Consider the following 288,358-nt stretch of genomic DNA (forward strand, 5'->3'; position numbering starts at 1 on the left):
AAATTTTATTTTTTGGTAAGTCATTGCTACTAATACTGTAAAACATGATATATTTGCGGCATGCAGTTTTCGTGAAATGGAGCCGACAGCCTCTTTCACGGTATGACATTTTCATGAATTGCCTCTGACATTCAACGGATATAGTATAATGGTAGGCAAAAACTTTCGTGTGCATTTTAATCTCGTGAATCTTGGTGCTCGCGAAATTCACAAAATTAAAATGCACACAAACATTCCTCACTTTACAGCACCATACCAATGGAAGGATCCAGTTAACAGCATCATGATCTCAGTAAGGCTACATACATGCATCCCTCCATTTTTTTTTTATTTGATTTAGATTATTTTGTTATTATACACATTGTAGGATAATGCCAGTGTTTCTTTGCTTTGTATTGTTTACTTTTATTCTTCCATCTTTTGCACAGAACAAATAAGATCCTTAGACTATTGTGCTAGTTTATTTGTTTTGGTCAACACTAGTTGATTGACTCTCTGTCTCACATCTACCATCAGTAATGCAAAGGTGGTAAAAGCAATGGGGGGGGGGGGGGGTCCAAGTTCATACTTAGGATATGACAAAGCTAATTCTAAATCTAAAGTTTATTTCTTCTAGATTCAGGTCCCGACATGGTACATTAGGATGCCTTGATAACAAATTGTGCATTAATTGGTTGTTTTACTTTTCAAGCATGAAAATGTTTGCTAATTTCAGTTTGGCAGTCATTTGCTTTTGTATGATTATCTGTTCAGAATTGGATGTCTCTCTGTTTTGTTTTGGTTTGTTTGTTTGTTTGGGTTTTTTTTTTGGTAATATGTTGTAGTCCATTCACTGACAAATCTTTTTTTTTTCTACTGAAATCAAATACATGGTAAGATTAGAGTATGAATAAATTATCAATGATACCATGAAGTCTGGCTACAGACCTTATTTGTTGGGGTGGCCCGACCAGACACCATGCAAAGCAAAGTGCGACTTCTGTACTGCAAAAGGGCTGTGTATATTATTAGTTATCATCAGGGTTATGTTTCACAAAGACTTCGTCTAGCTTTAAGAAATCCCTTCCCAAGGATGACCATAAAAGTTCTTTTTTTTTTTAACGGCCATAAAAAAAATTTCTGAGGACAGACAAATTAGTCATCATCAGGGTTATGTTTCACAAAGACTATGTCTAGCTTTAAGGAATCCCTTCCCAAGGATGACCATAAAAGTTCTTTTTTTTTTACGGCCATAAGTAAAATTTCTGAGGACAGACAAATTATTCTGTCTTGAATGCAAATCTCGCTGTGCATTTTTAAGGAAGATCGTAACCCGAGGGCCAGTAGTAGTAGGCCTACATGTGTTGGAGTCGCTGATGCGGTTAGGAAGATCTAGAAAACTATTCTATACCTTTTCTTATTTAATCAAATATGGTGTAGATATGTAAAAATATTTGATTTATTCTGAAACTGCTTAAAGATGTCTTTTGAGCTTGGTTGAACACTACTGAAGAGCCCTTAAACATGCTGTAGAATTTCTAGACTACTTTCTTGATTCTAGACTAGTGCGTAGTGGACTAGTACACAATGTAAGTACCCCGTACGAGTACGAACTATATACCACTGTCATGAGCATGCATGGAGTTGAGTACAGTTTGACACTACAGTTCTACTGTACTGAACGATAGTCTAGATTTTAATTTTGGAAATTTCAGAAGTTATGGAATATCAATTTTAAAGGGATGGTATAAATTTTTACAGTATTGATGGATGTGAGAATTCAGCTTTTAACCTTTTGTGAGATATCTAAACCACTTTATGAAATGTTAGAGAGCACATAATTCTAGCAAATAAGCAACACTTTACATCTCTACATCCAAGTAAAATTCCAAGTAAATATGTCATACCAGGTTCCTCATTATCTAAAAAATCATCAAATCTAAAAACCAATCGTTAACATTAGAAACCAGAACTACTGTTGAAGCCAGATCGTCTCAACTCTCAAGGCGCCAAGCAAAACTGTACTACTGTACTGTGTACTACTAGTCAGTAGTACTACTAGTACTAGTTGTTAGTACATGTACTACTAACTACTGACTGGTTAGGTTTTTCTAGTATCCCTTTAAATCAATCCTCGCGGTGAAGTAACATCTTCAGCTGGGTTTACATTATTATTTTTTTTTTAGATCTCTACGCAAATAGAATTGAAACTTCTCCAAAAATATCGGCCGGTGAGACTGGATGTTCTGTGTAAGCAGCTCTAGCATGTCAGTCGATTCGGGAATGTCAACATCACTGCACGGCATGCATGCTATCAAAGGTCATCCACGAGACATACAAACGCAAATATGTACTCAGTACCGGTACCTTGTTCAGTGACGGAAGTCGCAAAACTTTCTCGCCTCGAATCTTGGCGAAGTCGCGAGAGTAAGAACGGCAAAAGCCCACTAGAATGCGACCTCTGATCATGATGGGATGTCCAGCTCGAAGTGATGTTTGGCTATGGTCCGCTAAATAATGTATTCTGCTTAGATTTTAGGATCAGCACCACCGGTAATAGAAATGTAAGAGTAGCTGGAGCGCAGACCTCAGAGACCCAGGGCCCGGTCCTCTGTAGGGGTACTACTAGCGAGCGGCCGCGGCTGACTCACATCCCATCCCATGACCCCATCCACTGGCGTACATCTCATAGAATCGATGCTATTTTCACCGGCGACACACACTATGGCTGTGCAAGTTCAACATACGCCATTTCTATAGGATTACTGTTGCTAGTCTTTTGTTAGACTTTGGTCACACGCTGCCTGCTAAAGCCTTCGTGCTGTATCGGCTAAATGGCTTCACCCCCTTACGGGGATTGTAAACATTGAGTAATTCTTTACAAATCATAAGCTCTCATAACTTTCAAAAATCTACGGTATTCTGATCGGACTGATGAGACATTACAGTTAAATGAGTGTAATCTCATTGACTAACATAACATGCTGAATAAAGACTAAACCCCAAAGTGATAATCAATGATTTACAGTATACTAGTATGAGGATGGTTCGTATAGCGAATCGAAGTACCGGAGGAAAGAACAAGGGTCTAAATTTAGTGTCTGCTGATCTGAATAGGCCCCTCTTTATAAGTTAAAAGTCTTTGTTAGCCATATACACAGCGGTCTCAAGTGGGTGAAAAATACATTTGAAGGCATGCATCAACATGACACACAATAGCACTCCCACCTTTAAGCAGCAATAGTGGAATAGTCTTACTTCTTCAGCAAATAAGGGCTCGTGATTGGTCAAATGTTTTCCCTGGAAAGTAAACATGGTAGGATCGACAGCGGCCTCACCTGTTAACGACGTGAACGAGGGGCGAGGTTAGGCAGATTACGTTGATACCCGTATACAATGGTATGTATAATTATGCGGAGATAGCATTTCGGAAAGAAATCCTTTTTTAGCTCTGTGAAGCTTCGGGTCATCAACTGATGATTGAGAAATCCAATCGAAGATTTTATTCTTCTTTCTCTCTCTCTCTCTCTCTCCCTCTCTCTCTCTCAAACACACAGCATGTGGATTAAAAATTGCAAAAAAAATTGCAAAAACATAAGTAGGCTACAGGTATATCAGGAAAGTTTGAGAAAAATCATTCTATCTGATTCAAAGTAACAAATTTTAGAGTTTAGGTAATCCATGTGCCGTAATCGCTGCCAGCCCCCATCTACCTTGATGGTCAACTATGCACGTGTAAATTACAAGATTGTTCCAGATTCTTAAAGATAACCCCGAATCCCATCGGTTTTTTTGAGGGACTTGAAACCAAGGGGGTGGGGGGCTTTTTGGCCCCCCTTCAGATCTCGGTCGTGGATCTCGCGATCCTCGCGAAAATTTGCATTACGGTAGAGGAAAATGTAATCTACAAGACTGTATAGATTTTTCAAGCTTTAACTTATGTTTTTTATCAATTGATTTATGCTAATTTATGCAAAAACAATTTTTTGCCTATAAATCAAAAAATAAAGCTAAAAGCTATAATTATGGTGAACATATTCTTATCAATATCCTCAACAATCACATTGAAGCAAAAATTCTGCTTCATAATAATTCCTTTATGTATTTTATTGTTTATTGAATTTCATATGTATTTCTGACTTTTACTTTTTGTTTTTGTTGTTTTTTATCAAAACTTGTCAAACTTTTTAAAGCATAATCAGGCTAAAATAAATCATTATCAGCCATTGAAAGTAAAAATATCTATTTTTATTTGAATTAATAGCAAAAACACAATTAACATTGCATTTGCACACAAAATCATGTTTTTTAACAATTTTGGGGTCGACGATTTTTTTGAAGGGGCGTGGCTTCAAAACGGTATGCCCGGGAGCAACCAATTTGGTCTAAAAGTTGCACAATACTTAAAAGAAAAAAGCCATGAAATGTCGCTGCAAGAGCATGCGGAATAATTTCATTTCATTTCATTTCATTTTCATTTCATTTATTTTCACTTAATAAAACATGCATACATAAAAATGTAACAATAGTATGACAAGTATAACATAAAAAGTGACAAAACAAACAAGCAAGGAAACAAACAACCAGAATTATCAAGTGAAGGGGTTAATGAGAAGGCACTGGGCCTTATCTAAAACTAACCTCGGGAAAGTAAATACAATGTATTGTCTCTTCTTTCAACAAACTACAGCCAGTTATAACCAGAAATTATAATCACGCGAAACGTCTGGGGCCAAAATGCCCCCCCCCCCCCCCCTCCGTGGGAATAGGGTTAAGGAAGGGAAAAGGCTTGGATTTTAACTCCCTATCACGGGCTTTTGGAAGGGAAGTCTCAGCAAAACTACCCCTTTGGAAGTTTTTGGAATGGAAGCTAAAGCAGCAAGGTGTATATGTACAGTGCATGTGGTCGAAATGTCTTGCGAAGAAAAGGTCGGTCAGGGATGGTTTGATTTGATTTTGATTTGAATTTATTTTCCGTTAAAAAGTCACATTACATATAATCATTGCATAAACAAAATAGTACATAAAATGAAAGTAAGGATAGCCCTACTCAGCTATATGTTTGTCATAACACAGCTGTTTTCCAGAGGGGTCCTAGAAATAACAATGTTGTGATACACATAATGATAAAGGCATGAATCAATAATACATAATAGTGAAGAAAATCAATAAGTCTTAAATCAAACCAAAAAATAAGATTAAGATAAGAACCAAATGGAAGCATACCTCTGACACCTACCAGTTGAATCAAATAAATTGCAACCCCAATCATCCCATCATTATGACTCACTCTCCCCCCCCCCACGCCCGAACTATCCATGATGCCGTTATATATATATATATATATATATATATATATATATACATTAAAGCCATTTTGGTATATATTGATCAATTTCTTTAAGAAACAAATTATATGAGATTAAAAATTTAACGTCATGTGGTAAATCATTAAAATAAGAAGCTCCACGATATGAAAACATTCTTTTACAATAATCAGTGTGAGGCTTTGGTAAGGAGAGATTTCCATAGGAGCGTAAATTGAATGGATGTGAAACAAAATGAAATGAATTTTACATATAATGGTGCACTGAGATCATTTAAACTTTTGTACACCAAAGATAATGTTTATTACGGCGAGATTTTAGGGATTCCCAATTCAAAATTTGATGTAATACATGATTGGATATGTGTTTATAGGGACTTATTCCAAGTATTATTCTACCAGCCCTGTTTTGTAATTTCTGCAGTCGATCGGTATATTTCAGGTGGGAGGAATCATACACTACATCTGCGTAATCAAACAAAGGAAGAATTATTGTGCGGTAAATCAATTTCAAATTACATTCATTAATATAAACTCGAAGGCGACCTAAAAAATTAACCAATTTACCAATTTTTTTTACAAAGATATTCAATATGATCATTCCATTTTAATTCTTGGTCTGTTATCACCCCTAAGTATTTCACGGCTTCTTTGCATTGAATATGTTTTCCACTAATATAAATATTTAAATCTTTGCGTTTTGTCAACATTGAACGGGTACCAATCAATATACTCTCCGTTTTATCAACATTCAAGCTAAGTTTGTTCAAACACATCCAATCATGTATGCGTTCCAAGTCGGCATTCAGATAATAATCTGTACAATTAACATCTTTGTGAGCGTAATACAAAATGGTATCATCTGCATAAAGTTGTAGGTCGCAGTGTTGTACCTGCTGAACTATGTCGTCTAAAGGGTGAACAGTAGTGGTCCAAGGATTGAACCTTGAGGTACGCCGTAACTGACATCAACAAACTCAGACATTTCAGAACAAAAATAAGTACATATTTGACGATTGGCCAAATAACTTTCAAACCAGGCAAAACTATTTCCTTGCGCACCAGCACCCATAAGTTTCTTTAATATAATATTGATGTCAACCGTATCAAATGCTTTTTTCATGTCAATAAGAACTGCTCCTGTGTATTGACCATTGTCAGACGCGTTTAACCAATCGTCGGAAACACGTGCAAGAGCTGTCACAGTTGAGTGCTTTTGCCTAAACCCTGACTGTTTCTCCGAAAGTATATTACTACATTTTAAGAACTCTGAGAATTGCTTGCCTACAATCTTCTCGAGGATTTTTGAGACAGAAGATAAAATTGCAATTGGTCGATAATTACAAGGTAATGTTTTATCACCTGATTTATGCAAAGGAATAATTTTTGCCTGTTTCCAGCGTAATGGAAAATCGCCTTCTGACAGTGACTTATTAAAAAGGTAAATAAGACAAGGGACGATGACAGGAGCAGAAATTTTTAACAAGTGCATAGAAATTCCATCTACACCAACAGACTTCTTGTTTTCCATGCTTCTGATAAGATCACTAACTTCATCTTCAGAAACAGTTTGAAAAGAGAACTTGGGAGAAGTTTGCATGGAAGAGTTAGAGGAGTCAACGTGATACGAGGCATGAGACGGAGGGGAAACAGATGGAATATTCGATGCTAGTTCTGACCCAATATTTGCAAAATATTGGTTAAAACATTGGCTTCTGATCTGTCACTATTAGATTTATCATGTTGAGAACTGTTTGGGGAACGATGTAGGAGAACAGATTTTAACACATTCCACACTTCACCAGATGTCTTTGCGGAAGCTAATTTATCTGAAAAGTAAGATCGTTTACATCTCCGTATTTTAAGTGTAACATGATTTCGTAATTTCCTATATTTATTCCAAAGTTCCTGATGTTTTCTTTTCAGCTCGATTTTCGTGGACTCCTCTTGCGTCTTTAACAATTCAATCTTTACTTTATGTGCTTTATTTTTCTGTTTGTCCCGATCTTTGATCAATTCAGTGATCTCTGGAGACATCCAAGGACAGAATCTGTTCTTTACATGTTTGTGCCGAATAGGCGTGTGATTGTTTATAACTTCCATTAATAATTCTTCCCACTCTTTAACGGCTTCCTCCATGTTGTCTTTATCGTACACATTATGCCATGGTTGCGATCGTAATTGACCAAGAAATGAGTTCTCATCAAAATTTTTCACTTTTCTCCAAGATACTATCTCAGGGGCTTTAACACAGACATTATAATTCCAAATCAAATAACAGATTGAGTGATCACTTATCCCTGAATGTATAACACCATGGGACTTGACCATATCGCGAGAGTTTGTCATCATATGATTGATTAAACTGACTGAAACATCGGAACATCTTGTATACTCTCTTGTATTGATCTGAGTTAAAGAATAAATAATGTTTATTTGATCAAGATGCTTAGTTTCATTGCTTATTGGATCTTTCATGATATCGCAATTGACATCACCCATTACAATAACATTTCGGCCAAAAGAGTCAATAAATGAAATCAATTGTTCATAATAATCAAACACACAAATTGGGCTGTTAGGCGGTCGATACCATGTCACAAAAATAAGCGCTCTTGAGTGATCAGGAGTAATTATAAGAGGAATAGCTTCCAAATGTTCTAAGCTGCTGTGTTTCAATACATGATAATGTAAGTTATTACGTATACAAGAACACCTCCCTCGTGTCTATTTCTATCCTTTTGAACCATGCGGTAACCGTCTATCTGAATCTCTTGATCCAATACTGTATCGTCTAACCAGGTTTCATTTAATGATAGAATATCAATGCCATTTTGAGTTAACAACAAGTGAATTTGAGAGAAATTTTTAGTCAAACTGCGTACATTCAGATGTAAAATCCGAAGTCCTTTCTGTGATAATTCTTTAAACTTATCATTTTGACATTTAACAAAACGCGGTTTATTAATAAAATTACTATTATTGGGAGGCAATTCATCTTGATCTACATAGTTTGGTAAATAATGTAACATACATTTAGAGCGTTCCCAATTTAAAAATTCATGACATGGATTATCATACTCACTTTCAGAGATCCCAACACACTTGATATGAACCCAATTGTGACACTTAACACATTGTATTCCTTTGTGATTATTTCTTACTGGCTTTGAACAACCAACACATGGATAACCCTTTACCATTGAAATATTAAAAATCAATATGATATGTTGATAGAAATCAAATGTCCAGTGTCATTTGTTTTTCAATTTACTAAATTAGCCTTTAGGAAGGTCGTTTTCTCCATCACGGATCCCTCGAGTTACAAACTTTCCTCCCGTCGCCCGGATCAACGCAACAATCTTCCCGTCCGATGACCATGCGTCTTTCACTGCCGAGTGCGCTCTGGTTTTGGCGAGAAGGTTTTGGTTTTTCTTTGTCAGGTGTTCCTGAATTGACATGCGCGAGCCCTTTAGGAGTTTGCGATTTTTGATAACCTGCATCCTGGTCTGGTATGACACAAACTTGACTAGTAGTGGTCGTGGTGTCGAGTGACTATTTGGATGGCTTTGATCCTCACGCCGCTCTTTTCTAGTTTGCATGCGACCGCTAGCTGGCGCTCCCCCCGATCCTTCGTTTCCTTGGGAGGGGGGGGGGGGGCGGATCCAGGAATTCTGTAAAGGGGGAGGCGTGACTAATATTTCTGGTGCCACTTCCGGGTTTTATTTCATTTTTTTCTTTTTATTTTCTTTGTTTTTAACGAAAATTAAAGGGGGGCGTGCGCCGGTTGCGCCCCCCTCTGGATCCGCCACTGGATCGTTGCCATGGTTTCGACGCTGAAGGCGATGCGATCTGTCTATTTCAGATTGCCGGAGATCAACATGCAGTTTTTCCCGCGCTAATTTGCACACTAATTGGGTGGTGTCTTCTTCTTTTGACTCCGGCACCCCGAAAAAGAGTAAACAATTCCGCCTGGAGTATTGTTCGAGGTCGTTACTTTCTTTTTCCAGGCAGGCGATGCGCGATTGGTATCCTTCAATCACCCTATTCAACTTCTCTATCTCTTTTTCGTGCGATTGCTGAGTTGTCTCTAAATCCATTATTCTGCCTTCTTGTCTCTCAATGCGGTCCACCAGCTTAGCAAATTCTTCACTCGCAGCTTCTTTCACAGCTTGACGAACAGCTTCAGGCAAGCGTTCACTGCTCAGGATTTTATCAACGGCATCGTCAATTGATTTCGGATTGGGCGCCATTTTGAATTTTCGGTGCGTGTAAAAAAAAACACACACACACACACACAAGTGAAATCTCTGACAAAAGTCACAAATATGATCAAAAATCAGGTGATGTTACTAAAATCCAGCTTTCACAGAAAAAGAGTTAGAACAAACATATATCCGTGTAGTTGCGAGATGTTATCCGGGACAAGAAGGTATAGCAATAGCAGTTCCATCATGATATATAGTTCGGGAATATGTAGGCAAAAATCACAGTCACATCATAGTTTTACTCTCTTCTGTCTAACTATGATTGACAGTGAGTTCCGAGACCAATATGAAACGATTAACGGGCCATGTATCTTGACGAATGTGCAAGCGACATACCTGGTATAGCAGCAGTCAATCGGTCGTTGAAAATGTGCATGTGGGACCATGCACGTCGCTGTCCAATTGTATCAAGTCAAATCAGAGACCAACAACATTCACAGATTCTCTCGGACCAAAAGCAAATTTCAGTTGTCCCCTGGGCAAATCATACACTCCGATAAGAAAATACACAGTTCGGAATGGAAAATGTAAGATCCAGCAGAAACTACAGCCCTTCTTTCGTTGGTTTCTTGAAGTGTTTGCAGCAAAAGATGTCCTCAGTATCGTGAGCACATCCGGGAGATCGAACAAACACCAATAAATCTCACTTTACACCCCTATTCCTACTTTTTTTTCGGTGTTTTGAAACATAATCCTGTATTAGCAACACTATTTCATGATTACAATGGGAAATATTATAATTCATGTGAAACTTACCCCTGAGTAAAGATATCTCTGAAAAACTACTAATATACCCCGTATTTCAACGACTTCGAGATTTTCACCGAGTTGAAGAGGGGGAGGGGTGGTCGCTGTATTAAGGAGACAACATAAATTCATCATACAGCCGGGCAACGGTCACTGACACACTATCGATCACATTAATGCCTTAATAATTGTTACAAGGCATATAATGTTCAGAGGCCGTTGTCCTAGTCAAGCGATTTGCTTGTATTGATAACGGTCTCCCCCACTTGTATATGCTTGAAGATCTGTAATGACATTCATTTATTATTTCTAATGATTATATACTTGTAATGTGAAATATCGTTTGTATTTTCATGACTTGTGAATAATAATTAATTTGTTTGTCATTGTTATATTCATTTTCTGTGATGAACAAGTGGAAAAATAAAACTTATACTGAAACTGAACTGAACTGACCATAAAAGACAAGAAGGCAGAGGAAAAAAGACGACAGTCATTTTGTATCTAGCTTATCAATCAGTGTCTTTGTCTTACATCAAGCTGCGTTTTTCAGTAGACCATTCTTTTCAGTCGGTGTGTTCATTTCTTTTTTTTTGTGTGTGTGTGTATATTATAGGCCCTGTCCTTACAAATGTTACATTTTTTTTTCACTACAGACACATTGTAATGCGTTTTTACCACATATTTGTTTCATAGTTTATGACGTGCACTTCTTACAATATTGTTCAAACAATATAATTTGTCAAATGTATTCCTTGAATAATGTATTACCATTTCTTGGATGGAAATATAAAGTAACTGCATTGAACGAATTGAATTGAATGACCTCTTTCAGACGGATTCCTACTCTAAAGACTTCGGGGGAGCATAAACAGCCGGCATTGTTGTGCCCACTTTATTGCAGCTGGCTGCTTATAGATCATTCTTGAATTGATGTGCTTTGGCTTTCCCCAATACTTCGTCTCTTCAAAGAACCCAAGTGTGGCCTAAAGTTTTCTAATTGTCCAAGTCGTTTTATCAATGCACACTGTCAGCATTGCTGAAATAATAACTGTTGTTCTGTCTGCATTATTGTGGTTTATCTATTTTGTTCTCATAATCTATTTTTTCAGAAGACTATGGGAAGGATTTGCCATATTCTTGTCTTTCACATAATTATATAAAAATTATATTTCATTCTATCCACGCTCTGTATCTTCATCTTTACACTCGGTTTCAGATGTACTGGCACATATACGCTCAATAAGCTTTCACTGTTTCTACGGTTTAATCATTTAAATCATATTTCTTTAGCACTTTAACTCAGATTTACACTTTCATAGATTGATCACAAACAGTTCTATTTGTTTTGCGATATTCTCCTGTGTATCTTGCTTGATGTCATGTAGTAATTTCAATTTGCCATAAATTATCTTATGTAGTTTTTATTGAAAATATGAAATTGAATAAAAAAAAAAGATTCCGGATCCACACGGTAATCGGGTGACTACCAAAATGTTATTCATCTGTGTCTTGTGTCGTGATTAAGTTTTTTTTTTCCTGAAATTTCATCAAAATCCAATGACTTTGGGGAATATTCAGAGAAATCAAGTCAAAGTTCCGAAGTAAATGTAAAAGCATCTGGACCCAAGATGGCCGCATACGTGTGCTAACCAACGGTGGACATCGCCTCACGTTAACGAAGAAGTCCCACATTGTCAAGTTACAACCCTCGGATTAAGCCAATCGTATTCTGTGTCGCGATGTGTGAGATAGGCATTATTGCGGGAATTGGCTTCTTTCATCCCGTTCTGGTTTGCTATACTTACCGCTATAATCCAACGAGAGCCAGCAATTTCACCTGTTATCTCACATACTTAATGTGTTTTGTGTCAAATCAATGGGATGAAGATAATAGTCAATTCAGGTCTTCCTTCAGTCAGCAGAGCCTTCAAACTGCTGAGCTGCAACCACTGTGAGCTTGTTCGTTGTTGTGATCCTTGTCATTTCTCTACTTTCTTCTCGCCTTTAGTTTCGCGTGTCTATGAATGGGCAGGGAGTGTCGCCTGGTACATAATCGACCTAGGCTATTATATTGTCACTACAGTGTTACAAAGTTCTTAACACAGCTCTTTTTTTTCTCCCCCCCCCCCCCATTTTGTTTCGAGTTTGTGCCCTCTCCACTGTTATGCAATTGCCATGTGGCATCCCGTATACAAATCTGAGCAGGCCTGTCAAAATCATGTTGTGTCAAGATTGCCCTACACCAGAAATCTTTGTTCTACGAGCGACACTCGCTTCCCTTCCCTGTTTTTATGATCGTATTTTCTTACTCTCTTGCCTGCATGGTTTGCTAGTATATAGGGCACAATAGTTTTATTGTGAAAGAGGAGATAGGGAGCTATTTTAATTCATACACATGAAAAACAAACGCTGTTTTACCTCCACCTTCGGTTACATTGCATTTGTTTTTAGTAATCTTAGAATAGTGCTGTGATTGCAGTTATACATCATTCCTATACCTTTTGACTGAAGTTGTGTTTTGTTTTTTTATTTCTTTACATTTTTTTCTTTCCTTTAGATCTTGTTTTGGTACTGCATTCATATTTTTGTGTATGTTTTCAAATGGTACAATTGTTTCCATGTGTTCCTGTACAAGATGTGTTAAAAATAACCAGAAAGCACTCCGATGTACTTCATGTCAGAAACGGGTGCATATATCATGTTCAGGAATCCCCGTGAGTAGATACAATAATCCCAATGAATTATTCTTAAACTGGGAGTTTAACAGATGTTCTTTTCAACATCTTCCCAATTTCATTGAACTTAACTCGGAAACTGTCCCAGACAGTTATTTATTAGATAAGTCTGCAAGCTCTGGTGAAAAGAGAGATCCATCCCTTACTGGTATGAACAACTTTCTGAGAAGGGAATTAAGTTTGTTCATTTGAATATAGTTAGCCTCGTGAAATGTTATGAGGAAATTAAACAAATCATGATTGAGAATGAAATACATGTATTTGCCCTGAATGAAACTAGACTTGACTCTTCTTTTTCAGACATTGAAATCGGTATTCCCCTTTATTCTTTAATTCGGAGAGACAGAGACAGAAATGGAGGCGGTGTCGCAGTTTAAGTTCATGAATCTATTCCTTTCACCTTGATTACCCATGATTCACTTGTCAACCTGGAAGCATTGTGCATCAAGATCTGTCTGAAAAACTCCAAACCAATATTATTTTTGAATTGGTATAGACTTCCAAACTAAAAAATCGATCTTTCTAATCATTATGACAATTTTAAATTCTATGAGCAGTTTTGATGGCCAACCGGTTATTATGGGCGACACAAATTGTGATATTATGAAGAAAACACCCGAAAGAAATATTAAGGTTTATAATCAAATTAATAGTGTACATTGTTTGCAAAAGGTTAATAATGAAATGTATACAAGAGTGACTAAAAGATCAAGAACACTTGTTGATCATAATTATGCTCACGAATTATTTAGACAAAATGAAATCATATAGTGTAATTCAGGACGGCATGAGTGATCACTATATCAGTTATGGTATGGAAATACAAACATACATCACAAAGTGAGACGTATGTATCAACTTTCAGAAAATCACGAAACGTTGACATGGAAGCTTTCAGGTCGGACTTACGTAAACAAAATTGGAAAAAGGTAGAAGAATTCAGTGATATAAATGATTCAGTTGATATATGGGAAAGTATGTTGATGAAGGTTGTTAATAAGCATATGCCTGTTAAGACGAGACGAGTACGAAAAACTCCCTCGCCATGGATGAACAGTATAATTATGTCATTGATGAAACAGAGAGATAAAGTTAAATTAAAGGCAAAAATTAGAAGGGACAATGATTTATGGCAAAGTTATAAACGTCTGAAAAATAAAGTAACAAATGAAATAAGAAAATCAAAACGTAAATATATATATGTCAACAATTTTCAAATGCAAAAAGGAGAAAAGAATCCTGGAAAACACTGCGATCAGTAATGGACAAGAATAAAGTTATTGATTGTACATTCCCTCAAGAAAATTCAGAGGTTATAGCAAATGCATTTAATAATCATTTTGCAAATGTGGTAAGCAAGGAAGATATGCAAAGAAAGAAGAAACAAGGAAAAAAGGGAAAAGAAAAACTCCTTTTACAAAAATTCTTTTTACAAATCGCATGACAGGGAAATGTCTGATAAACCATTCAATTTTTGTTTTCTATCTCAGTAGGATGTTCTGAAGTATGTTAAGTTAATGGAAACAAAGAAGTCGTATGGATTAGATGAAATTTCTATGTATATATTGAAAGAGGCAATTTCAGAAATATTATAGCCTTTCACTTATATCATAAATAGATCATTAGCTGAAGGGGTAGTGCCTGATAAATGGAAAGTAGCTGAAATTGTACCGACAAATAAAAAAGGGGATAAGTTGGATTGTAATAATTACAGACCCATTTCTTTACTGTCCTGTGCTTCTAAAGTCATGGACAGAGTTGTTCAAAAGCGGTTGCTCGATTTTCTAAACTTGCACTCTTTGCTTAGCAGAAACCAGTCAGGTTTCCGTCCCAAGCACTATTACTGCACTTGCTACCGTCACGGACGACTGGCACCGCTCTATTGATAAAGGTGAATACGTTGGCGCCATCTTTGTTGATCTACAAAAAGCTTTTGATATGGTTGATCACCTGATCCTTCTATCGAAACTTGAAAAGATGGGGGTTACTGGCATAGAACTGGAGTGGTTCGAGAGTTATCTCTCGAACCGGAGAATAAGGACCTCAATCAATAATACCCTTTCGAATGAAAGATTATTAATCAGAGGAGTGCCACAAGGATCCTTGTTAGGACCGTTGCTGTTTAGTATATTTATTAATGATATCAATTCGGTTTTTTCTGACTGCAGGACCCATTTATATGCCGATGACACGGTCTTTTATTACTCACGTAAAAACCCGAAAATTGTGGAAAATGTTTTGCAAAAAGAGTTCGAAAGTATGGAAACATGGATGGCTGACAACAATTTAAAAATCGATTTTGATAAAACTGTTTGTATGTTATTTGGTACAAATGATATGTTAAAAAAGCAAGAGTATTTGAATGTTAAACTTAGGGGTAAACAGTTACTTCATGTGAATAGTTTTAAATATCTGGGAATCATTGTAGATAATAAGTGATTGTGGATGTTCACATCGAGCAATTATGTAACAAGTTAAGTAAAATGATTAGTTATATGGGTCGTTTGAGACAATTCGTAAATATGACTGAATTGAAACTGATATATAATTCTATTGTGTTACCTTATTTTGATTACGGTGATGTAGTTTGGCAATCCGCCAACGGTAACTCTCTTTCCCAACTCCAGAAGATGCAAAATAGAGCCGGGAGATTAATTTTGAAAGTTACCGTAATCCCATATTACTACCAAAGATGTTCATTATAGCTTAGGGTGGAATACAGTAATCAAAAGACAAAATATTCATCTGCTTTCATTTATGTATGTATAAGATTATGAATAACATGGCCCCTGAATATATGAAAGATATGTTTAAGTACAAGATATCAACATACTCTCTCCGTAATCAAAACGATTTACAGTTACCACGGCCTAAAACTAATTATTGTAAAAGATCATTTTCATACAGAGCTGCAGCAGCGTATAATAACATACCTAATGATTTATGTCAAAATTCCTCTTTTCCCGTTTTTACGTTCAATTTAGACAAAACCGAATTGCTTTCCACTTGATTTTTTTTCATGCTCCAAACCTTTGAACAATGTGTAACATAAGGGTATATATATATATATATATATATATATATAGTAGTCACAATGTAGTACGTTTCATTTGTGTTTGTGTTATATTTTATTCTATTATCAGTCCCTGATTGTATGACATTTTTGTGAACAGGGTCCCATGGAAGACCAGAAGTGGCTGTCATTGTCACTACTGAAAATGGGCTACCCTCCGTATGTATTTTTTTCTTTCGTCACTGGACCTTTATGTTTGAAATATGTTGATTTTTAGTACGGAAATAAAACAAACAAACAAACAAATAAACAATTTTACAAACAGACAAACAAACAATCGAGACCAAAAAACAACAAGACAAACAGACAAACAAATTAAAGCCAGAAAAAAAGAAAAAAAAACACCTAACGTTCTTGGAGGTATTCAAGCACAATCACAAACCCACAGACACACACATAACATTGTACATCACTTCATATTGCATCACATCACTATACACACACACACCAACAAAGGAACAAGCACAAACACAAACTTTTTTTTTGTATTGTATTTTGTGTAATATATTGCTATAGGTTGTAACATTGTACTGCTTAAAATAATTTTCAAATTGTAAATTGTATTTTAATATTTTCATGTAATACAGGGCCCTCTTGTAAAGCAGATTTATGTACTGAAGAGACTACCCTGTATAAAGAACACAGAATAAATGAATAAATGAATATAAGCTATCAATGGAAATGAGTTACCTTTATTTTATTCGTTGCGCTTGAAGCCAGAATCTTTGAATAATCACATTAGAAGAGAAAAATGCGCTCTCGACAGTACTTGTTTTTTTAAAAAACAGAAGCGGAAGAACGTCACAAATGATAAGTGCACTTCGAAAAAAAAATCAACTTTAACACTTTTTGCAAGAAAATTATCGTGATATTTTGATGAACCTTACCATTTCCGATATAATAATCTCTTTTTGCATAAACTTCAAACAAACAGTTGTAAACGCACATAATTATTATTTCTAGAGGCATAAAATTGCGTAATAGTCTTCCAACTCATATATTCGCAACTGCCCAACACTTGCCTTATTTTCTTGAGCGATTATTGGAATGTATTTTATGAATAATTCAAAGATTCTCATGTATGATACTTGTTTTATTAATAACTATTATGTTTTATATAAAGACCTTTAATTAGGATCATAAGATAACAATTTTTTTATTATCATTACTACAAGACGATACGACTCCCACTCTCTCTCCCCCCCCCCCCAATTTCTCCCCTTTTTTTCCTTCTGGTCCCCATGGAAGACCATAGTATGGTTCATGCGGTTTACAAAATGAATGAGTTGCTTCACTATCTGTTTATTCCCGGCGGTAATCAACGATTTAAAGTGTATTGGTGTGGCTATAATCTTTGAGTACGATACACTAATTCCGTGACTTTAAGTGTAAAAGAAACGTTCACTCATCAACGATTCTATATAAGGTACTGCATATAACGTAATCTATAGTGCAAGATGTTGTCATCGGTTTAATCACTGCAGCAGAAAAGAAGACAAAAAAATCATCATCAAGTATTTCTACTGAGATACACGAAGCTATCTTCTAGTTGTCAGCTGGTTTTCTTGCGATGTACATGAGTACCCTCTTCGTGGCCGTGACTTTAGTCGTCTTTGGATCACCTCCCCCAAGAATGGACATGATGCTGTTATAACGGAGAAATCAAAACTTGAGATGACAATTATGATAAATCATAATGATAGCATGATTACAATAAAACACAAACACTCCATCTCCACCACAAAATTTGTACTCTACCACTTCAACAGCAGCAACAACAACAACATCTACTATACTACTACTTGTACTACATTACATGAACATAAAATGAATAAACAAACAGAAAAGTGTAAATAAAGAACAACTAATATATGAAACAAGTAAACATAGATTGACAGATAAACAAATATTATGTTATACATAGATGAACAAATCGATGAGTAGTAATGTATATATAAACATAGCTTAGAAAACGTAATAACAATAACTTAAAAATCTTCTTGTTATGAATGTGTTTTCCTTTTCAAAAATCTTAACTCCTGAATGATTGCAGTACAACTTACTGTAATCCATTGTCCTTTGACTTATTTCATATACACTTTCCAATCATATTCTTTCCGAGTCTTTCTCATGAATGCTGTTATTTACGTGCTTTTACTTAATTGTCTCATTGTTTGTAATGTTGTCGATTTGGTTATCAGTTAAAGAAACCTCAACCAACCAGGTAATTGTAGTCTACCTTGCCAAAATACTTTTTCACAATTTCTTAATCCCCCACGAGCCTAAAACTTGCATACAGGTCCTATATTTCTTGTCTCTCTGTTTTTATATTATGAACATTTTCTGAACTTGACCAATAGATATATAAATGTGCATTAATTCAGTATACGATTATATGATTAATGTATTCGTTATGTATTATGTTAACAATGTATCAATAATGAAAAGTATTGGTTGTATGATTTATGTTTTCATTTCATTTCATTTCATTTCATTTCACTTCATTTGATTTCGTTCGCATTAATGATAAAGGAAATATCCTGATATAGAAAATACTTAGATCACAATTTTGATTGAAATAAATAAGAATGATTATAATTGTCAATTCTTCTGTTTGGTCTGCTAGCACCAGATTAGAAATGATTGAATAAACTCTATATAGGTAATAATATACAGTTACCTTCTCAGTATTTTCAAATAAGAAGAAATCAGTAAAACTCATGTTTTAGTTTGAAAAATGATACAATGACAGTGCAAATTTTAACACACAATGCCATTTTCATCTATTATGTTCATCATGCTATCAACACCGTAAGAAAACTTAGTAATTGCATGTGGAAAACAACAAATGAAATTCGTCTCTTGCAGCATAGCTCATAACCAATCTTCTCAAAACCAAACTTTTGCACACAATACCAAACCGGTATATGGATACACACCTGTTTTGTAAGTCTACGAAGCGTGTTGTTTCTGGATGATCCTTCAAATATTGAAAGACACACGCGTACGTCTTGTAGCATTCCACAAATTCGAAGACGGTAGTTTCTTCCCGCACATCTACGTGACAACTATATAGGGAAAAAAACACAAAATCGCCTGAGATATTTTCCATACTCCGTACAATTGCTGAACACTAGCGTGCACGCACGCACACACACACACACACACACACACACACACACACACACACACACACAATCCACAAAAGAGAATAGGAATTATAATATGGTCCCCAAAATATCAACAACAAAATCACCCACAGCTACCAATCCACTAAAATTGGGGGGGGGGGGGGGGGGAGGGGTTGCATTGCCCCGGTCCTTCCCAGCTCCCGTCGCCACACGAAAAACTAGCAAAGCAAGCAAGCAAGCAAACAAACAAACAAACAAACAGACAAACGAAAAGCCTTCCATGGCCTCTACAGAAAGATGATCGTTTCGTAGGAAAATAGAAAGCTATGTATAGGTTTGAAAGTCTGGCCTATAAAGTATATAAAGGGCATTGTCATTGCCTTCAGTTTATCATTTATACACACCCATAAACACACACGCATACACACACACACACACACGCGTGCGCGCGCACACACACACACACATATATATAGCGTGCAGATCAATGACAGAGTGAGAGGTTCAATATTTTGCAATTGCACTATCGATGTTATGGGATATCTGACAAAAAACTTAAATTTGAAACGTTCTTTCATCTTTCATGAAAACTAGCACATTTTATACGTAGAGTTCTTTGCAACACTATAGAAATTCATAACTTTCGCCAGGTTTGAATGAAGATGTCGATTTTACGAGCTTCCGTGAGATCTGAGATAAGTGAATTCTCACTAAGACCTGGAAACGGCTGGTGTGATAGTGACTTAACAACATCATTCGCCCTCTAAACCATTCCCTTTTTGCACAACACATTTGGAGAGATTGTAGGTACGTACGATGTGCTTTCGTTGTAGGAAACACGGAGTCTGTGAAAATCTACGAAGTATCCGTCAGGAGTACTGGCCCGAAGTTGTTGGTCATCTTTCTGAAGGAAGTGAAATTGAGCGTTATTATCATTATTCTGTTGTAACCAATCATTAACTCGAAAAATAATGACTCGCATTCCACAATTTGCCTCGCAATGTTGAACTCTTACATAATAATGTTGACAACGAATTCGCAAATTATTATGTATGTATATAGTCTAGTGGGATTTCTGACATCTCTGAAAAAGGATTCTCTAAAAGGTTGTCAGAGGCATTTTTTAGTAAAAGTTGGGAACCGAAATCTTTTACCTAATTTGAGTATGCTGAATCCGAGAAAGCCGGTTACCAAGCGAAATTCATCGACTTTGACTGTCTAATCTGCATAACAAAATGGCTGCCCAGTCTCAGAACATTTTCTACAAAATTCTTTGCAAACGAGCGGGGAAAAATGATTTGAAATCTCTGTACACTCAATGGAATTAGCGATTTGAGGGATAAGAGTTTCTTAGGTGATGAGTATTTTTATTCATAATTGTGCAAATTAGTACTGAAATATACAAATGAGTATATATATATATATGTGTGTGTATAATATATACTCTCTAAAAAAATCGAGTGAAAATTTTCACTCTAAAAAGAGTGAATACAAAAAAGAGTGAATTTCGAGTGGAATTGGAGTGAATTTTGAGTGAAAATGCTCATTTTCACTCATTTTGGAGTGACGTCAGGGATCACTCGAAGATTTTGGAGTGATCCTGACGTCACTCCAAAATGAGTGAAAATGAGCATTTTCGCTCAAAATTCACTCCAATTTCACTCGAAATTCACTCTTTTTTGTATTCATTCTTTTTAGAGTGAAAATTTTCACTCGATTTTTTTTAGAGAGTATGTATATATATTAGAACTGGAAGAGTACTTCTTTATTTTCTTGAGAGGCAAATTAAACACTATGTAGACTTTAAGGTTTTGAGGGTTAGCCATCGCAAATATTGTAATTGGTATGCAAATTATTATGTAGGCTTCATGAGTCTTATAATATTATGCAGTTCATCCATAGCCTATACACCCGGTCGGATTTTTTTTTTTCAAATAACTCTTAAAAGCCAGTGATGGATTTTTTTTTTAATTCAAGTTAGGAGCACGATTTTTAACCAAAATTGCGTGCGCTAGGGCAATTTTTTATTTATAATAGATAATAATAGAATAATTCATTTATAAATTGAAGCAGTTTGTTTTCCATTTAAAGTACTCTTGATGTTTTATTGAACTATGATTTTGCCATATCAAAATTATGGAATATTAGCGTGGGGAAGCTCAGCTAGGATGAATTGATTGATTTTATTTCCGCAAAATAAAATAGGTCACTTCTTATTGAAAAATGCAAAGAAATTATCACAAAAGTACATGAAACTGCGACTGGATGGCCCTACTCAGCTCCGCCCTCATGGTGGAAGACTTTGCAATCTTAAACTTTGCGATATTTTGCCAGTCTGATCTTATTCTGATAAACTGTAATAACCACGTTAGAATAGCAGTGGTCGAGGGAGAAGAAATAGAAAAGAAGACGTATGACACATATCTATGGCCTTTCTATACATCTGTTAAGAAAAAAAAAATGTTACTTGGTCTACAGTTTAAACTCTGAAATTGCCTCGGCCAGTGCAATCTGCGAAATAAGGTTCTCACCTTAGCGGTCCTTTTTGTTTTGTTTTGTTTTGTTTTGTTTTGTTTTGTTTTGTTTTGTTTTTTAACATACGTGGATAACATGCCGCCAGTGATAACCACCAGGTATTGATGCATTTCTATTTATTCTTAAGTGGACGACGCCACGCTCCTTTATCTGTCTGACTTTTGCTAGAAAGGTAAATTATTCGGCCCTATTCCTCGAAGAATATATACTGTTATGAATCTTAACCAGTGAGAAGTGATGTACATTACTTATCAATCTGCTTCCATTAACTAATGTCATTTTCTGTAAATCATTATAATTCTTTTAGATATCGAGATCAAGTCCATACTTCATGTTGGTCTAGAAGACACATTTTATGATAGATCTCACCAGGTGTGATTCACATCATAGAAAAGACACGAGGGAGTTTTCGCAAGCACGACGCGACCAGGAGTTGAGCGTGCCGTGTGCAAAATATGCTTCTGCGCATGATCAATGCCGAGAAACGTCCCGTCCTGGGGAAAATGAGTTCGGTACTCGGCCAAAATAGCGTTCGGTCCCGATGCTGGGCAGCGAGTGAGCCAGCCAGCTAGCCAGCCAATCAGCGATCTTGTCCATACGCCTCCGTCCTGTACAGGAAAGCGAAACTGCTTATCGGGACGGGAGTCCGAGTACGGGGACTGTCACAGCTGATTGCTTCCGCATATTCTCGGTCTTCCCGTCGTGTAGCGAAACTCCCTATACTTAGCAAGTGGGCCTCTATTTTATAACTTGAAGGACCAGTGGTTCATAGTGGTTTTATTTGTAAGAACTAATGAATACTGAATACTCATAAGGAACCATGTTACATACAGATTCCAGGTCGTAGAAGAGGGATATGGTCGCCTTTTTGTCTCTCATATATACTTCATCAAGTATAGTTTTTGAATATCCATGTTGTCACTTGAATTTCCCAAGAATTAGGATATTGATCTTTTTATGGAGGACCAGGGTTTTTCAGCACCTTGCGAACATGAAGTTACTTTTGTTCCCTTGAGAGATAACAACGATCCGATAGCTACCGTAAAGAGACATTCTTCGGTAGATACTGAGTCGCGCTTTTTTTTTTTTTTTTTTTTTTTTTTGCCAGACTGATACTGACAATGGGCCTACTTAGCACTCTTAGTAATGCAAGTGATCAAGGACTCACAATCTTATTTTGCTGCTTGTACGAGAAGGAATACTCAAGGATTCCAGAAACATGGTTGTTATCAGTCGTCTTCATAAGAATAAACTTACATTCGATTCAAAAGATGCATCACACAAGCTCGTTTGGCACACACACAAAAAAGTGTTCAACCATATTCCTAACAAAAGTAAACTGAACGCTTGCTGAATCACTCCTGTATAAAAAAAAAGGGGGGGGGGGAGAAAAACCTGCCCATTGTGCAGGACCTGATCTTTCTTCACCAGTAGACAATTATGGGTGGGAACGTTAAACAACTTTTGATTTGGCCTACAGCCTGTACTGATGTCTATAGCTCTAATCCTGCAAAGATGCCTTGAGATGATTTCATGTGCATGTGAAAGCAATGCAGAACGTTTCTATGTCAAAAATCATGCAGGAGTACGATGTATGCAGCAATGTGTGCATGTCAGCAACGATCTGATGATGCAAACCTTGCATGAATGTAGATCAATTCATTTCGATTGATAAATAGACTTTCCGACTCAGATTATTTTCTTTGACAGCCAAAATACAAAGGTGTTAAAGGTCCTGTTTACCTTTGGGAGCATTGATTTTAGAAATGTTCAATATATCACTTTTGATACATGTGTAGGTCAGTTGTATCAGAAAACACCGTACTATATAAAATTTCTGCAACAAAACATAAAAATGTGGAGATATCACTATTTTTCTCATTAAACCATAACTGCAAACCATAAACATTTTCATTACAAGTATTGTTCACATTTTGTATATTTAACAATACTGAACAACAATATTATACTGGTTCAAATTTTTACATTGGTTGTTTCTATCCCTAACTCACATTTTAGACCTATTTTGAAGCCCTAATGCTGGGTTTTTGTTTCATCTGCAAATGGTAAATTATGCCTTTAATAACTTAAATATTACAAAGTCATCGTTCGTTTCTGTTTCCGAGATTCCAGGATTTTTCTTACATTTCTTCTTTAGTTTGGCTTGAGCCTATATGAGCCTGATAACATGCAGTGTGGGTGAAGAGATAAATGGAAAAAAGAAAGACATTTTATGTTTGCAGACGATATTTATGAAAGTTGCCACTTGATTTTACATTCACCTGCAGATTGAAAATAATTACATACCAACTTATCCAATGAATCCGATAAAGTACAGGGAAAGATACAGTGACCTTGCGCTAATCTATACAGAGCAATGGATAGTGATGTGATTGCCCGATAACTTATCCTTTTAGATACACTTTCATAGCAAGACTGTGTTTTGGTGGAAAACATGCATCGAAAATGGTCAAATATTTGCATAATTTATTATGCAAATGAGATAAAAGAGGTGTGTTGTTTAGTAGTTGCAGTTAATTTTTGAATCTCTTTATCACACCAGGGGCCCGTTTCATAAAACTTGTCATAAGTGACAAGGTTAGTTGTCATAGATGTGACAAGCTACTAAAATCCTTGCACCTGAATGACTGAGAGAAAATTTGTCATAAAAATGTGGCAGTTCGTTGTCACTGATGAAAAGGTTTAAATGAAACAGGCCCCAGGAATCATGAACAAGTATTGATGTATAACTGTTTGGAAACAGATTCATATGTGATCCTGCAGCACAAAACCGACAAAAAGTCGCCAGACCTGGGTTTTTAGTTAGGGGCAGATTCTGAGAGACCAGACTCTAAGCTTTAGAATTAGGAATAACTCAATTCAAATGGACTCTCCTAACATAATTATCTAATCACAGAAGAGAAAACACGTAATCAGGAAAAGTGTTTACTGAAAAAAGAGGCTCTATAAAGTATAGGGTCTATTCAAGCGCTTAATCTCCCTAAGCTGTGGTAGCTGTGCAAAACAAAAATAGGTTTTGAATCTCCGCAGCAAAGGAAATGAGATTCGTCATGCTCTATAAGCACATTCTTTCCTTGACTAATACGTACTTTCAAAGCGGTATCGCTTTATCCTTTCAAAAGTTATGAGAGTTGAAAGGGAGGAATGTGGAAAGGGATTTTAAAGAGATGTTTGCCTCTAAGACATACCTGAACACACTATACTCTACCCCTAACAAAAAGTTGCAGAAAAAACTGCTGAAACACACTTTCCCATTCAGTTTATGGTCCCAAACCCAGGAATAATGTAGAAAAAGAGTAGCTCTCTCAGAAATCATGACAAAGTCGAGATTGACTTAGCTGACCAGTTTCACCTTTTTTTTAGGCCCCACGAAAAATCAAGAGGTGCAACTTTTTGTTGGTTTTGTGATGCCCGGTCACATGAATTCTTATATTGCGGCAGTGCGTTGAGGAATCTCGAAACCTATATACGGCCTCCTGAATACCAATCCGATAGCTCCCCTTTATTGATTGATTCCAGTCCTTAATTTACCCTAGACTCTCACGACACTATAATGTGCACCTTGTTTGCTCGATAACTTACCTGTTTTTCAGTACGCCAAGGTATACGTGTACAATTTGATAGCAAGACTTTGTTTTAGGGAAAATGTGCATAGAAATTGCAAATCATTTCCATAAATCATTATGCAAATTAGATTATTGAGGTATTTCATTGGCTTTTTTTCTCTGTATCTCATTATGATACATTACAACCAGGAAGGTTTTATATATAATAGGCGTTTTCACATCAGCCCGATAAAAATCCAAGCTCGAGATATTTTCCAATTTCCCAAGTCAGAAAATAGCGCGCTATTTCGAAACATCGGGCTGATGTGAAAACGCCTAATGATAACTATGTATAATGATTCAGATTCATATATCGCGGCAATGTGTTGTAGAATCTCGAAGCCTGTCTCTTCTGTAGTCTCTTGCATACCAATTTGCATACGTAATTGCAAATATTGTCATTCATTTTTTTTTCCTGAATTGGTTGCTTCCAGTACTTGATTTGGCTCTGTTGACACCATGTACGCTTTCTTTGACCGATACCTTATCTATTTTTCACTACGCCAAGGTACGGTTTGATAGCAAGACTTTGTTTAAGGAGAAATATGTTGAGAAAAATGGCAAAATATTTACAAAATTTATTATGCAAATGAGATGCGTGCTTTATTTCAATATGTGAAGTTGGTTCTTGTATCTCGTTATCACACCTGGATTAGTGAATCGGTCTTGATACAATGATTACTATATATTATCAGGATTATGATTCAGAGATATATATTGCGACAATGCATTGTAGAATCTATACCTGCCAGTCAAGAATCCTCTTGTATGCCAATTTGCATATATATTTGTGTATATATATATATATATATATGTATATATATGTGTGTGTATATGTATATGTATATAAATATATATATATGTATATATACATATATATTCATTCATTCATTCATTCATTCATTTTTCATTTCCAACAAAAACATAAATATATTACAAAAATTGAATACAGTGCATAAATTTCATCATACAAAGTAAAGGATAAATTTACAGAAAACTTGTAGGTATAGGAAAATGTTGGAAATGGGGAGGAATGCTAAAAAGCTGAGCTTGTAGGCTGCATTCCTCCCACACGTAATACAAGAAATTATATGATCGATTGACTGATAAACATTGAAAATGGATGAAACAAAGAAACTAAGACAAAAAGACCTATAACCTAACTTATCCGAAACAAAACCCTGAACAAATCCCTACATCAAGTCGCTGTCATGCTGGAAAAGAGAGGAGAGAAACAAAGTAGTATGTGTGTGTGTGTGTGTGAGTGTGTGTGTGTGTGTGTGTGTGTGTGTGTATGAGAGAGAGAGATAGGGGGGGAGAAAGCAGCTTAATGCGTGGAGTGAAGATAAAAGACAAAAAAAATAGGACACGAGAGGTAGTGGATGGATGGAGCCGCTTAGCTGTAATTTCAACAGAATATATATAAGGTTGGTTTTTACACTTCTTTGCAACCAATAAAGAATCAACAATTCTTATAACTATTCAATATATTTTTCTTCAGATTACTCTTAAAAGAACTTAAACTTGGAGATGTCCTTAAACTGTTAGAAAGATTGTTCCAATATTTAGGTCCAGCAAATGTAAATATAGATTGTGTAAACATAGTTCTAGTTAAAGGCAGATGGAATTCATCTGAGTGACGAGTCGGATATCTATGGAACGAGCGGTTTCTCGCAAACATGCTTGTGAAGACAGACGGCAACAAATTATTAGAAAGTTTATACATAAATTGGCCAAGACAATTATAATAATTATTATCCATACAGAGGATTTTTAGAGCCCAAATACAAGTGTTATTTTGTCGACGCACCTCATAACCTCCAACCCACTTAAAAAGTTTGTAGAACTCGACCAATATTTTTTGCCGAGGCGACCAATATTTAAAATATTAGACGGCAAGAGGGGGATTCCCCAAAGTTTTTATAAACTGCACCGTGATTGGTTGAGATATATACGAGACGACCTGAAATAAGAAGTAAAAACGTCTGTGATTGGTCAATCACGAATTAACTAGAATATCGTTTTTTCTAAAATTCTGTGTTTATACAAACAAATTTCATATACCAATTAGTTGAAATTGTTTTTCACACAATTTTTCAAAATATCACTTTCATAACAGGAAGTTAAATTTAGGTTTGATGAAAACAAGTTGCATTTTTTTGTGCATGCAGGCGCAAGGCGACGATTGCTCTTCTACAGCTCTGCATGCTCAGCGCTACTGCTAGATAGCCCGCGCGCGATATACTAGTAATGTAGCCGGCCGCCGCCGCTGCGCTTGCATTTGCATGCGCGATATGCATATTGCAGTTACTGTACATACGTACGTGTGTACAAGTACGTTATGTACAGCACAGGAGGACTAGTTGTGGTAGTAGTAGCCTAATTCGATCTTTCGCGATCTACGGTACATGTGACGTAAATTGTTTCTCAGATCTCGGATACAAATACATCTAATTCTGGTCTAGATTAGCTAGATCTCGGTCTAACAGTAACATGACGGCTACCTTGGATACATAGATCACCGTTTTATCAGAGACTGAAGTGGATTAACTTGCACTGAAGAGTGTACATGTACCATGCCCCATGTCAGGATCATTACACACTATACACAGTAGGAACAGCACTCGGAGTCGGAGACAGAAAGGGTAGGCCTAAGTGAAAATATTCTTTGCTAAAATCCTCTGTAGGATAATAATGATGATATTGAATGTCCTATTTTCGATTAATACAAGGAAATATTGGACTCGCTAAGCAAAATATTGGACTCGTCTTCGACTCGTCCAATATTTGTGCATAGCTCGTCCAATATTTCCTTGTATTAATCTCAAGGCCATCCAATATTATATAAATATCAGTTATCTTTAAAATTTTGTTTTCAGAAAATAAAGAAAATAAAGAAACATGACAAATTATTCGAAGAGCTTTTTTCTGGAGACGGGACAGTCTGTCGAGATATGTTGGATGTGTGTTCCCCCAAGCTATGATGCCATAATACAAATAAGGTAAAATCAAAGCTGAATATAACATTAAAAGGGTGGGAATAGGAAAATAATATTTAACTCTATTAATAACACCAATATTTCGAGATATTGTGTGACAAATACTATCAATATGTGACTTCCATGAAAGTTTATTGTCAATAACCAAACACGAACTTCATTGATACAACTTCATCTATAACTATATCATCTATTTTTATATTATTAGGAAGATTATTTAAAGTATTACTGAATAATATACATTTAGTTTTAAGAGGATTTATAGACAACTTATTTGACCTTATCCAACATAACAATTTCTTTAATTCAGAATTTAACAAATCCACCAAAATATGAGGATCTGAATGAGAAAGAAAAAAATTAGAGTCATCAGCAAAAAGTATAAAAGATAAAATATTAGAAGCATTTGTTATATCATTTATATACAAAATGAATAAAAGAGGTCCCAGTAAACTACCCTGAGGAACACCACAGGTGACAGACTGATTGCAGGAGTTTTGACCAGATAGAAATACGTACTGTTTACGATCAGAGAGGTAACTCCTGAACCACTCCAAGGCCTTGCCACGTATACCGTAGGTATAGTGATATAATTTATGAAGAGCCGGGTATTTTGTGATCAATGGTATCGAACGCCTTGGAGAGGTCCAGGAAGACACCCACTGTGTGATGAGCCCAATCTACTGCTTTGGCTACTTTTTCAATAAAGGAGAGAATTGCTTGAGAAGTGCTATGTCCTTTGCGGAAACCGAATTGTGAATCAGAAATGATATCATAAAAATCAAGAAATTTAAGGAGTCTAGAATAAACAACTTTTTCTAACAATTTTGAAAATGATGACGACAATGAAATTGGTCTATAATTACTAATATCTTCCTTGTTACCTTTCTTATAAATTGGGATTACTTTAGCAATTTTCATTCGTAGCGGAACAACACCACTGCTTAATGACTCAGCTATATTTTTCAAAATAACGTTATCAATACAATCAGGTCCCGAGCTTCTTTTACTTTCCAAACTCATAATGATATCTTTTACTTCATAACTAATAATCGGATCAAAAAAGAATGAATTTGAGTTGGGTAATTTAAGAAATTCATAGAATTTCTTTTGACAAGTAGGAATTTTATTGGCAAGATCATGTCCAATCTGCGAAAAGTAAAGGTTAAATGTATCTGCAATCATCACAGGGTCTGTTATTTCCTTGTCACCAGAAACAACTCTTGTAATACAAAACTTATCATTTTCTTTATTTATAGCAATGTTTATTATTTTCCAAGTTTTACTCACGTCATGCTTAAAAAAGGATATCTGATCCGCGTATAATACTTCTTTTTTTTTTCATAACGCAATATTCTTTTTTCATAACGCAATATATAGTGTAGCCCAGCCAGTTGGCTAAGGGACTTTACCAAATACCAGTTTATGTAGTCCTCTGAGTTGATTCCATTCTTTGTGCCCATTTACAAACTGGAAGCACTCTTTGATTTATTTGACTTGAGCTATTTCTGCACCCTTTCACCAGAGGTTATGCGGTCTTTCTACTGGGGTCAGAAACTAGACTACCTCTTATCTATGAATCATAAAGGCACTGCCCATTCACACAGTGTTTATAAGCTCAGTCGGTTACTACACCTAAAGATCATGTCTCAATGTGAATTCCCCCATCTTACTCCCACAGGTTGTCCCATTTCCACAGTTAGCAAAATCTAAAACCAAGTTGATTTCCTTCTGTGAACAATGTAGTCTAGGCCACTGACCGGCCAAGCCCGGAGTAAATAGGGACCTTTGTCCTAAAACTTGGAATTATAAATGACTGAGATCAGAATAAAGATAAACCCAAAGACAGAGAAAGTAAAGAAATGGGAGATTATGCAGACTTCTACCCCAATCACAATATCAATCAAATAAATCAGATGCATCAATGGACAGTTCAAGGGTTTGTACATAAACCAGATGCATCAATGGACAGTTCAAGGCAAGTGGCTTAGTAATCATTTTTTGGAAGAGTCTGGAAGGAAGGTAGGCGGAGCCAAAGAACATTTGACCAATCAGAATTTGTTTTATACTTTCTGCCCACCCTAAGATGTAATAAACCAATGGTACTTGACAACCATCAGTGACTGACCTGTAAAGTTAACCAATTAGCGTATGAGTTGTAGAGAGAGGGTTTTAATATCAATGAAGATTGTTTAGGGTGGAGGTGAATAAGATGTGAAGGTGAGAGAAAATTACAACCGAGTGCGATTTCTCCTTTGGACTCTGAAGGGAGCAGTCATGCCCCCCCCCCAAATCACTAATTCAGAGCAACTTTTCTCAACTTTTCTTCAGACTCTGAAGGGAGCAGTATATGTTTCCCAAATCCTTCTAACTTTGAATGATGCCTTTCTGAGACTTCTTCTCGGAAATCCAGAGGAGCATAAATGTTCCAAACGTCTTAAAAGTTTCATAACTTCTTTACAAAATTTCAAAGTGATCAGTCTGGCAACGTGAAACTTCAATATGGTGCTTTTCTGAGACTTTGTACCAACTTACTGCAGCTCCTATTTTCATCATATGTACACTTGAGATTGCTTGAGATTATTTTCTGATTTCCTGATCCCGGGAGCGGATGATGTCGCATCAGCAGTTATATTGATGCTTTTGGACTTCGACAAAAGACGTTGATTTACATCGTATCTCGACCATGTTCCTGTTGCCTATTCAACGCCGAGACCCGAATAATATGGAGTTCGGACGCCCCGACGAACACTCTGACCCTTTGGGAGCCAAGCCTGGAGCGCCGCCGCCGTTTAACATTTGAGGATCTGACCCATGGAGACGCCCCCTACCCCCCGTTTCGCGTTTCGCTGGAAGTGTTTTAGTTTGATGACTTGCGCATCCATTGAATTGTAAATACGGACAATGGACTCCACGCACGGTATACCGTGAGTAACACAAAATGAAGTTTAGTATTAATTCACCTCCACATTAGGTATCTATAACTTGTATGAGTAACTAAGAGAATAATTAAGATATACATCAAAATGATGATTTCAACCTGTCAGATTTGTAAGATCATAATATAATGTGGCATTCACTTAAATCCAATGTCAGTTGTCTTCAGTCAGTATAAAGAGTTATAACGCATGCTGGAGTGATAGTGAAGGATGTGGTGGTGGTCTATGTGTGATAAATAAATAACAAGTGTAAACATACAACTTTATACTTTTTTTAATTAGGACAATAGCAGACCAACCATAATCCAAACCAAATCTATAGCCTAAACCTATAGAGGAGGTAATATATATTTTATATACAAATATAGGATGTATAACTCGATTTTCGAATGGAGTGTCCTAACCCATCTAAATATGTAATGGAAAGAATGGACACATTCTCGAAAATGTTCACCAGAAAAGAGGCTATGGAATTTAGAATTTGCTAATACAAGTGCATAATCCTCACCACGCTGCTCTCTGCGCAATAAATGTGACAAAAACAGCGTTTAAAACTCTATAGTAACCATACACAATGATGGGATTTTTACATAAGTTACAGTTTTGTACATTCTAGCAGCATATGCTATATATTACTAACTTCCAAAGCAGTATAGCACCATCTATTCCAGGATTCTTATAGTTAAAGGCGAAGGGCTAAAGAGGGTTTTAAGACATGAGAAGGGGCCAAAGTATTGTAGAAAATCTGCAAAAATCACAGTAATCCAGTCATTTTATGATTTTAAAAAAGAATTCTGGAGGAGAAGAATTGCTCTTTCCAAAATTTTGAGAAATTACAGCTTGGCTATTATCATAATGGGCTAACCCACTTCACATAATATATAGTTTGAATTCTCATGTAAGATCTTGGCGTGCGACTTTTTGTTGGTTTTCTGATGCACGGCCATGCACATAATGATAATCAACAAAATCATGTTTGTTTGTTTGTTTGCTTGCTTTTTCTTTTTTTTTTGATTTTTTAAGAGTTGAGTTTTAAGAGTCGGGGGGGGGGGAGCGGGGGCAAAGACACTGAGTTTAACCCTATCTGTGCCAGGGACTTTAGACAGTGTGTTTAATACTATGGGACTTTCTGTGGTAATTGGCACTCAAAGCGCACAAAAGGTTAAAGGACGAGATCAGTTGCAGACAAGGGATCTTATTTCCATATAATATATATAATTGTGGATTTATATTGCGCAGTTTCTATAAAGCATATATAGGCAACTGCGCATAACAACAAGATGTAATTAAAAAAATCAGATTCAGAAGTAACACAATTTGTAATGTAATTCTTCACTGAAAAATTATACAATATACAGAAAAATACAACTAAGGGACTGATAATTGCATAATCATAATTCATAAAAATATATGATATCTGGGAACCATGTAGATAATGTACTATTCTGTAACTATGGGAAACTTTCATGAAATAGATGTGTTTTAAGGAGACTTTTGAAACTGTTGATTGATGATGTATGTCTGATTGAGGATGTATGTCTGATTGAGGAAGGGAGGTTATTCCAGAGTTTTGGTGCAGCACTAACAAAAGCACGGTCACCTGAGGTAATTTTCGTCTTGCACCGTTGATGACTGAGGAGCATGGTGTCATTTGAACTACGAAGTCTATAAAACTGGGCTGTTTTTATTGTGAGAAGTTCGCTGAGATAGGAGGGAGCCAAGCCATGAATAACTTTGAATGTAATGAGAAGAAGCTTAAACTTAATTCTCTGGCGTACTGGGAGCCAGTGCAGTCCATAAAGTAATGGACTAACATGTGAAAATTTAGAGGGTTGCAAATGAGTCTGGCACACGCATTTTGTATACACGTTGTAACTTACTTATCTGAGATTCATCACTTAACTCACATAGTTCAGATAGTTGTCAATGCAAGTATTCAACTTCGTCTCGGTCTCCTTATCTGGATGATCCAGGTAGATGAGGTCGTAATACGCTAAGGCCAGGCAGCCGTTCGCTTTAAGAGCGCGGTCGACCTCCTTCTCGAAGACGGGCCAGTCGTAGTAGTGGCTCGCCATCGCCGACGTGATAAGGTCGACGGAGGCATCGTCGACCGGTAAGCTCTCGGCTGGACCGACCCTGTGAAGACAGGTTATGAGAAGGTGACGGATGTCGCAAACTTTAAAAATTTCCGTCAAAGAGAAAGTTCTGGAAAGACATTCCTACTTCTGTTTTTCCCCATGTGAAGTGATGTCAGTCCCATGGGAAGAATGAGAAGAATTATGACTCATTACAAAGAAAAATAACTAATTATATTTCCGAAGCAGGAGGTATAGTAAAACAGTGATAGTTATGCTTTCATTGATACTTGATCACCATTGTACTATGGTAACTATAATACTGGTACCATAAGCAATTTGTCAGTCAGTTGCAATCGTAAATCCTTTGTAACAATATTCTGCCCTTGCGCTGAAAACTATACTACTAGTAGTTGTTAGTCGTATTGCATGCAGTATCATCATATCACAGATCCCCTACGAATGGTTTCGACAGTTGACAAAAATTTCCCACTTTTCAAGGTTTTGAGAACAATGGTGAATTGCTCATGTTTTTTCTTAATTCTGGAGAATCATGGCTTCAATAGTTACGTTCAGGTGGTGATCCTTAAAAGTTATGATAACTTCGAGGATAAGCTCTTGCCCCTCAAAGGGTTAGTAATTTTTTTGAGATGAGGATTCTGTTTTTTTACTTTTTGCGAGATAATTAGAAACCACTTATATGAAATAACAAAGAGCATTATTCAAAAGGAACGAAAAATCTAGTTTATGGAAAAAGATCGGTTTGGACGGAACTATCTTCAAGTAGACATTGGTATGAATGCCACTTATAACGTAATCCCAAGATTAATGATTTTGGAATACATCATAGGCCCTATATAGAAACACACTGGTTCAGATGTTTGATAAACTATTTACATAGTGGGTCAAATTCTATCGTTATATCCGCATGAAGAAAGATGTAAAAAGAATGCTGCCTCGTTGAAATTGTTATGCCGGCAAAAGTGATTTGTAATTATATATATTCAACATTACAAACCAGAATGTTAGGCCTCACTCCTTTATGGTATGTGAAATTATTCCATCGTATTGTTTTTCTACTTCTTCCTCCTCCTATCTGGAAGAGTTTTACTTCTGTTTCGCAATAGAATAATAATCTTCCCCCCCCCCCCACGTATATTGCTGTTGTTGTTATTTTTACTTCATTGTCCTTAAACATATAGAGAGAAAACCAAAGTTTATAAGGACAACAGCACACAGTCATGACCTAATGTTGGATCTCGTTCAGTCTCCCAATTCTTAGCTTGTAACACGATTCCTGTGATATTTCAGAAGAATGATACTTAAAATTGTTCGGTATACACCATCCACTCATGCGGGGATTAGCATGAAAAAGGAGGGCTGGGAGTTGTATCATCTCGTCCCCTATTTTTGATTCCAAAACAAAAGAAAGAAAGAACAAGAAAAAACACAACGAGACAATAAACCAAGGAGGTTTTATACATGGAGTTCCAACTGGCTGTAATTATTCAAACAGTTGTCAGATTTCTATTGATGTACAAAAGAATTCCACAGGTGCACTTGTGCCTTTGATGATCGATATTCCAAGCTGCCGTCTTGCTGAGCAATCTGAAGATTTATTTTGAACGTTATCATAATGTTGGCCATATTTTGTTTATTTATTTATGAAATGAAATGAAATTTCACTTAATAATAAAGCAGGTAAAACAAAAGTCAATTCCGTTCAGAAATTTGCTCAAAAGTGTAAATCAGAGCTGTATTATATGTGAAAATGCTTAAAACTGTACCATCCTGGAAAGCTGGTTTTATCACTTTTCCACTTAATTTCCCCAAGTGAAACAAATAAGTAATAATCTTCAAGTATAATTCTTTATTGATAGATGCACTGTATATCAGATTAGTGCCCGGGTATGCCCAGTCGAGTAATTTTCATCTTCATTTCAGCAGTTTTTCCTCAATTTCTGTTCGCTCATCCTCGTGTCTGTACCACCTACCTTTTATATGAAGGGATAGCGAAAAGTAATTACCATCACAAAGACATATCTTCCTTTGAAAGTGGCTGGTGATTATGCAATGAGACACGAGTCAATTATTGTCGTCGTATCGGCGCGGCAGATCCTGTTTGGCACATGCTTCAAATATTTTTGAGCTGCGGCTTCGAACATAGATCAAAGGGAATAACGCTATTGTTACTCCATCTCTTCAACCTCCTTGAATAAACTATCTGCCGCGTCGATTCATCACCCCTATATACATGTGTATAGAAAAACGTTCCATAGATCCTGTTTCCACACGAACACTGTGTCTCATGAGCATGCAGGTTTAGTAGTTGTAGTAGTATCTAGTAGTATAGTAGTAGTAGTAGTAGTAGTAGTAGTAGTAGTAGTAGTAGTATATAGTAGTAGTAGTAGTAGTAGTAGTAGTAGTAGTAGTGGAAGAAAATGCGGTAGTAATATGAGTTGTTGCTGTTGTTCTTGTCATTGTTATTGTTGTTGTTGTTTTCTGTCATGTTGAAGAAGACTTTACACGTGAAATCATTACTTTTGTTTTTTTAATGGACGGTCTGCCCCATGGAATTCTATCACATTGGAAAACTGAGTCTACATTCAATGTTTGTTTACAAAACAAGCAAATAATCAATGAACAAAAACATAAATAAACACACACACGCACACACATAGAAATGAATGTAAAGGGCCCTCCGATCACTTTTTTTTTTTTTGTGACCCAAATTCACCCTGTATACTTCTAGTCGTTCTTATTAGGCGTACATAAGCCCTTTCGGTACACTTGTGTTTCTTAACCCCGGACTTTCTCTGACCCAGGACTATCGTTAGTCCCGTACCAATTTTTTCAGCTTTTTACACTCGCCAATTAGTCCCGTACTAAGCTCTTGTCCGGGGCTAAGGAAAAATTGACCTTTTTACACTCGTATTTCTTAGTCCGGTACTTTCCAAACCACATGAATATTCATGATTACGCTGTGTACTGTACGCGTACACGCACGCACCGGCAGCACTTGATTACCTCGTTTCTGATTGGTCAGTGAGGGTCGGACTCCGTCTCCGTCGCTTAGCCCAGGATCATTTTTTCGTTCTGTTTACACTCACTTGCTTGGCACCGCAATTGCGGTGCTATATACCCCTGCTATTTTGCAGGGCCAGATAGTACGGGATTATCGGTGGGGCTAGCCCACTTTGGCAAAAACGAGTGTAAACAGAAAGTGGGCTAAGGATAGTCCCGTACTAACGAAGGGGCTAAGCCCCCCCCCCCCCCCTCCCTTTAGCCCCACCGTTGGTACGGGACTAAGCAAAAATTTACAAGTGTAAAAAGCCCTTAAGTGAAATACATTGTCAATTAATGTATCGTCAGCTGATTACATCACACGAATTTGATATCAAAAAATCCAATATACATTTCTTATTCATGTTTATATACCGTATTTGTGTGTAAACTCGGCCTAACGAGTAAACTCGGCCCCTAAACGACCCCATTACAAAGGTCCGAGTTTATAGGCATAGGCCTACCTGTTAATTAATTTCGTATTACATATGCATTTTCTCTAAAATGGTGTTCACGGAAAAGTTGCAGAAACCAACAAATTGAATACAATGAAATATTAAAGTATTTCTGCTGCATGTAATGGATAAATCAGAATCTACTGTTCAAGAGCCCGAAGTCTTTCACATCGAAAATCAGAATGTACGTCGTTTACCTAAAAGTTACGTTTTCCGGATTTTGGGCAGCCTTCGCAGCTTGGATCTGAGCCGGGCTGATGTCCATACCAGTCACGGAGGTGAAGTGCGCCCCCAGGAGACGAGTGAGTTGACCCGACCCACATCCGACATCGAATGCAAAGTCGTAGGGACCGGTTTTCTGCGGATAAATGTGTTACTGCGTATGTCAATATCAGGCTGAAATAATTCAACGCCAGTTTTTATAATAGATTGTTTTGCGTGAAATTCTGTAATCATTCTGGGATGAAAAAATGGAAAGTAACCAATGATAATGTGGGTAACTGAACAATGGTGTACATGACTATGAGATTTTTTGGTCTAAAATAGGCACAATGCTCAGTATCCCGGGGGGGGGGGAGGGTACTGTGGGCCTATTATGAGCTCGAAAGTTCGAAAAGTTCCTTTATTGCCAAGTAAGGGCACTTTCCACATTGATATGAATTTTAAATCTAGCACACATGGTTCAAACCACTACGTAAGATTGACTAGTTTTACTGTGTATATAACGAGGAAGCATCGTGCGAGAGGAAACTGCTTGTTATAGTGACACACATGCATGCACCTCTGAACATCCAAAGTTCTATCTTATGGGGCGCAATGTGACACCGTTAAGAAATCAATCATTTCGTTGACAAAATTATGACTTCGTTAAGAAATGAGTATATTTCGAAACGAAGTGACAGCATTTGGTAACCAAGTGACAGCATTTCGTAACAAAATAACAGTATTTTGGGGATACGAAATTAATATTTCGTAACGAAATGAAAATTTCGTCGATAAAATGACTATATTTCCGAACGAAAAGAACATTTCGCAACGAAATACAATCTTTTCGTGACTAAATGAGCATTTTGTAACTAAATGCTCTCATTTCGTTACGAAATTAAAATTTTGAGAAAAACTGGAAAATCCTTCGATAGGGGAATCTTTAAAGATTTGGTATACTGCCATCGTTGGACAGGGGGACTTCAACCATGACAATTTACGATGTTACAGTGAATACTACAATTACGATATAAGTAAATATGAAGAGAATTTCACAAAATGTATTTTTTCATTATTTGAATTGTCACTGACGTGTACTATAATAATATGCTCCCGATGTACCACTCGAATTAGAAATTACGCTTTTGTTAGCTCCCAACTCCTGAACGCTGTATCTCATCTTTTTTTTTCTCTCTCTCTCTCTCTTCTCTTTTCTCTTCCTATTCGGGTCCCTTATTCTCGTTTTTTCCCTCTTTTTATTATACATTCCACCTTGTGTTGTCATTTTCGGTCAAATGACATTTAAATTACTTTAAAGTTTCACGTTATTTGTTCTACGTGTGTGTATTCCGTTCCTTTAGTTAAAAAAAAATACTGTACGTTTATTGTTACAAGGCATAATTTTCAGAGGCCGTTGTCCAAGTCAAGCGATTTGCTTATTGATAAAGGTCTCCCCGACCTGTATATTTAAAGATCTTTAATGAAATTCATGTATTATTTCACATGATCAGAATGTGAAATCTTGTTTGTTTGTTTTTTCATGACTAGTGAATATATGTTTGATATGGTTGTACTTATTTTCTGTTACGTACAAATGGAGAAGCAAAAAATGACTGAAATTTACTGAAACCATGTCGAAGTTAATATAATTGTCTCTGACATCTTAAAGAGTTATAAAGCAATTGTTATGTTATAATGCTAAAAGAAAGAAGAAGCAATAAAGAGTCTTCTCATAATTATATGTAGACATGAAGGGAACGAAACTTTAAAATTCAATACATTTACTTTGTACTGATCGACTGATTTTCCTAAACCTCTCTGATGTTTGCTACTGATGCTGTATGCTTTCATTCAATCCATATGTATATATTTCGGGTTCTTATCCCTCAGACAATTCGTACTGTTGTTCACTGTAATGACGCTTTATGATAGCTGAATATTGATAGTATTTAAATCGTTTCTTTTTCTCTTAATAGGCGTACTTGTAAACAGTTAACTTTGACACAAATAGGAGTAATACACTTACTGCAAAGGTGATATTGCAGCAGTATACATGTAGCTCTCAGAAAAAGAAAATAAAACAGCTATGATATAGAGATATTTGCAAAAGTTCGGGAAAATTTAGTTTCTGAACCGTTTCTCTTCCTTGGCCACGTAAGGATTAGAAATATAACTTGAAAAATGATGCGGTTGAAAAAAAGCGAAATGTTCGACATTTTACTGTGACAATTACCATAAGTAAATGACAAACATTTGAAAGAAAAAAAAAAAACTTCTTGGAAATCTTGACAAGGAAAGTTCGAAATGAATACCAACAGTTTATGAACATCCAAGATTCGCTTCACTTGCCGCGTAAGTATTAAAGGACCATTACAATGTGAGACCATGAATCTCAAACTGCATACTTACCTTCTCGGCAAGAAAGTTTATCGCTTTGTCGACTACTGCGGGCGAGTAGCCTGTCCGAAATCTAAGGTAGTCGTCTGCGATGTTTTGATTTTCAAAGTATCGTTGCATGGTGGCAGCGCTGGTAACGTGTGCCCGGTTCAGCAAAAAATCCCAAACGAGTGAAGTCAATGAGGCAATACGCAACTTTTATACCCGCCAACTTAACGCTTCTCATGTTGATACACGTCGTTGATTGGTTGCTCACGATCATACCATGACCAGATCGGGTTTTCTTCTTCTATAGCGCAATTACCTTGCCAATCTGGCACTCCCATACACTTTTCTATGAGAGAGCTGAATCGTGTTTGTTTGTGTGTATGTGTATACGTGGGGGTGTCTTTCTTTTCTTTATTGAAGTATCTGCAATGCGCTCCAGTTTAAAGAGCAGTGCCCTTTATAATCCAAGAGTATTAGTTTTAATCTGTTATATCAAGCCACCATCTTTCTAAGTCTCTTATTTTTATACACTTGAAACGATGTTGTGACTATCCTTCATTATAGTACAGACAGGCTGCAAAACAACAACAACAGCAACAACAACAACAACAACAACAACAACGACCACAACAACAACCAAAAACAAATTATTTGCTCAACTCTGTAAAGCCAAGTAATAATGTTATTCAATTCAAATTCAATTCAAATTTATTTCGATTTTTCCGACAATAACATAATACACATCTCACTTACTTACGCCATGACAGAAATCATGTGATCGAAACAATGTGGATTGAACAGAGTAAACAACAACAATTGCAAAACTTGTAATGAAACTGAAGACCTAGGCACTGTGCTAAAAACGGACGGACCCACTGAAAAGACGATGCCTGTAGAGTGTGGGCCCCTTTGTCACTATAAAATTGCTCAAGAAAAAGCTTCAATCTCCTTTTACATGAGTGTAAAGAAACTATATTGCTTTGTCGATTATGTAGTCTATACAGATAGATCGATATTCACACACCCAGCAAACGCTGGGTGTCATTTTATTCTTTTTTTATGCATAGATGTGCAGATCTTTCATTGCAAAAAAATTTATATATATATATATATATATATATATATATATATATATATATATATATAAAGCGATATCGGGTATGTAACATCATTTGTGTTTACACGAAATATTCGATCTCCCCTTCGGGGAGAGAAAAATAACAATACACAAATTGGTACATCTACTGACGGCTTATTAATTTTATGATAGTTACTCTATTATGTAATACATAAGTTTCATTGTCCAGATTTTTGTAGTTCATGGCTTTCTCGCAAGGCGCATCATGATTGGCGTTACCATGGTGATCATAGTCCTCTGTGGTTCTTCGCTTTTCAGGATAGCCATGATGCTGCACGATTCATTGGGAAGATAAGGAACAGAATTGATATATTGCATTTTCTTCTTTTTTAACTTACTATAGAGCGTTCACGTATAGGGGACTTCATACAGAATAGAAATAGAATCTAGTCATGAATCGACATATCGGCTGCAGAATGCTTCCAAACACCACGAATCACTAGGGAGCTTTTAGATTTGCGACACTCTGACGTCGACAACTGTGTTCATCGTTCTCCTCTCTCCTTGTTGCAAAGTAGCATTATGGAGCTTTAGATTTTGACGCGCGGACGTTTGAGACGAGTGCGCTGGACGTTCTCCTCTCCCCTGCGTCGTGCTGGAAAGTAGCTTTAGATTATGCTGGGACGCAACGTACAAAAAATAAAATGGCGCCCCCATATGATCGCTGCATGAAGTAGATCTCTACGGACGTAAAAATAGCCCAGAAGGCGTAGTGAAAAACTCAGGCGACGCAAGCTAAGAGTAGATCGACTTGACAGGCGCTTCAGCGCATGCTCAGAACATGTTTTTTCTTTCTTTTTTTCCTCTGAACATCCGCTCGTCAAAATATAAAACTCCCTATCATATTTCGAAAAGACGCAGACAGATACAAAGTAAAATGGCGCCCCATGCATGATTACTGCATCAGGTATCCCATTGCGGCTCACCATAACGCTGTTCATTGTAAAAAAAAAAAAAAAAAAAAAAAAGAATTACCAATGCGTATAGGTCTAGTATTTTTCACATTCATTGGAATCAAAAGGATCTCTCTCTCTCTCTCTCTCTCTCTCTCTCTCTCTCTTTAATCACTAAGGCACATGAATCAAATTAATGGTGGTGTGGTAATGGTTTATTCAAAAATTCATCTGCAGCCATGAAGATGGCTGAATTGCAGAATTTTGTACAATATCATATTTCATTTTATAATGACATACACAACCATACAATCAGTCTACGATTGAAATATAAAACTACTCAATTATATTAAAATAATGCGAGCTCCTCGTGCAAATAAAATGCTTATATACAGCATACCTACCTATTTTCGAAGTCTTTGAATCGAGACGTCTCGGGATTTCTCTCCAAAAATCTCACGTTACATCCAACTGTTTTGTAGCACTCCACAAATTTGTGAACGGAAATTTCCTCTCGTACCTCCATGTACACAACCTTTATACAGTGAACTCCCGTTATATTGGAAATATAATTTGATTTGAAGGGGGAAAAGAAGAAGAAAATGGACTAAAGTGCGCATGCTTGCACTGCAAAAAGTCCGGTGCTAAATAGTGAACACCGAGCTGGTGTTAAATTTTCGGTGCTCATTTCTGGTGTTAAATTAACACCTCCGGGTGTCATTTCCAAATTTTAAACTGTTTTTTGTAGAGTTTCTTAGTAACTGCACTTCTTGTTGATTTTTAATTTAAACAAGACGATCAAGAATTTTACATTAAAATACTAGATTTTTGAAAAAATGTGAAAATAAATTTACACCACACTAACACCAGCTGGTGTGGTCTCTTATTGAAGCTGGACGGGTGTTAAACCATTGATATTAACACCAACAAATATCAAATCAACACCATGTGGTGTCATTTTTGAATTAACACCAGTACAGTGTCAAAATAACACCAGATACAGTGTCAAATTAACACCACGAATTGTCAGGTGAACACTTTTCAACACCATCACAGTGCATTTTCAACACCTGTGGGTGTGGTCCTTTATTGAAGTTTGATCGGTGTTAGATTTAACACCCGTGGTGTTAAATCTAATTGTTTTTACAGTGTGTAAACATCATAACACCACTACCTTACCTGTTCTATTGAATCAGCAATGTACAATGCAAAGCCGCCAACAGTACACAATAAAACAACCTTACGATGGCGGTGATTTTGCGCTTCTCCTTTTTCTTTACCACTGCTTTTATTTTAGGTTAAACATTTTTTTTTTCTCTTTAAGACACAGGTCCTTCTCTCGATCATCGATAAGAATGTAGGCCTATGCAAGATAGAAGAAAGCCACAGGAGAGAGTTATTCGATCGTAGAATCACTGAAACCAACACAAATGTTACGTTTGTCGGGTTTTGTACACTTTGGGCTGCTTGGATCTGTGCGGGACTCACGTCCGCTCCAGTTACGGATGTGAAATTCGCCGCCAAGAGTCGGGTGAATTGTCCAGAGCCACAGTCTACGTCAAGCGCAAAGTCGTAAGGACCATCTTTCTAAATAATGGGCAAACAAACGGTTAAGATTAATGTTAAGGTTGTGCTGGCATTATTATCTATTATTATCTATTGGTGAGAACTTTTTGCATTATGATGTTGTAAATGGTGCGATTTGACTTTATCGACTTGAAACAGTCCCACTTGTTTAAGGTAGCGGAATATTTTCGATTTAGATTATTATTGAACCATTTGCCTTAAATGGTATCATTTAAATAAACTTCTTGTATTAATTCTTTCACTGAATGTCATGAACGCGACCGAGCCCGAGCAAGCGGAACGAGTGAGCGAGGGGGAGGGTGGGGGGGGGGGGGGGGGTGTGTCCCCCTCCCACGGTGAGAACTGTTTGCATTTTGATGTAGTAAATGGTGCAATTTGATGTACGTTTTCACGTGTTTTATCGACTTGAAGCAGTCCCACTTGTCTATGGTAACAGAATATTTTGATGTCGATTAATATTGAACAATTTGCGTTAAATGGAATCATTAAATAAAATTCTTGTATTAATTCTTCCACTGAATGTCATGAACGCGACCGAGCCCGAGCGAGCGGAGCGAGCGGCGGGGGCGGAGGGAGGTGTGGGAGAGGGTGTCCCCCTCCCACGGTGAGAACTTTTTGCATTTTGATGTTGTAAATGGTGCGATTTTACGCATATTTGGGTGTTTTATCGACTTGAAACAGTCCCACTTGTTTAAGGTAGCAGAATAATTTGATGTAGATTACAATGAACAATTTGCCTATAAAATGGTAAGTATTATTTTGATAAACTCATTGTATTATTTCTGACGATGAATAATTATCATGAACGCTATCTGTTGAGCAATTCAAACAGAAAAAGCAAGCACATGAGGGTGTGGATAAGGGGCATTTCTCCTCCCACACGATGGTAATTTTGCGGGGGGGGGGGGGGGACCCTCCGTTAATTGAAAGTATCTATCTTCCGGCCACGAGCTGACTTGTACCATGAAATTCTTTTCGCTCTTTGAAAAGGAGCTGTTTGTTGTGACGTTTGTCTGATGAGAATTCTCATTCCACTCGGTCTGGAGAGTGAATAGTGGAGCATGCGCATATCTCACAGGTTGACGGGTTTCTCACTTTGATTTTGGTGTCGATGTCGCCCGCAACTAACTTCTTGCGACCTACCTATCATACGTACACGTAATTATGTACATACATGTATGTATACTGTACGTAAACAGTGCAGTGCAGTCCCGGCGTCGTAACGTACAACATATCGCCATCATGCATACGAGAGGACGACTCGGTTCAATCAAGATATGGGAGCAACAAACAAAACCTAAGTCTTAAAAGGTATTTATAATTCTGTAAGAAATTTCTGTGCCAGCTCAGACGAGCAGCTGGACTATACTAGACCAATATTTCTAGTTCTATTCTAACTCTAAATCGCATTAAAGTCTGCGTAGTACTTTATCCCTACAGCCGGCTACGTGCTGGGCCTGTCAGTGTCACGCGATTGATAGACCCATGTAACATGTACTCTACCGCCAGTACTGTACCAAACAGACTGTTGGCTTTTTCAGACGGATAAAATAGACCCCATTTGGGATAGTCGAAGCTCTCAAGAATACAGGGGTAGGCCTACAGTTGAGTGTCTTGTCTTAGTAGTTTGCAAGGGGACTACCTTATCGGACCTAAGGGCCCAGGGACGGGCTCCCGCGTGCGCATTTTACATAGCTACTCTTATAACATGTAGGCCTTTCTGTGGATGCATGGAAAACCCGGGTACTGTAGGCTTCCGCTTGTGTGTGAAGCTGCTGTGTGTATGTGTGTGTGTGCCCGTCCGTGTGTGTGGGGGTGTCTGTGTCAATGTGCTCGTGTGTTCAAAACATTTTATTTATTTATTTGTTTATTATTATTATTATTATTATTTTTTTTTTTTGGGGGGGGGGGAGTATTGTTTTGTTGGCCATTTCTTGGCAAATTTGGTTCTGACTGCTCTGGTACAGATCTACATAATCTAACGTTAGACATATTCTAGAGGGTAAAGTTGTTAATTATATGTCAATTATCAGATGCTTAATACTAGTATTTCAGATGGATTCCTACTCTGAAGAGTCCGGGCGCATAACAGCTGGCATTGTTGTGCTCACTTCATTGCAGCTGGCTGGTAGATCATTCTTGAACTGATATGTTTTGATTTTTTCTTCTCAATCCTTCCTTCGTCTCTTCAGAGAACCCACCCACGTGTAAAGTTTTCTAATTGTCCAAGTCGTCTTATTAATGTACACTGTCAACATTGCTGAAATAATAACTGTTGGTCTGTCTGCAGCATTGTGGTTTATCTATTTTGTTCTCATAATCTATTTTTTTCAGAAGACTATGGGAAGGATTTGCCATATTCTTGTCTTTCACATATCCACGCTGTGTATCATCATCTTTACACTCGGTTTTAGTTGTACTGGCACATACCCTCAATAAGCTTCCACTGCTTTTATCGTCTAATCATTTTAATAATATTTCTTTAGCACTTTATACTCAGATTTACACTTTCATAGAAAGACTGATCACAAACAGTTCTGTTTGTTTGCGATATTCTCCTGTGTATCTTGCTGGATGTTATGTAGTTATTTCAATTTGCTATAAATCATTTCACGTAGTTTTCATTGAGTACGAAATTGAAATAAAATAAAAGGATCCCGGATCCACATGGTAATCGGATGATTTATAATACCAAAATGTTATTCATCCCTGTCTTGTGTAATGATTAACTTTTTTTCCTGAATTTCATCAAAATCCAATGACCTTGGGGAATATTTTGAAGACAAAGAAACAAACAATCGAGAAAAAACCAAAAATAAACAAAACAAACAAGACAAACAGACTAACAAACTTACGCAATAGAGAAAAAAATACCTATGACCTCCCTATTAACCACTCACAGAACCTAGACAGACACATATCATTGACATCTGGGGATCACATAACCACACCAACAAAGCAACAAGCACAAACACAAACGCCACAAACACACACATAACACAGATGGAGGTATATGCGTGGTGTGAAGTGTAATTTTGCTTATTTTGAGAAAAAAAATGTGGAGGTGATATTCGGATTTCAGCTGAAAGCATTAAAAAAACCCATGAAAAAAAAGAAGTGTCAAAATTATCGCAGTTATAGACAGCTATAGGACAAGCCAATTGTTACTATAACTTCAGATTTCGGGAGCTATCATAAAAGGATGAAGAAATACACTCTGACTCGACTTCTTCGAAGTGAATAGTCTCGCATCACTTTCTTTAAACGTCTTTAATTCAAAGTGATATGTGTTTGAAAAGGTATTCTTAAAAAAAACTGAGAAATTGTGTTCGGTCAACCTCTCACAAAACCGAAACGCCCTCAATGTCAGAAGTTTGGACAGTATCGATCAGATGAAAGACTTCCAAACAGTGATTTCCAGTTTATATAGAGGCGTGTGTATACGAGTTTTATGTCGCTATTCATTATCTCTACGGTAACATGCTTCGACGAAGTAAGTACAAGTACTTTCAATCGTTTTCTCCATATAAATAAAAATTGAGATTATCAACTTTTCTGTTCTCTGAGACCAATTGCTGGCATTTACTTCCAATATACATTATAGTATCATTTAAGAATGGCATGTCGATGGGGGTCGATTGTGTTGTCTTTATATCACAATTGCGAATATGTTCGTCTTAAACAAGAAATCCATCCCAAAAAATAGATAAGCTTCAAAAGAAAGGGCAAAATATTCCCTACAGAATAATACAAAAATGACTAAAATCGGATAAGAAATAAGGAAGTTATGCCATTTGAAAATTTCGATTTTTTTTTCGGAAAATATTTCTAGACCAATCCTTGAATGAGCGAGTTGATGATGTCATACCGTCACAATTTTTCATGTAGGTTATATATGAAATTTGGGGGGAAAGTGTTACTTTTAGTTAATACAAGTAAAAGCATGTTCGCAAACCAAGATATCAGAGTTATTATTTTTTGGGTGGTTTTAAGACAAATTTTGTATTTATACAGCTAAAATAAACTATGAGTGTTTTGTTATTCCTGTATATGAAATAAATAAGAAATTGTGAGATCATGACATCGCTAACTTGCTGATTTGAATATTTATAAGGACTGGTCAAGAAATATTTTCCGAAAAAGTGAAATTTCAAAATGTCATATTTACTTTTCTTCTCATTCGATTTTTTATTTTTGTATCGGTCTGAAGGGAATATTTTTCTCTTTCTTTTAAAATTTATTTCTTTTGGGGGCAGATTTCGTCTTTAAAATTGGCATTGCTGAATGTCCGTCCTATTATTCCTCGTATATAAATCGGCAAGATGAACGCTCGAAAATGTCAATAGTACCAAAGCTGGAAATAAAAGAACTCGACATTAAAGATAAGATTATGACATATGAGAATTGTTTCTATGTCATTGCACCATCTGTTAGCAATGTATTCTTTAAATATGTTAATGGTAATGAATTGAAGAGATAATTTCCTTTTTAAAGATACTTATCTGTTACATAATAAGCTAATGGAAAACTGAGGCCATCAGCCCAGTCAAGCTATGCTTATGCTGCATGACAGTCTCCTGCTTCCCTATTTAATCAAATCGACACTGCCTTATTTGTATATTATGTAACCATCAATGTTTTACAAAGATTTCTGTTATGCATATAGAATCAACTGCACTTTTGTTTCGTACATGGTATTGCTCTTTTGTCTTTGGTTATGTTTGGTTTGAATTTGTCACATTGATGTTATTCATCTTTTATTTGATTTGATTGAGAAGCAAAATAAAATACGTACGAACGAACGAATAATGGAAATGAGTTACCTTTGTTTTACTCGTTGCGCTTGAAGCCAGAATCTTTGAATAATCACATTAGAAGAGAAAAATGCGCACTCGGCAGTACTTGTTTAAAAAAAAACAGAAGCAGAAGAATGTTATAGATAATAAGTGCACTTTGCTAAAATCATCGTTAACACTATTCGCAAGAAAATTATCGTGATATTTTGATAAACCTTACCATTTCCGATATAATAATCTCTTTTTCCATAAAGTTCAAACAAACAGTTGTAAACGCATATATTTCTAGAGGCAAAAATTGCGTATAGTCTTTCAACTCATATATTCGCAACTGCCCAACACTTACCTTATTTTCTTGAGCGATTATCATTAAATAATTGGAATGTATTTTTAGAATAATTCAAAGATTCTCATGTATAATACTTATTTTATTAATAATTATTATGTGGGTTTTTTTTTTCCTTCTGGTCCCCATGGAAGACCATAGTATGGTTCATCCGGTTTACAAAATAAATGAATGCTTCACTATCTGTTTATTCCCAGCGGCAATCAACGATTTGTATTGATGGGGCTATAATCTTTGAGTATACGATATACTAATTCCGTGACTTATGTGTAAATGAAACTTTCACTCATCACGATTCTGTAAGGCAGTACAAACAATAATACTCTCATGCAAGATGTTATCAACGATTTAATCAATGCAGCAGAAAGAAAGACACAAAAAAATAATCATCAAGTAGTTCTATTGAGATACACGAAGCTATTTTCTAGTTGTCAGCTGGTTTTCTTGCGATGTACATAAATACCCTCTTCGTGGCCGTGACTTTAGTTGTCTTTGGATCACCTCCCCAAGAATGGACATGATGCTGTTATAACGGAGAAATCAAAACTTGAGATGACGATTATGATAAATCATAATGACAGCACGATTACAATAAAACAAAAACACTCCATCTCCACCACAAAATGTGTACTATACCACTTCAACAACAACAACAACAACAACAACAACATGTACTATACTACTACTACTGGTACTACTACATTACATGAAAATAAAATGAATAAAAGTGTAAATAAAGAACAACTAATATATGAAACAAGTAAATATAGATTGACAGATAAACAAACATTATGTTATATCGCTAACATAGATGAACAAATCGATGAGTAGTAATATATATATATAAAAACATAGCTTAGAAAACGTAATATAACTTAAAACTCTTCTTGTTATGAATGTGTTTTCCATTTCAAAAATCTTAACTCCTGAATGATTGCAGTACAACTTATTGTAATCCATTGTCCTTTGACTTATTTCATACACTTTCCAATCATATTCTTTCCCAGTATTTATCATGAATGTTGTTATAATTTACATGCTTTTACTTAATTGTCTCATTGTTTGTATACTTAATGTTGTCCATTTTGTTATCAGTTAAAGAAACCTCAACCAACCAGGTAGTTTACCTTTACCCCAAACACTTTTTCACAATTTCTCAAGCCACAATGAGCCTAAAACGGGGTCATTCTACTGAACCGACACCCACGAGTCACTTCCAGCCCACGAGTTCGACATTTAAACAGGTCAATGAGTCATACAGCTCACGAGTCATACAGCCCATGAGTTTGATACTAGGCGAATAAAGCCCATGAGTTTGACCCTATGGGTCAAAACAGCCCACGAGTTCGACAGATACAGCACGGGGCGTAAAAAATTTGATGTCGGTCTGTTGCGCCTTGTTAGCTTAGTGTCGAGCTAATGGGCTATAAGACTCGTGAGCTATACTCATATTATGACTTGTGAGTTGTATGAGTCGTGGTCTGTACGGACTCGTAGGTGTATGAAGTCTCGTGACGTGCACCCTTATAAACTTGCATATAGGCCCTATATTTCTTGTCTCTCTGTACTCATTCATGAATATATTTTCTGAACTGGACCAATAAATATATAGATGTGCATTAATTCAGTATTATACGATTATCTGGTTAATGCATTCGTTATGTGTATGTTTACAGCGTATCTAATTAAAAGTATTGGTTACATGATTTATATTTTCATTTCATTTCATTTCGCTAGCATTAATGATAAATGAAATATCCTCCAACAGAAACTACTTGGATCACAATTTTGATTTGTTGAAAATAGGAATAATTGGCAGTCTCTTCTGTTCTAAAATCTATGCATATGATAAAAACGGTTACCCTGTCAGTATTTTCAAATAAGAACAAATCAGTAAAAATCATGTTTTAGTTTGAAACATGATACAATAACTGTGCAAATGTACACTGAATGCCATTTTATCTATCGCCTCTTGCAGCGTCAAAACCAATCTATTCACAGTCTTTGGAATTGTCATTTACATAATTAGGCCTATCTCAAAAAATGAGCGAATCTATGTAAGATGAACTCGGACAAACTTTTGCACACAATGCCGAACCAGTATGATATATGGATACACACCTATTTTGGAAGTCTACGAAGCGTGTTGTTTCTGGATGATCCTTCAAATATAGAAAGTTACACGCGTACGTCTTGTAGCATTCCACAAATTCGAAGACGGTAGTTTCCTGCCGCACATCTACGTGACAACTATATAGGGAAAAAGCACAAAATCGCCTGAGATATTTTCCATACTCCGTATAATTGCTCAAAAGGATTTGAAAATGCATTGTGAGGCAACACGTAATGGGCCGCGGAACACTCGCGCACGCGCACACATTCACATACACGCACATACATACACTCACACACACATTATGAATATGAATTATGGTCCCCCAAAATATTACCCCCCCCCCCCCCAAAAAAAAAAAAAAAAAAAATGACCCAAAGCTACCAATCTAAAATACGGGGGGGGGGGGGGGGGGGGTGCATTGCCCCTGGTCCCTCTTCCCCCCATCCAGCTCCCGTCGCCACACGAAAACAAGTAAAGCAAGCAAGCAAGTAAGCAAACAAACAAACAAACAAAGTACAACAAACAGACAAACAAAAAGCCTTCCATGGTCTCTACAAAAAGATGATCGTTTTTCAGGAAAATAGAAAGTTATGTAGGTTTGAAAGTCTGGCATATAAAGTCTAAAAATGGCATTGACATTGCCTTCAGTTTATTATGTATACATACCCATAAACATATTCAGCGTGCAGATCAATGATTGAGTGAAAGGTTCAATATTTTGCCACTGCACTATCGATGTTATATGGGATATTTGACAAAAAGAAAACAATTTCATATTTCATGAAAACCAGCACATTGTTTACGCAGAATTCTTTGCTACACTACAAAAATTCAAAACTTCCGCCAGGTTTGAATAAGGGTGTCGATTAAAGGAGCGTCCGTGAGATCTGAGATAAGAGGATTCTCACTAAGACCGGGAAGCGGTCGCTGTAGTGACTTTACACCAATCAATTCAATTCAATTCGATTCAATTCATTTATTTTCATTCTTCTTCTTTCCTTTCTTTTAACAAAAACATAACACAAGATAAATCAGGTATTACATGATAAACAAAAACATTTGCCTTTGCAATAAACAAATTAATGATATCGATAGACATAAGAGTGCATGCTGGCAAAAAAAAAAAAAAAAAAATCGCCCTCTAAACCATTCCCTTTTTGCACAAAACATTTCGAGAGATTAAGGTACGTACGATGTGCTTTCTTTGTAGGAAACACGGAGTCTGTGAAAATCTACGAAGTATCCGTCAGGAGTACTGGCCCGAAGTTGTTGGTCATTGTTCTGAAGGAAGGAAATTGAGCATTATTTCATTATTCTATTATAAGCAATCATTGACTAGAAAATTACTATAGTAATGGGCATTCCACAATTTGCCTCTTAATGTTGAACTCTTAAATAAAAATGATGGCAATGAATCAAGGCTGTCGTATCTACAAGCTATAGGCTTGTTTGACGTTCGACAGCCTTCTGCATTTACACTCCCAATACAGGTGCAATTCAGTCAGATCATTTTGATTTTCTTTATTCCGAGTGGTTCCCTATCGACGTGTTCTCTTACTCTTTTCTTTAATCTGTACACGTATACTAGCATCTCAGTTTTATATTCGTATGTACACACTGTATGTTCCATTATCTTGTAAACAAGAAGAAATGACTGTATTTCAATTGTCGTTTATATTCGATGCAGAAAATTCGTAGTAAATCCATTGAAACTTGAATTTGAATTTGAATTCGCAATATATCATATATACATATATATATATATATACATATATATATATATATATATACATATATATATACATACATATATATATATATATATATATATATATATATATAACTCAATTATCGAATGGAATTTCATAACCCATCTAAATAATGGAAAATAAGGACACATTCTCGAAAATGCTCTCTTGAAAAGAGGCTTCGGAATTTAGTATTATTTAATTAAAGTGCATAATCCTCACTAAGCTGCTCTCTGCGCTATATATGGGACAAAAACAGCGTTTAAAACTCCATAGTAACCATGCACAATGATGGGATTCTTATATAAAATACAATTTTTGTACATTGGCATATGCTTTGTATTACTAACTTTCAAAGCAGTATAGCACAATCTATTCCAGGATTCTTATAGTTAAAGGCGAAGGGGTAAAGAGGATTTTAAGAAATGAAAAGGGGCCAAAGTGCTGTAGAAAATATGCAAAAATCACAGTTATCCAGTCATATTATGATCCAAAAATAAAATTTCTGTAAAAGAATAGCTCTTTCCAAAATTTTGAGAAACTACAGCTTGATTATTTCATAATGAGCTAACCCAATTCACCTATTTTGAATTCTCATGTAAAATCTTGGCGTGCGACTTTTTGTTGGTTTTGTGATGCACGGCCATGCACCTAATAATAATAATCAACTAAATCATGCTTGTTTCTTTTCTTGTTTCTTATTTCTTAAGAGTTGAGTTTTAAGAGTCTGAAGGACAAATGATACAATATTCTGTTTATCTATATACCCGACACCCCCCCCCCCCCCAAAAAAAAAAAGATAGAGAGAGAGAGAGAGGATGGAGCTTTCTGTAGTAATAGGCACTCAAAACACATAATGGGTTAAAGGACGAGAGTTGCAGACAAGGGAATTTATATCCATCCCATAACTAACATAGTTCAGATAGTTGTCAATGCAAGTAGTCAATTTCTTCTTGGTCTCCCCGTCTGGATGATCAATGTAGATGAGGTCGTAAAACGCCAAGGCCAGGCAGCCGTTCGCTTTAAGAGCGCGGTCGACCTCCTTCTCGAAGACGGGCCAGTCGTAGTAGTGGCTCGCCGTCGCCGACGTGATGAGGTCGACGGAGGCATCGTTGACCGGTAAGCTCTCGGCCTGACCGACCCTGTGAAGACGGGATATGAGAAGGTGACGGATGTCGCAAACTTTAAAAATTTCCGTCAACATATTGGTCAACGAGAAAGTTTCTGGAAAGAAATTCCTACTTTTGATTTTTCCTACAGTATATGATTGTGATGTGATGTCAGCCCCATGGGAAAAATGGGAAGAATTATGACTTATTACAAAGAGAAATAATTTGATAAATGGTGTAGTGATAGTTGTGCTTTTATTGATACTTGTTCCCCATTGTACAATAGTAAACATAATACTGGCACCATAAGCAATTTGTAAATCAGTTGCAGTTGTAAATACTTTGTAACAATATTTTGCCCTTGCGCCGAAAACTATAGGAGTTTGTTCTATTGCATGAAGTAACATCACATCACAGATCCTCTAGGACATGTAGGAATAGTTTCGATAATTATTGGAGAAAAAAAAATCCCACTTTGTAAGGTTTTGAGAACAGTGGTAAATTGCTCTTTTTTTTTAATTCTGGAGATTCATCACTTCAATAGTTATGTTCAGGTGGTGATTCTTACTTTAAGGGTTAAGCTAACTTTGAGGATAAGCTCTTGCCCCCTGAAGGGTTAGTTGTTTGTTATTTTTTTTTAGATGAGGATTCTGTTTTTTACTTTTTACGAGATTATTAGAAACCACTTATATGAAATAACAAAAGAAAGATATTCTAAAAGAAATAAAAATCTATTTTATGAAAAAACGGCCTTGAAATAGCTGAGATATCCGAAACAAAGAGGTCCAAATAAAGGGCTGGTCCTAACTTTTGTTAGGACGACTTTGTTTTGCTTTATTATTGTTTTTCGATATCTCGGTCATTTCAAAACCTTTCTTTAAATCAAATAAACGTTTTAAGCCTTTCGTTATCTTGATTGTATTCTTTCAAATATTTTGGATTAGTGGTTTGGAATTATCTTGAAAAATTTAAAATCTGAAACTCCATCTCAACCAAAACTATACCATCCCGTTAAGGGACAAGAACTTCTTTCCTCTAAGTTAGCTAACGTTGACGTTTAGGATCAGCATCTGGACGGAACTATATTCAAGTATACAGTGTGATGAATGCCACGTAATAGGTAATCACAAGATTAATGGTTTTTTAATACAATATGGGCCTTAGAAACACACTGGTTCAGATGTTTGATAAACTATAATTGACACAATAGGTCAAATTCTATCGTTATATCCGCATTAAGAAAGATGTAAAAAGAATGCTGCTTCGTTGAAATTGTTATGCCGGCAAAGTGATTTGTAATTATATGTGTTCAACATTTGTTTTAAACCAGAATGTGAGGTCTCACTCCTTTATGTCATATGATGTCCTTCTGGCGAAATCATTCCATCTTATTGTTTTTCTACTTCATCCTTCTCTTATCTGGAAGAGTTTTACTTCTTCTGCTTCGCAATAGAATAACAATCTGTTCCCCCTCTGGTGTATTGCTGTTGTTATTTTTACTTCATTGTCCTTAAACATAGAGAGAAACCCAAAGTGTATGGACAACGGCACACATGACCTAATCAATGTTGGATTTCGTTCAGTCTCCCAATTCTTTTAGCTTGTAACACGATTCCTGTGATATTTGAGAAGAATGATACTGAAAATTGTTCGGTATACACCATCCACCCATGCAGGGATCATAAAAAAGGTCTGGAGGGCTGGGCTTGTTACCATTCCGTCCCCTATTTTCTATTCCAAAACAAAAGAAAGAACAAGAAACACACAACCAGAGAATTCAATTCAATTCAATTCAATTCAAAGTTTATTTCATTTTTCGACACAACATATAAGTTACACTTCTTTTGACAACAGAGAATAAGGTAAACAGAACATTATGTATCGAAAAGAATATAAAACAATTGAGGAGGACCACATAGTAATTATACATTGTAGAAAAAAAAAAACAGAAGTGATCGAAATATAGTACATGTATAACTTTGCTTAAAGTGCGAAAAATGGAGAGACCCACTAAAAAGACAGAGCTTGTAGAATGTGGGCCCCTCTGGAATAATAACATCAATGGAAAAATTAATTAAAGCATTATAGATACAATAGGAGAGGAAAAAAAGAGGAAGAAGTCTGGAATCCCACTGAGAACTAGAATCACAGATAAATACACTTACTATTACAGACGTGAACAACATAGGACAAGACTAGACAACAAAACAACTGCTGGTGAAAAGGCTGTACGGGACAAAACAGGATGGACAAGACTAACAGACGCGAAAAAACATGAAACAAGACTAGACAGCAAAACAACTACTGAAGAAAAGGCTGTACGGGACAAAACGGAATGGAAACGATGAACAAATAGAAGACAAAATAGCAAACGAAAATGCACAACAGAGACAGCGATCTTCGACAGAAGCGTATCAAGAGAAACAGAAAATGGTTGTGGAGGGGAAAAAAGGGATTGTAGCGTCTGAAAGGAGAAAAGCAAGGAAATGAAGGGACGTGAGAACAGGAATAAGGCAGACATTCATGTCTTTGACTCTTTTGGCGAAAGCGTAGATAGCAGCAGACATCCAAAAGATTAGAATTTATTCTTCAAAGAGGAAAAAGTAAGTCTGTATATGAGAAAGAAGGCCAAATGGCTAGTTGAGTCCTGGAAAGTCATACGACTGCAATAGAAAGGACTTCAGTCTCCTCTTTAAAGAATGTATGGATGGGGCGTTTTTTGTATCATGATTCAGAGAATTCCAATAATTTGGGCCGATATAAATAAGTGTATTTTTAGCAAGAATCGTGCGTAAGAGGGGTAAGTGAAATTCATTGGAACGCCTAGTGGGATATTCATGAAATGATTGGTTTTTTAGGAACATGGAATTAAAAATAGACGGAAGCAAATTGTTACAATACTTATACATAAATTAGCCTAAGTTATACAAAAATAAATCTTTAATTTTTAAGAGCTTATTGGAGGTAAACAACGTGTTTGTATGAGAACGTACAGGGGAATGGCAGATAATGCGGAGTGCTTTCTTTTGCAAGAGGGACACTCTTTCAAGTAAATTCTGATGCGTGTTGCCCCATACTAAAACTACATAATTCAAATGAGGCAATATTAACGACGAATATAACATAAGTAAAGTTTTTTGAGGAATATGAAATTTCAATCTATTAATAACACCTGTATTACGCGATATTATATTACAAATATTATCAACATGTGATTTCCAGGAAAGTTTATCATCTACAATGACCCCCAAGAATTTAATATTTGATACTCTTTGTAGATGAGAATCATCTAAAACTATACTAGTGTTTAAACTATCAACAGTATTGCTGAAAATCATATACAGTTAAACTCCCGATTTTTCCCCATTGACTTACGTGTATTAATTCACTCACAAGTCGAATTTTTTTAAGTCGAATACTCGCCTAAGTCGATGAAATTCCAAGAACACTTTCACGGAAAAACCATTGAATTCACTGTGCCTAAGTCGAATAAGATTTTATTGTGTAATAAATCACTGTCAAAATCACGAGACGCCAGTTTTTGTTTACATACTGTATATACCAAAAGAAACTTTGCGTTAATAAACATTACGTTTCATTAACGCAAGCGGTTTCACCTGAATCGTTTGTAACGCAAACTAACGATCGGGAAAATGAACGTTTGTAGTAACGATCCCAAGCGCAAATCAACGATGTTTCGTTGACATTAACGATAGGTAACGCAAGAACTCACGCGAGATTTTGGTTTCCGTTACCGAGACCTGGTGAAAGGACGACGTAGCCCCTGCCGAGTGTAGCGATCTATGCCTTATATTTAGCTTTCTTTTCGCGAATCGAATCACGATTTCGCGAATGGTTGATTTGCGACCGGGGTCACCAAAAACGCACGCCGGGTCACCACAAAAGCCGGATGTTTGCCTTCAGTTTTGGAAATGAACAGCGGTAACAATCGGCTCCATAAGATGCTAGAATAAATGTCAGATGTTTGCTCTTAATTTTAGAAATGAATAACGGTAATATTCGACTCCGTATAATACTAAAATAAATGTCGGATGTTTGCTTATACTTTTGAAATGAATAATGGTAAGATTCAGTTCCGTATGGTATTGAAATTAATTATCAGATATTTGATTTTGCGTTCGGAAATGAATAAGGATAAATTACGGCTCCGGAAGATGCTGAAATAAATGTCGAATGTTTGCTTTGACGTCCGGATATGAATAATAATGATATTCAACTCCATACGGTGATAAAATAAATGCCGGATGTTTACTTTTACGTTCGAAAGTAAATAACAATAACATTCATCTCCCGAAGATGCTAAAGTAAATGTCGAATTATCCCTTAGACGTTTGGAAATGAATAACAATAATACACGTGTAATCAACTTCGTACGACGATGAGATAAATGTCGGATGTTTGCTTTTACTTTCGAAAGTAAATAGCAATAACATTCGGCTCCAGAAGATGCTAAAAGAAATGTCAGATGATTGTTTTTACGTTCGGGAGTGAATACATGTAGCAGCAATATTCTTCTCCATACGATGCTAAATAACTGTCGCATGTTTGCTTTTTAATTTCGAAATGAATAACAGTAACATTTAGCTGCGTTTGATGGTAAAGTTAATGTTTGATATTTGCTCTGACGTTCGGAAATGAATAACAATAGTATTCAGCTCCGTCCGATGATAAAATAAATGTCTGATGTTTTCTTTTATGTTCGAAAGTAAATAGTAATAACATTCAGCTCCGTAAGATGCTAAAATAAATGTTGAATGTTTGCTTTGGCATTCGGAAATGAATAACAATAGTATTAAACTCAGTACGATGATGAAATGAATGCCGGATGTTCGCTTTTACGTTCGAAAGTAAATGACAATAACATTTAGCTCCGGAAGATGCTAAAATATATGTCGAATGATCCCTTTGACGTTCTGAAATGAAAAACAATAATATTCAACTCCATACGATGATGAAATAAATGCCGAATGTTCGCTTTTTTTACGTTCGATAGTAAATAGCATGTAACATTCGGCTCCGGAAGATGCCAAAATAAAAATGTCAGATGATTGCTTTTACGTTCGGAAGTGAATAGCAGTAACATTCTGCTCCATAATTAAGATGCTAAGATAAATATCAGACATTTGCTATTTAACATTTCGAAATGAATAACGATAACATTCAGCTGCGTTTAAAGGTAAAGTAAATGTCGGATGTCTGCCTTGACGTTCGAATATGAAAAACAGTATAACATTCGGCTCCTTACGATGCTGACATAATTCCTTATTGTCAGATGATTAATTTCACTTTCGGAAGTGGACAGCAGTAACATTCGGGTCCTTACGATCATAAAATAAATGTCGGGTGTTTGCTTTTGAATTTGGAGATCGAATAACGGTAATGTTCTGCTCCGTACGATGCTAAAATAAGTAACAGATTGTTTCTTTTACATTTGGAAATGATTAACGGTATCAATCGGCTCAGATGATAAAATAAAAAGCGGATGTTTGCTTTCACGTTCGGAAATGAATAAGGATGATATTCAGCTCCGTAAGATCCTAGAATGAATGTCGGTTGCTTGTTTTTACATTTGAAAATGATTAACGGTAACATTCGAAGGGCAAATATCGCGCACACCGCTCCAGCTCTCGGCTCCAGAGTAGACAACATACATGTACATTATACATATAATATGTACGCGTGGTGTAACTGTAAGTCGATTTTTTCGACTTACGCACAAGTCGAAACTCGCCTAAGTCGATGTGTTTTGCTCAGTCCCGAGAAGATCGACTTATGCGAGTTTAACTGTATTTCGTTTTTTGAGCATTAAGTGATAACTTATTAGCTCTGACCCAATTTGTCACTTTATTCAATTCAATGTTAATTTTGTGAACAAGTAAATCAATATCATTATGGGCAAAAAATACGTTAGTATCATCTGCAAAATGAATAAAAGAGAGATCATCAGATACACGACAAAAATCATTGATATAGATAATGAGCAATAACGGCCCTAAAAGACTTCCCTGTGGGACGCCACATTTGACTTCTCTGATAACTGAATCATTGTTTTAATTGTAACAAATTGTTTTCTATCGAACAAATAACTCTTGAACCACTCCAAGGCCTTCCCACGTACTCCATAATGCGATAATTTATAAAGTAAAATGTCATGATTGATGGTGTCGAAGGCCTTGGAGAAGTCCAAGAAAATACTAACTAAATGAGAATGATTATCGATGGCATGAACTACTCTATCAACGAAATACAAAATAGCATGCGAAGTACTATGTTTCTCACGAAAACCAAACTGATAGTTCGTAAAAACTTCATGTACCTTCAAAAAATTGATCATTCTCTTATAAATGAGTTTTTCTAAAACCTTAGAAAGTGAGGACAATAATGAAATTGGGCGATAATTATTGACTTCAAGTTTATCACCTTTCTTAAATATTGGTATTACTTTAGCCAATTTCATTTTATCCGGAAACACACCGTTGAGGATTGACAAATTAAATATATGAACAAGTGGATCAGCAATCGAGGAAATAACACCCTTAAGTATGAAATTATCTATCTCATCATAACCAGAACTTCGTTTGTTCTCAAAACAGGAAACTATATCAATAATTTCAAATCTATTAGTTGGTGTAAAAAATATGGAATCAGAGTTGCGCTGACCTAAAAATTCAGTAAAATGAGTTTCTGTTGCAGGAATAGTTTGAGCATAATTTTCACCTATTTTTGAAAAATAGGAATTGAAAATATTTGCAATATGAAGAGAATCATTAATCACTTCATCATTCACTTTAATTTTATCAATGTCAGAGTGTTTACTCGGAACATTCATGGCCTGTATAAACCATCTGCCGCGTCGATTCCTCATCCTCATTCCTCATGCTCATAGTAGTAGTAGCAGTAGCAGCAGTGGTAGTAGTAGTAGTAGTAGTAGTAGTGGAAGAAAATGCAGTAGTAGTATGAGTTGTTGTTGTTGTTCTGGTCATTGTTATTGTTGTTGTTGTTGTTTTCGGTCATGTTGAAGAAAACTTTACACGTGAAATCATTACATTTGTCTTTTTAATGGACGATCTGCCCTTGCGGAAAAAGGAATTCCATCACATTGGAAAACTGAGTCTACATTCAATATATTTGTTTACAAAACAAGCAAACAAACAATGCACAAAACATAAATAAACACACACACACACGCACACATATAGAAATGAATGTGAAGGGCCCTCCGATCACTTTTTTTTTTTGTGATCTAAATTCACCCTGTACCTACTTCTAGTCGTTCTTATAAGACGTACTAAGAGAAATACATTATAGATGATGACTGGCGGGGGAGGGAACATTCCGAATGCTCCACCCGAAGGGTTTGAAATGCTATTTCGAAAGGTTATAAGCCTATAGCCTCCCGAATTAGCATTTCAAACCCTGAGGGTGGAACGTTTGGTACAGGTTCCCGACAACAAAAGTCATCATCTGTTATATGGGTTAGTCAAATACGTCAAATACGTCAACGACAACCACCAGCACAACGCACTCGATCGCTCCCTCGCGCAGAACCAAATTCACTGTGCGCGCGCGGTCCTAGGCCTTCTGTCATGGGCGAACATAACATATGTACCTCCATCACGTGACTGTGTTTAGCCAATTACTATCCGTATTTGACTAACCCATTTAATATTGTCAATTACTGTATCGTCAGCTGATTACATCACACTAATTTGATATCAAGAAATCCAATATACATTTCTTATTCATGTTTATATACCGTATTTGAGTGTAAACTCGGCCTAACGAGTAAACTCGGCCCCTAAACGATCCCTTTACAAGGGTCCGAGTTTATAGGCATAGGCCTAGGCCTACCTGTTTAATTAATTTTGTATTACATGTATGCATTTTCTCTAAAATGGTGTTCACGGAAAAGTTGCAGAAACCAACAAATTAAATGCAATGAAATAAGTATTTCTGCTGCATGTAATAGATAAATTAGAATATTACTGTTCAAGAGCCTGAAATCTACCACATCGAAAATCAGAATGTACGTCGTTTACCTAAAAGTTACATTTTCCGGATTTTGGGCAGTCTTCGCAGCTTGGATCTGAGCCGGGCTGATGTCCATACCAGTCACGGAGGTGAAGTGCGCCCCCAGGAGACGAGTAAGTTGACCCGGCCCACACCCGACATCGAGTGCAAAGTGGTAAGGACCGGTTTTCTGCGGATATATGCGTTATGTCAATATCAAGATAAAATAATCCACCGCCTGTTTTTATGATAAGTTGTTTTGCGTGAATCCTTTAATCATTCTGGCATGACACAATCAATTACGGAAAGTAACTAATGATAATGCGGGTAGCTGAACAATAGTGTACATGACTATTCAAGGATTTTTTAATCTATACAATAGGCTCCATGCTCAGTATCACGGGCGCCCGGGGGTGGGGGGGGGGGGGGTGTACTGTAGGCCTATTATGAGCGTGCAAGTTTGTAAAGTTCCGTTATTGCCAAGTGAGGACAGTTTCACATTTTCATGAATTTTAAATTTAGCACACATGGTTCAAACCACTACGTAAGATTGACTAATTTTACTGTGTATACGAGGAAGCATCGTGCGAGAGGAAACTGCTTATTAGTGACACACATGCATGCACCTCTGCACATCCAAAGTTATATTTTATGGGGCGCAATGTGACACACAGTCAATTTCGTTACGAAATCAATCATTTCGTTGACAAAATTATGACTTCGTTTAGAAATGAGTATATTTCGTAATGACAGCATTTCGTTACAAAGTAACAGTATTTCGGCGATACGAAATTAATATTTCGTAATGAAATGAACGTTTCGTCGATAAAATGACTATATTTCCTAACGAAAAGAACATTTCGCAACGAAATGCAGTCATTTCGTAACGAAATGAGCATTTTGTAACTAAATGCTCTCATTTCCTAACGGTCAAAATGCTCATTTCGTAAGGAAATGAGAATTTAAAAAAAAATTGGAAAATCCTTCGATAGGGGAATCTTTAAAGATTTAGTATACAGCCATCGTTGGACAGGGGGACTTCAACCATGACATTTTACGATGTTACAGTGAATACTGCAATTACGATATAAGTAAATATGAAGAGAATTCCACAAAATTTATTTTTTTTTCATTATTTGAATTGTCACTGACGTGTACATATGCTCTCAATGTATACTCGAATTAGAAATTACGCTTTTGTTAGCTCCCAACTCCTGAACGCTGTATCTCATCTTTTTTTCTCTCTTCTCCTCTCTTCTTGTCTCTGCTCTTCCTATTCGGGTCCCTTATTCTCGTTTTTTCCCTCTTCTTATTATACATTCCACCATGTGTTGTCTTTTTGGTCAAATGACATTCAAATTACTTTAAAAGTTTGACGTTATTTGTTCTACGTGTGTGTATTCCGTTCCTTTAGTTAAAAAATACGTTTATTGTTACAAGGCATAATTTTCAGAGGCCGTTGTCCAAGTCAAGCGATTTGCTTATTGATAACGGTCTCCACGACCTGTATATTTAAAGATCTTTAATGAAATTCATGTATTATTTCACATGATCAGAATGTGAAATCTTGTTTGTTTGTTTTTTCATGACTAGTGAATAATATGTTTGATATGGTTGTACTTATTTTCTGTTACGTACAAATGGAGAAACAAAAAATGACTGAAACTTACTGATGAAACCATGTCGAAGGTGATATAATTCTTTCTGACATTTTAAAGAGAACTGTTATAAAGCAATTGTTATGTTATTATGCTTAAAAAAGAAAGAAGAAGCAATGAAGAGTCTTCTTATAATTATATGTAGAGATGGCGGGAACGAAACTTTAAAATATAATACATTTACTTTGTACTGATCGACTGATTTTCCAAAACCTCTCTGATGTTTGCTACTGATGCTGTATGCCTTCACGCAATCCAAATGTATATATTTGGGGTTCTTATCCCTCAGACAATTCGTACTGTTGTTCACTGTATAATGACGCTGTAGACGGAATATTGACATTTCAATCGTCTCTTTTTTTCTTAGTAGGCGTACTTGTAAACAGTTAACTTTGACACAAATAGGAGTAATACACTTACTGCAAAGGTGATATTGCAGCAGTATACATGTAGCTCTCAGAAAAAGAAAAGAAAGCAGCTAGAGATATTTGCAAAAGTTCGGGAAATTTTAGTCTTTGAGCCGTTTCTCTTCCTTTGTCACGTAAGGATCAGAAACATAACTTGAAAAAAATAAAGGGGGGGGGGGGCGTGCGCCGGTTGCGGTACTCCCTGGATCCGCCCCTGACCTATGTTGAATAGTCATAGAACATTATGTTTATTTTTTTGACTTAGACTTAGTGTGCTTTGTCGCAATTATAGAGTGGTATTTTTACCACTTTCTTGCCAAATCTTCACCAATCTTTTCGTGGTTTGTGATTATTTCTATGTTTCCCAATTTTCGTTTGATTTTTCCGGCCACCAAATCTCATCGTTGGCCCCCTAAAAATGAAACTTGGTAAAACAGGACATCAAAAAGATGTTTTAGTGTCGAGCCTTGCCTATATGTACTTTTGTTTTGAAAATGAACTAAATGAAATGAATGAAAATGAATGAAATGAAAAATAGTATAAAGTCATAAGTGACCATCGCACTATAGGTTAACATGTGAGAGTGATTTCAGGGATAGGGTTGTCATGATAATAATATAAATCTAGCTTGGACAACATTTTTTTTTTTCAGAGTTTCATCTTTTGCTACAAATCAAATCGGGGTCTAATGGGGGACACCGTTATTTTGTTCCAATTGCTCTCAGAGAATTCTAATCACTCAACCTTGATTGGGCTCAACCAAATACCCTACCAAAAGTTCATGATCATTAAAGGTTGCTGGACGAAAATAATTGGTGCTTGAATACTGCAGCAATCTACAACACAATTCAATCTTTTCGGACATATCTAAACTCTCAGTGCGCATCTTATTTCATATTTCAATTGGCATTTATACTATACATATATTAAGCACTATACATGATCATTAAAGGTTGCTGGACGAAAATAATTGGTGCTTGAATACTGCAGCAATTTACAACACAATTCAATCTTTTCGGACATATCTAAACTCTCAGTGCGCATCTTATTTCATATTTCAATTGGCATTTATACTATACATATATTAAGCAAAAAAGAAATACAAACCAACAAGAAATTTATTATGATGTAAAGGTATGGATATCTACAAAAAAAAGAAGAATTCTAAATAAGATATGAAATATGAAAGAACTGCAGAAGTAAAGCTTTAATTGTAACTGTGGGGTCCAGGAGCAAATAGCAATGTGAATACGTTTTGCAATGGAGATAGGACCCAAAGTGCTGATGACATGAATTATAATGAGAGCTGAAATAGCAAGGTACAAAGGGCAAAAATAAAATAAAAAATGGTAATTTAACTCTGGCTGTCCGTCTGTTCAAGCACGGCTTATAACGGCGGCCCTCTGCATTATATGTATATATTATATATTGTACTGTGAATCAAGTCATTATTGGCCATATAAACATTTTGTATGTTATTTAACGTTTCATTTGTCTTTATATACAAAATATGACTTATTATGTAATATGTCAATAATTTTCAGAATTGTATTTGTGTAATTGAACCTGCCTTTGTTATTTTTGTATTCTGAAAGAAAATATGAAATGCAGAAAATAAAATCTTTTCAAACAAAAGAGGGAAAAGAAAAGAAAATGAAATTGAGGTTAATGTGTTGTGTATCCACTTGAATACCGAGATTCCGCTCGATACCATCAGATATGATACTGATTGAAACAGGATTTTTTTTTCTCTCTCTCATATGCTATAGTATTTCAGTAATTATATATAATGAATGAAAGAAAGGTTCTGTGAGCAGGAAATTTGTGTTTATTTAGCTAGCCTGTTTTTAAAGGCCCTGTTATCATATAATAATAAAAATGAATAAATTTGTGTGTTGATTGTTTCCGAAAAAGATTACAATTATGTAATCTGAAGTGATATGAAGAATTATGGATTATGCAATATATACATGTGCTGTAACCTAGACATTTTGATTTTTCTTAGTTATGTCTCAGCATATCACTTTTTCAGTGAACTGTAATGATAAAAATGATGTTATTTATTTATTTTTTACCATCCTCCGCAATGCTCAATTATTTGGCCATGTTGTAAGTGTACCGTAATTGTACATTATGTTATTTTTCTTGGTAAATGTGTCTACAATGTATTTCGTGATGTACGTTATTATATGTGTAGGGCCTCTGAGAATAACAGTGTTAAGCCACTGACAGAGCTACCCTACTGAAACAAAACAAATAAATAAATAAATAATGATTTCTAAATGTATCAATATAAAAGTACACATTCCCTTGACTTGTTAATGACATATTTCAACGGTAAAGAATATTGTCCCCCTGCTTTCTGAAATAATGTAAGTCTATACTACAGTATATTGCTCTTTCATCATGCTCGAAAAACGAAAATATGTTGTATTTTCATCATTTTTTTTTACATTGTAGGGCATATACGTGCTGTCATGTAGTCTTCTGATCCAGTGGTCTCGATACCAATAACTTTTGAACGGATTATCCGATTTTTCTCAAACTTTCACCGATGTGTTCTTTTTACTAATATTGCGGCTTTGACTCATATGCTAGTTGTTGCGGCAAATTTCCCTTTAAGGATGATTAATGTATGATAGATCCGTTTTCAGAGTGGAATAAGAATGATGGGTATGCTCTTTCATAATAACACTAATGAAAGAAGTGATCCAGCCCAGATGAAATGAATTACTCTTTTTGCTAATAAAAAAGGAACGATTCTTATATGTATTTTAGTCGTTATAGCCACAAGCTTTGTAGCCACAACGTGTCATGAATGTGGACTTGAGCCTGAACGACAAAAGGGCGGACGGTCAACTGTCAAAAGCACGAAGCCACTCTCAAGGTCGGCGTGGGAAACGCACTTCCAGTAATAATGACTTTATATTGTAGTTTTAATTGCATTTCGTTTCATTCATTTCTTTCCATATCCAAACAATACAAAATGTCATGAAGCAAATACATTCGTACATTCTCAGTTGAATCAGCATTGAGATCACAAATGTATAATGATGATATTATAACATGTACAGCTGCACCTACAAGCACATATGGATACATTTGATTCAGAAAATTTGATTATCATAATCATGAAATCACTGTGAGTTGAAATATCCAGTAGCCCCGCTAGTAAGGAATATATGGAAGGAACCTGCTAAAAAGCAGAGCTTGCACAATTGGCTAGTTCAAAAACTAAATTTCTAAAGCGAAAAATCAAGACTTCAGTGAAAAAGAATGAAGCATATTTTACGTAGCAATACAGAAGATTTTCGATGAAAAAGTAAGGAATATGAATATTCAGGAACAATATCAGTCTATTAAGTCTGATAGTAACACCATGTTATTCAAACATGGGACTTTCCTTGGACCTCTCCTGAGAATGTAACTTGAAACTAGAAGACAAACCTAGAAATGTCGCTATGGCGACTGGCATGCCTCCGCCATAAATGCGTGCTTTTCCAAATAGGTCTATAGTACGTCTTGACAATGTGTGACGACAGTTCCACATAATTGGCAAAGTATTAAATTGACATGTTTGTACCACCATGTATTGAATGTTCACTTTCCTTGAACTAGGTTTTCTTGGATAATTAACATTATTGTCTACACAGAGCAGGTATTGTGGGATTGGAGGATATTTACTGGATCTTTGACCCTTTCATAAGTTTATGCATTTTATGATTTCCAGATATAAAATCGAAAAATGGCCTTTAAAATTAAGAAAAAAAAAGTGCCCGTATTTGTTATGTTTCCTTAGGAATACAATGCCTTTAATATGATTCACTGTAATCAGAATTCAACTGAAATTATATCTTCGAACTAACCCACCAATTAAACCATTTTTTTTTATTTCACTGTTGTTCACGCTTTCATTAGCAGTGGGCCTGATTATTGTAATGGGTTATTGTTTGGCTTACCAGATTCACAGATGACCAAGCTTCAGCGTGTTCAGAATGCATGTGCGAGACTTGTGTCCAGTTCGTCAAAATGTTCACATATTACACATGTTTTGATGAAGTTACATTGGTTGCCAGTAAGGCAGAAATTGTATGTAAGATTTTGTTACTCATTTATAAAGTACTGCATGGTCAAGCACCTGGTTATTTGTCAAAATTAATATCAATGAAATCACATTCATATTCTCATAGTTTACGAAGTACACAGGATAAGTTGCTTCTAAAGCAACCTCACTTAAAAACAAAAGTAACCTTGGGGGATTGTGCGTTCATTTGTGCTGCTTCAAAACTTTTGAACAAATTACCTGAAAACATGAGGAAGGCCCCATCACTTGCTGTCTTCAAATTTTTGTTAAAGACTTACCTTTTTTCAGAAGCCTTTGATTAATTTGTTACCTATTTTTTATGTGTCTAATCAGTAACAATGTCAGGAGCTCTCTTACATCACAGCGCAGTAGAGTATATTTACATAGTTGCTGCGCTATACGAATTTGTCTAATTTAATTAATTAATTAATTAATTCACTGTTCCTCGATGATTCTTTTACCACCACATTTCATAAAATGGTTGTGTAGAAGTATTCTTATATTGCTTTCACTAAAAGAACAGTGTACATGTTTATGGAAGGCATTTTGACAAAGATGCTGCCACAGTCGTTGAGGATACTGTTTATGGTGGCTGAGTATTCGCGGTACTTAATTTGATTTGTATGTTATTGTAAATTTGCATACGAAATTGCATTGCCTTCTTCCGGTATTTGCAAATTTTCAAGAAATGAATAGCATCAGTCTTGATCGTTTTGCAATGGCTGTATGTAGTTTTCTATTCTACATGATTTTTTTTTTCAAGGCAGGTACAAATTTCATTCACTTTCGTTCTGAAGTTAGCAGATCTCTACAAATAATAGCATCTATGGCATTTAAAAACATGGCTGTTGAGGGTGCATCTTATGATGACCATACGTGTAGATTTATTTTGAACATTATTTCCCAACTTGTCTTAAAAATCTTTTTGACTTTTTCCTTCCAAAATAAGCAATATTGTTCCGCTATCATTGCCACTCCACATTTCAATGATATTTGAAGAACCATGATCTTTCTTTTTCTATTCTTCTCCTCATTTGAAACGGCCCTTTCGAGGGATCTTTGCATGACACAATGTTTTCTCAATTCAGCAGATGTACTATTTGTCACATTTCAGATATGTTTGGGCTCAGTGTACTCGATACATAACTCGATACATACAGCCTTTGTTGGCGATTACGATATAGAATCAAGGAAGCAATTTAATCAAGGCTGTTCGTATGTAGGACCTATCCTGCCATCAGAATCCATGACAGCAATGTGAAACAAATAACAACTACAATCTGCATGCCGGTTATCAGCAAACCTGTGTACGAAAATAAATCAAACCAAAAGGGGAAAAGAGAAAAGAAAAGGAAAAAGTACCTTTTATCGATACTACTATCCAATGAAATAACCCAAGTTTGTCTAAAGGTATTATACTTTGTATACAGCCCGCTTGTGCTCCCTGTCATTAGGGTTAAATTTTCTTTTTCATTTCATGATTTTGGAATGCCACGTGGACCATTATCAGCTGAAATTACTTAGAGACAAGAAAAAAGAAAAAAAAAAACCCTCTGATTGCTGTTTAATTTTACTGAATTTATAGAGGCACAGTTAAGACGTATACTCTTGCAAAACAAAATACGTAAAACGTATGCAAATTGAAATTTGAGCATGTAGCAAGCTCTGAGTGTGAGAATATTGCGAAAACTGTGCGTGTGTGTGCGTGGAGTGCGCATCACGAGCGCGTCGTGCGCAATATTTCGCGACTTAATTCTTGTTGATGTGTTGCTTCGCGAAAACATTCGATGTTCTGTCTCGTGTTTTGCGTACAAACTGTCTCAATAATTCGATGTTTCACATGTTTGATTACATTTTACTTTGAGCATGTTGCCAATTCTCGAGGATGTTGCATAGCACGTTGCGTGCTTTTGAGGATGGACACCTATATTGCACAAGAAGTTGAGCACGTTGCAGCGACATGCTCAAACCCCTCATGGGCCACCCTGGATAAGTATGAAACAATATTAATTGCTTTCACAAATTGCCATTTATATCCCAATGATATCCCTAAAACTGAATCTTTAAAAAAAAAACCCGGACCCAGACGGTAATCCGGATCACTATAACAAAATTTTATTCACACGTTTCTTGTGTCATTATCAACTTTTCTTTTATCAAATTTCATCAAAATCCAGTCATTTCTGTTCGAGTTATCACACAAACAGACAGACAAACAAACAAACAAATAAATAATACAAGCAAACTAACTGACAACGGCAAAAACACAACATCCTTTGCGGAAGTAATTGATCTAACCACACATGTGTCCTCGCGGTACTCGATCACAGACACACATACACTGATGTTACATCATTGCACGTCATTTCACATTACATCCTATCTATACACAGACACACCGAAAAAGAAACCAATCAACAAGCACAAGCGCAAGCACAAATATTACACACACTCACACACACACACACACGCACAAACACACACACACACACACACACACACACACACATATATATATATATATATATATATATATATATATACATATATACACTTGGTGATTCTATTCTTCTATGAAGAGTGCTCGATATCCTCAAAGGAAGAGCTTTAGACAGAAGTATTGCAACAAGTTCACTCGGTTGTATATGGAGTACATTTCGGTAAAATGAAAGAAGTAAAAGCAACACTTTAAAAATATTCATCCTTTCCAGGAGAAAACTCAGTGATTTCCCACCTCGGAAGACAATAGTGCATTAGTGTAATACACAGGAATCAATATTATTGTGAGTTTGCTGCTTCGTGAATATCAGTCAGCTGGCAGAATTTGGGGAAAAGAAAAACACTGCACGAAATCTAACGATACTGTACAGCACACACTTGCGTTATACGGTTATAATGAAATTCTGGTTACAAAAAAAGTAAGAATCTAGCCCCCATACAATGTAGGCACCTAATTATATGCTCTATTTTTTTATTTTTTTTTTTTGGTTGTATGTTTGGTTGGTCATAATGAAATTTCGGTATAACATTTTAAGAACTACATGTACTTAACTACACGTACCTTTCAGAAGGACTTTGTTATGATGGGAGTCAACTTTAATACATTGTACAAATTCAGTAGTTGACGGGGATTGTAAACTGTACATATAAAAAGTACAATTGTCGTGACCCTTACTGTCTATTATAGAGAATCTCATCAGAAATACCGGTAGCTCATTGCAGTTTGCTTTATTGCATTTTTATCCATGCATGTTGTTAAATATTGGCTTTTGCTGTATTTCATTTTTGCAATTAGCAGCATTGAACCACCATGTACAATGTAAGTAATATACATCACTTTTACCATGATAAATGTCAGTATTTGCACACTTCAGTGCACATGATGCAAGTGTACAGTACAGAGCTGAGCTGAGCCATTTTGATAATGTTGTTGTATTTAGATGCGCAGGGCATGTGATACTCGATCCTCCTGTGTGATGCATGATATGTGACCTCTAATGATAAAAGCTTGCATACAGTTGTATGTGACTGTATTACGTACTGCGTACGGTACTGGCTTCTACCAGTATTAACCACCCATCTTTGTATGGCAATTTAAATTTTGTACGGTACCAGTTAAGTACTCACATTATGGGGAGTTTTAGAATAGGCAATTTACATAGCTGTAGATCTGCAATATATTCTGCAGTTATCTACACACATGGGGTATACAATGTACAATGTTGCATACTTATGTACAAAAAAATGTGTACAATTATATACTTAATAGCTACAATGATACATACACGTACGTGTATCTGATATTTTTGACAGCAAAAGAATTTTTCATATACAAATGTACATTGTACAAAGGTGTATGAGTAGCGGTACACTTGTTAAAGTACACACTGTATTGTAGCTCCTTGCAGTACCGTAATTCATGTTTTAGTTTCGACTAGCACTGAAGATGAATACCAGTAAAAATACAAGTGCTGCACATGCAGTCAGACAGTGTGCAGTACCAGGATTGCCAACATTGACTAACAGGTGGGAGTGAGATACTGGTATTGCGAGGAAGCGGAGCGACCAAGCTGGGGGAGGATTTTCAGTATTATATTCCTAAAATGAACATTTATGTTAAAATTGGTGTTTAAACCTCCGTTGGCCACTTACAAGTTCGGCATGGTGTATCAGTAAGTTAGAATTGCATAGAAAAACACCTTGCTGAATAGCTACACTTTTTTTTTTTGTTTTTTGCATGACATGTGCATGAGATGATGTTAGATCAGCGTGAGAATGTGAGATTTGGTCAAAATCTGTGAGTCTCACGGTCATTTTCCGTGAGTTCATGTTGGCAGCCCTGCAGTACATGTACTTTTACAAAGAGCAGATTGTGGTATTGGTTTCTATTCTTTTAGACTTCGTATTCGTTATGAATGCCTGCCTTCACAGTCATAAGTTGTATTGTGCATACGATGTGTCCCTTTCAAATGGTTTTGCTTCCATCAAATGCGCCATCAATATGAAGTCAGTCATGTATGTCTTGTAGTTTTGTACAGTTCATTTAGTACACGGAGCTTCTTTCAAAGACGTGTTGTACAGCAGAAGTTGCCCTGCAGTGGCAAGCTTCAGTGATACACAGTGTGCATATTCAACTTGTACTTGTAACTGTATTCACTTGTGAATCCATATGTGTACCTTACACACTGTACATTTGGGGAGAGTATAGCATTGGCAAGGGACAGGGATGCTAAGTTCAAAAATTTTTTATGGGTGAGATTTTCATGACTTGGCATCTCGGCGTGTGAATGTGCGCTCGAGCGAGGGTGTGGGAGGGGTTCCCCCCCCCCTCCCACAGTAGGGAGCTTCTTCAATTTTTATGGTGTGATCAGATGCATGCTTAAGTGACTATTTTTTACTTATTTTGAAAGACAAAGGGAAAAATACCGTCATTTGCAACTATCACTTTAATCCTTTGAGCTATGCTCATTGTTATAGGCTAATACTAATAGGCCCAAGTTGCAGACTTGGCCCAATGCATGAGAAAAATGGATGCCATGTGTGAGATCCTGAGACAGCCCCTAAATGCACGAGTCTCATGCAGAATGCGTGAGACTTTATAGTAGCTCTGCAAGGAAAAGAAATGTTATCACACTCGTTTGTGGTGTTATTTAGATGATACACTTGTGTGGTAACATGATCCACTTGTGTGTTAACTCCACACATATCCATAGACCATAGTAAACTCTTTTTAGAGTCTCGATATGTTTTGTTTGAAATAAATACAGGCTATGCAAGTTATACACTTTTTGTTGGTAACATACAGTGTACAGTATATACATGTAGATGATGACTGGCACGGGAGGGAACATACCGAATGTTCCACCCGAAAAAAGGTTTGAAATGCTATTGAGGGACTTATAGCCTCCCGAAATAGCATTTCAAACCCTGAGGGTGGAACGTTTGGTAGGCCTACATGTTCCGGACAACAAAAGTCATCATCTGTTATATTATGGGTTAGTCAAATACGTCAACGTCAACCACCAAAGATCATAAGAGATTCAGTGTACGATCTTTGCAACCACCAGCATGCAGCACAACGCACTCGATCGCTCGCTCGCGCAGAGCCAAATTCACTGTGCGCGCGCGGTCCTAGGCCTTCTGTCATTTGTTACGTGAAAATGTTTTCCCATGGGAGAACATTACCACGAATGTTCGCCCATGGGCGAACATAACGAATGTACCTCCATCACGTGACTCTGTTTAGCCAATCACTAACCGGTATTTGACTAACCCATTTAATATTGTACAATGTTGTATGTACAGTGTATACCCTTCAGTGCCGTACTTGTAATGTGTACGAGGGTGTACAGTACACGTATTGTATTGTATGTATGGTTACATAACAGGACACTGAGGTCTAGGGAAAATCAACAGAGTTAATAAGTACTACTTCATGAGGCAGTTTACATTTTGTATAGTAGGATAAGATTTTGTATTAAAGGTAGCACTTTCATCAGCCTCTGATTTTGCCATCATACCAAAATGAGACTAATGATGTGAGTAATGTTAGCTCATGTTTCAGTTTCTTATCTAGACATTGTATTCCTAATTTTCTGTCACTTAGTGCTCCCACTCGTCCCCATTATGAACTAGGAAATGTGTGCAATGCTTGTAATGTAGTTCCCTGACGTCAGTAGATTTAAGAGGATTTTGTGCATAGCACGGATGTGTGACTCAGAGAGGAAGTTGTGTTGACAGGATAGAATGAGATGCACGTGTAGGTGAAGATTTTCCGTTTAATCTGATCAATCCTGTACATATGTGTACCTGGTACAAAGAAGTCTTTCCAAATTGGCAGTTGCGACCAGGTTTTGCCTGGTAGTCCTTACATGTAAGGTTGCAGCAACGGGGCACTGCATTGTGAATAAGTTTATGAAGATGCCACTTATATCGAGCATTAGAAGGACAGTCTGAATCTGACCTCTATCCCATGTCGCCCTCCATATAATTGCCACGTAAGTTTGAATTCTACATTGTTTTTAAATTATCGATTATCACTGAGATATTGTTGGATTAAGAAGTACACACACTGTACAGTATAAAAAGCCAGTACAAGCAGTGTATCAGCATAGAGGTGGGAAGAGATCTTATAATTGCTGACTTTTTGCTGTGCAAATATTTTTGAGAAATTTGCAGAAAGTATAGGTCATTTCTCTCTCTCTACAAAATGTGTACCAAGTGTACCAAGTAGGCCCTACATGTACATTGTACATGTGTATGTTCATACAATGAACGTGCAAGACGTACAATGTACTTATTTTGGAATTGTGTGTGAATATGTCCAATGATACACTATGTACAATAGTACTAGTACCGGTATTCTGTGAACTGGCCAACCCTCTCCCCTAAAAAAAAAAAAAAAAATGAAACAAAAAATGAAATAAAATAAACAAAATAAATAAACAAAAAAAATCCTTAAAAGAACAAACAAAAACAAAAACAAAAACCAGCTAAATATTACTTACAACATGTACATTCTGTATCCATTCTAAGGAAAACTAAGACCCCGTTTACAGTGCGAGGTTCGGCCGCGGCCGTGCCCAGCCCCACTTCTGTGTAAACGCGCAAAAGGCCAAATGCGAGGCCAAAATTGGCCTCGCATTTGGCCTCGCTCTGGAGGTGGTCTCGGCCGCGGCTCAGCCGCGGCCAAGCCCGGCTTTTTCTTTGTGTAAACACAAACTGGGCCAAATGCGCGGCCAATTTTGGTCTGGCTTCCAAATCCTCTGCCTGTATCTTTTGCTATTCAGGATGTTAACCCCCTCAACGTCGAAAACTAGTCTATTTTGTGGTGGTTTTGTCCTGCAAAGGATTTTTTCCTTCGGCAAAGGCCTTTGCCCGAACGGCGACTTCGTCGCCACAGAATTCATTCGGCAAAGGGTCTGAAAACCAGACAATACCAAATTGCGTTTGTTTACAAGCAGAGCGCCAATATGACAAAATATTTAGAGGTTTGAATCAAAAGCGCGGCCTAGCCCGGCAGTGTAAACGGACAAAATTGCGGGGCCCGGCCTCGCAATTGAGGCTGGGCTTGGCCGCGGCTCGGCCCAGCCCCGCACTGTAAACGGGGTCTTTGATACACATCATATCGATGCATAGTGCATACTGTTCAATGTAGTTTGAAAGCCTAGATAAAGCATTGATTGTACATGTATGTATTGTGACCCTGCATCACAAAACCACCAAAAAGTTGCCAGACATGAATTTCAGGTTAAGGGCAGGCTACTCCAAGCTTTAATGATCGATGCATAATGTACAGAATACCGGTACTGTATGGACCTTTCTAACCTACACGGTGTACAAGGTACAATGTATGACCTACAAAATGTACACTTACAAATAATGGAAAGAAAGAACACATCTTGGAATTGAGTGTTTAATAAGAAAAGAGGCTTTGAAGTTCAGGGCCTACTATTCAAATGCTTTAATCTCACCAAGATGCAATCTGTGTAATGAACAGAACAACAACAACAACAAAAATGATAAAAGTGAAAATGAATTGTCAGACTCCAGAGCAAACCACAATGAAGGGCCCATCAGGTTTAAGCTGAAAATTTTCACATTCTATTGACACATTATTCAATTTATGACCAAAACGAACTTTCAAGTAGCATTTACAATGTAATACAAGTATCTTCTCAAGAGCTTTTTCTTAGATAATTGAGTTGAAAGTAAAGAGCATGTGAAGGGTTCTAAGAAATGAAGCAGAGCCTTTGGGACATACCGGTACACTGTACATGTAACTTATCAAGCTTCTACAAGAAAATACAGGAGTGTAGGTGTCCTAAAATAACTGAAAAAAACCCACACAACTTCCCATAAATGTGCTTTCCAATGATCCCAAATTTACAAATTACATTGTACAGAGTACATTGTATTTAATAGAAAGATTGCTCTTTAAAAAAAAAAAAAAAAAAACCACCACACAGTCTCATACAAATTGTACACAGTATGTAAACGTACATTGTATGTGTTGTACAGTTTGTATTGTATGCAAATAAAATGTGACTGCAAGTGTTAGAGAATACCAAATTATTGTACATATTGTATGATATGGTAGGTGTCCAAGACATTGACACTGTACAATGTACATAATTGTAGTGTAGCATCGTGTGTAAAGAATAAAAATGCAAGCATGACACTATGTGCAGTGGTTTTCTGTTCTTCACTAGGGATGTGAATATATCTAAAGATACAATCTGCATCCAAATATCACTGAAAAACCTATTTACTGTTACTTCCGCAATTTTCTGAGTGCATTCAATGCCCCCAAATGAGATTCTTTTTGCCTGTCGACAGAGAATGGACAGGTTAGAAATCCACCATGTACAATATGTACATGTATCCCCTCTCCAAGTTCAACTACATAATGTGCCGTCGAACAATGAAGATATTGATCAGGTGCAAGGTATGAATAGAGCGTGGCGCTGATGGGCTCACATACAATGTACTCATTTGTTGTACTACACAAAACCAGGCACTCTAGACTGGTGTCAGCGAACACAGAAATCCACCAAGCTCAGCTTTGATTGCTACAAGGTACATGTTCATACAAATTTTAAAGCAGAGAAAGTGCAAACTGTACAATGTATACATATCAATATGTAAATCCAAAAACAAGTAGATAATACTGTGGTATATGCATTTTCCAATAGAAAGAGAACAAATGCTATACATGTAGATTTAACCCTTATGTTTTTATCAAACCCATTTTCTGGACATTATCATACACAAAGAAACATGCATTTAATTATGACGCGAAAGCAGCCATTCTTTGTCTTCATTTTGGAAACCTGTACTAACACAGGTTCCCGTTAAAAGGAACAGGTTAACATTAGCAACAGCAAAACAATGATAGGGGCCTACGTACAATGTAGGTTATTAATACATGTCAAAGCATCACCGGTATTACATTGTAGTTACCCTGCTACATGCTTTTCACATCATGTATTGGTAATAGAGGGTAGGGGTGTTGACTTCAGAGTATGGCACAACTGAGTGCGGGGAAAATAACACCCCACGCCTTTGAAGCGGTGAAACAAAACAGTACTCGGGATAACCAACTACATTTGTATAGTACAGTGTAAATTGTTGTTCTTCAATATACATGTACATGTAGCGCATCATAGAGCATGCCCTATTTGTACACTGTATGTAATGTTATATAGCATGTGCAAGTGTAGAGGTTCTTTCTGTTGACTTGTGGCCCCTGTGATTACAATACAGATTGTACATGCATATTATGTATGCATGCATTGCATTCATTAGGAGCGGCAGCTGTTATATTATTCAATATCAGTACTGGTACAGTTGTATGTAGCCTTTGTCAGAGACCCTTTTGTTGTATGAGTATAGTAAAGTGCAGTGAGCAGATGGTTATCATACAAGTCAAGGTTTGATCAAGAAGCCACCAACAAGAGAAGCCTCGTGCTGATGTGCTGGCATCATGCAGCTCACTTGGCTCCACCGTAAATTGTTGCTGCTAACAACAACGAGTTGAGGGCTTCTGAAATAGGCTACATCATCATACTTTGAGGCTGAACCTGGGGCCAAGTGAACTCATATGTACTGCAGTCATAATCTTCTCCAATTTGCATCTAGTGTGTCTGTGCTACTGCACCTTTGGAGTATGCATGTTGTACGTATAGGCCTACACTGAAAACTCAAGTGCGCTTGCTGTACAGCAGAAGCAGCTAGCTGTGCTGATTGCTCAGGGTGGATTTTAACTGTATGCTGAGTTGTAAGTACTGTGTCGCGGTGACAGCAATGTGGAAAAACCCCATTACGTGTAATACGGGCCTTCATCGCATGCTACAAAATGTGTAAGGGTCCCTAGTCAGACCAATTTCGGATGTGCATCATACAAATTGCATAACTAATGAATGTGAGTGCATGTATATTGCGCTGTGTGGGATGAGTACATGGATATTATGTATTTCATGGGACTGCTATACATGTATTAGAAGTGTGTTCTCACATGTCATTTTTCTTTTTTGTACAAAGTCTGAAGAACAGAATGGCAATTTAAGTATATTATCAATATCAGACTGGAAATGTAATAAGCCTGAATATAAATCATATTTTCTCTTTTATTATGTTTTCACATAGCAGGGATACTTTTTACACAGATTAAAAGGGGCAGTGGTAACTGATATTTTCGTCGTACATCTGTAGATCGAAAGAGAGAAAAAAGAATATAAAAGCGTGCATGCTTGAAAATTCAAATGAACAGATTATTCACTTCCAAGTCGCTTGCTTATTACGGGACTACAATGATTTGGTGGGAGATGTGTAGACTTGCATGCTTTTCTTGTTGGTTTGATGTCAGTATTGAACTATAGAATAATGAAGTGCATGATAATTGCCTATTATTGTAAGTTATAATTGATATTGAGATTGTTTGATTCCCTGTTCAAAGATTTTCTCCTAAAGTAATGTTCATGTAATGAAGGTTTGATTTCATGTCATTTGATTATTACGTGTATGTACATTGTAGGCCTACAATGTTGGCTGCTAGAATGATACAATGTAGGAGCTCTGTACATAATTATGTAGAAGTCACTGTTTCCAAATATGGGTTTCTTGCTGGTTTCATGTCATTATTAAAGGGGAAATCCAGTCCAAATATAAATTAGTCTGATAAGAAAGAGTAAGATATTAAAATATAATAAATAAAATGATGAAAATGCAATGTTTTACACTTCAATGACAGAAACATGGCATTTTCATTTTTTTTTATACACCAATTAATTGAAAATTGTCAGAGGGTATCAATGGTTAGCTCACTCATTTGCATATCCACTGTACAAGAACTGTTTTGCAGAAATTAGCAAAACTGCAAAATGTCATATTCATCCAATTTCAGTCAAGTTTTTACAGTTGAACTCACAATATTTTACTCTTTTTTATCAGACTAACTTAAATGCGTATTTGGACTGGATTTCGCCTTTAAGGAAACTTTTAATAGAATACAGTACACATGTAGTTCAGTGTGTGATGATTGCCTACTCCTGTGCAAATAATACAAGTTACAGTGTATAATTGATTAACCTGTGATGCCATAATGTACACCCGTGTTCAATGTAGACTATGCTAGAATGATGGAGAACACGGTCTTTGCAGGGATGCCAAGTTCAAAAAATTTTTATGAGTGAGACTTTCATGACTCGGCATCTCGGAGCGCGAATGTGCGTGCGAGCGAGGGTGTGGGAGGAGTTTTTGCTCCCTGTGGCCTCCCACGGTAGGGAGCTTTTTCAATTTTTAGCTCTTAATGGTGCGACCAGGTGCATGCATATTTACGTTACTATTTTTTCTAAGTTTGAAAGACAAAAGGGAAATGTACCTTCAATTGCAACTATTACTTTAATCCTTTTAGCTATGCTCCTTATTATAGGCCAAAGTTGCAGACTTCGCCCGATGCGTGAGAAAAATGGGTGCCATGCGTGAAATCGTGAGACGGCCCCTAAATGCTTGAGTCTCACTCAGAATGCGTGAGACTTGGTAGCTCCGTCTTTGTTTCCAAAAATGGTAGATGAAGAATTCACAAAAGGGGAATCCCCCCTTGATACATATGTACGATGTAGCATTCTCTTCCACCTCCCTGATTGTACCGTACGTGTGTACGTGTACATCCTGTACTTGTTTGCGGTGTGTATACATATTGTAACTTGGCATTTTGCCACTTGTGGCAGATTGTTAGGCTGTGGGGTCAAACTGTAAACAAAGCATGTCTCGTGATGATCAATACAACTTGGTAAAATTTATAGGAAAGTCTTACTGTAGCTAGAATCTTCTGAGAGACTAGTATTACACTGTAGAACTTTATTGAGCAGATCTTCTGGAAGGCTAGGCTTTTGAGATACAGTATGTAAAAGTACCTGTTCATGAATACATACTTGTATGTATTGTACATTTAGTACAGTATCAAGTAAAACCGTGTATTTTGCATTGGCTAATAAGTCCCCAAGCAAAAGGAGTTCTTCAAGATCTTTTTCATTAGAGGTATAAACTTAGTGTACCACTAGCTGGTACAGTACTGTACATTGTAGGCCCGTTAGCAATTGCATTCACATTCCATGAGTGAATAGATCTCAAGAATTAAGTTCCTTGTGTAAGATTTGGTGTCCCGAAAATTGTACACACGAGGAACCTTAACATGTGAGAGTGGAATCTATATTTAAGCACCAATGTTTAATTGTTTACAGTATTTTGATTGCACTCACATACATTGTACATGTACATGTACATTGTAGTCGTATACAAGATTTCAGTTTGAGAAAATTGGGTGAAAAACCAACATTGAATAGAGCGCCTCTATCTATACCATACATGTACACCTGTATGTCCCAAAAAAAATTACAACGGGACCTCCGCAATGATAACTTTTAAAATAGTGAATCAATCCAAATACAATTTCAGGGTATGAAACTATAAGTAAATGCCCACATTTTACAGAAAACCTCATTCAATTTGCTTCCGTGGTCAATGGGAGAGAAATGAGGAATTTTGTAGAGCAAGTCAAGAACCTCTTCCCTCCAAGTTCTGTCTATTGTGTTTGCACATTGATAAGCAGTTCCAAGAGCATTCAAGTGCTAAACTTGGGAGAATCAGATTCATGACATGATGTACAACAATCCTTTTTTTCTCTGCAACCGCTTAACCAAACTGAATGAGGTTCTCTGCAAAATAGAGGTAAGATGTTATATTTTAAGAAATTGAAGTAGGTTAGCATTTGGACAGTTTAATCATATTGGGTGTTATCAATGCAAAAATCTGATTGTATTTTTTTTTTTTTTTGGACATATTGTACTGTGGTTCACCCCGTGTGAAATCTTGTACCATCACACTTGTGACCATTCTCTGTTTGTATAAAATGTGTGTTTAAAACAGTTGCATTCATCTAACCTCTGATTGTGACCTTTGCCAGCAACACTGCACGAGATATTGATGGTATTCTTATTGCATGGTCCTCGGAATTTGAAGAGGCAAACATGTCACATTATGTGCACTGTACTGTACACCCCGCTGATAGAGATCATTATTGGTACTGTACATGTAAGATCACTGATGGAACTCTTGTCGCAAGCCAGGCAAAGGAAGGGGGAGGGTCCAATTGGTGGGCTGTTGCTTCTTTTAGTTTTTTAATGAGAGGAATTGCCTTATTGCTTGTGTCATACCAGTACACTGTTTATTGAACATTTGACCACACCTTTTCAAATTTCATCCTTCAGGATATTGACAAACTACAGCTGCACAACTGCACAGGGTTAATGCACGCTACGATTGGACGCAGGCCCCAGGGTGGAGGAAGATTATGAGGTTTGGTTCCTGCACAGCCCTTGGACAAGGAAAATTCCAGAGCAGACATGTTGTCAGCAGCTGCACCACCGCCATTGGAAAACTTCCATATCATGTTCAATGGAAAGAGAGTGCAATATAAGGCACTGTCAGATGACATAACTCCGGATAGGTACTCTTACGAAGAAGCCTTGGAAATGATTAATAGTTTGCAAACAGATGGATTTGATGAGGATGAAACAGATAACGCGACCGGTGTCCGCGGAATGTCGGTCACCGACGGCAGGCAGAATAAAGGATGGTATGGCAACAAATGGGACACAAGTAAAATGGCGCATGAGAGCCACAGACTGTGCACTTTCCAAAACTGGCCCCAGGATAACCCCTTGCAGCCTACGCTTCTCGCCAGAGCAGGCTTCTACTATCTTGGTGTTGGCGATAAGGTGAAGTGCTTTGCATGTGGCGGTCAGTTAGAACAGTTTGATTACGGAGACACGGCAATGGGTGAGCATTCAAGACATTTTCCTGACTGTCCATTTGTGAAGAAGACGGACACCAAAAATGTTCCAATCGGCGCCAAGGACAATACGCAGTTTGAGCGGAGACTTAGTGAGCGGTTGGAACAGTCGCAGCGCGATATAGAAAGGAGAGCAAAGGAGAAGGAAGCGTTGCTAGAGAGAGAACGTGTAGAAGTTAATCATGATGAGGCTCCAAGGAAAGAAAGTCGGGGGAGCCGGCATTCTCCAGAGCCCGAAAATTTAACAGAATTTGATATAGGTGGTTTCCAAATGTCAAGGAATTTTGACGAGTATGAACGATTAAAGTCATTTGAGAAATGGCCGAGAACGAATCCAATAGAGCCTCGCGACCTCGCGAGGGCGGGCTTCTTTTACACAGGTGAGAACGACACTGTTCAGTGTTTTGCATGCTATGGACAGATCAGCCGATGGAAACCGTTGGACGTGCCGTCCATAGAGCACAGGACAAACTTTCCAAACTGCCCACTGGTGCTGGGCCTGGACGTTGGGAATAAACCGATCGCTGCTGCTGCTCCCGTGCTGGAGCCGCCCGCTTTAGCACCTCCTTCGCCTGCCCCGCCGACTCCTGAGCAGATCCAGGCGGGGCTGGTTCTACAGAGGCAAAGTTCTGGGCAGCTGAGGGCGCACCTGGGCCCTCTCAATAATTGCCGCCATCCTCATCTTGTTGATGAGGGGGGAAGAATGAGAACGTTTGACACTTGGCCCAGGTATCTTAGGATACAGGCCACACCCCGACTTTTGGCCAGGGCGGGCTTCTTTTACACCGGTATGTATTTGAAAACCTCATTACTGATTAGCAGTGCATGGAACGACAGTTGTTTTTTTTTTCCATCAAGAGAAAAATCCATGTTATGTTCACTTTTGACTATTACAAAAATGAAGTAGAAGAACACAAAGTAGAGAACAGAACTCTACTAGTTTCATTGACATGGTTTGTCGATAGGAGAGATGCATACCGTTGGATATAAACACTTTAATAGCATGTGTATTTTGTATATGGCCACCCGTGGCCACAGTTTCGCCCCAGCACAGAAGGTGCCAAATGTCGCAGAGTGAGCATGATGATACTTTCAAATTCAATACAGTCAAAATCAGGGGGCTATATTTTCGCTTGTTGTTCAATTTGTTGCCCAATATTGATTTGCAAAGTTCATGAAAAAAAAAAACGCACACACACACCAGCTTTCTTAGTATTTGTGTCGGGGTGGGGGCGAGGGAAACATCCACTCTTCCTCAACTTTATCTCATCCTGATGCTTCCATCTTTGAATACCAGGCAGCACAGACGAGGTCAAGTGTTTCTACTGCGATGGCGGCCTCAAGAACTGGGAGCCGAATGACGACCCGTGGTCAGAGCACGCCAAGTGGTTTCCTCGTTGTGAGTGGCTGATCCAACAGCGAGGACAGGCATTCATCGCCGAGGTGCAGCGGGTCAACCCCCCGCCCCCTGGGACGATGTTTCCAGCAAGCAAGGTTTGATATCCTGTTGATTGTTCGTTGCCTGTAAAATCTATTTACAATGTACATACAGTATGTCCCCCCCCCAAAAAAAAAAAAACAAACAAACAAACACACAAATCATCTGATTACCGCATTGATAACTTTTGATATAATTAAACTGAATATTATTCCAGGGTCTTAAAATATCACATTTTAGCTATATTTCACAGAAAATCCCATTCAATTTGGGTAAGTCATCACAGAGAAAATGTGGGCTGTTGTAAAGCACGTCATGGGTCTTATTATTCCAAGTTTAGCACTTGGATGCTCTCGGAACTGCATATTAATGTGTGAACACAATAGAACTTGGAAGGAAGAGATTTTTGACATGCTCTACAAAAATTCTCATTTTTCTTTGACCACTGAAGCAAATTTGAATGGGGTTCTCTGTAAGATGTGGGTAATAAGTGATAGTTTCATACCCTGAAATTGTATTTGGATTGATTTAGTGTTTTTAAAGTTTTTGTTGCAGAGGGTCCTGTTGTAATTTTTGTGGGGACATACGGTACAGCATATATCTGTGTCCACTGGTGAAGGAAGCCCTCCCAGTGGATATGTGACTTAATAAATGATGTAAATCACAAAAAAAGCATGTGGAGAGCACAGAGACCTCAGCCAAGCCAGCAAGTCAGTTCCAAAAATAGAAGCCTTTTTGTTTACGTCATTGTACGGCGCCTTACCCGAGCAGAGCATGTGCTTTATTGCGCGTAATAAATGTAAACCTCCAGTATGCGCAGCTTGAACCCCAAGTTCATTTACCTTATATGCCAAAAGATGAAGAATCCTTCAAAAATCCATAAAAATTCTTGGATCACTACCAAAATTGAAAGAGGTGTTCCTTGTGTCAGTATCAACTTTTTATGCTAGTTTCATTGTAATGCGTACACAACTTTTTTGAGTTATTTTGCAAACAGACAAACCAACGCTGATGATCATTTAACCTCCTCCTTCCTTGGCAGAGGTGATGATAGAATTATTGAGAAGAGAAGAAGGATATAAGGAGAAGGATGAAAAGTAAACAAAGAAGACTCAGAGGAGAAAAAATAAAGAGACAAATAATGATAAAGAGTGTACTGAGAGCTTTGCTTGTGACCGCTGATTGACCTTGGATATCATTGTCATACGTGATGCAAGCATGTTGGCAAATGTTTTCTAGTGATATCTTTGCTTTTCAGCTGCTCACAGCCATATCACTCTCACGGGTACAAAGTGCATTCAGGCATAATAATGGCTGGTGCTTGGTATACCTGTTCATCTTTGATACTGCCTTAATGGCAGTCCAAAGGATGTATGACTGCCAATAAAATTGTTCACATTGTTGTGTCAATGTTGACTTGCCCTTCGCCCCAAAAGAAATATGCTTCTGCATTGCGTTTCATCTTTAATACTTTTTGTTTCTCGTCTTTCTTAGTAAAGATAACCTTGCGACACTCAATCAACTCAACAATCAGATCAGAGCTCTCCTGAGTTCCAAGGGAGAACTGCTGTTAAAGGGGCATTCCGGACGATTTTCATAATTTCACATCATGTAGTACATAAATCGACAGTTCCATGTATAGATGCGTGGAATTTATTGTGATCCTTGAGCAGAGAAACCAATGAATTAAAATCTTTGACATCAGAGCCTCATATATTTCAGAAATGTAGCAGTGTAATTCCATTATAATACCACTTGCTCAACAAGTTCACCTGTGAAAAATCCATACATGCCTTCTTCTTTTGTTTTGCTTCCTTGAGCCCCAACTCATACATTCTTATGGTGAGGCTGCCATGTTACCATCCTTGTTCATTACAATTTGTTATAGATTTTGAAAACATTCTCATTCCTCATCCCAATCACTATAAATTCTGAAACTTTGTACTCGGTTTAGCTAATTTATAGTTGTTCAAATGTAAAAGTCTGAAAATCATCCGGAGGTCCGGTTTTCAAGTTTTCAAGCATGGACATGTCTAATGTGTACTCCATTGATGGGATAATGTTTACAACAGACACCCATGATTTGACTTTGACCTCCTACAACTGTAACTGAGGATATGTTTAAATGTGTAAAGAAGAAAGATATGAACTAAATTACAGTGCATGCTGGAAGGTGCATCTGTTTGCATGAGGTACTATACTTATCAAAAGGAGTGGGCCATTGTAATTGCACAAGTGTACATGTACATAGGAGCAATTTGTACTATGCAAAGCTGATATCTCATCCAAGAAAGCTTACAATATCCAATGCAATATAGTGTATCTGTGACAAAAATGTTTGTTTTTTTTTTTTTAATGGGGGAGGAGTGACATTTTGTGGGATAAAGTTGTGTTTCATTGAGCTTTAATAGGTATGTATACAAAAATATTTGGTCTATCTTCCTATTTGTAACAACTTCACTGCTTGTAAATTGGCAGATATGTGTATCTGTACATGTAGATACACTTGAAGTATAGTTCATAGATGAAATATTCAATGATTTGGCCAAAGTGTATATGGGAAAAAGTTGATATAAAAATAAATGTTATTTCTGTTGTATACAGCTTCATATAGTCATGTCTACTACTGCAGCTGCAAGTCACTCTTTTCTTTCTTTCTTTCTTTCTTTCTTTCTTTCTTTCCTTCTTTCTTTCTTTCTTTCTTTCTTTCCTTCTTTCTTTCTTTCTTTCTTTCTTTCTTTCTTTCTTTCTTTCTTTCCTTCTTTCTTTCTTTCTTTCTTTCCTTCTTTCTTTCTTTCTTTCCTTCTTTCTTTCTTTCTTTCCTTCTTTCTTTCTTTCTTTCTTTCTTTCTTCTTTCTCTCATTTTTTTTTTTTGGCAGAAGGATGTTTCTGCTGATATGCCATGACAATATTTTTGTAAATTATACAAGTTCTGCAATTTCAATCAATATAAAAGATATCATTTTGAGTATACATACATGTATGACTAGAGCAGAATTCAGAACAAGACTATGGTACTACACAAAAGGACTTTTTTTTTTTGACAGCAAAACCAGGGCAGGCTATAAAAATATTCTGAAACCCTCAGATACACTGCTGATATCACTATGGAGACAAATAGTTGTGTGCAATTTCATACATTTATGGAATACACTAAAATGGAATACCTTCAGGAACATGTTGTGATGGTGATCTCATTAGAGGGACCCTGTGTGATTCTACCGTGAAGAAGAGATCAACAGTCGTAGTTATTTTGAAATCTTGTTTCTCTATGTTCCATGATCTCTCAGGTGAACCTTGCATTTTATCATCGAATAGATAGAAAAAGAAGGTGACCCTAACTAAATTATGATGGACAGCAGAGTTGTTTTTTTTTAATGTTCAGGCCGTCATTGTTTTCCGTTTTTCTCGTTGCCACGTGCAGCCCATGACGATTGCGTCTCCACCCACTGGAATTGATGAGTTCAACTACCAGCCTCCCCATGTCCTGCAGGCGTCGTACCAGCACAGGCTGCACCGACCGCGGGAGCTGGGGGGTGCTTCGGGCTGCGCAGCGTCACTAAAGGGTGAAGACACGACAATCGAAGAGGAGAAGGCTGCGGCACACCGCGCATACCAGAAGGGCATGGAGCCAGAAGCAGCCGTTGAAGTCGAGGCGAAAAAGAGGCGCGAAGCCTGGCGATCACCATCCAAGCCGAAGTACCTTGACACTTCTGCAAGTGCGACTCGTAAGTCATTTGGATTGCTTGCTTTCTTATCTCGATTCATGTATCGTACGTTCCCCAGGCTATAAAATTGGGTAGCAAAAGAACCAATTCAATATTGATCTATTAATATGTGTACCACCATTGTTGCTAAAATCTAAGGTAAACATGGAGTGCTTCTGTAGACACTCACAAAAAATAAAACTTTCTTCATTCTTTTCTGTGTTTTTCCTCTATTTTCTGCTTTCTTCTGTGCTAAATCTCTCTTTCATTAGTACTGTGTGTCTTATTAGACAATTTTTAGAACAAGGCTCATTTTGAGAAGTTGTGCATGATTTTTCAGTCAAGCATTCACGAAATTTGTCTTTTTAGAAGGCCAAATCTGAGGAGGAGATTGCCTGTGACAATGCTCTTTGATGCGGCTTTGATACTCCCTTGCACATCACATCAACATCATGGTCATGAGTGCAAAAATAAAACCCTCACATCATTTTTTCCTCTGGAGCTCTGATCCATGTCAATAAGATTTGAGTCCTTGAATGTATCATTTCGTAGCTTCCATCGACGAAATCATGCTGAGTCCTACGGTGCTGATGGTGATCGAGATGGGTTTCGACAAGGCCCTCGTGCGGTATGTGAATGCCAAGCACCTGAGGGAGACGAATCGCGAGTTCGCCAGCCCGGAGGAGCTCTTCGACGCCGTGACGGCGGCCGAGGAAGCCGGCGTCGACGCTTCTTCCTACACCAGCCCCGAGAGCTGCAAGGTAGGGTTTGAGACGGGCCCGGACAGCAGCGAGGAAAAACTCTACGCGGCTGCCCCCAGGAAGAACTCGGAGGTGTCAGGCATAGTCAGTGCTCAGGTATGGGTCTCATGAACAAAAGCATGTTCTCAGGTATGGGACCATAGCAAACCAAATCTACTTCTCCCCAACACACATACACATGTACAATCATATAGACACACATATTATATATGTATATACACACACACACACACACACACACACACACACATACACACCCACTGATACAAACATATACAAGTACTGTCAGTTACTAGCATCTATGCTGTACTTAGTGTTAGTCGAGCATTCAACCCCCTCATGGTCAGTTTCACTCATAAGCACCAGCAAAATTACATTCCCAGTTTACGTTACATTTTGCTGTAAATTTGTCAGATTTTTGTTTGACTTGATACTACGAAGGCAAAAAGCGGTGTCCCCACATTTTCTTTATTTCTCCCTGAACAAATCCACCTACTTCTTCTGTTGCATTAAATGCAATATAGAGACATACAGTAGCTGCATGTAAAGTGGCGATAGTGCTGGTTGATAATGAATGATGATTGATAATGATTCATGATAAGGGGTACATATTTTTTGTCATTTATGTCTGACTTGCACAGCTGGCACTGACTGGTACTATGCTCTGCCCTGAAGGGTGCCACAGGCATTTGTTATTAAATAGTTATCATCGTCATCAGTACTATTATCAGTCTTGTTATCATTTTTAACCACCCTCATCATCATCACCATCATCATCACCATCTTCATTATCGTAGTCGTCGTCATCATCACTTTATGCAGACCTCCCAACGGTTCTGAATTTGGAGGAAAGAATCTGAATTTTGACTGTACCCAACTCTTGCTTCAGTATGACTTTCCAATTTTTCTTGATAATTTTGACCACACACTCCTGTGGGAACTGTCATTTCTTTCCGAGTTTTGAGCCAAATCATCCCTCATTTTTAGTCAGAATGGTTGGGAGGATCTGCTTTATGTACAATGTATGTTAGACAGGAGCAATATTTTGCTCATTTTCTGTTGTCTTATCTTTTTTTTTTGGTCTGTTGTTTCCATCGACTTTCCTCCGATCAGGCTAACAAGTTGACGGAACTCAGCATCCATGATGATCCCGAGGAGGATGAGACCGTGGGGGCACTGAGGGCAGCTCCTTCCCCATCACCACTCCTACTGGGAAGCACACCTCAATCATGTAAGTGGCAAGCCTCTGTCAAATTAGCCCTTCTCCCTGTAACAATAACAAGTGTAGTGAGCATGGGGTTTGACTCGGGGAATCAGAGTCAAGCTAGCGGTTACATCTGTGATTGGGGAGTACAGTACTGAATGGAGAAATGTATGCACGCACGTCACATTCGTGTCAGGGTCAGAGTTGATATTTTTGTGCGTTTTTAAATTCTCGAATAGCACCAGACTTGCAAAATTCATGAAAATTAAAACCTTCAAAATATTTGGCGTATACAGTATCTTGCATTTCCATTGTTAAAATGACAGACTGACTTGATTTGTCTGAAGGAATTATTCTGTAGGAGTTTTGCACTGGTGAAGCTTTTTTTTTTTCCCTGCTCATAAATGGTAATGACAGTATTGTAGATTCTCTTTGAGTTTTTGTTTTGTTTTGTTTGTTTGTTTTCACCAGAGACATTCTCCTCCTGCCCTAGGATTCAACAAGTAATTTCCTTTGTAGATATATTCACAAAATAATGTTACACCACCATAACCTGGATGGATTGATTGATACTCTAGCCCACAATGCACCCATTTGACTGGAAGTGCTTCCAAGGAGCAGGAGAAGACTATAGGCCCTTGTCTTCACTAGATGTGACATATCCACAATGTAATATTAGCCGGGTTCACACGTTCACCAATTAGCGGGATACAAATCTCGAGATTTGCATCGCGATCGTCATCCCGAGTTTTTTGCACGTGTGGACAGACAAAACCCGAAAATTAGCGGGATAAGCATCGCGATGCTAATCCCAAGAAATCTTGCGCTGGTTCCTCAATTAGCGGGATAATTGGCCGCGCGCTGGTACGTGTGAACGGTCGGGATTAGAATCTCGAGTTTTTATATCCCATCATGCAATGCGCACATCAAAACAGCGAGGCCTCTGCGAAGAGGTCCTTCACCTCTTTGGAGCACAACAACAACAGCGCGCGAACCACACCACTGACACGTAAAAGACAATGGACAAAGGTAAGTGCGCGCAGGCAGTGATAGAGAAGGGCGCTGCGTGACCCAGTTTGCAGGCTTAGCTGTTGTCTCTATCGGCAATTAGCGGGATAATTCGGTACGTGTGGACGCTCGCCAAATTAGCGGGATACCGATCGTGATCGCTATCCCGCTAATTTGGTACGTGTGGACGCTCGCAAAAAAACTCGGGATGTGCATCGCGATCGTCATCCCGCTATTTTGTACGTGTGAACCCGGCTATTGACATTGACTTTGATGTAGATATTAACATTAGCATTGACACCACATGTGACCGCCCACCTCTAAAACCCACAAAAAGTGGACCAAAATTAGTGTCCACTTTTCTACTTAGTGTAAAAGAGCAAGCTCTAAGCTTAAGAATGATATATAACTTGTTAGAATTTGACTATCCTTCTATAAATTTAAGTAAGGGAGGGTTAGGAGGTGAAGTTTCACAGAAAAGAGAGAAAAATGCATTAGGGTCACTCATACATGCTGTGCAGAAGTGTCTATGAAAAGATATTCATATTTTCCAGTGAAAGCAGTGCTTGTCAAAAAAATAAATAAATATGGTCCAGAAAAGCTGCTATATAAATACAACGGATCCCAATTTCAGTTGTTTTAAGCTGCCAAATCTTAAAAGTGGATATAGAAAAGATTACTTTCCCTAGGCCCCATTTTATCAAAAGATATAATCGATAAAAATTACCTTACCACACAGGCTGCCATAGACTTAACCTAGAAATCAACTATGTAATCAATTATAACTCGTCATATAACAGGGCCCTGGTAAGACGAACTGTAAAAATTGGAGTCAGTCAACTCAAATGACATATTTTGGTCCATTTACAGAGAATCTATGTCTGTAACTTTTTGTGGATTTTCAGCTGGGTGGTCACATGTCACATACAGATTCTAATCTAGTACTATTCTTCCTCGGTCTCATATCTATTACATTGTACTTGAAAGATTGTCGCATGCATTCAACTCTCTTATTTCCTCCCCTTCCCCTCCCCCCCCCCCCCCCCTCCCCATGTCCACCGTTGCAGTGACCAGTGGGACCATGGACAAGACAGTGGAGAGTCTGCTGGACAAGCAGCTGTGCAAGATCTGTCTGGACAATGAGCTGGACACGGTCTTCTTCCCCTGCAAACATCTGGCCACCTGCCACAGCTGCGCCTCCCGGGTGAAGGAGTGTCCCATGTGCCGTCAACCCATCCTACAGTCGTTTCAGGTCTACATGCCGTGAGGATATGGAGTGGGAGGGGGTATGAGGAAATGATGTAATAATGATGATGATAATAATAATAATGATGATGATAATGATAATGATAATAGTGATAATGATGATAATAATGATAATAATAATAATACTAATAATAATAATAATAACAATAATAATAATAATAATAATAATAATAATTATTATTATTATTATTATTATTATAGTAATAATAGTAATAGTAATAATAATAATAACAATGATAACGATAATAACAATAATAATGATAATAATAGTGATGATAATAATAATAATAATAATGATAACAATAATAATGATAATAATAACAATAATATTAAATATAATTTCATTTTTCATTTCAATTTATTTTCATATTTCTCACATATATCACAATAACGTATATAAATACGAAAATTATGCAAAACATAATTTAGATGAGACTTCATCAGAATGTACAAAAGTTTGATTTGGTATAAACACGAGGTCTGTATGCATGCGAATTAAACTGTAGTCATCGAATGCGAAAAAATATGATGGGGCCTGCGTAAAAGCATTAGCTTGTACAGCCGCAGGTCCCGTGAGTAATCAGATTAGGGGAAGTATAAAGTACGGATGTTTTTTAAGACCAACTATATCTGAGGAAACCGATTTAAACAAACAAAACAAAAAATCCAATTAAATATATGTCACTAAATAAAAATACAGAAAACAGAAAACAGAAAGGTCACATGTTGCATAATGATAATATGATAATAAATACCACTTATATAGCTCTTAATACTGACGTTTCTAAGCGCATAAATATATCTAGGCGAACCTTAGTTCAGCCCGTATATAGTACAGGTTTTGACGGTGTCCAACGAAAAAAAAAAATTACCCAGAATTCTTCTGTGGGAACCTGTGTAAATGATGTCATCGAAATGGCAGTGTAAAGCGGATCGTACCTTTAAGTTAACTCTTCTTATGTATACAATTCTAGATATGGAAACTGCATATTTCTGGCTAAACTTTTATTATGAAGCCATGACAAAATAATACACTTTCAAAAAATGTAACATTTTTATGTTATGGAACACACAAATACATTTTGTGTATGTACACGTTTAGAAATGATTTTACATGAATATGTGAATATATGTATATGTGCATGTGTATGTATAGAAATATGTAGACATGAATGTACATATATTTAGTGTAAATACATGTATAAAGAGATATCATATTAATATGCATTTCCTAATTCAACATAAGAATCGACACTGCGTCAAAATACTTGTCTACTTGTAAACTAATCTGCACATCTTATATCGATACCTTTTATGGATAGTGGTGTTTTTTGGAACTATGATGAAAATGCCAAAGTTTTGCTTGATATTCAAATCAAGCAAAACTTTGGCATTTTCATCATAGTCCTATTAATTTACACAATTTGACATTGTGGAATTCACATATCTAGGCATCTAAGTTTTTGCTTGATATCTTGCAAAGAAATGTAACTTTCTGCTTGAATAAAAAACAAAACGAAACAAAACAAAGCATTTCCATGGCAATGAGCCATTTTCCAAATCTGATATTGCATAATAATACTGCAAGTAGATCAAGGTGTGAGGGCAACCGATTTGAATTAAAGTCACTTATGTAACAAAGCTGGCAACTTTCTGTGTGTCTGGCAATGGTTGTTTGGGGTGGTCATATCGATGGCATCATTTTAGGTATGTTCTTGCAAAGGAATTCTGGGTAAATTTTACTTGTGAGGTTGTGGGTATACGTTCTGTCAAAAGATAACAAACTTTTTTATATGATTATTGAATAAAGATACAAAAATTAGATCATTGTATCTAGACTTACTGTTTATGATTATTGCCACATGACCGCCCAAATCCAGCCCGTACCCACGAGTCTTGTAGTATTCTACTCATATTCTACTTGATATTTTATTTCTGATATTGATGTTAATGTTTTAGGTTCATGGAATGAGCGTGTGCAAAGAGTTTGTGCTGTCGACTGTCATCCAAAGTTCAGTTTGAGCAACATGTTGACTGTTTAACTGGCAGATACCAATTTTCTTCTTTTCCATGTTTGAACTTGTATTTAGATGTCATGCCCCTTTTTGTGAGTATTTCAAACTTCGTGCACCGTAATTATATATTCAATGCTGACTTCTAGTGTGTGATGTTACATGGATGCTACGCCTTGTCGGCATGAAGCAGAAATGATTCGTTATGCTTACAATGAAAAAAAAAAGCATAAAGCACTATTCTCCTTACTTTGAGAAGCTTATGTATTCAAGTTCAGCAAAGTAAACTGTTATGTTGATTTCAATGCTCAACAGCTGTGAGAAAGCCTTCAAGAGCAACTTTGGGCTTACCATGTAAAAGCATGATATCAAATGTATTGTATCATGCCAGATAATATTTTGTAATGCAGCAAAGCAGATTTACTTCATACAGAAAACAGATGGCAAGATTGTAACATGCAAACCATTGTTGCGATTCATAGATACACAAAACAGATGGAACAAAAACAATATCCTTTTTACTTTGACAAACTCAGTATTTAGTTTGGATCTTGGAAGAGGTTGATCTGATTGGTAAATCTCTAATAAAAGCGTATTTCATTAGTTCACAATCAAAAATGTATTTACCTTGCGTGAGCTTTCGCCTGCTGTTTTCTGCCTTCTTCAGACTGGCGTTGACTCGGCGTAGATGGGGTGTAGGCAGTCTTACAGTGTGAGAGAATGGGAAAGTACGCTGAAGATAATTTGTATTGCCCCTCGTCACGATTCATCATGCGTTCATACTCTAGCTGGATGTGGATAGCTTCTCTTATCCATTGTGGTGCAATACAATTTATCTTCAGCGTACATTCCCACTTTCTCGGACTGTAAGACTGCCTACACCCCATCTACGGCGAGTCAATGCCAGTCTGATGAAGCCTACAGACAGTAGGCGAAAGCTCACACAAGGTAAATATATTTTTGATTGTGAACTAAAGAGATTCGCTTTTATCAGTATTCAGCTTCAGCAAGGTGAGCTGCTGTGTTATTTCAGTGCTCGACGGCTGTGAAGGGGGAAGCTTCCAAGAGTGCTTGTGGACCCACTGTGTCACACTTTGACACCATTGTGGATAAGCACACAATGCATTGTTGTGGTCGATTCTAATCAGTTCAGTTTATTGTTGGTGGTATTGCAGTCGGGGAAAAAAACCCAACATAACAGCTACATGACAGTAAGTACTTTTGCCATGTTCACACAGAGAATGGTTGCAAAATGCACGATAAATATGTATGATGTAAATGAAGTCTTAAATGATGTAAAACAAATTTTCCTGTGCACGAAACTTCCCTTGATTTCGTTAGGAACCAAGATTCATGAAAGTAAAATGCACACAAGTTTTTGTCTCTACAATGCATTCAATACCAGTATAATGCTCTACACCGTCATGGTAGGCAATTCACAAAAGTTCTATGCCGAGAAAAAAGCTGTCGGCTCCCATGCATGAAATATTTAATGCGCACACAATTCTGGTTTTACAGTATTTGTTTTTAGCAATATGTGCCTACACACACACACACACACACACACACAGATATCTATATATTTTGTATGCATATTGTATGTTCATATCTCACATAAGATAATTACAATGATATAACATCATTTCTTTTCCATATTTATTTTATTTTTAATACTTTTTTGTCATTGGTCCACTGTGTTGGGCGACCAAGTGTTTCAACAAAATGATATGATTTCAGACATATTTATGGGTCATTCCAACTGGAGAGAGGGGCATTGTTGTGGATAATCATCTTAACATGCACACAATTTTAAAACTGTTTGGTGGAGTAGGAGGAGGGGGGCTAAATACGCCCCCAATATTTTCTGCAATAATTCTAATATGCACACTTATTCTTTTTTTTTTGATTGTTTAAATTTTATGACGTCTTTCACGTCTTGCGCACATTTTGAGACCCTATTCACGAAAATTGGGGGTTTGTTTGCCAATATATAGCACATTTTCATGACCAATGTCACCGAAAATGGCAGAATCCAATTTACTTGTATTGTGTACAATATATGGGTTTGAAAAGAAGTGTTGTTACATGAATGTTTTTTCCTGGTTTTTCTTGTAAAATACATGAAGAGACACCAACAATCCAAATTTGTTCAAATAAACAGCCAAAAATAAGACATTGAAAAAAAAGGGTTGAAAACAGGAAATACATGAGAAATAAAAAACAAAGTACATAACAATTTATTCTGATACTGCGATTTTTTTATGTAAATTCATTTATAATACAATGAATATCTAGACAAAAATATTTAGCCCATTTAGAGCTTTAATAGGGATTTAGAGTGTAAAATCTGTTGCACAAAGAATATTATGCATAAATCAGCATGATTAGCATAATCTAGAGAAAACGACCATGTTTTGGGGAAAATTAATATTTCTTTCTTGGAGATGATGTAATACATGTAAACAAATGTGCTCACTGATTTTTTTGCCACAATCGCGTGATAGACTACCGAGATCTTGTGCGGCAAATAAGCCGCCCTGGTATACAATTTCACAAAATAGCCTGGACTATATAATGTATAGAATTATTTACATAATTGTCTTATTGATTTTATAATATATATTATATATATATATATATATATATGTATCTATACTCTCTCTCTCTCCCTCTCCCTCTCTCTCTCCCTCTCTCTCTCTCTCCCCCCCCCCCCCCTCTCTCTCTCTCTCTCTATATATACACACATATACATACAGTTCAATGTATATCTGCGAAAGACGGATAGGACAAGGATTGTTAATATGCTTGCAGTCCAGTGTGTGTAGGACTTCATAAGGTAGCCATAATATCTTTTTTTTTCTTAAATCAACTTTGGTTTTTATGTTTGCTTGTTTGTTTGTTTGTGTGTTTGTTTGTTTGTTTGTTTGTTTGTTTTAAAGATCATAGTCTTCTTGTTAGAAAATGACGAATGAAAGACAAATTGAAAACTTGTACCACTTTGGATCATGTTCCCTTTTTCTTTTTCTCTTTTTTTAAGATGGAAATAAACTATTGAAAAACTATTCAACTGAAAAATAAACTACGGAATGCAGCACAGTAGTTCGTGAAAAATGTCGTGCCCTTGTTCTCTTTTGGTGTGAATGTTCCTGTGTGATTTACTGATTTCCTGGATTGTTGTGTATGCATTCATACAATACAAAAAGTGTAATTGTTTTACTTTCTAAACTGAATAGACATATTATTTTTAAGGGTTTTCAGTTTCAATATACCAATTTATCGGAATAAAGAAAAATGATTTGTTGAGAATCAAACGAATATGCCCTGTTTTGCATTGAGCAAACTGTCATACAATGTATCTCTGGTTGAAACATCTTACGACAGTGTGTGTGTGTGTGTGTGTGTGTGTGTGTGTGTGTGTGTGTGTTCCCATGTCACAGTGGCGTCGACTGTTATACATGACTTCATGATACCAGTGGACAGTACACCCGTCATAATTCTACTAAAATATTGACTTTGTATAAATTTACTTCTTATTATATCTCCCGAAACTGTAGCCTTTTGGACATCACAGACATTTCAACACTTGGCAATGCACACCTCATGACTATAGGAACTACTGTACATGGCAAATATTTCTAAAGGTTTTTATTTTGGTAAATGAGTCAGGTGCTATTAGTGAAATTTAAAGGGACTGTACAGTACTGGTTGAGGTGAGGATTCAAGTTTACAACATTCCTGAGTGAGATAATGAGAAACCTTTTATGAAATATGACAGAGTATGGAATTTTAAGAAGGATTCAACATTAATTTGATGAAAATTGGTTTTCAAATGACTGTGATACCCAAAAAGTGATAATTAAAGGCGACAGGCCACGCCTTTTATTAGGATCTCTTTGTTTCACCTTGTTTTTGGATATCTCAGCCATTTCAAAACCGATTTTCATCAAATAAACTTTTGATACCCCTTAGAATGGCATGCTCTTTGACATCTCATAGAGTGGTTTCTTAATATCTCGCAAAACGTTAAAAAGCTAAATCTTCACCTCAACCAGAACTGTACAGTCCCTTTAAGACACACAAAGATAACGACTCTGATCCCAATAAGAATGTGACGCACACATATACATGTATGCATTTCTCCGTTCAGTGCATTACTCCACGATCGAATTTAACCACTCACAAAATATTGTTGGGAAGTTTGCAAATAATTTAGAATTGCTAAATATATGGTGTATACAGTACTGTAGACTGTTTGCACTGCTTTCTACAGGGCTTGACATAAGCAGTGGCCTGGTGTTAACTAGTGTCAAGCCCTGCTTTATTGAATGTTGTATGTGTATGGTGTGTGCAAGTGAAAAAATTGAGTAATTTGTCACTTCACAACTAATTCCAAAAAAGTATGTTTGGTGGGACTTCTTTTCGGTCTGTGCAGCATACTTTATCCAAAACTAGAGAGCACTCTGAGAGCGCAGACCTCCGCCAAGCATGCAGCTCATTTCCACCAATGATCTTGTTCTTCCGTAGAGATATCAGTAATTTCCACCCATACGTACTTATAGCATGCTAAAAGTGTTTATAGTGTGCTGAAAGTCGCCCGATTTCCTGATATAGAAGCCTTTGTCACGTCATATACACTCAGCTGCACGGTGCGCCTCGCCCTAGCAGAAACTGGAGCACGCACTTTAGTGCGCGGATGCAAACCTCAAATACGCGCAGCCTGAACTCGCAAGGTCATTGACCCTACCTGCCAAAATATAAAAAATCCCTCATAAATTCTCCCAAAATTCTCGGATCACTACAAAGGTTAATCGTTTGGTACTTGTGTCATTCTTAACCTTTCCTGCAAGTTTCATCCCAATCCATGTACTACTTTTTGAGTTATTTTGCACAAGGACAAACTAACTAAATACGGTAACTAACGAACAAACCAACGGTAACGAAAACATAACCTCCTCGCTTGGCAGAGGTAATAATAATGATTTAATGTCAGAGCCAGTTCATTCATGTCACATTTAAGTTCACTTGGCTACTATGAACAGAGCAAACTAAAACACACACAATGGTAATGGTTAAATCAAAGTTAAGACTTATTCTTTAAAGGACAAGTTCACCTTCATAAACATAAGGATTGAGAAAATGCAACAATATTAGTAGAACACATCAGTGAAAGTTTGAGGAAAATTGGACAATCGATGCAAAAGTTATGAATTTTTTAAATTTTTGTGTTGGAACCGCTGGATGAGGAGACTACTACAGCTTGTGAGTCATATGCGTACAACAGTATAAAGAAAATATAAAAGAAAATTCAACATATTTTCACTTTTTTTGCATAATAAAAGAGCAATTGACTTGCCTCTTTCTAAAGGCAGGGGGAATAATATTACCCATAACATTTATCGGTAACGAGTAAGGGGAATGTGTACTTTTTTCAAAAGATGGAATTTTGTGAAATTCTCTTTATATTTTCCTTATATTGTTGTACGCATGTGACATCTAAGTTATTCATACACTGCAGTAGTCTTCTCATCCAGCGGGTACTGCACAAAAACTTCAAAAATTCATAACTTTTGAACGGATTGTCTGATTTTCCTCAAACTTTCAATGATGTGTTCTACTAATATTGCTACATTCTCTCAATCCTTATGTTTATGAAGGTGAACTTGTCCTTTAATACCGACAACTTGTCCTTCATTGACATAAATAAACTTCAACTAATCCGTGTTTGAGAAAAAAACAACTTGATATTAAAAATTATGGGGATACATACTGAGGTGGAATTCGAACCTATGACCCCCTGATTGCCAGACAGGCGTCGATGTCCACTAGACTACCAAGTTTCTGCCCAATAGCCATCGATGGTTCTGATTCTTCATAGCAGTGGGTACTGCATTTTTTTTTTTAAATCTATGATTCTTGTGTCAAGTTGTTGAGATTTTGATCATGGCTATATCTATTACTAACAAATGCTGAATAATTTGTGTTTATTTATGTTGAAGGGCAATTTGTCAATCAGGTACAACAAAGACATCTCAATGCAATGAATAAATAAATAATTATATGTGACCCGCTACAACAAAAGGATCCGAAAGTCGGGAGGACAATTTTCTGAAAATGGCATGACATTATTTCCTTACTCTTTTACTTCAATTTCATATATAACACAACTCATAAAAGTATACGGTTGCGGAGATATCGATGATTTCGTCAGCGCATGTCAAGATGTTGAGGAAATCAGAGTTTCAGGAAAAACGCCTTCAAAGTTGTCCTTCCGACGCTATCATGGTCAAGGGGAGGCGAGACAGTTTTCACTGCTTGACAATAGAAGGCACGCTCCTAGCGACCTCCGCCATGTTCATTCAAGCTTATAGCGCCAGTGGTCTACGCACAACCAATCGGTAATCAGGATGCCATGCACTGACCAATAAGATCATTCCCTCGTTGCTAGGGGCGGAGTCTAGCCACGGCGCTAAATCCAAATTTTCGGACACTTTTCTCTTACATTGAAAGTAGGAAAACCATGGCCCAGAAAAGCGCCGATTTCTTGCCTTTCCTTTGATCATTTAGCTTCGAAATTTTGGCAGATGATGGACAAATCATTAGACTACAAAATTATGCCAAAAACAGAAATCCGATTGTTTTGACCAATTTTGATGATGTGACTTCAAACTCAATTTTCTTGGCTCGGCCGTCAGCGACTTTAGGATCCTTTTGTTGTAGCTGGTCACATACAAATACATTATATATATGAAGAGTTTGTTCGCAAAAACCGATAAGTCCATTTTTGAAGATTTTAAAGTACGGTCTCTATCATAAAGTACAAAATAATACCTTTAAAATGATATATTGGTCACTACATATAAAGGTACATTTTTGAAGTTATAGTCAAAAGAAGCAAACATTTTCTTATTATTCTCTTTATTTTTCTTGACCTTTAACCGCAAATATTTCAATTTGGCAAATATGGACTTATCGATTTTTGCGAACAAACTCTTCATATATATATATATATATACATTTATATATATAATTATTATAACATACAACCTCCTTTACAAGCCAAACAATATCGTGAAATTTGTGAAGGAAGGTGAACAAACCAAGACAAAATCTCAAAGGGCCATTTCATCGTGCTTAGATGTGGCGAACGATTGGAAAATCTTGGCGGATCTAGACAGGAAACTTGTCTTCCCTCAAATTGTCTTCGTCACCAGCCTACGCCCAGACATCATGATATGGTCGCAGGAAAAATGGCAGGTGTTTACCACTGAACTCACTGTTCCAGACTAAGCAGGAATGCAGAGAGCTCACAAGAGAAAACGTGACAAACACGAAGATCTCGTTTTGGAGATTCAAAAACGGAGATGGAGAGTAGAGCTTTGGACAGTAAGAGGTTGGCTGCCGTGGATTCTCCAATGGGTCGTTAGCTTACGTCCTGCGACGTTTAGGTTGTGGAACGAGGACGACAGGGAAAGTAAAAGGAGAAGCATGCAGCCGTGCTGAGAGGGCCTCGTTTCACTTGTGGCTGATGAGAAATGAGATACAGTGGTCCTCACCTACCTGTATGACGTCATAGTACCTACTTAGAGACAAAAAGCCATGGTGCGCAGCAACGCGTGTACAACTATGGCAACGCGCGCACCTGGGGCCTGTTGCATAAAAGTTATTATTGTGGTAACTTTGCCATCCAATGGTAACTACCATGGTAACAATACTCAACAGCCAATCACAATCAAGAATTCCATGGAAGTTACCACTGGATGGCAAAGTTACCATAATAGTAAGCAAATACTCAATGTTGGTGAAGGTGATGGGACAAACTATCACTTCCGGGGCGATTTGGATGTAGCTATCTTTCCGAAGCGCAGCTGAGAGAAGATAGCGTACACATTCAGATCGCAGAGGAAGTGATAGTTTGTCTCATTGCCTGAAACTAAAAGTTGATTATATGCTTTATATTCCACATCTAGGGTCCTAGATATTCCCATTTTATTCCACATCTGAAACCGTTTTAGTTGTCTTCAGGTATCCTTAGGGCTTAGGCTACGTGTGCGCATAGATGACAAAACAATGAATTTGCTGCGCGCACCACGCGGCACTGAAGTGAAAGTGCGTTGCACTGTGTACTATCAAGTGACCTAGTTAAATGATAGTCCACAGTGCAACGCACTTTTATTTCACGCGTACTCATCTCGCGTTATAGACTGCCAGAGATTAGCAAAACAAACAGCTGTCTTTAGGTATTAGGCTACGTGTGCGCGTAGATGACAAAACAATGAATTTGCTGCGCGCACCACGTGGCACTGAAGTGAAAGTGCGCTGCACTGTGTACTATCAAGTGACCTAGTTAAATGATAGTCCACAGTGCAACGCACTTTTATTTCACGCGTACTCATCTCGCGTTATAGACTGCCAGAGATTAGCAAAACAAACAGCTGTCTTTAGGTATTAGGCTACGTGTGCGCGTAGATGACAAAACAATGAATTTGCTGCGCGCACAGCGCGGCACTGAAGTGAAAGTGCGTTGCACTGTGTACTATCATGTGACCTAGTTCTTTTCAGTTAATGTGATGGGCAAAACTACGCTTTATCACGTGATCAGCTCTTGACCAGTCCTATAGCAAGATTCTTAGTATGTGGAATATAATAACTTTTATGCAACAGGCCCCTGGTTTCATCACCTACTCGCATCATTTTAGGTTAGTTGAAAAATCTGTTCGGCCAGGAGCAAACATATTTTCTAAGTTTGCTTCAGAAACGGATTTAATTTTAAATCTTTTCTTCGCACCCTGGCCGCTGACGAAGAGTGCGACAACCTGCTTGTACAATTGTGACTTGTGAGCTCCTCCGGCATATATATATATATATATATACACACACACACATATACAGTGTATATATAAAGAAATAAACTAGTAATGCATTATTTTGCCAATAAGAAATGAGTTTATTGTACTCAAATTTTCGGTAGCCTCCGCCTTCTTCAGGAGTCTCGACGGGGAAGAAGAAGACTCCTGAAGAAGGCGGAGGCCACCAAAAATTTGAGTACAATAAACTGATTCTAAATTGGCAAAATAATGCATTACTAGTTTATTTCTTGATTCTTCGTTATATTGGAGCCAATACGTGAATTCGCAACATCTTGTATATATATATATATATATATATATATATATATATATATATATACATGTTATTTTTTCTTTTTTTTATCTATTTTCCATCCTGGCTATTATAGAGCCAGGATTTAAATGTAAATATATGTAAATATGTGACCGGCGACAACGGTTTCAGGCAAAAGTCGGGCATTTTGAAAATTCATTTTTTCACTGAATCACATTGCCCATTTCCTAAGCTTTGCATTGATATAAGACACTTGCATTCTCCGGCACCATAAGCGGGCATGGAAAGCGAAATAAAATGCACTTTTTAAGTTGTTAGCCTGACAAAATTGCGAGAAAACGGGCTTTGAAGATTCACCTCTTTCTCAAGACAATCTCCGAGCGGCGATGCGAGGTGAGAATCACCCATCCGTACAATGGTGCCAATCGATGTTAAGCTCCGCCTCTAGCAACCACATCGCCTTCTGATTGGCTCACTGACAGAGTCAAATTTCCCGGGCATCCTTCCTAGCAGCTCAGCGTATGGAGCCAAAAAACAATGCGGTTCGCTCGGGTTTGTTTTACCATTACCTCTTTCAAGATGGCGGATACGATAATTGCACGTATGGTGTACATGTGTATGGTGCACGCATTACGCAATGGCATCCACACGCCATGACCATGCGCATGTAACAGGAGCGGGTGGCGCATCCACACATTTACAAATCGCGTTTTCATTGTTGATTTGATTTTATCATTGCCGACCCTTTTGAAGACAGATAAATGACAGTGCTGGCAAAGGTCACGCTTCCTGTTTGTTTTGCTTTTACAAGCCGTGCATATGTTGCCTTGTTTGGTGGTGTTAATTATATTAAAACAAACAAACAAACACGACTCGTTAGTTTCGTGCGATCTTGATGTGTAGTATTTGGATATCACTGGTTTCATGTGACCTCTCCTTTCCTCTCATCTACCTTGCCATGAGTCAGTCTGCTGTCATAATTTTACTACATGTACAAGTAGACTATTGCTTTTTTTTTTCTTTTCACACGATTACGTACATGATATTTGTTTCACTTCCGTTGTTGAACATTGCGGTAGAACAGTTTGAATAGAAAGGCAAACGAAGAGCACGCACTACAGCGTATAAACCACTATAGCAAGAACAACGGAGCATGTAATCACATGCACGCGTGGACAAAGCATTCCCCAAACGCTGCAACTGGTGTCTCCGAAAGCCGAATTATGTAAATGTGCATGACGCACCAGCCAATCGCATGCGAGACCTTGCGCCGTAGCAACGCTTGGGATATTGGCGCGGCGTTCGAAAGAAGCTCGAAACTGACGAGTGCGATCCAACATAGGGTGCTTAAAATTCCATTTTCGATAGGAAAAACGTAGTCTTATGCTACGAAATTTAGTGTAGATGTAGAAAACATATCAAAGATTCGATTTCTGCAAAAAACCCAAATCGACAAAAATAATGGTAAAGATCTTTGTACCCCGCCTAGGAGGAAATTTGCTATTGCGACTTTTGCCTGAAACCGTTGTCGCGGGTCACATATATATTTACATATATATTTCAATACATATGTAAATAATTCAGTATAGATACATATATACATACATACATACAAACACATAAATACACTCCAATTCAGATTGCACAATGAAGCCATGAGAAGACCAGTCCAAGAAATATACTGACAGTGAATACTAGACAATGTCATAGTCACCATGAAATTTAGTTTTTAATATCTTTGGGTTTACAAGGAAAAACAATTCATTTTCTCATATGACAATATCAAGACTGAAAAATATAATCAGATAAATACAATATCAAGCTCAACAAGAAACAAGCAAAAAAGTCACCTCCTTTACATTTCCACATCAAATTGACAAATCTTTTGATCGAATCGAGGATCCACTAACAGTTTTCAAAAGGTAAATCCAAACACTTCAAAATTAGACACACTTCTAGCTTGAACTGGGCCCACTATAGGTTGAACCAAGCCATGTGTAATGATAATGTAACACGAATCGAACAAAGTGTTTCAGACGAATGACTATTCCCATTTCAGGATGGAATCGTCAAAATGCGAATGATACGTGGTATAGTAACATATGCTGCACCTCCATTCAACAAATCAAACAAAGCTTTATAAGACAATTATTTTTCACAAATTATCACCCCTCATCAACAGGCCATGAAATGCACAAGCTAATTGCGTAAGGGGTATAACAGCACAGAAATGTCCTTTTTTTTTTTGACACGGGGAAAATAGTAATTTGGTGAGAAGGGTTACAAGGCCTGGGGTCCACTTAGGATGTAATGATATCTGGGCTGAGGACGGATATACAAGCTGGGGAAGGGGGGCATGCATGAAAAGTAATTCTAGAAACTCATTTTCACATACTACTTCATTTCACGGTCCACCGCACTTGGACCTTGCCAACTTGCTAGCGATGCTGTGTGCAATGAATGCAACAATGCCAAACGAATACATTTTGTTGTTCTTGTTTCACTGCACTAGATGATGACCGATAAAGATGACTTCTATTCATCCAATTTTCATCCTACCCGATCTACCTTTTCCTGTACCCAGTTTAGTACGTACCAATAATAACCTCTAGCAGGGTAAGTGTGATCTGACAGTGCACACCTTATGACACATCTCACCTATCAGTATTTTTCTTTCCCTTTCACAATCCATATTTGGGAGATGGAATCACAAATACAGCAGTACTCAAATTGATATACCAATTCATTGATGACACTTGGGACTTATGTGGCGATTGAATTTCTCATTCATTTCTTTTCATTCATCCATATTGCTTTATTTTCTTTTTAAAATACTGTTCTCATTTCATGCCCTTCTAAAGAGGACTGGAGCATAGTAACATTGAAAACATCCACTACTTGTGCTAGATAGATACTGGCCAAAAAGTTGTGCTCGCTGCACCCATGTCTCTCAAACTAGGCCTATACGCGATTCGTATTTACCTCTGCAAAATGTAGATATCTTCTCTACACAAAAGCCATGCGACGTTCATCTCGCTACTGGTATTCCTTTCAGATTCTATCACACATTTTCATTACCAGTTGACCAAATGTTGGGATTTCATTCACACCAACAAGTTTCCAGGAACAGGGGGTGATAAACCGCACAGTAACCTCCAAGACCGTATCAAGCAAATGGATACATTATATAGATGAAGTTACGACTGTACATTCGATTACAATACATATGCAATAACTACATGTACTTTACTTCTCATTAATAGTATGCTACGAGGCAAGTTGGGACACAGAAAGTCTAGATCTCACTTCATGTTCACTGGATCTTCAGTCGCGGGGGAAAACGGGTCATATAGGAACAGCTACGACAGTACCTTTATTTCAGCATTGTTTTCTCTATACGAGCGAAATGATCTTCACACGAAAAGATTTAGCTCCGGAAAAGGAAGGATGTGTCCCCGTTTTATATCAAAGGATGGACAAGGGGAAAAAAATGAAGTAGAATTCAAGCCAAGTTCACAAAATCAAATGTGGTATCGTGTTCCTCTTCAAGCATATCTTGTGCTGTTCGCAATATCTATATATGGAAAGTCATGTATACAAACATGTACACTGAAGTATACATTCTTCCCCATACATCACTAGTGCTCGTAAGTAACATGCTTGCAGATAACCAAAAAATCCCCTACCCAAAATCCACCCAAAAGCCTTGTGTTTAGACAAACCTTCAAGTGGCTGGATAAAGCATATGAGAAAGTCATAAGAATATTATTGTCCTATCAAAATACTTGATATGAATATTCATACACCACTCAAAATTTCTTTGGGCGAGCAAAGAGGCTGCACGCCAAAATTACCAGATAGGTGTACATATTCCATACACACACACACACACAAACACACACACATCATACACATTCAAATGTTCACACATTAATTTCATCACACATTTATTGAGAGTTTATTGAAGACATCTATGGCAGTGTTGTGTAAAGCTCAAAAGAAGTGTGCAGCACAAAAATTTGCAACTTAGCTGCTACATCAGATTCCTAGACTAGTTATTTCATTCAAATGTTATGGTATGTTTGAAATCAATTGTCAGCACTAATGGCTGAACATTGATTGGCTGGCGGTGAAGTTGCTGATTTCTAAATCTGATTTAAAGTACCTTTCGTATGATTTTTTTTTTTTAAGTAAACAAAAATCACATATTTACTGAACATCTCCAGGGTTGTAAAAATTTGTAAACAGCACTCCAGTATTCTGAGGGCTGGGAAAAAAAAACCACACAAACACATTTTGGATGGAAATACAGTATTTCTACTAGACATTTGTAGTTAGTAAAATTTGGTAAAGACAATATTTTCCATTAAACCTGCAATATTGTTGGCAAAAAGACCAACACAGTAAAAATTACTGCCAACTAATAAAAAAAATGAAAGAATAACAGTTGTCATTTCTACATCTCCTATCATTGAAAAAAACAAAAACAAAAACAAAACAAAACATGGCCAGAGATCTGAAACAGCCACACGCCAGTTTGATCTGTGGCAGAAATTTATGCACACCCAGGCACAAGCCAATATTGGGGGAGAAAAGACCTGGGCCCCATTTCATGAAAAGTTGCTACGACAGCAACTTTTGCTGGAATAGCAAATGCCATGGTAACAACAAGAATCTTGCTTCCCAATTGGCTGCTGCTATGAGAAGTTTCTATTCTAACAAAGAGTTGCTATCGTAACATCTTTAATATCAAATGGGACCCTTTGGTCTCATTAAACACATCTGGGGAATCTGGAACAAAAACGGGCTTTGTAATACAGTGTAGCTCAATAAATGGCAGCTCATGTGATAGACAACTTCCATCAAATGGTTTGTTTGCAGTCACGACATCAATTCATAGTGTGAACACAAACTTTCAGCTGATAGGTCAGCATTCTGCTTCCAAGAAAGTATATTGTACGAAGGATTACAAAAATCAAAATGAAGAAAGTTCATATATTATATAGAATGATTGTATATCTGCCCACAGTCAACAATTGCCATCTACTCAGTTACTTGTTAGTGTCTACACACAATATTTGGCACATATTGAAAAGGTTAACAAAAATATAAACAATAACAAAAGTTAATGGCTGCCTTCACAACAACATAAACAAAACATATTACACAGCTCTGAGACTTTGCAATAACAATAAAATTTCTCAAAATATGATGCCCCAGGTGAAAATACTGCAACTGCCTGCATACTGATATTCAATATCCAGGACTACAGTAGGGAATGGGTGACAGTGGTACTTTTATCTGCATGCAAAACAACTTGGGATTGGCCATTGCAACGACCGTCATTCAATCTACAAAGCACATCAGATGGCCTTTGTCAGGCGCAATACAAGATGAATCCTCATTTCCCCCCTTTGCTAATCCACTGGATTATATTTCTTACCTACTACATTCAATGCATCTCTTGAAACACAAGTTGATGCATTTAAACAATACTGTAGACCCTAGTTCTGTTCTGTATTTCCACCGTGACTAGGAAGGAGTTTTTCCTTAGACTACAAGTGTATAATCTTTTGCTCAGAAAGACAAATGTGATCTTACTGAAATAATTGAAAAAAAAGAACCAATACAAGAAGAGAATTGAAGAGAATCTACAATTCATGTCCAAGACAGAGCCCTGGTGGTCATGTGTATGCTGATCGATATGTCCAGTTCAGCCTCAGATATTGATAAATTTTTCACTCATAATCTGCAAAAAAGCACTTTACCAAAATGACATAACACGGTAACAAAAGCAAAGATTATTGAATACTGCATACCTTACATAAAGATTTATATCCCATGCAAAATTCATGGCTTGTGAGCTCTAGGCGAACAAATTTTACACCTACCAACATGGCCAAACATGCTCTACTGTTGTGTTCTGTACTTTACTGCATATTTTAAACACCCTTCTGGGTTGCATTCAAATGACAAATTCTGAAATGTCTGAATTGTCCAAACAAGGAAAAATATCTCTTAACAAGCCAATACTGAACAGGTGATAATGACATGTACAATGGAATTCCACAGCCTGGTGGCACAAGAGAGTATCATTTGATATCAAAACACAACGATCAAATAACTCTTTTTCTACTACAGGTCTCGATGGATCGCAAACTCCGTCGGAAAACGCTCGTCACGTCTGAATCTCATCTCAAGAAATGTACATGTACCACAGTTTCCAGAATTAAACACTACTGAGTGCATCCTCTCCTTATTTTTTACATAAATCAGGTTGCAATGTACACACTAGGTCTTGCCTCACATGACAATGTGAATAATGTCTGCACTCTGTGAATGATATAAAAACAGCACATGATTTTGACCTTTGACCTTTGACCTGCAGTGAATGAATCTTTGCCATGCCATGTCAGGCAGTATCAGTGGCACAACCTGCTCAGACGGGGCTAAAGATGTAATAAAAGCCCATTCACAGCTAGCAATGGTTTTGGAATGCCCTCTGACCCACAGACATGTAAAATTGACATGTAAAAGAAAATGATGGATTTATCTTTTCATTAGAAGAGCAGATGAAAACAGCCAAGCAAAAAAAGTAGAAATTTAAATGTACAGTGTGAGCGCTGCATGAATGGCTATTGTTGATTGGGCTGGAAAGAATACACATTATGTGCATTCTTTTGTACATTCAAATATCCAAAATGCAGATGAAAACAGCATTTCCCAAGAATGACTGTCCACGTCTTTTGATCATCTTTTCTTTTTTTCTTTTTTTTAAACTCTGTCTGGTTAAAAGGGGAGGGGGAAATGGCTTTCAAAGTTAAGTGCTTTTGAACTACCCTCTAAATAAGACTTCAACCTTTAATATTTTGTTCATTTTATATCTTCTGTACTCATTTAAAATGTTTCTAGTCTTTGGCCCTCTGCATACAACCATAGAAAACATTGTGGTGACAATTGAAAAGAGAGTGTGTATTGGGGTTCTGTCTCTTAGTGATACTCCCTGTGTATACTAGGCAGGCTAGGGAGATGTACAGCTGTATGGCCTACAAATGGCTGTGTGATCTCATAGAAGGGGTTAAAGGTCACATACTATCTCAATATTGCCTTCATTGGGCTTTGGCTGTTTTCTTTCCCAACCACAGAATAGCAAATGACCTAATTTGGCAAAATGACTTGCAAGTAAATATGATCCCCATAATATATTGGCTGGTGCAGTGTAGCTCCTTTCATACAGACTGGTGTCATGCATTGATTTACGGATCACACACCCACTAGAAGAATGTTGTTGGTGATAATATGATTTTCATTTTGTTGTTGGTGATAATATGATTTTCATATTAATGTTGCAGATGCCATATATGCATTACGATTCGACATGGCTAGTCATGCAGCAAATATTCGTACAGAGCAGTTAATTTGGAAAGCCAGCCAAACAAACCACAAATATTGCTATGGAGGGGGTGTTCCTCTCCTCCAACCCCCCCCCCCCCCCCCAACCCCCAACATTTCTGCATTCCTTGGTTTTAGGCTGTTTTTGGATACCAAACCGTTGAAATAACTGTGAAGGGTGGTGTCTCCTCTCACACAAAACACAAACTCTGTAGCCTCAATATGGTCATCTTTCACTGATTTGAGTCAGTTGTATACTGTAAGCTGCAATCTATATTTTCAAATGGGCATTCCAGCGAAGAAGAGAAAGCAAAAATCCACTTGCGGGAGATTTGGTCCCATTTCAACAACTTTCTTAAATACTATGTTGTCGTTACTGTTGTCTTCTGAAGTATCACAATACTCACCCAAGTAGCATTTAATTATATTCCCCTAAGTTCTTTCAAAGTCAACTGCTGTTTAGAATTTTAGATTTCACATTGATCACAGAGGTCAGAGTTCTTGTGGAGGCACATGCAAAAGTCACCATGACCACCAATGATTCTTTACAACATACTTGTACAACAAAGACAAACATCACCCCCATACTTACAGCGTACCAGCAGAGGTACAGTGGATATGGGGGGGGGGGGGTAATAATGATAAACAACATGTAACAGATACAAGCACACAATATGTATTACAATGGGTGTGATGCTATACCAATGCAGGCAATTTCATATATCACGTCACACATATTGATGGTATTAAGCCTATATTCCACGCTCACCTCGACAGAAAGGCGATGGTATTATGGATTATGCACATCAAGCTTGAAATGATCATCAGAAACAGGTTTGCGATATAACTGTCGTAAAATCATCTAACATTTGCGCACAGTATTGCTCCGAATATCAATGAAGCATAGAATTATTTTCACACACAGACGCCATAGCCACAAAAGTACAGGGGGATGAGGTGCGGAGTGTGATGCATGGGTACGTACATAAATTTGGCAAACAGAACATCCTGTCTTTAGGAAACTGCCGAAAACGGGCAGCCCAAATTAAAGGGGCATACCCTACTGAACTCTTCTAAACTTCATGGATGAAAGCAGCATAATACTTCACTAAGTCTTACATAAAAGCTTTGTGTTTCCATGAAGTATAACCTTTCTTATGCACAACACACAGTCAGGAAGAATACGGCAGCAGTAGACCTAAACAACTTCATTACACCAGTTTAACTCCATGTCTGGCTATTCTCAATGACTGCGAGTTGACCAGTACACACAAGCTGGACAATACCACCATTCGACTGAATGAATGCATGTACAATGTTTCAGCTTTACAATCAATACACCCCCATGCAAAGAATTCAATGATTATGCAACAGATCTCCCTGCTACGTGTTGACACCAGCTTCTATTAACACTGCAACGACAATATCCTTTTCTGGGCATTTACTAACAATTGCATTGGAAGATTGAAGGATATGGATGCATCCTGGCTCAAATAATGAAAAAAAAAATTTCCCCAGTAACTCATTTCTGGTACAACTGGTAAAGAATATTTTAGTCATTTCCTTCCCAGAAGCTGATGAGCTCATTGAAATGATTCTGTCGGAGCCATATGCCACTAGCACACTAAACTATGAAACTATCTCCCCTGCCATTTCCACTGCAAGCTAGCCTTATTACACTTTTGACAGGCCATGACCAGTGTATATTACTGTGGTATTACAAATGTTTGCATGCATTTTACTTTCGCAAATTTTAGGAGAGCCGGATTTCATTAAAATAAATTGCACGCGAAAGTTCTTGTCTTCTCTATAATGCCTTGGATGCCAGTAGCAATTCGCAAAAATTTCATGTCGCGAAAAAGACCTGTCTGCTCCAACTCACAAAAAATTTAATGCGGCGAATATCTCTCGCGTTACATTAATAAATGTACAGCTTGACATGACTTCTACAGGGACAGTGTACACGCCTGTTCCATTGTTATCTTAATATCACAATTTTCCTCCTCTGAAATAGTACAAACAGCTGAAGCATCTTTTTCAAGGCATATATTTGATCAGTAACGTTCAGATTCAATATGTGTACTATGTTGGGCTTTGCAAAGAACGTATACATCTCACATCGTGTACCAGAATCCAAACACTGGGAGTTCTGACGATACCTTGGCCCACTGCTGTCTTAACATGTCATGTTCAGACAGTTTATAGGAAGTTAAAAGTCCATCGATGATGTCTACTTGATGGTTTTCAAAGATGTTTACAGGCACATTTAAAAAGGCTGTTGGACAGTTTCTCGCATCCCTTGCCTTGCCAAAAGTTTCACCTGCCCCAGGCAATCAGGCAAGTGCTTACATGGAGCCAACATATATACCCCAAGGAAGATGAATCTCTTTGTAAATGTCCTGCCCTTTGATCTTTCTGTATTTCAAATCTTAAATTTCCCCAAGGATATGTAAATATGAAAGCACTTATATTGCAAATGCAAGGATATAACAACCATGGAGTTCTTATATATCCAGTCTCACGACCTGTAAATGCCGTGACTTCAAGAACACCTTATCTAAAATACTGCAAGATTGTTCAATTGTATGACAGAGCTGTGATGATGCAACTGCAATGTATATGTACAAGGTACTTCATCTTGATTGGTCAAGATCTTTATCAGAATCTACGCAGCACATACACATCATTGGTTCTGCGCTCAGATGAACTTGGAACGCTGTTCTTTATACATGTCTTGTTGCTCACATCAGCCATGAGTGGAAGTCAGAACAGTCTTCCTCAGATCTGCACGGGGTCGGCTGATTGGAGGGGAGCTACCGGTAGATTTCAAGCTGGGGCGAGGAATGTGGGTTGCATCAGTCAAAATCTTGTCTGTCTCTCTCCTCACCTTCCCTCGTCATGTTTGCTTGGGGACAGCACACAGGTCCTGAGTACCAAATAGCACAAACAATACGCTCGATTCGCAACCCTCCAAAGCCCCCCACATGTAGCGGCTCACAAACGGCGTTGCTCCCTGGATGACATTCTTATGCCAGAGTCCACGGCTCGCAGAGAAAAGTCTCACATGGGCGGTCCCCCGTGCACTCTCTCCATCGGCGCCCTTCGGCACGACACACCCTATGGCTCCCAAATTCGCACGAAATTGCATACAACATCAGCAGAGCACCACATTCACCACTTTTATCAAGAAACAGAATCAGGTGTGAGCTATTTCACATGATCCCTTCTTTTTGTTTTTCAATTTGCACTAGGGTGCTTGGAAGAAATGCCATCCATGCATAAAACACTCGCAATTTTCCTTTCGGTATGGTGATCTCGTCACAAAAGCATGGGTGCTCCACACATTGAGCGCAGGAAGGGGACGGACAAAAAGACAAATGATCAGTGTGGAAAAAAACAATGGAGACTGGAAAAAACAACAGAAAAAATGTCCAAGGTCAAAAGTACAACCGGGGCACATCGAGAGCTTCACAAAAGTTTTCACTAACTAGTTCACGCTGTCGATTCTTCCAGCTTTACACATTACTGGGTTTCCTTTGGCTGGTGTGTGGCCAAGTGGTCACGTCATATGCTGCATGATTGCCCGGAGACAGTAGAGGAGACTGGCCTGTATCCTCGCCTCTAGTACCATTACATTGACATGGACCTGGTGGAAGGCAGACACAAAGGAAAGAAGAAATACACAATACATATGACATGGTGATAAATTTGTTCCGCTTACACGGCATTCACGCTTGGGATAATCATGAAAGTCACTGCTTTTAAAAAGGGACTATAACACAATTAAAATATCCGTAAGTTCTGCGATAAGTTGTGCCTAGGTCTTGGAATGTTAAAGTAAGATGTGGCAAGTATGACCACAATGAGAGAAAAATATCCTGGAAATATCACAACATACACTGACATCAATCACACTCTATCTCTCAAATCGAATATCCAGTCAGAATGAACAGATCCATGACAGTTGCAATATGTGATCTGGCGACCAAACATCTAAGATGACTTCCTGAACTTTTGTCAAGTATGTTGAGAAGCTCAAATTTTGACCAGCCATGACTTATTTCTATGCCCCTGCCAGTCCTAACTAGGCCAAGGGGGCTTCAGGCATTGAACATTCCTTCTTACAGGGGAAATCCACTCTGAAAATTAGTTTATGTGAAAGAAAGCAGAAACATAAGAAGAACAGGAAAGTGAAAAATTGAGCAAATTCTGAGTAAGTAACGATTTTCTGAAGTTGTGATTGATCAAACGCAAATTGGTAATTCTGTGATGTCACAAGTGAGCTCATCCCCATTTGTTCTTGACTCAAGAATGAGAAATTTTGATTTTCCTATCAAATATTTTTTTTCCCTTGATGCAGTCATTGTAAATCCTTTGCTATACAACCCTTATATGCAAAAATGAAAAGGGTACGAGATTTTATGGAATTTTACGCATGGGGCAAATGGAAAGAGAGCTCACAAGCTACATCACAGAGAAGCCACTTTATGCTTGATTGATCACAGCATCAAAAATAAATCTTAACTTTCTCAGTTTTGATAGGAATTTGACCAAATTTTCACTATCCTCTTATTTCCTTTTTCTGTTTCCATTCATACAATGTAATCTTCAGGGTGAACTTCCCCTTTAAGCTTTCTTTTCCATATTTTCCTTTAAAGCGATCATATAGTTTTAGTTGAGACTTAATTTCAGGTTTCTAACATTTTTTTGGTGAGATAATGAGAAACCTCTTATGAAATATGAAAGAGCATGTAATTCTAGGAGGAATTCAATGTTTATTTGGTGAAAATTGGTTTTGAAATGGCTGAGATATCCAAAAAAGAGCAATTCTAATAAAGTGTTGGACCCACACTTTATTACGATCGCTTTGTTTTACTTTGTTTTTGGATGTTTCAGTTATTCCAAACTCGATTTTCATCAAATAAACTTTGAATTCCTCTTAAAATGGTATGCTCTGTACTATATTACAAGTGTTTTCTTGGTATCTCGCAAAAAGTTAAAAGCCCAATTCTCATCTCCACCAATACTGTATCATCCCTTTAAACTTGTCCAGATTTCTTTTCCACATGCATCCAGTCTCTGCTTTACCCATCCCCTTCTTTCCCCAATAACTTTCATCTTCTGCCGTCATGCCAACCAACCTCTATCTCCCTCCTCTTGCAATCCTTTTCCCTCCTTGACAATCCCAACCCCTACCTCACACTCCGCATGATCCCTCGACAATGCCTACCTTGAGGTGTGAATTTTTTTCAATTTGTCTCCCTCTACAAATGAAATTTGTAAGATCGCAACAGCTGATCAAACATGTCCGAAAAAGGAACCACAGGACTCGAACCTGTCACCTACTGCTTTCCAGGCAGCAACACTGCCAACAGACTATCCCTGGCTGCCAGCGGTGGCACAATGAACTTGGAGTCCTGTGGTTCCCTTTTCCGACATGTTTGTTAAATTATGGATCAGCAGTTGCAATCTCAATACAAATTTCATTTGTAGAGGGAGACAAATTGAAGAAAATTTGCATCTCACCCTTCATCCCTCTGCTTTATATTCTCTTGCTTCCATTAATGCCTACCTTTTCTGAGTGCCTGAAGTCCCGCCAGAAGTTGTCGTAGTCGTGCTTGGTGGTGCGGTCCGGGAAGCAGGCGATTGTCTTAATGTAGGTCTTCAACTGCCGGTCGAGCAGGGCGTTGATCTCGCCGTAGTCGTAGTCGTCGTGCCGGATTCCGTACAGCGAGTGGATGTAGTTCCAGATGGCCCGGCGTAGCACCAGCGTCTTCACTTCGGTCTTGTGGCCCATCCTGGTCAGAGTAGGAATGAAATGCATGGAAGTCTCAGCAAAATGACCTCACGCGTATCAGGGGAATTACCCCCCGAGAACAATTACCCTCCCCCCTCCCCCCAACTAAATACTGGTAAGTGATAAGGTTAGAATGAGGATTAGGGTTAGGGTTAGGTGTAGGGTTAGATTTTGAGTTAGGGTTAAGATTTAGGTTTAGGATCAGGTTCAGGATTAGGATTAGGGTCAAGGGAAGGGTCTGGGGTAATTGCCCAGGGGGTAATTGCCCTAGAACCTCAAATGATGGATGATGGACAGGTTCAATGATAATGAAATATTTGTTTTTTTTTCCTCCTTTGTTGTTTTTAAATATCAATTTCAGCATGGTCTCTTGCTCCAGTAATTGAAAACACACTGTTTGTGAGAACTAAACATCTCATCTTTGTATCTGAGGGGAAAAAAAACAACAACAACATTACCTCTTCTACACACTATGATCACATTCTATCAATGCAAAAAGCTTATCTAATTCCAAATATCTATTCACAATAAAAGATAACCTCTGCTAAACAGCAAAGAAAATCATATCACTATGCTCTTGTGTTGTTCATCATGGTAGGGCAAGATGCATTCGCTGAACTCACATGTTGTAGGTCATGTTGTAGGCGAAGCCCAGCTTGTAAGTCTATGTGAGATAAAACTCTTATTTCTTTTTTATCTGAAAATAAGTGTATGGCCCCTCCTACACATTATCATCACATTCTTTCAATGAAGATAATTGAACTACTCACAATAAAAGATCACCACTGCTAAGCAGCAAAGAAAATCAAATACAAGTGTCTACACCCTTGTGTTTATCGTGGTTGGGCAAGATGTCACTACTGAACTCACGTGTTGTACGTCATGTTGTAGGCGATGCCCAGCTTGTCATCCAGGAGCGGGGCAATGTCGGGGTAGTACCGATTGACTAGCGAGAAGCCCTGGTCCTCCCACGTGTAGTCCTGGGCCCGGAAGGTGGGGATCTGCGAGTTCTCGCCCCTCCTGGCGAAGTCCTCGTAAAGGAAGCTGGGATCCTGCAGGAACCCCGCAATGTCCTCCCGCTCGGTGCAACAATCGTGGTTCCGGGGTTGTACTGTGCACAGACACAAAGCAAAGAGAAACGAAAAAGAAAAAAAAAAGAGAAGAGAAGGAAATGTCAATTCTTTTTCCCAAGCAATGTTTTCCAAATTCATTCGCTACATTCAGCATCATTACTAGGCTCACATAAAAGAAAAACGTCACTGGGGCGACAAGACCTCGTATCTAGGAAATGTCAAATGTTCAGGAGAGCCAAAAAACATGGTGGCCAAAGCACTGTGGAGAAGCCTTTCCTTTGACATGCCGTGGTGGCTTCATTTTTGGAGTAAGAAAGTTGAGATTTGGACAGGACATCACTTAACCCATTATTTGCCCATTAATCCAAAAAAGTCATTTTCACCAAAATTGCAGATACAAGGTCTTGTCACACCAGCGACGAAAAGAGGAAAAAATATCAGAATTTTCTAGAGATTCCTGATTTCACTTTGAAAATAAAACAACAGTCAATCTCTCAGCCTCCATAGGCTTGGACATGGCATTGACTAGCTGTCCAATCTGCTCCTTAATTTCTTGAAATTTAACCAAATCCGCTTGTACAAGCAACAGATCAAATGTATTGGTACATGTAGGTGACACATACACTCATTCTTTTTTCTTTTTCTTTTTTTTTGAGTGGGGGGGGGGGGGGGATAGGGTAGCTGGTTGTGACAATGTAAGTCAGAAAAGATATCCTTCACTTGTGATTTAATTTTTTTTTTTAGATTAACATACTCACAAAGCAGTAGAAATGCAAATTCTTAAAATGAAGAGAGTAAAGTATGCTCTGATTATACTGAAAGTTAAGGAGGATGAGACAATTGTGAAGGTAATTTAGATAAACGAACGGAAGAATTGAGTGGTTGAAGGCATCCTGCATCATCGTGGAAAGGGATGTTGGGGAAAAAACAATGATGATGATGATGATGGGAATACATTTATTAGGCGAATGACTCACTCGCTATGAAATAACTTGGCTTTCGTGAGTGTGGTGTGCCGCACATTTGCGCTTCTGAGATTGGATGTATTGAATTTCCTGTTGTGCCACACTCCTCGGCTGTTTCGCTGCGGCGCTTAACTTGATCGAAAGGTTCGCTGGTTTGGCACAATCAACCAAGACATAATCAATCAGAACTGAACCCCCATCAGCTACTTCTAAAACTTCTTTTTTTTTATAGATTATCACGGATATGAGATAAGCTTTGTTTATACAATCCACTTATTTCCCCACAACAGTGTGTCATGAGTGGCGATTAACACCACATCAAGCTAAGAACAAAAGAATCCATAGAAGGGAAAGTTATGCTTCCTTAAATCCATTCTTGGAATAGGATAATCACAGCATCAGCTGTTGGTTCAAGTGAGCGCTACTCTCAACTGATTGGATGTCGCAGCAACTACGTGAGCTAAGTAATCAAATTGATTCTGGGCAGGAAAGACACATGAACGCATGAAGCACTGAGCTTCCATGACATGGAATACCACAGCCTTAATGTTGTGTTTGGGATTACACACAACTGCATGGGAAAGGCTGAAGAACCTGGGGCCTGTTTCACTATGAAAGCTCTAAAAATCAATCTTAACGTTCAATTCAACTGATCTTAGGGACAATTTTGGGATCAATCAATCAATCAGCCCTCTGAAGTTACAAACTGTTTCACCATGCCATTTGGGAACAATATCTTGGGCCCCCTTGATAAGTTCTAGTAAAAATCTTTAAAGTCTTTGTATCTTTCCCAACTAGATCTGATTTGACCAAGTTCTAGAATACATCTTGAAAGTCTTTGTATCTTTCCCAACTAGATCTGATCTGAATCTGTCCCAACTTTGGGTTCATTGTTTGGTTTGATGTAGGTTCCCATGGTTGTAAAAGAGAGCTGTGGTATTCTAGCTTTCCTTTTTCTCAAGCGTGGAGGAATGTACTGGGGTAGAGTTTTATTTTGACAGGCCCACCGGTGGAGCCTCGCTGCCAGGAACCCCAGGTGTTGGCAGTGAGTCATCCCCAAACGCTAATCCCCGCTTGTTTCCCTTGGTACTGGCGTTCATCAGCCTTAACCATGGCACATTATCCCAGTTATTGTGGCCCTAAAAAACCTTTAACTTCAATTGACATGTTGACAGTCATGTCTGCAAAGAAGAACTGAGTAGAAAAAAAGAGTGAGAGAAACCGACATAGAGAGAGAGAGGGATAGAGAGGAAGAGATCTCAACTAGGAAGATGGGAAAAAAGACAGAAATGGGAAAGTAAAGAACAAATGGGGAAAGCAGATGGGCCTGACTAAAGAGCAAGAACACACCCAAAAAAAAAAAAAATAAATAAAATAAAATAAATTGGGACAAATACGGTCAGGGGAAGCAGCTATAGGAGGGTTTTGTAAAGAGAATGACAATGTTTTCTGGTTTTTGTTCAAAACTCCCTCAGACTCTAGCCCAACGACGAGGCCTGAAAGGTTGTTGGTGGTGGTAGTGGTCGTGAGGTACCCAAGCAGAGATGGAATCATCTTCTCCAATCTGCACGCTAGTCCCTCTAAAAGGTATATCAATGCCAGAAGGGTGCCCAATAGCTTTATCTCCTGGCAACACTCCCCACCCTCTTCCCATGCTTGTTAAAGTCCCATGCCAATGTTTGGCCAGCTTGCATCGCGCGGAAGTCAGAAGGTCAAGTGCACAAGAAGTGGGTAAACCACTTGAGTAAAAAACGATGTAACATTCACAGCGGGAGAAAGGCGTGACTTAAAGGTGTCAGCCATCTTTAGTGCGCCTTCCTACTTTTCTGCAGCAAGTTCACCTGAACAAGGCATTTGGCATTGGGTGACTGGTGACTGGCACAACGACAATCTTTTCTTCTATCTCCACAGCTCACCTCTTGACCCTACTGCGTCATCAGAGTGGTTTATTTGTGATCAGTTTAAGGCACAGTTACGGCAGGTAAGACAGCAAACTGATGAAATGATGACAGCAGAGTTAAAGAAGTCCTGATTTGTGGACATTGAAAACAACAACATTTGTTTGAACCTTTTTTGAATGGCTTTCAAGTTACTGCCAATTTTGGTCCAACAAATATAACACAACTCATTATTAGACTGTTGGATCCAATATAAGAGGACAAATATGTCTCTTGTCCAAAGGAGCACTCAAATGCCAAGTTTCTGATGATGCCAGCCATAAAAAGAACTACCACGGACACATGCAGCATATCGTATGCTGAGTAAGAACACAATGTGACTTATAGTGGGACTAATCTTTGGCACCTAAACCTGGTTTAGTCATCAGTAAAGACTGCTCCTGCTAGTTTTCAGCCACTGAACGTGACTCTCTGGAGAGGTGAGCTCAGAGAAGATGGCACACACCACCGCCAAGTTTGCTTGTTTTTTCAAGATGCGTAGAGCAGTACTCAGCACCACTTTATACCATCTGTTGCACTTTCTATTGACCAAGTGCTCCAACAAAGACCACTCTCATTAGCCATGAAATACCTAAAATATACACCTCTTTGGTAATCATGCTGAAGAAACAGGTTTCTCATCATATTCGGAATTATGCACTGTTCAGCCATTCCTTACTGAACCTGCAAATTGCAGACAATATTCCATTCCTTGCACATACACTGCAACTTCTAAGCTAATCTATCGAATATGCAGCTCTTTTATTGGATGCATGCACTGGTACATATTGACATGTGGACATCAAACACACATCTCTTAAAGCAATGTTTTCCTGTAAGGGAATGCCTGGTCAAGCCAAGCTCCATCTCTTAACACATGACTCAGAGGTGAGATTGTTCAGACGAAATGATGTGCAGCAAGTACTGTGCAAAACTCAGGTGCAAAACTTGTCACTTCCCACAACCAGCCAAATGCGATGACAGCAGTATCTATCAAGTTACCCGACACACACACACATAGTTCTATCAGCATCGTACATATTTCTGAATACATAAATAACACGTCCCCTGGCTGTCTGAACAGGTTAAGAAAGCATGTTGCAAAAGCATTAATTTCCTGAAACATCTGCAATATCCCGTCCCCTTGTTCACTGTGACAGAAATAGACAAACATACGAAATGTCAGAAATCTTAAAAATATGACTTGTTAGCACACACACACACACACACACACATAATATCTGTCACAAAATTGCAATCCCTAAATCAAAACTACAGTCATCAATGCACACAAAGATGCACACTCCCACCCAAACTTCGGACCCTCCCAAACGAGGTCATCACCGTCCATCCCCCGACTTACGTTGACCGCTCTGCTCTCGGACTTTCTCGAACTTCTTGACCTTCTCCTCGTGGGTCTCCTCCTCCATGTCAGTCTGCTTCTCGATGGTCTTCATCTTCTGCATCAGTTCTTCCACGTTGCCTCCCGCCGATTCCTCCTACACAAGGGAGAGAGGGAGTGGGACAGAAATACGTCAGGGTACTACATAAGCGCTTGCCCAATTACCCGTGGCAAGAGATAATCAAAGTCGGGCAAGTGTTTTTTGAACAGTGAGAAAAAAATGCTTGCCCAAATTGGGCAAGTGGGCAAGGAAAACAGTTTTGAAGCCACCATTTTTGTTCCATTTCTTCCCGCTACAGACCCTTTTTTTAAACCCGGAAGTACGGAAGTGCCATTTAATAGAAATAGATAGAGATCTTGAAGTGTGAGTGCGGTAAGGGTATGTTTTTTCACTGAGGACCTTTTTTTTTTTTGCTTGTCAGCTGAAGAAACCTGGAAATGGAAGGGGAGAGATGAGGATCTTTTTTTTTTTTTTTTTTTTTGCTTGTCAGCTGAAGAAACCCGGAAATGGGCCCCCACACTTTTGAAAACGCTCCGCCGGCCCTGATATATGGATGCATCACGTACACACACAACAGGAAGCCCTTTGTTGATGTTGTAATTCTTCAAAATGGACGTTGTTGACACCATGGCCAGCTACACAGGCCAAGTGACAACATGCGCAAAGGGGACACTCACGGTGGGCTCATTGTTGTTTGAGAGTCCGGCGTCGTCGGACAGCGACGGCGGCCTCAGCGTGTGACCTCCGTCCATGTCGATTTCAGGGTTGATGCCGCAGCCGTAGATGAAGCTCGGCAGCGATGAGAAGTGAGCGATGAGGACTATCGCCTGGACCAGCTCCGATAACGTCCAACTGTGACGACCCTTCAGTAATTTCTACCAGACAATTAATCAAGGCAAAACAGATTTATCCTTCTCAATTCCTCCGAGCCATTTCATGACATCTAGTATCTATTTGAAGCATGAACAGAAAGTGAAATTTAAGTGCAATAAAAAAAGGTTATAACTATCATAGCTTTATTTTTTTTTTCTGATTTGAGCAGACATACCAGCTAGCAAATTTTTAGACTCCATGCGGTGTGACAATTTTGGCATAAGAATAGATGATGACGAGGGAACACAAAGAATTTTTTTTTTAAAGCTAAGTAAACATGCAAAATATTTCTGTTGGACCTTTTATGTGTGTGGGTCTTTTTTTAGGGTGGGGTAAAGAGAGACTGTTTATAACCTCTTCACTTTAGCATTGTCATGCTCTTCTGTAAAAATATGCCACACAAGCACCTGCACAGGGGTCAACTGTGTCTTCCCGAATCATGTCTTTACATAGAAGAAAAAAAGAATCTCATAGTGCACGTTATGACGACATCATAAATAACATGAAACAGGTTTGGGAGGTAGAGCCATGCATGTGAGGCTACAGATGATTGTGTTTTATCACCATACTGTGATGTACCTCAGACCACGTCCCTTTAAAAAAGAAAATTGCAGCATATTTGTCTCTGCATGGAATTGCAAGAGAGCCACAGGCTCATTTAAGTACCGGTCTCAAGAGCACAATTTATCTAGAAATAAAACATCAGAACACGACACATCAGTTTTCTATATGACATGAGGGTGTCTTATTAATCATTACAATATCACTACATTTGAAATAATTAACACTACTGCAGTGACAGTCACAAATGCTTGAAGACAACTGTTGCCTCACCACCGACATTTGCTGTGTTACACTGTAGATCTGTAGGTATAGAATGTGCATTCCTTTTATCTATCTTTATAAAATGGGTTCAAGAATGTAGCCAATAGGAAGTGCTGAAATGAGTCACGTGTGCTTTGGCTATTCTAGTCCCATTGCACTGCGTGTTAAATCCTATTGCCGATCGTCTGTGCGCGCGGCGGCTCCTTTGAATTGCACGCATACAGTACGCGCTGTCAATCCTGTAAACAACTTCTAGTTCGGGCTGCCGGCCGGCCGGCCTTTCTTCCCTTGTGCATGCATAACATGTGTGGCGTACGTATACTCGTACTCTTATACGTACACTTTGTACAGTACAGTAGACCAAGCGTTGTGGGACCGGACGCGTACATGGAGTCACTTTGAAGGGCAAATCCAACGATTTTGCAGGTTAATTCTCACGCCGTTTTTAGAGTATGTTGAGGAGTATATCTGAGGAGTCTATATAAAGGGTGCATATTCTATGTAAAATAAGTAAGTTTTCATGCGGGAACTGAAGTGTCCGGAAACCCAACCCCCCATCATACTTATACTGTATGTGCGGGATTTCCGAGTGCGACGTGCGTAAATGTTTGGGACGAACATCTTCGGACGTCTTGACCCACAAAGGTACGTGAAAAACGCTGAAAAATGCTGTTAGTTTTCGAATTTTCGACCCATTTTATAAAACAAATGATGCACAGGATTATTTCGTGGCGTTAGTGGAGGCGTATAGCTCACTCTCGGGTATTTACAATGTAGTGCAACATGCACTTGGCTTCGCCTTGTACATGTTTCACAATTGTAAATACCCTCGAGTGCACTATACGCCTTCACTAACGCACTCTATCCTGTGCATCATTTGTATACTAACACATTTAAAACTACAAAGAGAAATTATGGACTGCGAAAGAGAAAAGAGTTGGAGGAACATCGTGAGCATTCATCTTTTTATGATGTATGGGGGTCCTTCGATAATTGGGTACCTCTATCATTTCTTGTGTGATCAGCCAGGGCCGGTGGGACAGGAGCTTGATGAGTTCGTAGAGATCCTGGAGTTTTGGGGGTACGTGCTCCACCCCCTGGAACCACTTGGGGTCTCCGCCCTGGGCAAGGAACTCGCTCTCCTGTAGCTTGATGACATAGGAACATCTGTGACGGGCAGCTGCCTGCAGGGGTGCGGAGATTTGAACACAGGAGAATACGTGAGAGGGGAAAGCAATGACAAGTCAAATTGGCAAACATCAATACACAAAAATGAGTATGATGATGGTGAACATGAAAATAATGATATAATAAAGATTAAAACTAACAATGATCCAAATGATCAGTGACTGCAACTGTATAAGGCTTTACACTGTAAAGACTCACTTGCCTGCTTTCAAAGGGCAACTAAAACTAAATGTTGGGCAAATTAAAATAAAGTGGGCACTTGTCCATTTAAAGTATGGGGCCCCTGCCTAATACACTCATATGGGTAAAGGGGGAGAAATATCCTATGTAATGCTTTGGACTGGTTAATGCTTCATGATTGGTATTACTGTAAAAAAAATAAAAAAAAATTGCAAATTTTGCGAGTACCTAAGATTCGCGAAAGCAAAATGCACACAAAAGTATTCCCCTACACAATGCATTGAATGCCAGTGGTGATTAGCCAAAGTTTGATACCCCAAGTGTTTCTGGTTTTACAGTACATAAAGTTACTTAAGCCTCACATAGGTTCTGTCTGTCAGCGGACTTCAATACTGTGGTGTTTGTTTTTGTCGTTGTTGTTACCAACTCTCTCCTCTCTGCTTTGACAAAAATTGACATGGTTCCAGAGATGCAATTTACCCTTGAGAAATGAATCAAGCTTTAATCTATCACCACGGCAACGGCTGGCAGATACTGTACACATGAAGATGAAAGCTATACAGGAACTTTTTTTTTTAATGAGAATGGAAATATGCCTTACTGTTAAATGAACAGGAAAGTTTTTTTTTCTTTTTGATGAGAATGGAAATATGCCTAATTGTTTACCTTCTGACTTCATAAACAGCTGACTTTCAACAAAAATTCTTTGCATCTCGTCATCTTGCTCTCTTACGTCAACACACTTCATGCACGGCTCTTCTCGATCTCTCATCTCTCTAACCAACACTTGTACACTATCTATTCTCTCTTTGTTTATCATAACCACCTAATTTCCTGTACCCCATCTCTCTCCCACTCTCTCTTCCCCCTGATCTGCGGAGATTTTTGTCCTCTCTCCCCCTCCTCCCCTCTCTCTCTCATTTTCCTTCAATTTCCTCCTGCATTTTTCCGCAGTTCCACTCCCCCTCCCCCACATCTTTGCCCGCCCACACAATATCCGGATCTCGCTCTCCCCCCATTAATATGCATCCCACTTGGTCCAATCTCGTCACTCTCTGCAATGCCGCTGTGTCGTTCCCACATACAACGTTCAAAATCAAATCAAATCGGCTAAATTCGATAGATTGGCCAAGACTACGAACGTACGTACGTAAGCGCTGCATGAAATCACAACACAGTTCACTCTGTTGGATAACAGCAATACAATGAGAACAGTGAGTGACTGGCAACATGCTTGTAACATGCAATGACACAGTAGGACCAGGAACAAGTTTCTATGTACACTAGGCCTACCATTCACAGCTGCCTACGATGAACACTACGAACTGACAAGATTTGCATTAGATTGTTAGCAGAAAACAATGTCTGAAATATGAAGCTGTGTATCATGATTATTTCTCTGCCAAGGCTGATGTTTTCACGGAGTACCATTCATTTCAAATTTGATTAAAATCATAACATAATAAATTTCAGCCTACTAGGACTACATCATGCTTTTTCCATTAAGAAGGTCATAGGTCATCAAGGAGGTATGGCAGAAGTTTGTTTCATAGGAGAGTCTCCTGAGATTGGGGACTGAACTTTGCTAAGATGACATCTTTCAAGCAGCTTGCTGTTTTCTGTGTGTTGTTTTGACTTGGCTCCCAGTGAAATCTTGTTGTGGATGAGGACCGACTTGTTGTTGTTGTTGCTGTTTACTCCAGTGGTCCGTTTGTGGGTGCACATGTGTTGCCACGTGCCGTCCACATGGTCCGTCAGCCGGGGAGAATCCAGGGGCCTTTGCAGGGGGTTAAGGAAGTTGCTTGTGGACCTGTGGGGCCTCAAAGGCTGTGCGAGTTGTAAGTCGAGAGCTCAAACAAGGGAAGGAGCAGCATATGCAGGCTCATAGAGAACAGAAAAGTCCGTATCGTGAAGTATACAAATGCTGAAACTGTTCTGTCACATCTCCCTGTCAGTCTATGTCTTAATAGGCATCATAAAACTATTGTATGTAATGAATATTCTTTTCAGCAGAGACTATATTCACTTGCCCTTGCTAGTTATCTTTCGAAGTCAAGTGCATGTTTGTGGAACAATTACAAGCACCGTAACAGCTATGCAATATATTTCCTTCGTTCATAACAGTTTGTCTGAGATTCATCTGAACAAAAAAATGCTGAAAGGACAAACCAAGTGGAGGAGAAAAAAAAACAAATAAATGAATTTCTTAATACAAGTAGAAATAAACTACAGAAGTGAATATACTACAGCAGTTATGTAGTTCGATGAAAAGATATCAAAAGGAGATAAAACTGTTGTCAGAAAATTGGGACCCTGGGTCATAGAACCGATTTCCAGGTATGGCCACTGTTGTCATGGACTATGGCAGAAGTATTCAATACTATGGGAACAATGGCTGCAGCGAAAGCTGCACACAATATTGTGCAGAGTGCTAGTTAGGAAATAACAGCACCTGGGAGGTTTGCTAGATTTTTAGTCTCTCTGTCCACACACTTCACAGCACGCACAGGTGTGCTGAAGCAAGACTACCAGGGTTGGTTGTTTGTTTGTTTTTGTCCTTTGTGGTTTTTGTATTCCTTAGGAAGAGGGCATGTCATGGGCAGGGTTACCACCGTCCAATGAGAAAGGAGAAAACGACTCTGGCGAACTTTTCTTCATCCCAGGCAAGCCCAGCTCACATCACCAGAAAGAACTAGGGCACCAGTGTGGTTGCTATCGGCCAGGGTCACGACTATCCCCTTGAGATGACATGTGAGGGTTGGTTTTGTAGTTCAGGGTGAGAGAGAGAAAAAAAACTCTGTGTGTATGTGTATGCGTGTTTATACAATGTGCTGTCTGTATGTGTGTCTGCCTGCACATTTGTCAGTCCGTGTACCAGGAGCCAGCCGGCATATTAACTTGAATCTTGAATTGCAAATTGTTTTGCATTGTAGGCTAAGACTTCTACTGCCCTGTGCACTCTCTTTTCAGGAACAATTTGTGTGTGTATGTGTACACATTACCATTTGAATTGTTGAAAAACAGTGAGACAATGCTGTTAGATTGTTATTGTTGGAGTTAAGTTTGAATATACATGAAGATCATTGATAGGTCAGGCATGCCTGGACAAGCTTTGAGCAAACTGAACTTGTATACAACTGAGCAAAATAGCAATTACTGATGCCATACAAATGTGAGCAGAGAAACTGGATTAGTGGAATAAAAACAAAGACTCCATTGATAAATCCATTCAATTTTATATAAATCAATATCAGAAATATATTTGGCATCAAGACAAAACTGCTATAATGGAGAGAAATTACTCGGTATTTTAACATAAGCGCTAAGGGTTACTGCTCGGGCAGTAACCTTTTTTAATTTCTTACGTAATCGCAAGTGTGATTAAGCGCGAAAGTGTGCAAGTTGTTTGTGCAGTGTTTATCACAACATCAGCTGCAGTCACAACAGCTGGTTTGTTTACATTAGCTGGCGATGACCTTCAGTGATTAACTTCCCCGGCTGGTAAAAAAACAGCTTCTCAAAACCCCGTAGCATTTATAACACTGCAGCCGAGGCTCTTTGATTCCCCTTTCAGTAACTCATGCATTTTTGGCTAGCTCCTAGCCTGAGCTGAAGTGGCCCCCACCACGCAGTAAAAATTGTGTTTGGTAACTATAGCAGAGCCGCGCTACAAAATTTCTACTTTTACGATGACGCATTCACGAACTCGGCCACGTAAGGGATAACTACCATGGTAACTGAACACATGCTCCGGCGGAGGCACGGCCAGGTAATTGTGACCTTTGACCATGCAAGGAATTTTGGCCCGAGCTTGGCGCTACTACCGTTCAAAAACTCTACGATCGGCGCCAGGCCCAAGCCTGGCCTGCGCCTGGTGCTAGGCTGCAGCAGCGCCAAAATAGTCCGCAGCTGGCACAGGCTACTTTGGCCTGACCCATTCATAAACTCAAAATTTTACGACTTAGCTCAGGCCTGGTCCGAGCCAGGCGGGTTCCTGAAAGGAGGAGGCTCTGAAACCACGCCCCAATAGGTGGTTTCAGAGCCTGATCGGATTGGATCTCCTTTTTTGTACTCTGTTCATTTATACTGAGCTGAAAGGCTACTCAAGGCTGCTCAAGGAGGCTTCAGAACCTGCTCTTTACTTACTATTATACCAAAGGTCTTTTCATATTTTTGCTTAGTCCTGTACCGACGGTGGGGCTAAGGGGGGCCTTAGCCCCACCGTTGGTACCGGACTTTCCATAGCCCACTTTCTGTTTACACTTGTTTTTGCCAAAGTGGGCTAGCCCCACCAATAATCCCATACTATCTGGCCCTGCAAAATAGCAGGGTTAGCACTGCAATTGCGGTGCTAACCCCGCAATTGCGGTGCCAAGCAAGCGAGTATAAACAGAATGAAAAAATAATCCGGGGCTAAGCGACGGAGACGAAGTCTGACCCCCACTGACCAATCAGAAACGAGGTAATCAAGTGCTGCCGGTGCGTGCGTGTACTTGTACAGTGCACAGCATAATCATGAATATTCATGTGGTTTGGAAAGTACGAGACTAAGAAATACGAGTGTAAAAATGTAAGTTTTCTCCTTAGCCCAGGACAAGAGCTTAGAGTATTAGTACGGGATTTATTGGCGAGTGTAAAAAGCTGAAAAAATTGGTACGGGACTAACGATAGTCCTGGGTCAGAGAAAGTACGGGGTTAAGAAACACAAGTGTAAATAGTGCTTCTGATGGGGTACTGTGGTAGCCGATTGCCATGTTTACTAACATGGAACATATTTGCAAATGCCTTGACTGATAGCCAATCATCCGTATGAAATATTTTCAGCATTGCATTTAAAAGTTAGATATTGCATCTTTTAGGTCAGGTGTATGGAAGCAACTCTACTTCTTCTTTTTTTTTTTTTTCTTTTTAAACACCAGGACACCAACCCATCAGCTGGGGTCAGAGGTGTAGCCAACATTAGCAACAGCTGATGCTCCAGTGGAGGTGGTTGCCATACCAACAGAATGAAACAACATGGATTTTCTGTCTTCTATCCCCTCAGATTGATGTGCCATTGCATTAGTCTGCATACATCCAGACCCTGACAAAGAAAACTTAGAGTGGAATTATGGAAGGGAAAGACAAAAATGTTGTACATTGTACTTCTAGAATAGGATAAGGCTTCTTTCTATTTAGTCCCCTAGAGATGCCAATTACAAACTGATTTTTAAGGCACATGTCATAACACAAGAGCCAATGGACAGAGAATTCTTAAGATTGTGCCTTAACACATTCTGTACCTGTGTCAAGTTGAATTTGCACATAGTGTAGCTGCACAGCTCAATGTACATTCTGTCGTTCTCGACAAATCGTGCAAATGCATGACGCAGGTCTGCTCTTGAAGCAAACTTCAGCTACAGAAAGAATCTTTCATTCATGTGTATTTTCCCATCTCCTGTAATTTGTGGCTCGTAAATCTAATATATTACTGCTAATTTCACAAGTGAAGCAGTGGGACCAATTTGCTTGGTCTCACGCGGAGCATACAGGTACTGGATATGACGCATACAACTGAAATTGACATTCACTGGAAACTCATTCAGTAAGTGCATTTCTTTTTCTCCCCATCCCCCCCCCCCCCCCAACACACACACAAACACAAACTTGGCTGAAGAAAGTACAGTAGAATCCCGCTACAACGAAGTCCTTGGGACCGGCAGTTTTCTTTCGTTATATCGAAATTTCGTTATAACCAAACAAATACAAAATTAAAACAAAGAAAGGATAATCTTGCGGCCTGAATTTTTATTTTGTTGTAACCGGGATTTCATTACAACCGTGTTCGTTATAATGGGAGTGCACTGTAATCTCACACTGTTTCTTGATCTGACCTAGCATGACACACATGACTACCTTTTATTACAATATTTATTACACCTCCTCTACTCCCTAAGTGTTGCAGCTACTACACTCAGAAAATATCCACTTCACACATCATTCGTGCAAATAGAGTTAGAGATCTCACAAATAATATCTTACCTTGAAAAAGAAAGTCAACTACTTATTCACTTCTACCCTTGTCTAGACAAATATTGCAGTTAGCCATACAAAAAAAAAAATACAATCAAGCAGATATTTGAGATAAGCAAACAAAAAGACTCATGAAATTAGTTCAGAGAGTCCTGGTGCTGAGACTACAACCTCTAGGGTCTCTGTTTAGATATCGCTTGGCAGGCACCTTGGACAGATTTATTTCAGGAGGGATAATATCCCAGATAGAGATCAGTCACTCAAAAGGTTCTGCCAAAGGACATGTATACAATGTACCATGTGATGGCTAAGGATGCCCTTTAAGTTTCAAGGCAGATGCCATTTGAAGCTCCTTGCTTGGAGTAACCCCTCTATACAAGCTTGCTTTTACGCAGGCCCATCATATTTTTCGCATCATGACCTCAGTTTAACTCACATGTATACAGACCTTGTGTATACCAAGACAAACTTTTGAACATTCCGGTGATGTTCTATTTTGAATTATGTTCTGTATAGATTTCGTATCAATTTACTTTATATTGTGATATATGTGAGAAATATGAAAATAAATTGAAATTGACAAAATTGAAAAAACACCGAATAATGTACATCATCTACAAATACCATCAAATTTGGACAAAACCAACATTTTCTCATCAAAATTTTTGGACTACTGGCTTTATTTCATACCATGCTGTGGATTCACTCTCTCTCTCTCTAATTCTGACTAATCATAACTACAAGACAAGGTAAAAATTTTGTACGTAATTCTGTACGTGACATACATTTGCACTAAATCATGTCATAAATCGTTCTGCACTAAAGACCCCTAACAGATAACTGTCTGTCCAATTTTGCCATTACTCTGCTCTGTACACGTCCTCAACTGTCATTATCAAACATCTACACCTTATCACTCATCATCCTAGCCCAACTAATTCACTGAACAAACTCACATGTACAGCAAATTTCCTTGCATTTTAGAGTCCTAATTACAACACAGAACTCACATCAGTTTCAGTAGAAACAAAAAGAAAATATGACTTGTGATGAAATAATACATGAAGCATATTGCAAAATAAAGGAAACGAATGTGATGTAAAAAAAGAAAAAGAAATCCTCCACAAAACAAGCCTAAAAGTGAAGTCACATACACCATCAGTAGCGCGTGACCTTGGGATACAATGCCTCTCAATAGACGGTCATGATTTTCTATATTAATGCGCTATAAAGAATTATTGATTATAATTTCATTATTATTATCATTATTATTATTATCATCATTATTATTATTATTATAATCATTATCATTATCAATATTATTATCATTATCATTATCATTATTATTATTATTATTATCATCATCATCATCATCATCATCATCATTGTTATTATTAATTGAAGTTTTGAAGCTTCCTCGAAATGTATGTGTAAGAAAATGCTGCTTTTGTTTTAGGGTGTCTGTTCCAATGTCATCTGTCTTTTAAAAACATTCACCCTTGACAGAAGTCTGGAAGACGAGACCAAACATGTGTCTATTTCAGGATACTCATCTACACTTGTACCATCAGCATCCATTGGAATGGTAATTTTCGCATAACCATCACAATGTCGATTATTGAACACAAACACACATTCTCATGCTCGTATCAACTTCGGACTTTGGGTACGACTCCAGTCGAAAATAGCCCCGCACGAGTATCGACAAGCATTGCCTCGGTTTAAAGTTATACCCTAACCCCATCTCGCCCGACTTGACAAGCAGTGGAAAAAAACCACAGTGGAATTTTCCACCATGTACAGGGCAGCTGGATATTCTCAATCCAGAGATCAGCTTGCATCTGAAAAAGCTTTGCCCAGCAGACTAGTCTTCATGCTCGCAGACCCTCCTTTTTCAGATCGACGTACGACAGGGCCTGTGCAACACAAGCTACACCGTTCCAAATTTCTTGAAACTGATGTTTCTCCAGAAGAGAGGTATTGAGTTTATTGTCGCGGATACAGTGCAATACAAGCGACATATCTATCATGAAAGTAAATAAAACAATGGATTACAATGTCTTTATAGAGTAGTTTGTATTGTATGCACCCATTTGCAAACCCCGGAGTTGTGCATGTGTTGTACACATCTGAAATCAAATGAATGAATACAATGTAGTATGCAAGAATAGATATATGTCATCACTGATTTTAGCTGAAAAATAAAATGACTATACTATTCAAGGTAAATTCTATGTAATTATGAAGATGACCTATAGACTAAATTTCATGAATTTCAGATCATGCTCTTTCATGACCTTTATACTTCACACTGTCGCTCAGCAGTTTCACTTCCCAGAAGTTGCAAATGGGCTGCAGGAAAGACTACCTGGGAAAGATGTGCCTTGCCTCACTTAGCATATGCTGTAGCCTCATTGCAAAACTCAACATAAATTTTTTATTATTCAAGCTGTACCACATCCTCAAGTTCATTTCTTTCGAAGCTTTCTATGCAGTACACAAAGGGTATATGATGCAGCTTGCCAAGAAGTGCCGAGTATACAGGAACACAGCAATTCAAAATGGTCTCATGTACATTCCAATACAAGAAATGAACTCTGCCCACCTGTTTATGCTTGTGTAATCTATTTAAATGGATGTTGAGTCTGCTGTTAATGTGGTTACTTTGAGAAAGAGACATTAACAAAGGAATAATAAGGGAGACGTAACAATATTTCAAAAAGAAAAAAAAATGGGGGGGGGGGGCAATTCTGGAAAATTCTAAGAAATAATATTATCCCTTCAGGACGACCCACAACGCTGTTTCTTTTGTTAATGGCAAATTGTGTAGCACCACCATGACAAGGACATATCCAGTTCTTTTTCACATTTCGAAAAACTGTATACAAGTCTCCACAAATAAGACTAGCACTGCAGAGGTCTGCTCATCAATATTCAACAATATGTAATCTTGATTAGCATGATGTTTGTTCTAAAAAGCTTTGAACAGTCTTGTGGGGGGGGGGGGGAGTTTGACAAGTCCAAAGCTGGACTGAGGTGTAAGGATTAGCCGTTACGCAAATGTTTTTAACCACAGGTTGTTGAGGAGTAGGGACCTACATACAAAATAATAGAACTGAACCCACTGGGGCAACACACCTTGTTTGACTAAAAGTGGGCAGATCACGAAGGGGCCACCTCCATAGATATTGGCATCTATTGTACTGATATGCATCATCATCTACAAGACACAAAAAAATATGAGTCCACACTGCGGGAACACTTGTGTGAATGTGTGTGCATGTGTGTGTGTGTGTGTGTGTGTGTAGGGTTTTTTTTGTGTGAATAATTGACACATTTATGGATATCAGGATTGACGAATTAGGCAGGACTCTCCTTGCAAGTCAGAACCGACTGCAGCACTTCATTCAATTTTGTGGTCAGCTATCAAGTCAAGCTGATACCCATCGCACGATCCCACTACGGCCCATTTGAGAAAGGGTGCCTCCATCAAGACTACATCACCCATGCATACGGAAGAATACAACTTTATATTGCATTAATACAGCCTCAGTCCATACATTGTATTCAATCCGCTGAAATCATTTGCTTATTGTACCCACATACTTGTGAATAATATGATCTCATGTAGTACTGAGATTAATCGTACACTACCTGTATTGGTTGACTAACAAAAATTAGCGGGGGGGGGGGGGGGGGCAACACTGTTCTTAAAGTCAAAGTCATAAAGCAATGAATTGTGCACTACCATAATGTAAGGGCTTACAGAGGTTATTTGTTTCAGATAATGTATGGACTTTATGCATGAACATTTTATCTGTATCATACAATTATAATTGTATGCCATGTAATTTAAAAAAAAAAAATGCACAGACAATAGCCAAAATAGATTGGAGCTACATCCCTTGTAAAAGTAGATGCTATCAAGAACAATTTACACGATATGTGGTGTAAACCACTATACACGAGCGCACCAATGAAAATCCACTTGGACAGGTCCCCCAATATTGGGGCAGCTGCTTGTCCGCTGCATTCCCAATGAACGCACTCGTCAACCTTTTGAGAGCATCTTGTGTGATATGAAAAGCCATCTTACATACATTTTGAACCCACAATGCAGAGAAGGGCCTTTGGTCACATATCCACAATGCATATCTACCACCACTGTCATTCTACAATGTGTAGTCTGAAGTTGCACACAGCAAAATACATTTTGCACGGATATATTGTCCATTTCTCTTCTGTGTTATATTTTGTCTTTTTTTCTTGTGGTATTTCAACCCATCAAATTGCAATCCAATTCAGAAAATGTTCCCCCATTTTGTTCCATTTTATTTTTCTTCCATTTCTTTTTTCATTTTATTTTCCTGCCTCTATACCTCACACAGCAATGCGATGTCTGAACTGACGGTAATTAATTCTAATTGCTTACTCGTATAATAGAGCTACTTTATAGCCTGCATTATGTCACTTCCAAGGTGAAGTCAATTCAAGCAAAGTTAATCACTGCAGAGTTGCATTCTTGGCACATTATACTCCCGCCTCTTTACCTCTCATTTGATAAATGCTGCAATAATGTGGACTGCCACGCCTCTGTCGTCATTTATTACCTTTTGTCTGGCAAACATTTTCCCTATCCAAAGTCGGATCCATTTGACAATTAGAATTGTCATTGCCTTCATCACAACTTGGTCACGAATACAACAGAGCTGCTCTTTGCTTTCCAACTTTACTAAATAAACAAACAATAAAACTTCCATAAATATATCTCCTCTTTATGGTTTACAGTTGTCATTCCTCCGTGTGGATCAGGTGACTGTTGTTTGATCAGGATCCATAGTGCAGGTCGCTAATGTCACTCAGACCTCATCAATCACTCCACATAATCCATTTGCAAATGAAATAAAAACCCAGCATTTGTGCTTCAAAATACTTCTAAAATGTGAGTTAGGGCTGGAAACAACTACTGTAAAAATCTGAATCCATATAATTGATGTTATTAAAAGTGTTATGAAATACACAAAATGTGAACAATAGTCATGATAAAAATATTTCCAGACTAAACCGTCTACAGTTACAGTTTATTGAGAAAGCACTTATATTTTAGGCTTTATTGCGAAAATTTTATATGGTAGGATGTTTTGTGATACAACAGACCTACACATAGCATATATCATGCATCAAATGTGATATCTTGAACATTTTTGAAATCACTGCTCCCAAAGGTAAACAGGACCTTTAACCATTTGTGACAAACTGCACAACAGTTTTGATTTCATTTTTTATGATGGATTGATCACCAAGCCACGGAAGTCAGCATTGTCCGTAGATACATTGTCATTACAGTAAAAGTTGTGTGAAGGAAAAAACAAGACAGAACAAAACATGGCTTATGGCAGTAAACATCATGTAGAAGTATAAACATCACAGATGACCCCTTTGTCACGTTGGGGGGGGGGGGGGAGCTTTTATAGATGAACACTCATAAGCCCAACTCTGATGAAAACAAAATGGTCATATTTTGACATACAATGTACATAAATCTTGGCACCATTGTCTACCTCTAATGAACTTATACACAGGAAATGTAAAGAAACTGTCAATTCCCCTCTTCATACAGGTAAGGCCTAACGGGGATTTTTTTTTTTCCCCATCTGTAACAGCTCACCTCTGCTTAACTTGTTAACATACTATAAATGATCTGGAATTTGATCCCATTCACCCATCAATCATAAAACAAAACAATGGTAATCTTATCTATGAAATTATACGTCAATATTCTACACGTCAGTGTCACCCACCACACTGTCTGAGTAAACCAAGTTTGTTTTGCTGCAAGATGATATACCACAATGACAGATTGATGGGCAATTTGCAAATTTAAAAATACGGATCACTTGTAGACAAGATTGTTTTCATAAATATAAGTGAATATCTGCATATGTGCATTCATGAATATCTCCGATGTTAATGTGCCTATGGGTCATACTGTCCTTTAGTGTGTATGAAGCATATTATGGATTGGGTAATGTTCTACAGAATGTGACTCAACGGAATATAAAGTAATGAAATGGAATGTCTGTTGTGGTTTTCATTCTTGTCTGTAAGTGATTCTCATTTTTAAACCTTCAAATTGCCCATCAATCAGTCACTGTCATTTTACTTTAAAGGGTGTGTACAGTTCTGGTCGAGGTGAAGATCTAGCTTTTAACGTTTTGCGAGATATTCAGAAACCACTCTATGAGATGTCAAAGAGCATGCAGTTCTATGGGGTATCAAAAGTTTATTCGATGAAAATCGGTTTTGAAATGGCTGAGATATCCAAAAACAAGGTGAAACAAAGAGATACTAATAAAGTTGTGGCATGTCGCCTTTTATTATTAGCACTTTTTGGGATATCTCAGCCATTTGAAAACCAATTTTCACCAAATAAACGTTGAATCCTTCTTAAAATTACATGCTCTTTCATATTTCATAAGAGGCTTTTCATTATCTCACTTAGGAATGTTCAAAACATGAATCCCTACCTCAACCAGTATTGTACAGTCCCTTTAATAAAGACTGCATATTCAGTACGAATCTGTGAATAAAATCAGATGCCATTTATCAGTTTGCTAGCATGTTGAAATGAAAGGATGATTCTAGTCCTAATGCTCAACAGCCATCATTCTTTTGCATTTGCTTTTCTATATTCCATTTCTACAATATCGTCAAAGTTCATCTTTCCTTTTGTGAATCGTTGGTAGGTCAGAAAAGCCGAAAGCAAACTTTTCTACAGTGATCAAAAGAGAAGTCGTAATTCACTACATGTGCATTGTTTGATTCTAACATTTCCTTTTACCAATGGGCAAAGTGCCTACGTGCACAACGGCACACTTCCTCCATATACCAACCATTATTCCAAATGAGAACAGTATAATGACAGCTGAGGCTACACGTACAAAATAAATACCAGGTTCAAATTCCGGTATACAGTGGACGGGTGACGTTCGTGAACCATTGTCCACTGGACATTTAGACACATTTACACATGTGTATATCCAAGGTTGACGTCAAAGTTTCACAATAGGTCTACCAGCAGTGACAATGCCTGTCACATTGCATAGATAAACACCTACTCCATCACAAAAGACCAATAATGTATACACCATTCCCATAATGGCGAGTCTAATTTTTCGTGAATCGGGACTTCCCAACAATTTCACGAGTAGTTAAATTCACAACTGTGGAGTACAGTACTGAACGGAGAAATGTCGTCACATTCACATCAGGATCGGAGTTAATAATTTTGCATGTTTTTAAATTCACCAATGGCACCCAACTTGCAAAATTCGCAAAAAGTAAAGTCTCACTAAAATATTTGGTGCATACAGTAATTACTACTACTTACACTGATTTCTGAAAATACTGCAGATTTAACTGCTTCATCATTATGAGAGAATTTGTCTAAAAAAAGTGATTGTTTGAACTTGCACAATAAAATGAAGAAAACATTTCAATGTATTCCTACAAACTTGACAAACACTATAGAAAGCAGTCACTATCACATGACAAAATGGTTTCTTTGAGGGATCATCAAAACTCCAAGATTGATGGGCAAACTAACCTTTACTTTGTCAATTTTCTTTATATTTATCTATTACTTCAATAAATCTCTCAATGATAACTCCCTTTCATTCCACAAACATCATTTAACACAACTTTCTGTTCTGTACAGGTTATTCTCCTTTCAAGGCACTGAATTACCTCTTCACCCAACCCCACCACCATTATTCTTACATTTATATTTTTGGTTTCATTTTGGCAGTGTGTTTGAAGGAGAAGCACGCAAAGAATCTAAGAAATATATAGACAGTTCTTTCTTGCCAGTAGGTAACTCAAACAAGAGTTCGCTACAATCTCAAGTCCTCTCGGAGAAGCAAACATATGACTGACAGGGTGATAGCACTGTCATTTCAACCTACGACATTCATCGCTCAAGACATTATCTACGCAAACATGACCTCCCGTCCTGAAAGACAATACAAATGAGTCGCGCTATCGCAATTATCTGCTATGAAAAATGGGTCACACTATCGCCCATCAGCTCAAATCTGGTATCTTTTAACACAATGATCCCACAGAAGTAGTACATAGGTACAAGAGTCGCATAATGGGGAGAGCCAGGTTTATCTGATTAGCACAGCAAACCCTCTCATCGATATGAACGTGAGAACACAAATTTGATTTGGGAGATATGTTTTGTCCTCCTGGCTCTCCCCCCATCGAATCACTGTTGACCCCACCTATTGAAATTGCCGTCAAGACCTGTAGTCATAAAAACTCTGTATTGCTTTGCTTCATTTTTTCCATTGCTCCCCCCCCCCATCTTTCTCTTTCGAGATCTTTGGGGCAGAAGATTTCTCTGTTTACGAATGGTAAGACAGGGTCATCTATGGTAGCTCTTGCTTTTACAGTTGAACAGACCTCCCAGCAGTCGCACTCACACACACAGACAGACACACAAACACACACACATACATGCACACACAAACATACATGCATGTGTCTCCAAGTTTATCACCACACGCTGAAAGGGTTGCTCATGTTGTGACAGCCAGCCTTGGTTAGTAATCCACTAATAGCTGACGGAGAACTTTAAATGTTATTACGGAGGAGTGAAAACAGTCTTAATCTCCTCCGGTATCGATCGCCTCTCTCAGCCAGAGCTCAATGCCCAGAAGAACTCTGGTCTGGTCGGGAGAGATGCAAGGCTGAAGAGAGGCTATTGATCGCACTGCACAAATTCTTGAGGGCAACGTCTTCCATGCGAAATAACTCCTGCTTGAGATGGCACCGGGGAGAGGGGGGGGGGGGGGAGGGGGCCTGGTTGTGGGAGAAGAAACTCTACTGCTTTTTTTCGTGCGTAAAACACCTGCAAGACTCTCTGCCCTTGTGATGTTTTCCAGAATGCTGCATCCAAGATTAGCTCGATACACACTACTAAAAGACCCGGTAACACGGGGGAACTATGTATCGCAAAGGTTGGCCAAACTTTTATAGATTCAAGAATCCCTGTGACAAATTGAGTGGAACTTTACACAAGGCATACAGCAGCCGAAAAGTCTCCACTGGAGTCAAACGTTACCAATGAGTGTATGCTTGGGTACACATATTCACTGACAGGCAATTCCATTCTAGTAGGCCTGCGCTATTCCCACTTTTTGAATGTACCACACCCTGGTGGACAGCAAATATATTCAATCATTTCACTCTTCGTTAACAATCAATGCAGTCTCCAAAATAACCCATTCATATTGTTTCACTCCAATCTATTTGAAAAGTTTTATGTGTCTGTTTGTTTGCTAACACTTTTCAAACACATACTGTTCTGCTCAGTTCTAGCAAAATGTAGATCTCTATTTCGTTGTTCACATAGTCATTTCGGATTTTAGACTTCGGGATTATATGACACAGAAAGTCCTATCTATCTGTCCAATTCCTCCGTTCTGGTCGAATATTCACCACTCTGGAATAAATTGCAAAGACACTACTGCAGTGGAGAAAAGGGGGGGGGGGGTCCACATATTGGACACAAAAAGGATGAGCTTGATATTGAATTTACCCTAATGTATCTTTCGTGATTATTAGTGATATGTTGACAATAAACTTTTTTACTTTTCTTTTTTTACCCTAATGCTTTAGTCATCAGGTTAATGCTAAATGTCTCTATACAAGGATGCATGACCCAATGCCACCATGTTGTTGCCTTTTCCAAAAATAGGTGGATGAAAACTGGATAGGGCTGAGAGGGGTATACCTGGAAATGGGTCTGATGTTCAAGCTCAACAACAAGGAAAGCACACTGAAGAGGCAGCATGGGCAGAATTCAAGGTATTCAAGTCTGATTTATGATACTGTATAGGCCATATATTTAGCGAGTCTAAATTTTTGCAAAGCGGGACTTCCCGACAATTTCGTGAGTGGTTAAATTCGCGATCATGTAGGACTGAACCAAAGAGAAATGTATACGTGTACGTCACATTCATATCAGGATCAGAGTCAATATTTTTGCGTGTATTTAATTTGGCAAATAGTACCTGACTCGCGAAATATTTGGCATATACAGTAACAATAAGAAGAAATACAGCACTTGTTTTGCGCTGTCGATCTAGTGACCTATCCTAGAATGAGGCGAGGGAGACATATTGAGCGAATTACACACAACTCTGTAAAGTGGAAAGGACAAGGTATACTCACAAGTATGGCAATGTAGTGTCGGTAGTCGTAGGGGAGGGGCCCGTTGCCCCGCAGCATGAAGTCTTGCGTCCGGCAGAACGCGGCAAGGTAGCGGGGATGCAACCCCATGACTGCCGTCAGGTGGTCGAGTCTCTGGCTCTGTACAAAGACGTCGGTAAAGATCTCTCGCACCTGGAGACAAACAAAAAACATGAACTGTCGTATTAAAGCTCCAACTAACGTACACGGTAAGAACAGACACATTTGTGGCATGAAACATTCTTGTATTGGCGCCGACAGCCTTCTACGTGGCATGAAACTTTTGTGAATTGGAGCCTAAGGCCTTTTTTGCAACATAAAACTTTCAGGAACTGGAGTGGACAGCCTTTTTCGCGGCTTGAAACTTTCGCGAACCAGAACTGACATTCGAAACATAGTATGGACAAAAACTTTGTGCACGCATTTCACTTTCCTGAATCTTCGCTCCTTGCAAAAGTTGCAAAACTTTCATGAACGTGAAAATGTCTGGTTTTACGGTAGTCACATCTCCCAAGTTCTGCCCTCTCGAATGATGAAGGGGAGAGAACTCTTGTAGATAATGCAGGTACAACACTGCAGAACTGGCAGCATTCATTCTGTCTACTTCTACTCAATATATACAAAATGTCCCTCGCTTATACTCTTAAGGAGATTCCATGAGAGCCGTGATATTCTGGCATGGAAATGGTACATCTTACAGAAAAGAATTGATAATCACTGCTATTTTACTGCTTTTTGATTACCAAACACATGTGCTTATTCCCCTCCCCCCCCCCCCAAAAAAAAAAGAGAGAAAGAAAAGAGAAAAATCAATATCAAAATGCAAACATAATTTTTCGATCGATTGAATGATATTTACTTAATGAAATTAGAAACAGATCAAGTAGGGACCAAGCTAGCCTCTTGAGATAACTTTATCTTTCCCCTATTGTCTCATGGAATTGTTAATAAACACAAGATAATTATGTAGATACATCTAGTTATGAAAACATACAAATTATCAATGTCCATAGTCCAGAAGCAGCAGTTATACAATTTTCCCTATATATAACTTTTAAAAACCACCTGTTGTGCAACATGCTGAAGACGCAGGGGCAAGGCTTGTTTTGAATCTTCCAAAAACTTTCAAATTCAATGTACGATTATAACGACAATCAATATCCATGGAGACAGGCCAACAAAAACAGACAATTTCACGAATTTGAAAAAACAGACAAGTTGTAACAACATTTTCTGGGAATAGGAATTTGAAAGAGTATGAAGTTTGTGCAATTGAAAGGATATTGAAATGTCAGAAACATGCTGTAGCATCCACAGTGTGACATTTCAGAATCTTGTATGATCACCATCATATAGGCAAGGCTTTTAACGTAAATGCAACAATTCAGAAGACACCTTATGCATGCAAATAACTTGCAAGCTTGAAGAAAATGTTCACTTGAGTTTATACCAAGATTTCTTGCCCGACATGATGTCAAAAGCCAAATCCTGACAGTGGAAAATAAAAGCAACATGCACAAGAAGTTGATTTGATTCTGCTATGAAAAGCAAAGAAAACCAACACCACATACTGGCAATGCATGGTGTCATTAAACATATATGATTATTTTGTGTCATTGCACACTGCTCATTTCAAATTGATGAAATTCTTCGGTCAAGTTGTTTTTATTGCAACTGAGTGACAAGTTGCCCTACATCGTCGATGTAGGGCAACTTGTCAATCATTGCTCATTTGCTGTTGTTATTCTTAGTAGCCACTCCTACCAAGTTTTGCACACGGAATGACTCGTTGCAAATATCCCAGTTCACAGCATTATAATCTTCCATCATCACTGATGAACATCAATCTGCAGCAGACAGAGTCTCAAAGAAAAATAAAAGAAGGATGGCGTTGGACAGTCAGAGCAAAGGGATGTGTATCTTCCACAAAGACTAGATGCCTCCAGCTTGCATTACACTGGTAATAAAAGTGTTACATTCATCAGTACAAGATCATACGAGTGTGGCCCAAGAAATGAATATTGCTTCTTATTGTTCAGCATTTCCCTCCTTCTTTTGGAGAGGTTTGTGAGAATGTCTATGCCCAGTGCCACACAGCTATATCACAGGCAAACGGGTCTTCCTGATATTGTGCCAGAGCCTGAATTCAACTCAGAAGAAGTACTGTAAAGTTGAACTGAGGCAGCTTGTTAATTCTGCAGGGCTGAGAGAGACTTGGCAGCAATCATCGCTTGATCTACATTATAGCACGGACAATCGAATCCTCCGCTGGAAGTCCAACTGCTGGACGATCTGCTGAAAAGTTGTCAGAAAACACGCTGATCATTCCAACCTTGACTTGACCACAACGCTTATCGTCAATCAGCCGCTATAAAACCAAAAGTTTGGGCTTCTCAGATGAGTCCAAACTTGCAGCCAAACTATAGTAGTGGTGTTTCCCTGAGGAACGGTGGTCGCAGACTACGTAGTCAGTGTCCACAGGAGGCAACTGAGAATCGGCCGCAAACTCCGGCAAGCCGACAACACGGTTGAAGCAATGTTGCAGGCAGCATCTGTTCAGCGACAAATTCGATCTCTAATCCACACTTGCGGCATTATGAGACAGCAATGCCACATGGTCTGCACAGATTAATGTTACAGTGGCACATCACTGATGAACCGCTCTCTCTCTTGTTGCATGCTCGCAATCAATGGTAAAATGGGTTTCAACAAGGAAACTTGTTCATATATGAGGACACAAGCAGCCTTGCTTGTCAGGGGGATAAAGTAAAAGCAGCCAATGAAACCGCAATACTTCATAAAACAACCACAGCGCATAAAGATACTTCTATCTATGTAAACCAGGGGGGCACACAAACTTTCCAATTTACCGAAAAGACAGAGGCAGGGAGAAGAGGTGAACACGCGCAATGAAATGTTCGTGGCGATGAGGGAGAAAAAACAAAAACAAAACAAAACAAACAAAACAAGCACATCGCTGCGAGTCAGGATGCGAGATCCACCGCTTCTTTATCACAAAGACAATTTCCTCTGCGGGTCGAAACAGAGCAAAATAGTGACTGCCTGACTCTCCCGTGTCACTGTGGTTTGGGCCAAATTGGTGATGACACATCTGAGGCTGACCTGGATACAGCTCCTCTTTGTACCATGCTCTCTGCCTAATGTACTCTTTTGTCGATAAAAACAGTAAAATATGTAACAGAAATAGATCCTTTCAACACGTCATAAGGAAAGCACTTAAAGGTGGAAAAGCACTGGTCTCGTGAACTTTATTTGGTACAACAAAATAGACCATGATGTTACAGGGTAACAAAAAGAACCTGAGATTTTGAAGTTTCATGATGAGTCCTCGATCGCTTTCATCAAAATTATGCTCTGGTTTCTGGAAAAAATAAAATCACTTTGCAAGCTTCATCCATTGTAGGAGTTTAGTGAAATAGAAATGTTCATTATCAGGTGTAACTAATGTCTGTATTGGGAGGAACTCGTTTAAAAAATCCTACAGTCCCTTTAAGATGGCGATTGATGGCAGGTTCACAAGAGCAAATTTGGCTCTTCAATAGGTCATTTGATTTAGCATTTGTTTGCACTTTTGCTGACCATTTTAATAGGGTATTTACAAACAGCAGCTCATGGGAGGGGGGTGGAGGGGAGGGGGAGGGGTGGAGGGGAGGGGGAGGGAGAGGGGAAGGGGGTGTATGCAGAATAGAGGGGATCCACAACAGATATAATTTTAGCACCAAAAAAAAAAGAGAAAAAAATAAATGACAGGTGATATAAAGTGACAGACAGACATAGAACAACATTGCAGTCTCAGGTAATATAAAACAACTGCCAGATGATGTAACTGATAAATCTTCACCGCATGAGACAAGACATTTTGAGCATTCAACAATGGAAAATGAAGGGAAATTTGATGAAAGATAAAGATTTGCAGAATGTTGGGAAGAAGAAAACAACATCCTGTGATTTTTGTGATTAAAAATTGATGTTGGGCCACCAAATTTCCAGAAAGGTTATCTTTTGGTGGCCAACTTGGGCAACAAAGATTCACAACTGATTGTTATGATTCCTTTTATTTTGAGCCAATACATTTTTTTTTCCACGCCACAAAATATCAAAATTTCAAGTTCCTCGTGGGCCCTGAACGGGTTGCCACAGAAGTATTGAAGTTTGAATAGTGATTTACATTGGCACATGTGCTGAATCTGGACGAGGTAAATAATTGATGTGATTGCAGCAGTTCATCTGAAGTGTTCACTTAATAATAATACCAGACATTGTTTTGTTTTGCTTTTTCCTCTAGTCACCAAACATAGCTTTTAAATCTTGTCGGACAGCCACTGACTCCTACGTTAACAAGGCTGAATACAGAATTCATCATGGTGTAAATGTCATGCCCAGTATTTGAAATCATATTTAACAAAGGAGGTATACATACCTGTTCATCTTTTCCATTTTCAACTCCTTGAATCTGCAAACAGCATGAAATGAAAGAGAAAAGGTTTTGTTAGTCCATGACACATGACATATGATATGCAAGCAAAGATCGATGACAAACATAATCAAATTTGCAAAGACAACATAACATACTGCAAAAAAAAATGAGTGTATGATATTGCCTTCATTTCATTTCTACATTTGTTTTGAAGCAAAGTCAACACGTTGATACCAGCACAAGTTAACTCAATCTTTATGCAGATATAGTGTGACCCAATCAAAAAAACAAAAGTTACAAAAACCAACGCTGTCACTCTTACCCGATGCAGTCATCACTTTAACACAATTTTATCAAAGTTTGTTTTGATACACTAACACAGGCAGTTATTGTATTCAACATATATTCAGCGAGTCTAATTTTTCGCAAATCGGGACTTGCCGACAATTTCGTGAGTGGTTAAATATGCAGTTCTGGAGTGCAAACCTGAAAGGAGAAATGTATGCGTGCACGTCACATTTATGTTGAGATCAGAGTTAAAAATTCACGTAGAAACATCTGACTTGCGAAATTTACGTAAAAAAAAACCCTTGCAGAATATTCGGCATATACAGTATTTCACAATTTCTCGTCACCTATCAAGGGTGGAGCTGTCTCCCTTACTTTTTCCATCGTGGTCAATCTAACACATCCTCCAGTTTGTTAGGTTTTATTGCGGAACAATTCTGCACATGTAACCATGGAAACGCAACTTTCTGCTCCCATGACGACAAAAATGACTTATTTCAAGAGGCACAACACTCCAATTCAATTGCAATGATGTACGACAAATTTCTACACACACACCAAACAGCGAAGTGGTAATGCTATTCAGAAATTCCAACAAGATATGCAATATCTCAACATTTTATACTCGACCTGCATGAATAAAAAGGGGATACTGTTAAATTAAAAAAGAAATTAGGGCGGGGGAAGATATGGAGAGAGAAGAGAGGCATGGAAAGTTGCACGTATTTCTCTGGCTTCGGGGAAAGGAGGAAGGTGAGAAGTAATTTGAAATGATCATCGGCCACACCATGACATTTAACACAAGTTTCCTCAGCTGGGCTGGCAGCGAGGCTCTCGGACCCTACCTACCGCTCCACCACTCCTCTGTGGTAAAGCCGTCAAGCGGCATCAGGCGACAGACAAACAAGTTTGACATTCGAGCGGGATGCATCCTGCGCATCACAGGTTGCCCATGAGCATCTAGTCTCATTCCCGAGCCCCCACATGTATTTTTTTTCTTTAAACACAGCCAACCACATCTGCAGATCAAACTGCACTTTTGGCTGGACTTAACAAATTCAATCTTAAATCTTTTAAGGATATTGATCTCTATCACCTTTAAGATTTCTTTTGTGTTTGATAGAGAGATTTTACTAAAATTTCAGCAAAATCCACATATTTTTTCTATGAATGAATAAGTTTCAAAAATAAACTTCTTATTTCATCACCCTAATCTACATCAGAACGTACAATCTATACATGATGTGTCTGTGTCCCATGGCATGCATACTTTTGTAAGGATTAATATGCCATGAGGTTGCAATGATCCGATTCTTTCTTCCAAATGGGGTTTCTGCTGAAGTTATGGTGTCTTTGTCATTACATATAAGACAATATTTTACAGAAACAGTACTCCTAAATAATACCAGTTATAGTGTGAGTCATTAATCCCTAAAAGTACCTAGACACATTAATTAACAGTTTGGACATTTATATGCAAAGTGAGGAAAAGAAGAAGTTGTCAGTTGTATCAGTGAGACATTATAAACACGAGCTAAGAAAAGAAAGGTCCATCGTCATACACAAAATCAAATAATAACCTGCCTTTTTTCTTCACAAAGTACCCATTTTTGTTTGTATGATGTGTGTGTGTGTGTGTGTGTGTGTGTGTGTGTGTGTGTGTGTGTGTAATTGGAATACAATGGAAAATTCTACGAGACTTTGACAGCAAAATGGAGTTTGCAAAATACTGACAGAACACATCAAAGGCACTGACTTTCCAAGCATTGATTTGTATGTCTTTGTAGGAAGTTCACTACCTTCCATGGATTTCATACCTTCCATGAATTGCTGTTAAATCACTTGAAATTTCAATTTATTAAAAAAGGATATTATGTGGGAGCATTTCCAGGAAAAGCATTTGTCGGGCTTGTTTGTTCCGTTGTGCAGACTCGTGCAAACAGTACTAGTATACATTTAGATGATGCATCACAGAAATAAACATAGCACAGGAAGGAGGAACCATTCTTGCACTGTTTGGCAGAGTAAAATATGCAAAATATTCACTGCAATAAAATTGTCAGTGATAAATTGAACCAGCCAAGTCCTCCATAGACTAGAGAGCAATCTTTCCTTGGTGTTTCCTGCTCATGTAGTAACACAGAAATGTCATAACCCCACCTGTGTCATCACAATCACACAGAAATGTTCACAATTTGGTTTCAGCATTACCTGTTCCTGTATGTTTCTTTGAAAAAAACTTAGGCATATTCTGCGTAATTACATTCATTTTCTGAATATGAATGATGAACACTATTGTAATCTTTCCCTTTTTACCAACAAGCACAAACTACAGCAGAGTAGAGTTAACAAATGCATAGCCTCTGCAGTCTCCATTTCAACTAGATACCCCATAGCGCCCTATTCATGAGTTGCCCCACTTCACATACCATCATGCATTACTGCCGGTGCGACACATGAAACGTACTGCATGGGGTATTTCGCTTTCTCAAGAGCCCATCTCTCTGTGCCATTGTTGGAAGTGAGCTGGGATAAAAGGATCTGGATGCGATATCAATTTGTATCCTAAGCTGCAGCAGTATTGGACAGGGACACCGGCAGATATGGTCCGTTCACACTCACCCGAAAGGAATGCTTTATAAAAAGTGACTTTTGCATTGCCTTTCAAACCTTTAGGCTTGATAATATTTCTCTGTGTGAATGGACCTAAAGACAGCCAAACGCGATACCAATGATAGCGGAAGCAACGACATAGAAGAGAGAGTGAGAGAGACCAAGGTACAGGTATGATCACCTCAATGAACCAGTAAATGATGCGACAGTACTCTGACAGAGACGTGATGGCGAATTGACCCAAATTCCCAGAAAATTCATGCCTGAACAAGCTGGGCTTGGTGAAATGACAAGATGACGCATAATGCTTTACCGCTGAAAAACCAATGCAAGCAATGCACAGTATGGGTCGTGGCGAAGGGTGACTATCACGGGGCGATATATGAGAAATGTTCACAAACTGTACAACTGGGAGAAAGACTACTCTTTTCAATGGGACAATGGAATAGATCAATGGATCAATGCATGTGAATATGAAATCATAATCCTTACTTCAATACATAATGAATAAACTTTGCTGTTCATTATGTGCAAAAAAAAAGTGGTCCTCATATATGGTGGGACCCTTCTTTTATTAGGACCACTTTGTTTTTGGATATCCCAGCCATTACAAGACAGATTTTCATCAAATAAACTTTTAATTCCTCTTACAATTGTATGCTCTTTAATATTTCATATAAATGGTTTCTAATTATCTCACAAAAAGCTAAAACCTGAACCCCCATCTCAACCAGAACTATACCACACAACTATGGGTTACTAAATGCAAAGATCAGACATAATGTGATTAATTCCCAATTGACCCCTGACATCCAGAACTTCATTTTTATTAACAAATCAAATCTCATTTTTTACACACACTTCTATGATCAACAATAAATCAGAGTTATTTCATTATAGAGGACAGATGAATGACTTGATGATCACATTAACATGAACCACAAGCAAAGAATGGAAATTTAGACATCTGTCAACTAATACTCTGGCTCAAAAGAGAGCAAGCAAACAATGGATTTTTGTTTCGCAGGAAATTAACAGGAAATGATAAGAGTGAGCTATTCATCTTTCAGAGGAATGAAAGAGCTGCTAGCAACACATGCACCACCAGGGAGAGAAACAGCTGATTAACTTGAACCCACGTAAAAAAAAAAACACACACCCACCCCCATCCATTTGCTAGGGCATACACCACCTCTTCCATTTTTCTAGCCACTGCCGCTGGGGAAATCACAGATGAAATTACTCTCTGAGCTACACTGCGCATTTCCATGTGGATCCCGTCTTCCATGGATAATACCGCGGGGTCATTCCCATGCAGATTGCATTGCTTAACCCACCGCAAATGCTTTTTGTGAAAAGCACTGCAGTTATTGGAGCGCTAACAATTGGACTCCAGGTACCACTTTGATCTCGCTGACGGGGGGGCATCCTTTCTGATTGTTCCATTGAATGATGTAAAAACTGGATCACAGGATTGGCACATGATATCCACTCAAACCTTACCATAGCAACCAAACATCACTGTAAACACTTTTTTTTTATTTTTTACGTGGTCTCCAACATTAAATCCAAATGACTGAGAAACATCATGCTACCATTATAAAAGTACAATTCTGACAATTACAGTAACTGTACATGTTCCGTTCAGTGTCCTTTCTGTAATTCTGGTACATATGGTGTCTGTACAGCTGTATATCATGTCATGATTTTGCAACAGTGTATCATAACTTTAAGTAACTTTACATTACCAGTAAGTCTACATCATGTCAATTTCATTAAAAAATTATCATAGATCTACATCACTATAAGATTTACATCACTCTGAAAGAAAATACTGCAACAATTATATCCAGCTGCTTGAAATAGAGGCAACATCAAAACTGTTTCTCATTGTGGCAATACATGTCAGAACGGTAGCTTTAATACATTGTATATTACTAGTAGAGATGCTCATTTGCATTCTATAATTAGGCACTAGCATTGGCAATCATCAGCTTCCGTGGGGTGGGGAGAAATTGCATCATCCACTACCGATTGAATTACCACGACAACCGTGATTACGCAACAGTCGTCCCATCTCAGCTCCCAGTTTGACATTTCGTCAACAGGTGTACGCAAATTTCATTATTTTGTTGGAGTGTATAATTTTCTCTTAATTGAGCCAACTGAATTACCATTCTTTCTGCAATAGAGAAACTTTTTTTTTAAATCTTATCAATCATTCCCTTTTAAATGCACTGTGGGCAATACAAACATAGAAGATTTGTGAACTGAGACATTTAATTCTGGCTAAAATGTCTTCAGTAATCTGTTGTTGTTGTTTTCTTCTTCTTAAATCATGAGATACAAACTACGTGGTAAAAAGAAATTGATAATTCAAGATGATAAAAATGACAAAAAATATACAGTCACTTACACACTTACAACATCCTCCTAAAATGTAACCCATGCATCTCTCGATGTTTATAGCAACTTGTGATTGATATCAAAACTTTCGTGTTACGTAAGCCCTATGAGTTTGTCTCCTCTTCCACACTATTTTTGTGGACTCGAGGCAAAATATGCAGAAGTTACAAGAAAGAAGTCTCTTGCAGACCTATCTCTTCAAAAAAGTTTTCACACGCTCCTATCACATAGGATGGCTTGTTGATAAAATCCACTATCTCTACAGGCACTCTTCCCCTCTAGTATCCGCTAAATAGGGTCTCCTTCACATTAATGTTTTCTCCAGAACTGCAGTCACCCAAGAAATTGAGGTATCCACCAGGAATTCCACATCAAATCACTCTGGGGTATAACTATCTACGAACTGTTTCAATCAATGCAAAAGTTATCCATGATGATCGAGGTCACTGGAGTTGGTTGCCATAGATACTGCAAATTGTGGAAGTAGTTTCGTTTACATTTATGGCCTCCCGCAAAATGAAAGATGCTTTCAATGTCTGGGAGATCATGAGAAAGATGGGATTGACCCCAGATAACTTCAATTGGACTGTAATTCCAAAGCAAAAGAGCATGAAGTTAAAAGGTCATTTGAGATTGCTGGAGCATGTAGCTCCATTGCCTGAGTGTCTGTGTATGGACAAGTTGACATGTATTTGCTATGCCAATACTTGCTTCAAAACTTTATTCCTGGAACATAAAGTCTGTGCTTTAAAACACAGTTATACAATCACAATTTTGTTATCATCGATGAATTACATGCATTATCACAAAGTTTGGTGCTGTCAGGGAGGTGCTAGAGAAGGGAGAGACAACTACTGCTCTCCTTTGAATAACATGCGCGGCACCGCCGAGAAGTTATGCGTTCAACTACAGGTGTTTACTCATGTGCTTTGACAAAAGAGAGCATCAATAATCGGGACTAGCGTTCTCACATCTGTATATATAGAAATACTTGCCCCTACTGCAATTCGCTCTCTCTTGCAGTGGTGATGGCAACAATGATTTGTGTACCTTGAATTGGAGCAGCGAATCAAAATGCAGTGTAAAACTGGCAATTTTAACAGCAAATAGTTTAAAAGCACGCTGGAACACGCTTTAGCGGAGTACTTTATTTGAAAGATCAAAATATCCCAGATTAAAAGATAGAAAACTAACATGCGGAAATGTGCGCATTATAGAAAAATATTAGGTTTTTAAGAGGGCCTAATTTTCATTTCATTTCGATTTGCGCATTACGAAGAAACTAGAAATACATGTTTATGATATTGAATTCTTTCCTAAACTATTCTAAATCAATTTGAGTATTTCATTTAAAATTTTACGGCGAAATAAAGCTTGTAATTCAACGAAAGGTGAAATGCGTTCTTCGTCTCCGAACTTTGTCTTGCAACTAGAGCGGTGCCGAGCATGACTTAAAAGTGTAGTGGAATGCTAGACATCCCATTGTAATGCCTTGAACCCAAACATATGTTTGCATTTTAATTACGAAGAGTTGTCACTCCATCTCTGTAACATCGCCTTGGTGCTGTTATCACTCAATTACCATTTCTGTGTTTGGTTTTAGGAAGAATACCCAAAACAAAAAACAAAAATACTCACACTACTCAAAGCAAATCCTTGTATTTGCCAAAAATGCCTGAAACATATCATACTTTCTGATCACCATATTCCTTGTGTGACAGGAAGATTGATTTCACATTTTCCTTTGCATGAAATCACCACTCACACAGCTGAAATGTATACTTGAGGATGTCAATTTGCAGATGATGGCATGCTTGAAATGACTTATGAACCATCAAATATGACTCTATTCTATGAAGCACCCACTCACCATCCGCTAAACAGATGCAAAATCATATGTCAGCAGCAAGTGTTACCAAGTCATAAGACTGGGAAAAGGTGAATAACTCACAAACATTTGACATTCTGAAAACAAAATGCTTGCTTCCTACGTCTCCTGTGACATTTTTTTTTTTTTTTTTTTTTTATTGAGGGAGAGGTATGCAACTTTATGTCACTGCAACCATTCAATCATACAGCACATATTGTGATGATAAGAATAGTAAAGCTCTAACTCTGGCTGACTATAGCTATGAAGCAGTAATTTGGTATACATATTTTCAGGACAGCTCTTTCAGACAAGTCTATGATCTTTTGTCACAGAAATCTGAAGAAACTCTACTTGGCAGTTCCCTTTCTGTGTTCTGTATAAATGTTTTCAATGAAAATTTATCTTGCTACACATGCTGCGGTAAAAAAAAAAGGGGGGGGGGGGAGAGACTTGAACACATTAGGGATATCAGTGTAGATCTTGGCATAAACCATGATTGAGGAAGGAATACATGAGTACTTCATGTTCGCCTGTTTTGCACACAATAACCGGCACACTGTTTTCATGCACCCTGACATCAGGACAAGGCTGCTCTTTCCTGAAGGGCTGGAGGAAGATGTCACCCCGCTTTTAAGGTCAAGTGCTTTGGGACGTGCTTGTGCAAGCTGGATCAATCTGTACTGCCAAAAAGCATACATTTTCCACTTCACAGCAGACTGCAGCAGCAGAGAGAGAGATGGGCGAGGCCACCTTGGTTTAACTAAGACGAGGACATCAAATGAAGGCATTTTGTCGGAGAATTCCTCAAGACTTCACAAACCTGGTCATGAATCCCCCTGATCTCTTTTTTCCAAATTGGGTATTAAAGAAGAAAGCGGGCAAGGAATCTGTTTCTGAGCCTTACAGACCGTCAGGTCTAGACAAAGATTTGCCAATGCAGGGAGCACATCTTGGGAATGAATTCAAATAAAAGGTCTGCCCTGTCACATGGCCAAGCTGAAGTAGGCCGCTGATGCAATACCACAGAGATAACTGGTCTCATTGACCAAATCAGTAACACTTCAAGTTCATAAATCATCACGAGTGAGCTGACATATCTATATCTGGGTTATTCATTGTATACTTTATTTCCATATCGCCTCTCCCAGCTGTCACATATCTTGTCTGCCATTAACATCTCGGTAAAACATCTCCACAGGACCCCATTGAATGCTCGCGCTCCAACTCACACAGTCGCTTTTGTGTATCCCAATCTACTGTTGCCGCACTTTTCTTTATGCAGCACATTCAATGTCTTCTTGGAGTACGTTGAAACCAATGGCCGTTGACCTACACATGCTGAGGACATGCGAATACTGTAGGCCTATACGCCATATATTTAGCGAGTCTAAATTTTTGCGAATCAGGAATTCCCGATTATTTCGCGAGTGGTTAAATTCGCCATCAAGGAGTCCTGTACTGAATGGAGAAATATACACGCGTAGGTCACATTCACATCGGAATCAGAGTCAATATTTTCGCGTGTCTTTAATTTCACAAATAGCACCTGACTCACGAAATTCGCAAAAATAAAAACCTTGCGAAATATTCAGCGTATACAGTAACCATTTCAGAGATGGCATATATGTACATTGTATAGACAGTCACATACAAACTGTACGTTGTAATTTGTGACAAAGGCTGCTATGGTCTATACTCCATTAGAGAGCACATCAGGCAATATACATGTACATATACTGTATGGACATTCACAGTCACTACGAGTGTCAATATACAATGTAGTTTTAGAAACATCAAGACGCCGGATGACATTATAATTTTACCTCAAGGGAGATAAAGGGGAGATGAAATACGATGATGAAAATGTTCCTATAGCAAGGCTTTACAAAAAGGGGAGAAATAATTTCAGTAGTGCATTACAGAGTAATGCTAAGTGGACTAAGAATGGGGCTGAAAAAACAGAAAGAAGAAGATTTGATCCATTAGACAGAGCTGTGATATTGACAAGTGGCAAACTGAGGTGATTCCAGTAAAGCTGCAAGTGGAAAACTACTGCTGACAACCCTGGGGATTTCAGCAGGGCAGCCACAACCTACAGGAAGGCCACGACTTCGGTCACCCCACCCCCAAAAAAACAGCTCGCGCTTTTCTACTGCTTCAAAACAAACACCTGCCCCCGGTTTTGATCTCCACCGTGGGCTTACCTTGTGTGCAGAGTTGTACTGACAAGATAAACTCGACTAGTTTCCGAAAGTCTCTGGCATAAACTTCCCTGAAAAGTTTAACCATTTAACCACTTTTTGATGTCACTTCCTCACTTATATTTTGCAATGTCATCTGGTAAACAATAGAATGCAAGAGGTTGACATTTATACCGAAATAAGTTAGCATCAATCTCAACAGTGGAATGACCTGTCTAAAAGTACAGAATGTACATTTTGTAATGCATTTTTCTTCTCTTTTTAGTACCGGTATCTATTTTCTTTGTGATTTCACATGCTCGCATCCCAAGGCTTTTCAAAAATGATGATGCACATCAGTATATAAATTCCTCACTCTAGCAAGACTTGACTATTTTGTTTGATCACTTTCATAGCCTTTATTTGCATTCTCAAATATTCATATGGCATTCAAATTTGGGAGTGGTATTAATTGGCACACTGTCAAGATTTATCTAAAATATTAGCACAGCAAAGGACGCTGAGTTTATTAAAGCTAATAGTTTTCCACAAAGTGACAAAAGACATCCTAAGAAGTTTGATGACAGTTGTTTCCAGAGATTAAAAAAGCAACATATATCCGGAAATTACGTTTCTTTTTTAATACATTTTACACACACCCCCGGATGAACAAACCGTCTTATCCAACATTTATAGTATGCCTTCATACTTTTAACTTTATAGATCTACATGTAGGCCTAAGTGACTTCTCAGGTACATGGTAAGATATAATATTTTTAGAGATGTAATTTGTTTTTACTTGCTTAAAAAGAATTAATGCTATTCCTTCATAACTTTTAATGCAAAATCTCTCTTCACTGATACACACGGAAACCTTTACAATGCCTTGCTATCTCATAGATTCCATGGCACTTTGCACATTAACCCGTTTAGGACGGCTTGATTTTTCTACAACATGCATTTCCCATAGACACCTGCCCGAGTATACTCGGGACTCATCCTCAACGGGTTAAATCGTTCATGCCCTGAAAGTAATGAGCACGGACAGATCAGTCCCTGAACGCATGGTCCCATGACTGGCCCTCGGCCCACCATCACCACATTTAAAACGGAATGAACTTCCAGTGGCACACACACCTGGCACTTCCCCGGTCGGCAAGATCAGCAAGAGAGCGATCTGTCGATCAATGACTTTCAATGAGCATGGGGCTATCAGCCGGGGGGAGGCATGCTTTACCCTCCAAGACGTCATGCATGAGTGCTCTTCAATGAACTCTGACACCTTCACATTCTACGGACATGGAAAGCACAATGCTCTTGTCAGGTACTTGATTATCTATTGGCAGTGCAGGCACCAGACGACTATGGACGTCTTCCACTTTTGTTCACAAATTTCGTGCTATAATGGCTTTTGCACATGACAGTCTCTTTTTCCCATTTTTATTAGAAGACCAGACTCACTTTTTGAGTCAGGTCTGCAACTTTCGTTGTTTTGCCTTTGTTTGCACAAACAAGATCCCTTTGCATCGGAGCCTTTTCTATAAAAAGAAAAGAAAAAAAAAATTAAATCACATATTTGACGGCTACTCATGCTAGGACGCAAGTTTCATAATGTATTCAAATTCTATGCACGGAAATTTCCTTTAGCACACTGGCAACGACAAAGCCTGTCTGTCCCTGTCTTACCAAGCAACATCTTATCGATGGTAACATACTCAATCAGACTTACGATACTAAAAAGATTCTCAAAAGTTACAGAGCAACTTACCCAGATCATTTGGAAAAGTGTCAAGGAATTCAAAGAATTTTGCAGAATTTCATGCACATAGACAAGAATTTCTCGACAACTTTCTGTCTCCATCACCCACCTTCTTTCTGCACCATGGATAAGGACCCATTGCTTTCTCACACCTGGCTGTTGAACACTAATCCAGGAAATAACATTCAAAGGACCTTATCCCACTGAAAACTTGCAGTAATACTGAAGTCAAAAGCCAAAGCCGCTCCAAGATTTCTCCATTTATAAAGCCAATATGATGAATGTGTTATATTTATTTCCACACAAGGTTGATACACAATTTGTTTTCTTCCATGCACCCTGGCACACTTCTCGTGGAAGGGGCGATCCACTCAAAACTGCTCCAGAAGTCCCATGATCTACCCAATTTCCTACAATTTCCTGCCATGAATCGCAGTTCACGATAATCAGTCCATTTCTAAGAACAATGTCAAAAGTGCGTATTAACGCGAACAACAAAAACAGTGTGCACACCGTCTCGATCTCTCTCACTCCTGTAGTGCTTCAGGAAGGCTGCCCTCTATCGACAACTTTCCTGCATGATGTTTCATCCAAAGATTAAAACAACTTTAAATATATGAATGTAGAGCTACAAAAAGAGAATTTTGCTCAGAGTTTTAAAAGACAAAACATAGCTTTAAGAAAAGGAAAAAAAAATACGTTACCATTTTTTTTTTCACCCAAGGCTTATCCCTTTATACTCTTCAGTAACCCTGATGTATGAAGATGTACATGCGGTGTTCTTGTATTATTCTTTTCATTACATAAAGCATCAACAAAACATTGAATTAAAGTAGCCAAACTTTGTCCCTGCTGGTGAATCTACATGTTCACATAATTGCATAATTTCTTCACTCTGCTCTGGAGTGTGACACAGGAAGTGCTAATGTCATCTGCATCCCCACCCCACCCCTCCCATTCTATGGTAAAACGTCATGCAGTGGCCAAATTTGGGTGCTGCCACCCCGCGGCTTGCACTTTGCAAACGCCAATACGTGCGGAGATTCAGCATCTTCCTGCGAACGTGCGTCTTCTCACACGCTGCCGTCAGCGACGAAGGACCAAGGATGCACATACAGTACGTATGCCTCCTTTCTCAGACTGCATGTCTGGATGTCTCCCGGTGGGTTGGTCACTAATGAAACTCCACAGCCCCACTTTATCCATCAATACACCCTCATATTTGAGTGACGTAAACATTTACCTCTCATTCTGCAATATGAACTCGTGCCATGACATTCTCCCACCTAGTCTGAAGATGAAGACCTCTTTGAAAGGGAAAGTGTCTTTATTGGTATGTCAAGACTATCAAAAAAATTTAAAAAATAATGTATTTGAATACTTATTACAAATTTAGGTTAACTATAAAAAGCAAATCATTATCCACTCCTGTTTACAATATCTGTATAAATTTTGCTGCAATTGCTGCAGAAAGAACTTATCCTATACCATACAGCATTTTCAAAATTGTTTGTCCTGTACATTTAATAAAAGTAGAATGATATAACATCATTCTATGTGTTTTTAACCACCATACACTTATAATCCAAACTCATAAAATGTTCATGTTCTAGAGTAATGTCACAACAGTTTCATGTGTACTCACAGCAGGAATGCCAACCTTTTAAATAACATTGAGTGTTCAAAAGTATTTTTACCTTTTCTGCCATAGACATGTGTAGGAATGTAATTTGGGAAAAAGAGTATTTTCCAAGAACTCTGTAGTATTTTTGGGCAAAAAGGGACAAAATATTGCCCCCCCCCCCCAAAAAAAAAAAAAAAAAAAAAAATTGACACCTCTTGTCATGGTGCGGGGCACTTGTAAAGAAACGATGCCATATTTCACATCCATATCTATCTCCTTTGATGTACAAACAGGAAGTCATTTACATTTCAGCTTCCTTTATTGAGATTTTATTTGTTATAGAGGAAGTGCAAGCCACCAAGTCTGACTAGCAAACTGATGACATGGGATAACCTTTGCATCTATTCAGTGATGATTGACGTTTATAGTTCTAATAACAAGAAGAACAGAAGGAATGTTGCAAGCAGAGACTATTCCATGACCATAAAAATAATTTAAAGGACAAGTCCACCTTCATCTACATGTGGATTGAGTGAATGCAACAATAGTAAAACACATCAGTGAAAGTTTGGGGAAAATCGGACAATCCGTTCAAAAGTTATGAATTTTTTAAAGTATCTGCGCAGTCACTACTGGATGAGAAGACTACTACAGTGTGTGATGTCATATGCGTACAACGATATAAAGAAAATAAAAAGAGAATTTCACAAAACTTCACTTTTTGAATAAAGTGTACATTTCTTGGACTTGTTACTGACATATGTTAAGGGTAATCAGGGCTCGACACTAACTTTTTTGTTTGGTGGCCCGATGGGGCCACCAAAATCCTCAATTTCAAATTTTTGGTGGCCCGAGAGAAAAATTTGGTGGCCCCGAAAAAAAACAATAAAAACATTAAAAGTCCTGTTTTTTTAATGAGTCAAATATCTAAGTTTTATCCAGTCATAGTAAGAATTGGAAGTTGGACATACATCTACTCATAAATAAACCTCAACAAACTCGCAACACTCACGCTCAGGCACTCATTCAGTCCCTTTCATCCATCCTTTAAACAAATATAACTGCTAATTTCCGGCGCAAAAAGTTACGAATTAATTGACGTACTTTTCAAAAAATTTTGGTGGCCCGAGGTGGGCCACCAAATTTGCCCTTTTTTGAAATTTGGTGGCCCGACTTTCAATTTTGGTAGCCCCGGGCCACCGGGCCACCATTAGTGTCGAGCCCTGGTAATATTATTTTCCCTGCCTTCTGAAAGAGAGAAGGCAAGTGTTCTCTTGTTATGCGAGAAAAGTGAAAATATGTTGCATTTTCTTTATTCTTTCTTTATGTCGTTGTACACATGTGACATCACAAGCTATAGTAGCCTTCTCATCCAGCCTTCAGTGAGCAGAAACTTAAAAAAATCATAACTTTTGAACGGATTGTCCGATTTTCCTCAAACTCTCACTGATGTGTTCTACTAATATTGCTGCATTCACTCAACCCACATGTCTATGAAGGTGAACTTGTCCTTTACGGATAAACACATTACAGCAAGAAGCAAGAGTCCTGACAGCCAATTGGTAGTTGTTATGGTGATTGCCTTTAAAGAAAGTAACAATCACGGAAATTACTTTCAACAGGGCACTGGTGAAATCGTTTGAGACTACAAAATTGTCTAGATTGAGTGAATTTTTATCAAATGTCATAAAACCCTGACTTTCAGACTAATTTGTGATTGTGAATCCTAGAGTTTTGCATCTTCACATGTCATAGTCACAATAAAATATATTCTTTACATACCATAGAACTCCCAAACCTGTCAGACTAAAAAAAATAGGAATGAGTCTGCTCAAATGTAGGAAAGAAAGGGCAGTTCCCATCACAGTGTGTAGTCAAATTATCAAGAGAAAGAAAAATTTAGATAGAAACAAGAACTGGGAATGGTCAAAATGTAGATTCTTTCCTCCAAATTCAGAATGGTTGTGAGGTCTCATACCAACATACATGGTGGTACATATTCCTCCATTGGCATGATTATGACAGCAGATTGGGCAACAATCACTGATGCTCGTAATTGACAATGATTAATCAAACAATGGGAGACAGGCCAAACCCGCCCTGGAAAATGACTACCCAATGACATTCAGTCACGGGAAGTGTTTGTTGGTATAGGGCTCTATGATTTGCGTTAATTCTATCCAGACACAGTCCCCACATGCAAGAGCAACCTTTCAATGTCAATGACATTCAAATGATTACACCACGGGGATACGGAGAGGAAACGAAGCAAGGAAACCCGGGTCAATAACATCGTCCCCGTCTCACATTTCTTTTCTCCTTCGAGGTAGCATGTCAATCTCACTTCCACTTAAAAAAACTGAGAAGGCGGAATCCCTGGTAGCTTTTAAGCGAACTCGAATCTCTTCGGGAGCCCGTACAGTCAGTCACCCGATAACCCATCGACGATAGTTTTCCAGAAACCAATTATCAAAATCCTCAACTGAGGTTAAGAAATGCTTGCTATCACACTCACATCCTGAGTGATAAACTATCTGATTGATGCTAGAATTTTTGCGTGTCATTGACATCCCCATGGGGGGGGGGGGGGGGGGGGGGGGGGGGAACAATGTTTCTGTGGAAATTCATGCTGGAGTCAGCAGTCATGTAAAACATTACATTTTTCACGATACACAATACTTGGTGAAATACACATTCCCTCTCCTTGTTAATGATACTGAATATCAATGGGTATTGTGATTTCTCCTGCCTTCCGTAGGAGGTACAGCTGTATAATATTCTTTTTATGCTAGAAAAATGAATACATGAGGAATTTTCTCTATATTTTTCTTCTATTGCTCAATTACCATGACAGCCCAAACCCGTTGCAGCATTTTTATCAAGCAAAGCTTGTTGGAGGAAAATCAGACAATCGATTCAAAAGTTATGAATTTTTACATTTTTAGTGCAGTCTTCACTGAATAAAAAGACTTCTACAGTTCATGACATTATTATGGACAACAGTATAAAGAAAATATATGGAGAATTCAACATTTTTTTTTTCATGAAAGGTACACATTCCCTCAACTTGCAACAGATAAGTGTAATATCACTCCCCCTGCTTTCTGAAAGGGATAAGTCAAGTGCTCTTTCATTATGCTAGAAAAGTGAAAATATCTTGAATTACCTTTATATTCTCTTTCTTTTAAATATATTGTCTACAATGACATCATGGAGAGAAGCAGTCTGCTTTACCAGTGATGACATCACAAAAACTTAACAAATTCATAACTTTTAAATCGATTGTCCCATTTTCCTTAAATTTTCTTCCTCAAACTAATGTGTTCTACTTATATTACTGCTTTCACTTGATCTGCATTTATATTTGAGCCTTGGTTTCTTTTAAGGAAACTTGCACTGTAATCTTTGATTCTAAACTATTTAGTTTATTAAAAGTCAAGTTGAATCTATTGTTGTTGTTTTGGGGGAGGATTTTCTCCTTTTTTTGTCATCCAATTATCATATATAAGGAGCACCATTTCGGACAAGCTGAGCTGAAGTATAAACTGAAAAATATATTGGTTGCAACATATTCATATTTGGGAAACATATTCTCTTACCTCAGGATTTGGTATAAATGCACTCGGTCCGGTTCCACATTGTCTTGGGATTTTTCCTCCTTGGTCCTGCATTTAAAATAGAAGGAAACATTTATGAAACATATATCTCCTTTTTTAATGACCAACCTATTCCACATGCACTGTCTTGAATGATGCGCATGCACATCAGCAAAATATAATTCATACTTGCTAACATACAGAGTAAACCTGCAGGCCCTTTGGTTCTTTTGCAAATTCATATTTCTGACTTTGTAGTGGTAATACTACACACACACAACTGGCATGTACACTCAGTACTAAGTAAATGTACCTCAGTTGACAATTTTTTCTTCAAGAATAGCACAGTACGCTGATACATAATGTTGTGATTTAAGTTAACTGTTGTACATCAATCTCATGAGGTTAAGCACAGTAATGCCAGCTAAATCTATAAAAGCAAGAAAGAGAGAGAGAAAAAAAAACAATAGACAATACAAAGGTGAAGCCAGATAGATAACAACAAAAATAACAAGAGTGGAATACAGGACAGAGAGAAAGCAAAAAGGGAGAAAAGGGCACATTTAAATGGGAGTAAAAAAAAATGATTAATGGACCTGATCATTCCTGCCGAACACAGAGTATGACCTAAAATCACACCATGCCAGCACATGACTGAAACTTGAGTCTATATCAATTACGATAAATTTCTCTTGCCTATTGGACCAAGAAATTGAATTCCGGACAATGCCCTAGATGATCATTTTTTTAAATCTATTACGATAATCACTTCTTATTCATTATAATAGTTGTTGTTGTTGTTGTTGTCTGAACATTTTCGCTGTGTATTATTGCATACAGTCCCATCATAGACTAATTTCTACAAAGTATCAAGCTTTAAGACAGATACCATACCGTACCAGGGCAGGAATGGTACACACTGGCTGCATCCTTATAATTCCATTCACAAGCTTGAAAAGCGCAATTAAAGTGTACCAATACCCTGAGTATTATGTTTTCTATAGCTGTTTGTAAAATATACTGTACTTCAGACATTCCCTGTGCAAACTCCAAGTGTAGAACTATCAGGGAAGGTGATGATATGAACACCCCCACTCCAGCAGCTCAGACTCCTATGAAAAGAAATTGAACTAGGGTTTGATAAAAGGTTCTGTTTGTTTGTTTATTTGTTTGTTTGTTTGTTTGTTTATATGTGTGTGTGTGTGTGTGGGTGTATGTGTGTGATTTGTATTGGTCTGCATTATGTCACTTTGCATCACTTGCCTGAAACTGCAATTAGCCTTTATTACCATCAGTTGTCATCACAAAGCATGCACAATGCATGAGAGCTACAAATTGTAGTTTGCTTTTCAAGTCAATCCTCACAGGTGACCTGAAACTATACTGTTAATGAATGAAGGATTATGTCATCTTCCTAATCCCTTTTGTGTCACACTGTCCTTCACATGGGATTATCAATTGTTGCTTCTGAGAGTATTTGCAAGACTTGAATATGACAGGTAAGTTTCTGGCAGAATTAACCCGTTCCATACGGGAACCTGGTGGCCTGTGAATCAAGTCTATGGGGATTTCAGAATTCAGTATGGAACGGGTTAAGTGAATGCCAACTATCCGCCAAGTTCCTTAGTATTTAAAATAACCTAGCAGATACAGGTTTATATGTAAGGTGCTAGGTGTTACAAAAAAAAATATATATATATGCTCTCATATTCAAATCACCTCCAACTAAATTGTACACTCTTCTCCTATTACTTATATCAATGACAGTGTTATCTGATGTATAGTTTTCAAACTATTAAGGATCAAAAGTGGGAAATGTTTTTTGTAACACCTAGTATAAATTGAATTGAAATGAACTGAAACAAAACAGATGAACATTTCAGAACATTTACTCTGAATCTAACTCTCTCTATCTTTCTGTCAAACAATATACATCTATCCAACTACCTATCTTTCACTATGCTATAATTATGTTCCCACTACCATAGCACATGACACACTTCTGCCCGTCAAGATATGCAAAGACTGTTTGGAATGTAGGGGAAGAAACCATGAAGACAGGTCTGTGCAGTATCACACCAGCTTTTAATAGTCTTAGCATCAAGCTTCCCTCATTACAGAAAGGACCACACCAATACACAAAATGTGTCATGTCTTGCACCTTTTAGATGAAACTCTGAAGACCCTAATGAGGAATTGACCCTCCCAAGAAGTCATAAGTGACTTAAAAGATATCTCAGCAACAGCTCAGCAATGAATGAGGCAATATATGCATTAAAAACATCATTTCTAAAAAGTGAACACTCGAATGGGAGTGCAGAAAGTCATCTAACACTGTATCTCCTTAAACCTCATAAACAATATTGTCTTGTTTCATCATTGAGCTTGGACACTGCATGTTGGACATTGATTGGGAACAATACCTCCTTTTTTCTTTATCCTGCACACAAACACACATTACACATGATAACTGAAAGGTTTTCTTTTGGTCTAATTTGTCAGAAAGAAAAACTTCTTGAGACGTGTCAATCACTGAACGAACTGTAAATCATAAAATCAGATTGATGCTTTAGTCACAAGACCAATATGGACAGGTTTATACTCTGCGTTATCATTACACTGTGTGCATTCTCATTGTTCAGCAAGCATGTCAATAACATAATGACACGAATAGCAACACAAACAACAAAGATTTGCACTGATTTTTGTTTTTATTGATACAGAGATACAGTGTAAGGCATCCTTGGGTCTGCTATTACAAAAATAAGGAGAAAAATTGAGGGAAATAACTTTCGGATGTTACAAAATAACTTGAAGATCAGATTTCACGACTTTGCTCTCACATAAAGATAGCTGAGACGGGTTTATGTTGAATGTATCTCTTTGTCTGTTGTTGTTTTCTTTCAATTAAAACAATCTTAAATTGCAGTCACAAAGCATCAATGTAATTCCTATCATAAATCTCTTACCAGGTAGTGATCACAAGGAGGACTTGAAATGAAAGACTATAAGGTCATCAGGCTACTTTTAATACTACCTCACTTCCATTCTCCCAAATCTTTTATTACGTAAGTGTGGTACCAGGCCGACCATTGACTGCTTGACAGCTCCTGAAGGCATTCCATTCATTTTCTGTATTACTGCCAACGTGATGGCGTAGGAGCTTTTCATCACAAAGGGCTACCCACGTGGGATCACGCTGTCAGAATGGACGCAACGAAGGAAGCAATTACGTCACATGTCCAAACACCCACTCACAGTGGGGATGAATGAACGTCAGCACTCCAATGCCACGAGATGCTCTTGGCCATTACTACGAATCCTTGCCGAGCCAAAATAACTTTGCATGGTCTTGGCGTGGGCATAGTGCTTGATTGCAGACATGTATGATCGACTGCTACGTTGGGAGACTAATTGCAGACATCAACACATAGACACACAAATATAAGTACAAGATGGATGAATATACAGACATATAGATGGATAGATCTAGATATAAATAGACGTATCTTACTATGTACAGTAAACATGAAGATGTTCCACATTTTTTTAAATTAATCACTTTTCTGTATATATTTCCAACTTTTTAATTCACAATCATGTCCAAGTTAGTTGTTCAGTCAGTGCATGTAGTTGGTTGTTTTATCATCTCATGTGTGGGAGGACCTCATTGCTACTGATATATGTACAGTGTAAACGATAGTTCAGCTCTATCACATGCTCAGGGGCTACTTAATTGGTTCTCCTGCGAAAGAAGCTCTACACTGCAGGTCAGGTTATAAATGTTAATGTACATGTATGCACCATTCTAATGACTTGGAAAGGAAATGGGAAACAATGTATCAAATATTGTGTTTCAGTGTATAGTGTGTTTTTTTTTTTTTGGGGGGGGGGGGGCAGAACTTGCCCTGACCTTTCAGCCACTTCCACAGAAAAACTGCATTCCTCAAATGCTCGCACTGCAAATCAAAGCCTAAGTTATTTACCGCTAAAGAGTGATTGATGGGTACTCAGAAAAAAGTGACACCTCCCCCTTCTTGCTCTGAAATTCAAAATTGCAGAATCCACAAAGCCCTCCTAGCTCCTCGAGTAGTGAACGGATGATAATTCAACCTGCTTGTAATCGCAATTGTAATTTCGCGTTGCAATTACGTTTTTTCAAGCGTTGTGAAAACAGCCTACAAATAATGCTTTCAAAGGGAGAAAAACCTAATACGAGATCAGTTTTTTGACATAAACACATGTCCAAGATGAAAGGCTATAGTACCACCTATCCTTATCCCATTCATTACTAAAACAGTGGAATAGTATTTACAATCTGGGATCCTATCTGCCTACTTGACCTTACAATTATTGTTTACCATTGGGAGCAGTGATTTGAAATTTGAAAACAATTTGAGATATCTTATTTGATGCTTAAATGCATACAATGTAGGTCAGTTGTACCACAAAACATCCTACCATATAACAATTATGCAATGAAGCCTAAAATATAAGGAGACACCACTATTTTTCTCAATAAACCATAACTGTAGACTGTTTATTCTAGAAACAATTTCATTATAAAAACTATACAGTAGTTCAAATTTTACATAACAATACTTAACATTGATTACACTGATTACAAATTTTACATCAGTTGTTTCTGTCCTGAACTCACATTTTAGAACTACTCTGAAGTACTAAAGCTGGGTTTTTGTTTCATCTGCAATAATGATAAATACTGTAAAACGATGAATGTTGGCTTGCATTTTAATTTTGCAAATTTCGCAAGCGCCAAGATTCGCAAAATTAAAATGCACGCGAAATTTCTTGTCTACACTATATGCATTGAACGCCAGTGGCAATTTGTGAAAATTTTGTACCACGAAAAAGGCTGTCAACTCCAATTCGCGAAAATTTCATGCCGCGAATACATCATGTTTTACAGTAATGCCTTTAATGAACCTACCTCAAACTTTAGATAAATAAACTCAACAATAGGAACAGACTGAATCATACTGGATGGTAATTTCTCACCTAAAAACTTAACAATGATACAAGGCCAGAGTTTGTTTCAGCTGAGTGGTATTAAAAATTGACCACAATCACATGATTTTCCTGTGGAGCTTGACACCAATCCCCCACCCCTTTCTTTTTCCAGTCATCACCCAATGGTAGCCAGGTGTGGTAGGGTAGAGCATGGACCTAACGTTGTATGTCCATGGGTAGAGAGAGCACAAAGTTTTTTCAAGGATATGAACTGAATGGCTTATGTGGTTACTCATCCAGGCTAAGATCGTGGGTCCTAGGGTCTGCTGCCCACTGTGCATACCTACACACATGTACGACATCAAGAGGCACTGTCAACCTCAGCAATGCAAGGCAGCCTGATAATGGTAGAAATCAAGTTATGTTTAGAGTAGCTAATCATCAATAGCAGCTAATCCAAATAATTGATGATATGGTCTTGCCCCCCTTTACTACAAAGCGCATTCACACTTTCGAGCGAGAGTCCCACTCGATGATAAAACCACAGAACTGGAAGAAAATACATACAGTAGTGTACAAGCATGCTAGCAATAAACTTGATCATGGTGCGACAAGACAGTAGGGTAGGCCTACATCACGCTCTGGAGGTTGACCCGGAAGCTGAAGGGGAATAGGGTTCACAGAGACATCATGCTAATTTGCGAGTTTGCTAATTATTGATTATTGCATCTGGGTGATGCTAAACTATGAGTGGAACCCCCCCCCCCCCCCCCAATAGAGCATAAACCTTGAGAAATCTTGTGATTCTAATCATTGAAAAAAAAAAAAAAACTTGAACCCATCGCGGATGGGCTGATATTGCTACAACATGCATTTCCCATAGACCCTTGCTCGAGTATACTCTGGACTCGTCCTCAATGGGTTAAGATACAATTAAGGTGAGTTTCATTTACAGGCCGATCCAGCCTAGCAGCAAAGTCCACCATCACTGCAGTGTCCCATGCGCGCACACTTTATAGGGAGAATGCATAAAATGGCGACAGGCTCGCACCCACCACAATATATCATGCATTCAGCATACATGCACGTGCGCAAGTGGAACACTGAAGTTGATGGCGGGTGTTCTGCCAAGTCGGATCATTCTATTGAATGAAAAACAGAGTGTGTACAACATTTGTACACATGATATTGAGACCACTATATGCAGCAATGAATTAGTAAGAGAGAGAGATACCTTTACATGTATGTGAAATGCATGCGTTTCTACATTTAATGTGTGTGGAGTTACAAAGAGTCAGTGACCCATTACCGAACAAAACAAAATGCGTCATAAAAATAAGTCCTGGTACTAACTCTTGAATAATGGCCATTACAAACACCTGGTGGTTGGCTTTATCATCAAAGCTCAAAGTTCAAAGTTTCTACAATTCTAGAAAGCATTCACCTCAGACTTACAGTAGGAATCTTCCTTTTAGTCATACTCAAGTCAAAAGGAGCTGAGCACTCGGAAATGAGAGCTTAATGGGAGTACAATGATGTAAGAGACAGATCCATTTGTACCTAAATATGTGACGTTTCATGTGCCAAATATGTGGCTTTTAAGACCGAGATTATACACCATACATCATTGTTTGAAGAATGTGTTACAAAGAGGACTACTTTTTTTAGGCATTCGTATATTGTGCAGGAAGTCAATAAAAAGCAAACGTCTGCACAATCTGCTATAGATGACCATTTGAACGTTAAATCTGTTAATTACATGGGAACATGGGATCCTATCATGACATCACAATTTTTTGCATGTAATCTACAAAATCATGTATACTTGTGTATTCTGCATTTAAAAATACAAGAAAATGAGAGCATGTAGGCCTACATGTACACTCAAATTTCTTCTGCAATCCAGAAATTCACACCTACAATGTAGGCTTCTACAACTGAAACAAGTTGGGGGGGGGGGGGAGCAATCTTACATGTACAGGGGAAACTCGGTATAACGAACACTGCTATAACGAGATATCGGTTATAACGAGGAAATTTTCTCGGTCCCAAATTTCCTTCCACACAAGTCTATGTAAAATGCTACTCCTATAGCGAGATCGGCTATAACGTAATAACTGCTATAACGAGATAAATTTTGTGACTTCCAAACAAAGAAAAACATAGTAAATCAAACCTACTATAGCGAGGTAAAGCAAAATGCCTTCGGTAAAGCTTTACTTCGCCTGTGCTATCATCTTCCAAGATTGTAAAGCTTGATGCGCCAAAAACTGTCTTGTACACACATAATCATTTTCTTCAGTGCACTCCAGCTAGCACTGCATGTTGTACATGTGAAGTGTGTGTGCACACACACTGATACATGCAGAAAATGTGGTGGGACGGCCATACATGACATCATCATGACGTTTAGCAGGTGTGAGGCAATCTGATGCTGTGATTGGCCTTCTACTTAGGGAATTCCCCGTCTTCACACACACACGCAGTCATAATGACACAGAATGTGTCACATACACACACAGCATTGTGCAGACCATATTCAAGCTTTCCACACAACACACACCCATACGATAACCACCATACCAATCCACAGACGATCCTGATACAATCGCAAGCTATATAAATGTACAAATTCAAACATCTACAATTAATAAGAAACACATTCTTGATATTGGATTTCCTTGGCGAAAAACATCTTCTTACCCATAAAGGTGAGTAATTCCCTCACACACAACATCAAGTTATCAGTATTGATTGAAATATGATGGGTAGTCCCACATGTGCAAATTAATGTCTTTATTTCATGCCTTCTTTTATGCCTACTGATATAACGAGATATCGGCTATAACGAGGAAAATGACTCGGTCCCGACCATCTCGTTATATCGAGTTTCCACTGTACCACGAACAGGGGCCTGTTGCATAAAAGTTACAATTATGGTAACTTTGCCATCCAATGGTAACTTCCATGGAATTCTTGATTTTGATTGGCTGTTGAGTATTGTTACCATGGTAGTTACCATTGGATGGCAAAGTTACCATAATTGTAACTTTTATGCAACGGGCCCCAGGAGCAACCCACTACAAAGCATCATAATATCAAGAAATAGACACCCAGTGTATGGTACAATGTAACTTGTAAACGCGACTCTCATACACTATCCATCTCTTGTTTAAAGGGACACAGTCCTCACGAAATTAAAAAAAATATGTTGTTGTTGGTACCTCCAATGAACTACTTTCACCAAAAACAAACTTTCAAATCACCAAATAAGCTCGTACATTTTGGTTGAAAAAGTGTGACTCTGCATGGTGAATATGCTAATGAGCAAGTCTTGGCGGAGAGTCATGCGTCATCTATGCACAACTCTTCCCAGCCGTGTTCTGCTCGTTATCCGTACGCTCCCTAGTTTACCCGGATGCATGAAGACGTCGGTGGCTACTCCGACTCGTATTTGACATTGTTTTACGTTGTGTGTGTGTATCTGTGTGTTTGTGTGTGTGTGTGTGTGTGTGTGTGTGTGTGTGTGTATGTATTGTGTATTATATTCGCACGTGTGGACGGTACAACTAGATGATAGATCTACGGTAGATACGCATACGCACCCCGTACGCACCCCGTACGCGGTGTGCCCTTCGCACTTTTCCAGTCTCAAGCGCAGCTGCAGCCTTGTCGCCGCTCATGCATGTTCTATAGTACGTACAGATTGTACATATTTGTAGGTAGAAACGGTTCCACACAGGCCTCTAGTACACTATAGGGGCGACCGCATTCAGCGTCGTCTGGTCAGGCTATCTTACATCAGTAGTTTTGCTCGAATCGTGCAGAAAATTTCCCAGGAAAATCCTTTTTTCCGTCCCAGACCCACAAAAGCATCGTGAAAGGTGAGCTGTATGGCTGGGAAACATCGGTACAACGATGCCGAACATAAGAAACTTAGGGCCTACAAAATCTCGAAATCGTGTTGTGACCTACCTGTGCGTGGACAATTTGAGAAGCGATGTTTACGTGGACCGGCAGGCTGTGGCCCTCGGTTATAAACCGAGAAAACTCCTGAAACCAGATGCAATCCCGACCATTTGCTCACATGAGTTATAAAACAGAAACACCTCGAGCATCGACTTCGACGAGAACCGAGGGAAAAAAGCGTAGAGAGGTAAGGAAAGTGGCTAGCTATGTTTAATTTACCGTGGGCCTGCAGCCGGGGTTGGACTGCAGTACAGTGCCACTGAGCTAGCTGCTGCCAGTGCCGACTGGACATGCACGGCAAAGTGGAGCGAAATCATATCCCTACGACCCCCTGTGTTTACCCTTCCCGGCTCACGTCATATTTTTTTTTTTTCGAGGAAAGGCGATTATCTGACTACTTACAGAAATATTGAGATACAAACACTATTTTCTTTGAAGAATTCGACTCTCTCATGCACAGGTTATCTTCGGTTTGAATGCCAAAATCGACTGGACGGAGTCGAGTGTACTTGCTTTATTGGTATGGTAAGGATTTGCGCGCGAGAGTGGTTTCTACGCTAAGAAGTATGAACACGGACGGAAGCTAGAAAAGGACTGTGCCTATTTGATGTCAAGTTCATGGTATATTTGGTTTAAAAATACATATAAATTTTTGTTAACAATATTAATTTTTCATGAATTATATATATCTAAGCTTGAAATATTTTGCTTGAAATTATAAAACCACAAACTTTCACATTATATGATAAAATTGCAACTAATCATTTGAACACTTAAATTGGTTTTTAGAGGCACGGCTGTCAACTTGGTGAGTAGGGCATGCACTACGTAGCATCTTTTTGCCGGCTCTTACACGATCGCTTGCAGGAATTATTTTTCAAAAATCGCGTACGGAGACAATTTTTGTTGTCCAAGCGTATAAATTTGTGAAAGTTTATATTTTTTACTCTTCTTAATTATCGGTACAGTGAAAATCTCAGGACTGCTTCCCTTTAACAGTCTTATTAGGGTGGATCAGTATATCGTGTGGTGGTTTTTTTTTTTTTTCAATACACATGAAAGTAATTCTGGTTTGTCAGGCAGTGCAATCTGCACTGAAAACCAAGTACTACTAACTAGATAAATGTTTGGGGAAGTGAAAACAATGGGAGAGGCCAATCCCAAGGTTGGGAATGCATTGTGTTCCCCAGCACTGACCTGCCAGGTGACCCAGGCTGCATAGTGTTTCAATTCTGACAATAAATGGAAGCATATCAAGGGAGGAGGCAAAAAATGGGAGTCTTCATTACATATAGGATAAGTGGCTTACCACAGTAGTCTCGTACATGTACATGTATCATGACCTTCAGGCTGGCAAATTTGTGTCACTGCCGAAGTGTGTAGTCTACAACTTTCATAAAATTCTCAATGAACAAACTGTCAAAATTGTGATGAGCCCCCCTTCTGCAAAACCTGTGTCTTCTCTGGTATTGAAAAACTCCAAAATACCTCAAATCACAGGCTACTGCTGAAGTCAAGGTACATGTACTACTACTAGAAGTATTTTGTGTACCACATGTTGGGTTCTAGCCTTAACAAACAGGAGTGCTTACTTTAAAAATATATGATGTACAGTGTAAGTAACAACTGTGGACAAGTAAGTCCTCCACATTTCTAGGCATAAGCAGCAGAGACCATCTGATCGACTCAAAGATATTCCTATGTACAGAAGAGGATTGAGGCACACAAGAAAGGTATCTACGTCATAGCAAAGAAAAAAAGGAATGTGACTTCCTCATTAAGATTGCTTTCATATGTTTTCAACCATGTACTGCCAAAGAAAACATATTTTCCACCTGTTTACTTTAGAGCTATCAAGGGAGATTTAGGAAAAATATCTTCCATTTATTAACTAGATAAGGACATTTCACATTGCTGAGTTGTTATAGATTCAGAGCAGACAAATTACTGTATACTGGACCAAAATATAAAACCCTACAATGGTTGGTCAAAATCTGTGCGGAGAACTGCATTACACAGAAATTTTATGATTCATAGAAGTTTGGATTAACTTCAAAATGACAGTATACTGAAAAGCAAGATATTTTTGCAGCATGAAATACACGTGTACAGTGTATTTGCGAATTGCCATTGGCGTTCAATACATACAGTGTAGACAAGAACTTTCACAAGCATTTTCATTTCGCAAATCTTGGCTCTCGCAAAATTTGTGAAATTTAACATTTCTGGTTTTAAAGTATACAGCTAAAATGCCATTTGTTGCACTGTGACCCTTAATATGGCTTTTCAACAAATCATTTGAAAGATGGATGCTTCCCTCTTTCGACTATCCTGGCAATATTACACAACTTGGTACAAATTCATTCACATAATGTAACCAATGCTGCAAATGTGATTCAGACATTTGGTACTTTTATGAAATAACAATACATGAACTGCAGTGATTGGTGTTTTGATATTCACTACACTGGACATCAGAATACAATCAGGGCTGAATGTGAACTCAGCAGAACCAACAACAGTCCATGTTGGCATCAATGACACGAGAGAAGGGTACAGAATGGGGCTCAACTTTGAACCCTGACTTCCAACAATGTTCCAAGCAGGGTGGAAGTACAAAATTGACACAATGGGGTGGCCACTTCCTCATTCAAATCCTGCCCCACCCTAGCACTGTTTTCATTGGCACCACCTGCGAACCTAAACAACACCACATGGGGATATAATAGCAGAGGCATTGATGTTAATTACAGTATGTATCACACATGCTAGAAGATGACAATGGTGTGAACTTTTAGTCAAGGTGAACCAGTGACATACAAACATTTTGACAGTCACACACCTTTTTTTTTTTTTGTATCTCTGTGTATTACAGTATATACCAAAAGAAACTTTGCGTTAATCAACATTAACGTTTCATTAACGCAAGCGGTTTCACCTGGATCGTTAGTAACGCAAAGTAACGATCGGGAAAATTAACGTTTGTAGTAACGATGAGTAACGATGAGTAACGATGAGTAACGATCCCTCACGCAAATTAACGATGTTTCGTTAAAATTAACGATAGGTAACGCAAGAACTCACACGAGATTTTGGTTTTGAAACGAGACCTGGTGAAAGGACGACGTAGCCCCTGCCGAGTGTAGCGATTTAGCGGAGTCTTTTCGCGAATCGAATCGCGATTTCGCGAATGGTTTATTTGCGACCGGCGTCACCAAAAACGCACGCCGGGCCACCAAAAAAGCCGGATGTTTGCCTTCAGTTTTGAAAATGAACAGCGGTAACTATCGGCTCCGTAAGCTGCTAGAATAAATGTCAGATGTTTGCTCTTAATTTTGGAAATGAATAACGGCAATATTCGACTCCGTATTATACAAAAATAAATGTCGGATGTTTGCTCATACTTTTGGAAATGAATAATGGTAAGATTCAGCTCCGTACGGTGCTGAAATTAATGTCAGATATTTGATTTTGCGTTCGGAAATGAATAGGGATAAAATAGGCTCCGGAAGATGCTGAAATAAATGTCGAATGTTTGCTTTGACGGTCGGATATAAATGATAACGAATTTCAACTCCGTATACGATGATAAAATAAATGCCGGAAGTTTACTTTTACGTTCGAAAGTAAATAATAATAATATTTAGCTCTGGAAGATGCTAAAGTAAATGTCGAATTATCCCTTTGGCGTTCGGAAATGAATAACAATAATAATAAACTTCGTACAACGACAAGATAAATGTTGGATGTTTGCTTTTACTTTCGAAAGTGAATAGCAATAACATTCGGCTCCAGAAGATGCTGAAATAAATGTCAGATGATTGTTTTTACGTTCGGAAGTGAATAACAGTAATATTTTGCTCCATACGATGCTAAATAACTGTCGGATGTTTGCTTTTAAATTTCGAAATGAACAACAGTAACATTTAACTGCGTTTGATGGTGAAAGTTAATGTTTGCTTTGACGTTCGGAAATGAATAACAATAGTATTCAACTCCGTCCGATGATAAATAAATGTTTGATGTTTACTTTTATGTTCGAAAGTAGATAGCAATAACAGTCAGCTCCGGAAGATGCTAAAATAAATGTTGAATGTTTGCTTTGGCGTTCGGAAATGAATTACAATAGTATTCAACTCAGTACGATGATGAAATAATTGCTGGATGTTCGCTTTTACGTTCAAAAGTAAATGGCAATAACATTCAGCTCCGGAAGATACTAAAATATATGTCGAATGATCCCTTTGACGTTCGGAAATGAATAACAATGACATTCAGCTCCGTACGACGATGAAATGCCGAATGTTCGCTTTTACGTTCGAAAGTAAATATTGCTCAATAACATTCGGCTTCGGAAGATGCCAAAATAAATGTCAGATGATTGCTTTCGACGTTCCGAAGTGACAAGTAGTAACAATCTGCTCCATAATTAAGATGCTAAAATAAATATCAGACATTTGCTACAAATTTAACATTTCGAAATGAATAACAATAACATTCAGTTGCGTTTGATGGTAAATTTAATGTCGGATGACGTTTGAATGTGAAAAACAGTATGACATTCGGCTCCGTACGATGCTGAAATATGTCAGATGATTCATTTCACTTTCGGAAGTGGACAGAAGTAACATTCGGCTCCTTCGATCATAAAGTAAATGTCGGGTGTTTGCTTTTGAATTTGGAGATGAATAACGGTAATATCCTGCTCTGTATACGATGCTAAAATAAGTAACAGATTGTTGCTTGTACATTTGGAAATTATAAACGGTATCAATCGGCTCAGTTAGATGATAAAATAAAGAGCGGATGTTTGCTTTCACGTTCGGAAATGAATAAGGATGATATTCAGGTCCGTAAGATGATAGAATGAATGCCGGTTGCTTGGTTTTACATTTGAAAATGATTAACGGTAACATTCGGCTCCGGAAGGTGTTAAAATAAATGTAAATGTAAATGATTGCTTGAATTTCCACCAGAAATAAATAACGGTAATTTTTTGGCTCTTTACGATGCTAAAACAAATGTCGGATGTTTAATGTCTGCAAATGCTCCCACTTTCTCATTTCAAACGTAAATTTTGACCAATTTGATAGGCATCAACTTTTATAATAATCTATTATAAGCCTATTTGCGAAATCTTAGAACTCAGAATAACGGTATAAGATGATTAAATTTTCTCCTTATTTTAGACGTGGGTACCTGTATCACTTCAGTAATACTTGATATTTATTTTTCTATGTTTAGTAGGACCGATAGTTTTGCTTGTTTGTTTTTCTTTTCGGGCCACCAAAAAATAAAAATCAATCATTTTGGTGGCCCGATCGGGTCACCGAAATGAAAGTTAGTGTGGAGCCCTGGCCTTTTGTGGATAAAGTGTCTTGCTGAAAAGCAAATATCGGGCTTCGAGGGGATTGAAACCGCAAACCCGTACCATGGCTAATTGATTCAGATTTTACTTAAGTACATGTACTTGCAGGTCAACTTTAGATAGACTTCTTCTTCTTTTTTTTTGCGATACAGCTGGGGCTCCATGTGCATTTATTTACAACAGTATAATCGGAAGACGAGCAGAAAGAATGTCAGCACCAGGAGTAATCGCACCGGGCCGAAAGGGGAAAAGGAAAAGTATATCCTGAATCTATACCCCCCCCCCCCCCCCACATCGACAAGAAGACAAATAAAAAAAAAAGAAAAGAAAATGAATGGACCCACATGACGCATAATTTTGGTAAATCTGCGGGATATTCGTTATTTCATTTTGCTGTGTTCAAACTACAACACCAGCATAGCTTTTCGAGTGTGATCTTAATGCGTATGAATGTTCTATGTACTTTAAGTTTATAATGCGAAAGAGGGTAACTATATAACAATTAACGACAGTGATAACGCCAAACAATAGGAAATTTCAGAGTGGAAGAAAAATAAGACGTCCCGGAAGTACGCCAGACGTCATAATTGCTTTTTTTTTTGTTCCTTTCTAGCTCCACAGCATCACCTAGGAAAATCGATTTGACCAAGAACAAAAGCGTGTCCCTCTTTTCTTCCTGGGCAATTACCCCGGACCCTTCCCCTGGCCCTAATCCTAACCATAACCCAAACTCCTCACCCTAAACCTAACCCTAATCTTTACTCTAACCTTACCATTAACCAGTATTTAGCGGGGGAGGGGGGGGGGTAATTGCCCTCTGGGGTTAATTGCCCGGATTAGGTTGCAACACACAACAAAAACCTCTTCCCAGCTCTACACCTTCCCGATCTCCGTGTGTTGTCAGGTGAAACGACATGTTCAAATACAAGAATAAAACAACAGTAGGTATTGATTGAAACTCGACACCCATTCATGCCAGCCAGGCCAGGCTGAAATGTAACTTCAAAGCACATTCCGACAGCTGGCTGGCAAAACCACATGGCAAAGGAATTTGCGCGCGCGTGTGGATTGCTCAATTTGGAGGGCCTGGGAGCGGGAAAAACAAGGGTGATTTGATAGTCTGTGAGTTATCAAAAGCAGACCTTTCGAACAATTGCAAACGTCATGATACTATTTTGTCTTCCTTTTGGACTGAAAGAAAAAAAAATCACAAAGACGAGTTGAGTACACGTTGTATCAAAATTTTTTACATAGCCACGCAAAACGATTACTACACTCATGTCATGACAAGAAATGAATCAATATTCCAAGACAAATACAAAGCAGCCTCGGGTACGGACGGTGACAAGAAACGCCACGCATTCACGATGCACGTTGGGGAGCAACAGAGAGGTGGGAAGAGACTCTTCCCGCCTCCCTGGGAGCAACATGGAGTTGGCAGGGAGGGGTGATCCTGGAGTTTGTGACAACTTCCCGATACTACTCCGTGACAACAGGGAAGTAAAAGAGAGACACTCCACCTCCCTGGTGACAACACGATTGTGACGATTTTAAAGCATGGACCTTACCACGCCCAGCAAATCTGCGTGCTACTTTTCAAAATTTGACGGAACTTTGTCTCTGATCTGTTGAGTTGTTTTTGCTGAATATCAGGAGCTTTTCATGCCTGAAGTTCAAGTGGATGTTTGCCAAAAATTTCATAATTTATAAATCTCTCAGTAATTTATTTTAGGCTGTTGATGCTGCCGTAAAAACATAAGAAATTTCATATGAACTAGTCAGGACAAAGACAAAAAATCTCCGCACAAAACAAATACAAGTATTTTTTTATTGTCATTGGTAGTCCAATTTGTGTTTTACAGATATGAATAAAGCAATAGGTATAGTATTAACTATTGTATTACACGTAGTAACACTTTCATGGTAAGTGTGACGTTTTAAACGGCTACATTAAGTCAACAAAGATCGCAGGAGAGTTTTTTCAAGGAGTGCAACCATAAATGTGAAGGCATGTTAAATGAAAGGAGGAAAAAAAAAGAATCAACGTTTGTAATCCTGGGTCTTCGACTTGAGCTATCTTTAATTAAACATTCCTTCTCTGTTCATCTCCAAGACCCCAGACTGTTCATGACCTCCGAGAATGCGCCAGTACGCGCGGTTTCTTCTGTTGATTGGTCTCTCTCTCTACCCACCCCTCCCCATTCCCCACTCTGGCACCTTGGCATCGTGGGATTTTCATGTTTCTGGGTAAACTTTCATGTGAAGCGTGCCTAGCGCCTATCAAGTCACCACTTGACTCACCTGCTGGCAGTGTAATAATGCGAGCAGAAAGTGGCAGACATTTTCTTCTGCTGCCCGCTACTTTTACTGCCGAAATACTCGGCTTTGTCACCACACACTACCACCAGTTATTCAGCGAGACACACGTTGTGTATTGGAATATAAATGGACTTTTGCACCTTCCTGAATTGGGTAAGTGTCTGACTGTTAAAAATCGTGACATCGCTAACGTTAGACAGTCGGCGTTAGTTTTAGGCTTGCGTATGCGTGATTTCATGGGTTCAATGTTCGATGGAAAATGTTGGCTCTGGGGAAAAAGGTGGCTTCGAAATTTTTGCTTGCCCGATTCCATTGACTGCGCCCCATGAGTACAAATTTGACGACCATGACAATACGACATTGCCAGGGGAGTTCTGCTCAACTACAAAATCTTTTCGGTATTTGTATCGCTATTTTAATGCCCTCCGCCGGCAGGAAATTGTCCGTAGTAAATACAAAGAACGACAGGCATCTCCGAGTCTCGCAATTTCCGAGATTTCTTCCCAGTCCACATGACAAGTCCGCTAACGCAAGATCTAAAAATTAACGCACAGTAACGATCTGTAACGCACAGTAACGATCATTCACGCACAGTAACGATCTGTAACGATCATTCACGCACGGTGATCGTTAATTTTGTAACGCAGAAAGATTAACGCAGTAACGATCGGCGCTTGCGTTACACGTAAATTTAACGCAAAGTTTCTTTTGGTATATACTGTATGTGTGTGTGTTCAGCACTGTGTAGATCACAAAATGAACGATGGCAGAAAAGAAAAGGAAAAAAAAAAGCCAGCTCCAATGGCATAAATTATGTTGTACTTATCTACAGCAACTCACAGATATTGCTTATCATGCAAAGATAAAATAAGTGATATAAAGGTCATACATAGTGCAGTCAATCACTTCATCTGTCAGAGATCTCTTGCATTTAGTGCTGGATTCCTCTTTCCTCTTTTACCTTTTTCCTGCCCATTCTATTATCTACCTTTCATATATTACAAGAAAGAAAAAAAAATAGCAAATCACATCATATCAGTCCATAAAAAAAAAAAATGGTGACATAAATTCTTTTGATGACAGGAACGATTACTACATAATGATAAAAACTTTGTACTATAGCTCATCGATTCCATTTTTGTGCGACTCTAACACACCATAACAAACTCCCCAAATACAAATGCATCTTTTGACTACTATTGGTCTTTCTTATGGAGCAATTTTTTAGATGAAAGAGAGAGAGAAGGAGAGAGAGAACTGGGGGTATAAAACTCACCTGAGCATTGCACTTTGAATTCATGGTACTCCGCCTGAGGCAAAGTATTCAAAATCTTGGAGATCTACATGTAGATACTAAAGTTACTGCAGACCCCCTGGGCAATATCCTCAAAATTTGGGGTATTTGGGTCCCATCCTACAGCCCTCCTGAAGGGCACCTTCATCATAAATTTGTACCAAATATGTTCCCCCTCCCACTCCCCCATTGATGATTCATGTCAAGTTTGGTTCAATATTCAGCCCCAGTTTTCAAGAGGATAAAAATGTGAACAAGTTTATGCATGAGGCACAGCATACACAGAACAATCACAATAGCTCATTTGAGCTACTCAGCTTTACTACATGTAGATGAGCTAAAATATTCCTTTTGGGTTGCTGCACAAGATTTATAAATTCTGTCAGATTCTATTCAGTGTAATTCTAATTTAATTGGGTACCATAAAAAACTAGAAAAGCACTCCGAGAGCGCAGACCTCCGCCAAGCAGTTACTTTCCATCGATGATCTTGCTCTTCCATATATGGAGATCAGTGATTTCCACCCACTGAAAATTTGCCCGAGATCCCCAATATAGAAGCCTTTGTTACGTCATAAACCCTCAGATACGAGGCGTGCCTCGCCCTAGCAGAAACTAGGGCACGCACTTTAGTGCGCGCATGCAAACCTCAAATGTACGCCCAGCCTGAACTCCCAAGTTCATTGATCCTACCTGCCAAAATATCAAAAATCCTTCATAAATTCCCTAAAAATTCTTGGATCATTATCAAAAGTTAATCGTTTAGTACTTATGTCATTCTCAACCTTTCCTGCAAGTTTCATCCCAATCCGTTCAATACTTTTTGAATTATTTTGCGCACAGACAAACGAACGAACGAACGAACGAATGAACAAACCAACGGTAACGAAAACATAACCTCCTCCCTTGGCGGAGGTAAAAATGATCACAACTTGCATCGACTACTGTATCTTCCTAGCTTGTACATGTATAATTACAGCACTTCTGATTTGGGGGCGAGCAATTTTCAGAGTTAGGTGGCAACTTTTCAAAAATCGCAATATTCCCCTGTCAGTGTGAACTATTTCACTGAAAATGGCATCAGCAGAAATATGTAAATAGGAGGCATTGAAAAATATGTCAAAATGCACTAGCTTACTTTATACATGTACAATGAAAATAAACTATATTGATAACAGGTTTTTTTTTAACAGGACTTTCGCTTATGTACATTTTTAGCAAGCAGTAGTTAGACGCCTTTGTAAAGCTACATGTATTTGGACAAGGTGATCAACTATAAAGGTGAATAGAACACATGTCAGCCCTTGAAGAGCTCTCCTTCAATAGAAAAATAGTAAATCTGACAGAGTTAATAGGTTTTTGAAGTGGTTTTTATCATTTTTTATGAAAATATATTTATTCCAATAAGGGTATGATTTGTTGTTGCTGGTTTTTTGTTTTGGTTTTTTTTTTTTGGGGGGGGGGTTGTTGTATTGCTTTGGAAGGGTTTCTTTTGTCTTTATTAGATGCTGTCTCGTTCCTCAACCATCATTTTAATTGCTTTTTTCCAAGGGATATGGTTGTTCCCTCTGCGTGTGGATACAATAGAGTTCCTTAGTCTGGCAATTTTACAATGCATGCGTAAGAATACAATTCACGATTCCCTGCAAGCGCACAATGGAAATCACAGCACTCCCACACTTTTCCGCTGTTGTGACTGATATCATCATTCGGCCAGGGTGTGGCTACATTGATGGTACGAGTCAAAGAATCACGTCATAGCCAGCTTCTAATCAACCATTGAACGGTACAGTATAAAGAGATTTTATAATGACAACAAATATTTTTTTTACCGGCCATAACATGTTTTTTTGAGCCAACTGGAACCATCAGACACCACTTACTGAAAAACAAAAATGACAATAACGTATCCAATTGTCATATTTCTTTTTGAAGGAAGTATTAACATACAACCTGTAAACGTTGAGATGAAGTATCAATGGAATTGTAATCAGAGAGATCCTTGAAGAGCAAAGTGTACATGTAAATGAATAACCATTTATAGATGACAGAGAGTTTGCTAACATCTAAAAGTGACTAGATTAACATGCCTCCAGAAGTCCACAAAAGATGTGAAGACAATATAGAAAACTTGTTAATTACCACAGGGTAATCTAAACTACACGTATGACAGAGGGTTTGTTTACACCGACATAAAATGTCAGTTTGGGAAAGAATTAGAAATTCAGCCGACATTGAAGTTATACTTTAAGAGAGCCTTGTAACTAAACGGATAATCCTTTCATTTTTTTTTTCATGCATAGGGCCTACATAGTGTACCATGGCAGCACTGATTCATTTCACACCATGGACCACCATCTACAGTACACACCAGTCTTTACTGTTTCTTCTTTTACCATCACTTCCATGTACTGTAATTACTGACTTCTACTTATACAGGATGTTTGGAGACACTGAAATGTGCCAGCAGGCAGAGCTCTATTAATCATGCAAACAATGTATTGATTTCCATTGAAGTCTCTTATTCAAACCAGACGAACAAAGCCACCAACTCAAATGTAACTGTCCCGACATGACCTAAACTATGACGTATAATTGTATACAGACACACACGGGCACTCCATTAAACACATTAAACATTTGCAGGTATATTGATACATTGTACATCATACCACACAGTTTGTTACTTTATACATGATTTACAGGGTCGTAAAAATTGATGGTTACCATACTTCGACACAAGCAACCTCAAACTTGAACTGAAAACATAGGAACCAAATGCAAGTGGGCAAGGTGCCAGGTTTGTGATGCCCCAAACTGACCTGCATGGGTATAAATGTTCTGCAGCGTTTCCCCACCACGCACTGCTTGCAAGTCAGGCTCTCCGAGTTCTCCCTCTCCCTGAGCGCTGGCTGCATTTCGTTCTCGTCACTTTCGGGACAGCCCTGCCTTCCCATCGCAGATTCTTCTCCTGCGAGAGTATCATCCAATTCCGAGCGATTCAAACGGTATCCTTCCACATGCCGATTGCCACTACTAGAGGTGGTGCATATAGCATTTGTGAGACCAAGCATTCGGCTGTTTTGTTGTGGTTCCATGAACTACTACCATGCTCCACCCAAACACCAGAGCCTTACGCAATCCCACGCTCGAATAACAACAAAACGGCCTTCCTGAATTCAACTTCAGTTCAGGACGCACAGATGATAAGGAGACGAATTCAACCAATGTGAATGGAGCCTGCAGTAACAATACCGGGATATTGCATCACACTGCCAGTAGGGAAATCAGCTGCTCCATGAAACCCCCCATGCATATGTATGAAATTCACACAAACACACAGACACACTCACATACACACCACTACATGCTATGGCTGCTCAGGCTGAAGCAACATCCTTCTTATGGCTATACATGTATGGCTACATTCCCATGCATCCGGTGCTCACTCTTCATGTATGTGTGTGTGTGTGTGTGTTCCTGATCCTGCTGCAAGACAGGAGAGCCAGCACCCTGTTCCACGCCTGATTGGTTGCTTGGTGGAGGCACGACAGGGGGTGTGTCCTCATAAATATTCAACATGTATCATTTTATGATTATCCTAGTCTTCCTTCCAAGCCAGTGTGATTCCCTTATCATGTGTAAAATTCTGATTTCAAAAGGACTTTCAAAGGGAGATTTGGGCAGATGATTAATGCAAAGCGATTTTGATTACGGGTCGGACATGTACAACTTTTTCAAATGCTGAAAAAAGTGCAACCTGAAACTCGTTTGAGCTAGAAGCACATTTCTTAAGAGTTGATAAAGATACAGACAGAGTCGTTTTGAAAGGGGTTTATAGCTTGGACCTAATGTACACATACCCATGCCAACTATATTGCACATTTGTACATGTACGTTATTAAAGGACAAGTCCACCTTCATATATATGTACATGTGAATTGAAAGAACGCAGCAATTTTAAAAGAATACATCAATGAAAGTTTGAGGGAAATCGGACAATCCATTCAAAAGTTATGATTTTTCTAAGTTTTAGTGCCACAATCGCTGGATGAGAAGATTACTACAGCTTGTAATGTCACATGTGTAGATTGATATAAAGAAAAGGGAGTGTGAAGAAAATTGAACATATTTTTCTATCACTTTTCTCGCATAATAAAAGAGCGCTTGACTTGCCTCTTTTAGAACGTAGGTGGAATAATACGACCCTTTGATATGTCAGTGACAAGTCGATGGATAGTGTACTTTTAAAAAAAAGTAAAATTTAGTGAAATTCTCTTTACATTTTTATATCATTCTATGCATAATTTTCATAATTATCATTACCATTACTATAACCAATGTCATCTTTATTGTTATTATTATTATTCTATTTACACTTTGATATGTTTGATAACTTGCATTTGTTGGTTGACTCTCACTTTCATTTTGTTGCCTCTTCTTGGGTTAGGGCTTGCTGCTTGCTCAGCCCCCCTCCCCCCCCCCCCCCCCTTGCTGTTGCTATTTCACTCTTTTCCTTTCTTTATCCCTCTGTCTGTTGTTCTTTATCTTGTCTGATGTTGGCTCCCTATTCATCCTTAGCCTTCAAAGGTTGCCCCCCCCCCCCCCCCCCCCCACGGTCCATGTGATTATCACTGACCCTCTTCTGCCCTTTGTCTGTCCACCCTCCTATAGATCCCCCTCCCTTTACCTGTCGGGCTCCTTGCCCATGACCTCCAACCCTTCCCTTTTGTTTTCTTTGTTCTGTGTCCCTAGCCCTCCCCTGACTGTTCTTGTTGTGTGTAGTCCTTATAATTGTGATTGCTTTCACTGCCTGTTTGTCATTTTGCCTCTGACGAAGATTCTGCTAGGATCAAAAGGTTAGGTCCCTTTTGACTTCATTCTATGCATATGACATCCTAAACTATATGTCTTCTCATCCAGCAGTGACTGTGCAGAAACTTCAAAAATTCATAACTTTTGAACGGATTGTCTGATTTCCTCAAGCGTTCACTGATGTGTTCTACAAATATTGTTTCATTTGTTCAATCCGCAAGCATATGAAGGTGAACTTGTCCTTTAACCTCTGCTCCTGGGGTCAAACAGTGCAATGGAACTGCCTTCCTCTCGACCTGACTTGCGGTGGAGATGAAAAACAACTCGAGAAATGCAGTCTGAAAGGCCTTTGCAAATACGTTTTGATAGTAGGTATTGAAACGTGTTTTGACGGTGGGTATTAAAACATGTTTCCAACATGAGAAAGATGATATACACACAGCCGTAACATCTGATCAAAGAAAGTTTGAACTTACCCAAGATAATCTCACAAGTAAGGAAAGTCATGGACATCTGGTGAAAAGGTTGAGTAGCCTGAGCATATTATCTTTATTGGGATGTCTTCTACTGTACACATGTGAAAGCACATTATTATTACACTGTATTGGGAATTGGTTTCCATACAACAAGAGAAATATTTTATTGTCAACTGCTATGTTAGAGGTATCAAAACTATTGAGATAAAGCTTTAATAGGCCTAGTATACTTAACACAACTGTTTATCTTAAATTTACCAAAAATGCTTAAGAGATGAAATTCAAACTGTTATAGGTGCCATAGGACCAGATATCTACTAGCCATAGCATTAATAACAATGGGAGGGGGATGGGGAGGATAAGCACATCTCCTATGTACAATGTATTGTATCTCATGTTCACTGAACAGCAAATCAAAAGCAGTGGATGCAATGTAAGTACTACAGTGTACTATACAGGGTGGCCCAAAAAGAGCGGAACACCTAAGATCTTTAATTACTGCAATATTGTTGCAAATATTTCATCATTTTGCATGCTATTGGAAAGGCCATTCTCTTTCCAATAGAATGACACCAAGTTCTTTAATTTTAGTTGATGCGTTATGATTTTAAGACCATTTTAGTGAACCCTTGCAATTTTCCAAATGTGATCATTTTGCACTCTCAGAGATATCGAAATCAGCGACAATTCAGCTTGCCATAGTACGCGTAGTGTTCACAATGTGTGGAATGTGGGGCGGACGGTGTGATTTTCATTGTCCGTTATCCATGGGAATGTAACGACCTGTTGGGCTTAATGAGATGCTAAATTTAGATGGAAAATAGCGAGGTTTATTCAAAGGCATGAGTGGCAGTGCTGACGTGAGTTCATGAGTGGTTTAGGAATAAAGCATGTACTTTTAATTAAGTAAACATTGATAAACACAGTGAGAACTGAAAATGTTGCTGTGTCAGTTTATGAACGAATTAAGAGGTATCTCACCCGGCTTGAAACTAGTTCGCGACTGCAGAGCAGTTGCAGAGATGTCTCCGCTATAGTCTACGACTCTGAGACATCTATTGTGAAATTACGGTATCTCCGAGCAGTCGCAAGAAATTTGAAGACACAATTTAACAATGTGGCTGACCGATTTTAAAAATTCTCAATCTCAGCTCTCTGACCTTTATAATTATGTTCAGATGGATGAAAACTATAAAGAAAATCAAGCATAATGAAGATCATGAATTAATTATCAAGATATCTATAAATTTGCTTAACTGGTGCGAGCGCAGATCCAGGATTTTGAAAAAAAAAAAGGGACGCGAATTCGGCTAAATCCACAAGCACCCGGCTTCTTCCCCGAATATTTTATTTTCCATGCCAGCGACGAAAAGCACGAAAGAGGGAGCCGGGGTGGGGTGGGGGGGGGGGGGGGTGGCGTTTGCTGATAGAAAAAAATGGTGATGAAAAAAACTTGCCCTTCGTGTACTTGCTACCCTGTTCACAGAACCACCTAGTGTGCATTTTGTAGAACTTGCCTGGTATGATTCAAGTTTTACTAATCCACTCATAGATACAGATTCTCACTGTATTTATCAATGCATACTTACAATTAAAAGTACGGCCTTTATTCCTAAACCACTCATGAACTCACGCCACTACCAATCACGCCTTTAAATTAACCTCGCTACTTTCCAGCTAAATTTAGCACTTCATTGAGCCCAACATGTCGTCTCATTCACAATGATAATGGACAATGACAATCACACCGTCCGCCCTGCCCACTCTCTCTTCCATTCACAGTAAAGAGCTGTTGTCCACATTCCACACATTGTGAACGCTACTGGTTCTATGGCAAGCCGAATTATCGCTGATTTCGGTATCTCTGAGAGGGCAAAATGATCACATTTTGAAAATTGCAAGGGTTCACAAAAATGGTCCTTAAATCATAACGCATTTACCAAAATTAAAGAACTTGGTGTCATTCTATTGGAAAAAGAATGGCCTTTCCAATAGTATGCAAAATAATGACATGTGTGCAACAATATTGCTGTAATTAAAAATCTTAGATGTTCCGTCTTTTTGGGGCCACCCTGTATAGGCCTACATTGTACAAGTGTCTGTGGTTTTGCACATGACAAAGCAAAAGCATCAGATTACCACCCCTCCAAAAAAAAAAAACAAAACAAAACAAAACAAAAGCAGGCACAACGAAAAAAATAACAATGACAATCGCAGAGAGAGACCTCTGGCAATGTATTGTACCAGGTACCAAAATATTTGCCTAACAATCATGCTGCATGCCAGCAAACTGGAGCATGAACCCTGGAGAAAAGCTTCATTTACATGGTATCGCCACATCCAGTTTGTACACACACAAAATCTGAGCTACAATGTACATTACTAGTGGACTGTTGTAAATTTATGCTAACACTGCTATTGAGTTCTCAATTCAGCTATGCTTAAAACGTGGTAAAAAAACAAAAAACAAAAACAAATACAAGCATACATTGTATGGTTGCACCTACATGTTGTACACCATGATGTGCATGTAAAATCAGTATGTGAGGTGATAACCTGTATCAAAGGGATGTATGTTTTAAGCATCCCTGCTTGTTTTGTTTGTTTTTTTCCGCTACATACGGTTCAGATTAGAATTAATCATTTACATGTAGTACATTTTTGTGCATGTACTTCAAAAGCTGTATTTCTATAGACTATCTAGTGTAGAGATATTTTCACGAATGAGGAGGTCAGACATTCCTGCAAGATTTTTCTTTTCATGATTTGACACTGACGCTATCGTATATCATGCACTAATGCCTGTTTGTACACGATAACAATCAGGTGGATCAGTGAATCGGTGAAAACCAAAATTTGCCAAAATTACACCCCAGCAAAAATAACAGCTCATAGAGTAAGTACTGTAAAACGAGAAATGTCTGCGTGCATTTAATATAATTTCGCAAACTTTGTGAGTGCCAGAATTCGCGAAATTAAAATGCACGCGAAAGTTCCTGTCTACACTATACATTAAAGGGACTGTACAGTACTGGTTGAGGTAGGGATTCATGTTTTGAACATTCCTAAGTGAGATAGTGAAAAGCCTCTTATGAAATATGAAAGAGCATGTAATTTTAAGAAGGATTTAACATTTATTTGATGAAAATTGGTTTTCAAATGGCTGAGATATCCAAAAATGTGCTAAAAATAGAAGGCGACATGCCACAACTTTATTAGGAAATCTTTGTTTCACCTTGTTATTGGATATCTCAGCCATTTCAAAACCGATTTTCATCGAATAAACTTTTGATACCTATTAGAACTACATGCTCTTTGACATCTCATAGAGTGGTTTCTGAATATCTTGCAAAACGTTAAAAGCTAAATCTTTACCTCGACCAGAACTGTACACACCCTTTAAACACCAGTGGCAATTCGCGAAAATTTAATACCACATTAACGGCTGTCGGCTCCAATTCGCAAAAATTTCATGCCATGAATTTATGTACAGTTGTACTGTTTTACCATAAATGGTTTCGTAGTAAACGGTAATTTTTAATATAAAAATAATGATTGTAACTGTTTAACAGCAAAATTTTCCAATATGTTCAGTTGTACAATTTACAGTTTTTGTATGTATTCATGCTTTAGATTTGGGGTTTTTAACTTTTTTTAACAGCAATTTTTTTTCCTAAACTGATTCACCCACTACAATAATCAAATCAGAGTTTCCAACACTTTAACTTAAGAAAAATTGTATAATTGTGAAGTATGTCTAGACAAGGATGGAGAATGATATATGCATCATAAATAGAAAAAACACACACAAAAACACACACACACACACACACACAATCAGGAAAAATATCATGTTCCTACATTTGGTCAGTACAACAATGAAACCTCTCTGTGGTACGTTGCAGCAAAATCTGAAAAACTCCTATGTGTTGATCGCTCTCTCTCTCTCTCTCTCATTTCATTTGTGCAGAGGTTTGACAAGTATGAATTTCAATGAAAATAAACAACAATTTGATTATAAAACAAGAGCCAGATGAAGTCTATTCTAATTCACCAGAAGGGGTAGAAAAAAAACAACCTTTGACAAGCTCACGATGCAACTTTTATGTACAAGTTCATACCTATCTTTAGCAACCTAAAAGCAATTTGCACCAGATATACTGCGAATGGAAAATTCCACTGACACACCACTAAGATCTAACCAATCAGAGAGCTCCATTTAACACACCTCGATGGCACATTCTACCTACATGTGATCACAAAATGTGGGTTCATTTCCAGGGTCATTGTATTGCTACTATGACCACCAGCTGACACACAGACAACCTCAACACCAACTTTAGTGTGTACAATGTACACCTGAGACTAGTTACAAGTAGTCTGCTAGCATTCAGACCCATCCTTCTATACTCACTACTCCATCTCTATCAAAAACCCTTTAACACTGTGCTTTATTCATTGATTGGAGCTTTCTTCATTAAGTGGCACAGGTGGGGGGGGGGGGGGGGGGGGGGGGGGGACTTATTGCCAACGAATGCGGATTACCTAATCCCCCAAATCCCCATTGTGTCACAATAGCCTTTTTGTTGGACTGAGATACCCCTATCAGCTGCACTCTACTGTATTTGAGTAAGCTTGCTATTTAATGCTAACTTTAAAGGAAACTCAAACCCGAAGAGAAATGTGGATTGAGTGAAAGCAGCAACATTAGTAGAACATCAGTGAAAGTTTGAGGAAAATTAGACAATCAATGCAAAAGTTATGAATTTTTAAAGTTTTGGTGTTGGAACCTCTGGATGAGGAGACTAGTAGAGGCTATGGCGTCATGTGTGGACAACAATATTAAGAAAATGTAAAGGGAATGTCACAAAAATTAATTTTTCATGAAAATTACATATTTCATCAACTAGATACTGACATACATGTACAACTGTATGCTAAGGGTAGCAACTATTACCACTGCTTTCTGAAAGCAGTTAGTCAAGTGCTCTTTCAGTATGCTAGAAAAGTGAATTTTTGTGGAATTTTCTCACATATTTTCATATGATATCTCACACATTAAATATGCCATAACCTCTAGTAGTCTGAAAACTGGCGTTCCTGGTTACTACAGCTACAAAATCATGACATAGAATGCAGAAATGCATTTTCTAATAGAGCAACCACTGGAATAGATTTATTGCAATTTACATATGTGCATTTTAGTATTCTATGTATGATAAACAATCTGCAGAGTTATGATCACTGCTATTCTCTATCTCCTCTTGCTGGTAATCTTTTATACCCCGTAATCAACCCTTGTAATAATGTTGATACTATCTAGCCCAGAAAACATTTATGATTCAATTGTAAATACTATACCTTCAGCGTAGTCATGAAAACTGCATTTATGATATACAATGTACATAATCTATCTTCCATGCCAGTATTAAAGGACAAGTTCACCTTCATAGACATCTGGATTGAGTAAATGCAGCAATGATAATAGAACACATCAGCAAAGGTTTGAGGAAAATCAGACAATCCTTTTAAAAGTTATGAATTTTTGAAGTTTCTGCTCAATCACTGCTGGATGAGAAGACTACTAGAGCTTGTGATGTCACATGTGTACAACGATATAAAGAAAATATAAAGAAAATTCAAGATATTTTCACTTTTCTCACTTAGTAAATGAACACTTGACTTCCCTCTTTCAGAAGGCAAGGGGGAATAATATCATCCCTAACATGCGTCACTGACAAGTCGAGGAAATGTGCACTTTTTTTCAAAATGTAAAATTTTGTAAAATTCTCTTTATATTTTCTTTATATCTTTGTATGCATGCGACATCATACACTGTAGTAGTCTTCTCATCCAGCAGTGACTGTGCAGATACTTAAAAAATTCATAACTTTTGAATGGATTGTCCGATTTTCCCCAAACTTCTACCAATGTGTTCTCCTGATATTGCTGCATTCACTTAATCCACATGTACAGACTGTATGAAGGTGGACTTGTCCTTTAAACATACCAAATAAAAAATTGGAGTCTTAAGGACTTCATGTATAGCAGCAAACACCTGTCCTAAAGAGAGTTCATTGGGTCCTATCATTTGTGCGATATTCATTCATCTCTTACTCCTGTTTCAATCTCTTTGAAGCTTTAATATTACTTTTTAAAGAAATACTTCCTATCAAAGATCACTGCAAACGCTCAAAAGGTAAAATGCGGTCCAAAAAACGGCCGCACATTTGGCTAAGCTCTGTACAAATAGTCTCGGCCTGGGCTCAGCCGAATACCGCGATATTGCGGCCATGCTCGGCCCACTGCAAACAGGGTCCTACATGTAAAATGCACACTAACCAGATGGAGCATACTGCACTTTCTTTATTCATTGTACATCAGTTGGTGCTGCACCAAAGCCACTTCTGAGGGGAACTTTTACTGTCTTCAATGGTCCACATTCATTAATCGATGATCTACCAACAGTGATAGCAGCAGCCTCACTGGGTTACATAATAAGATTCTATGCACCATGAACAAGTGTACATCAATGCAAAGCTCTTTGTGCACAACAGTGCAGTAATCATTGACACTTCCCAATACATAGTAAACCCAAGTAGAGGGCATATTTTGTTTTTTTTTGCAGGTTTATTTTGTCTATGAGACTAAAACAGCCAATGTATGTGATATTGAAGGTGAAAATACTATATGTATCTACTGGTATACAGGGTTGCGGCTTTTCTATGTACTTGTAGGGTGTTGTTCTACAGTATGAAAAACCTTTATCGTCATACCTTGGGACCTACAGGGGGCCACAAGAAAAAAAAAATTACAATACTGCATCCCTTGCACATACGCCTCAAGTTCAATGCACAAACTGTATAATGTCTGCCATTAAATTTGAATATCCCCAGAGACTCCAACCCCAAGCACCTTCTGATCAGAAGATTCTCCTGTCTGAAACCCCTTGCAAACGGGAGACTCCAACTTGATGTGCGCGAAGCGCACAGTGCATGCCACGTAAACACCAAAGATTATAAAAGCACACTGAGGCACCGTATCTATCCCGTGTACGTACATACCAACATTCTCTGCATGCGTTTTATGATCTACAAGTGTATGTAATTATATGTATAAACGTAGGAGGGAGGGGGCAGTAGGCGGTAGAGCATCTATTCATACACAGTTCGCTCATCGATGGCAGCGTTGACGCTCAACCAAAGAGGTTCTTATTGCGCTCGACCTTGGATCCCCCTGGATATGTGAAAATTTAATCCCAGGTTCTAAAAAGGTGTTTGGGTGGGAGAAAGATCATTTCAAGCGGGAGAACGGGAGATTTTGCGAAAATTGGGTTTCGGCGGGAGATCTCCCGTCGAAAGCGGGAGAGTTGGAGTCTCTGTATCTCGAGAAATGAAATGAATCTGCCATTTTAACACTGACTACATATGTATACAGGAACTTTGAGGGAAAGGAATGCCCTACGTTAAAGGAGTACCGGTACTTACAATATTTTGTAATTTTAGAGTTAAGTGATTTTTGTTTTAGTCTCCTCACCTTCACTCCTCGAAGTATTGCCTTGCAGCGCTCTCTGATATCGCTAAAAGGACACTGGATGGCGAGCCGTAGCACATTGGCCAGAAAGCGAGTGGAGGCCAAATTCTTGCTGGATGTCGTTTCAATGACCGCTTCACTGTCAGAGCCATCCGTCCTGCCGATTTGGACGCCGTCTCCCGTACCATTCGGCATGCTCTCCTCCTCCGACAGTTCCATGCCGACTTCCTCGATTTCCGACATCACACGCGCCCGCTCGTTGGCATCCCGCGTTGCCAACCGGCTGAAGAGCCATCTCAGCTCTGTCACTGAATTTCTACTCTCGTCCATCATGCGCAGGCTGGACAGTACAACTGATCGGGCTTGCTTTCAGTTGAGTTCTCTTGTCCCTCTCTTGATTCTTAATCTACGGAGATGCATCTGATGTACGTCGGGGTTTCTGGTGGGCCTTCAAGAAAAGATAGGGAATACACTGCATAATTCATAACACACTTTAATTAATAACATAAGTGCAATCCAAAACTGCTGTTATAAAACAGACATGAAACTTCCTGATGGTATCATGGAAAATAAAAACACTGAAAGAGACAGTAGTCACTCTGAAAGTTATGATGCACAGTTTGAACTTCCTCTAGATACTTGTCATAGTTTCCGTATTGCTCAATAAGGTGAAGCCAGAGTCAAAGAATGATATACATTGTCCCTACATCAAATATACCAATATACACTGTATAATGTACTATGATATCTTTGCGAAGTGGATTCATTTCCAACTTGTAAATAGAAAAATGAAAGGCCCCGCATTTGTTAATTCAAAACAATATGAATATTAACATCATGATTTAAAGAGGTCCACTCCTTAAAAAAAAAAAGAAAAAAAAGGTTTGGTCTTACAATGCTCCATATAGCCACTATTGTGCAGAATGTTTATCCACTGATCCGAAATTCATGTGAGCAATGCAGGATGCTTGCACGAAAGGTGCCAAATTGCAGGCTGTTGGACGATGAAATCATGAAAAAAGTCATTAGATTAGAAAGTGATGCATTGAGCAAACCCAATAGAGTCTTTGCTTCGGCAGGTTGCAGCACATTGTCTTTGGTTGTTATAAACTTGATTATCGAACAAACAAAGTTATTTCTTCTTTTCATCATAGAGAGTGGATCTGGAACAAAACAAGAGACCTGGGGGTCTAGCGCTCACCTGAGTATCGCAAGTTCACCTTTCACGCAGCCACTGATCTAAATTACATACAGTAGGCCCTACAGCTCTACTAAAATTAGACCAGGCATTCTCAAGTAGAAGATGAAAATTTACAATTAGGGTCAAAATTTGTTTTGGATTGTGAGGTTTTTAGGAAGATAAGAATGTACAATTTAGGCCCCAATTTGGACCTGCCCACCCCCCCCCCCCCTCCCTGGGCCCCCATGGGGACACCCCTGGATCTGCTATGAACAAACTTGAAACTACCAAAGTAATTAATGTACAAGTAACAAACCCATCGCGCCATAGTATCAACTTAGCTCTATCACTTCTGATTTTAAAGATTCCTTAATTTTGGGAGGTTTGGGCCCTTTGGGGGCCCTCCCTCCAGGTGTGACACGGTTCCCATTTGAACAAATTAAGATCCTATCCCCCTAGGGATGCTATCTGCCAAATTTGGTGAAAATTGGTAATGGGGTTCTCAACAAGAAAATTAAAATGTACAATTTAGGCCCCGTACAATTTGGCTCAGGTGAGTTAAAAAACCCTCCTCATTGGTTCCAGATGGAGAGGAGTAACGTTAGGCTTAACATTAGATTCATCTATTTTAAAGAAAATGTGTGTGTGTCAACACACACACACATTTTCTTTAACAACAAAAACCACTGTGCCAACTTGCAACAATTCATGTCTAGCTTTAACGTTTATACTTGTATAAGATGGATGAGAAAAGAAGATGAGACCTTATGAGCATCCCGGGCCGAGGGCCTTATGAGAACTCCAACAGGGGCCAAGGTGCTCACAAAGGAGGAGCATGACATGAGCAGAAGCCCCGTACCCCCAGCCCCGGCCCCCCTCACAAGATCAGATTGCCCAGACTGAATCAGTAAGTGTCAGTATAATTATTTTGGTTACAGCTCGTTATTCCGAAGGTTCATTATTCCGAAGGCTCTTTATTCCTAAGATTCGATATTCCGAAGGTTCATTGTTCCGAATTTCGTTTTTGGATTAACCAATCTTCGGAATAACGAACCTTCGGAATATCGCCACAAATTTTCGGATTAATGAACCTCTGGGTATAGGGAATTTGCGTGTTTCGGATTAACGACCCTTCCGAATAGCGAACCTTCGGAATAACGAACAGCACCCTACATGTAAATTTGGGGTTTGTCTAACGTTAGATTTGTCTTCGGAAGTTTTTAGGCAAGCTGAAAATATGTGGAATGCCCTATTGTCATCAGTAGCACAAAATACAAAGTGTGTCTAGTCTACACTGACTGCAGTTGTATGTTTGCTGCATGGCATAGCCTGGCACAGGGTCTAGAAACTACGACATACAAAGCGACGGTGGCTCTCATTATCCTCTCAAGCGTTTCACCTCTGTGGTGGTGGCCATTTAAAAATGTTAGACAGAAAGATCCGTCTGTCCGGAGGACTCTTTTATATTTTGCCATTAACGCTGTCCTCCGTAGACATGTAGACCACACGGAGGGGATCCGTGAAGCCAGACGCAGTCTCCGCGGAACATTCCCCGACGGACAGATACAGACCGATCTTTCGGTCAAGTGGCCACTAGAACCTCATGCAGTAGCACTAGCAGTAAGCACAATGCAATGTGAACACAGCGGTGCAGTTACCGTGTACGGATAGTCGCTACATAAAGCGCCGAAGACACGGCTCCGGTGCAATTCGGTATAGAACTAGTGCGTCGTTGGGTTACCGCCAAATGCAATTCTAACGTTACATCACAGGTCCGAACAGAACAACTGAACCGATAAACGGTATGGCTGTCACGGGGATTGATAATGACTGAAAAAATATTGGCCAAAATACTTACAATTAGAATTGTTCCTTGGTATTCTCAGATTCTACCCCAGGGTCGAATTTCACAGCACACGGAACAGGTAGACTGAACACTTTCAAGATTCCACACACTATCGATCGAATTTATGTATACCGGTAATCGATCAGAACCTCAGCGTAGATTGGTCTCGCAGACAGCTTTGACATTGTTTTAGTATCATCAAAAATGAAACGTTGGTAATTCATAATTTTTCGGGGGGGGGGGGGGTACACAACTTGAAACTGTAAATCTTTTCGGTACGTCATTTCAGGACTGTTTTCGGGAAAGATTTGAAAACTAAACCTCATGAAAATACATGTATTTCGGGGAAAAATGCTAAAACATGCCCTATTTCATCAATATTTTGGGATTTTTCCAGACCAAAATGAAAAAGATTTGAAAACCACGCCCAATAAAAAATGCTTGTTTGTCTTTAGTTCGCCTTAGGGGAATCATTTAATAGTTCACATTTCTGGGGAACGATGATATCAAACATTCAGAACACTAACTTATAGTATTTCCCCATTATAGTCAGACTGAAAAAAAAGAAGAACATTATCAATTTCGCAGTGAATGCACATGCAGAAAAGGAATGTCCGGTACGTCGGTCACGAGCATGCAGTCCGATTTTCGGATTTTGTTTTTGTCATTTTGAACTTATTTTGTCATGTATCAGCTGGTGCTGTGATAGACAGCCTCTATGCTCTATGCATATCTCCTTTGTTCAGAGTACATTGTGATATATGGATTTTGTTTTATTTTTTGTGGGGAAAATGCATCAGAGTGTGGGAGTTATGAAATTGATAAAATGTATTGTACGTTTGTTTTGCACAATTTGTTTCCATTGATGAACAAAAATGACAAATTAGGGTCTTTTCTATAGACTAATAATTTGAGGTCGATGGCAAGCAAACTTTAGTGGCCAGTAAAACAATGGATCGATTATAAACACGACTCGGACGACTCATGAATAATTTATGTACACACCCCCAACTTCAACCAATGAGCAATGGTATGGTATGAAGATTTATTGAATGTTCAAGATGGAAAATTCCACTCATGCGTGTTTACCCATTGCACTAGAACCCAAATTCATGTACAATTCTTGTCGTGTGAAATTCATCAAGAGAGAGTGATGTCAAAATCTTAGATCTTTCAAGAAAAGGCACGGATTAAATTGGTATCCTAGGTAACTTTTCAGAGACAATAGAACTATTAATAAACTCTCGATTGTTTCAAGCGATGGAATATTCCATGACAATGATTGTGTAGCAAGGTTGTTTTACGGATTAAGTTTGATTATATTCTTATTCTGATCCTCATGACTAGGCCCAAGTGTTTTTTGTTTCACTGTGTATCATGGTTTCGCCTTATCTCTCCTGACCTTCTGTCTCTCTCGTTATGTTCTGCACATGATCAAGAGACTTCAAATTATTAGTATTTTTGGGGGGAAAATATGGTTTACATATGGCTTTGATAGGATCGGGTGTTGGGACTTGCAACTTCTCTGATATCCGGAAGACAGAAATTTAAATTGGGTCGACTGTGACGTATTTCAGTACCTTGTATCGCGGAACTTGCAGTACTGTATGTTTTCTTTGAACTGCTGCTTTTGTTGCTGAGGCCTGGCTATACCTAATTAACAAGTTTTATTTTTCAGCTTCCACGAACAGCGTTCATTTCCTTCCCACCCTCCCCCTCCCCAACCGTGTCACTCTTCGTAAGTTTCACGTTCAGGTGCAATGGCGAAGATACTCAAAAGCTGGCTGTCGGTGACGTTGACTCACCTATAGTCTACCTCCCGCAAAGCCCTCTCTTCATCTATCAAAACAAAACAAAACAAAACACAACAAAACCTTTATAGCGCCATCTACGTTTAAAGACATTATAATGTGTTCACTTTGCATAGGCGGCCTATAAAGTCTCATTATACATGATGCATATAATTTTTTTTTCTGCATGTTTGGTTTATTTTGTCACGGTGTCATACAATAAATATGGTTTATATTTCTTTCATTTTCCATTGTTGTTATTCGTTACTTCCTGTCAGTTGCTTTTCAGCTCTCAGTTTCAACTGGTACACTGAACAAGTTGACAAAGTTTAGGGCCTATACAGTATGTCCAACAAAAAAAAATACAATCACATTTTTGCAGTGATAACACCCAATATGATTTAACTGTCTAAATGCTACTTCAGGGTCTTGAAATATAACATATTAGCTCTATTTTGCAGAAAACCCCATTCAATTAATTTGGTTAAGCGGTCACAGAGAAATGCGGATTGTTGTAAAGCACATATCTGCCAAGTTATAGCATAAATGCTCTTCTGTGTGCAACACAGTAGACAGAACTTGGAGGGAAGAGATTACCGACATGCTCTACAAAATTCCTCGGTATTTTTTCCTTGACCACTGAAGCAAAATCGAATGAGGTTTTCTGAGAGATGTGGGCAATGAGTTTTTTTTTTTTTCAAGTTCTAAAGTCGGTTTAGGCATGGGCCTAGTGCTTTGAAAAGTGTTCATCCACTGTTTTTTGCTGTTGTTTTTTCAATTATGTTCAGTGTACTTTCCAACCAAATTATCGCGAACTGATAGTAATCTGTTGTGGATTGAGAATCACGCTTGTTGTTGTTGTTGTTGCTGCTACTGCTGCTGCTGTTAACAACAACAACAACAACAACAACGACAACAACAACAACAACAACAACAAGTAGGCCTATTGTCAATCCACAAATTAGTAATACTGTTTACTCTTGATTCATTTTCCATATTACTAAGGGCATGGCAGATGAAAGATGCCTTCCTGAACCTGTACAGATATATATCACATTTTGCATAGTGCATTATACTATATCTTTTATTACACAAATTGTGTTTGCATGCCAGGTTTTATTGCACATTATTCTATTAACCAATGATCCCGTCATTTTTATTCTTTCAGAACATCGTGCTTTCGCTTGCTTTTCAAACAAACGGGGTGGGCGATTAAAGAGAGTTTATGAAGATAGCTTGCTGTATTCCTGGAGTACACGTAGGTATCACATGACATTTTACCCACTAATTGTAAAGATGTTGCTTGTGGGAATTCAAAATGGAATTACATAACCAATATGTATTTGAATTTGATATCAAGTAGAAAAATTAGAGGTAAATAGAATTTCAGCTGGTAAACGTCATTACTGTCAGGCAATACTTGAGTTTGCAAAGCACTAAGTATGACGTTTGCTGATTCTATTGCGCTATAACCTCTCACGTAATTTATTGATTTGTATTTCCGTGTTTGTTTTCTGTGGCCTAGCTCTCACACTAATCAGCACTGCTTCTCCTAGGGTCATCACCACTATATAATTATGACACTTCTCTTTCTCTGTTTTACAAACACTTACGCGCCCCTCTCGCTCTATCACTATAATCATTTTTTTATTTGTATTTGTTCATCACTATTTTAAAACAAAGAACTAGGTATATTGAATGGGACAGAAATTAATTGAAAGCATTTAAATTTCTTTCCGCCGCATGTCATGTAAGCATTAGAACTATATGAGCAGATACAAATTTATACCTCCCCCCGCCAGACACACACACACACACACACACACACACACACAAAGAACACCCGAATAACGTGGGTAATTGCAAGTACACGAAGACCAAAGCCGGGAGGAAATGAGAATATACTTAACTTCGCATGTATCATAATGATCCTGCATTACATTTTATCTTGCTATCTGTCGCCTAAAAGACACATCGCGGGATACATAGTCATGACGGAAACAAAAATGAAAACAAGCGGTTTAGAAATCACGCATATCCATAACAACAAATCTGCATGCGCTGTTTTACTGATCTAAATTTGTTTTTAGAGTTAGTCACTCTCCCTGGGAAAAAGGAAGTATACCTGGGGATGTTTCATAAAGCTGTTCGTAAAGTTACGAACAACTTACAAGCGACTGGTGATCAGTTCTGATGTGCTATACTTATATAGCACATCAATACTTATTTCAATAATTCAGCACAAGAACTGATCACCAGTCGCTCGTAAGTCACTGAGGAGGTTGAAGTTCCAACTGGCTGTAATTATTCAAACAGTTGTCAGTTTTCTATACAAAAGGATTCCACGGCTGCATTCTGTGCCTTTGATGATCGATGTTCGATGCCGCCGCTTTGCTGAGCAATCTGAGGATTAATTTTGAATGTTAACATAATTTCGGCTATACATGTATTTTGCTTGTTCATTCGTTAAATGAAATGAAATCTCACTTATTATAATTCAAGCACACTTAAACAAAAGGCAATCACTTCCAGAAATATAATGGAAAAGTGTAAATCAGAACGAACTGTATTAAGTTAAAGTATTTAATACTATACCCTCCTGAAAAGCCGGTTTATCTCTTTTCCACGTAATTCCGACATAATTATAAAACTGATATGGAAAATCTTCAGGTATATTTCTTTATTAATCAGATGAGTCCCCGGGCATGCCCAGTAGAGTATTTTCATTTCTATTTCATCATTTATTCGTGCATAACATTTATATAGATTATCATCTATCTTTTATAAGTATAGGGAGTGGCAAAAAGTAATGACCATCATACAAAGACATAGCTATATAATACACAACCCAGTCGCTGTAAAAATGCTACAGCGACTAGGCTGTGTATAGTTAACAAAGACATAATAATCTTCCTCAGAAAGTGGCTGGTGATTATGCAATGAGACACGAGTCATGTTTTCCTATCTGCGCGGCAGATCCAGTTTGGCACATACGTGCTTCAAATAATTAATAAATTCGAGTGGAGGAATTGAATTGAATTGAATGATATGGAATGGAATGGAATTGTTAGAGAAGGAGTGGAATATCTTCTCAATTTCTGCAAATTTATGCGTATGTTCGGTAACATTGACAATCACTGATTGAATGCGTATTTTCTCTGGCTTTGATGTTCCGTGCTTCAGAGACCAAAGAATATATTTTAGAACTGCTGCTCGCTGGGTTTGTTCACGGAAGTTGTTTCCATTTTTTGTGGGTTTGTTGTCTGTGATGAATGACGCATAATCAAACAGAAGTACAGTCTTTTATGAAAACAATTCATTAACACCTGCGGCGAGGTGCATAACTTCACGGAGTTGAGCGTGGGCAAATAAAGAAGAGATTTCATTACTGCTACATTGTACTTCACGCCTCCCTGCTATGATGGTTACGCATGATGAATTTGGAATGTGTATAGCTCTGCCATGTGCATGACTCGACTGGATCTGTCCAAATGTAAGCAAACAATAAACGCTCATTTTGTTGGAGAAAACTATTTTCCTTTCTCAATTAGTCTTGTCATTCGCACCAAGGAGGTTTAAGAGATGGAGTTCCAGCTGGCTGTAATTATTCAAATAGTTGTCACTTTTCTATTGATGTACAAAGTACAAAAGAATTCCACAGGTGCATTTGTGCCTTTGGTGACAGGGTTTGATGCTGTCGTCTTGCTGAGCAATCGAAGATTCATTTTGAACGTTAACTTAATGTTGGCTATATTTTGCTTGTTTATCTATTAAATGAAACGAAATCTCACTTAATGATAAAGCTCATTAAACAAAGGTCAATCCCTTCAAGAAATACGTGCAAAAGTGTAAATCAGAGCTGTATCATGTGAAAGTGTTTAAAACTGTACCCTCCCGGAAAGCCGGTTTTATCACTTTTCCACTTAATTCCTCCAAATAAAACTGATATGGAATAATCTTCGAGTATAATTCTATATTAATAGATATCAGATTAGTGGCCGGGCACGGCCAGTCGACTAATTTTCATTTTCATTTCATCATTTTTTTGCGCAATTTCTATTCGTGCATCCCCGTGTCTTTACCATTATAATTATACCACCTATCTTTTACAAGTAGGGATGGCGAAAAGTAATTACCATCACAAAGACATATTTTCGTTGGAAAGTGGCTGATGATTATGCAATGAGACATGAGTCAATTGTCTTCCTATCTGAGCGGCAGATCCAGTTTGCCACATGCTTCAAATACTTTCGAGTGGCGGCATCGAACGTGACTTCAAAGGAAATACAACAGTTGTGACTCCATTCTCTTGAACCTCCTTGTTCGCACAAAACCAACACACCGACAAACAAATGAAATACCTATATCTACGGAAATATTCATGAGATTTTCAGTAAACCGGAAACCAGATTCTTTCTTTCTTCATCTTATCTATTTTTTAGCAGACATGATTGCTCAAACGGGATCCAGAACTTTAAATTCAAATACTAGTTGTGAATTACTGGGGCATAAAGTGCTGATGTTATTTTGACTTCGAGTGTTCATTTTATTCATATTGATTTTTTTTTCTCACAATAACAATAAACGACACGTTTATTTCACATGGTTGCCTATATGTCCAGAGATAACGAAAAAAGAACAATAACAACACCCCATACATTTCCGGAAGCATTTGAATAGAGACTATCAAATAGAAAGGCTAGCGTAGGAAATACTGTGACTTTTCGGTATCAAACAAACCGATCAAAAAGACGGGAGTGCAGGGGCATCAAGTTACCAACAGTGTGGTTGTGTCGTATAACTCTCCAGCTCCCTTGTGGAGAACATCATGATTTATCAAGCTGGTTTTTAAATGATCATTGGTCTTATATTAAAATTGTTAACTCTGTCATTATCGCTTTCAAAGTCTCATCCCCTATTGTGTGTCTCCATTGTTTGCTTGTGTGTATGGGTGGGTATTTTTCTGTTTGTTTGTTTCCTTCCTTGCTTTTGTTTGATTAATTTTCAGACGAGACTGCGGAATTCTGGCATTGAGACAAAAGGAGAATTTTAGTGCCTTGATTTAAAAAAATATATATATATATTTGCGTAGTATGGGAGCTAGCTCTGTTACTACCAAAAACAAAGAAGTAAAATGAAACACATCCACATATACCACATCCTCCTCCTCCACCTTCCCCCCTCCAGCGCGCACACAATTAAAAGAAAAAAAATCTTTATTTGATTTCTATAATTTTTACATAACAAAACACCCATCTACATTCCAAAACAATAATTTCGAATGTAAGCAAATGCACACACACACACACAAACACACACACACACACAAACAAACACATACACAGAAGAGTAACATTTGACGTTATAATAGGAACATAATAGTAGGCACATTCCTAAATTTTCAAGTTCTTGGTTTGGAGTAGGTTTCCTATGCAGATGATCGATGAAACATGCCACATTGCAGGAAGATCATGATAGTACATGTATTGCCTTATTTTTTCTCCACAGTGCCTACTCACTTTGTAGTGATTTAAACTGTACCTCAAGCATCAGTACAGGAATACAGTAGTTTCCTTTTCACAACATCTGCAATTTATCAACAAAATCCACTTGATACATCAGCAAACACTGAACATGTACACACTCAATATCTCTCTTTCTCTCCCATCCTCTCTCTTTCTCTCTCTCTCTCACACAGACACATAGATATATATATATGTATATACATGTATGAATTATACATATATATTATATAATATATATAAATATTATACATATATATATATATATATATATATATATATATATATATATATATACTTCTATCATCATTATAGTTATTACATACTCACATAATTATGATATAATGGACAAGTCTTAGAAAGATGTGAACTTTTAAAACCTCCACTCCTTTTTTTTCTTTTAACATTCATGCCTGGTAGAGCATTTATTTTCATTATGTTTCTTTGTCAACATTACAATAGATAAAGACAGCGCAGGTATTTACATTGTACACATGAAAGCATAACACTTCTTTTATCTACCGTAAAAGTGGAAATTTTCGCGCGACTAATTTTTTGCGCTTGGCCGGGTAAGAAGAGTTTCGCATATTTTTAATTCCGCGGAATCAAGATATGATGCACAGGAACATATGGCTAGCAAAAATATTCGCGTGCTTTTATTTTCGCGGTAGTTTCTGGTTGCACGAAATGCGCGAATATTTCAACACCGCGAAAATTTCCACCTTTACAGTATTCAATTTTTCATCAAAGGCAAGGTCACACACAATCTCTACACCTGTTATATCTCATGACAAAATTACTTGGGAAAGGGATAAAATGAAACAAAAAAGGTCAAAGAGACCAAATTATTAACCAGCCATATATAAATATTGTGTTTTGTTGGACTGCAGCCTACGTTACACTGAGGTTAAGAAGGGATAAGCCACTTTTTTAGCTGTACTGCCAAACTGTGCCCTCAGAAAAACTTAAGTGATGAAGAAGAAGAAAAAAAAAATCCATTGATACATAGAAGGTTGTATGTACAAAAGAGTTTAGTGAAGGTCTAATGCCACTTTGACACTCAAATGATGATGCATCAAATAACCTTCTTGATGGATTGCCGCGCAATCCCATTTCGTTAAAGCTGTTATAGGATTCTTCTTGGCAGATATGACGTAAATCTGGAAAGCTGGCCAAGTGTTGCCGGGTGATGGCGCAATGCCAAGCAGAGAAAGTTGGATGGGGGACAAGGCCTCTTGAAGAGATCACACTGAATTACATTTAAGTGTGCCAAAGAAGAACAGAAATTCACAGCATTCACTTGGCTCCGCCCTGAATTACCCAGAAAGGCGACTATGAAACACTCCCTGTGGTTGATGAGGTGATTCTACATCCACCTGTTAGCAAATGCCATTGCTATATTGTTAGAACTGAACACAAAGATAGGCAATTCATGTCCATTTTCCACAGCTGAATGCATACCAGATTTTTACATTTTTTTAAACAGAGATCGCTGACAACATTTGGACATTTGGATGCTCACTACAGGCCCATTCTAAAGACTTTTAAAGAATTCTTAATTCTAAAGGCCCAATTATTTGGGTCTCGATTTGAATCACGACGCAAATTGTGTGTGGACGTAATGATAGTGACTTTAAGTGAGATTGAAATCACGATCTGTGCACCGCAAACGAGTAATAGTACACATAATCATGACATATATGAAGGTTTGAGGGGTTGACTCTAGATTAGTAAGCCCATCACTTGGGTGTAGCAACGTGCTTTGGTCCTTGGTGACACAAATGGAGATTAGGTAATTGCAATACATTGGCAACTCATTCATCAGACAATTTCCAGAGTGTGTGCCAATCAGCGAACAGCAGTATAGGTGATGCAATTCATTAAATTGATGACAAACCACTTGTCGGCATAAGTCCACTCTGATAGAGTCTGCATAGAGTGAGTAATAATTGTTTCTTTGAAGAACAGAAATTTAATTATTTGTTTGTCTGTTTGTTTTTTAATTTCAGTTTCTCATTGAAAAACTAATACAGAGGTGCCAACATTTAGACCAGCCAAACTGCAAATCTTCATGATAGAATGGGGGGGGGGGCATATTGTGGGTCTCAAGAAATGCACCAAGGATCACAGCAGAGCTCTGAAGAAAAACCTCTCCATGAATTGATAGTTCCAATCTATATTCCAGCTCACACGAAAATTTTTACAGCAATATAAATATGACCATGAAAGTCTTTACAGAGGGTTTTACAGTAGCAAAGTTTGAGTAACTTTTGTTAATTAACACATATCTATTAAATATTACCATAAACATGAGTAGTATGAACAAACATTTCTGTGCCTGCCTCATGTTCTTCTGAGCATTGATATAATGATTATAATAACATCCCGACATGAAGATTTTGACTTTGGGCCAGAAGTTGACATGGCACTCCTGCATTTTGCTGTGAAGAAACAGGCATCAATACCATGTACCTGAAGGAGATGCAAATCATGGCTAAGTTGGAGACACGGTCATTCCCACTTCAAACACCGCATACTCTGTTAAAGAGAGTCTGGACAACTTAGACACATGTGCATCATGATGTTTCAGAGCAAAAATAATCCACCGAGTGACTATCATCTTTATGGGCCAAAACAAATTCACAGCTGGAAAAAAAAAGGAGGATATTAATGACAAAAAAGGGGCGGGGAGAAGAAACAAACAATAAATACCTCAAGTGAATGCAATGCCCAAAGTATAATTGCACACCAAACTTTGGAGTCTTCATTAGATGCAACTGCAATGTATACATACACACAACTACTCAGTTCAGATCATTCTGAACAATTTGAATGGTTACATTATACTAATAGTACTCTGTTCTACTTTTTATTGTTCACGAGCCAGTCTGCTAGACTGGAACACAACTCGGTGTGTTGGCGCACTTGGTCAATATGTCACCTTCATCCTGGACGTTATCTATAGAGAACTTTGGTAGAATTTGAAAGCACAGATCTCGTGCGAGAAAGAGAGAAGTTTCCTCCTTGGAATGTAGTGCAGTGGATACAAACTCCACAGTCTCTCCTTATTCCTCCTTCCTACAAAACAATTCACAATTCAGCTTCTCCTAATGAACTCCGTGCATCATGATGAAAATACTACTTCATAAACCGTCTCCATGGCGACTCCTCCAACACCCTATCTACCTGCTGAGTAGCATCATACTGTAAAACCAGATATGTTCGTGTGCATTCCAATTTCACAAATTTTGCGAGAGCCAATGTGAAAGTTCTTGTCTACGCTATATGCACTGAATACCAGTGGCAATTTGTGAACAATTCTTGCTTTACAGTGCCATTTCTGGAGCGACCAAAAATACTAAGCAGTCGGGACAACACACCAACTTCACTCTGCTTTGAGATATCCAGCATGCCTATCGCATGAAGATTAACAAGTTTTGCTACAACGCTCGTAAAGAGGTCTAGCAAAAATTTGTGAAGAGTTAAAGACCAATATATATCCAAACTATTGAGAAACAAAACAAAAATACCAGTCACTAGGATGGCTGAGGAATCTCAATCTGATTTTTTGTCGTTATTTGCACACTCTTCTTTGTGATGATTACAACTAGTACTGGTTATAATATCCCTGCTGCAGGACTGCCAGGTATCTTGATTTTGTTCACATTTTTGTAATTGTTGATGAAGTATTAAAAAAAAAACCTGCAAATTTAGCATCCATCAAAGTACCTTTCATGTCAGTCTAACTGACACACTGTAATCATGAACTCTTGCCACTGTAGCTGTTGCATTAGTTCTCTTTTCAGATTTCACAATTCTTCTTGAATGCAGAATCTAGGTTTAGAGTGAATGTCCTTGAATTCTATGAGACAGACTTGGCAGATCAGCACAGCAAAATACTGACTGAAAAAAAAAATATGAAAGAAAACACGATAAAAAAAAGGTGTAAATCACACACATGCTTTCATGTACCATCACCTGGACAATTAGAGTTTTTCCATAGGCAGTTTGACAACAACAATAATGATAAAAACATAATAAACATGATAGAATAAAAATTAATAAGAAATATGCAAATTACAGTAATAAAACACCAATAATGAAGAATATAATCTAGCCTAAACATGGTCTAAACATAAATGGACTAATGATTGATATGAGATTGAACACAGGCACAAACTAATGAGAAAGAAGCTACACTGTATGGTACAGCAGCCACAAAAGGAAACACAGTGCATTGTGGGTCCACTCAACTAGGAAACATGATGCATATTGGATCCATACCAGATAACATAATGCGATTTAAATTCTTTTTAAGTGAGCTCTGCAAGCGTCAGTTTAGGCACTGCTAAACAAACTAACACACTAAGTTTTCAAGGTGACGTTCACATTGGCAATGAAATATCATAGAATCGCTGTGCATGAATATCTCTCTATATTAGTAGTTGAAAGGTTCAACTTCAGAGATTTTGTAACACTCACATATAAGTACCTTCATAATTAAAACCATTAAATATTACATTGATATAATATCTACAGTCCATATCATCTCGTCTCTGACCTACAGCAAAAATTTTTGCTGATCACATGTACTAGCTTTCTTTTATCATTATCGGAACAAAGTAGTCACAAGACACAGTAGTTATCACAGTGTGCAAAGGAAATTGCCATGCTAATATTTGATTGATTTCACACGTTTGCTCCCTTAATTAATGTTTTTATGACTACCATTCAGAGCACATACAGTGTATGCCCATCATTCCAGCACACAGAGTTATCTGAAACCTTGTTCGATAGTTCCTGCTCAACTCTTAAAGGTGCATGGTCCAGGTGTTTTAGTCAAATGCATGCAAAATCATAAAATTTGGGATACACACAAGTTTTACATTGACTACTGTATATGTTGGTTGAACGTTCATTTTTTTTCACAATCAGTGGAAATTACCTTTGCTTGATAAGACTTTCACCTGCTGGATCTACAGGCTTCTTCAGATCGAGCGCTGTGATTCCACTGATTGTGAAAAAATGAATGTTCAACCAGTTGATTTTCCAATCAGATGAATCTTTTCAGTGACTACTGTATAAGCTGTTATTTTTGCGAGAGTTTAATTTTGCCGATCACTGTTGGACTGCGAATTTAACATGTGAAAATGTTGCCATGCGCTAGGGTAATAGTGCACTTAAGATAGCCTTGGTGTTAATTCGCGAAAACAATGTGTCGCGCAAAAATCTGAGACCTCCTCATCCGCAAAAAAAAAAATCTGTACGCGAAAATAACAGCTTTAATATACAGTGCTCTTTTGACACTTAGGATAGAAGAACTTACGTGAGGCCTTGAGTATTACAGTCAGCATAGACCCTCTGCTTGCTGTTTGTGGAGACCTCACAGTGCATTACTGTGCAAACACGAAAAATCTTCAACCGTGAATGCACGTTCATGGACCATCGCACACATTGATGCAGCTCAACGCACACACATTGTTTCTGGCCAATTCATTAGTCACGCACGACCACCACGGCTGTTATTCATGCTGCCGACATGGTGTGAATATGCACCAAACCAAAGTGACACTCCTTAATTTTTTCCCCCTTTGTCTTGTTTTTTTTTTTCTAGATTTACGGAAGTACAACAAACGTAGCTTGCATGATATCACAATCAGTGCATTTTCACATCCGCATGACAACATGAAATGTGCAGTGCCGCATTGCCACTGAATTCTGTTTGTCTGATGGTAAAAAGAGTTTTTATTACCTTTTTATGAGGCAAGTCTGTGATGGATCTATTGTACCGACCTCCTACACAGATGACACAACGTTTGCTCCTGTAACAATTGCTCTGGTCTTAGTTTTACTTAGTTTGATGTGAGGATTAGGATGAGGGTTTATTTAGTGTTAGGTTTGGCTTAGCACATAGATATTTCATGGGAGCAATTGTCATAGAACCCCTACAGAAACCCAGGAAGTTCTGTGTACCGTCTTCACAGATTTTAGAACCTTGAGGAAAATGGGTCAAAATGCCTCAATTTCTATTCATTTATGCATGTATTAGTACCAAACTTTTATCACCTGTATCGCTTGGCACGGTGCTGAATTCAGATTAGTGCACATAAGAATGCAGCATGATGGAATGACTATGAAACGTATTGATCAATTGATTTGAAGCTGAAGTGTGCTGTTAGAATGTGACATGGCTTATGCCGGGAAATTAACATCAATTCTCCTCACTAAATTACCGCACACTTCGAGATTGTGTGTGTTACACAGCATTACTAAGTACTATCTAGCTCGTTTGAATGAGACTGTGAGGCGGTCCTTCTACTAGCACATCACATCAACTACTCTTGCCTGTCCACTTTTGAGCAGCGAAGTGCAATGGCAAGCATCTGCATCGTGTCACTGACGCCTACTTCCTAGAGAAGCACAGGGGCTTACACATGCCCAGACACACACTTTGTGCAGACACACAGGGCATCTTCTGCTTAACAATCTTTCCTATGCATGGTTGCATTGCTAACACTAGGATTGGGGTAGCTAGAAAGTTTAGACTGTCTATCTGTGTGTCTGTTTACTTCGAAGCACTATGCAGGTTTCCTCTTATACAACCTATAGCACAGAGCATGCATCTGAATCCAACTGTCCTACAATGGCTTGTGCTGCACTGGAGTCATTTTGATATGGTTATACTGGTAGCCAATGCAGGCAGTCTGGTGCCATAGTGACATTGCTTTCATTAAACTTGACTCCCTGCGCATAGTATACTTCATACTTCATACTCTCTAGCAAAGTGTCCAATCATAGACAAATCTTACTGCACACTCTGTACAAGCTTACGGTCATTAACAATACCAATGCTTTCTAAATTTTGTCTCATTTTGGGAATAGGTACGTCATGACGTATGACACAGAGCCTAATTATCGAAAGCTTTATTACCATTTTTCACCCTACACATGCTGCCACAACAGTATCCCTGAAGAGACAAAACTTCTACTGATGTTTCCAAGACACAAGCGGAGAGTCCTTTCCTGTACAAAACAGCCAGGATAGTTGTGCCTTACATCTGAATGCAGACCAACAGCAACCGCAAACTCTATTGCCAAGGTCACGTCTATCTCTTGTGGAATTGTTTTTCTTAGGAAAACACACGCCATGACACAAGCACGCAGACACACACACACACACACACACACACAAGGGCACACAGATTGAGATGACCACGGCCAACCGCGGGAGGATACGTTCACGTGGTTGCCATGACGACATTGGTTGGGGTATCTATGGGGACGAGGTCGGAGTGGTGCTGCTCTATCCTGTCCAGGAGCTGGGAGGCCACGGGGCAGAACTCGGTCCTCCAGTAGGACTTCATCAGCTGCTGGGTCTCCACATCCCAGTCCACACCCTCTGGTGTCTCCAGGGCAACCTCCTCATCTGGGGACAGGGGAGAGATGGGGGAGCAAGATGAGGAGATGAAGAGAAACTTATCAAACTTCTGTGGGTGTCAATCCCCAAGTTTGCTATGATATCAAGGTATATCGTCGCTGGGGTGACAAAACCTCGTATCTCAAAAATGTCAAATGTTCAGGAGAGCGAAAAAACATGGCGGCCAAAGCACTGCAGTGAATGGGAAAGCCTTCTCTTTGACATGTCATGGTGGCTTCATTTTTGGAGTAAGACTGTTGGGCTTTGGCCAGGACATCACTTGACCCATTATTTGACCATTAAGCTAAAAAAAAATTTTTTGACATTTTTGAGATACGAGGTCTTGTCACCCCAGCGACAATATGCGACACTGCACATCGCCCCAGAGACACACACACAAAAAAAGAACCTCATGATCTCAATTAGCATATATTCCAAAACCTCCTTACTGAACTTTGAATACAAGAAATACTGATAGGAGTTTTAAAACACTACAATTATTAATGTCATCAAAAACAAAGTTTCCACATCACTTGACATCAACATCGATATCTTTTCTTCAACAAGGCAAGTGCCAAAATGTGTCTCGACCATTTGCGTAGAAGAAATTAATGTTTTTCTAAATCCCGGAAATTTTTGGTGTGATATTACCGGTAATATCGGGTAATATCGGTAATTGGTAACAAATTGCCCAGTGGGAATCTTTGCTTTAAAGATATGCATAAAATTTGAATATATTACGAAGATCGACTGGGGTTCACAGATCGACTGGGGTTCACAGATGTGCACTCAAAACGGGTTGGAAACATGCTTGTGTGATGTAATGGAATTGCCATAGCCCATTCAGTATCAATACATTTGAATGAATGCAGAATGCAGTGTTTTGTATGATTTTCTTTTAAATCTGAGGGTGGCCCCAAACTTTTGGCCTGTACTGTATAAAAAAGTTTTCTTCTCTCCGTCTCAAGAAAATTCAACATTTTTTTAGATAGAGGGTCTTGTCACTCCAGGGATCATACAAAGAAAATGGATGGTAACATTATATTGTCATCTTCATTAAGGATGGATAACAGCACCGGCAAAGATAGCCAGGAGGGCTTACCGAGGTAGTCGACCAGGAGCTCGGACAGGTCATTGGTCTCCTGCTCCCCTAGAGTGTCCACTGCTTTGACCATGTTCTCACTGTAGTTCCATAGCGTCATGCACACCATGCCGGCCAGCTGCCAGTCGCCACGCCCGTAATCCCTCAAGACGTCAATCAATCTGGTGGTTAATTGTGGCAGAAATGAATGTGAGGGATGGATGGTCTTTTACTTCTTGCAATTAACCCATTTAAGTGCTTATCAACCCTTTAAGTGCCCACATACTTTGACATACTTTGCCAGGCTATTTCATTTACATTTGATCAATTTTTAGTATCGCCAATGCGCAGAAAACTTCTGCGCATGCTAAAAAGCCCTGTCACAGATGCACTGTGGGATTCCTTGGTGCTATTGTCACTTGCAGTTGTCTTGTGAGTGTCTTAGTTCCCATGCAATTTAATACAATTTTTTTTTTTTTGCTTTTCTTTCGTTGCTGCCTTTTTCTTCCCTTAGAATTCAACGTTAAAAAAACAATTTTAAAATGTCAAAATTTTACTGATTTGCGGTCACTAGAGTCATGGTTCACTACTGCAAGGCTTCAATGTGCTGGTCACATGATGGAAATAGAAGAAATCTTCAATGAAAAATACTCCTGGATAAAGATGGAGTGTGATCTGAGTGCATATGCAGCCAAAATCAGGGCAAATTTGCCCCCCTGAGCTATCCCACAATGCATCATCTCAAATGCTACTCTGCGCACGGCACCAAGGTATTGGCGATACTATACAAATGATGCACAGGATAGAGTGCGTTAGTGTAGGCGTAGTGCACTCGAGGGTATTTACAATTGTGAAACATGCACTCGGCTTCGCCTCGTGCATGTTTCACAATTGTAAATACCCTCGAGTGCACTACGCCTACACTAACGCCACGAAATAATCCTGTGCATCATTTGTTTCATAAAATGGGTCGAAAATTCGAAAACTAACATCATTTTTCAGCGTTTTTCACGTACCTTTGTGGGTCAAGACGTCCGAAGATGTTCGTCCCAAACTTTTACGCACGTCGCACTCACGGAAGTCCCGCACATACATTATAAGTATAATGGGGGGTTGGGTTTCCGGACACCCGCATGAAAACTTACTTATTTTACATAGAATATGCACCCTTTACCTTAAAGACTTGATATATATAGACTCCTCATATAGGCCTACTAGACAACATACTCTGAAAACGGCGTGAGAATTAACCTGCTAAATCGTTGGATTTGCTCTTCAAAGTGACTCCATGTACGCGTCCGGTCCCATAACGCTTGGTCTACTGTACTGTACAAAGTGTACGTATAGTACACAGTATACGTACGTACGCCACATATGTTATGCACAATTACAAGGGAAGACAGGCCGGCCGGCCAGCAGCCCGAACTAGAAGTTGTTTACAGGATTGACAGCGCGTACGCGTATGCATGCAATTCATCAAAGGAGCCGCCGCGCGCACAGACGATCGGCAATCTACCATAGGATTACAGGCAGTGCAGTTGTACTGAAGTAAAGGAAGGAGGTGTGTCTCATTTCAGCGCTTCCTATTGGCTACATTCTTGAACCCATTTTATAATGAGAATTACCTTTCTTCCCAAACTTTAGCAGTTATATACATGTTGATAGACAAGGCCTTTCAAGTATGGTATGCGAACCCAGCATCAGTGCTACTGTAATACAAGTACAATTGTAAGATTACTATGTCTGTGCAATCCCTACTCAACATTTTGTTTTATGTCACTATGTTTTAGAGCTTTTGTTCTGATCAGTGTACATCATGCAGCAAGGTTTAAAGAAGATTTGTCAATTTTTGTTTGCACAATTAAACCTGTTAGCTCTTTACTGCAAAGCCCCTCCCAAACTTAAAAAACAAAAATCATTCCAAATCTTTTTTTTTTTTCCATTTATGCTTTTTATTGATTTTCAAGATTCATAACAACATCTATCTTTTAAATATCTATTTATTTTCTACAGGTACAAGTACATCTGGCCTCTCCTAATCAGAGTACAAGAAAACTTGATCTCCTTCCAACAAGGAAATGCAAAGAGATTGAGAATATATCTATAATCATTTCATACATGCTATCTAATGTTTTTGAAGGGAACTGAAACTATCTCAGCAGCCTTTTAATTTTTTTCATTTCCTCTCTGTGTTGATGGCTCCTTTTTGGTGGAATCACAAGAGCACTTTCTTTTTAATACTTTAGACACAAGTACTGAAAAAAAAAATTAAGAGAGACTTAGAATCAATGTACAAAGCATTCCGTACAGGCTACCTACTTCTGGGCCCTGTTTCATAAAAAGTTGATATGATAGCAACTCTTGCTAGAATGGCAATTGTCATGGTAACAATGAAAATCGAGATTCCTGATTGGCTGTTGCTATGGGAAGTTGCCATTCCAGTAGGAGTTGCCATCCTAACATCTTTTATGAAACGGAGCCCTGGTCATAGAGTAACAATGTTTAGTAGTCTGGAGCTTTATCATTATCACATATTTCATCACAAACTACGAGCACTCACTTGCTAATCCCTCCCTCCTTCTTGAGGGTGGGTCTCCTGATCTCGTCTGCCATCAAGTTAATCAGCACACCACATGCCGTGTAGACCACCTCCCGGTTACCGGAATCCAGCAGCATCACCATCATCTCATCCACTGTAACGAGCAAAAGTAAAATGTATGACAGGTTCTGTAACCGTGGAAACTAAAGCCCAATTTTAGCAGAGCCCTTCAAACAAGAGCTACAGCGACAACGTCCGGGCAATCTTAAAATGGTCCCTATGTAAAATGCTGAAAAGGTCCCTGCAAAATGTTGCAGAGACGTTGCTGCAGTAACTCTGACGAATTCTACCCTAGCCAGCGAGGGTGATTACCTCAACATTTCCCCTGCGTTACCCAGAAATTACCCTGACAACCCTTCTGTGAAAATGCTCTCGAAGAGCATATGAACATTATGCAAAAATCAGCATAATCAGCATAATTTAGAGAAAAACTATCATGTTTTGGGAAAAATTAACAATTCAGTCTTGGTTATTTCATAATGGGCAATGCCCGCACCATTTTGTTGTTGTTGTTGTTCTTTCACATCTTGTGCACCATTATTAGACACATATTTAGAATAACAATAAATACCATAACTCTTGACTATGCATTCTCATAAAATACATGATGGGACATCGACACATAAAGTTTGATCACAACTGATAATAGATGGCAGAGATCTGTGGGGAAATTAGCCCCCCACCCCCTTAAGTCCAAGAAAATCACACAAAAATGGAGCATCTTTCATTTGCATTTGTTTGTGTTGATACTTCCTCATAATTCTGTATTGGTTTACTGGTCTGTAATCATTTGTGTGAGAATTGATACTAAATATTTCTATCCTGTAATAAGCTACAGGGCAAGATTCACATCTTTGAATCTCCTTGAAACTGCTGCTCATCTTTGAGACTACAGACCTTGATATTTTTCATCAACCAATTACCAAGCACTGAAACAGTTTAGGCCACACGATGACCCAGATGAGAACTCACCCTTCTTTGCCGTGATAAAGTTGCGTATATCGATGGAGCGTGACAGATTTCCAAAGACCCTGGACGACTCGATCATTCCTTCCGTGTGGTCAGTAACCAGCTGCTTCAGTAGCACTAGTCAAAACAGAAGATCATAAACCTCACAGTGAATTTCAAACAAGCATGATTATAATTACCAAATGTATTGGTGTATCAACGGCACATGCCTATTGATCCCACCCCTTACCCTCTCTTCCTCGCCTCCCCTCCCCCTCCACCTTACCCTCCCCCTCCCCCTCCTCTTCCCCCTCCTCCTCCCCTTCCTCCTTCCCCTCCTCCACCCCCTCCCCTTCTCCCCCTCCCCATTGCAGGCTGGGGTGAGTGCATCAGGCAGTGCTTAAATCTCATGAATTGGAAAGAATTTGTCATTCAAAACATCAGCTTCACAAATATCAGTTAATGTACCACTTAAAATGCTCCCTGATACTTCATTTTGCATTTCTGGTTCCAAAATGTACTGGTAGGATGATCCCTTATGTGGACATAAGCCTGTTTGCATGGACACAGGATTTTGCCGCTATTTTGTCTACCAGCACCAGTTCCCCCTGTTTTAAGGATCTTCCTGTCAGCAAAAAGAATGTGGTTAAAAGTATTTGGGGAAAAAAAAAAAGCAATACCACATGATATAACAATACAAATATTTTTCTTACTCTGACAAATACATGTGTATGAGATCAAATTGAATTGAATTTGTATTGCACTTTATAACTTTTGCATACTGTTTATGCCGAATATTTTGCGAGATTTTTATTTTTGCGAATTTCGCGAGTCCGGTGCTATTTGCGAAATTAAAGACACACAAAAAATTTGATTCTGATCCTGATATGAATGTGACGAACACATATAAATTTCTCCATTAAGTTCAGTACTCCACGATCGCAAAATTAACCACTCACGACATTGTTGGGAAGTCCTGACTCGCGAAAATTTAGACCTGTTAAATATATGCGCATACAGTACTCTTGTCAAGCAGTTGCTGTTGTACTTATAAGTGAATGAAGATGTAATAATGGACTCAAATCGAAACCATACTAGAAAATGTCAGAATTGAGCCCAGATCCTGCCCCTGAGGGGCAAGCACTCACGTCTGGCGATCTGTATCTGCCTCTCCACGATGGCACTGTTGATGATGTCATAGAAGGAAAGGTTGTTGATGGTGATGAGGGCATTCAGCACCAACTCCTCGCTCTGGTGGATGTCCTTCGATTCTAGAGGTCAGAGGTCAGAGGTCAATGACATGACAGAGCATAAAAGTGAGAGGGAACAAACGTGTATGCTGCTAAGGATTGGCTGAACATCTAGCTTATGGAACATCGTTGGCCTAGCCACACTGGCTGCCTGTACTGTATGAAGCTCAGGCTGGTATCCTAGAAAGACTGATGAGTTAAATATAGTTTGTCTAGTCTCTAACAACCTCAGCGTAATCCCAATTGAAAATGTATGCAGGACAGATACAGCCTTGCAAATCAAATGTAATACCTGCCAGTAGCTTTGGATGCCATACTCATGACTACAGCATGTTTTAATGAGTACACAATAGAATTGCATAAACTCTGCGACAGGTAACCAAATTTTTTGCTTGGAAATATGAAGGATTGTAAAAAAAACCAACAAGACAAAATCTTGGCGCTACAAATGCATTGGATAACTCCGGGTGGTCTACCTGGCATTGAGTCTGCCGTTTGTTTGTTCTGTTGCCTTTTTTCCCCTCTTAAAGGGACTGTACAGAACTGGTTTAGGTGGGAATTCATGTTTCGAACATTCCTAAGTGAGATACGGAGAAACCTCTTATGAAATATGAAAGAGCATGTAATTTTAAGGAGGATTCAACGTTTATTTGATGAAAATTGGCTTTCAAATGGCTGAGATATCCAAAAAAGTGATATTAATAAAAGGTGACAGGCCACGCCTTTTATTAGGATCGCTTTGTTTCACCTTGTTTTTGGATATCTCAGCCATTTCAAAACCGATTTTCGTGAAATAAACTTTTGATACCCCTTAAAATTGCATGCTCTTTGACATCTCAGAGTGGTTTCTGAATATCTCGCAAAACGTAAAAAGCTAAATCCTCACCTCGACCAGAACTGTACACACCCTTTAACCTGTTGAGGATGAGTCCCGAGTATACTCGGGCAGGTGTCTATGGGAAATGCGTGTTGTAGCAAAATCAGACCCTCCTAAACAGGTTAAATTAAATGGTTCAGAAAAACCTTTGCAAGTTAGAGCAAAGCAGATGAGTTACACTAAGGCTTTAAATGAAAACACAGGCAGATGATACCAAACCCCTCCTGGTTTCCCCCAGGTGACTAGCAAAGAAGAAAAGATGAAGAGGAGGAATATGAAGAAGAAGAAGAAGAAGAAGAAGAAGATGAAGTAGAAAAAGAAGAATACATGGGAAAATACAAAAAAAAAGAGAAGAAGATGAAGAAGAAGAAGAAAATAAAGAAGTGTAGAAACAACCGTCTCACCGAGGACTTGCATGAGGAGGTCGACACAGGTCTCGTTGGCGGCGATGAGGGGTCCAATGTCGGGGTTGATGGAGAGGTTGGCCACCACCCTGATCAGTTTGATCATCACATCCTCCGTGCTGCCATCTGGCTTGGTGTCTCCCACTGGTTCACTATGACTCTCCTGGCAGGAAACAATGCGGACTCCAAGTCAGTATCAAGATTACGTTTTTATACAGAGAGGTTTGGGTTTTGAATAAAAAGGTAGTTTAAATCCAGTTCATGGATTCTACAAATTTCAACTGTGTAAATGCATGGTGGCACATCACGTAAACCAACAAATGTTCACTGATGAAGTGACACTGACGTGGGCACATTGCAAAGTATGCCTACTTTTGTACTTATCTTTTCTTCCATGGAACAATTTGTCGGTTGAGAATGATAAGGGCGTTAAGTTGCTGCTAAAGCCATAGCGTTTGAGGCACCTTAACGCCCTTATCACTCTCACCCGACGAATTATAAATCATGGATTTGATTAACAAACTACCTTTGTGAATTTAGGTCATAAATTATGTTATCAGCCAAAAGAATGATAAGGAAAAATCGAAATGGAAAAGAAACACGTTGACTCAGAGAAGATAACTTTGAAGTCTTACCCTCAGATCCTTGGCGAAGTATCTTCTGATGGAGCCCTGGAGCGTCTCCATAGCGCTCTCCGTGTTGAAGAGACAGTAGCGGCAGTCGTCGTTGCGCGCCGTCAGGTTGCCGAGGACGAAGGCCACCCTGACGACGAGGTCGTTCCTCTCCGGGTGCTTGCCGAGGAGGGAGAGCAGCGACTGGAAGGCCGTCGGGTGCTCGGCCAGGACCGCCGTGCAGTCATTGTTTAGGGTCAGCTTGCTGTCGGGGGAAAACACAATGAATGTTAAACACATTGTACACACACACACACTGTATGTCCAAGGACAGAACAGAGTTGCTGGCCACCTTGTCAACTTAGAGAGATAGTACAGTTTTGTTTGAGATGGGGTTTAGGCTTCCAACTTTTTTTTGGTGAGATAATGACAAACCTATCATGAAATATGAAAGAGCATAAAATTCCATGTAAGGTTTATTTGATGATTTGTTGTTGTTGTTGAAATGGCTGAGATATCCAAAAAGAAAGAGGTCCTAATTTCATTAGGACCCTTTTATTAGGACCACTTTGTTTTACTTTGTTCTTGGATATCTAAGCCATTTCAAGCCGTTTTTTGAATTCCCCATAGAATTGTATGCTCTTTATCATTTCTTAGAGTGGTTTCCTCGAAAAAAGTTAAAAGCTGAATCCTCTCCTCAACCAATAATATACCACCCCTTTAAAGGACAAGTTCATCTTAATATACATGTGGATTGAGTGAATGCAGCAATATCAGTAGAAGACATCAGTGGAAGTTTGAGGGAAATTGGACAATCTGTACAAAAGTTATGAATTTTCAACATTTCTGTGCAGTCACTGCTGGATGAGAAGACTACTACACACTGTAGTCTACAGTGTCTGATGTCATCACATGCTCCATGCAAAGAACAATATAAAAAAAGTATAAAGAGAATTCCACAAAATTTCTTTTTTTTTTTTTTTAAAAAGGTACAAATTGCCTCAACCTGTTACTGACATATGCCAAGGGTAATATTACTCCCCCTGCTTTCTTAAAGACACAATTAAAGCACTCTTTTTTATGCAAAAAAGTAAAAACATGATAAATTTTCTTTAATTTTGTTTAATATTATTCCATGCATCTAACATCACAAATTGTAGTAGTTTTCTCATCTAGCAATGGCAGCATTGAAAATCAAAAGATTATTACTTTTGAATGGATTGTCCAATTTTCCTCAAACTTTCACTGATGTTTTTTTTTACTAATAGTGCTGCACTCACTCAATCCACATGAACCCACAAGCACATGATTTAATTGACTGCCTCCTCATCAAATACGAGCAAATGTTTTTAAAGAGTTTCTTAACCCTTCGCAAGGTTTTACAGCCGATTAACACGAAAACCCCACAGCACTGTACACACTGTCCAAAGTTCCTGGCACCAAAAGGGGTTGGCCATGACCAAATTTTCTCGTGGCTGCTTTGCAATGAGGAGAACCGGCCAGTCTCACCTGAGAATCCTCGAGACGTGCATCATGAGGTCTCCGTCGCCGGCGAAGAGCTCCATGATCTCGCACAGGCCGGCGATGATCTTGTTGGCGAGGAAGTCATGCCGGTTCTCCCCGCGGTCCGCCAGGTGGCGCAGTGTGCCCACGACCTGCAGCAGCAGGTTTGACACGTTCTTGTTGTTGGAGCCTCTGGTCGCCTGGAGGCAGATCAGAAAACAGAAAATGACAGAACTGATAAACCTGACTTTACGAAAATCTATGTCACCACAAAGATTATCTGTCCCTAAGGTGACAGGACCTCGTATCTCATTTGGCATACTAGAAAAAAAAACACCTCCAAACTCAACTTCAATGATCAAAAACACTGATTTGAGCTTGAAAAAAAAATCATTCATGTTATCAAAACTGATGCTTCTACATTATATGACATGAATATTGATGTGCCTTTGCAAAAGGATTGTGAAAATGAAGAAGTTTTTTTGCTCTCTTGAAAATTCCTGATTTTGAGATACAAGGTCTTATCACTCGTGATGATATGGATAAGTTCTCGTTGTGTAAGGTATGATAAAGCAGTCACACAAAAATTGCTGAGGATGAATTTCACTTCAGGGAATGTGTTGCATACTTTCATTACACGTACGAAAAGTAGACGACTATTTCCGCATTCAGTAAGGTGAAGGCCCCTACCAGCTTATCGCTGGAAGAGGAAAAACACACAAGCGGAATTACTGTATTGATGCATACAAGGTTTGATTTGTTTAGGAATGGGTAAATCAACATTGGCAACCAATATTCCCCCTTTTAACATCAATGCACCCAGAAGGATTTCAGTCAGTGCCAAGGTGCTGACATTCTGGTAGTGGTGCCACATCTATTTGGAGTCTTAAGACATAGAACAATCCTTGACTCCAGCTAAAAACATTTGTGCACAGACAAACAAGTAACATTTGGACACTACTTACAAGTAACATTTTGACCACTACTACTACCACTAAAACCACTGCTACCACTGCTACCACCACTACCACTACCACTACTACCACCACAGCAGTATTACAATGTTGAGCACTGCTTACTGATGCATTTACAGCCTTGAGTATCCGTCCCAGAGCTTCGATTAGACCCTTGTCGGACAGCGCTACGTTCATCTGGGCATTGGCTGACAGGCACTTGAGTCCACCTATGCAGTAGACCAGGGCTTCCAAGTTGGTTGTGTAGTCAGTCTTGGCTATAAGTGATACTATTAAATCTGTTGGAGAAACACACGAATATGTGTAATATGTTTGAATACACAAAGTGAAAAGAAAGAGATTGATAGATAGATAATGCATGTAGATAGACAGACAGACAGACAGATATATAGATAGATAGATAAATACACAGATACATGAATAGATACATAGACAGATAGATACGCAAGTACATAGATATTATATATATCACCAGAGAAAGAGATATAACAAGATTGGGAAAGACAAAAGATGGACAACAATACAACAAAAAGAATAAATGGACTGTTGCATAGATTTGTCACAATCCATACTAAGCAAAAAGGGCATTTTGAAGCCTCCAACAGCAGCCTTGAGCAGCCTTTCAGCAGATAAACAATTATTTGACAAGCACAGAATGTGTTCATGAGCCTCCGGTCTGCCTATATGGTGTCAGATAGTCTGCTACTGCTTGTAATCACACAGCAATATTCCTGACATACTAGCCAATCATAAAAATCAATACACTATTTCCAATTATATGACATAATTTGTTACCTATCTAGATGGTCAAGCTCTATAAAATATAACTAAAAAACAAAAGTTCTTGAATATCTCATGAATGCCTGAGGCCTTTTCCACCTCCCTATGTCTGCAACGTGACAGCAAAAATGCCATACCTAAAGTGTTGTGCTCCAGGAACAGAGTGTCGTTCTTCTCATCTCGGCTGAGTTTAAACAGGAGCTTGCACAGTGCCTTCAGGTTGCTACCACTAACATCCAGCTGCATGGACAGAGAGATAGATAGATGTATAGATTGATAGATGTATATATAGATAGATGGATAGATAGATACAATAGATAGATAGATAGATAGATAGATAGATAGATAGATAGATAGATAGATAGATAGATAGACAGATAGATAGATAGACAGATAGATAGACAGATAGATAGAAAGATAGATAGATAGATAGATAGATAGATAGATAGACAGACAGATAGGTAGATAGACAGATAGATAGACAGATAGATAGATAGAAAGATAGATAGAGAAAATTGTGTTCATGATGCATTCACACTCTTGGCACATTTCCTTTAGAATGGTGTTACACACAACAAATATGGAAGCTAGTCTGAGATTATATTTTAGATATATCACAATCCACGTAGGGCCTCACTATTCCACAAGTGAACATTATGAAGGAAACGGGTTAAAAATGTAAAGCCTTTCAAACCATGTGGTTGGGATGAACACATCCACCACTACAAATTAAGTTATCAACCTTACCTACTAGGCTTAGCTATCAGTTAGGAAATGTAAGTAGTGATAATAACTTATTTGGATTTCTTAGCTGAAATGCACTGATCCAAACTGGTGCAGTACAAGTCTGAAATAACTTTACTGGACATTGGGCCCATTGCACAAACATTTCACTGCATCTGCTACCTCCAATTATAGATGCAAGGTACCACGTCAGTAGCTGGCCAAAAACCAATCAGCTATCCAAGCCTGTGGGGCTGTGGACCAGTGATGACGGTAACATATCATACAGGTCAGTCCAAACCAGTAAGCCACTAGATGAACATGATTATGCAATCCTGGGCCATTTGTAATATTATCCCATGAGCAGAACACTTTCCTTTACAAGAATGGATGAATGCTGGAAGCAGCACATAGTGAAATCAGAGCACACAATTTGGGCACATACTGTCAATGCAAAGCGCAAAGACACTGGAGCTATGTAAACCCGGTAATAGTTGTGCATATGGGTAGTTTACAAGTATCTAGCTGTGGGCATGTTGGTGATGCTGTAAAAATTGGTTACTGAGAAAGCGATGCAAGTTGAAGGTACAGTATGTCTTAATCACAAAATACCTTGACTATCAAAACTCATTAGTACATAACAGGTGATGACTTTTGTTGTCATGAGCACACGGAATGCTCTAACCCCAGGGTTTCAAACAATATTTTGGGAGAGGATATAAATTCCTCATGAGTATTTCAAACTCTTCAGGTGGGTCACTGTGTACAATGTATATTCCTTCCAAAGCCAGCCATCATCTACACAACATGGCACAACATTAGCTGCGGCCCTATGGCCCCATAGCCTGGGGCCACTACAGATTGACGGTGGGCTACCAAACTTCCTAAAAAAAGTTATGTTTTGGTGGTCTGAACAGGAAACTAAGATTCCAAAAGAATTTTTACATTTCCTTTTATTTCGGGCCACCAAAATTCAGACTCAAAGGCCTGAACTCACAAAGGTGGTTTAAACTTAAGACCATGGTACAAATTTAGACCATGGTCGAAAATAAGCGTGAAACAGGCGTACCTCTGACATGTGCGTATCAATGCGCATTTGCTCCTGGACATCTGTTGGCGTACGTAATCTGTCAATCATATTTACGCAGAGGAAATTTGCATAAACCATGGTTTATACCATGGTTTCAATTGTACCACCTTCATAAATTTCAGGTCTAAGATTGTAGCGACTCAAACAGGTCATCAGAGGAAAAAGTGTCAGCCTTGTGTATAACATAATTACCTACGGTTATTACATTGCATTGCAAGGAACAAGGTCCTAGTCTAGTACAAAATGTGACAGTTTCTCACTCACCGCCAGCACCAGCCTGGCAGCCTTGAGTAGAAGTCCAGGATCGATCTGGTCCAGGAGCTTGAAGATGGTCTTCAGGGCCGAGGATCTCCTCTTGGCACCCCGCCCCAGCATGTCACGGGCCGCCAGGGTCAAGTAGAGGTCATCGCACAGCAAGCACACTTCTTGCACTTCCTCTAAGGCCAGGTTGGCTGATTTGAAATGAGAAAATGAAATAAATATATATATATATATTTTTGGACATCAGCTTAGGGAGGCACTAAATTGTTATAATTACTACACTAAGGAGATGCTATACTTTAACCGTTGAGGACAAGTCCCGAATATATTCGGGCAGCGGTCTATGAGAAATGTGTGTTGTAGCAAAATCAGTCCATCCTCAAAGGGTTAAGGAGACACTTAACCTTGAGGAGACAAATTTGTGTCTCCTTAATATTTCAACTACATATCTTATCCCATACAATCCATGCTTTACTGCTGACAATGCTCAGTACACACACTCCATACACTGTCTCCCTAAATTTGTATCCAGAGTTACATGACACGATTAAAAAAAAAAATGTGATAACTCCTTATCAGAAAGAAAGTCTGATTAAATGAACATCATCATGTCTAAAGTTATAATATATAATATTAAGGTCTTCTTACTTCGGGTATCCTCTTCAGTGTTGCCACTGTTCTACCACAGGGCCCTGCCATCATCATTACCCTAGCATTGCCGGGTTCAACTGTACCCATTTATACACCTGGGTTGAGAGGGACATTGTGAGTTAAAACATCTTGTCTAAGGACGTAAGCACTGGGAGGGAATCAAACTCAGTTCCTCCGGTCCTAGACTGGGAGTTGGGAATCTTATCCACTATGCCACAGCGCCCCACAAAGTTCATTTCACAGTTTTCATTGTAAGTGCCTCCAACAATTCATGATTACACAAAGAGTGCTGAATAGGTCCCCAACCTGCAAAGCAGTCTAGGATAATTTTGCAATTTGCAGTTTAAGTGATGTAAGCTCTGATTCATCCAGGCAACATTCACTTTAGAAACAAGATATGTCTGTGAATCAAACAGTAAGTCCAGATGCAGTCATTAAATTCTTGTTTCTTCATACCCAGTTTTGCCAATGTCATAGGAGAGAGTATGTGGAACAAATACTGTAAAACGAGAAATGTTCGCGTGCATTTTAATTTCGCGAATTTCGCGAGCGCCAAGATTTGCAAAATTAAAATGCACGCGAAATTTCTTATCTACACTATATGCATTGAACGCAAGAGGCAATTCGCGAAAATTTCTTGCCACGAAAAAGGCCGTCGGCGCAAATTCGTGAAAATTTCGTGCCGCGAATATATCATGTTTTACAGCAGCATGCATGTACCCAGAGTGCAATCTTGGACAGGTGAAAAGTCAACAGCATGTATGGCCACTCACCTTTACATAATGATGAGATCTTATCGAGTATGGGACTAACTCGCTCGTTCCAATAGAGGGCCTCCTCTGGTGTCTCCTCCTCTCGTCGGCTGCCACTCCCTACAAGAGGACATATCAAACGAAGAACTTCATGTTCACCACAGTAATCTGATACCTGCATTGATGTACATGTATTGCATCTGATACAACACCTACAAAGATTCTTGCTATGCGATTGGTTGACAGCTCATCACACGACACTTGCTTTTTACTAAAAAGCATCATAGCACACAAAACACATAGGAAATTGCCTTTTTGCAGTTTTTCTAGAACAGTTTCTTTTTTCTTGAATTATGTGATTAGGTTTGTCCCAGTGGGCTCTTTTCACTTCTTCAAAAACCACCACAAATGCTCCAATTTCAACTCTAATTGCTTTTTAACAGAAGATGCTATTGTATTAATAGTATTAGTCATGAATAGAATGTACTTGATGAGTGCACCCAAATTTCAGTTTAATCTGATAATCCTTCCATAGTGGTCGCTGTGGAGTTTTATATCCTGTTGTCATCATATTCATCGTACAGAGCTCTGCTTGGTGAGATGAAGCACTCAAATGTATCCTAAACTTCAAAGCCTCTTTTCTCAGTGAACACTTTTTCAGAGGGTTATTACATTCTTCCTATTATTTAGATGGGTTTATAGGAAAGTTCATGTGTATTTCAAGGCTTAGAGTATGCTCTTTCAGAATCTACCCTACACTTTAAAAAAAACAATAACAACAACAACAACAACAACAACAACAACAACAACAACAACAACAACAACAACAAACATGTCTGGTGACTTTTTGGTGGTTTGGTGATGCAAGGTCACAAAGTTGGCTCACTTCATTTTATTCCCTCACTGGAACCAACATGAATACCGATGAAGTAAACTTGATAGAAACATGCTGTAAAAAAAACCCAACAAAACAAAACAAAGCAAAACAAAACTAGAAAAGCACTCTGAGAGCGCAGACCTCCGCCAAGCAGCTACTTTATTTTCACCGATGATCTTGCTTTTCCACAGAGATCAGTGATTTCCACCCATACGTACTAGTATGCATGCTGAAAAACTGCCTGATTTCCCAATATAAAAGCCTTTGTTACGTTGTAAACCCTCAGCTGCGCCGCGTGCCTTGCCCTAACAGAAACTAGGGCACACACTTTAGTGCGCATATAAAAACCTACAAAATGCGCAGCTTGAACTCCCAAGTTCATTGACCCTACCTGCCAAAATATCAAAAATCTCCAGGTCACTACCCAAATTTAATCATATGTTCCTTGTGTCATTCTCACCTTTTCCTGCCAGTTTCATCTAAATCCGTGCCCAAATTTTTGAGTTATTTTGCGCACAGACAAACAAACTAACAAACAAACCAACCGTAATGAAAACATAACCTCCTCCCTTGGCAGAGGTAACAAAACAAAACAAAACTGTATCCACCCTCACCTGAGCGACTGCTGGCTGATTGTCGGTCGCTGGAGTAGCCACTCTCGGCTCGCTCGGTGCCAACACTCCCTGCTGATGATCTGTAAGTGTGTATACCAGACATACGGCAGACTTGACAGATGCAATAATAAAGCCCTGGCAGTAATCATTATCTCTACATGATATCTATCATTGCATTTTAGGGCCATGGCCTGAATCTCACAATAAAACCACAGTAACACTTGTTGGTGATGTATTGCTATCAAAATGCAAATTGGCAGATGGGGGGTGGGGGGTGGGGAGTAGATGAACACGATACAGGAAAACGATGTGACCAGGCATGCAATGCCTTGTTAGTTGTGAATGTCTTGTTTTTGTTTTTTCTTTTACTTTCACTGTTCTAACACTGTATCCACAGAGAGAGTGTGAAATGGGAGAATGGGGGTGGGAAGGATGAAATGTGCACAGAGTCAATACTGCTAAATACTTCATCATTATAAGAAGATTTACCTGACACCTCATGCATCTCAAGCTTACATTATTATCTTTTTAATATACTTTTTGGACACCTCGGGCTCCAATAAAAGAGAATTGACAATCCTACAGAATTGACAATAGAAAATCTTGAGTTCAAGCTCAATAGTGATGCTGTAAATGAGGGGCCAACAACAATCTAAACTGATACTCAAAAATTCTTCAATGTACTAGCAATACATCCACTCAATATATTATATATAATCTTAGTTTAATCAAGAGATTGAGTATCATATGCATTTGATCTATCATTCAACTATCTTCAGATATTATTCAAAATCAGAGGGAAGGCTTATCACTGGTAATATCAAATTTTATATTCATCCTTTCTTGTTTGGGAGTTTACAAAAAATCTTGGGTGACAGACAGCAGATTATCATCTTTAACAAATTTTCAGCCTTTTCTGTTTTTCTCTATTTTTCTCCCTAATAACGTTTTGGTTAAGATCACCCAAGGGACTGCATGATTATACACCTGCTGGTTTTACTACCTCTCTAAACCCTTTGTTTTTTTCCACACAAGATTTAGGTAGCCAAATAGGTAGGTCCAAGTTACTAGATTTCTAACGTCTTGAATTGCCGATGATGAAAATCATGCTGGGACACACGCAAGCATGTCAAGAAGTATTCACAAATACCACAAAATTCTGCATAGATCTTTTATGAAGGCACTGTAATATCAACTGTAAGCTATTCTACACAATACCAGTAGTTCATGTATATGCGAGTTCTCTGAACTTTATCTGTATCTTGAAATGTGCTAGAGAGGCAGCAGAATGGAAAAAAAAACAACAAAAGAGGAGCGATTTCAGCTTGAGGACTTTGACATCCTTCGATGTTTTCCATCCACTGAACGATCACTCACCGGCTGCTGCTGGTGCTGCTGGTGGTCAGACTCTCGGCCGATCTCACCCTGGGCATGCCGCTGTCTGGGGAGGGGCGTGGCAACTCTTGCTCCCCTCCCTCCCCACTGCCATCTTCCTCGCTGCCAAGGAGTTGCTGGGTGCGCTCCTTGGGTCCACTCTGTACCCGCCTTTCCCCCATCAGGGGCACCCCTTTGGGTGCTGAATTCTTCCTGTCCAGTGGCTGGGGCAAAACTTGGACTGTGGAAATGAGCACCAAAATTTTCATGACGTTTTGAGTTATATGTACATATATTTATTTTTAATGTTTATGTTTTTTCCCTTTTCCTTTTTAATTTCCTTTTCAATTCATTTTACTTGTATTATGTTAACAACCTAGTGTTAATGATAGTTTTATGTGTCACATGATTCTTTTTTTCAACATTTCTTATGTTGTATACATTCTCCTGTTTTGATGTATGTGCATGATGAATTTTACGAATGGACCCATTGAAAAATAGCATACGCTGAATGGGTCTTTCCGTGTTGAAATGACTTAACGAATGAATGAATGAATATCAGTCACATACATGCATACACTTCTGTATGACATGCTAAACACCATGCATATAGTACATGGTATAAAATATACAATACCAGATTATGTGAATGGAAAATATGTTCATGTAACACCAATTCAAATGCTTTTACAGTTACCTCATCGGTGTGCCCAATAGTTTTGAAGAGTCATTCACAGAACATGCAATGTTCCTTACTTTGGCTACGGTGCAGGTGTATCAATTTTCCCATGCACAAATTCATGGTTTTAGTACATGGGTGTGCACTTTGACAAAATCAATAATTGTCACAAGATGCCAATTCAACTAATCAGCAAATGTGATACACTACTGAATTCTATGAATGCAGTTTATGGAAATTCAAAATTGAATGTCGAGCACATTCCTTTCAGTGTGCATACATGACTCATAAAACACTACAGCTCAGCTCTGAGCAAACTGCACAAAACTACTCACTTTTCTGTCCATCTTGGCTGAGAGCACTGCGAAGTTTGGGTGGGGGTCTCCTCTTTCCTGACCCCGCCCTCTTGGGGTCGGCAGAGGGGGGCTTGGGGAGTCGTGGGGCATAGTCATCCACAGATATGGGCTTGACAGGGGGTGGGGCAGGTTTCTGTGAGGGAGGGTAGAAGGTAAAGGTTGACATGTTCCTAAAGCCACGGACAAATGTTTGCTTTGCCATACAGACACAATGTCTAATGATTTTGAATAAAGTACTTATCATTCGAAAATTCTCATAATTGTCACTTTTGCTACAACAAGAGAAGGGGGGATAAGAACATGGTAACAGAATTATTTCAATGTTTGCAAATTCATCTACATGGTACAGTTTGGGTTTACAGCTATCCTGATCTCCCACAACCATGCCTGTTACTGAGTGCTCTGGAGTCTATGGCTTGCACACTCTACAACTGTTTACATCCTGCATGTAAAATTGTACTTTAGGATATCTTAATTTGCTTGGCAACTTTGTCACATTACCAAAATAATCCATTATCGATTTGTAGTGGAGAGGAAGAGCATCAACTTGTAGCTCTACTTTAACCCTTTCTGTGCCAGGGACTTTAGACAGTGTGTACAAGGCTGTGGGTTTTCTGTGCCAATCTGCACTCAAAGCACACACAGGGTTTGGAAACACACAAAATGCCAAGATGCAAGACGTGCGGTATACTCACATGTTCCAGTGGAGAAAGTCTGGCCCCAGACGGTGGCCTTGAGTCTACCCCATCAAAGTGCCTTGATCCCAGGCTTTTTTTTTTTTGGGGGGGGGGGGGGGGGGGGGAGAAAACATAAATTCATTTAGGCATCAATATGGAGCATAATGAGATATTTATCAACACATCAACACATATTCATATATGTGACCGTGCACCTCAAAACGAACATAAAGTCGCACACACTGATTTTGCGTGAGGACTGAAAATAAGTGAAATGGGTCAACTTAGCCGAACTTGACTTTTTCATATTTTCTGAAAGAGCCGGTCTTCTTTTACAGTATGCTAAAATTTGGTATCATAAAACGGGCAGGAAAGTGTGTTTTTTTAGCAGTTTATCTCGAACATTTTTTGGTAGAATAGTGTGATTAGGTGTGTCTTTAGAATCCCTTTTTCATTTCTGAAAAACCTTGTCCACACTCTTCACTTTCAACTCTAATAGCTTTCGAAAGGATAGTGCTACTGCTTCGAAAGTTGGTATTAATTATGGACAGAATGTGTTAATGAGGCATGCTTAATTTTAGTGTAATCTGATAATTTCTTCACTGTTGTTACTCTGGTGGTTTACTTCCTGTTTTTTGTCCCATTTATCGCACAGCCAGCACGGTTTGGTAAAGATTAAGCGCTTGAATAGACACAGTACTTCAGAGCCTCTTTTCTCAGTTCACACTTTTCCTGAGTTTGTGCTTTCTTTCCAATATTTAGATAGGTTAGGAGAGTCCATTTGATTTGAGTTATACATCATTTTAACGCTTAAAGTCTGCTCTTTCAGAATATGGTCTTATCTAAAAATTCATGTCTGGCGACTTTTTGTTTGTTTTGAGGTGCAGGGTCACATATACACAACCAGCTTTCTTATAATTTAAACAGTAAGAGGTATCTTCATATTTTTTTAGGGTGGGGGGGGGGAGGGGCTATCCATCTCTAACATACAATGTAGTGCCATATTCATCCTTACAATTATTTGCACATGGCCGAAAGCCACATTTACATTTACTCTCACTCTGACTGACAGTCTATATGTATGCATGTTGACATTGGCAGAGTGGAGTCCATGCATGAATGAGTCCATTGTATGATAATATGCATGACTGATCCTCAACATCCCATCACTTCAACTGCTTGTCTTTTACGGGAGTCAAGTACTGTACAGAGTAAATATGCATACCTGTATGCAATTCATTTTAAGTTTCCGACTAAATCTTACACCGGATGATGAATATTTAAGCAATGGTAGATCTAAATGCTGAGTAATTTGCTGACATCAAGTATCTAATTGTATATTATGAAGGAGAAAAAAAACCAAATAAACAAATTTAAAAAAATCCATCAGACAGACATATTCCAAACCTCACTCATCTGAGTCAACTGTCAATTTAGATATCATGCGTTAACACACTGAGCACAAGTGGCAGCCTCAACATGTTTGAACACTCATACTGCCTGTAAGACAGGGAGGAATTCTACCCCCTTACAATGATGCTCTCACTCTCCATTGAATATACATACACTACATTGTACGGGGAGCACACAGTGTACTAATCTCCACTACCATACAATGGCATGAACTGGGAATCAAAATGACATGACTATTTTTTACTGATCAATAGAACAAGGTGAAGAGGAGATATACACCCAGTCAAATTCCAAGGTTGTATAATTCGTCACTTCACGGAATAATTTCCCTTCTCAAAATTGTACAGCAATTGTAGCCAATGGGCATATAACTTTGAACGAAATGGTGTACAATTCTACGCACTGAAATTGTTATACAAATTCCAGTTTGTATCTAGCAGTCATACCAAAATGCAAAGCACATTGCTATGCAAGGTCAGTAAAAAATATTCCTAGCACTTAAAGACCTACATGTAGTAGCATGGGGATACCATGGAATGCGAAGGTTGGCCCGACGTGGAGATATTCAGGAATTTTTATCACTTTATCACAGATCTCTATGTATAAAAGAACACACACAGCCACACAATCTTGACTGGAGTTGAACGTTTCTGATGTGCGTACGCTTGGATGCACGTATCTGCTGACAGGCAATTCTATAGCAGGCCAGTGCGAGTCATGTTTTTCAAATGTACACCAGCAAACAAAGATCAATTAAATCAAGAAAACATTCTCCTCCCACACTACAGGGTCTTTAATAGATACTGTGTTGACAAACAACAAACATCGGAAGAAGCCTTGCTCTATGCTGAATTCAAACTGTCAAGACTGCAAGCTGCACTTGTACAAGGAAAAAAGTCATGGACCATCACCCCTTTAATATCAATCTGATCACCACTTATTTTACAGTAGATCTGGGCCCTGTTGCATAAAACCCTTACCGCTGAACTTACCGCTCCTTTCTAGCGGTAAGTCTTCAAATTAGTGGTAAATTTTATAATCCTTGATGCTGATTGGCTGTGACGCCTAATTTTGATGGTGGTTACCATTGAAATTCAGTGGTAAGTTTTATGCAACGGGCCCCTGGTAAGTCTCAGATGATGAAAAAAACAAAACAACATTAATCTGTTGAGAATAAGCTGATGTACATACTACATGTATAACACACATTTCCAGTAGACACCTGCCTGAGTATACTTGTTACCTGGACAGTTTGGACTACCGGTACCTAGTTTTCAATGGCTTTAACACGATGAACATGACAGAATACACACTTAATTCATGTAGAGGGACTCCCAGATTGCTCCTTTCTTCTCAACTCTCATCAATTTTGCTAATCCCTTTCAGGAATGGATACATTTGTAATTGTCCCCTTGTCATCTTTGTTTCCAGGTTGTCTCTTTATGTCCCCCCTCCCCTCCCCCTTTTATACTTGAATCAGGGCCAAGTGTCAATCACTTGTACAAGGGTGATAAAGCTGCCACATTTAACAATACAAGGATTACAGCACCCTTGTGTGTTTGTGTATGAACTTTGAAATCCTTGATCTTGGACAATGTCCATCTTATCACATTGTGCTCATCAAACTTGTCTTTCAAGGATAAGGTGTAAGGTCTGTCCTACAATGTTTTAGTTTACTGTATGACTGTAAATGTACCATGTTCATTGTACACCAAGCACAATCAGAGTGCAGCACCGCTTCAAGTACTCCAATGTCTGTTGCCTGGCGTAAATGACCTAGTTTGCAAGAATGGGTGTATTGTTAAGTGGTGTGCTCCTAAAGTTAACTCTAATCTGTGGAGGATGAAATGAGCCTGGCACCGGAGGACTGATATATTGTTAATGAATACTAGTCCTCTTAGCATTGAATGGGCCTATGAATTTTTTAAGTTTTGGGTGTTGGAACTGCTGAATGAAGAGACGGAGACTACTAGAGTTTATGGCATCATATGTGGACAACAATACAAAGAAGATATACTGTAATACATAGTGGAAATGTTTGGAGTGTTGAAATTTTCGCACATTTCGCGCAACCTGAAACTAGCACAAAAATAAAAGCATGCAAATATTCTTGTTTGCCATATGTTCCAGCAGTTGATGACTTGATTCCGCGCGGAATTAAAAACATGCAAAACTCTTCTTACCCCACCAAGCGCAAAAAAATTAGTCGCACGAAAATATCCACCTTTACAGTAAAGGGAATTCCTCAAAATGAAACAACATAATGAAAGAACACATGACTAACCACTTTCAAAAAGCAGGGGGAATAATTGCTACCCTTAACATATCTCTGTCAGTATCAAGTTTATGGAATATGTAATTTTCATGAAAAATGAATTTTTGTGGAATTCCCTTCATAATTCTTTATATTGTTGTCCACACATACATCGTAATCTCTGCGTCTCCTCATCCAGTGGTTCAAACACCAAAACTTTGAAAATTCATAACTTTTGCACCAATTGTTCGATTTTCCTCAAACTTTCACTGATGTGTTCTACTAATGTTTCTGCTTTCACTCAATTCACATTTTTCTTTGGGTTTGGGTTTCCTTTAAGTGTATTATAAAACGGGTTGAAGAATGAAGCCAATCAGAAGCGTTGGAATGAGTCACATGCGCTCTCTTTATTTCTATTGCTATTAAAAACCCATGCAAGTGCAAAAAGTGTCCATAGCAAAACAAACAAACATACAAACACAAAAACAAAACAGATCTTCACTGTGTGTCATCCTAAGTGGTGGATCACCAATTTCTCTGAATGATCAATTTGATTCCCAAGATTATCTGTACAGCTGATGGAATATTGAGCGGCCCCCTTGTTTTGAAATACAAAGTTTTACCAGCTGATATTGTGGTTCACAGACCCATTTTATATAAAACAAATAATGAACAATTTAAAATTTGTGATAGTAGTGAAGATGCAGCACACACTTGGGTACTCTCAATGTTGTGCATGTTGCACCATAGTAAATACTCTTGAGTGTACCACATCTCCACTAACTCACCTGTGCATTATCTGTTGTATGAAATACATTGCAACATAAAAGACCAAGAAGACCTTCAAAGGATCTGAACATACCTGAAGGCTGAAGGCGGTCTCTCTGTCGGTGCCCTGGTGGTGCTGCCACTGAAGAGGGTTCTCTTGTCCTCCCTAGGGGTGAATGGCCGCCTGGTGGGCACAGTCCGCAGCGCCGCCCTCGCCTCATTGATGATCTCGGCGCTCGATTCCCGGTCTGTCTGCTTCTCGTAAAAGGCCCGGTCCTGGGCCTTCTTGCGGCCAGTCCGTCTAGTCCCGCCCAAGTCGGCCATAATGGGAGAGTGTGTTGGTCGACGACGCTAACTGATGGAGCCAACTGTGGGGTTGCCCCCTCACATCCAATAAGACACTACTGCACTACTGAGTGTGTGTTGTTGTATCTGGGACATCAGGGGGTACTGGTAGTCCTTTTCCCAACAGATCCAGTAAGCCATATCACCTATCACCCACTACAAAAATACAGTAGAGTCTACAAACAGTACAAGTATAGAGGATAGCATTAGCAGAAAGAGAGAAAAAAAAAAGTCTACAACTTTCTTTGTGCTTGTCTTCACTTTCAGATTCAGACCCGTAGACATGCAAATAGTCAAGCCAAATTACTCCTAAAGAAGTAGAAAAAGTGCCTTGATTGGGCTGTGGATGTTTCAATTTCAGAGATGTTAGAGAATTATTATGGGCTGGGAAAAAGGAAATATAATGGGCATTTCCGTGAGTTGTGCGACATGACCACCAAAATTTTACCCGCATATTTCAGGACAACTGATAATCTTACTTTGTTCGCCATAGTTTGAAGTGTGTGAAACCAACTTTACCTTTAAGAAAAGTTCCCTTTTGTGCATTTTTATACCTTTTGAAACCAGAAAGCATTTTTTGACCTAAAAATCCCTAAAAATGCATTTTTGTTCCTCTTTGTGATTATTTTTTATATTTGAGGCTCAAATCAAACTTTGTTTGGTTTTACAAGTCAAAAATATATTAATCTAGCAGTAAATAAAGTGGAGACCTCGATATAAGATATGTACTTCGGACACCAGCGTGCTCTTACATAGCTCGAGAAGCTGCTGTAACGTGAGTTACCAAAACATGAACTTTTTAACCTAGCAATTTTACTATGCCCAACTGAGACATGGTATTTTGGATTATCAAACAACTATGCAGCACACATCCAAGAAATATGATGGGACTTATAGTCTTTGCTTCAAATTCTCATAACAGAGGTCTTAAAATTGTAACGTGAGTTACCATGTAACGTGAGTTACCACAATGTAACGTGAGTTACCGACATGTTTTTTCTTTAACACCAAGAAATGATATGAAGGTTGTGATTGTAAGTAACCAATGAGTACATGATTACTCAACTCTTGTATCAAGATTCTATTTCCAGTAGATTGTTATTCTCTTGGTCTCTCTCTATCACCAAACCAACTGGTCTACATGTACAATGTATTAATTACACATGTTCATCACATGTTAACTTCTGAAAGAAACTGTTCCATATTTACTATTTAATATTACAGTGCATGTATACTGATCTGTTACGAAAGTTGTTAAAAGACATTTCTTCTAAAGCTGCATGGACCTTGTTCCAGCAGATTATCAAAATTTTGTGATAACTATTAATAGCCTCCTGATTGGGATAATCACTGCATGATTACTCTTGAAAAGTTCTTGTTTTTGTAATTCAAGTGATTACTATTTGGCATTTCATAGTTTATACCTACCTGTATAGACCAAAGCCATTGTTTATGAGGCTGAAACATTTACATGTATGAACAGAATTTTAAGATTGGAGCTCGCTTCTTGCTGTTTTTTCTGAGATTTTTGAGAACTGAACATTGTGAATTTGACACGCCTATGTGTTTTTATACTATTCTACTCTGAGGTTTTAGCTATATTGTTGCAAAATCCTACAATGAAACTTTTCCATGTTTACTATAATTTACTTTACATGCTGATCTATTACCAAAAACCTATTGAATGTGAACCTCATTATCAGACATTTTCTTTAAGAGCTGGACAGTCATGTACCTTAAAGCAAACTATCAACATTTTGTGATATTAATAGTTAGCCTCCTGATCACAAAATATTTACTATTCATGTTTTTCATTGGGATTTACTGCTTCAGTCTGCTTGATTACTCTAGAAAATACTGGTATACTTTTTACATGTATGTACAATTTAAATAATGGCTACTTGACATTTCATAGACCAAAGCCATTGTTTTTTAAGGCTTAAACATTTATGAACATGTTTTATTAAACTGATCAATACTGGTAGCAGATAACTAAAATTTATCTGCAGTTTCTGTAATTCAAGTCTAATTTCTGTACCAGTTTAGTATAAGAATTTGTAAACAAATCAAACATACAAACAGTTGATTATTGAGTAATTCAAACAATTATCAAATAATTTGAATATAAATTGCATTGTTTAAAAATTAAAAGATTTATTGAAATATTCATTTCTGAACCTTTAAACTCTCCACAGACTACATGTACAGGTCTCTAGTTTTGTGACTCAGTGTATTAAATGGAATAGTTTATGGATGACTTGTTTTATCTAGATAGCCTGAAATCCATTTAAATCTAGTGAAATAAAAAAACAATCAAATCGAATTCTCAATTAAATCCTCAATTTCTGATGCATTTGTTAACTAGAAAAGAGTGTAATTTAATGAAATAGACTCTGTTTCATATCATTTTGTTGAATACTATTTTTGTCTCAGTACAAATGAAAGCTTGGAAAACGACTCTATTAAAAATGAACTTTATCTTCAAGTTGGTATTCTAAATGTAAAGTTTCCTGCCTTTTGGTAATCTCATGGATAAAATGGGATTAATTACTGTCAGATCAATGTTCAAATCAATTTAGATTCTTTATTCATGGAGTTTGTTTGTGAAAAAAAGTTGTCTTGGTAAGTTGTCTTTGGATTATTAAGACAAAAAATCGTCTTGTGATCATGTGGACAAACTGTAACGTGAGTTACCGTAACATGAGTTACCGCTTCACATGACGATACCTAGAGAATGTAAGACAATATGAATTTTTACCATACTCGGTGATGTATGTTGTTAGTCCATGACTTTGACACAATAGACTTTAAAGTCTCTCTGTTTCTTGTTTGAGGAAACTTTTGAATATAAGACATGCCAAATTTTTGCATGTCCAAATTATGTAACGTGAGTTACCGACATTTGTAGTGTTTTTTCTCATAGTTCTCATAAGAGTCTGTGGATGTAATGTTGCTGTGAGGTAGGATGGAGGTGCATGATACTCATTCACATATAGTAACTCATATCACTAATTAGGTTTTAAGGATATTGATCTCAACGACCTAATTTTGAGTTCAAAATGTAACGTGAGTTACCGTGGAAATGCCCAATATTGAATAAAAGTAATCGAATACATAAACAACAAAAATTCTTCAATCGTATCAGGATAGAAAGCAAAACTAGGCTTGGGAAATAAAACACAGAAAGTCGCTTTAATTCAAACAAATAATTAAAGTAAAATCCCAATAGAAGTCAAAATTCCTTGTTACCACATTGCAGACTTTTCAGAGTTATTTTTTTTTAGCTAATTACGATAAGAATCTAAAGAGAAGGCAGACAAATTCATAGCTGGGTGAGTCACGCGTATTGGTTACTGTACCAAAATTTGACCCTGCACAAGAGGAACACTAAACAAGTAGTCAAACGTTAGTGGTCAAATTTTGGATGGTGCTATGGTCGAATTATGGACAGCTCACTTTACATAATTACAACATTATGCGAAAGGAAGAGTGTAAACAATGCTGTGAACCCAGATGCCGAACATTGAATCTAGATGTCTGACTCAATTTTTTACTAATCCGTATTTCCTGGGTCAAGGTGCTGGGGATATGTCCACGAAGACTACATGTAGGACTGGCTTCACAGAAACCCTCTCCTAAACAGGCTGAAGGCTCTTATACCCGATACTGTTGGGGGCCGGGGGTGAATGCTCTACCCATGGAAACCACTGCAGAGACTCCAACTCTCCTGCTTTCGACGGGAGATCTCCCACCGAAAGCCCACTTTTGCAAAAATCTCCCGTTCTCCCGCTTGAGATTTAATTTCTCCCGCCCTGGCTCAGTGTCTCCCGCTTGAAATGATCTCTTACTTTTTGTCTTCGTTTGTCGAAAAATAAGCCTTAGATAGCACGAGAGAGCATCAAGAACCCTAATTATTAGAGCTTCCAGGGCCCAAGCGGGCCTTGGACCGCGGCCGCAAGGAACTTTGCGCTCGTGATATGCGCTTCGCGCACATCAAGTTGGAGTCTTCCGTTTGCTAGGGGTTTCAGGCGGGAGAATCTCCAGATCAGAAGGTGCTTAGTGTTGGAGTCTCTTCCAATGTGATCAGTTATTGGATGATCAGCGTGCTATTAGCGTGTAAATTAGCAAACTGATGAGCTGGTAGCTGTGTCTTTTCCATGAAAATCCCATCCATATCTTTGATATTTCAAATAGCTGGTGAGTGCACTATACATTGTATTTATCAGAAATTATCAGCTGGTGAGTGCACTGTACATTGTATTCATCAGATATCAATTTTACCATTTAAGTTTATATTTGAAGGACTGTGAATTAATGTGGTAGATTCTAGACGTACAATGTAATTGAGGAGGGTGAGATGAGATACCTCACCCTGCAAATCCAGAAAGGGACGTGGACAGTGCCGGTGGTTCAAACTGTCAGTGTCAAAATAACAATAACAAAAATGTTATAACACTCATCTGAACAGACAGATTTTTCTGTCTAGCAGGTCTGCTGAGCAATTCAGATGGTGATTTTAACATTACCTCATTGACATGGGAGTACCATAAGACTAAGGACAGGAGTCTACCTGGTTGGAAATATGAATATTATGATTTCGCAGAATTTTACAGGGGTGGAGGCCTACTTGTACTACTAGACTCAGCTCTCCTCTCTAGTATCTACAATGTAGGCTATACGATTGTCAATACCGACTCATACATAGTCATAGATCTAGCAGCCTAATATTAGGTTAGGTGCTACTTTGAAATCCGTATTCTATCTATAATTTTAATCTTAGACACATCTCACTGTCATCTCCATGACCATCACACCAGTGTAATCACATCACTTCTCACTACTCAGTTCTCCTCATTTCTTGCAAGAGTCACACAAGACAGCTTAGGCCAAGTAAAAAAAGAAACCAGTTTCTCGTCCTCGCGCGCATCGATTTTGGCCGCCGCATCGATTTTTTTACTATTTACTATTTTCAAAATGGCGCTGAAAATACCGAGAAATTCATAATTCTCGTCCCAGCCCGCACCCCGCCCGCATCGATTTTCAGTTGCCGCATCGACTTTTTTGATATTTACTATTTTTTCGGCCGCCGAAAAAAAATCGACAATTCACCTACCAATCGTGATGTCTCATTTCTAATTACGCCTTGCGTCCTCTACTTAGCTGTAGTACAGCTGTAGCTTCTGTAGTGCGTATGTAATAACGCATGCATTTCACACTGCGAGCTCGGCAAGAAGGAATGACCCACAAAGCAGTCGAACTGTATATACTACAATGGGCGCGGCGGGCGGGCCTGGGCTAGCTGTGATGTACAGCGCACTCGGTATGTCATGAACGCGATAGCGGCAACATTTTTGCGATCAATCGCTGATATTCCACGCATATTTCGAGCATTGTTCGTATTTTTCCCCGTTTCTCATATTTCAAGCCGATGAATTATACTGTACAAATGCTTGTGAGGATTGTATCGAGTTTGTATACATTTTCATGTCATTGTGACTATGTGCATGTGTGTGCAGTGTCGTAAGGTACGGTGCCGCCGGGTTCAGTGGCCGTCGTGCCGCACCCACCGTGGCCGTATTGGCAAAGTGTGCGTGTCTGTTGCTGTCTGCACGCACGCATGAACACATTCGAATGTGTAGAAGCCCGTACACTCTGCTCTGTAACGTTGCATCTGACGGCGATGTATTGTTCTATTTTGAAGAGAAAATGAATGCGCTTTTCCAGCAAATGTAGAATTATCAAATGGATGTATCTCCAAAATAAATAACTTTTCCACGGATTCTGGTTTGTCTCGTATTTCTGCGGGATTCTTTTCTTTACGATGTAAATTCACAGACACGGCCGTGAGTCGTATCATCTGTAGCCCGACCAGACGCTGTTAAATTACGCTGTGCGACGTACCTACGTACAGCGACTGGGCTGTGTATAGTTATATCATCTGTAGTGTGGTATACAATAATTCATCATCCAAATGATGAGTGATTATCAAATGTCTTTTTAGAACATGAAGAAACATCTTTAAATGTTTAATGCTAAAATGCCATATCAGTATCATTTTGACATCCATCTGCAATTGTACAAGCCAGTTTCCAGTTGAATGTGCTACAATTGTACTGTGAAGAAATGCTGATACATACCAGCTGTGTGGATACAAAAAGTCACAAACACCAATGATGAATAAAGCAGTGTTTTGAATATCATGGAATTCATTTCAGTCGTACATTGTTGAAAGACATGTTTTATACCTGTACACAATACATCAGAATTGCAAGTACACTGCGAATCAGAAATGCCATTACAACACTAAATACCAGTATTAAGATGGTCATTTTCCCTTGACATATGTAGTGGAAAGAAAAAGCAAATGTATTTCTGCATACATGAAGTTTCATTTCAAGTACGGTACATAATCTATTTGTTTGAAAATGCACAGAGTGCAGGCAAGACATACACTTGGGACTTGGTCTCTCATAACACAGCTACCAGAGTGATATTTCATTTCATGAATTGGATATAGAAATAGTAAAGCCCTCTCTCGTTACCTTTCTCAGAATTACCGGACGATAAACACATATTACTTTCATTTTGACAATCCTCAAAAAATAGTAAGATATCAAATAGTAAGGACCTCCCTCATCGCCTTGCTCAAAAAACCCGGACGAGAAACTGCTATCTTTTTTTACTTGGCCTTAACTAAAAATAAGTCGAGAAGAGTACCCGAAAGAGGAAATCTAGAGCATATTCGTTGCACCTACGTACACTAGCTGGCATATCAATATTGTACTCGTTTAGCAGAGTTAGATAGGCCTAACTCAGTCATAAGAGTAGACACTAAAGTTAGATCTCTAAATTTAACATACAGATCTCTGACGACGACATAACCCTACACAGAATTCGGTATGTGGGATACACGAGAATCTTACTCTACCATGGCTACTGTACTATACAATACTGCTGCGGACTTTGTTTGAGGTAGGCCTAATGGTAATTAAATTTGTCTATTTGCAGATAGGGCGACACGTTATGAAAAACATGAACAACCTCGGGAAAAAGAACTATAATCAATGAAGTCTTACCTGTGATTACAAAACCCATCAAAACGCTAGGCATACGAGATCCACAGTGCAATTATACGCCGGGTTTTAGGCAAATTTTAACAGACAAGCGTCGGTATTCACCTTGGTAGCGAACGTACGACAACAGCGAGTGGAATTATGAAGGATAAGTGCACAATGCAGATTTGAACGTAGATGGCGGCAGACTGCATACCAGGCGGTCCCATACACAGATAGTTCTGTGGTCCCATACCACTTGGCACACTGGAATCTCATTGGTACACTGTACCCGTTCGGTCGGTAGCGCGTACCGGTACTTGCACAAATTGGCCACCGACTCGATCACAATTGTAACTCTACAACGTATATGTAATGTAGCAGATAAGTCATAAGTGACATTTTCCTGGAACATCATGGGATAAGACCTAGTTAAAGACATGAGTTTGATCAAAAGTTCATTCAAATGAAGAAAAAGAGCTACAAGTTTACGCTATATCCATATATACTCAAACAAGATATGGATGAAAGTATCATAAACTCAAACGATACAAAAGTAAACACTTATCATAATTTACTCTATGACCTAGAACCAGATGAATCTTTTATTAGTTGAATAAGTCAAAGGACTCAAGATTCAAATGACAACTAGTCCTTTGTGTCTTGAAGCAATTCATTTTGCAAATTGCCAAGAAAAAAAAATAAACCAATATATCAACTAAATATTTTCCTCCGCCTATAGGACACAAAGTTCCCCCATAAAATGGGCGATATAACTCTTTGAAGATTTTAAAGGGGGAAAAAGAAAGAAAAAAACAGCAGGTGGAATTTCTGATTTTCTGCAACGTGTCCGTGTTACTTCACAAGTCCATAGGAAATATTTTATAAACCAATTGAGTGGGTGATATAGTGGGTGATAACATTATTTTCTAAAAGGACACCTCCCCCCCCCCCCCCACACACACACAAATGTTGAGAGGAAACGGAACTATTCTTTAAAAACTCACAAATTTCCTAAGTTTTTGTTTATTACATGATCTTCCCTCTATCTAGAACTATGCAACTTCATATCCCACAGGAGCAAAACAATAATAACATTTATCTGACCTATATTATCTTATAGTAGCAGGATAGAGTAATGTGCATGCAAAACTAGAAGAGATTAAAAAAAAAAATCTAATTCAACGAGGGCAGCACAATGCTGCTAATCATATTGGCATTCCATGGTATGCTAAGACGAAAGATTGGTAGTATAATGTACATTTGCCAAAATGATATACATGTATAATGCAAAGGACGCGTCTTTTGTTTATCGTTTTAATTTTGAACGATTTGCCCGATTCTTTTAATTAAACGTCATGTGTTTCAAACAAGCAAGCAAGCAAGCAAACAAACAAACAAAAATCTGCATTCAATGAAAATACATCTAATTATCAACCAATTTCCTAACGGAGATGTTTGCCTGGTCCTTGAGGGCTGTATAAACCTAAAAAGTCATCACAAATCTTTCATGAGTTTTCCGTTTTCACACTGACGTATTATATACATTTTAAGATTTGATATTTAACGGAGACAATACTATGTTAAATATATCATGCAAATCTATGCACAAGAGAGTATAAATCAATGAACAGTAGAGGAAAATAATTCTGATCATTGTCTGATCTTGACAACATGACCACAGTAACGGAAAATATTTGCTTTGGTTTATGCCGTGAAAGGTGGATTCAAGGTAAATTACACTTAGACTCTGCATGAGTCTGCGCTATTGCTGTTACAGACTGCCTTGTTAAGGAAAGATACTATTCTCTTTCACAATGGTATCGTGTTTCTATTATTGGATGCTTCAGAAAATAACGCACTAGTAATGCACTGCGAAATTTCAATATTCGACTGGCTTATTCGACAAAAACAATATTTAAAAATATCAATGTAAAAATTTACATTACGCGAGTTCAAGCCCTTGCAGGTGAAAGTGCACTATAAAATAAAAGTATGAGGATAATGAAACCACGGCAACGGAAAAAGTTGTGGGCCCATATTGCTCAAACACACAACTCAAGAATTTTTCCCCAGCTTTCCATAATTTCAGTCCAATCGAACCAAAACTAAATATGATTTTATCATAAATCATGCGTAAATGTGCGATGCTTGGTACACAAAAATAAACGTATAGCTGCCATAAAACCCATGTACGTCATACCTGGAGGAGCGACTTTATTTATGCAAACGTGACAGCGTCCTGCTTTTATACCGTAGAAATTTGCAGTGTTTAACAATTTAAAATTTTAACAACATTTCATGACCTGTGATATCACCGCCCCCAAAAGTAATATCATATACATAATGTGCACTAATGTGCACATTATGTATATGATATTACTTTTTGGGAGGCGGTGAAAATCTTATCTATCTATCTATCTATCTAGCTAGCTAGCTAACAATAAATGATACTCAAAATTAACAATCAATCAATCTATCTATCCCTCCTATTATTGATACGATGATGTAGGCGTGTCTGTGTAGATACGGAAAAAATATGAGCATCATATCAACGTCATAATATATATTAATCACAAATTAATGACTATGGTGTTGACTTTGTCAAAGTCATATAGGCCTACGTAGATAATTATGATTAAGTCTAAGGAGGCGTGAATGGAGGAGGTGTATACATCAATGCAAGATAAAGACTGATGCAATGAAACAAAACACTTGGAAAAGCGTTTCCAATATAATAAGTGCACACAAGCACACACACACACACACACACACACACACACACACAGTTCAGTTTATTTTATTTAATCACGGCAGTTTGCTTCAGCAAAGCTGTTCTTCCGCAAATCCGTGAACAACATAAAAATAGCAGAAATGCATACAAACTGCATGTACAATAATAAAGAAAGGAAAAAGTGTCAGGTATAAACAAAAACAACGAAACATTAAAAAAAGTGCAACCAAAAAATGAAGCAAATACCTACAGCAACATGTTATTTCATCAATATCAAATAGAGACAATAGAAAAAAGAAAGAGAGAAAAAATCTGGACAGTTGCTTAGGTTACAGCAGAGATATATCAAGAGCTCGTTTGAAACTGGACAGAGAGAGCGTACATTTCAAGTCATAAGCTAACTGATTCCAACTCTGGACTCCTCTAAAGGAAAGAGTTCTTTTTCCAACTTCTATTTTTACTTTACACAATAAAAATGACTTCATAATGTTTCTCAGAAAATAGTTTGTTACATGTTCTTCAAAATATTGCAATACATATTCTGGAAGCATTCCATTAGAAATTGTATACATAACATGTAGTAATTGTTTCTTCGTTTTTCCAAATTATCTAAGGACAAACAATTGAAAAGAAATAAAGAGAATAATAAAAACATTTTTGCTTCTTTTGACCATAATTTCAAAATGTACCTTTATTTATGTAGTGACCAATAGTAGGTATATCATTTAAAAGGCATTATTTTGTACTTTATGACAGAGACCGTACTTCAAAATCTTCAAAAATGGTTTTTGCGAACAAACTCTTCAATTGTAGATTGCTGTGGTCGAGTATCTTTGTTCAACCAACAGGACAGTTTTCAAAACTCTATTTTGAATAATTTGCAACTTTTCAGAATCCGTTTTTCGCAGATTACCCCACGGAGATGAAGGTAGATAATACCTTCACACACACACACACACACATACACACACACACACACACACACACACACACTTTTCTGTACGCATTAAATGCTTTTAGTTGACTTTTTAGGGGCATCATAATATGCATGGGGAAACAAAAACAACAAATGAGGGCAAATCATAATTTGTAACTTCATTCCGAACCCGGTCTAGCGGTCATTAGAATGGTGGATACTATTTATTAGGCCACTGTGTTATACTGAGTTACATGGGTGCAGGCAGTGCAGGCCGCAGGTGACCAGTAAGGAGGTTAATATAGTGCGGATCAGAGCTAGAATTGCAGATGATTTTCTGTATCTTTTGGTGTGTTCCTCTTTTATATGATTCTTTGTAAGCCATACGAAGCGGTATATAAACACGTGCCATATACCGGAGAACTCCCATATTTTTATTCTGTCAATGGGCTGTATTACGAAACGTAAAACCTCATCCCGGAGGCTAACCGTAAACTGTAGGTCTATTTCGCGCCAATTCTCGAAGGAACGAAAAACAACAACAAACAAACTACTAAAAAATAATAATATGCAACAAAGGCATATACCTTCAATAAAAAAAAAGTAAATTGTGAATATAAACCCCAAAACAGAATAAAACAAAAGAGCAGCAAAATTGTGGTTTTGTTCATCATACTCTGTTTCTGTAGACGACAGTCCCTGTTTTTGACCAGACGCCTGTAGACCAGCATTCTTCTTTTTAAACACAAAACTACATTCAGCGGGCTTTGCAGGGAGGAATAATGTGAACCTTTGTGACAGTTTCCACATCAACAGATCAGGTACACTTTAAATCAGTTTGTGGACAAGGCAGGGCGATTTCTAGCACACTATGATTATGAGGACATTTTGGCCCGTGGTTACTCAGACCTTAATCCTCGTCTGTTATGTATTTGATAATCATGAATGGTCACATTTTTGTACAGTCGGTAGAAGAATATATTCATGATTTAGTTAAAAGGGAGACTTATCCAGTCTGTAATGTTGACTGAGTTTGGAAAAAAAAAAGATATAAAGGCATCATTTACCATTTGCAGGTGGAAAAAAAAAGCTCATCAAAGTACGTCTAAAATGTGAGTTAGGGATAGAAACAGCTAAAGTGAAAATAATCAGTGGTATCAATGTTATGTAGGCGCCTATTGTTAAATATACAAAATGTTAACAATAGTTATGATAAATTGTTTCTCTATAGAATAAACCGTCTACAGTTATGGTTTATTGAGAAAAATAGTAATATCACTTTATATTTCAGGATTTATTGCGAAATTTGATATTGTAACTTACCTACACATACGCATAATGTGAAAACTCGAAAAGTTTGTAAATCACTGCTCCCAATGGTATAAAAACAGTATCTTTTATACCATAACATTATGTTGGAGACGGCGATCATAACTTATTTAAAGCATTGCCTGATCCGCAGACGTGTATCATAGCATTATACAAGTAGGCCTATATTGTGCTCTAAAGCCTGATTTACCTTTTTTCACTACAGTGACAGGCCAAAACGTTCAGTACCCAGACGTGACGTCAAGATTATGGGAGGGGCTTATTTCGTCTTCCGCGCCATCCGCTGCTCAGTCTTCGTAGTCTCACTCACCAAAAATCTAATGTCCCAACCAACCCGTTTGAGACGTCCATTTTGTGTTAGTAATGGAAGATTATGATTTTTTTTTTAAATCTGAAACTCTTATTCACGCCACCACGTTCAAGTGTCCGAAGTCATCATTGGGTAGTTCATCTTAATTTCCCATTTACCTTATCTGTTTTGTTTACTCGCTAATTATATTGATTTATTCATGCATTCATTTATCAATCTATGAATTTATGTACTCGATATGTTATCTGCAAAGGATATCTCCCTTACAGAACAAAAGTGGTCTTCCCTATATGGAGTCATGTAAAATTAAATAAATATACAAAACGAATGATTTAACACGGCAGTAAATGCGCTTTAAATATGCGAGAAGAACAGGCAAAATAATGTTCCGCTAATATATCTCATAGCAGAATTGATAAGAGATGTCAATCCTATACGGTGATAGATGTTCACAGACCATTGATTTGCACTTAAGAAAGGCAGGTGATGTGATGTACTGAGATGCTCTTAATTCAGCACAAGACTCTATATGCATTCGTTATCGTAAGACAAATTCACCCTTTTACATGTATTAACCTAGTTGATCAAGCCAGTTACTGTAATAGAGAAGGCAATCAAATTTGAAGTCATTGAAGTTTGAAATACAGATAGATAACGAGTAAAGAAACAATGACAGTGTAATCAATATAAAAGATTTACGTACAAAAAAAATAGTAATAATTACTCTGCCATCATTATCATCCCAGAGTGACCGGGTATCATTCTTAACCATAGTCATCCATGGTCATTCATGGTCATGATACACGCAACTTTGACCCCGAAATAAGGTCAACGTCATGGAGATTGCACAAAACTGGCAAATGGCGCAGAAAATATATTCTATAATAATAATTGTTTCAAATGCAATTATATCGCAATCTATATAGTAAACAATTCGAAGTCTGTAATGATAGACCACGATTGATTAAATCCAGAGGGTTACACAGGAGGAAAAGAACACAACAATAATCATTTTCTTAACCGTAGACTTGAGTAAGGGACTGCAGGTCATTGCAAACATGATTAACATCCTTCATATTTTTGTGTTTTTGCGCGACATAACCGCACGCCGGCCTTTTATACCTTTGATAATCATTTGTGCTCCAAACTTATTTTGAGTGCCTTCATGTTCATGTAATGCTACGTTTACACCATATTAGACCGGGGGCCCAGAGCATTTATTCAGCTGAAAAGGGTCACACTTTTTGATGGTCTCATCATGTAAGGATGTGGCCAAGGGTCAATAAAATGAATTGCTGGCAAGTCACATCCTGTACCGTAAGCCTAGGGGCCACAAAAAGGGACCCCGAAAAATGGATTTATTCAGCCGAAGGGGGTCACGGACAAAAGTTGGTGGATATTGTTCCTTTGGGTGTACTTATCATGAAAACAGCAATGCCAGCTATTTTATCCTGTACGGGGCCCCAGACAGTAGCCCCAAAGGGCCCCACAAATATGGTTTTATTCAGCTGAAAAGGGTCACGGCTAATTTCTTTTGCAATGGAAGTAGTTCCCATCAGAGATATCCAAAACACCAAAGCCAGCTATTTTATCCTGTACGGGGCCCCAGACAGTAGCCCCAAAGGGCCCCACCCCCCATAGGCCTACGTACAAACACACAAAAACATTGATTTTATTCAGTTGAAAAGAGTCACGGCTAATTTCTTTTGCAATGTAAGGAGTGCCAATCAGAGATATCCAAAACACCAAAGCCAGCTATTTTATCCTGCACGGGGCCCCAGACAGTAGCCCCAAAGTGCCCCACCCCCTATAAGCCCTACGTACAAACACACACACACGCACACATTGACTTTATTCAGCTGATAAGAGTAACGGCTAATTTCATTTGCAATGGAAGTACCCATCAGAGACATACAAAACACCAAAGCCAGTTATTTTGTCCTGTACGGGGCCCCAGTCAGTGGCCCCAAAGTGCCCCAAATTGCCCCCTTACCCCCTCCCCCTCCCCCCAACACACATACTCACACAATAGTTTCATTCAGCTGAAACGGGTCACGGCTAATTTCTTTTGCAGTGGAATTAGTACCCATCAGAGAAATCCAAAATACCAAATACTGCACCCAATCCTGCATGAGGCCCCAGACAGTAGCCCCAGACAGTAGCCCCAGACAGTAGCCCCAGACAGTTGCCCCAAATTGCCCCCTTACCCCCTCCCCCTCCCCCCCCCCCCACACACACACACATTGATTTTATTCAGCTGAAAAGGGTTACAGTCAAAGCCAGTTATTTCATCCTGTACGGGGCCCCAGACAGTAGCCCCAAAGTGGCCCCTACACACACACACACACACACACACACACACACACACACACATATATTGGTTTCATTCAGCCGAAAAGGGTCACGACTAATTTCTTTTGCAATGGAAGTAGTATTCATCGGATATCAAAATACCAAAGTCAGATATTTTATCCTGCACGGGGCCCCAGACAGTAGCTCCAAAGTGTTTTGCTTTATTCTCTTTATTGTTTGCATCTCTTCTTCTTCTTAAATATGCGCTCCTTCGTCTTCATTTTCGCGACAACGGCAATGCGTCCTCCTGATCATCATCAGTTTTGCTGTTCTGGCAAACATTTTCCAGCGTATCGCATAATTGCATGCATAATTGAGTCTGGGAAAGCGTAGGAACAGCGTAGCTAAAGCGGCCAACAGCGTTATCGAAGCAGAAATGAAGCGTCGTAGGAACAGGCCTTGATTTTATATGAGAGTAGAGAACTAAAGGCCCCGTCACACTACAGCGTATAAATCAGCAAATGCCTAACGGATGGGCAAAATTTGGCAAAGTCCAGATACGCTCGTATCCGCTCGAATTCGCAAGCAAAATGTGGTTTTCGAACGTTCGCCTGACGAATAATGAGCATATGCTGACCGTGTAACGAGCGCAAGGGCGTACCGAGGGGGGGTGTTTTGGGTGTTCAAACACCCCCCTTTGCCAAAAGGGGGGTGTTTAAGGTGTTCAAACACCCCCCTTGGGCAAAAGGGAGGTGTTTGAGCTATTCAACACCCCTCTTCAGCAATGCTTAGATGTTGACAAATGAAACAAAAGCTGTCTTTACCGCTTTTATTTCCGTTTTGAATTCCGCCTTTCCTTTCTTTTGCGTTCATTTTTTTTCTCTCTCTCTCTCTCTCTCTCTTCCTTGTTTTTATGTTTGTGTGGATGATGATACATTATGGAGTTACATAATATCATACGCACTAAAGAACTCGTGTACAGTACGTGTTAATACTACGTTACTGCACCGCGCAAACAGTAGACATTCCCAATCCCATGCTTTGCTTTCTGACCGAATCGCGAAGATACATTGCGCATAATGTTCACCGTTTACCGGTATTATACCGTACTCGGTACCGTAAATTGTGTATGATGCATAATATTATGTGTGTACAATGCATGCTGCGCTGCAGCCTATAATAGGCACATTGCATGCTAAGTCAGTAGTATCAACTACCAACAGTGGCGTATCTAGGGGGGGGGGGGGCAAGGGGGCACGTGAAAAAAAAAACGAGAAAAAAAAAGAAGAAGAAGAAGAAGAAAAAAAAAACCTCGCCCGGACGGGGGGAAGGAGAATGGGGGGGGGGGGGGGCAGAAAACCAAATCAAACAAGATAAAAACAAAACATGAATTCCATGAATTCCATGTTTTGTAACGCTGAAATATAAAAATTTTCGGCTCGCTCGCTGCGCCCGCTCGCCAAAATTTATCCAAAAAAAAAAAATAAGAAGAACAAAACGTAATAATGACGTGGAAATATAAAAATTTCGGCTCACTCACTCGTAGTAATTCAGAGTATTTTTCCAAGTCCTTAGTTTGTTGGCATAAATCGTTATCTATGAAGCTGTCACTATATCTTGATTAGAATCGTAAGATTTAATAACCAAAAAATGACAAGAATTCCATGTTTTGTAAGGTAAAATACAAAAATTGTCGGCTCGCTCGCTGCGCTCGCTCGCCAAAATTTATCAAAATTTATCAGATTTTATATCACCCTCAAAAAAACCCTTTTAAGTGCTCGAAAAAGCATATCAAGTGGACTTTTTTTAAGTCCCTACCGGGATGGGATTGGGGTAGAACACTGTTGGTATAAATCGTTATCTATAAGACCGTCACTATATCTTGATTAGAATTGTCATTCGAAGATTTAATAACCAAAAATGACAAGAATTCCATGTTTTGTAAGCTGAAATAAAAAAAATTTTCGGCTCGCTCGCTGCACTCGCTCGCCAAAATTCTTCAATATCTATTACATTTAAAACACCCTCAAAAGATCCCTTCTATAAGTGCTTGAAAAAGCACATCATGTGAACTTTTTCAAGTCCCTACCGGGATGGGGTTGGACACTGTTGGTACAAATCGTTATCTATAAGGCCGTCACTATGATTAGAATTGTAATTCGAAGATTTGATAACCAAAAATGACAAGAGTTCCATGCTATGTATAAAGCTGAAATATAAAAATTTTCGGCTCGCTTGCTGCGCTCGCTCGCCAAAATATATCAATATTTAGGGTTGCCTATTTACATTTAAATCACCCTCAAAAGACCCCTCTTAAGTGCTTCAAAAAGCATATCATGAGGACTTTTTTAAAGTCCCTACTGGGATGGGGTTGGGGTTGAACACTTTTTCAGAAATTAGGGGCGCAATTTTCGCGCTTGCCATACGGGCACCGTTTTCCCTAGATACGCCACTGACTATACCAAGTACAGTCAGTATAGTAGCCTACTGGAAGCAGCAAGCTCTGGAAGCTCTGGGAGTAGCCAGTTACTTGCTACTCAATGTAATTAGTAATAGCACATGGACTTGGTAATCTTTAGTAATAGTAGATATGAATCTTTTTCAATGACTGAAAGTTAAAACTGAAAAATAACTGAGTGTGAGTCTACAAATTGTGGTTGGATGACTTTATTGCGCCTAAAATTCATTAGATATCTAGGTCTATAGGAACAGTGGCGTAACTACAAGGGCATGTGGGGGGGGGGCACGTGCCCCCCCCCCCCATCCGCTGATTACAAAAAAAAAAAGAAAAAAAGAAAAAAGACCTACGAAAATGGTAATTCAAAGGTTAGTAAACTGCTTTTGAAATCGACATGAATATTTTTCTAAGATTTCTTTTAACCATATAATTAAAGAGGTATAACATTGTTCAAAAAGCCCGGAGACGACAAAAGATTGTGATTCAGCGTGATTCCTTGTTGGCATTTTGAATACAAGCAGGATGTGCGCAGTGTACTCAGAATATCGGAATGGCAAAAAGAGTCGCTGCAATGTTGCGCAATGTTTGATAGGTTGTACACATTTGCTATCAAAGCTTGATCATTGATTTTGCAGTGTTGCTTTACATACTAGTCTATATTAAAATGCCTTGCATTGCCAATGATAAGACTTGACCTTGGCTATTTCCTAACTTTTCCATCTATATGAAACACACACACTCACAAACACAAACAAATTAGGGGATGCTCTATATAAAGTGCAGATTTTGGACATCCTTCTCCCGCTTGGTCACTTCGACGCCCCCTCGCTGGTCATACCTCCCCCAATCATGAACATAAACCGACACCCTTGACTACCAGTGGTGGATCCAGGGGGCGCACCGGGCGCCCCCTCCCTCCAATGCGAAAAAAATATACATACAGTTTTGGGACGGTAAAATGTCAAAATTTTCAAGCTCGCTCGCTTCGCTCGCTCGCATTTAACCGTTATATGCCATTCTCCTGATGTTACTGCCAGTAATTGCCAGCAGTTGCGCCCGGTGCGCCCCCCCCCCCCCCCGAATTTCCAAAGCGAAAAAATATAGCTACAAACGGCAGTTTGGGGACTGTAAAATGCCAAAATTTTCAAGCTCGCTCGCTTCGCTCGCTCGCATTTAATCGTTATGCAATTCTCCTGATGTTGCTGTCAGTAATTGCCAGCAGTTGCGCCCGGTGTGCCCCCTCCCCTTAATTTCTAAAGCGACAAAATATAGCTACAAACGGCAGTTTTGGGACTGTAAAATGTCAACATTTTCAAGCTCGCTCGCTTCGCTCGCTCGAATTTAATCGTTATGCAATTCTCCTAATGTTGCTGTCAGTGATTGCCAGCAGTTGCGCCCGGTGCGCCCCCTCCCCTTAATTTCTAAAGCGAAAAAATATAACTACAAACGGCAGTTTTGGGACTGTAAAATGTCAAAATTTTCAAGCTCGCTCGCTTCGCTCGCTCGCATTTTATCGTTATGCAATTCTCCTGATGTTGCTGTCAGTAATTGCCAGCAGTTGCGCCCGGTGCAATGCGCCCCCTCTACTTCATTTCTAAGGCGAAAAAAATATAGCTACAAACGGCAGTTTTGGGACTGTAAAATGTCAAAATTTTCAAGCTCGCTCGCTTCGCTCGCTCGCATTTTATCGTTATGCAATTCTCCTGATGTTGCTGTCAGTAATTGCCAGCAGTTGCGCCCGGTGCGCCCCCTCCCCTTCATTTCTAAGGCGAAAAAATATAGCTACAAACGGCAGTTTTGGGACTGTAAAATGTCAAAATTTTCAAGCTCGCTCGCTTCGCTCGCTCGCATTTAATCGCTATGCAATTCTCCTGATGTTGCTGTCAGTAATTACCAGCGGTTGCGCCCGGTGCGCCCCCTCCCCTTAATTTCTAAAGCGAAAAAATATAGCTGCCAACGGCAGTTTGGGGACTTAAAATGTCAAAATTTTCAAGCTCGCTCGCTTCGCTCACTCGCATTTAATCGTTATGCCATTCTCCTGATGTTAATGCCAGCAACTGCCAGCAGTTGCACCCGGTGCAATCCCCTTAATTTCCAAAGCAAATACATATAATATATACATATATTATTATATATAGCTACAAACGGCAGTTTGGGGACTGTAAAATGTCAAAATTTTCAAACTCGCTCGCTCCGCTTGCTCGCATTTAATTGTACAGTTATGCAATTCTGATGTTGCTTCCATGAGGTGCGCCCCCCCCCCCCCCAATGTCTTGACCCACGGTACGCCACTGAACACCCCCCTCTAAAAAATCCTGGGTACGCCTATGAACGAGCGGATAAAGTAACGAATGAAAGCGAATGTGTACAGTCCATCCAACGGATACTGATGAGCGGACAAAGCGAATGAGCAGCGAATGCCCAACATATGCAGAGCGATACTGCGGCAATTACCTGACGGATCTCGGATGACGCACACTTTACCAAACCATTTTGAGCAGTGACAGTGTCAAGTAATGTTGTCTCTCTAAAAAAAAGAAGAGTGAAATTGTTCACTCATAAAGGAGTAAATAACAAAAAAGAGTGAGTGTCGAGTGAAATTGGAGTGACTTTGGAGTGAAAATGTTCATTTTCACTAATTTTGGAGTGACCTCAGGGATCACTCGAAGATTTTGGAGTGATCTTCTTTTTTTAGATAGTTGTGACTGTGAAAATGGCCCCAAAAAGAAGGAAGCCGAAGTAACCACCAAGTACTCGCAGCAGAATTTATATTGTTACGAATTTAGTACGTCCTTATCTTTTCCTCGGGCCGGCCATCTTTTCAAGCAATGCTTATAATGGCGGCCCTCTGCATAATCGTTTCTTAACTATAAATATTATTCTTATCACTGCTGCATAGACATGTATACTGTATATTAAATTTCTTTCATATCGTTGTTTATGCAAGTCAAAAGACTGTGTTAAATTTACTTTACATAATAATTATGTCCTACATGTTCATGATTATGTACCTAATATGTATCGTGGTTTATGCAAGTCAAACGACTTTGCGTTGAATTTACTTTGTATATTTCCTGCATTTTCATGATTATGTAACTTATGTATATTGATTTGCAGAAAATAAAGTATCTATCAAACAAACTCCTGATGTCACTCATTCAAGATTCCCCTAAAAGTGTACTTCCTTCTGATGATCACGTGACGATGATGTTGGTAGTCCAACATCCTCCATTGCGTCTGGTGCCTCCAACTGGAGTCGAACTTTCACAATTCCCAATTTCCATTCAGAGATTCCCATTTACTACAGGTTGACTTTTATAGCAGTGGTTTAGAATAATGTTCTCTTATTACTTAATGTCAGAATACGTATAATGAAATGTCATGTGGGGGGTCTGTGGCATAGTGGATCCGACTCCCGAACCGAGGACCCGGGTTCGAATCCCGCCTAGTGCTTACATCCTTGGACAAGATTTTTTTACCCATACGATGTCCTGCTCGACCCAGGTGTATAAATGGGTACCTGGCAACGCTGGGGTAATAATAATGGCAGGGCCCTCTGGTAGAGCAGTGACAACACTGAAGAGGCTACCCTGGGCAAATAAGACCTTTTTTTTTTCTTATCATTATAACTATCATTATCATTATTATGTGCTATATATGAATATCTATTTTTTTATCTACGTTTGATTAACGTGTGTTGCTGTGCACATTTGCTGGGCGAATTTGGACGAACGGCGGGCGAATGAGAAACGAATGCAGAGTGACCAAAACTTTCAATCAGCGGATGCTAAGCGAACACAGAGCGGATTGTCATTCCGTTCGTCATCCGCTCAAGATTTTGGACATGTCTGCGAATCTCTGCGAACAACGAACGTCAAGCGGGTCACGAACGACGAGCAACGGATGTGAGCGTATGTCCAAATTTTCGGATCCGATGGGCATTCGTTGGCTCGATCCGCTCTAGTGTGACGGGGGCTTAGTGAGAGCGTCGTTAAAGCGGGAAGGTCGTGCTTTGATCAAGAAAGCAGCAGCGGGACCATGTCGTCGGAGTCTAGTTTAGACTATTTTTCCCGTTCTTGTGCCGCTGTTACTACGGTCAGAAAAACCTGGAATTGTTACGCTCATCCCGTGGTATTTACACTGTCACTGCTCTCTCCCCGTTTGAGCTACGATTCAAAATAGGTCAATCTTGATGGGGAGATGAGGAAGAAATTTTGAACCAGTTCAAAATTTCTTCCCGATCTGTAAAATTGCGAGATCCAACCCCATCACCCAAACGCTGCTGCTACGATGCTCCCGGTCCCCGTACACTTTTGCCGCTCTCTCCCGATCTGACAGATTGAATAGATCGGGATGCAGATCTTGATAGTGGAATTACATGTGGGGACACTTTAGGAACACTCTGCGGGGCCTCGTACAGCTATATAACTGGTTTCGGTGTTTTTGATACCTCGTTGAGTACTACTTCCATTGCAAAAGAAATTATAGCAGTGATTCTTTTCACTTAGAATAAAATAATACGGGAGCACTTTCCAGCTACTGGCTGGGGGCCCCTTAACTGGATGGGTTTGTGTTTTACGTATCTCAGCTGTTAATTCCACTAGCTGCCAAGGAAAATAGGCATACATGACTCTTTTCACCTAAAAACACTTAATTCATATGGGGTGGGAATACCTTGGGGCTATACCTGTCAAGGGCCCTGCATCCGGGCCAATATCGCACCTCTTTTAATCGAATTCTTTAATGTTGAATTAAATTTAGCAAAAATTTCGCCTAGATGACATGGTAGTTCAATGTCATATTAATCTCTTCATTCAAATTTATTTTGAAACATTCACATTACCTCTAACCTTATTCTAAATAACACTTTTTCAACTGAAATCCATATATAAGACAAGTACCATTCCACTACAATATCCGTTCATTCATAAATTCATAGTGATATAGTCACGTGATTACATGCTGCGCTCGTTCATTCAAATTGATTTCTGGCCATCTAATTCAACATGTTCTGCAGTCAATTAAACAGATATGTTCATGCTTGGCCTCTTTCCTTATTTTCTTTCATCGTAGTTATTGTTTTGTAAGCATCATAGCATTTCATGTTTTCGTATTCGTTCAAGAGACTTTGACACCATTTTTTTAACGTGCTTTTTGAATCCAAAGAAGTAAGAAGCCACAAATTATCTGGCCGTTACGAGCGCTTTATTACGAGCGGTCGGCCAGTTCCAAGAAGTCAAGGTTATGGTCCTCAAATGTTTTTTTTTAAATAATTCTTTCTATGTCTTCTAGAGATATACGTCTGTATCTATTGTGCTGTCATGACTGTAAAAAATGAAGTTAATCTGCATTACTGGTACACGTATAGGCCTATAACGACATGTACATGAAAGAGAAGGAGCGTTACCAGTCTGGTTACAGAACAACCAAATCCAGTTATATTAGATAAGAAATGTGATACGTTTACTGCTTTATAACAGTAATTCATAGATCAAACGAAAACACACATAGAAAGACATGCTAAAATGATCTGAAACAAAGAAATAGCATGATTTGAATTTGAATGAACACGTTTGGAATTTGACTGTCTTTCGCAAAATTTAATGGCTGAAATACCCTTTTCGGCAAGTCAAGGCGAATTTTAATGAACGTAGGGTACCAGCCAATTTGAATACCCATTTTACGAATTCGAACCTTCTATCAAATGAACCAACAAAAGTGCGAAATTGGCTGGGAAAACCTAACTGGCTTTGATGTTTTGGGTATCTATGATGTTAACTAAGGCCTACTTCGATTGTAAAAGAAAAACAACTATGACTCTTTTCAGCTAAATGATGTCATAATAATTATGTGGGGGAGGGGCTCTGTATGGCTATTGTAACCTGGGCCCAGTACAAAATGAAATGACTGGTTTTCGTAATATGGTCATCTTAGTTGTGCACTATACAGACGTATGCTTCTTTTGCAAATTTCTTGAGTGTTTTGCTACTGTAACCTATGGGACCCCGTATACAGGATAAGATGACTTGCTGTAGTGTTTGTGATATCTCTGTTCAGTAGGCCCTGATATTAACGCTACAAAAGAATTTGTAAGACCATTTTCAGCTGATTCACAGTACATGTATAATGGATGGGACACTGTGGAGCTACTGTCTGGGGCTCTGTGCAGGATAAAATAACTAGCCTTGGTGTGTTGAATATCTCTGATAGGTACATGTACTTCTTCCAGTGCAAAAGAAATTACCCGTGTTTGGGGCTATACTGTACGGGGCCCCGTACAGGATAAATTAACTGGCTTTGGTATTTTGGATATCTCTGATGGGTACTACTCCCATTGCAAAAGAAATTAGCCGTGACCCTTTTCAGCTGAATGAAACTAATGTGTGTGTGTGTGTGTGTGTGTGTGTGTGTGTGTGTGTGTGTGTGTGTATGTGTGTGTATGTGGAGAGGGGGGGGGGAGGCACTTTGGGGCTACTGTCTTGGGCCCCGTACAGGATAAAATAACTGGCTTTGGTGCTTTGGATATCTCTGATGGGTATACTTCCATTGAAAAAGAAATTAGCCGTGACCCATTTTGGCTGAATGAAACTAATGTTTGTGTGTGTGTGTGTGTGTGTGTGTGTGTGTGTGTGTGTGTGTGTGTGTGTGTGTGTGTGTGCTGGGGGGAGGGGGTGCACTTCGGAGCTACTGTCTGGGACCCCGTACAGGATAGAATAACTGGCTTTAGTGTTTTGGATATCTCTGATGAGTATGCCTACTACTTCCAATTGCAAAAGGAAGTAGCCATGACCCTTTTCAGCTGAATAAAATCAGTGTGTGTGTGTGTGGGGGGGGGGGGGAGGGAGCAATTTGGGGTTACTGACTGGGGCCCCGTGCAGGATAAAATAGCTGGCTTTGGTGTTTTGGATATCTCTGATGGGTACTACTTCCATTGCAAAAGAATAGCCGTGACTCTTTTCAGCTGAATGAAACTAATGTGTGTTTGTGTGTGTGTGTGCGGGGGGGGGGGGGGGGGGGCTCCTTTGGGGCTACTGTCCGGGGCCCCGTACTGGATGACATAGCTGGCTTTGGTGTTCTTGGTATCTCTGATGGGAACTCCTTCCATTGCAAATGAAATTAGCCGTGACTCTTCTCAGCTGCACGAATGAAATCAATGTTTGTGTGTGTTTGTACGTATGACCTATGGGGGGTGGGGCACTTTGGGGCTACTGTCTGGGGCCCCGTACAGGATAAAATAGCTGGCTTTGGTGTTTTAGATATCTCTGATGGGAACTACTTCAATTGCAAAAGAAATTAGCCGTGACTCTTTTCAACTGAATAAAATCAATGTTTGTGTGTGTTTGTACGTAGGCCTATGGGGGGTGGGGCCCTTTGGGGCTACTGTCTGGGGCCCCGTACAGGATAAAATAGCTGGCATTGGTGTTTTGGATATCTCTGATGGGAACTACTTCCATTGCAAAAGAAATTAGCCGTGACCCTTTTCAGCTGAATAACACCATATTTGTGGGGCCCTTTGGGGCTACTGTCTGGGGCCCCGTACAGGATAAAATAGCTGGCATTGCTGTTTTCATGATAAGTACACCCAAAGGAACAATATCCACCAACTTTTGTCCGTGACCCCCTTCGGCTGAATAAATCCATTTTTCGGGGTCCCTTTTTGTGGTCCCTAGGCTTACGGTACAGGATGTGACTTGCCAGCAATTCATTTTATTGACCCTTGGACACATCCTTATATGATGAGACCATTAAAAAGTGTGACCCTTTTCAGCTGAATAAATCTTCTGGGCCCCCGGTCTATATTCCTGGCGGCATGCATGGTAGCCCCTTTCGCCCGAGATGTAGTGCGCCGTGAGTAGGAAGGAAATTCTTCCCCCCCCCCCCTCCCCCTCCGTGTTCTTGTTTTGTTCGTTCCAGTCCTCGCTAGTCCTCGCTATGTACAGTACAGTACAGTGAACATTCAGCTATCAGACGCCGTACCATTCGATTGGTCAGGCTAGATACACTTATTTCTCACCACGTCCCACTACGGACCGCCTACAAGTTTTGATACGTCCTACTATGTGCTGTCTCGTTTGGTTGCGTTCTCCCCGTTTCACTACGGCTTCCTAGGTTTCTGATCAGCACCATGACTGCCGTGACATTTTTTTTTTTGGACAGTCTATCTTTATTTTTATTTTTATTTTTTTAACACGGCATCCACAGCAACCATGGCCTGTCACGTCTGCCCATCCCGTCCTCCATGTTGTCTCACGTCCACCCCGTTTTGTCCACGATGGTCTGAGACGTGATTGCCGTGGCCGGCGGGAACATGGTGTAAATGTAGCATAAGATTTGTGATGCCTTAACGTTGCCATATCGAACTTAAAAAAAAATGATTGCACTTGTATGTAGATTAATTTGTGCAAAGGATTAGGAAAGAGAGACCAAGAGTGGGAAGGGACGGGGAGAGGGACTGAAAGACAGACGGAGAGACAGACAGACAGACAGCTATCCTCTGGCAATCATTATATCTTACCTTTTCCTGCGATATCGAGGAAAATGTGTTCAGTACCAAAAAAAAAAAGAAAAGTTTTTTCTAATCAAAGCATAATTTTGAGAACTGACATTTTTGTGACAGATTAATTGCGAAGCCCGCGGCCTCTTTGTGAAACGCGGCCTAACAGTGTGTCCCAAAGTAGCACGACTGGGAAGAACCCAACGCAGACAGATTAGGGCAGAAAACTGTCAAGTTAACGCTACCTGTAGCTTACGAAAGGTTACAATTAGCATGATAGGATGGAGACTAAAGCACCCAATAAGAAAACCAACGCAACAAATCATCAGTTATTTTAAACGTATAAACACACGGTAAATCTCATCGATGTGGTCATCCAAGTCTCAAATGTTATTATAGTAGTAGCAGTTTTTAGGTTAAACATTGTGACGTCTATATGGAAGGATTATGAATACTTTGTAAAACCGTGAACATTCGCGGCATGAAACTTCCGCGTTATGCTACTGGCATTCAACCCACTCAATACATCGTATGGACAAATACTTTCACGTGCATTTCACTTTCGCAAATCTTGGCTCCTCGAGAAATTCTCAAAAGTTTCATGCACGCGAAATTGTCTGGTTTTACAATAGCCAAACTCCGGAGCATATATATAAATATAGATATAAATAAATAAATGAATATATATATATATATATATATATATATATATATATATATATATATATATATATATATATATTATGGGGTGGGTGGGTGATTTGAATGCAAAGAGTGGGTTACTGTAGAGCCGATATGTGACTTTCATGTGTAATTACATATACATGTAGCGAAGCAGAAAGATAGGCTAAGGCAGAGAAGAAGAAAGAAAGAAAATAAAATGAATCTGCAAAGCAGCGGAGTCAAAATAATGAAATACTTAAAGGAAACCAAAACCCAAAGAGAAGTGTGGATTGAGTGAAAGCAGCAACATTAGTAGAACTTGAGGAGACTACTGAGGTTATGACGTCATGTGTGGACAACAATAAAAAGAAAATATAAAGGGAATTCCACAAAAATTAACTTTTCTAGTATAATGAAAGAGCACTTGACTAACCGCTTTCAGAAAGCAGGGGGAATAACTGCTACTCTTAACATAATCATATCAGTTTCAAGTTGATGGAATGTGTAATTTTCATGAAAATGATTTTTTCTTTGGTAGTATTCCCTTTATATTTTCTTTATATTGATGATGAGTCTCCTTATCCAGCGGTTCCAACACCAAAACTTTAAAAAAAATCATAACTTTTGCATCGATTGTCCGCTTTCCCTCAAACTTTCACTGATGTGTTCTACTAATGTTGCTGCTTTCACTCAATCCACATTTCTCTTTGGGTTTTGGTTTCCTTTAAACCCATGTAGATGTAAACATTTCTCGTTAGCATGCTTTTCAAAGTGCTGATGACACCCCTAATCATCCACGTGGGGCAAATGAGCCACTTTTTTATAGTTTTTGTTCTTTTGCCCCAATATGGAGAATAAAATCAGACAAGCAAACAACCATATAAAGACTACCTATACACTGAGCAAGACAAAAACACCCCCATATTATACAGCTACATTCCGTAATGCAAGCACGTAATTGGACCCTTGTGCAGAGATGATAAATGAATTGTCACACTGGCTATCAAACGAAGACATCGGAACAGTTTTTGCCTCATAAATCTCCCGGTGTGCCTGAAAAATCACACATTTTCAAACACCAATGAATCCAAAATCGTCATCACCCTTTTTTCTTGGTTTTCATGACAGGTATGCAGTACTAGTATCAAACATTTTCATCTAATGAATCCAGATAAACAGTGACTGGATTCGTGAGTTCATCGAATAGTATAGTGATAAACGAATTATTCACATGGTTGAGGGTACGATTTTTTCAGACAAGGAAAAATGACAAATATCTAATTTTCATGATGTAATGGGACATAGCACTATAGTCATAACAATTTCTGTATATGTGTGTATGTGTATGTTTTGCAGTAGAAACATTAGATTTTGTCTGTGCTAAATTTTCATCGAATAATAATGGGACGAAAAAGCTTGATGATGGGGCGAGACAACGATGGCGAAAATTAATCTTTGTGGAAAGGAAATTAAGGACATTTGACAAGGTGTAAATGGGGCAGACAGAGCTTATTTTCACCACGAATGAGTGAGTATCTTGTCTATTTTCGTCGTGTGTGTGTGTGGGGGGGGGGGGGGGTGGCTCTGTGACAAATACATGTTGTTCCACAACGGATTTCGCGCGAGACCCATTTCACAGCTTTACAAGTACATGTATTGTATCAAAACGTATAGTGTGTCGGATAATCCAATTACCATAACTCCGTATCTAAGGAGAAATGTCATTAGCCTTACAGGGCACCATGTTCTTTATACAGCAGACACAACAGACTTACAATTGTCAAAACGTATGCATCCTATGTGGAATTTAGACGCAGGCGTCTTTTCAAAGTGAAATACACCGAAAAACAATTTTCTCCTTTTTGTCACAGCGGTAAGCTATTCACTTCTAAGCGGTACTCATTCACAAAGAGAAGAGAGAACACCAGTCATCCACTTAAGTCCGTCATGTGTACATCATGCCTTTTCAGAATGCTCAAGCAAACGAGAAAATCGTGAAATTGATCTAGCAAGACCAGTTCGAAAAATAACACTATCGACGTCACTACATCAAGATGCCACAACGGGTATTTTGAAAGCTGGAAGAAGTCACGTTTGGCCTCCCATAATAAGTCACATGGCCCAAGCTTTCAAACTAGCGTTCATAATTATTGACAAACACGTTTAATTGGCTAAAAAAAGTTTGACAAGGGCGGATAATACCTGTCCCGAGCTCAATGTCGTATGATGCGTTTCCATGGCAACATGTTGTCCTAACAACCTAGCGATCGAATCAAGATTAGTTTACGGTGTTCAGATGCAAATGGATCAATTGATGAATCCACGCTTTAAACTCTCTCAACAAACAATTCCATATCCGTGTACAGCCAAGTTAATAAACAAACAAACAAACAATAATTCCCACCTTTTTTTCTGTTAAAAGAGTTCATTCTAAATTTAACATGAACACACTGCAATGACGTGATTGCTATTTTGCATGCGCAAAGACTTTTTAGGGTTATATTCAATCATTTGCTCTGATGCCAGCAACTACTCCACCAGTAGTCCACGTACTAACGCGTTGCTCTGCTTCATCTGCATTCCATCTTATACCAAAATCACACTCCAAACACCCATTTTAGTTTTGCCAGTGGAACACTTTGATTTGGTTCGATATAATTTAATATGATTTGATTTGATTTGATTTGATTTGATTTGATTTTATCTGATTTTATCTGATTCTTCGGCCGCTGCATCATCAGCATACATGAATTAGATACAAATTATCACGTAATTGCATTGGGTATAGGACTTCTCTTGTGTACAATGACGATGCCAAGAGTTATCAAAGTATGTAACAAACAGAACAGTGACAGCTTAATCAAGGCTTGATGTTTTTTGTAACCCTTAAAATATGACAAATCGATTGACGTTTGAAGTGACGTGTTCGAGAGAAAAGAAGGAGGGAGTTTCAAACAAGGGATATGACGAGTGGAAAGGGTTTATCGCACCAATTTTCTGTGCCTTTCACTAGTCACCAACCAAGGCACTTCCATTTGACGACTGGTCTAGACTGATTGCGCATTCAAATACAATTAATCAGATGTAAAACGAACTTTAGAATCTTGAATTCGGTATACACAGTATATCATGGCATGTTGTATATTCCACAGCTGATGTCGGAACTTTGATATTTAAAAAGCAGCATCCCCCCCCCCCCAGCTTCCCGAATTGGATACGAGAATTCCAGTGTTCTACAAAGCTGTTGCAGTATAGTGATGACAAGAATTGAATTTTTCACATTGTCTTGTTTGAGAAGAGTGTCCCTATTCAATCGAAAAAATGTCAAAATCGACGTTGGCTATTGACAATTGTATGAGCACAAAATGAACAACAAAACAAAACGAAACGAAACAGAACGAAACAAGGCAAAAAGAAACAAATCACACCAAACCAAACCAAACCAAACCAAACCGAAAGTGTGCATTCTGTGAGAAATTGAAGTCGAGAACTTTAAGTGCTCTCTTCATTTTGCAAATGGGGAACCGTTTGATTGTGAAAGCTTCCATCTTTCAGTGTCCTATACTTCCCTAAACCTGATATTTTTTTTCCTGGCACCTACAACATAACAATCTCTCTCCCTGCTTTTATGTAGGCTCCATTATATTTCTCCTACTTTGCAAGATTGAAGACACCACGAATGTTCAGTGAACAGACCGTTTCATATCAATATAGCTGTACATTATACATTCGGGGGAATGTTTCACCTGAATTGTGATTTGTAACTGTTGTATTTGGATCCCCCGCCCCGATATTTAGTATTCTACATGTACATCAAACATATATTCATCTAAACACATAATACATCATAATATTTCAAACAAAACTGAAAAGCAGGCAATGAAATATCGTGACCATCATATACATAATCAAGAACAGCTGTCTGAACAGACACCATTTTTTCTGAAACACTTGGAGCCCATGATTATTTCTTTCAATAATCATTATCATAATATTCCCTCATGATATCTTTACATAAATTAAAATGAGGTATTATTCCTTCTATTTTACAAGCATAAATTTCATATCTCACAAGCATAGTAATACAATTCAATGCCGAATTGTTAATTCCCAAACCAAATACACTGTAATTTATTTTCCCTCGTAAATTCTATTCATAAACCAGCATTAACATTAATGGATTCTCTATACTTCAGACCACAATCTATCAACATTAACAATCAATCAAAAACGTATTAAAGTTTTAACATATATACACATTTCAAAACGAACATTCTTTTCTTTCAATCAACATAAGTCTGTTCAACATCTTATTTGTATATTAATTGATGTATTTGGATGATTGCATTTTTGTATGACATTTTTTTTGGGAGAAATATCGAAATAAGATCAATTGAATTGAATTGAATCAAATTCAACCTGTGGACAGCGGACAGGTCCCCGGATTCTTATACATAATTCAGGCCCAACCTGTGATGGTTACATCCTTGACCTGATTTTTTTTCATCTATATCTCCAGTCTCCTCAGCAAAGTATCCAATTTTGGTACCTCGAAAGACAACGCTTGTACACTGTAAAAACATTGGTGTTAGATTTAACACCACGGGTGTTAAATCTAACACCGATCAAACTTCAATAAAGGACCACACCCACAGGTGTTAAAAATGCACTGTGATGGTGTTGAAAAGTGTTCACCTGACACTTCGTGGTGTTAATTTGACACTGTACCTGGTGTTATTTTGACACTGTACTGGTGTTAATTCAAAAATGACATCACATGGTGTTGATGTGATATTTGTTGGTGTTAATATCAATGGTTTAACACCCGTCCAGCTTCATTAAGAGACCACACCAGCTGTTGTTACTTTGGTGTAAATTTATATTCACATTTTTTCAAAAATCTAGTATTTTAATGTAAAATTCTTGATCGTCTTGTTTAAATCAAAAATCAACAAGAAGTGTAGTTACTAAGAAACTCTTCAAAAAACAGTTTAAAATTTGGAAATGACACCCGGAGGTGTTAATTTAACACCACAAATGAGCACCGAAAATCTAACACCAGCTCGGTGTTCACTATTTAACACCGGACTTTTTGCAGTGTAGGATGCGACTCAAAAAGAATATGAAGCAGAACTCATGGAGACAACTACGAGAAGTTAGATTGTACCCCACCCTAAAAAAAATAAAACAAATAACGTGGTTTTTAAAGCGGAAAATCTATATTCCTTCTTTATCTGTGACGATTATTTTCACACCAGGATAGACGCAAAATAAACCTACTGACTCTAAAAGCTTTTCATTTCGGTTACGACTTTGTGCAATTCACCGGGGATATTTGTATTTTAAGTTAGAACAAACATTACCTGCACATGAGCGGATATCTATTCGTGATATTACATTATCAGTGATATAAATTTCACACATGTTGAACTCGTTCATATGAAATTTGACTGGGAAACAGAAAAGACATACCAGTATTTGATATTGTTTAAATCAAAATCAGCTATGATGGCGCACAGCAAAGCTATCTCAAAGTACGGGGTCATCTTCCTAAAGTCAAGCTCTGCTTATGAAGATGGCTCCCTGCATTTTCAATGTCAGATGATATTGTGCATATTATGTTCTTTACACCCAATTTGAACTGTTCCTTATCGTACAATTTACATTCAATTTGACATTGCTGTATATTTCTCCTTAATTGCGTTTTCTTTATACGATCGTGCCCCACAATCTGTACTAATGCGTTGAAACAATTCATATGATTTATGACATAATTGTAATCAAATTTTATTATACATTCTAATGAAAATGGAATGCAGAAATAAACTGAACTGAACTGGACTAAACTTAAATGACTTGCCTAACAGGAATAAAACGAAAAACATCTGAATTTATCTGAATTATCGTTGAAGTCTAATGGGGGGGGGGGGGTATTTCTATGCCCTGTTTTGATGACTCACATTTCATTAACCACAGCTCACACTCTTTCAAGGTGAATAAGAAATGGTAATTTCAATTTCATTCTTTTTTTTCCAAGAAAAAGATGGAGTCAAACCAATGCTAAGAATGGATTTTTCCGTGTCCTCCTTTTTCTGCCCAATTTGATACCGCATCGGAAATGTGATTATTTCGAACGTCTCATTGAAGAAGGAATGATACTTCTACCCCACTCCCCGCTCCTGCACCCTTCCCCCGCGCTTGACGTCCCTCCCTGGCTGGTTGTCTGCATCTATTAAGTCCAATCTTCGCGCGCCCGTGTTTGTTTGGCCCGCTGATCGAGTCGAGTAGGCACATCTCGAGCAAAAAGGCAAGCACGCTCTTCCTTGATTATGATGTCACGAATTCCGAAAACGACCATCGATGTGGAAGAAAATCTCACGCCATTGACGTCCGGACACCGTCGTGCCATTCTGGCAGGATCGAACGGCGGTTTCCACAAACGTGGGACGATTTCGTAAACTCGCAGGGGTGTTTTCGTCTGCTGCATAGCCCAAATTGCGTCACTATTGCCCTACATAGTTCAGATGGTTACATACAACGTTCCTCTTTCGGGGATAGTTTATTACTTCATTAAATGCTGTCATACACTTGCTGTCATACACTTGGTGATATGTAATATCACCTTCTGGGGCACGGTTCCTTGAAGATATTACGCCAGCTGTTAATATCTTATTCACATGATAACAGAAAATATTTCCAAATGTGTAGGGGACACGTGCAGGGTCACAACAAGGGCACTTTGACACGCGGTGCTTCAATCATTTCGGGTGGCTGCAAGCTTATCATCATTCTATTTCTGTAGCGATGAACTTGAACATTGCGATGTAATAACCTAGAGGATGTGCTGGTTTCTGCAACGAGGGTGGAAGGTTGCATATACATTTTTTCTCGAGGGTGATGCATTACAGTTGTCGAAAGTAAACACACAAATCCATCATTTTTCGGAAGGCGTCATACAACATTTTATATGGGTGGTGAAGCATGAGATAGGGTGTTACTAACTTGGAGCACTCCGAGGCAATTCGTACAGAAATGACATATTCAGATGAATCATACGCCTAGGCACACGGAGAGGATGATAATCTATGGTGTAAAAAGAAACTAGAATTTACATCAGTACTATAAATAAAGGCAAAGCGACTGAAAAGCATGTGGATATCGTGAAGGGAGGTCGACTCGAAACAAAAAATGAAATTGTGCCTATACTCTTAACATCAAGACACATGGATTGCGTGCAGTCTTTAAGGAGAGCTATATACTGCTTTTGAAATTTAAAGGGGTGGATTCAGCTTTTAATTTTTTTTTTGAGAGAGAGAGATATAATCTCAAAATCACTTCAGAAATAATGCAGAGCATACACCATTCTAAGAGGAATTCAGAGTTTATTTGATAAAAATCGGTTTTGAACTGGCTGAGATATCCAAGTATAAAGTAAAAGGAAGCGATCCTAATAAAAGGTGGGTCCCATCTTTTATTAGGATCGCTTTGTTTTGGATATCTGAGATATTTCAAAACCAATTTTTATCGAATAAACTTTGAATTCCTCTTATAGAATATATTGTATGCTCTTTCATTTCATAAGCGGATTCATTATAATCTCACAAAAAAGTTGGAAACCTGAAGCTCCGTCTCAACCAAAACTATTTCATCCCTTTATACGAACTTTTTATATATCTGTTGCTGTTTTCCCCCTTTTTTGTTTTCCCCTCTCTCCAGTGGAAGTTTGATAACAATGTCATTGTTCATTGCTAAGTATTGTTATGTCATGTTGATGTTATCAAATATCATAATGAACCTCTTGCGTCATTGTTTGATGCAACAGAAAGCGGCATCATATGCCAAGAAACACCTTAGCAAAAGTAGAAATTAAAGAGAGAGGGAGAAAAAAAATGAAGAAAGAGCTAGAAAGAAAGGAATAATGTATTAATAAATAGATTGTATAGATAGACAGATGGGACCATGAAAAGGAGCGAAATAAGACGAGCTTTTTTTTCCATCTTCTTCTAATAATTGCAGGCTGGGTATAGTTTCATTGCAATTATGGCTGTGACGGGATAGGTTAGAACCCTGGAAGACAAAGATCATGTGACTATTGCTATATCATGTTACATAATCATGACCATAATCACAGCTAGACAGTCACCCTTCAGAATATCAAAAATAAGTTTTGTGTGTTTCATATCCACCAGCTCCCCCCCCCCCAAAAAAAAGAAAGACATTTGGCACTCTGCCGACATTCTCGATCCTATATCTGTCAAACATAACAAGCGATGCGATGTGTGTCTGTCCGATGTGTCTGTCTGTCTGTCTGCATGTATATCGTCGCCAGAAATCAATGCCCTTGAAGTATAGATGAGAATTTCAGTTGTTTCTTTCATGAAAGCGTTCATGCAGATGAGAGCTCACTTACGATGATGCCCTCGCACTGCGTGGATGTAGTTAGTCATACTGTAAGGGAAACCAAAATCCTTAATTCTGCAACACAAAAATCAGGGAATATCATCATACAAAATGAACACATCGGGCACTAGCCTCTTGACTTTCTTCTGTCGAGGTATACTTGTAATGTATTACCTGTTTGAGTAAGCACATGTGTGTGTGTGTGTGTGTGTGTGTGTGTGTGTGTGTGTGTGTGTGTGTGTGTGTGTGTGTGTGTGTGTGTGTGTGTGTGTGTGTGTGTGTGTGTGTGTGCGTGCCCGTGTGTGTGTTTTTTACGTGTGTACATGCGTGTGTTTTACATTGCGTCAACAAAAGTGCGAAGAGAAATGAAGGGTAATACAGTAGTAACGTCGAGTACAGAGCTCCAGGCGCAACAATATTATCTTGTCACAACTCCAGGTCATAGCGCAGACAATTATGTGCATCAGTTGCCGGGTAACTCTTTTGACTTTGATACTTGAGGTCACTTCCGGTCCTCTTCTCTCTCCCATTTCTATTGTTTCTCTCTTTTTTCTTATCTTTTCTCTTACCATATTTTCTGTTCTCTTTTTTTCAGGATCTTTATCAAATTCTCCCTCTTCAATTTCTACCTCTTCTCTTTTTCTTCGTCTCCTCCATTCTCGGTCATCATCATCATCATCATCTTCTTCTTCTTCTTCTCTCCTCCACCTCCTCCCTCTTCTTGTTCTTCTTGATGATTCTCATATTCTTTTTTTTCTTCTCTGCTATTATTCTCCTTTTTTTTTCTCCTGCTCCCCGTCAACAACCGCTCGCTCTCTCCTCTTCCTCCCCTCCTTCTACTCCTCCTCCTCCTCCTCCTCCCCCCCTCCTCCTCTTTCTCACCCCTCTCCTCTTCTTCCTCCTCCTCCTCCTCTTGCTCTTGCTCTTCCTCTTCTTCCTCCTCCTCCTCATCGTCGTCGTCATCGTAGTTGTGTCTCTTGTAAATTTTAACATTATGTCATGAAGTAACAACATAATTTCCAACCCCAGCCTATTCATCTGAAATTCTTCAAAAAAATATATAACAAATTCGCCATTGCTATACAAACTTTCTTTTAGAAACGTAAAGACGTAAACGATGACACCATATCATACGAGAGAATGTTTATTTCCTATGATAGATGACCATTAGTGTTTTCACTGGTACGGTGTTCAAAACAAATTGTTAAACGTCGAGACAAACAGATTGAGGGGGGGGTTAAGGGAAAGAGAGAGAGAGAGAGAGGGAGAAGGGAGGTGAAGGGGGTGGGGAGGGCGGGAAAGAGGGAAAAAGCACGCCGCGTGAATAATTAAACTCATGAATTGATTAATGAGTAGATTATTGCAACGTTATGAATACTTAATGAAGCAGGGAGTTTCTCCATTGACGGGCTGTCGTTGAAAAATAGATGAGATAAACCCACATGAAACAGTGACTGGGTGCTTCAGACAAAAATATGACGTATAACTGAACTTTCATTAACTCATGTCTCAGCGATTGGCAACACTACTTCAGACATAAAATGTAGTTTTAAAGTAACGTTTTCAAAAGGCATGATGAAAGCATATCAATCACCGCATATGTGTGCGTGTGTGTGTGTGTGTGTATGTGTGTGTTTGTGTTTGTGTGTGTATTTCTTTCTCTAAACATACGTAACTGACGCACTGCTCTGACTATAGGGTCCAACAGACCTGGTAAAACAAAAAGAGACACTTCTGGCGAGATGGAATATTGTAGCAAAGAAGAGAAAAATGTCAGAAGGGAAATCTACCCATTTAGCAATTGTTTTTGATGATTTCTTTTCCTTCACACAAACCTTTCTCTATAAAGAGAATATACACCACTGTAGACTAGCAGAATCTTTTTTGAACTGCACATTATGGAAAGGTATTGGACTAATGCTTTGATAATTGATACCAAAGTCGCAGTCAGAATGGGGGACTTTGTACAAACATAAACATACCAGTATAGTCACACATCGTCATCAAAACATATAGCAAAGACATAATCTAAACAAAGTAAATGACTCGATTTTGTTTTATAGATATTTCTGGATAGCAATACAATGATTTGGCGTCACACAACAATGTAGATCCGGCATGTGTGATAGTCACAGCTCATCTACACGCACGTACAAGATCCCGCTTGATTGATTTATCATAAAGAGCAGGGAGCATATAACTCCGTGAAGTGGTCCGCCCTATAAGTAGGCCTACTCTCATCTGGACCCCGTGTATAAGACCAGCTGTACAGCGCAGCTGAATATGACCTATGCAGCCATCTTGTCAGATGAAAAACGAATAACGAATAAAACATAACATTATTCCATGAACAAACAAACTAATGATAATAATCATACTGGTAGAGTCCTCTGAACGATGTGTGGACGCACTTTAGAGGTAACCCTACGTAGGTGAATGACACATGCAAAAGGTCTATCATATTCTTCTTTCCTCTCTTTTCTTTTTGTGAAAATTATGATTATCATTATTTGCCTGTATGTATTCTTCGTATGTAACATACATGTACTTTCACGTGGTCTCTCAACTTTGGATCCAGTACACTGGAAATTGCTATTGAGACTACCATGTAAAGACATTTTCGAGAGGAGGAGAGCTTTCACCCAAACCTTGTATATCATTGAACCCATCAGTCGTTTCCACCTCTCAAAAATGTTTAAGAATCGATTCCTCTGTTGTCAAGAACGATCGTTGGTAGGAAGGAAGGATGTGTCGACTGGAAATATTGCCATGGCAACGCAGAGCATCTTTTGAGCCTGGATCTGACCTTGCGGCTATAGCAGCCATTATTCGTGCCTGGATCTTGGCTCTTTATTTTTTATCTTCTTTTTCTTTCTTTTTTTTCTTTTTTAAATCGATATCTGTGTTTCGGGTGATTTCCGCTTGGGTATCTTTTGGTGACAGGAATATTTTGATCAACTCGCTGTGTCAAAACCTTTTCGATGAAATTAGAAAAAAAAAATCAGGCGTTGACTACTTCGAGAACGCTCATCAAGATTCGAGCTCTAATCCCTCAATACTGAATGCGGCATTCATTCATTTGTTCCCTTTTTATTTTCATTTCCAGACAGTATACATGTGTATTACATACATCAAAATGAGTATCATATAGAAACGTATCTTGTTTCATTAAAGACTGTAAATGAAAATTATGGCACTGCTAAAAAGCGAATTTGTATAATCCAGTCCCCTCACTAATGGTACATCCCTCTGTACATTCATCAAGCAATTTTAGACAGAATATGATCGTAACAAAATTCCAAGAGCCGCATTGGTTTCCTTTAATGCATCAAAATTCTCGGGATAATCATCAACAATGATATTAAGATAACTAGCTCGGGCGCTAGATATTACACTATTATTGAGTAAAAGGTGACTTTCCATCATCAAGAAGCATTCAAATTAGGCAACAACTAAATCCAGATATCACGTACTGCCCTTTATCTATGGTAGGTCTCTCTCAATTTTAGTGACCACGATATTACTTCAATGTGATATCTTAAAGTGCAATATATCATATCATATTATATCATATCATATCATGTCATTATCATATCATAATCATATCATATCATATTATATCATATCATATCATGTCATATCATATCATATATCATATCATATCATATCATATCATATCATATATCACATCATATATCATATCATATTATATCATATCATATCATATTATATCATTATCATATCATAGTTATTATGTCATGTCATATCACGTCATATCATTATTATCATAATCATACCATACTATGCTTACATCTTTGTGGCCATCCACGAGAAAACTTTGATTTCGCGCAACAAGTTTTAATTTATTACGTATAGAGTCTTAGCAAAGAAACCTAAAATATTATATCATTTCTCTCAATTTTGTGTTATTTAACTTTACGTATTGAAAACTATTTCTCCACAGAAAATGGTTACGCACAATTGTATCTACTCCCGCCCCACCCTACCCTACCTCCGAATGTCAAAAAATGACAGCGATAAGGATAAAAAATGACAAGGGTAAACCGCAGAATTTCATTATTTTAGAATATATTCGGGATGTCCTCGCTCGACTATGGTTGGATTAAGGAATTTGAGTTTAATGATAGCGAACGGCTGTACTTGCGATTCTATTTATCTGTAAAATATCATCAAACGACTCTTCAAAAATTGCATTTGACGTTGATAAGTGCACAATCGGTTAGGCTGAAATGACTTGCCTTCCGTCCGGATCCCACATGAAGGCATAATGCTGTGTGATGGAAAGAAAAATGAGTTGCTTTATATGGGAATCTCATCTGATCATACTGTGGGCTATGATATCACGTGCTCGTTTTCGAAATCCCGTAGAGAGCCATTCGCTTACAGGGGTCGTATTATAATAAGAGCTGCATGGGAACACGGACAAATTATGTATGTCTGAAATTGATTTGTGTTTTTGCATACAGTAAATTATGATTCGTATCTGAATTCATTTACTACGTTTTCAAAGAGAGTTGGGATTAAGTTACACTTGGTAGCGTAAAATCAGAGCCATTCCTATACAAAGTATATATAAATATATCAATGAGCAGTGTGTGTGTGTTTATCAAATATTCAAAATATCGGGATGACAATGTGCTCTTAATAACATGTCAGCATGTGAAGCAATAATGATTATATGATTCTAGACAGATTCTGTTGGATGCCGAGTTCTCTTGAGTATTGCCCATTGAATAGCTCATGTATAGGCTAATATACTTTAATTATCATTTTGCATGACTCTGTTAATAATGATATCAAACAATACGAATTTAAGGGGAAACAAAGTTTTAACTTTAGTTTACAAAAGGCTTATTTTGGCTATTTCTGAACTACCCACTTGAAGAATATCAATAAAAATGTAGAAATTCTCATTAACAAATGACAAGGTGCTCCTCGAGCAAGGAGGGTGATCACATCAAACAAATAAGTATGATTAAGACATAACAATGGAAAAAAGTGCATGATAATTACAGTAGTCCATCATCCACTAAAAACGCTACATTACACCAGACCGGAGACCTAATGGTCCACAAGAATTCCACCGAAAAGATAAAGTACGTCAATTAGTGTTTGCCAATTCCCCAATATTCACTTGAATATCACACCAATTATGCGCAAGAAAATTTATAACATGCTTTGTTTGATAAAGTCAAACAGTCCTTTCATTCTTATACAATTAATCTACATCAAGGTTATCAAGTAATTGACATTTTTGCACGCATGTTTGATATATTGATAATATACCTTTATTTCGCTGTAATAATTGCTAGCTCGCTTCAATGAAACGAAGATAAAAGAGAGTGAATTTAACGTGTTAAAGGAAATTAGTTTTCATTCTACTGCTAATGCTTGGAAACAGGAAAAAGTAACGGACCGCATCCTGCACAACAGGGTTTAGAAGTAGCGGTGTGATGTGGTTTCAAGTATTACAAAGTCATTAGGAAAGCTCAAATATGCATGACAGTTTAGGTATCGATGAGAAGCTCAGAAAACATAGAATATATAAAATCTATCACGTTTTCATATGACGTCAAGAACGGGTTTGCGAACTCTACTCCCTTAATTTCTGTATATACACATGTCAATGGAAGTGCTACTTGTCTCTTGAATAGCTTTATATATATATATATATTTTTTTTTTTTTATTATTCAGCGTTTGAATGGGGTATTTTTTTAGGTGTGATGGATAAGCTATAATGGAAAAAAAGTTCGTTTTTGTATTCGTCTCTTTAATTGTTACAGATATTCTTGTTCAATATTCACCAGTTTTTAAAGCCAATAGTTCTTAAAATTGTGTAGGAACCAAAAAGCGCGCACACTGGTCTTTGGAGCAGGCAGTATTTGGAAAGAGAGCGAAGAAGCAGCTAACTTGTTGAGTATTTTACGTCATAGAAATAAGGCCAATAATCTGAGCAAATACTGGTCATTCGAATTTTTCTGAATTTTATTGATGATTTCTCGCTCTGGATGGCATAAGTAACATGAATAAAATGGGATATCTACGTAAGATATAAAATTTTCCTATATGTAAGCAGTACATAATTTGACAAAAATGGAAATCATTGAGGTTCAAGTTTAAAATGGAAAGCAATCATAGAGATCTGCAAGAAATGTATCTGCAGACTGAATCATCGGACTTGTGAGGCTTTAAAAACAAAATTGAAAACAACTTAACAATCTTCAGTGTATCATACCTTTTGAAAATCCAGGTGCATTGAGAGTTAACAAGCTGCTCATGACGTAATTGAGAGTGAGGCTTCCGGCGCTGATCATACTGATTATCAGGTCATTTTATTTTACTCAATTTCAGCATCGGAATAGCGAATATGAAGTGACCATATTTTTTTTTTCTCTTGTGATATAGGTTTATACCTTCAACATGTTACTCAGTATATAAAGATTCCCATATTGACCATGTATACGAGTAGTTATTTTCAATGAATTTCTACTTTAAGGAAGAAACAGAGATTATAGACGGCGTCTGGTTATCATTGCAGTCTTCAGATGTATGCTGCAATGGATAACAAGTACCTTTATCGTATTTGAAAGACTATTAAGGGAAAAAACACGCATACAGTCCAGATTTCCAGGTTCGTTATTCGGGAACATGTAAAGTATACTCGTAAGCATGTTTTCACTGTCATTGGTGCTGAAAAGCCTGACATTTCGCTGACATGCCAAACTTTGAATGAGCATTATGCCGTCAAGGCGTATATGCTTGTACAATGTATTCCGTATTGTTGCTCCCCCTGCTGCGAGGATTTGTGGTGCGGAGAGTCGCTATGAATCGCTGGTCTTCATAGGTTTCTACCTTCACGATACAGCTGCCAACAAAACCTTTAATGGTCGGCTGTGATCGTCCTTAAATTTTCCGATGAATTAATCGCTTTATACAGAACCCTTAAAGCAGCTGAGTGGTGAAATTGTAGTCTGCATCAAGAGAGATGGGAATCTTGACTTTAACCCAGCCTAAAGGTCCCTGACATCATGGATTATTACCGGTCTTGTGTTCATGGTGTCTTGTGCTGACGTGAATAGGTTTTTACATCACGAATTAAGGGATTACTTGGTTGAAAATGGATCAAATGTTCTTGAATCATCAATCTTATTACTTTCTGAGCCCACTAAGCTCCCATCTCTCAAAAACATCTTGCTTGCCTTTCGTGATGTCAACAAGACTATAAAGTCAGCTGAAACAACCATTACAGTACATGTACTTCATGGTATACACCCTGCCATAACTATTTGTACTAGCTTATGCAATATCAAGATAGATTTCCTACAATACAATACAATACAATACAATACAATACAATACAATACAATACAATACAATACAATACAATACAATACAATACAATACAATACAATACAATACAATATAATACAATACAATACAATACAATACAATACAATACAATACAATACAATACAATACAATACAGTCCCACACCAATTATTTGACTTTTCTCAATCCCGGAGCATTACCCACTTATAGCAATGACAACATAGATTATAATGGAAAGGCTCTGAGGGTGATGTTTTCTTACAAGATCTATCTTGCCATTGTGAATTGTGCATGAGACTGGGCAGGGAGGTCTCACCTCTCTGGTCTGGGTAAGCTTCATAACAAATAACATTTCTATGCTTATTTCAGCTGACTTTTATGCTGTTAATGAAATCACGAGATGTTATTTCAGGGGCGGAGCTTATTGGATGCAGAAAATGTGTAGAATGAAAGAATTACAAATCCGCCGTGTATATCTTGATAAAAAGACTATGGAATTTGTAATTTGTCAACCTATGATATTCACATCAGTCGACCTTTAACACAAGAACGTCCAGTTTGTATTGGGTCACGAGCCACAATGCACTCCTTTTGGGAGTGCTCAGGTATGAAGACGAGAGAATGACACCAAGAAACAACAACCAATTCAATGCAATTAAATTCGATTCAATTTAATTCAATTCAATTCAATTCATTTATCTTTTTCATTCTTATTCTTCTTATAACAAAACATAAAACAGAATAAATCAGGAATTATATCATAAGCATATATTAGAATCTGCGAAAATAAACGATAATTAACAAATAGTGATATACATACATACAGAAAAAATACTAAGTTATGTATAGAGGGGAAAAAACTGAGAGGTCCACTAAAAAGCAATGCTGGTATATTGTGAACCACTCAAGAGTTTCTTTAAAATACTAAAAAAAAATTAATCAAAAATACTTAACACAAAAGTAATCAAAACATAGTAATCAACCACGTATAACACCCACTTAAATTCTCTCGTATCAGTCTTACGTTGGCTTTATCAGCCCAGTTGCAATGTTTGTATTATTGCAGTCCCCGTAGGCTATAAATGTGACCTTTTCATCATGACTTTTATCAAACCAGTAAAAATATTTGCAAATTGTATAGTCCGTGTATGCTGCCTTTTGAAAAAAAAAAATCATGTCTATTATGGATGACGAAGAAGATAATAGAGAAACCCAGCTTACGCTTCTCTGTATTTTACATCATGAAGGTATATATCAAATGATCTGAAGACAAGCGCCGCTAGCGACTCATACGGCAGACTAAATGTAAGACAAGAAATGAGAATCACTCATACAATATGTATTTTCTGTTCTTATCGTTGCTTGTGGTGTTTGTGTTTTTTTTTTCTTTCGTTCGCAAAAAAAAAAAAACCGCGAGGAAATCAAACAATGCGAACCAATTAACCACGCTCTACAGCAAACTCAGCTCTGTAATTTGATTTGAAGATTGTGCCTTATGGAACACACTGATTGAAAGCAAATCGGCGTAAATTGGTTGAAGACCAAGGAGGCAAACGAATTTCACTAATGGACCTTTTTTTATCCTCAGAAATGGGGAATCTAGACATTAATTTTTCATCCAAAATGACGACCACTTTGCCGAGAGTATATCGACTGGAATCATTGTCGTTCTACTGCTTTCTAAATTCAAACTCTTTACTCGAGTGATGTCTGTCATTAGCCTACTGAAAGGTGTACGCTTCGGCAGAGTGATGCATTATTAACCTTCGAATCTGGCTGGCACGACCAGTCGACTTTGTTCTAAAGCTGTGGAGGCTGTGATGAGTGCCTAGTGTACGTGTCATATCAATATTTCGACTGGTGTTGAACTACATAGCTGAAAACACGTCCATGCCATGTGTAGGCGTTCACACAAGTGCCTATTTAGGCAGTAACCCCTAAAATTTACGTGTTCCCCCATTAGGAATTCACCAGCTGTGGGTGAGCAAAATCACTCTACTTCAAAACATATAGGTTTTCACATATCCTATATATATATATATATATATATATATATATATATAAACTTTAAATCTCTTTAAATTAGATAAAACTGATTGACGAATACACGTACGCTGAAAGTCGCAATTCCAACCAGTGAAACTGTGAAAGCAAATTCAATTTACTTTCATGATCTCATTTGAGGAAAGAAGTATTTACCTTTGCTTAAAAAAAAAGAAAAAAAAAGTCAAGACACGAAGGCTATTCTCATTCAAATCATAAACATTGCATTCTGAAATATTTTGACATTTTCCAGTGTCGTGCTGCGATGCAACATTTGACCGAAAATCCGAGCTTTCAGACAAATGGCTTTCAAGATTCTAGAGCTATACGTGCTTGATTTTCCGATTTTATTGGGATTAATATCATCGAATCCGAAGGAATCTCTCGTGCCTGCTCTTTCTGCCCTTTCCCAAAGTCTTCACTATACCTTGTTCCTTGGCTACGACTCACAATAAATATTAGCAATGGTTGCAAACAAGATGAGAGAGAGAAAAAATGAGAAAGTGAATGAAATGTGGACCAATGTAGAGAAAAAGAGGCATAGAAATTGTATGGGGAGTGTAAAAGAACAGAAATCGGTTGAAGGAATGCGGCTGTGGATGCATTAGCGCGCGTTTTCGCTGAATTAGCACAACTAGTTCGGTGAGAGAGAAAAGGAGCAGTAGTAATGCCGTCGTGAAACGGCAGGAATGACGGCTTAATGAATCAACCGTCACATTTGATCAGCTAACGACATCAGCCAAGACACCGTGCGGGGAGACCTTCCGTGTTCCTATCGGCGGATCACTCCCCATTTCCCCTTCGATCCCACTTCCTTTCTTCTAGCTCTGTATGTAAATACTCCCCCTTTTCCACGACCATTACTGTTTCTTCCCGCCCCCTTTTTCAGCGCAGCAGAAGAACCAGTGATTGCAAATTTCCACTTTCTGGCACCCTGGATTGTCATGTTTAATCTAAAGCAAGATTCTGTTTGTTTGTTTGTTTGTTTTGTTTTGTGTTTTCTCTTGTTTTCTCTCTTTTTTTTTCTTCTGGGTTTTGCTTCGTTCGTCTCACATAGTGGACTCGAGTTTGTAATTCAAGTGCCTTCCCGCGGTAACATGAGTCAAGCCGAGTGGTATATGTTCTGGGTAATGTATGATTTGATCCATTTTGTGCATTCCAAATGGCTGCTGATGGAGGCGTGGGATGAAAGCAGCTGGATGGGCATTCAATGATAGACATTTTGCATCAGACGCTTATTGCTGCTGTTGTTACTATTATTATTATTATCATTGTTATTCTTATTATTATTACTATTATTATTATCATCATCATTATCATTATTATCATTATTGTCGTTATTATTGTTATTGTTGTTATTGTTATCATAATTATCATAATTATAATTATAATTATTATTGTTATTGTTATTGTTATTATCATTATCATTATTATTATTATTATTAATGTTGTTGTTGTTGTTGTTGTTGTTGTTATTATTATTATTCCATCTCCCCTCCTCCCTGGTCACAAATTTCGAAAAGTAAAATACGTGTTGTATGACATGTTGCTGGCGGAATGACCATGGTTATGCGGGGAATTAGGCTCTTCCAATGAGTGTGCCTGTGCTTTAAAGTACAAATCTCTACTAATACGACATGAATACATTAATTTATAAATCATCTTCACTCATTATCCTTGCTCCCCTCCCTCCTCCCCAACCCAATCCCCCCCCACCCCCCGAAATCACCTCAAATCGTCCACGCTCTACCAATATGTATGGTCATTGACTATACATGACAGACCTATAAGGATTTGATTTGCGTCGTTTCCACGCCCTATAGGGAATAAAAGTATGTCAGTTTGCCACTTCCTTTTGAGGGGAACTTCAGAGACTGTATGTGTTTCGTGTCTCGATTGTTAGCTTTCATACCCGGAGTGCTTGTTATTGTAATATCAAATTATCTTCGCTAGTGAAAGATGAGAATGAAAGGAAATTGAGTGAAATGAAATGAAAGGGTAAAATGGCATGAAATGAAATGAAGAAATAGAATGGTATGAAATGAAAACCATCAAACGCGGCAATGATCGAAAATTGACACCGCAGGCATGAGAGTTCGGGTGAAGGACACTTTTGTCCTGGCGAAGGCTCGAACTGAGGACCTTTACTGCCCGTTAATCACCGCAATACTCTAAGGAAATTACCTTCACGTGTAAAGACAACCTTTTTTGACATTTGGTGTCTCACTCATTTAACCCTCTGCGCGCAAAATCAATTTCCTTTCCATTGGTGTGTGTGCTAACTCTGTGCACATCTTGATAATTGGCACAGAAAGGGTCAAATGTTATTATACAGACTCTGCTGATTGAGCTACATGTTGACGTTCGAATGGATGAAGGGACAGGCAGAATGTATAGTATACAAAAAAAGAAACCTCATTCTTTCTCCCTTCTCAACCACCCCAACTCTCTCCCTTTCCATATTTTCCCTCAGTAACTAGTTGAATGACCATGTCCTTTCCACGACCAGGTTGGCATAACAACCAACGCCACAGAGGACACGTTCTTGCTTTTGTTTTGGCCCGTGTGTTTTTGCTGGCGTTTGTTCGTCTGGAATCAGTTTGTTTCTTTGTGTTGTTTTTTTTTTGTGCACCAAAATTGTGAACAGACTTGGCTAAGATCTTCAAAGAGGACAGAAATGGGGCAGATAACCAACTTCTCCCTAAATATTTGAAAAAGAATCCTTTAGCATTTTGATGTAGGTGCTGTTCTAACATTCACTACGTAAACCCGCTAAGAACCAGAAGATTCAGTAATGGTAGATTCATAAGGATCCCGGAGGAAAAAAAAAGTAGTCACGGTTGAACGGCATTTGAAGAGCAATATGAAGATGAAGTTGAAGGGCAATATGTCAATCGATTGCACTGAAAAGGAGGAAAAGATTGTGGATGGAATGTATTGCTCGTGGAAACTTGTCATGGTTGAGGCCCAACCGGCGTATCATACTGCCCCTGATGTTTGTGCAAGAGTTAACGTGAGCAGACACAACCACGTTAAGTTTATCATTCTGTGCTATTTGACCAAAGCAACAGAGCAATGGCTCCTACCAACAAAATTCCTTTTACTGTAAAGGATATTTAAGTGGGTTTGTGTTGAGGGTATTTACTTTCACCTCACTATATCCTGTTGAAGCTCCTACAATTCAAATCGTGAATTTAGTGTAGTGCGGAGGTAGCATTAGATCTTTAATGAGTTTACAATAACAGAATTTATCAAAGTCGTTTTGGGCGACATGAGAATAAAAGAGCACCAGGTGCATCTTTCGTGAGCTATTAAGCAACATCTACACATCCGACGAGCCGGAGTCGTCTTACGGAATTAAGAAATCGGTTACTCCTACTCAGATCCTCAGTTCGCCTTCCTTGTCGAGCTCCATTGCCCTGTTTCATCTGCCCTTGGGTTAAGAATACTATATGGATGATGACTCGACGCTATAAGGTTTATGTATCGGCAGAGTATATATATATATATATATATATATATATATATATATATATATATATATATATATATATGTATATATATTATATGTATATATATCGGAGGAATGACTGCTCGCAGACGTTGCAGTATAATATATGTTCACTTAGCCTTTAATTCTCCAGAGCTTGCGACCGAGTTACCCGTCTTTTTCCAAGGGCTTGGGATATAAACAAAAGAGCAACAAAAAAAAAAAAAAAAAGAAGCAAAAAAAAAAAGCCACCAATTTGCATGCATTTGAACAGAACAAGGCAAAAATCCTTTACTGTTGCCTGACCCGGCATAGTTTCTTTGCTGAACATTTTGCTAATACAGCTTGAATAATTATACTTTGATTATGCGCGGCGCATGAAATGTCCGTCGCAATATATAAAAGAAAAAAAAAAACCCTAATCTCTATGAGGATGCCGTGCTCGTGTATTCTTAAAGGTAAAGGACTTGCCATTCTGAATGACATGTCAGATTTAACATCACACTTAGAGAGAGAAGTGGGTGGAAAGCGAGTGAGTGTAATTAGAAGGTGAGAGAAATGAGGGGCAGTAGTTTTAACAAATAAATAAATGAATTAAAAGGCTGAGAAATACGGAACTGAAAAGAACAGAAAGGACAAGAGTTGGGGAATTAGAAAGAGAGAGAGAGAGGGGGGAACGGAAAGAGAGAGCCAGAGAGTATGAGAATGAGAAATCAAGAAACGACGGGGAGCAACAGAGAGAGTTTAACCACTGAAAGTCTTTTTTTCCCCCTGGTCGTTCCGTGATACCACCAAACCCGAAACGCTTCGTCGGAGTGTCGTATAAATACCGCCAGCCTCGAAGCGTCCACCCCTAAAACAGTCTAGCCGTCGCTCGCATACGCAAGACACCTTCAGTTTTCCCTTCATCTCGAGTGCAAGTAAGTCGGGGACTTTCGATATTTTGTGTGCTTGAATGCTCTGCCTGTTCTCTTTTTTTGTGTCAATTTAAAGGCGGGGAACAAGTTACTCCAAACTGAGTCTCTGCTTCGTAGACTATTCCGGACATCAGTCGCTTGTCACCGTAAACAGTCCCTCGTTTGCTCTGCTCAAATTAAATCGAATCTGAACGAAATACGGCTGGTCTTCTTCTCTCAGAAATCGACAGAGAAATAGTTCCTCGAAGGTGCTGTAGTATCAGAATCGTGAGTGAAGCCTTTCAAGGTAAGTCTTTCATCTTTCATTACATTCACGACGGTGCCAGTTTCTTTCTGTTAGCCGGCATCCTCTGCACATGCAACATTCTGTTTTCATCGACAATGTTACAAGCATGGACACACAAGGTTAAACATCCACTGAAGTGGCAAAGTGAACATGACTGTGTAGCGATCTCACTCAAGTAAAAGTTAAAACGTTCTCTTAGTCTTTTGTAATTCACATTTTCAATACAGGTTTTGTGAAAAAAAAAACAATAAAAGAAATGCAAAGTTGAATAGTAATATATGGTGGGGTGGACGGTAATTTCAGTTTTTTTTTCTATCCCTTTAAACATTTTTTAAGAATATCCTTTTCTTTAAAGACACCATCCATTGAAAGAGGTGGAACAAAATTTTACACATTCGGAATAGTCTAAGCAAATGGCCTCTGCCCAATTTATTATTTCCATGGCTACAAAGAAAAGAATATAAAACGGGGCAGTTTTATGAAAAAAGAAACACTGCCAATTTCTCTCATAGGGATAATGATTTTGTGAAAACTGGCAACATTGAATAAAAGGGGTTGCTCATTTGAACACTTATTTCAGTTAATTTCATGTTTTATATTTTTCCATTTAAAGCCCCCCAAAAATATACTATCATGAGCACAACGTAATTATATGAATACACTGTACAAAGTATTTCAAATATTTACATCAGCTCGTGTGTTCTTACATGGTAAGTTAACAAACTCTGAACAAAGTCATACAGTATTAATTGACGTTGTTTCAATAATAATGGGTAATATAAAGTAGGCTGTTAGAAGTGGAGGAGACAGCTAAAAATTATCCCTGGTATATTGCAGTCTCTCTAGAAAACAACAACAACAACAACAACAACAACAACAACAACAACAACAACACACAACACACAACAACAGCACACACACACACACACACACACACACACACACACACATGTAAACAAACCTTGCTGTTACAAAAAAGTGAATGATTTAAATTTTCTTCAACGGAAATGTGAGCCCGTTGATGGTTTTTGGTTTCTTTCACTCGTCTTCCTCGTGCCACTTTGCATGACGTGGTCACGTGTAAGGGTATTTAAGAGGAGTAGCGTGTCAGACTTCATTTAGGACCGGTGCTCGACTCTGCGAGTCCGCAAAGCGGAAAGCGACACTCCAAACCCCTGGTGTATCTATCTATCTGTCTATCTATATTCCGCGCATCTATATGCCACACCCCATCAAAACGCCAATCGCGCTCCCGGCGAACTGTCGAAGAGCTAGGGCGCGTTATACCACTCTTGATTTCCCCTCTGAACGTCTTCGAAGGATAATGCAGTTTTCCAAGAGATACGTTATTCAGTGTCATCATAGGTCATCTTTGGATTTTGTCCGTTTTTTAATTCTTTGTAAATTCTTTCGAATCCTTTTCGGATGATCGACAGCACATCACTGCTTTGGACAATGTCTCGTGAATGTACACCCCCCTTCATCAACTGATCGCTATTGTGTGACATTGTTTCGCATAATTTCTTTCGTCTTCAAGTGCTTTAGAATGATTAGGCCCTACTCTGATGCCTGCAAGCTTCGGTGTTTGTTTGTTTTTTTCGGAAAATCGATCTATCTGTCTGAATGTGTATATTTGTGAGCACGTGCTTACGCACGTATGTATGTACTGTATATGTATGTCTGTATGTGTATATGTGTGTACGTGTACTTATCTATTCATCTCTTTATCACTTCCCCCTCTCTCTCTCTCCAAAATGATAGAGTCACATACTTTCCAAGGAATACCTTACTCGTAATGCAGTGTCACAATTTTGTTTCTGTCTCCTACCTATACCGAACCTATACCATTTGCATTCTCGCCGAATGCAAACGTACATCTAAGCTACCTAATTAAGATCATTTTCAGTAGTTCAAATAAAAGTGCATTGCCTGCTTAGAAGTGTAAAAGAACATTCAACACCCCGCGTCACATTTTCCCCTCGAAACAATATTTTCCCTCAGTTGTTTCGGTGATTGGTCAAAATGCAATCACGTGACGAATGCAGAAAGGATCAAAACCGTTATAGTGCCTGCAGTGACGTCACGTCAGGTAATTCTCGGCCTTTGAAATTATTATTATGTAGTGAAAGGTTAATGACGACTCCACGAAATTTTCTCACTCCTTATGGGTTCATTATTGCTGCGAATTGGAAAATGAAAATACAGTTTGAATTGAAAAATGTCAAAAATTCAAATTAACTTTGATTTGAAATGAAATTCATAACTGTGTCTCTGTGCTTATTTTCAGACAAATAACGAGAATAGGTGATGTATTTTCTGAGCGGGACTGTATCCATGCTGTCATACTGTTTTGTTTGCAATAGTTCGACACGCGTGAAAACAAAACCATAAAGTACCGCAGGAAAAAAATATATCAGTTAGTTGATTTGTGGCAGTAACTTAAACGTGGGTGAAATAATGAGAAGACTATAGGGATATTTTTTATTGAAACTACGATTGGAATGATTATTCTACTCCATTACAACTACTCCAAATACTACAACTTACAAGTACTACCACTACTGCTATCAGTTGCAGCGAAAGGATGTCTCAGAATGAATTCTAAGATTTAGAAGCCACGGGGCAGTGATATCAAAGCCCTCCCCCTCCCGCTGTAAGGGTCGGCACTCTGCACTTTTTTGTTTATTTTATGAGCTCAGAAAATTATTTCAGTCCCATCTGAATAATTTGACAAAAAGATAAAGCGTTGTCAAGAGGTTTGGTGGCACCAAAGAAAAACAATAACAAAACAAAACGGAACCACCGACATTAAAAACGAAAGCAAAAACAACAACAATAAAACACCACAATTTTAAGAATCCTCTCTAACCGGATGTCTCATGCATACTAATTTTGAAGGATAAAAAGAGAAGGAATATATTGTAAGTGCAGGTAGACGCGGAAATAAGAGCTTCATAGAAATATGCAGGGCCTACATAAAATATTGTCAAAGCAGTAGGGCATCAAGAAGATGTTCAGCATTTAAAACTTTCACAGATTTGTATGAATTGCATGTCGAGAAAACAAGGCATTCAATGACACATCTGCATATATTTGAATTTTCTGTTCCTTCCCTCTATTCTCCGCTTTCGAAGATATTTTTGGCGTTCTGGCTACTTTCGGGTCTATATGTATATGTATTATTATCATTATTATTATTATTATTATTATTATTATTATTATTATTATTATTATTATTACTACTACTACTACTACTACTACTACTACTATTGTTATTATCACTATCATTATCATCAACATTTTTGTTTGCATTATCATTGACAAGCAACCAATAGATTGTGCAATAGACATTCGTAAGTTGGGTATGGGTGTGTGCGTACAACTTGTGTGTGTGTGTGTGTGTGTGTGTGTGCGCGTATAGGGCTTTTTACACTTGCAAATTTTTGCTTAGTCCCGTACCAACGATGGGGTTAAGGGGGGGGGGGGGGGGCTTAGCCCCACCGTTGGTACCGGACTTTCCTTAGCCCACTTTCTGTTTACACTTGTTTTTGCCAAAGTGGGCTAGCCCCATCGATAATCCCGTACTATCTGGCCCTGCAAAAAAAGCAGGGTTAGCACCACAATTGCGGTGCCAAGCAAGCGAGTGTAAACGGAACGAAGAAATATTCCGGGGCTAAGCGACGGAGACGAAGTCCGAACCCTATTGACCAATCAGAAACGAGGTAATCAAGTGCTGCCGGTGCGTGCGTGTACTTGTACAGTGCACAGCGTAATCATGAATATACATGTGGTTTGGAAAGTACGGGACAAAGAAATACGAGTGTAAAAAGGTCAGTTTTCTCTTTAGCCCAGGACAAGAGCTTGGTACGGGATTTATTGGCGAGTGTAAAAAGCTGAAAAAATTGGTACTGGATTAACGATAGTCCTGGGTCAGAGAAAGTACGGGGTTAAGAAACACAAGTGTAAAAAGGGCTCAGTGTGTTTGTTTGTGTGTGTTTATGTGTGTGGGTGCGTGTGGGTAGATACGACGACCAATAATTCGACATGATGTATGAATAAGTCTCTTTTAGTGTCCGCGTCGTTTGGCGGTAAAAAAAATGAGTGTGTCTCCTAAATTTGACAGAGGCGCTAAATCAAGGGCTGTCAAAGTTTTCACCATCAGCTGTTTTTGCTGAATTTCGAGCCCGAGTTTTCTCAACATGGCCTTCAGATGACATTGTTGCCGTATATTTCTAATGATAATGGAACATGATCCAGGCCCAAATGCTGGTAAGAATCTTCGGCGCGCAGACGGCAGAAGCGACAGAAACGACGAAAATTCAGCTGCCATAGCGTCAGCTGCTCCTTCTTGATCAAAAATGAAGATTTAAAGCCTCTCTTGATCCTCACGGTAATGGAAAAAGGTTTAAATCAACCGAACGCTCCTTCTGACAGAAAAGTACAAACGTACTGTCAATAATCCTGCTCCCGGGGAAGTAAGATCTTTTCCTCAGGCGATGCGTAGAGCTCGCGCACTTTAAATCTGTTTGATGTGGCTATATCATAGTTTCCGCTGCTTTTAGCTAATTATTGTGTCAGGTTAACGAAACATACACTCATAAGCTGACCAGAGGGCATTTTCTTAGAGGTGTTTAAATTAGTTGCGACAGTTCTTGCCTGTAGTCATAATAAACTTTTTTTAGGGGGTAGGGGGTCAGCTTACAATGATAACTTAAATAGATCAGTATATAGGCCTACTTTTGATTTGTGTGTAAGTATATTGCTTCTTTCTTTTCGGGGATCATAATTGCCTTCGATGTCGACTTTCTACATCCTAGACTCACCTATCAACTATTGTTAGCGAATAATTTTTCACATAAGTATATCAAATTGTAATTTTAGCCAAATGGTTTCTCAGATAGCGCTCCTATTGCAGTTAAGATAATCATGAAAGCTTGCAGAGCACCGAACTTCGACCAAAGCACGAAATCCTGATTTCTAAGAAATGGCGAATATTGTGTTACACTTTTCTAACCATGCATGGTCTTACCCTGAAATGCCCCTGTTATTGGCTACAAAGATATATTTGAAACGTATATTCTTCTTCTTCTTCTTCTTCTTCTTCTTTTTTTGCCCCTCTTCGGCAAACTGGAAGAAAGCAATATCTGATACGACAACTTTGATGAGTCCTTCGGGTATTACGTAAGAAGGGAGAGTCCGGAAAAATGAGCTCTGTAAAGAGGTACAGTTTGTGTGCACACGTTATTGGGTTAATGCATGAGTATGCTACAAAATTGTGTGTGTGTGTGTGTGTGTGTGTGTGTGTGTGTGTGTAATGGTTAGTGTATACATATTTTTGCGGGTACGTTGCCCATAAAATCCCTCTGTCGTCTGAATGCAAAATGTTTGACTTTCATCTTGTATTTTTGTGTTTCTTATTGTTTGGTTTCTCGATTAATCAATTAATTAATTATTTTATTTCTTTATTCATTTATGTATTTATTTATTTATTTATTCATTTAATTACCTATTTATATATTTATTTATTAATTGCAACTATAATGCGGAGGACGAAACTCAGCATTTGAAAATTAAACGTCACTGTGTTCAAGTGTTCAATAATGTTATTCAAATGCTACATCAAAATAACTGAACGAAAAAAAAGAAAAGCATGTGCGAACACATTTTAATTTTGTTCCATCGTACATAAAGGGAGAGAAAGGGGCACTGTCGATTTCCATGACGTCACATTATTTCTCTCCAGTACTATCTGTGAACAAGCATGCCAACCTCAGAATTTAGTTTTGCCCTTAGAAACTGCTTGAAGAAGCAAAATTAGAAAATAGATTCCTTTCCTCTCGGCGACATATGAAACGTTTGCCATACATTTATCCAACCTTTGGACGTTCTTCTTGTCATAAACGTCAGTACCAGGAAATTTGCAGGTTGAATGCAACTGTTTATGAGCCGATAAAGCCACTGTAAAAGCGCTATCAAGTGCGTCTAAAAAAACGTAATTATGCACCCGCTCAAGTTCGGCGCTAAGGTGGAACATAATAGTTTGTAGAGTAGCAACGGAAAGAATGATACGGTAGACAGGAAAGAATAAACTGACATCAACCTGTCGGAGTGGCGGGGTGATGGAAATGGGAAAAAATATAGAGCGAACGAAAGGGAAAGGTATCAGGTAATTACGACAGAATGAGGTGAAAATATAGGATCAAAACGAAAAAGAAAGAGATAAACCGAGAGAGAGAGAGAAATGAGGAGGGGGATGGGGGGG

At 38.4% G+C, this 288,358-nt stretch overlaps 5 protein-coding genes across 5 annotated transcripts; 1 reads left to right on the top strand and 4 right to left on the bottom strand.

The window, feature by feature from the left end:
- Positions 1-17,676: 17,676 nt before the first annotated feature.
- On the bottom strand, positions 17,677-39,675 carry LOC139724832 (putative methyltransferase DDB_G0268948). The gene is made up of 5 exons (XM_071635957.1): positions 39,568-39,675; positions 37,152-37,312; positions 33,265-33,497; positions 20,078-20,162; positions 17,677-17,776 (listed from the first exon to the last, which is right to left on the bottom strand). Exons 1-5 carry the CDS (start codon positions 39,673-39,675, stop codon positions 17,677-17,679), a joined length of 687 nt encoding a protein of 228 aa, XP_071492058.1.
- Positions 39,676-51,598: 11,923 nt separating this feature from the next.
- On the bottom strand, positions 51,599-62,989 carry LOC139724833 (putative methyltransferase DDB_G0268948). The gene is made up of 4 exons (XM_071635958.1): positions 62,978-62,989; positions 61,337-61,497; positions 53,081-53,309; positions 51,599-51,700 (listed from the first exon to the last, which is right to left on the bottom strand). Exons 1-4 carry the CDS (start codon positions 62,987-62,989, stop codon positions 51,599-51,601), a joined length of 504 nt encoding a protein of 167 aa, XP_071492059.1.
- Positions 62,990-81,200: 18,211 nt separating this feature from the next.
- LOC139724810 (E3 ubiquitin-protein ligase XIAP-like) lies at positions 81,201-91,287 on the top strand. Its single transcript, XM_071635932.1, has 6 exons — positions 81,201-82,597; positions 83,107-83,303; positions 86,672-86,975; positions 87,507-87,811; positions 88,829-88,946; positions 90,995-91,287. Exons 1-6 carry the CDS (start codon positions 81,361-81,363, stop codon positions 91,192-91,194), a joined length of 2,361 nt encoding a protein of 786 aa, XP_071492033.1. The 5' UTR covers positions 81,201-81,360; the 3' UTR covers positions 91,195-91,287.
- Positions 91,288-112,941: 21,654 nt separating this feature from the next.
- On the bottom strand, positions 112,942-194,875 carry LOC139724816 (sestrin-1-like). The gene is made up of 11 exons (XM_071635940.1): positions 194,784-194,875; positions 191,749-192,193; positions 161,005-161,070; positions 144,669-144,701; positions 140,210-140,380; positions 123,592-123,774; positions 121,570-121,767; positions 120,853-120,988; positions 116,385-116,625; positions 115,290-115,515; positions 112,942-113,363 (listed from the first exon to the last, which is right to left on the bottom strand). The coding sequence occupies exons 2-11, from the start codon at positions 192,076-192,078 to the stop codon at positions 113,277-113,279; spliced, it is 1,671 nt and encodes a 556-aa protein (XP_071492041.1). The 5' UTR covers positions 192,079-192,193; positions 194,784-194,875; the 3' UTR covers positions 112,942-113,276.
- Positions 194,876-209,286: 14,411 nt separating this feature from the next.
- LOC139724811 (armadillo repeat-containing protein 2-like) lies at positions 209,287-233,340 on the bottom strand. The gene is made up of 17 exons (XM_071635933.1): positions 233,111-233,340; positions 228,600-228,672; positions 227,884-228,037; positions 226,873-227,110; positions 225,496-225,575; positions 224,026-224,124; positions 222,605-222,792; positions 220,665-220,767; positions 219,853-220,025; positions 218,780-218,973; positions 217,295-217,535; positions 216,660-216,822; positions 215,277-215,399; positions 214,153-214,266; positions 213,142-213,274; positions 210,603-210,763; positions 209,287-209,509 (listed from the first exon to the last, which is right to left on the bottom strand). Exons 1-17 carry the CDS (start codon positions 233,338-233,340, stop codon positions 209,322-209,324), a joined length of 2,655 nt encoding a protein of 884 aa, XP_071492034.1. The 3' UTR covers positions 209,287-209,321.
- Positions 233,341-288,358: the final 55,018 nt, after the last annotated feature.

The sequence above is a fragment of the Diadema antillarum genome, unplaced genomic scaffold (assembly GCF_040938485.1).
Source record: "Diadema antillarum isolate AM-2024a unplaced genomic scaffold, OU_Dant_1.0 scf00000231, whole genome shotgun sequence".
NCBI lineage: Eukaryota > Metazoa > Echinodermata > Echinoidea > Diadematoida > Diadematidae > Diadema > Diadema antillarum.

Bases quoted from the DNA above. Each gene is read 5' to 3' on its own strand.
- LOC139724832 (XM_071635957.1), bottom strand. From the start codon at position 39,675: ATGCAACGATACTTTGAAAATCAAAACATCGCAGACGACTACCTTAGA. The intron at 37,313-39,567 runs GTAAGTATGCAG...ATTTATCCGCAG, and splicing joins TAAACTTTCTTGCCGAGAAG to AAAACCGGTCCCTACGACTT. The intron at 20,163-33,264 runs GTTAAGTGATGA...TCCTTCAGAAAG, and splicing joins CAACTATCTGAACTATGTGA to ATGACCAACAACTTCGGGCC.
- LOC139724833 (XM_071635958.1), bottom strand. The intron at 53,310-61,336 runs GTAAACGACGTA...CCGTCTTCACAG, and splicing joins CCGGAAAATGTAACTTTTAG to GGTCGGTCAGGCCGAGAGCT. The intron at 51,701-53,080 runs GTTAGTTATGGG...TCCTTCCTTCAG, and splicing joins TTGACAACTATCTGAACTAT to AACAATGACCAACAACTTCG.
- LOC139724810 (XM_071635932.1), top strand. From the start codon at position 81,361: ATGTTGTCAGCAGCTGCACCACCGCCATTGGAAAACTTCCATATCATG. The intron at 82,598-83,106 runs GTATGTATTTGA...TTTGAATACCAG, and splicing joins GGCGGGCTTCTTTTACACCG to GCAGCACAGACGAGGTCAAG. The intron at 88,947-90,994 runs GTAAGTGGCAAG...CCACCGTTGCAG, and splicing joins GGGAAGCACACCTCAATCAT to TGACCAGTGGGACCATGGAC.
- LOC139724816 (XM_071635940.1), bottom strand. From the start codon at position 192,078: ATGATGGACGAGAGTAGAAATTCAGTGACAGAGCTGAGATGGCTCTTC. The intron at 140,381-144,668 runs GTATGTATACCT...GTTTGTCTCCAG, and splicing joins AAAATGGAAAAGATGAACAG to GTGCGAGAGATCTTTACCGA. The intron at 120,989-121,569 runs GTGAGTGTCCCC...TCCCTTGTGTAG, and splicing joins CAAACAACAATGAGCCCACC to GAGGAATCGGCGGGAGGCAA.
- LOC139724811 (XM_071635933.1), bottom strand. From the start codon at position 233,340: ATGGCCGACTTGGGCGGGACTAGACGGACTGGCCGCAAGAAGGCCCAG. The intron at 227,111-227,883 runs GTGAGTAGTTTT...TCATTTCCACAG, and splicing joins CAGCCAAGATGGACAGAAAA to TCCAAGTTTTGCCCCAGCCA. The intron at 213,275-214,152 runs GTGAGTTCTCAT...TGCTCGTTACAG, and splicing joins CTTTATCACGGCAAAGAAGG to TGGATGAGATGATGGTGATG.